The following is a 288358-nucleotide window of genomic DNA, read 5'->3' on the forward strand; positions in this document are numbered from 1 at the left end:
ACAATTAGCCAGAATAGGTAAATATGATTGGCAACTTGATTACATGAATGATTTAATTTACATTAATTAGATAAAGATTGAATTGAATAACTACAGAATGAGTTGGGTTGTTTATTCATTGAAAATGTATTAATGAAAGGTAAATTAGAGAATTGGAAGTTAACCTAAACCTGCAACTAACTGATCCATCCCGATTTATGAGAGGAATACTAAAAGGTGAAGTTCAGGGCCTAATGAGTATTGGAAGGTTACGTAGATTTGTTGCTCATTAGGGTGAAAAAGGTAATTCCTTTCATGCCAGCGTTTGGAAGATAATCGCCTTCCAAGAAACACAGATTGATGGTGAGTGAATGTTGGTGTTATGGGCCCCACCAGCTAATGTATGATTAGTGTGTGTTTGTGAGATCTTTGGTCTGTGACGGAGGGAGGGATATTTTGCACTCCACGCTGGAGCAGTTTTTCTGGTAGCAGAATGATGGTTGTTATTGTTTTGGTTTGGTGATTATTGCTTGTACATTGCTTATTGATTATTGACTATTGATTGATATTGATTTATGTACTAACATTCTATGTTGAGTTATATGTTGTTTGCACGGCGTCTGGGATGTAGGAAGTCGGAAGTTTGTAACGGTTCCGTAGTAGAGCAGAGGTAAGCGCTGCTCTCGAGAAAGACGGAATTGTTGTTGCCCTGTAGGTACACAGGAGAAAACGTGTGACAATTGAAGTTGCACGACGCATTGTCTGGGTTCAATTCGGTAGCATCGTCGTGTGTTGCCATTAGAGACATTTTCTGTGTGAAAGAAGTGTGTATGATAGCGAAGGTTACCTGTGAAATTCTGGTCTTAGGTACCAGGGATCCAACTGGCATTCCGATAACGCTTATCACTGGAAAGGTAATAGGTACTCTCTGAGCTTGTTAGAAGGACAAAGGAGAGGTAAGCGCTGCTTTGTTAACGTATGTCATAATTCTGTAGTAGAACAGACTGTTCGCTGTTCTCGGGAAAGACAGGATTCTGTGTGAATGTACTACATTTTTCTTGTGTGAACGTGCGTGAATGTAAAGGCATTCGGGTTAATTGCGAAACTCTGTATTTATTTCTCAGGAGCATTGGGTCTCCAACTATGTGTCTTAAATACTAGAGAAACAATTAGCTAATGCTTGTTAGAAGGGTGAAGTAGAGGGATGTGCTACTTTATCAACGAAAGTAACGATTCCGTGGTAGGGCAGAGGTAAGCGCTGTTCTCGGGAAAGACGGAATTCTCGTGAGAAAGGTCTTTTGCTGTTCTTTGGTTAGCGAAGCGGACAATGGAGACGTTTCTATGTTGTTACTAACAGAAGTGTAGAAATTGAAACAAAAACTTACGGAGCAGATTTGTAAGGGAGGGGTAGACAGGAGACGGTAGCAAGAGCTGCCGCAGCGGCTGCTGACGTCAGAACGACCGCGCTGGGATTGGACAGTCGGTCAGAACTGTGAAACGCTCCGGATTGGTGCGTTAGTGTTCGCCGCGCTAGGAGTGGAGAAATACAGGGTGACGTAGACGCTCCTTATTGGTGCATTAGTGTGAGTCGCACTGAGATTTGAGGATTGTGACAGTGACGTAGACGCTCTGAATTGGTGCGTTAGTGTGAGTCGCGCTGTGATTGGATAGAATAACGGTACTGTTGTAAAGAGAGACTAGCGATACACGAAAGGCAAGAAAATGTATTACGATCCACCAGAAAAAGAGAAAAAGTAATGGTTAGGAAGAATCAAGAAGTGGTTTAAGAAAGATAAACCGGTCAAAACTAGGGAAGGACAGTTACTTCCTCCACCGAAACCCCCCGCATCCTTTATGATTGCGAAATATGGGTATCACACTTGTATTTGGTTAGATAACTGGGTGAGATACACAAAAGAAGACGGAGTATTAGCTTTCCCAGAACATGGTTCATTTAATTTGGCTGTTTTGAAAAATTGGAGAGAGAAAATGATGAATTTAGAGCCAAGACCTAGACCGACACAGTTTGAGGCTTTGACGGAATGGGAAGACGAAATGCATGAACGAGAGAGACAAAGAAATGGTAGAGGATATAGGCACCTGTTTGGAAGACCATACGGACATGAAACGCATAATGATCGAATGAGAAGATGGCGGGATGCGAGTATGACTGAGGGTGTGTTCCCAGTAAGAACTGTAGGAGAGAATGAAGGACGAAAGTGTGTAGAAAAAAGACATAATGTGGAGTCGAGAGGGTACGGAGTGAATGAGTCCGAGGATGATGTTCTTGATGATATGTTCTATAAAAATCCACCACCGTATCGACCAGAACCAGAAATATTAACTCCAAGTGCCCCAATGAGAGAAACAATGCGAATCATAAAATCGGAACCAGAATCCCTAAGTTTGGGTAAAAACAATGCTACTAGAGAAGTAGAAAAGAGGTTGGAAGAAAAAACAGATGGATAAAATTCTGTAGAATTAGCGAAAACGACCCTAGAATTAACTGAGAAAATAAGAAAATTGACTAAGAATCTAGAAGCTGTAGCTGTTCCAGTAACGATAGGTCCAGTAATGCCTATTTTTGACAAACAGAAGGACAGTGAGCATTGTTTGACAGTCCCTTACAGAAGCAATAAACCGGTAGAACAACCAAGAGTGAGTCAGAATGACAATCCATGGAGACAGACTATGAGTGTAATTGAACCGAATTTTTCAAATAACCCGTTTGTAGGTCAGAATTGTGCAGAGAGACGTATGACAATGATAGAGACAGTGTCAGAGACACAAAAAGATTTTGGACAAGGAAATGTAGAAAAACCAGTAGGACCATCGACAGAGGAGTTAAGTGAATGGTTAAGAAGCTTGCAGAGGAAAGACAAAGAATCCCAATCAATTGATGTGGCCAAGTTACGAATGGTATTGGAAGAATTAATAGTAGGGACTATCCCAACAGAAAAATTGAAAACCTATCAGGATGAAGAATTATTATTTTTGTGCAAAAGTGTGACCTGGAGAGCAAAGAACTTACATGAAAGGTTAGAAGAAGTGGCAAATGAGATGGGCATTGATATTGAAAAGGTAAAAGCCTTACAGAAACCATATCGAGTAGATTTCACTGAAAAGGATATTGAAAATATGAACACCACAGGACGAATAGGTCAAATTAAGGACATAATCATTTTGCTGAGAAAATGGGGAGATGTGGATAAATGGAGAAGCAGGTGGTATAGGACACGTGATGATGCCTAAGATAAGACATTTTCAGCATTTCCTGTAAGAGAAAAGGAAAAGGTAGTGACAGAATGCCCTATGAGAGAGATTCCAGGAGGAGGATATGTACATGTCCCATGGACAAGACAGGATATTTTGTCTTTTACAAATGATTTCCTTCGACTGCGTGAGAAGCCCCTCGAGTGGTACAGGCAGGTAGACAGATTTGTGAAATTGTCTAAAGTATTATGGATTGATTTGAATAGTCTGACATAATTGTACCAGCAGATCTATGGACAGAGTGCAAGCTCATGATTAATTGGCCAACCCAGGAATATCCTAGGGACCCTAAAACAGGAGCTCCAGATCCTGAGGTAATGAAGAAATATGAGCAGGTTATGGTATTTTTGAAAAACAAAGTGCCCCCTAAAGAGACAGATTGGGTACAAATTGATCGAACACACCAAGAAAGTAAAGAGTCAGTCCATGCATATTATGAGAGGCTAATACTAGCTTTTAAGCAGTTTAGCGAAGATGAGAATCTGAGTGAAAAGGATTAGTGTCATTTTGTATACAGATTTGTATATGGTTTACGTCCAGAAATTGGTGAAATGATTAAACAGCATACGGTAGATTGGCAAAACAAGAAAATAGATGAAGTATTGAGACATGCTAAATATTTCAGTGATGAAATTGAAGCAAAACAGCGGAAACTAAAAGAGAAGGCAATGTGGGCACAGGTAAAGGTAGCGGAGAGACAAGAAGCACAATTAGTGGAACAAGCAGGTTCAAAGCCGAAATTTAATCCTGGGAAATATAAAGGGAATATTGAAGAAGCTAAAAAGAAATTTCCGTGTCATAATTGTGGTAGGATAGGGCATTGGAAATCCGAGTGTAAATTTCCCCCAAGTACTAATAATGAAAATCCATCATTGAACCCACAGGTGCAGCATGAGGTGAGTGGTCAACTGCAGAAACAGCAGCAAGTTGTTCCCCCACAGAATCAGGTGCCAAAACTGCCTTTTCCACAGAGCAGAAACTCACAGAAGTATAGTAGTGAATCGGGATTCTACAATGAAGAACAGCTAAATAAGCTGCCACGCGCTAGCGCTGTCTCGCAGTATTGGCTGCAACGCGATGAGAGTGACTCAGAAGAGAGCTATTGACGGTGCCGAAGGGAGGAAGGAGAGTGCGTACTTGGCGCAACTCTAGAAGTAGACCTGACAGGACCTTTTGTAGATGGGAAGGTTAATGATGAAAATATTACTTTCCTAGTGGATACTGGTGCTACTCGATCAATTGTTAGATCAGCTGATGTTAAGAATCTTCCTCTCTCGGATGAAACGATCCAAGTTATTGGTGTGTCCAACAGACAGATTAAAACATACCTTACAGAACCAGTGAAAGTTAGCATAGGGACATTTTGAGAAATGCACCGCTTTGTGGTGTGCGACACCAGTCCTGTGAATTTATTAGGTAGGGACCTGTTGTGCAAAATGAATTGCACTATATTCTGTACTCCGGATGGAATAGCTTTTGAAACACCGGATGATGATGTACTGTATAAAATGACCATAGCTAACAGAGAAAATGAAGTTACTGAAACATATGCTGTGTTCAATCCTGATGAATTACCTAAAGAATTGTGACAATCTGTAAAAGCAGAAGTTTGGGATTTCACTAGAGAAGATGTAGGGCTAATGAGAAATGTAGATCCAATAAAAATAACAGTAAAAGAAGGAGTAACATATCCAAATGTTCCGCAATACAAATTGACACCTGAAATAATTGAAGGAGTAACTCCTGCAATAGAGAAAATGATCAGGCAAGGAATTTTGAGAGAAATAATGAGTAGTCCATGTAATTCACCGATAATGGGACTGAAAAAGCCGAATGGGAAATTCAGGATAGTGCAAGATCTGAGAAAGGTGAATAAAATTGGGGTATCATGTTGTCCCATTGTACCAAATCCATCAGTGATTTTATATCAGATTCCCCATGATGCAGAATGGTATACGGTGATTGATCTGTTTCATGCTTTCTTTTCCATCCCATTGCACCACGACAGTCAGCAAATTTTTGCGTTTTGTTTTGGTGAGCGTATTTTGGCATGGTGCCGAATCCCACAGGGGTATACAGAGAGTCCCTCAATATTTAATCAGCTATTGAAGAAATCTTTGGAGAGTCTAGAAATGCCCGAGAATTCAGTGTTCGTTCAATACATTGACAACCTTTTGGTAGCGTCAAAAACACGTGAAGCCTATGAGGTAGACACGATAGCCTTGCTGAATCATTTGGCAGATGGAGGACTTAAAGTGTCACCATCAAAATTACAGTTTTGTAAAAAGGAAGTACAGTATTTGGGACATAACATTGAGAAAGGACTAAGGAAAATAACCATGGACAGAATCAGGATAATGAAAGAGCTCCCATGACTCAAAGAGAGGTGAGAATTTTTTGGGAATGGTTGGATACTGTTGTCAGTGGATCAGCAACTTCTCCTTGATCGCAAAACCTTTGGTGCGATTGACGAGAAGTGATGTGAAAGATCCCATTGAATTGAACAAGGAGGAATTGGCAGCATTTAGAAAATTGAGAGATGGTTTGTGTGAAGCACCTGCATTAGGTATGCCTGACTATGAGAAAGAATTTGAGTTGTATTGCAGTGAGAGAAATGGATGTGCACTTTCTTGTTGATCCAGAAGCATGGAAAACTGAGGAGACCAATTGCATATTTTTCATCAATGCTTGATCCAGTAGCTGTAGCTTTACCTGGATATTTGAAAGCGGGGGCTGCAATATGTCGAAGTTTGGAACAGAGTGAAGGAATTGTGATGGGATATCCATTGAAAGTGTTTGTACCTCATGATGTAGCGATTCTGTTAACAAGGAGTCGTACTCAGTATATGACACACAGTCGGCTGACTAAATATGAAAAGGTCATATTGGGTGCAACTAATGTGAGTCTTGCAAGATGTTTGAATGTGAATCCTGCAACTTTGTTGCCTGATGCTGAGATTGTGGAAGTAAGAGATTAGGTGGATCATGATTGTTTGGATGTACTTGATTTTTGTACAAAACCACGACCAGATATAAAGGATGTACCTTTGCCAGAAAGTGATTTTGTGATGTTCGTTGATGGGTCATGCTTGAGAACAGATGGAGTGCTGAGTGCAGCGTATGCAGTATGCACAGTCGCAGCAGTAATAGAAGCATCCTATTTGAAAGGAGTAAAATCGGCCCAAGTAGCAGAGCTCGTGGCTTTGACTAGAGCATGCAAGATTGGGAAAAGTGTGAGAGTGACTGTGATAACTGACAGCCAGTATGGATTTGGAGTGGTCCATGACTTTGGCCAACTATGGCTACAAAGAGGTTTCCTGACCTCGAGTGGAACTCCTATTAAGAATGCTGAAGTGGTTGGAAAATTGCTTGAGGCGATACAGCTGCCTAGACAATTGGCTGTTGTAAAATGTGCTGCCCATAGTTAGGGTGGTGATTATATTGCCACAGGAAATCGATACGCCAATGACATGGCACAGTATTGTGCACGTAATCAGAATTCGGTCAATCAGGCTAAGGAAAGAGAAATGTCTTCTTGCTCATTGATGTTTACTAACATTGTAGGAACTTGGGAAGAGGTAAGACAATTGCAAGAAGAGGCAGGAGATGAGGAAATGAGACAGTGGGTAAAAGCAGGATGTGCCCCAAGGGAAAAGGATCATGTGTGGGTCTATCGAGATGGAAGACCAGTCATGCCTGATAGCATGATGTCTATCATGGCGCGGATGTATCATGGCCATGGACATATAGAGAGAGATGCCATGATCAGGTCATTTAAGCAGACCTGGTACAATGCAAAATTCAGACTTGTAGCAGAAAGTCTTTGTCAAAGATGCCTAATATGTCAGCAATACAATCCTGGGAGAAAGACAGTAGTGAGTCTGGGAACAATAGGTCGAGAAGGAGGGCCTTTCACCAGAATGCAAGTAGATTTCATTGAAATGCCTCCCTGTAACAGACTGAGGTATGTTTTGGTTGTGGTCTGCCTATTCTCTAGGTGGGTGGAAGCATTCCCAACAAGAAGAAATGATGGGATGACAGTAGCCAAGCTACTGCTGAGAGAGTTCATTCCAAGGTTCGGGTTCCCAGTGACAATTGAATCAGACTAAGGAGGACATTTCCATAATGAGATTGTAGGATTAATTTGTGAAGCATTGAATGTACAACAAAAACTACATTGTGCATACCGACCAGAGGCTTCTGGCGTGGTCGAACAGATGAATGGTACTATCAAAAATAGAATAGAGAAAATGTGTTTGGCCACAGGTATGAAATGGCCTGATGTCTTGCCTCTGGTACTCATGACTATTAGATCAATTCCAGACAGAACTACAGGATTAAGTCCTCATGAAATAATCATGGGTCGAGCAATGAGACACGTGTTTATACCAGTCAACAAGCTGATGACTATAACTGATGACATGGTGTTGGAATACTGTAAAGGCCTGGCTGACGCAGTTCATTCTGTATTTCATCAGGTTGGAGCGGATGCCACCACACTTGAAAAGAAGCCAGCCCATGATCTGAGCCCAGGTGACTGGGTAAGGATAAAGGTCCACAGAAGAAGAAATTGTTTGGTTCCAAGGTGGGGAAAACCAAGACAAGTCATTCTGACCACGACAACTGCTGTGAAGTGTGCTGGACTGAAAAACTGGATCCACGCAAGTCACACATTGAGAATTCCGAATCCAGTGGACAGCACAGGAAAATAATATTTTGATGAATCAGAATCAAGTACTGAGTCAGATGACGAAGAGTTGAAGACACGAGAAAACTCTGAAAGGGGGGAAACAGAACCAAGTCCAGCTTTGGTCCCCAGAAGTAGCTCTCTGAGAAGAAGATTGCAGATTTCTGAATCCAGCGATTCTGGAAACGAGCAAGAAGCGCAGGGTTCTAAAAAAGAACACAGAAAGAAAAGAGGAAAAAGTACTGAAAAAACAATAAAAGAAATTCGTGAGAAGGAAGTACCAGATGAGAGACTGAGAGAAATTCCACCGGAAATAACAAATTTAAGTGAACAAGAGACAGGTACAGAGAGAGAGGGACAGATTTCTGCGGAAGACCCCCGAGGAGGTGTAGGGAACTGCAACATCCAGTTAGGTGAAGGGACAAGTAGCCAGCAGGAAGATTGCGTGTCAGAAATCCGAGGAGGGACAGAAGTAGGGAAAACAAAACAAGTGGTGGAAGAAGAAATCGTTGAAAAGACAAGGCAAGTTGAGACAGAATCTGAAGAGAGTGAAAATGAAGTATCTGAAGTTCGAGTTCTAAGAAAGAGAGCTTGGAGGAATGAAAAGAACGACAAAGGAAGTAAAGTAAAGAGAGTTGCAAAAGATGACGTTTGGCCCAATAAAAGAAGGAAATTGAGATATCGACTGACACAAGTGAATTCACCAAGAGCTTAACGGGTGAATGAAGTGACAAGTCAAGAAAAATAAAAAGAAGACGAAATAACTGAGGATAAAGACAGTAAAAGAACAAAGAAACCTAACCAGAAGTATAAGTCACCGGAATGGACGTACTTGGCTCTGCCTGAAAAGGGACAATAGGCAGATAGTCAAGGAAATCCAGAGGAGGCTGTACTAAAAGTGGTTGAAGAAGAAGTAGAATCGGAAATCCTGAGAGTTCTCTTGTCCGACATTGGAGAAGAAGAAACGGAAATTCAGGAAATTCTGTATTTGGATTACGAAAGGAAAGTGAAGGATGATAAGATGCCAAACTGAATAAATCAAGAAAGCTGTTGATGAAGAGAACAAGAAATTAAATCAAAGGATAGATACTGGTAGAACCAAATAGGTGTTAGAGCCTTAGGTTAGAAAACTAGTTGTGAAGTGAAAGAGGCTAAGTCAAAACACAGGGTCCATTTTAACAAAGATGGCTAACATAGATAGTAGCAAAGATAGATGCACATTCATGAAAAGATGGTGTAAAATGTGTTGTTGTTGTACAGGATTATTAATGCTTTTCTGGAGCATCCTTGCTCTTGTTATTTCCTTTAAGGTTATCATAGATACATTGGAGGGACATAGTTTGAACAAAACTAATATAGGGAAGATTCCAAAGGTAGTTCCAACTAGAATAGATAATAATTATTTGCATAAAGACAGGTCAATAACAGATTTTTCTAATAATGTGTTTTCAAAATTATTGTATGAATATATAAAGACAATGGACGTACGGGACTGCTACGTATGCATTTAGTTGCCTGCATCTGTTTCTGAAGGAGTGACTTATCATCACCTTCTAGCAACGTATGGAATAACATGTGTAATAGCTAGTTTATTTTACCAGACAGGGAAATTAGAATATTACTTTTCAGATGTAGATAACATTTTTGCGCAAGTGCCTTCTTTTAATACACTAAACAAAGTAAAACCTGCTAGGGTATTAGGTGAATTTTTCTTAGAAACTAAAGAACTAACATTAGAATATATTTTTAGAAACAATTTGACATGCAGTTTGAAGAAAGAGGAAAGGACATTCTTAGACATGGTTGAAGAAAGAAGACTGAAAATGCAAAGAAAAGCAACAGAAGGGAAAGTGGAGTAAACAGTCTGGGATGTAGAAAGAGAAAAACACTTGAAAGGAGAAGCTGGTCCAACTATAGCTTTAGATTGGCCTCAGAAAGGGAAATTTTGCATTCGAAGGAATCAAACTGTGTATGATAATTATTTTCTAGGTAATAGTGAGTGCCATGATACATATCGAATCATGGGTGGATGGGGATTTAAAGGCGTAAAAGATCCAGTCTTTCCTGGATTATACTTTATTTGTGGGAACAGGGCATATTATCGTTTGCCAGGCCATTGGTATGGCACATGTTATGTAGGCCTGGTCTTTGCGAAAAAAATTCATATGGATAGAGGAGAAAATGGTGTACATAGTTTAAGTAATCATTTAGCGAGGAGTAACAGAGAATCTTGGGCAGAAATTGTAGGTGACATTTTTGGAGCATTGATACCAGCAGTGGGAATATCTCTGAATGCAAACAAAATTAGAAGACTTTCAACAGTAGTGGATCGCATGTCAACAAGCACCGCTGGAGGATTCTTATTGGTAGACACTGAAATGGTTGTCATGCGTGCTATGGTAATGCAAAATCGACTTTCCCTTGATATAATATTGGCAAAAGAGGGTGGAGTCTGTGGAATACTGAAAGTTCAACATTGTTGTACTTACATTCCTGACGAAAGCAAAGATCTGAAAATTTATATTAGGAATATTACTGAATTGCATGATGAAATAGTACCACTGGAGGCTGAAGGTGTTTGGGAAAAAATTGGAAAGAAAATAGCTGCTATTAAAAATTTCTTAGTAAAGCTTGGTAGTACATTTGTAGGCAAAATATTGTTTCCATTAACATGTGTAATTTGCATAATATTAGTGATAAGATTAGGTTGTATTTGTTGTAAAAATAATAAAAACAAGAAAAGAGTAAAAAGCGAAAAATTAAAATGAAAAGTTAAGAAACAAGAAAGGGAAATTGAGGAGATAGAATTGGAGGAGTGGAAGGAGAGTATGTATGAATCAGCAAAAAGAGAAGACGTAGGTGAAACTGAATTATGATTAAGAGCAAGAAAACATTTAAAGATTCCGTAAAGACAGAACCAAATTTTTGGGTGGTATGGTGATAAAATCACCCAAGGGGGGATTGCTGGAGCGGGTAATACAAAAATGTTGTATACCCTCCCCATTTTGCATGTTTATTAATTAGATTAATTAATTAATTATAATCAAATTAATGGACTGATGTGGAAGTTACTAATAAACGTTATTAATGATTGAAATACACGTGGGATTGCTTGGCATGACTTTATTAAATCGTGAACTAAATTATGTACGCATACTAATGATAGACAATTAGAATATTGCATGATATATGTCGCTTTTGTGATATATTTGTGATTTGTGCTTGATTTTGTAAGTATAAAACCGCTTGAGTGTTGCTTATTGCTAGATAAATACACACACATATGGGTATTAGTGAGGGAATAACATTTATTTAGTCATTTTTATGTATTAATTATGTTTTGTGTTTCTTTTGCTTAAGTTGACCGTTTGGGCCTGCCACAAAATGGCTGCCTCTGGTACCTAACCCGACTGTCGATGCTGTATGAGGCTTGGGTGAAGTGCGCCTGCGCTGACGCCAGCTACAGTGGCCTCGTCATGACCCTAACCAGACTGTACCCATCAAGGTCATCCTGGGAAGCAAGCCAGCTTTTCAGAAAGAACAATAATGTGCTTCTAAAAACCGGAACAAGCAAGATTGATGACATCAGAGACATTATTTGGTGTGAACCCTGTCAGACGATTTCGATTGACCAATCAGAGGAACTGAAGACCCATTTTTGTTACAATTTCTCAATGATTTTTACTATAAATTATGGTAGAATAGAGAGGTTGGTGCGGGATCGTTTCTGGCCTTTCTCGATTTCCTGACGTTATGCTGACGGAGAGGACGGTGACACTGCAGGACAGCTGTTTCCCTGAATCTTTGACAGACTGAATTAATGCCCAAACTCCTGATGAACTGAAATTACTAACTTTGATGGGCATAGATTTGCGAGACTACCAGATTTGACATAGAGGACGACAATTAGCCAGAATAGGTAAATATGATTGGCAACTTGATTAAATGAATGATTTAATTTACATTAATTAGATAAAGATTGAATTGAATAACTACAGAATGAGTTGGGTTGTTTATTCATTGAAAATGTATTGATGAAAGGTAAATTAGAAACTTGGAAGTTAACCTAAACCTGCAACTAACTGATCCATCCCGATTTATGAGAGAAATACTAAAAGGTGAAGTTCAGGGCCTAATGAGTATCGGAAGGTTACGTAGATTTGCTGCTCTTTAGGGTGAAATAGGTAATTCCTTTCATGCCAGCATTTGGAAGATAATCGCCTCCCAAGAAACACAGATTGATGGTGAGTGAATGTTGGTGTTATGGGCCCCACCAGCGAATGTATGGTTAGTGTGTGTTTGTGAGATCTTTGTTCTGTGACGGAGGGAGGGATATTTTGCACTCCACGCTGGAGCATTGGCACCTCTACCAAAGCATGTCCTGCTGAAATCTTATTGGGAAAGAATAACTTACACATTTCCACTCATCTAAAACTGAAGATGAACAAACTTTGGCAGAGCCAGAAGGTTTGACTGTATTGTCGACACCAGCATGCACAACTGCACACTGACTAGTAATGCTGTGTTTCTGTGCAGCCTGCCTCTTTCTGTGCCTGCTGCGACAGTACCCTGCTTTCTTCTCCCAAGCCTGGGTGCCACAATTTAGTCCCTAAACTTGAAGTGCATATCAAGCTTGGGACCCTCTCATGTCTGGCCCCTGTGGCATCTACTCCCGCTGCAGCACTTTTGGCAAAGCCCCTGAATGCCAGACCTTGGTTGATGCACACAAGCAAATAACACTTATCAAAAATTCAGTAAACAAGAACATCCGTAACTTTGACTGAAACTGCGTTTCAAACATTGCGATGGTGGGAGTCATCATGTCATGGTGTTGGTTCCTTGAACCGGTGGTGTTGCAAGGCTGGCTTGGGCCCAAATGCAAGTATCGAATAGAAGTCCCCTACCCCTATCCCATTGGTTGGGTTTAACAATAAACAACCGAAATTGGGGTGAAATGGGGCTGCACACCCCTAAGCTCCAGCACCACAACACTTGCTGCACTAATTATAGCTATACTTCTGCTCCTCTATACTTTTTCACAACCCTGTGCCCGTGCATCACACCCTGAATGTCCGAGTCCCTCCCTTTCCCTACATTTCACAGTACCTTGCACCACTCGCTTTACCCCAACCCCCTCTATCTTTCCACTTTCCTTTCCTCTCTTCAGTGTCGACTGGTGGTTGTTTTCCACACTTTTTTCTCTCTTCCTTTTCCCCTGCATCTCTGTTGCCCATTTACTCTGGTCCCCTATCTTTTTACGTTCCCCCACTCTTCCCTATTAGTCCCTTATTTCTACATCCTTCCTCGTAGATCTCCATTCTACTCTCCTCTTGCTTCCTCTGGGTCATCTACTTTCCTTTCACTCTTCCCCATTTCCACCAGTGTCTCTCTCCACTTCCTCTCTCCTTCGCTCCATTCTCCACTGATGTTTACATTCTGCCCTGCCTCTCTCTTTCTTGCATCCATGTAGTCCCTTTTTATTTCCATTCCTTCTCTCCCTTCTCTTCTCTCTCCTGTTTTCCCAATTCTCCCCTGTACCATTTCATCCTTCTGTATTTAGCTACTGTACACCTTTCTGTCTCCCCCACTGTCCCTCTACCTTTAGGCTCTTCTTTCAGGCTTACAATTATCCCCATATCTAGGTAAAGTTTCTTGGATATCTCGATTCTCCCTTCATCTCTCTACCTCTATATCTTGCTACTTTCTACCTTCCACCCTCATTGCACTCTAACTTGGATCCCTATTCTCTTCATACCATTCTCTTAGATTTTTATTGTTGCTTCTCTCCCATGTGTTCCTCTATTTCGCTCCCCACTACATCCATCTCCTCTACCTTTCCATTCTCCCTTGTATCTCTAATCCCTTCTCGTTTTATTACTATATTTCCCCACCCTTTTATTTGCTTTCCTCTCTGTTCATCTTTTCTTCCCTGTGGCTACCTAAATGCCCTTCTTCCCCTCTTAGAGCAAATCGGTGCTTAATTAGAGCCGGTGGGTGCAGGTGAGGCACACCGACACTCACTTTTGAGGACAGGCACTTATTTTTCCTCATCCAACAGTGACCGAGAGCAAGAGAGGGAAAACCAGGAATAAGAAGCTGAGAAAAACAGAAAACCATCACAAATGAAGAAAGCAGGAACCTGCAAGAGAGAGATAAAGGGGCAGAAAGTTCTGCTAGTGGATTAAAGAGGCCTGAGGGGGATTCAAGACTACCATTTGGCATGCTGACATTTAAGAGCGCTGCAGGCTTCGAAGCACAGCTTTGGGCAGTGGCGCTCATTCTTTTGCAAATTAAGCTCTGAAGCAAATACAAAGCAATGCACCAGACACTGAAAAAACTGGGTACTAGTAGTAAACTGAACTGATGCAAGGGAGACTAGGCCCTCCACCAATCATGGCCCGTTCTACTGCAATGGCTGCACCACAGATAGCTAAGCCCCAGCTTCATTCTCAGGGATTTTAGTTGGTGCATGTTGGTTGTTGTTCCATGGGCATGTTTACAAATATAGCCTGCAGTTTAGGATCAATTTAGCAAATAGCATAGAGCGTTGGAAGAATTCCAAGGGAAAGTCATGGTGTTGGATTGGATTGGATTGGATCAAGCTGGACTGGTGCCTAAAAGCCCCTCAGGTGATGGCTGCTGAACACTTCTGCTGCAGCAACAACGGATTCTAACATCAAGGGTTGGGGTGTGAATGTAGTGCATCCTTCAGCGCAAAGCCTGTGGCTATTGTAGCAATCTTGGCATTTGTCAAATTGATAGGAACTGTCGGACATCTGTATGAGTTGCACGATGAGGATTCCTCAAGATTATCTACATCAATTGACAAGGATAACAACATCTAACTCTCTTTGGAATTGGTGGTATGCAAGATTCCTTTCTGGGCTGGCACAGATCTTCTGTCAATGGTGGCATCATATCTGCTGGGCTCATAAAACATAGAGGTTGACAGTCTCAGAAGGGTATTTCCTCCTTCTTCAGATATGATCAGACTTTGAACTTCCATAACAATATGGCTCAAGAGGCCTAGAATCATATTAGAGTTCTCTGCATGTGCTGCTGAATAAGAGATACAAAGGCACAGACACTAGCTAGCATCTGGCCAGGTAATCTTTATTAAAAGAACAAGCTCAGTATGAGATAAGCTTAAAATATCAGGAAAAATACAATTAGGTGGCCTGGACGGAGATAACTGGGATAGAGATGAAGAAATATGAAAAAGTACTTGAGGAATCCAAAATTTGCGATAGTGTCTCAGTGTGGCTGCTGGGTGTGCTAACCAAGCTCGTAATTCATACTAGCAGCAAGAGATCATCAAGTCTCTACTAATCAGATGGGATAGGTGAGGGGTTGCGGGCAAGGACCAGAGATTACTCTTCGAAGGATCTACACAACACTAGGGAAGAAAAAGCATCAAGGGCAGGAGGTTATTCTGTACCCCCAAACTTCTTACTTGTGATACCCTGGAGACTGCATGTTTACTTGATTTGGTTGTGGGGATAATGATACAGAAATCCCTGAAGTATCCTTTGTAAGAGAGGAAATCGCTTGTTGCAAAAAATAAAAAGCCAAGTCCAATAACCAAATCAGCAAAGCAATATGGATTTATGCACACGGTTAATCTGAAACAGTGAGTGCTTTGAGGTTACCACCCACTTCCACCAATACTTCCAGACTGCACTCTTTCCTCTTACTCTTGTTCCCACCTGAAAGTACCTCACCGTCTGTTTAATGTAAGTGAGTATATATGTTATTTGTCAAAAATGAATAAAAATAGATTTGAACCATAAAACAGTAAGTGCTGATCATTTTGAAACTTAAGAACTTCTGAAAGGACTGATTCTATTTTCGTTGCTTGTGTATCTAATGGTAAGATCAGACTCTGCATTGATTAAGAGGGATGTCCACAAAAGTATATTGATTAACCAAGATATACTCTGGTAAATTTGAGAAATGTCTACCATCAGGTGGGTGTCGGTCTTTACCACGGTTAAAATCTCAGCTGCGTCACTTCCACCATGTGCTGCTGCCTTCAGATTTTAGAACATATACAGCTTTAATTACCCCAGAGTGGTATCAATTTAACCCCTTGCGTGCCCATGACGGAACCACTCCATCATGAGCCACGGGCGGCGTGTGCTCATGACGGAGTGGTTCCGTCATGCTGCGGCCGCTCTGCCCACGCGTCGCTGATTCCCCGCCTGTGCGGGCGAATTAATGAGTGGGCGGAGTCGTGACGGAACCACTCCGTCATGAGCACAGCTCGCCCGTGACTCATGACGGAGTGGTTCCGTCGCGAGCATGGCAGCGCCGTGCTCACCCCACCCCGGGTTAATAAGAGTGCCTTTTCTTTGACCTCGTCCGAAGGGGTGTGCTGAAGATTGACTAGCTGCATGTTCAAAGGGATGTCCCAACACACTCTTTCTAGGTCGACTTCCCGGAAACACACTGAAGAACACACTCTGTGATTACAGGCTATTTATGAAAAACTGCAATCCATGTTCTAACGAAGGAGCACAGCAAATGTTGAGCTAGGTTGCCCTGCATCGTGTAAGTGGATCAACAATTTACAGTCCCATTGCATTCTGGATAAATTCCTATCAATCTATTAAAAAAGGTGCTGTGGATAGAGACTCAGGGAGGAGAGCACAGACTGGTCTAATATAGTCATGCTGATTGACATGCTTGAGGGGATGGGCCGTAAAAGCGCCCCTATATCCATGATTAATGTTCTGTCCTGTGACATTGTAATTTTTTTAAAGATTGAAAGATTTGAAGGGGAAAAAAAGTACAGTCATGCTGTCAGTGGTCCGTTCAGCATTCAATAAAGTCAAACTTTATTGTCTTGACATTTTTTATTAACACACTGTATAAAGGATGAACGTTATAAAAATCCAGCCAACCACAGAGCTATTAGTCGGGTTTTAAAAATCCACGATTTCTTAATATTCTTTTGGAAGCACATGACAATTGTTTTTCAGCTCTACTTACAGTTCTTTACAATTTAAGTCATAATTAAGAACATTACAAATAAGTGCTTCTTCACTGAAATGACTGTCTCGCAAGCAGGCCCACATGTACAGTTGTCAGCGACAGAAAGAAGAGAGCTTTCTCACATGCTTCTTGCTGATTGGTTAATTGCTCTTCGAACATCTGATCTATTCAAGATTAGGTCTGTGATAGACCCTGTTGTTGTGTGATCTGGGACAACAGATGAGGGCTGTTCTTGGGAAGTACAGGACCTAAACCATGATGTGGATGATACTGAGAGACTCGACATTCGATCCCGAGTCGCTGAGCCCTGGGTCAAAAAAGAGATACAGCTTTCCCAAAAAGCTGTCAGTGAAAGTGCAGAGGTGGGACATATCTTCAGAATTGTAGAAGGATATCTGACCCTCCTCATAGTACAGGTACACTCCTAGCTTTTGAGGTTTCGCCTTTAGAATCAGCGGCTTTGCAGATTCCCGTTAGATAAAGCCGTTGCGCAGCCAGATGGCCCAGGTGTCCGTGCCCTCCTTCAGCTTAGTACCTTCCCTTATTCTGATGGGTTCACTCGCAATGCTCGCAGTCCAGGAAGTCTTCTTCCCCACGTCCACCTCCCAGTAGTGAACCCCACCTGGCTAAGGGCAAAAATGGTGTGAAAGCCCTTGTCTGGTCTGCCAGCACCAGGCGGTTCAGTGATGCCCTGTTTCACGCTAGTCCGGTCTTCAGAAAGGAGGAGGTCAGGGTGGACCTTGTCCGCATCCAGAACGAGGCAAGACAGATCTGGATGAAAATAAGAGGGGAAATGTTATTCAAATATGGCAGGTAAGTGAAAAGGCTAATTAGTCACAGGACTGTGGTGATGTGCATCATAAACTCCAACCCCTCGTTGATTTTCTATGGTCCCGATCAATAGGACCACAGAAGAAAATCCCTGAATATAAGTCTCAAGAGCATCCATGAGCTGGTGCAGTCGCCAGCAAGGAGAAAGTCATGTTTGCCGATAAACTGAAGAAACTCTGCGAGAAGCTCCCTCAGATACCCATGGCTTTTTGGTCAGAAGTGAGTTGGAGGCTAGGGGTACACCATACTGTGTCTCTATGCAGTTTCTCAGCATGTCCCCTTTGGATCTCTAGGTGGCCCCTGGGAGATCCCTGGGGGAGAATGGGCTTTAGCAAAGAGGCTGCAGAATAAAAGTAGGGAGTGGTTGTAAAGCACGGCCTCCCTCCTGCCCTGGTTTAGAGGGCACCTTCCCCAAACAAGACGGTTATTCTGCCCAGTGGACCCTGGATGGTGACATCTATCTCCTTGAAGACATGATCCATCGGAGCACCGTTGACTCTTCACACAGGGGCTGTCGGTAGAGTTTCCTTTACTTGGGTTGATGATGGTCTTCATTGCCTTCCATGCCACGAACTGGACAGGACCCTTAAACTGCCCCAATGTCAGCTTTCTGGACATTATTGAATGCCGGGCTGCCGCCATCTGAACCTGCCGTTCTTGGCACCTGCGGGCACAAGGCAACCGGTTATAACACTGATCAGAGTACAAAAGACAAGTTTTTCGAGCTAATGTTGCTGAGACACTCACCTTTCCATGAACTCTTTGAGATCCTAAAGGAGCAGAAGCAAAGACGAATGTGTGTCATTTCAGTTTCTAAGGCCAAGACCCAAGGAACAGCAGTGATAGTTGAAAGGGTCACTTTTGTTTCGTCTCCATTCTCGAAATGAGGGGCACCATTAAAAGACAAAGCTCGGCTCTGTAAAAAATTCTGTCTGAATCAGAGGTATTGGAGTAGGGCTGGCATGTATAATAATAATTGAAGTGACATACCAAGTGTAGGAGAGTAGGGTCTGCTTTCTATGTTCACCCCCACTTTTTGCTTTTGCTTTACTGGTTTACGACTTAGATGTGGCTGTGGGCCTGCTAATCAGACCCACAGCCCTGCTGTTCTCTCTCTAAATTAATACTATGTACTTTAGGTGCATAACCCATTTGGATAGGATCACCTTATTGGCCCCTGTACAGTGTACCCTAGGTACCCAGGGCATAGGTGTACCCTAGGCCTACCAGGGGCTGCAGCATGTATTGTGCCACCCCTGGCCTGGCCTTCCATTTTGACACAACTGGCTGATCACTCAGCTGGGGCAAGGTCGTGTAATCACCCCTTGCTTAGGTGTAGTATTCCTATACCTAACTTACATATAGACACATGTGTACCTATCAGTCACTCCTATGGCAGGCCTTGACAATCCTGGAGGCAGAGTGCTTGGTAACATGTGAGATGGTGCTCTAGCATGAGCTGAGCCTGTCTGCAGCTTTCGGAACCTTGTCCTTATAGCTGTTCTATGATATAGCCTACCATATACTCTTAAAGTGCCTTATAATCTTAGACGGTTATGGTAACTATGGTTTGGCTTTATCAAAACATGTCGTGTAAGGTGTCTAACACTCGGGAATAATACCCCCATGCCATTTCTGGACATGAGAATATTATTCCCCCCTTCTAGAGGGAAAGACATGTTAAAATCATACTTCAACTGTTAGCCTCTGACCAAAGCCTCAGCATCACAAAATGGATGCTGCTGCCACGACACAAGTCTGACCTCCTGCTGCTGGGAGTGATCCCAGCCAGGGAGGCCTGGACAATAGGTTTCCTGCTTGGGGAGGTGCTAGCACCTCCCCAGACGGCCTTTAGTGTATTGGGGCAGGGTGGGCTGAAAGGAATGAGACATGCCTGGGGCACACAAGGTGTTCCTTGCATAGTCCAGTTCAAACCGGCGCTGGGGCACTCCAGCCCCAGCTCTGGCGCGAAACTGGACAAAGGGAAGTGGGTGTAACCACCCCCTCCCAGGTCCCACCCATAAGGCGTGACCTAGCAGGTATCCCAGCCCCCCAGATTAGTATAAGAGTGGGAGTTGGGCCTCAAGACTTTAGATTATCCTGAACCTGCAAAACTGAACAGAAACTCTGGACCTTCGACATTCGACGAAAGAAGAAGACTGAAGAATCTCCCTTGTAGCCAAGGAGTGGCTACCCTGTGCAAACAGGCACCATCAAGAGACTACCCTTTGCTTTGCGACCGTTCTACGAGGAACCGACTGCAGAGCCCGACCAGAGCCTTGACTTCCAGACTTCTCCGACCCTCATCCACATCTGCAGCAGAGCTGAGATCCGTGGAGGCGACGAGCAACGTGGGACCGGCTACCTGGGAAAAGTGGCTAGTAACTTACAGCGCAGCTTCTGAGGTACCCTCGAAGTTGTGCACCGGGGATTGAGAAGCCCCAACCCCAAGCACCATCTGCACCGAAGATCAGCCCCCCACACTCCACGAGTCCTGCGTGGGGCCCTTCAGCATTTTCCTGCTTGCCGCGTCTGTCCGGTTGCTTGCCCGCTGGCTAGTGGCCTCTGTGACGACGCACCCTGAAATCTTCTGCACTGGTTTGGATCCTCCAGACTGGCTCCCGCTTCTCTGCAAAGAAGAAGCACCCCAGACCTTCCTGGTCTGCACCAGAAGCAAGTCCTTTGTTCTTCGTGGGTTCCGCTTGCCAAGGCTTGGTGAGTCCTAGTCCAACTTCGACGCCGCCGACAGCAAGAGCCTTCGTGGGACAGCTCGCCTCCTGGTCCTGGTCGTCCTCAACGCTTCCTGGTCCTCCTGGCTGCAGCGACAAGCTTCACCTTCACCTGCAACACTTCACGACATCGCCTGGTTCCTTCCTGGTTCCACGTGGTCACTGGCTAGTGACCTTGACTCTGTCCCCTCTGCTTGCAGGTTTCTTCTCTTCTTGATCCCAGGCTTGGGATCCACCGGACACTCTCCCCTGACTGCCTGTCAGCATCTTTCTTCAGGCATCCATAGGAGTCGACGACGAAAACGACGCATCTTCACCCCTATGCACCCGCAGCCTGTGGGCTAGGTAACTTGGGTACTCCGGTGCTCATCAGGATAGTGACTATCCTAGTGTCTAGTTTTCAAGTCTCAACTTCCTAGCTACTCCGGAAGTGTCCTAAATCTATCTATTTCTAAACTGTAACATTTCTATTGACTTTTACGCATTACGCGTGAATGTTTACACTCTGCACACGAATCCCGTGGGCCTCCCACTTCCTAACTAACGCTAGTGTAGTGTAGCCCCAGCGATTCCCTAGGCCTAGGCCTATTCTATTTCCGTGACAGTGGTTCTTATGCCACTTACTTAGTATATGGTTTGCGTGGCCCCTAGGGCCTAACTGTATTACTTACCTGTGTGACTTACTGTATGCATTAATAAGACTGTGTTGTACTTACCTCTAAACTCATAAAGAGTGCTGAGGGTTTGCTTAGAATAAATACACTTTATTTTATATATATATCTGTTGTGGTGTCCTTTCATTTGGTATTCAAGGGATTATATATGGTATCACAGCTGGCTTCACATGCCATTCAGAGTTTAGCCTAAGACTGCTCTTGTCCATGCTACCACTAGGATAGCTGGTCTATAAGGTTGACTTTACAACCAATCACCATAAGGGTATTTGGACTGATATAAGGTGTACACTATAACTAGTGACATCATACATCAGGCCAACTTCTCACATTGGTGAGCAGCGGTTGGGATCTGAGCTTGCTGTTGTAATACCATTGTAATCTTGAGATACTAAATTGAAAGATCACACAGATATTGTCTAGGTACATATAACATAGTTTATAATACTTAAGTCCTACTGGACTTAGTGGTTGTAGGTTGAAGGGAGTAACACACCCTGACTACAACTACTAGAGAGGTTTAGTAGAAACAACTAGTGTAGGTAGGTGCACACACCACACCCTCACTAGATCATGCCTCTGGGAGGAGATCAAGTAGATGCTCTCTCAGGAGGGGCAGGTCTGCAGAAGACCCCCTCTAGGTATGATACCTTAACATTCCAGGAGATGAGACAATTGTGTACCTACAGAGGAATAAAACAGGGTGCAAACCCTACCCTCCTTCAGTTAAGACAACTCCTAGAGGAGTATGATGCTCAGAGGGCATCTCAGGAAGGTGCCCTAGGCGCAGAGGAGGGTCTACCCACCACAGAGGAGTCAGATGGGGCTTCAGATGGGGAGGTAGACAGCCAGAGCCAAGTAAGGAGACTTAGCCAGGCTAACTTAAGTTTACATGGGAGTTTGCATGGGGCACAACAAAGAGCTTACCTGGCTGGTGGACGCTCCGCTGCGCTCTCTGCATAGCCCGGGGGGCCCGGTGGTGTTCTGCTTCTCATTTTTGCCGCCACAGACCTTGCTGGACGACGCGTGGGGACTACAGCCCCCAGAAGCCCTAGCGGCACTTCCTGTTTCCGATCCCCTGCGCGCCCGGAGGCGCTTAAAGCTGCGAGGCTCCCTCGGTGGAGCGGGGGCACAACAAAGAGCTTACCTGGCTGGTGGACGCTCCGCTGCGCTCTCTGCATAGCCCGGGGGGCCCGGTGGTGTTCTGCTTCTCATTTTTGCCGCCACAGACCTTGCTGGACGACGCGTGGGGACTACAGCCCCCAGAAGCCCTAGCGGCACTTCCTGTTTCCGATCCCCTGCGCGCCCGGAGGCGCTTAAAGCTGCGAGGCTCCCTCGGTGGAGCGGGGGCACAACAAAGAGCTTACCTGGCTGGTGGACGCTCCGCTGCGCTCTCTGCATAGCCCGGGGGGCCCGGTGGTGTTCTGCTTCTCATTTTTGCCGCCACAGACCTTGCTGGACGACGCGTGGGGACTACAGCCCCCAGAAGCCCTAGCGGCACTTCCTGTTTCCGATCCCCTGCGCGCCCGGAGGCGCTTAAAGCTGCGAGGCTCCCTCGGTGGAGCGGGGGCACAACAAAGAGCTTACCTGGCTGGTGGACGCTCCGCTGCGCTCTCTGCATAGCCCGGGGGGCCCGGTGGTGTTCTGCTTCTCATTTTTGCCGCCACAGACCTTGCTGGACGACGCGTGGGGACTACAGCCCCCAGAAGCCCTAGCGGCACTTCCTGTTTCCGATCCCCTGCGCGCCCGGAGGCGCTTAAAGCTGCGAGGCTCCCTCGGTGGAGCGGGGGCACAACAAAGAGCTTACCTGGCTGGTGGACGCTCCGCTGCGCTCTCTGCATAGCCCGGGGGGCCCGGTGGTGTTCTGCTTCTCATTTTTGCCGCCACAGACCTTGCTGGACGACGCGTGGGGACTACAGCCCCCAGAAGCCCTAGCGGCACTTCCTGTTTCCGATCCCCTGCGCGCCCGGAGGCGCTTAAAGCTGCGAGGCTCCCTCGGTGGAGCGGGGGCACAACAAAGAGCTTACCTGGCTGGTGGACGCTCCGCTGCGCTCTCTGCATAGCCCGGGGGGCCCGGTGGTGTTCTGCTTCTCATTTTTGCCGCCACAGACCTTGCTGGACGACGCGTGGGGACTACAGCCCCCAGAAGCCCTAGCGGCACTTCCTGTTTCCGATCCCCTGCGCGCCCGGAGGCGCTTAAAGCTGCGAGGCTCCCTCGGTGGAGCGGGGGCACAACAAAGAGCTTACCTGGCTGGTGGATGCTCCGCTGCGCTCTCTGCATAGCCCGGGGGGCCCGGTGGTGTTCTGCTTCTCATTTTTGCCGCCACAGACCTTGCTGGACGACGCGTGGGGACTACAGCCCCCAGAAGCCCTAGCGGCACTTCCTGTTTCCGATCCCCTGCGCGCCCGGAGGTGCTTAAAGCTGCGAGGCTCCCTCGGTGGAGCGGGGGCACAACAAAGAGCTTACCTGGCTGGTGGACGCTCCGCTGCGCTCTCTGCATAGCCCGGGGGGCCCGGTGGTGTTCTGCTTCTCATTTTTGCCGCCACAGACCTTGCTGGACGACGCGTGGGGACTACAGCCCCCAGAAGCCCTAGCGGCACTTCCTGTTTCCGATCCCCTGCGCGCCCGGAGGCACTTAAAGCTGCGAGGCTCCCTCCGCGTCGCGGGACGCGCGCGGGCGGCGCCGGGCTAAGCCCGGGCAAAGGGCGGGCCCTCTGTGGCCCTCAGAGGCCAGAAGAGACTGGACTGGGCCAGGGACGCTGGTCCTGGTCACAAGAACTGGATGAAGCAGCGGGGGGTGACATTGAGGATTTGCCAATCATTGCTAGTGTGTTTTAAAAATCGTCATTTTAATAATTACTAACAGACATAACGTACTATCAATTCAGGCTTGTAACGAGGGTGAGACTGTTCATAATATGTCTAGATCTAAAGCCTCTTCAGGGCCACGTACAATGGATAATTATTTGGTTCAGAAGGTTAATAAGATAAATTGTGAAAGACGACAGTCATTAGGGAAAGCTGGTACCTCTCCCGGAACCAGTCCCTCACGAGGTTTATTAACCTCCAGTATGGAGGATGTAAACAATCTTTTTGATATTACCACCCCGGAGGTGGTTGAGTTAATGGAGCTGGGGCACCTTGATCCTGTACAAGATAGCCCCAATGAGTTAATAACAGATGACTGCCATGACAGGGTGGAACAATGTTCACCTCCCCTAAAAAAACGCTCAGTAAGAACATGCAGGAAAACCCAGTCTAAAAAGGGGACATCATATAATGGGAAGAAATCTGCAGATCAGTCATATAAAGATATTGAGAATTCCGCCTTGAGATCAGTGAATAATACGGGAAAAGAGGATAATATTGTTAGTAACATCAAGGAGATTATTAGTACAAAGATTAGGGACACAATAGATCCGCTGGTTTTCAAAATAAAGGAGCTAACGGAAGAAGTTGCCAGATTGAGCGGTCTGCTAAATCAGGCATTGGGCAAACTGGGAGAAGTGTCTGCTGCTACCCCGGTTATGGAGGTGGTAGCCGACACCACTACTAATACCCAAAGTAAGAATCAAGGACAGGGAGACCCTACTAAGGAAGCCACAGGGACCAAAGCAAATGGTAGTGCTACTCCGGTAGTACCACAAATAGGCACAAACCAATCAGGAAGTAATTTGCCTGTTTTAGATAATACAAACAGCTGGGAGGGAAATAAAATGAAGGGTGCTGTTAACCTACCACTTGAGTGTGCTCCCTATGTGGTGGTGCTTACAAATGTGCCACCGCTAGATAACAAGGCTCCCCAAGAGACTCACGATTCTTTAAAAAACAAATGTTTGTCGTGGTTAAATAGGCAATGTGGTTTCCCACTGAATCTTTCTGACTGTATTCTGACAACCAGAAGAGCCAATTGGATTGGGAGTGATAAGAAAAGGTTAAAAGGGGACTGTGTAATTATTAACTTTAAATATCCGCAGCACGTCTCTACCGTCCTCCTAAGAGCGGCATCTCTCCCAATCTTAGATGGCAATGTATGCGCAAGAGCGCTAGGATACTTTTATAATCACCTCAATGCTAATGGGAGGGTCAACAATAGAAATGTTACTTTCCCACCTGTTTGCAAACCCCATTCTGATATCCCAACCCAGAATAGATTTCTTGCACTTAGTACTCTGGACTCTAACGATTGACGTACAAAGGAGACGGAGATATGTGCGGGAAGGGAAGAGGAAGCGAACTTGGAGGATCACAGAGTTGACTGCATATCTGTAAGTTCTGGTATAACAACACTGACCCCCAGACTGACGCCTGAGCAGGATGAAGTTGAGACCACACCAGATGGTTGTATGAATTCTGGCGATTTGGGCCAAATTGCTGAGGTTGCCATTATGGAGGATGTTATACAAGGTGTCCCTAGAGGGAATATGGTCAGAGCAGGTATATGTTCCAGGTTGGTGTGCTGGAACGTAGCTGGTCTGAAATCCAAAAGTAGGGACCCGGGCTGGAACTCCTTTATTAATAGGTTTGATATCCTATGCTTTCAGGAAACCTGGTGTAAAGATAATATTGATTATGAGGGATTCATTTCATATAACCTGCCAGCATATGGAGATGGACCAGGTAGAGCCAAGGGAGGTCTACTCACCCTTGTATCGGTTCATCGACAGATGACGGTGATAAAATATGTGCCGGTAGGAAATTTAATACAGATGATTTGGATCCAAGAAGGTAAAAATCGTAATATCCTTCTGATCAATTATTATAATAACATTTTTGATAGTAGCAGGGGCAGAATTGTTACTGATCTGAACAATGCTATTGAGAACTTAAGTTCGATTTCTCATGAAGTATTTGATATCATTTGGTGTGGGGATTTCAATGTTTCATTATGTGAATTACTATCCACTACAGCTTGTGGGGTTACAAATAATGCTGGATGGGAGGCTCCACATTTTGCCCATGATATGTATGGGGAAAAAGTGAATGCACTAATGGGGGGCCTTGACCTGGAAATTTTGGACTGTTGCAGGGATAGTAATGGTGCACCTATCCCCACATTTAGGAATTGGCGTGCGAATTCTGTAATTGATCATGTGTTGGTTTCGTCCAGTATTGCCGATTGTTTTGGCCCACTTGAAATTGAAATAATGGATACTAGTGATCACAACTGTATTATTGTCCCCATGACTTTGTGGGAGGAGAATGATGTAGAGGTAGGGGTTACAGTTGGAAACATTGAAGCACACAGGGTTAATGGGGTAAGGCTGAGGTGGATAGGTGCTAAAGCATCTGAATTAACTAAGTCTATTATCGTGAAGAATTTAGCAGACATTGTCTTTATTTTAGATAATAGATTAGATCATGAGCGGGTCTTGTCTAGTTTTAAAGATATCAACAACGCCATTAACGACAAGTTCACAAGTGGTAGTAGGGGCAGTAAGAAGCCTGGCTTCGTTTGGTTTGATAAAATTTGTTCGGATGCCCTGACCGACCTTAAGCAAGCCCTAGCAATAAGACCTAGGGATAAAAAATTAATAACTACTCTGAGGCTAGAATACAAAAAGGCTATTAAAGGTAGGAAGAAGGATTTGCAGCTACAGGCGTGGGAATCTCTTAACCAGGCCGCAGAATTATCGAATTCTGTTTTATTTTGGTCAACAATTAATTCTCCGTTCCTCAAGGAAACAAATACCCCGGAGTTAACAGCAAATGTCTCCTGTGAAGGATGGATTACCCATTTTTCTAGTATCTTTGATTCAAATAAAAATAGTAATGTTGGGCCAGAAAGATGGCCTATCATACCACTTGATATTACTGTGGAAGAAGTGGAAAATGGGATAAGAGCAAGTAAGGGAGGAAAGGCCCAAGGCCCGGATGGGGTCCCAAGTGATGTATATAAGGAGACTCCGGAAGTATGGGGCCCGTTGTTGGCTGTTGTTTTTAATGCCGCGGTATGTATAGGCCCTCCACAAACTTGGGAGGAGTCTATAATTGTACCTATATACAAGAAGGGATCTAGGTCCGATGCGAAAAATTATCGACCAGTCTCACTATTGGACGCCTCAGTAAAAGTAATGAGTAGGATTATGTTGGTTAGACTGGAAGAATGGGTAGAACAGGACCATATTCTGACAGATAGCCAATATGGCTTTAGGAAAGGTAGGGGTACACTCGATCAATGCATTAATTTAGAATTACTGATCGGGAAATACAGCGAAGCCAAACATGGCCATATTTACATGTGCTTTGCTGATCTAAGCAGCGCCTTCGACATGGTCGACCACTCTATTCTGTGGAGGACCCTGTTAGAATTAGGGGCGCCAAAAGCCATAATTTATTTTCTTGCCAGAATGTACGAGAGATTAAAAACATGTGTACGTTTCGGTAGGAAGGGTGAATGCACTAGGAACTTTAGCGTTAAACGCGGTATAAGGCAGGGTTGTGTTTTAGCTCCTCTTTTATTCATTTTATTTGTAAATAATGTTGATGCTATTTTAAAAAAAGTACCAGCAGATGTTCCAGTGATTAACGGTACCCCCGTTCCGGTGTTATTATACGCCGACGATGCTGTATTATTGTCAAGAACTCCGATAGGGTTACAACGATTAATGGATAGTTTTGTATCTTTTATTAAAGATAAAAAATTAGTTATCAATAAAAGCAAAACTTATACAATGATCTGTGGCCCAAAGAAAATTAAACATGCAGCGAAAGGGTTTTTTATAGATAAAATAAAAGTGCAGCAGGTGGACAAATTCTGCTACTTGGGTATAACCTTCGCTGAAGATAAAAAGTGGACACATGAATTTAATAATATTCGCAATAAAATGGCTAGAAATGCACATGGAATTTTTAGATTTGCACAGAAAATTGGGGATCGTAGGACCAGAGACATGGTAAAAATTTATCAGGCTAGATGTGTTTCGATTGCATTATATGGGGCTGGAATTTGGGGTTACAGTAGCACACACGAGGTGCAACTGGAACAGAATTCTTTCCTAAAAAAGGTGTTGTGTTTACCCACCTCGACCTCTAATGCATTATGTCATTATGAACTAAATGTCAATTATTTATCCGATCTTTTGTCACTGAGACCTTTAATGTTGTGGAGATCAATATATTTGAATGAAGAAAAATCTTTCACTAGGTCTATAATCCAGGACTGTATGCGATTAGATAAAGTAAAGGCAATTCCCTGGATTAAATACATTATTATGTGCTTTTCGGATATTTTTAACCTGAATATTGTAACTGATCCAAAAGCTGTCTTATTAATCCCCAAGACTGAGATGAAAGTGACTTTTCTAGCCTTTGCCGAGAGGAAAAGAAGAGTAATTGCAGGTTCTCTGTCCACTGTCATGTTCTATAACAGATATTTGTCCATGGATGGATTCCCCGTCTATCTAACTTTAGTCACCAGACCTACACACAAATTTGTACTAACAAGACTGAGATTTGGAATAGTGCATCACCTGGTGGCACATCCTGTAATGAGAAAATACCCTATAGGCCCTTGTAGATGTGACGGTTTTTCCAAGCAGAGCACAATGCACTTTATATTATTTTGTAAACTGTACTCCAACTACCGTGTTATTCTGTTAAAGCCCATGTTTGTAAAATATGGTACACGGACGGTTGAGCAGGCTATGAAATTGATTTTTAACTTACAATCTGCTGATATCTGCTTTTATACAGCTTCCTTTTTAAACAAATGCATTAACCTGAGGAAAAGTATGTGTTTTTTAGATGTAGATATGTAATTTTAAGATGTATTATGTTTTTAATGATTAATATTGTATATGAATTGTGATTATGTCTGCTATAAGTGTTCATGTTTGTATTTGTGATTATGACTGTGTTTGCTTTTATGGACATTAACTTGCTCCGAATAAAGCTGAATTGAATTGAATTGAACTAGTGACATCATACATCAGGCCAACTTCTCACATTGGTGAGCAGCGGTTGGGATCTGAGCTTGCTGTTGTAATACCATTGTAATCTTGAGATACTAAATTGAAAGATCACACAGATATTGTCTAGGTACATATAACATAGTTTATAATACTTAAGTCCTACTGGACTTAGTGGTTGTAGGTTGAAGGGAGTAACACACCCTGACTACAACTACTAGAGAGGTTTAGTAGAAACAACTAGTGTAGGTAGGTGCACACACCACACCCTCACTAGATCATGCCTCTGGGAGGAGATCAAGTAGATGCTCTCTCAGGAGGGGCAGGTCTGCAGAAGACCCCCTCTAGGTATGATACCTTAACATTCCAGGAGATGAGACAATTGTGTACCTACAGAGGAATAAAACAGGGTGCAAACCCTACCCTCCTTCAGTTAAGACAACTCCTAGAGGAGTATGATGCTCAGAGGGCATCTCAGGAAGGTGCCCTAGGCGCAGAGGAGGGTCTACCCACCACAGAGGAGTCAGATGGGGCTTCAGATGGGGAGGTAGACAGCCAGAGCCAAGTAAGGAGACTTAGCCAGGCTAACTTAAGTTTACATGGGAGTTTGCATGGGATCCCCCCATACAGACCCACAAGTAGACATTCACAGAGAAGCAGGAGGGACAGATCCCCTTCAAGGGAATCCATCCACTCCCATGTCTCTAACATCTCTAATGCTTCCTCTCACAGGGGAATGACTTCACCTGAGAGAAAGGAGCATGCAGCCAGAATGAGGGAGGCTAATCTGAGGATTCAGAGGGAAGAACTTGCCCTTGCCAAAGAGAAGCTTGCTCTGGCTAGAGAACAAAAGTTAAGTGGGTTAGAACCCACTGGTGGCAGCAACATTCCTAGAGATAGAGACAGGCACTATGATAATAGAAACCTGAGCAAGATTGTCCCTCCCTACAAGTGTGGGGATGACATCCACAAATGGATAACTGCTTTGGAGAGAGCTTGCAAAGTACAGCAGGTACCCCAAAGTCAGTGGGCAGCTATCTTGTGGCTCTCCTTCTCTGAGAAAGGAAGAGACAAGCTCCTCACAGTTAGTGATGAGGATGCAGATAATTACACTGTCCTGAAGAGTGCTCTGATTGATGGGTTTGGCCTAACCACTGAACAATACAGGTTGTTGTTCAGGGATACCCAGAAGACACAGACTCAGGACTGGACTGACTTTGTAGATTGTGCCACTAAGGCTCTGGAAGGCTGGCTAATGGGAAGTAAGGTTAAGGACTATACAGGATTGTATAATTTGATCATGAGAGAACAAATACTTAACAACTGTCAAAACCAGCTACTGCATCAACACCTGATTGATTCTGATCTGACTTCTCCCCAAGAATTGGGAAAGAAGGCAGATAGATGGGTCAGGACTAGAGTTAAGCAGAAAAACCAGAACCAGGGCGGTGATCAGAAAAAGGCAGACCAGAAGGGTAATGAGCAGAAACAAAAAGACCAGAAGTCTTCACCAGGCCCCCAAAAGGCTCAGGGGGAGGGTGGTTCCAAAAAGGATAAGAAGAAAGAAGGCCAAAAGAAACCATGGTGCAACTATTGTAAGTCTACCTCACATTGGTTTAGTGAGTGCACAAAAAAGGATAAGCCCCCAACCACCATTGCCCCTAAGGCAACTGTACCCCCTAGTTCAGCTGTAAGTGGTGGTTCCCAGCAAAAGGGTGTAGTAGGGTTAACCCTGGGAACTGAGGAGGATTCTGGCCTAGTCAGAGTACCTACTCAGGCTGTCCTGATCTGTGATGGGGACTTAGCTTTGTCCTCTACTGTAGGCCCCAGTAACCTGGGCAAGTACAGACAGACACCTTTTATCAACCAAAGAATGGCTCAGGCCTACAGGGACACTGGAGCTAGTGTCACCATGGTGACGCCTGCTTTTGTGGACCCTGGACAGATCATACTAGGTGAGAATTACCTAGTGACCAACGCCAGCAATGCCACTACCTCCCATAGTGTGGCTATTGTTAACTTCTCCTGGGGAGGGGTAACTGGCCTCAAGAAAGTTGTTGTTAGTTCAGACCTTCCTGTAGAGTGTTTACTGGGCAATGATCTTGAAACTTCAGTTTGGTCTGAAGTGGAGTATAGGACCCATGCAGAAATGCTGGGGATAGATGCACATGTCCTTGCTGTGACCAGGTCACAGGCCAAAAAGTGCAACACTGAACAAGTGCTGGATCCTGAAACTATGGACCAGTCACAATCCAAGAGAAAGAGCAGTAGGGTTAAGGCTGTGCCTTCCCCCCTGCCTCAGGTGGTGGATCAGCCCTCCCAGGAGGATGATTCTGAGAGCCCTGAAGGAACTGTCCTAGAAGAACTTGAACCTGATCAGGTTGAGTTTCTTGGGACAGGGGGACCTTCCAGGGCAGATCTGAGGCAGGCTCAATTAGACTGCCCCTCTCTTGAACCCCTCAGACAGCTGGCTGCTGCTGAGGCTGCAGGGAATGCTCAAGGTACCCATAGAGTGTATTGGGATGAAGGGCTACTGTACTCAGAGGCTAGAGACCCCAAGCCTGGTGCATCCAGGAGGTTGGTCATACCACTGAAGTTCAGAGGCTTCCTTCTAACCTTGGCCCATGATATTCCCCTTGCAGGACATTTAGGCCAGAACAAGACTTGGGACAGGCTTGTCCCTCACTTTCACTGGCCCCATATGTCAGAAGATACTAAGGAGTTTTGTCGCTCCTGTGTCACCTGCCAAGCCAGTGGCAAATCAGGTGGCACCACAAAGGCCCCCCTCATACCACTACCTGTGGTGGGGGTCCCCTTTGAAAGAGTGGGCATAGATATTGTAGGACCAATGGACCCACAAACAGCATCTGGGCACAGATTCATACTGGTGATAGTGGACCATGCCACCAGGTACCCAGAAGCAATTCCCCTGAGGACCACAACAGCTCCTGTTGTGGCAAGGGCCCTGCTTGGAGTATTCTCCAGAGTGGGCTTTCCAAAGGAGGTCATTTCTGACAGAGGTGCCAACTTTATGTCAGGATACTTGACTGCAATGTGGAAGGAGTGTGGTGTTAACTATAAGTTCACCACACCCTATCACCCACAGTGCAATGGGCTTGTTGAGAGATTCAACAAGACCCTAAAGGGAATGATAAAAGGATTACCAGACAAGCTTAGGCGAAGATGGGACATCCTTTTACCCTGCCTTCTGTTTGCTTACAGAGAGGTCCCACAAAAGGGGGTTGGCTACAGCCCTTTTGAGCTTTTGTTTGGGCATCCTGTAAGAGGACCCCTGTGTTTGGTGAAGGAAGGATGGGAGAGACCTCTCAGACAACCCAAACTAGACATAGTGGATTATGTACTTGGTCTCCGCTCCAGGATGGCAGAGTATATGAAGAAGGCTTCTAAAAACCTTGAGGCAAGCCAAGAACTCCAAAAAGCTTGGCATGACCAAAAGGCTGTACTGACTGTTTACCAGCCAGGACAGAAAGTGTGGGTGTTGGAGCCAGTGGCCCCAGCAGCACTCCAAGACAAATGGTCTGGACCCCACACTATTGTTGAGAAAAAGGGAGAAGTCACCTACTTGGTGGACCTTGGGACTCCCAGAAGCCCCCACAGGGTGCTTCATGTCAACAGACTGAAGGCATATGTTGACAGGGCAGACATGGGGCTACTCATGGCTACAGATGAGGGGCAGGAGGAAGAGAGTGACCCTCTCCCAGACCTGTTGACTCAGAACCCTGATGATGGCTCAGTTGATGGTGTGGTCTTTTCTGACAGCCTCACTGTCCATCAGCAACAGGACTGCAGACAAGTTCTGCAGGCCTACAGACATATGTTCTCTCTGACCCCAAGTCAGACAAACTGGTGCACCCATGAGGTGGACACTGGTGACAGTCTGCCTGTGAAGAGTAAAATCTACAGGCAACCTGACCATGTCAGGGACTGCATAAAAGTTGAGGTACAAAAGATGTTGGAGCTGGGAGTCATTGAACCTTCAGAGAGCCCTTGGGCTAGTCCTGTAGTCCTTGTGCCAAAACCTCACACCCAAGATGGTAAGAGAGAGATGAGGTTTTGCGTGGATTACAGAGGTCTCAATGCTGTCACTAGGACAGATTCCCACCCAATACCTAGGGCAGATGAGCTCATTGACAGACTGGCAGCTGCTAAGTTTTTGAGCACATTTGACCTAACAGCAGGCTACTGGCAAATCAGACTAGCTGAGAGTGCAAAGGCCAAAACTGCTTTCTCGACCCCAGGAGGACATTATCAATTTGTGGTAATGCCCTTTGGTTTGAAGAATGCACCTGCCACTTTCCAAAGGCTGGGGAATCAAGTCCTTACTGGGTTGGATGATTATTGTGCAGCTTATCTTGATGATATTGCTGTCTTTAGCTCCACCTGGGAGGATCACCTGGTCCACCTGAGGAATGTTTTAGAGGCCCTGCAAAAGGCAGGCCTCACTATCAAGGCCACTAAGTGCCAGATAGGGCAGAGCAAGGTTGTATACCTGGGCCACCTAGTTGGTGGGGGTCAGGTTCAACCACTGGAGAGCAAGATCCAGACCATAAAGGACTGGGCTCCTCCAACTACCCAGACTCAGGTCAGAGCTTTCTTGGGCCTGTCTGGGTACTACAGAAAGTTTGTTAAGAACTATGGGTCCATAGTGACACCACTTAATGACTTGACCTCCAAGAAGATGCCAAAGAAAGTTCAGTGGACAGTAAGCTGTCAAAAAGCATTTGATGACCTGAAGCAGGCCATGTGCAGTGCACCTATTCTGAAAAGTCCAGACTACTCCAAAGAGTTCATTGTCCAGACAGATGCTTCTGAGTTAGGTGTGGGAGCTGTTCTTTCACAACTGAATGTAGATGGTCAAGACCAGCCCATTGCTTTTATAAGTAGAAGGCTGACCCCTAGAGAGAAACGTTGGTCAGCTATTGAGAGGGAGGCCTTTGCTGTGGTTTGGGCCCTGAAGAAGCTGAGGCCATACTTGTTTGGCACTCACTTCAAGATTCAGACAGACCATAAGCCCCTCTTGTGGCTAAATCAGATGAAGGGTGAAAATCCCAAACTTCTTAGGTGGTCCATTTCCCTACAGGGGATGGACTTCACAGTGGAACATAGACCTGGGACTGACCATGCCAATGCAGATGGACTCTCCAGATATTTCCACTTAGAACATGAAGACTCAACTGGTCAAGGTTAGTTTAATGTCCCTAAGTTTGGGGGGGGGTTGTGTAGGAGAGTAGGGTCTGCTTTCTATGTTCACCCCCACTTTTTGCTTTTGCTTTACTGGTTTACGACTTAGATGTGGCTGTGGGCCTGCTAATCAGACCCACAGCCCTGCTGTTCTCTCTCTAAATTAATACTATGTACTTTAGGTGCATAACCCATTTGGATAGGATCACCTTATTGGCCCCTGTACAGTGTACCCTAGGTACCCAGGGCATAGGTGTACCCTAGGCCTACCAGGGGCTGCAGCATGTATTGTGCCACCCCTGGCCTGGCCTTCCATTTTGACACAACTGGCTGATCACTCAGCTGGGGCAAGGTCGTGTAATCACCCCTTGCTTAGGTGTAGTATTCCTATACCTAACTTACATATAGACACATGTGTACCTATCAGTCACTCCTATGGCAGGCCTTGACAATCCTGGAGGCAGAGTGCTTGGTAACATGTGAGATGGTGCTCTAGCATGAGCTGAGCCTGTCTGCAGCTTTCGGAACCTTGTCCTTATAGCTGTTCTATGATATAGCCTACCATATACTCTTAAAGTGCCTTATAATCTTAGACGGTTATGGTAACTATGGTTTGGCTTTATCAAAACATGTCGTGTAAGGTGTCTAACACTCAGGAATAATACCCCCATGCCATTTCTGGACATGAGAATAATATTCCCCCCTTCTAGAGGGAAAGACATGTTAAAATCATACTTCAACTGTTAGCCTCTGACCAAAGCCTCAGCATCACAAAATGGATGCTGCTGCCACGACACAAGTCTGACCTCCTGCTGCTGGGAGTGATCCCAGCCAGGGAGGCCTGGACAATAGGTTTCCTGCTTGGGGAGGTGCTAGCACCTCCCCAGACAGCCTTTAGTGTATTGGGGCAGGGTGGGCTGAAAGGAATGAGACATGCCTGGGGCACACAAGGTGTTCCTTGCATAGTCCAGTTCAAACCGGCGCTGGGGCACTCCAGCCCCAGCTCTGGCGCGAAACTGGACAAAGGGAAGTGGGTGTAACCACCCCCTCCCAGGTCCCACCCATAAGGCGTGACCTAGCAGGTATCCCAGCCCCCCAGATTAGTATAAGAGTGGGAGTTGGGCCTCAAGACTTTAGATTATCCTGAACCTGCAAAACTGAACAGAAACTCTGGACCTTCGACATTCGACGAAAGAAGAAGACTGAAGAATCTCCCTTGTAGCCAAGGAGTGGCTACCCTGTGCAAACAGGCACCATCAAGAGACTACCCTTTGCTTTGCGACCGTTCTACGAGGAACCGACTGCAGAGCCCGACCAGAGCCTTGACTTCCAGACTTCTCCGACCCTCATCCACATCTGCAGCAGAGCTGAGATCCGTGGAGGCGACGAGCAACGTGGGACCGGCTACCTGGGAAAAGTGGCTAGTAACTTACAGCGCAGCTTCTGAGGTACCCTCGAAGTTGTGCACCGGGGATTGAGAAGCCCCAACCCCAAGCACCATCTGCACCGAAGATCAGCCCCCCACACTCCACGAGTCCTGCGTGGGGCCCTTCAGCATTTTCCTGCTTGCCGCGTCTGTCCGGTTGCTTGCCCGCTGGCTAGTGGCCTCTGTGACGACGCACCCTGAAATCTTCTGCACTGGTTTGGCTCCTCCAGACTGGCTCCCGCTTCTCTGCAAAGAAGAAGCACCCCAGACCTTCCTGGTCTGCACCAGAAGCAAGTCCTTTGTTCTTCGTGGGTTCCGCTTGCCAAGGCTTGGTGAGTCCTAGTCCAACTTCGACGCCGCCGACAGCAAGAGCCTTTGTGGGACAGCTCGCCTCCTGGTCCTGGTCGTCCTCGACGCTTCCTGGTCCTCCTGGCTGCAGCGACAAGCTTCACCTTCACCTGCAACACTTCACGACATCGCCTGGTTCCTTCCTGGTTCCACGTGGTCACTGGCTAGTGACCTTGACTCTGTCCCCTCTGCTTGCAGGTTTCTTCTCTTCTTGATCCCAGGCTTGGGATCCACCGGACACTCTCCCCTGACTGCCTGTCAGCATCTTTCTTCAGGCATCCATAGGAGTCGACGACGAAAACGACGCATCTTCACCCCTATGCACCCGCAGCCTGTGGGCTAGGTAACTTGGGTACTCCGGTGCTCATCAGGATAGTGACTATCCTAGTGTCTAGTTTTCAAGTCTCAACTTCCTAGCTACTCCGGAAGTGTCCTAAATCTATCTATTTCTAAACTGTAACATTTCTATTGACTTTTACGCATTACGCGTGAGTGTTTACACTCTGCACACGAATCCCGTGGGCCTCCCACTTCCTAACTAACGCTAGTGTAGTGTAGCCCCAGCGATTCCCTAGGCCTAGGCCTATTCTATTTCCGTGACAGTGGTTCTTATACCACTTACTTAGTATATGGTTTGCGTGGCCCCTAGGGCCTAACTGTATTACTTACCTGTGTGACTTACTGTATGCATTAATAAGACTGTGTTGTACTTACCTCTAAACTCATAAAGAGTGCTGAGGGTTTGCTTAGAATAAATAAACTTTATTTTATATATATATCTGTTGTGGTGTCCTTTCATTTGGTATTCAAGGGATTATATATGGTATCACAGCTGGCTTCACATGCCATTCAGAGTTTAGCCTAAGACTGCTCTTGTCCATGCTACCACTAGGATAGCTGGTCTATAAGGTTGACTTTACAACCAATCACCATAAGGGTATTTGGACTGATATAAGGTGTACACTATAACTAGTGACATCATACATCAGGCCAACTTCTCACACCAAGGTTCTCCAGTGTTGGCATCTTTCAGAGATTCAAATGGTTTGAATTATTCCAAAATGGCAGACTTTGGATTTCATGGTAAAACAAAATTCATGCCATTACTGAAAAATATAAATTTAGTATAGTAGCATGCTCAGTCTATTCATCTCATTATTGGGATCTCAATTATGTGGCTAATAATCAACTCCCTCTTTTGCAAATTTAATTTTCATCGCAGAAGTACGCCCAATATGTTCAGATAGCTGCCATCAAGATCAGAGCTAGTCCTCAGAACTCCTCTACATTTAGCCAAATGGAAAGCATGGTTAAACTAGGGAATACAGTTCAAGCACCAGTGCTGAATTTGAGCCGGTGGTTGCCGGTGGGGCCCACTTGCACTTATTTTTGGGGACGACGCTTATTTTTCCTCAGCAAACATTTTCAGAGACAAAAAGAGAGGGAATAACACCCAAAGTGGAAAGAAAGAGGACGAGAAAGACAAAAAATCGGTCACAAAGGGAGAAAACTGATGACTGCAACAGTGAGGCAATGGGGCAGGGAGTGTCTGGCAGTGGATTAAAGGGACCTGAGATGGGTTCAGGACTTCGCAGCCTTGGTATTGGGCACGCTGACATTTACAGTGGCAGCCGCGCGTGTCTGAGCAGCGCTTTGGACACCAGCACTTAATATTTTGTACAAATAAAGCACTGCCAAGCACCCCTCACACTGAGAACCCAGATGCCTGGTTTCTACCACAACAAGCATTGGCATAGCCAATAGGTCTCGCTTTTGGGACCTTATAAGTATTTAGTTATGCAGCACAATATCCTTGGTGCAACAACATCCTGTTGCATGGCTAAACACTTATAAGGTCCCAAAAGCGAGACCTATTGGCTATACCAATGCTTGTTTTAAAAAGAGGTGGAGCCTTCTATTATTCCATGCTGCGAGATTGCTGCCATTCCTGGTTTAAATAGCATTAACTCAGTGTAACACATTTGTCTGAGAAAGAAGCTAAGCGAGAAGGACTCAAAAAGAATAGGAGAAAACTCAGTTGATAAAGTCCTGCCATTAGTTGACAGAATCAAGTGTTTAAAACTTAATAGAATGTATCGCAGAATATACCCAAGATAGCATGAAGGAGCTGTGTGGAATTTAAGTCATACACACATACAAGACAGTGGAGGCGCGAGTGACTAGTGACAGAAAGATGCGCGATAGAGGAGAGCATGGAGCTTACTCTGAACCGGGCATTGCCTGGGACAGCGTAATGAAATTGGGGCCGATGGCCGCAGGGGGCGTGAAATCTGTTACTTGGAAAAGGAGGGATAAGAAGTTCCCGCTGTGACTGGCAGCCACCAGTGAATAGAGCTAACTGAGAAAAGAGGAACAATAGTTTAGGACTAGTAAGGCAGTTGGGAATGGAAAACAATGGGAATTGACTGGTATGGCACTGACGTCATGTAGGAGCGGGTGTTTGTTCCAATTATTATGGGCTGCGCGTGGGAGAGCCACTCACTCCAGCGTCAACAAATCCTATACGGACTTAATAATCAAGTTTGCGCAGAATATCAATGGTGCCATGCGAAGTCGGAATCTTCGATAGTCAATTTACCTAAATAAAAAATAATAAAGTAGGCAAATGTGGCTGGGAGTGGGCGCTCTGCATTACAAGGGAGGAACAATGCGGCCGGAATCTCACTTACATGTACAGGACCACATTAGTCATCCTGAAAGCGAAGAGCAGGGCTACCTTACGGCTTCTCTAGTGCACGCGCTCAGTGGGAAGGGCTGAGGCAGTGTGTTCTGTCAATTATAACCCGCTGCCGGTGACGGCGTGCAGCACTTCGATTAGCCTTGGGGTATTTTCAATTAGCTACGGCTGATTAGCTACGGCTGGGCCAAGCAAGGAGCTATGGGCTATAAACTCATTCTGAGCCTCGCAGAGCGAAGGGAATGCAAAGGCTGTTGAACAGGTGTGAATCATAACAAGGTGAACCGTGATAGCATTGCAAAAGTGAAGGTGGAAATGTCGAGCGATATGCCATCGAGCTTTTTAACGTATTGTTCAAGCCGTCATTTGCGTCTGCTGTTAAATGTAAATTGATACTTGTATAGCGCACTACTCACCCGCAAGGGTCTCAAGACACTTGTACGAATACCGCTGTGGAACCCATCCTGGCTTTCCCTGTGAGGTGTCCACTCCTGGGCACCCCCAAGGTGGAGGCCAGGCATCCTTAGCGTTGTGGGGGCCATTGTGGAGATTAAGCAAGCTATTGCCCAGAGTTGCAGAGTGGGACTCCATGATTGGAATAGGCACCGAGGCAAGAATTGTTATGTCCATGGAATTTTTTGAGCCCAAGACCCGCCGAGGCGGGGAATTGAACCCTGGTCCCGGGCCAGACCTCTGCATCAGGGTCTGCCGCTCTAACCATTGAGCCACACTTCTCCACTGCTGTTGATATCCTCATTCAAGATGGCGGCCTTTTTTTTAACCTGTTTGAACGGAGTGCTTCCGCAAATGTCTTCCGACTAAAGAACGGTAATACTTCCATCTCTAAGTAAGGTAACTCTGCCCGTTCCAAGATGGCCCCCTTTGGCAAGACTGGCGGCTGTGACCTGAGAGTTAAATCGTCACTGCGCGAGTGCACGGGCTTCTGAATAGTGCTTTCGGAATGATTTGCTGAGAGTGTCCCACCTGTGCAGCTACGTTTGAGTCATGGACGAATTCTCTGTATATGAAGGACTTTTCTTGTGGTGTTACAACTTTATGGAAACCGGAACCTTTCTTTCCGGGGGATTGTTGTGTGAGTCGCACTGCTTCCTGTCCAAGCAGCCACATTTGTTAGGACTGGAGAAGGCAACAGTTGTGAGTGCTCATAAGGAATAAAAGTCTACTCTTGTCAGTAAGCGGTGACTTTTTGGAACACCCTGCTGATGCCATGGCAAACAAGCATTGGCCGCGCGGCCGTGAAAGTGATGTGGCCGCGAAAGTGAACATGATCGCGATCACGATGCGCTTAATGCTTAATGACCCCTGACGGAAGAAACACAGATGGCGGCAGTGTGCACGCAAGCTTGAGGCCTGAAAAAGCCCATAGGGTAGCACTTTTAAAAGCCCGTTTACAAAATGTCTCGCTGAGCAGCGCATGCGATGCCTCAGGTGAGACCTAAAAAGCAGAGTCGATCGGAATGGAGGACCACAACCTGCGCTGCTGGGGATGAAGCAGCCAGGGATAGCACTGAAAGCAACAGTACCTGCACCATCTGTTACAGTCTGGAGGTTACCTGGATCAACTGCCAAGGGTGCATGCAGGGTCGGCTTTAGGGCAGTGTGACCGGTGCAGCTGCACTGGGCGCTGAACTGGAGGCAGGGGCTGTGTTTAGCAATAACTTAGGATTTAAAAGCAGCTGATGCAGAGTTCCTTGTGCATCCAGATTTCAGGCTGCAATAAAAATGTCAATATGCTCTTGTGGTAAATGTTCCTGCAGAGAGATTGGAGTTTTGTCTAATGGCAGTTTTGTTTCACCATAAAGTGGCGCAGAAGGGTAATATGCTTGCTGCGAAGAACAAATCTGTACTTAAAGTGGATAGGTGAGCGGATTAGTAAAGCCAGCCCTTACCAGCGCTTCAAAACAAATGAAATGTATGCGAGAGAGGGGCTATGGAGAGATGAGGGGTTCTTTTGCTGGGTGGTAGTCAGGGAATCTGTGGAGGAGGTCATGGGAGGGGAGAGGGGGGTTTGGGAGGGGTGCTAAAACAAATTGTTGCACTGGGCGCCAGCAGTGCTAAAGCTGGCCCTGGGTGCATGGCAAGTACTGCGGAACAAGAGCAACCTAAGCTGCATAGAGAGAGCCTGAGGCCTAAATTAAATGAGCTGACCCAAAATGTAAAACTGCAGGTGTGGGGATCCTGCACGCTTTAGAAAGTCGTGTGAAGCAAAATGGTGACCCGTTGATCTCCTCTCTGGCAACGAAGAACATATCATTGGCTTCCAAAACATCAAAGAAGGCCTACAGTAGATTTATTAATTTAATTTCAAGCTGGAAGATCTCTATAACAGTTTTGAAATAACCACACTTTTTTGGATAAGGGAGGGAGAAGAAGTAGTGGTATTAGAGATGTATTATAGGCCTAGACGTTTGTCTGTGGCCATCTACTGGCTGATCCTGAACTGCCATGCAGGTAACAATAGGGCTTCCGATATAAATTGAGAATGTGCATGTAGTGCCCCTTTTCTAGTAAAGGGGTGATCATCCTTGTAAAGTTTGGTGTGCGGTCTGTTGATACTGTTATGTATACTGTATTTTTCCAAAGTATTTGATATTGGCTGATTTTTAATTGATTTAGGCAGATAAGATTATCTTCAGGATGGCTACCTACTAAGACTAACTGCTGCCTAGGAGTACGCTAAGAGTCCTGCTCCTATAGGGAAAGAGGGCTGCAGTCCTCGGCCATCAAGCAACAGATATAGACGAGGGTATGGGAGGCTTCCAGGGGAAGAGAAAGCTGGCATCCTGAAGAATTCCTATTTGAGGATTTAAGATATCTGATATTATGTCACATGTCTTGCATATTGTCACATGGAATGAGAAGGTGTTGAACTACATGGACCGGCAGCGTAAGGTTACAAATCAGCTTAGATTGTGCATCCTGATACAGTATACCTACAAGAGATTTATGTCTCCCACAAAGAGTACCTTCACAAAAGCAAGGCATTCTCAATTTTCTGGGCAACCATGCTCGATTTAAGTTGGAGCCATATTAATTCTTAAGATGCAACTACAAATTGTATGGATTAATACTGGCACATTAGGTCTCTGGGATATAGCTCTCAGGTGGACATTTACTGTTTGTTCAGTTATTGGGCCACGTCATTAGGATCGACAGGTTCACAATACGTTGGCACTAGAGCTGCTAGAGTGGAATGAAGTTTGCTTGTCTGTGGGGATTTCAATTGTATTCTCAACATACAACTCAATGTAACTAACCTTGGTCATTGGGGTATATTAAATCAGACCCGACTGGCTATTCTCACATTCTCTAGGTTACTAGGACTGGTGGATATTTGGTGACAAGGCAGTCAATACTCTTAGCTTCACCACAGCACAAAATCTCTTTACAATAAATATTTTGCTGTTGAGTAGTCATTCCGAAATTTGCTCGCTTGTGCTCTTTGATGATTATTACAATGCGTCCCCAACTTGGGGGCGGACTCCTTAGTGCACAGCGTAAATGAGACTCAGTGGTCTAGTTCAATGTTCAAAGTTTCACTCGTGTAATCCATCAAGATCCAAGTTAAAGTTTATTCAACATATTATCATCGAGGTTTATTCAATTTGCAAAAAGATTCTCCATATCTTCAAATATTCCAATGTATTAAATCGATGATGCCGTCCACATTATATATCCCCAATGCATTTCGGGCTATTGCTGCAGCCCTTCCTCAGGGGGTAGCTCTACAAATTAAAGAAAAAATGCAATGCTGTCAATGCTATACTACTGTGTATTGCGATTGTGCGTTGTTAACTTACAAAGTGAACAAAGTGTATCCATGTCCGTAGCCCAGGTGACAACCACTATCACAGTCCATGGGTCTTAATAAAAATAAATCAAACGTGGTGGTGAAATTGTGCAAGTTAGAAATGCAGCTAAACTGCGGGTCGCGTTATTAATGTAGGGGTTTAATCAACCGGTACAAGCGTCACCTCGGTGGGTGGTATCTAAACACTCGTGTGAACAGTAAGTCATAATTAATACCGTTCCCCATGCTATTAACGCTAATAAAAACTGAAGTATCACTCACTCAATATGACGAGCTGTAAATCAACATCAACGACAATCTGTTAAAGTAAGCGTGTGTCAATACCGCTGTGATTCAATGGTGTCTCCAACATAATGTATTAAACAAAGTGCTCAAAGAGAGCTACTCACGGTGTGCACAATTCCGCGGGTTGGCGGGTCAGGTAGACGAGCTCCGGTTAAGCGAGCTCCGGTCTGTTCGCGTAGTTATGCCCGGAGTAGTTTAGTGTGATTAGTAAACGTGTGTGTTGAAACAGACAAAGGACTAAAGTGTCCAAGATGGAAGCGGCCATCTTGGGTAGGTAAAAGTTGCGCCATGTGGTGTAAACTGCAATACGAGAGCCGTAAACTCAAGTCTGAAGTGAAGGCATTAATAACAAACTAAATAAAGTGAATAAAAGTAGAAGAATGGTACACAGACTGCTGCATGGAAAAAAAAGCAATTGCTCACAATAATTAATGAAATATGGCTATGCAACATGTAGACATATCAAATACCACCATATTTTAGATACACAGTGCGTTATAAATAACATAGAAATTCCATGCGATCATTGAGTCCGTGCGGCTGCATGGTCGCCATGTATCGGATCCAGAAGTTCTCCCGTTTCAATAAAGTATTCTTATTATTCCTGGTGGGTGCAACTTGTTCAAGTATCAAAAATCTTAGTTGGGCGACTGTATAACCAGATTCAAGAAAGTGCGCTGCAACAGTGGATTTGGAATTTCTTGTCCGTATGTTACTTTTGTGCTCTAGAATCCGCACACGAATTTTTCGCTCGGTATGTCCAATGTAACATTTGCCGCAAGGGCACTTCAACATGTAAATGACATTGGCCGAATTACATGTCGCATTCACTCGCAATTTAATGGACTGCCCTTTCATAGGGTGGTGTGTGATGTTCCCTTGTATACAGTTGTGGCAATTGCTACAATTGTAGCAAGGTTTAAGCCCTTTATAGGTATCCGAATGAGTTTCCGCCGTTCGATGTGTCAACATTTCCTTGAGATTCCATCCCCTGGTATAAGCAAAGATAAGTTGTTGGTTGAATATTCCTAAAAAGTCAGGTTCCATACTCAATAGGGGCCAATGTTTGGATATGATTTTCCTGTACTGATTACTTATGACAGAGTATTTCGAAACCACTACCATGCGTGAACTCGGTGTTTTGGGTTTGGTTTTCAACAACTTGGATCTGTTGATCCCTTCACAACGGGCAACAGCCTTGTCAAGGATGTCTTGTGGATAGCTACGTTGCTTAAATCTTTCCAACATGTTATTCATTTCCACTTTACTTTGGGTCTCGCTGGAGAAAATACGTTTCACCCGTAACAGCTGCGAGAATGGTAAGTTATTTTTTAACCCTAGACGATGGAAACTCTGATAGTGAAGTATTGAATTCCGATCCGTGGGTTTACGGAAAATCGTGGTCATTAAGTTCCCTGATTGTCTGTGGACTTCCACATCCAGGAAGTGTATTCGGTTGGCGTCAAAGTTCCAAGTGAACTGTATACGGTCATTAACCATATTCCAAGTTTTCAGGAAATCTCTGAGTGATTCTGTAGAGCCGGCCCATAAGATGAAAATGTAATCTATAAATCTTAGATAAAGTTTGCCATGTACCAGCCAAGGAGGTTTATTAAGTATGTGTGTCTCCTCAAAACACTTCATAAATATGTTCGCGTACGACGGCGCCGCACAATTGCCCATGGCCGTCCCGCATAGTTGATGGAACCACTTATCATGTGTTGAAAAATAACTATGATATAACGTGAATATCATCAATTCCATCAACAAAATTTGTAGATCCGCATCCAAGTCACATGCTGCCAAAACTTCTTCCACTGCAGTGATACCCATGTCATGCGGTATAGATGTGTACAGTGAAGTCACATCAACTGTGCACAGTATTAGATCTTGCTCTTTCATGGATTCTGAAATTGTGTTCAGCTTCACCATTATCTAACTATGTCAGGGCTTTGTCTTCCCCCAGAACCGTGTCCATAGACATTTCACAGAGCCAACGTCATGGAGCTTTATCTCCTACTTTGAAAAGAAATGAACTATCTTTTTAAACTGGAGCACCGTATCTTTAAGTGTTGTACAGGAGAAGTTACCATTGCCTCCTCCTGACCGAAATAGGCTGTGGAACTCAGAACCCAGATATGATTGCTAGAAAATCATCATGCTAACCTGTTTATTCATTGCAGTCATGAACTCAGAGCATATCTAACACTGAGGGAGAAGAAATCACAACCTCCGGCCAAGTTGACTAACAGGTTACTTAAGGATCCCTTGATGTGTTTGACTCATATTGCAGAAATTGGGGAAAGGGGCAGACTAGGACGAAGTATATCTATGCTATCATTAACTGATCTACCTTTAAATTAGTCAAGAATGAATACAGCATTTCAGTTCATGAACAAAGTGAGACACTAGAAACATTCAAGGACTTCCACTGTGAATTCAATGCTCAATCAGTGTCGTGAGCGAGTAATACTATTCCTGAAGGATATGAATGCTCCCACTCTAGCCATATCAGAGGTTCCACACCAGGAAATCAAATTCATCCTTATGGATATTCAGGATGCTATAAGATGCCAAAAGGTAAGACAGCAGGACCAGTGGGCTATCGGTTGAACTGTTTGCCGCCCTCTCTGGAATTCTGGCTTCTATCTTAATAAAGGTTCTGATAGAAGGGGAGCAACAATTGGTTGAGGGTCCTCTTCCTTGAATGATGCTTAGAGTGTTATATTTTTAAGAATGTCTAGACTTCCATGGGCTGAAGGTCCTCCCAACCTATTTCCCTACTTAATGTGTGCAGATTTGAAGGGAACATGCCTGCCAGATCTGGTTCCCTGGCTGATAACCCTTTGGCAAAATGGTTGCATTAGACAAGAGGAAACTGCTGCACATACTAACCTGGCCATATTGCTCCTTGATGAGGTTGCAGCACTGTAAGAACCAATGGCAATTGCCTTTGTAGATGCAGAGAAGACATTTGAGTGAGAATCTTGAGACTTCCTCTGACAAATCATTGAGCATAGAAAAATAGGAGCTGCCCTCGCTTCATGCATTTATATAAAACCACTCTGCTAACCGTTTTCCTCTTCAGAGATATTATTCTATTGAGACAGCAGGGTATCCGCAAAGGTGTTGCATACATGGATGACACTGCTAAGTTCTTGTCTGCCCCAGTTAAAGCCATTCTAGCCACTGGCACACTTGTCGAAGAATTTCACCGAATACTGGGGAGTGAAGTAGACTTAGTAAAAAACATTCTTTTAGAAGTGGGCTTCAATGTGAGATTGGGTGGGCTACAGACACTGTTACACACAACCAAATAAGGTGGTAAACTAAGATCATTTGCCAGTTGGTCATGTTAAGTTGATTTAAAAATATCAACATAGTCCTTCATTGCTGATTGCTTTGGTGATATTTATAAAAATGACACTCCTTCCCAACTTTCTTTTTGAGCTCTAGTGATACACCTGCTGCCTCATTCTTTAAAGCATCAAATACAGCAAACTCCAACTTCATTTGTCTTCAAACGAAGCACTGGCATGTTTATCAACAGCCTAAAGAAGAGGTGTTCCCTCTTCTTTAGGCGCGAATTTTGGATTGCAATGGTGAAAAGGCTTATGTATGTGAATGAAAGCCCTTTAACCAAGTATCGTTTTTAATTATTTTTTTATGTAGAATCATGATTTGGAGGATCTAAATCTTATATAAGATTTAAAACTTTAGTGTCTTATTTGAGGCCTTCTCAGATGAAATTAAACATTTGGGGATACCCTCTTTGCTTGGTGCTATCTGGGATCCCACTCTGCCTCCTGCATTTTTAGGCACTTTAAAGGATGAATGTAGAAAGCGCCATCACTAACGAAACTCAGCCAGTTGTTTATGAGCACTACATTTAAATTGTCTGTTTAAGTGAAAATATTTCTCAAACACTTGCAAATGTGCGATTTTTTTTTTAATGTAATTCACTTCCACCTTTTTTTCAAATGTTACAGAAGCCCATCAGCCCGCCAGTCTGATGGTTTACAAATGTGGGCAGAGAAATTATCTTGTTGGACTACTCTGCATATTATTTTGGAAGTCATAAGTCGGTCACTAGCCAATATCCATTCTATTCCACTCTCCTCTAAACATAAGGTACAGCAGTAGAAAATGGCATTTGACTTTTATCACACATAGGATCTAATTGCTAGATGGAGTGATGGAGTGGGGATGCCACAAGTCTGATGTAGATCGAGTTCAGCAATTTGTCTATTGTCTAAACTGAGTTCCTTTTCTAATATCTTAGTTTGTTTATCTCAGACTAGACTGGATATTTGGTGCCCAATTTCTGGTTCTGGACCTGTAAACTCTCCGATTTGCACGTTTATCACTATGAGCTAAATTACCTATTGCTCGTAACTGGAGATGCCACCGCCATCCCACATTTAAAGCCTGCTGGAAGAAAATACTGGGATATAATGCCTTGAAATATCCAGTGGCTTTGAAGCACACTGGGCTCTCAAAATATAAGCTAACTTGAATAACATTAATTGTGAACAGGATGTTACTAAGGGCCAGATGTAGGTGGCCAAATAGCGATCGGTAACGCTGAAATTAGTAGAATTTCAGCGTTAGCGATCGCTATTTGGCTGCGACCAATGGAGGTGAGTTTAAACCTACTAGCAAAATAAGGAATCGCAAAATTGTGATTCCTTATTTTACTCTTGCATTTAAGGAATCGGAAATTGCGATTCCTCAAATGCAATGTAAGTAGCACAAAAGAGAGTGCCCTTTAGCCTTAAGGAATCGCTAATTACCACCAACTTCAAGTTGGTGGTAATTAGGGATTTCCTTTAAAAAAGCATTTTTCTGCCTTTTTTAAAGTGCCATGTGTCACACATTCATGCCCTTAGGGCATTTATGTGCGCCACATGTGCACACATGCACATTTCAGGGGTGCAACAGGGTGTCCTTTTGACACCCTGGCACCCTTGAAATAGCGCCCGCTATTTGCCAATCTTTAATAGCGAATCGCAAATAGTGAATACCTTCCCATTCATTCACATGGGCCTCCTAGCCCATAGGAATGAATGGGTAGGTATTCCTTATTAGCTAATCTCAATTTGTGATTCGTTATTAAGGAATATTAAGGAATTGCTAATATTTTAGAGATTCCTACCTACATTCAATTTTGCGAGTCCTTAATAGCGAATCGGTAAAATTCGCTATTAAGGAATCGCAAATTTGATTTTACCTACATCTGGCCGTAAATGTATTATTGAATCTACCAGGTAATTTGCATTGTATTAGAGTTAACGGGCAAGTTACTTATCTTCGGCAATGCCTTATCTGGTAGAGACATGATCTAGCCACAAATTTCATACCTTAGAATTTCCCAGGCGTCAGGCTGGATCCGGAAGGTTTTTGCTCGAGCAATACCCTTGCACCCCGATAGGTGACGCTGGTCGGCTCCACGTGACGTCGGCGGCATCATCCACGCCAGAAGTGACGTCCACATCACCTATATAGGTGCCATCTCGGTGCGCTGATGTCAGTTACTTTTCACGACTTTCCATGCCAGGAGCGCGGAGCCATGAGGGCATTGACAGTGGTGTGTTTAGAACAACTAGGGCCCTGAAAGGGAACCTCCCTGACCCTATAAACCTGTCCACAGTACAGGGAGGATGAGTGGGTCGGTAAGTAATCTGTAGCTAGATCATGTCTCTATCAGATAAGGCGTTATCAAAGGTAACTTGTCCATCTGATAGTGGAATCTAGCCACAGATTGCTTACCTTAGAATAGATACCCAAGCAATACCATTCCCAGAGGATGGACTGCGGACACGTTTAGACCAGGAAGTCCTGCAGTACAGAGCGGCCAAAAGGCCATCCTGTCTGACTTGACTTGCCAGGCAGTAGCGCTTGGTAAACGTGTGCAAGAATGCCCACTTTGCTGCCTGACAAATGTCGAGGACTGGAACTCCACATTGCAATGCCGTGGTAGCAGCTTTAGCTCTGGTGCAATGAGCCCTTAGGCCTTCAAGAGGCTGCTTTTTGGCCAGGACATAGCAGACTTTGATGCAGAGGAAAACCCATAGTGACATAGTCCTCTTCTGCACCGCACAACCTTTCTTTCATCTAATGTACCCCAAGAAGAGTTGGTCGTCCACCAGGAACTCCTTTATGCAGTCAAAGTAAAACAGCAACGTTCTTTTTGGGTCCAGAAGGTGGATGAGGAGGAGCGTAGACAGTGGGCAAGATGACTGCCCCACGTGGAATGGAGTTACCACTTTCGGTAAGAAAGAGGACCTAGTGTGAAGCACCAACTTATCAGGGAAGATGTCAGGTAAGGAGGCTTGTACAACAGAACCTGTAATTCGTTCACCCCCTGACAGAAATGGTGGGCACTATGAAGGCTATTTTGGTGGTAAGCAAGGTTCAAATGGAACATACATCAGGAAAGTGAGAACCAAATTAAGGTCCCACTGAGGCATGATGAAACAGGCAGGAGGAAATATATGTGCAAGCCCCTTTAAGAAATCTATTTATAATAGGGGATTTAAATAAGGAAGGTTAGTCTGGCAGTCTCAAGATGGCAGATGGGGTTGAAAGGCGTCCTTTGAGAGTGCCCTGGGCAGAGCCTTGCTGGGCAAGGGTCAATATAAAGAAAAGAACTTGGGAAAGGAAAGCAGAAGGAGGATCAATAGATATTTCTGTAAATATTTTACAAATTTGTGCCACCGCATACAGGGCCTTGGTAGAGGGACGTCTGGCTGCCAAAATATCATTACAGACTTTGGGAGGAAGGTCGAATGCTATCAACTAGCGCTGCTCAATCTCCACACAAGAAGGCATAGAGTTGACAGGTTCGGGTAGAGGATCCTCCCCTACTGCTGTGACAGAAGATCCTCCCGATGGAGCAGCCTTGTAGGAGGATCAATGCTCAGCTGGAGAAGCTCGGGATACCAGACTCTCCATGCCCAGTCCGTAGCCACAAGAATGATTCAAGCCCGGTTACTCCTGAACTTCTTGAGCACTCTGGACAGAAGTGGTATTGGCAGAAAGGCATACAGGAGGCCTGAGCTCCACTCAAGATGAAAAACTTTGCAGAGCATGTGCTGCCTTGGAAACTGCAGCTTGCAAAACTTCTGACATTGCTCATTCTCGGTGGAGGCAAACAGATCTAATCAAGGCTCTCCCCACTGCTGAAAGAGACTGTGCGCCACCTCCGGATGGAGAAGCGGTTTGTGGTCCGCTAGGCATAGACAACCAAGTTCCTCCACCCTGGTGTTCGGAGAACCTGCCAGATGTTGAACTACTAGGGAAATGCCCTGCTGTTCCAGCCACGTCCAGAGACACAGGGCCTCTTAAGAAAGGATCCATGACCCCACTACCCCCAATTGTTGCAGTACCACATGGTGGTGGTGTTGTCCATGAACACTTCAACCACCTTTCCCTTTATTGGAGAAAGAAAGGCTTTCAATGCCAAGCGAATCACCAGCAAGTTGATGTGGAGTCCAGATTCCATCGGAGACCAGAGTCCTCTGATCTACACTTCTCCCAGGTGGTCACCCTATCACAGGAGTGACGCATCTGTCACTACTGTGTGGTCTGGTTGGGGAAGGGAGAGGGGTCTGCCTCTGACCCAAGTACAGTCTGTTAGCCACCACTGTAGGTCCTGTGCAGTTCTCACCGTGATCTGGACCATGGCAGAGACCTTCCCCTTATGCTGCGCCAACTGGAACTTTAAGTCCCACTGCAGAGCCCACATATGCCATCTGGCATGTGTCACTAGCATAATGCAGGAGGCCATGAGGCCCAGCAGCATCAGAGTTCTTCCCACCGAAATCCAAGCTAGAGGCTGAAACATTGGTATCATAGCCTGAATATCCTTGACTTGCTTCTTAGGAGGATAGCCCCAAAAATGCACTGTGTCTAGAACAGCTCAGACGAAAACTAGTGACTGAGAGGGAGTCAGATGTGACTTTGGCACGTTGATAAAGAACCCCAGTGAATGCAGGAGGTTCACCATAGTCTGGAGGTGGGATAGGATAGCCTGAGGCAAACTCGCCTTTAACAGTCAGTCGCCGATATAGTGGAAGACTGGCAATCCCGGTCCGCACAGATGAGCTGCGATCACCACCATCACCTTGGTGAACACCCGAGGGGTGCTGGCAAGGCCAAAGGGGATCACAGTGAACTGAAAGTGCTCGTGGCCCACCGCAGGTAGCGCCAATGGGCAGTTAGAACGGGAATGTGAAATTAGGCATCCTGCAAGTCCAGGACTACCATCCAGTCTCCTGGGTCCAGGGCAGACAAGACCTGAGCTATAGTGAGCATTTTGAACTTTTCCTTTTTGAGGAAGTAGTTGAGGGTTTGCAGATCTAGGATAGGCCAAAGGCCCTTGTCCTTTTTCGGGACCAAAAAGTAGCGGGAATAGCACCTCCTTCTGGCACCGGAACCCTCTCTATGGCTCTCTTGGCTAAGAGAGCAGTGACTTACTCCTCAAGCAAGTTCAGGGGGTCCTCCATCAGCTGGTCGTAAGTTGGAGGTGTGGAGGGAAAGGTAGTCTCGAAGGGGGGGGGGGAGTAGCCCCTTTGGACTAACTGAAGAACCCACCTGTCCGATGTGATAGTTTGCCAGTGGTGGAGGTGATGAATGATCCTGCCACCAACTGACCGCCCATGATCTTGAAGGGTAGGACTAGGATGGTGTGGAGGCGGCGGGGGGCGGGGGGGCGAGAGGAGTGGACTGACCCGACCTCTGGCCACCCAACCCACGGGGTTGAAAGGAGCCATGTCCACGGCTGCACCGAGGTTGCTGAATATGCACAGTCTTGTGGTTGGGATATGGCTGGGCTGGTGCAGCTGGAAGCCCCTTCCGTGGCCACAAAGGGGCGAAAGGCAGGCGGAGGATGGGTAGCGACAGAGAGGCCCAAGAACTTGTCCGTAGCCCGTGAGTCCTTAAAGTGCTCCAGGGTCATGTCTGCCTCATCTCCACAGAGATGTGTGGCATCAAAGGGCATGTCCATAAGGGAAGCCTTGACATCCCCAGAAAAGCCAAAGTTGGCAGCCAGCCATGGCGTCGGACAGCTACTGTCGATGGCATTGGTCTGCCCAGCAATGCCGGTCATGTCAAGCCCACAACAAATAGTGAACTTTGCAGAATCTCTCCTGTCTGAAACTGCTTGAGAGAGAATGGCCCGAGCATCCTCCGGGACCTGTGCAGCATGTACACAACTGTTTCCCACAAGGAGTGGGATTAATAGGCATGTGGTGTTCACTGACTGCAATGCATGGCTGGAAGAAGAAAAACCTTTCTTGCCCCAACTATCCTGCCTCTTGGATTCCCTATCCGGGGGTGCAGAAGGGAACGCCGCTTGCAAGGCAGAGGCATGGACCACCAAGCTCTCGGGGGTAGGGTGGTTGGTGAGGAACTTTGGGTCTCCCGGTGCAGGATGATGGCGGCAAGTGATTGTCCTATTCACCAGAGCACCTGAGATGGGCTTGTACAAGGTTCCCAGAAGGACATTGGTCAAGGCCTCGTTAAAAGGCAGGAGGAGGAGACCCTCGGTTGCAGGACCTCTGTCAAGATGTTCGTCTTGACTTCCACCGAAGGTAGCTAAAGGTCCAGGACCTCAGCTGCCTTCTCACCATCATAGCATATGAAGCACCCTCCTACATAGCCACAGTAGGGGGAGAAAGCAGGCCAGAATCTGGAGAAGTATCAGTCCACTGGCCTCTTCTAATTCCTCATACCAGTCCATTTCATGTTCAGGCTGGTATTGTAAGGGTCCAGCGACTCCTCCCAATATGCCTCCATTCCTAGCTTTTCAAAATAAGGCTGAGGAACCGCCATAGGACCCAAGGGTGCTGTCTGTGCCGCATTCGGCATCAATAGGTGCTGATTCGGCCCCATGTTGTCAGGGATAAGAATGGGGTGGGTTTTAGGCCGAGGTCGTAGCCACCAATGCAGAACCCGATGGATTCCCCACTGAGCCTCCAGGGCCCAAAGGTGTTCCCGAGAGGTTAGTTCATCCAAATATGAGGCACATGGCATATTAGAATTTATTTAGCTGGGCGGGGTCGTTCTGGCCCCTGGAAAGGCTGGGAAGCGCAGAACCAACCTGGCGTAGGTTACGCAGAATGAGGCCTAGAGCTCCAAGACTCCTCTGTCATGCTTCAACTTCTTGTTTCTTATGCCTCTTACCTGACCAACCCGACAACTTTGAGTGGGAGAACGAGGAATTAGGACTCCTGGAGTGGTGTCAGGACCTTCCTCTCCACAGTGACCAAGAACAAGACCTCCGAGGCGAACGGCGTGGTGCCGAACGCCGGGTCGTAAGCGGCTTTAGGGACCGCTCACTCAAAGCTTTCGGAGCCATGGTCCGGCAGTCAGGACACGACTTTGAGTTGTAGTCGCGCTCCAGGCACCAAAGACAAATCAGGTTTGGATCCGTCACCGACATGGTGCGATGGCAGGCGCCTCACAATTTGAATCCAGAAGTCTTCTTTGGCATGTTGGAAAAATCTATGCACCAAAAAAAGTTCGACATAATGTCAAAAAACGCCTGTCACAAAGTGAGAGTAGCTCTCTTCCCGGATCTGAGCTGGCTTGCACGGAAAGAAAAGAACTGACATCAGCACACCAAGGTGGCGCCTATATAGGTGATGAGGCCGTCACTTCCGGTGTGACGTCACCGTCGATGTTATGCCGAACCGACCGATGCCACCTACCAGCTCGCAAAAATATTGCTCGAGCAAAAACCTTCTGGATCCAGCCTGAAGCCTAGGAAATTCTAAGGTAAGGAATCTGCGGCTAGATGTCTCTATCAGAATGGATATGCTTGAAACATTTATTTATCTTCTGTATTTCAGAAACCTCCAAATAAAAATTAACCATATGGGCCTGTAAAGGAGGGGGTGGGAGTGGTGTGCACAAATATGAAAGATACCAATGCTGGGTAAATGTAGTTTCAGGTAAGTAACTTACCACCTTACCACATATTGAAGAAATACCATATGGCAGGCACGCAACACCCATTGAACTCAAAGGGCTTCAGCCCCCTCCCCCCGTCGTGTGTGGCAGCCCGGGATGAGACCGCTTCCCGGGCACAAACACAGCCGCACCCGAGCACTTCACAGGTCTTTAAAAAGACCATTTGCATGTTAATGAGGCCTCGCTGTTGTTTCACCCTTTCTAAAAGCCCCTTCAGCTCCACTCTGCCTAGATTCAGCCCCCCCACCCCCGAAATCAGCGCCACTCTGCCTACTGTTTAAAGATTCAGCCCCCCCCCGAAATTTTTGCTTAGCCCCCCCCCCCCCGAAATTTGTCTCTAGTTGCGCCTCTGACATATGGGATACAGAACGAGCTTGCAGCGCCCCAGCATCATAAATTACAAAACGTTTAAACACAAACAACAAATGTTTGTGATTGTAGTTTAGTATTAAAAGTCTGAAGACCAGTCCTGTATCTTCATTACACACGAGTGCATTCTGGGAATCGTAGTCCAGGTTTAGTTCACTTGGACCAACAGACCTGAAAAAATAAAGTCTGTGCCATGCTTTTGAAGTTGATCCAATTAGTACCGTTGAGTTGGATGATGTAGCTCGTGCTAGTCACAGCACTGAAGATGGGAGATTTCAATGGTGTTCTGTACAAAACAAACGCATTCTACGATAACGGTATTAAAGTAATATAAAAACGACAGTAAACATCGCGTGTGAAAATGACTTGTCCTAGATTTAGACAATAGTTTCACTGTTGCCTAATTTTATCGTACTCTGTCTTTCTACCTGGGAAGACTGGTTGGCTGAGTAGGCCTAGCTGCGATTTAAACTTGGAACCTCCATAGCTAAGCAATGAGCGTTTAGCTCACTGAGCCATCCAAGCTGTAATGTTTGCTTGGTTTCCAGTTTGGAGCAGGGATTGGTGCCAGTCTGCACATTTTCCGAATGGGAGCTGATGTAAATAATCTCCCATGCGTGAGGGGGCACATGGGGTGGCTGAGAGGAGTCTACAGATGCTCAATAATCTCCCATGCGTGACGGGGCACATGGGGTGGCTGAGAGGAGTCTAGAGGTGCTCTACAAAACATTTTTGTGAAATCTATAAGAATGATTCAATTCCGGTTTGTGGGTGGTGGTTCGGAACACTTTATGGGGTCCTTTTTCAGGGCAGACCGTGTGCGGCCCCTGGGAGCTAGGAACAGTACAAGAGGCTGCGACCGCCCTCCATCTTTCATCTCCCAGCACAGGCAGCGTCGAGGCTCGCGCTCTTCTGTCCCTCCAGCAGCACCACCGCAGGACAGACAGAGGCCATTATCAATCTTCCGCAGCAGCATCGCAGCAAAGAGGCCCTTCCCGCCCATACAGCACCAGTGAGGCCCGCGTCACACCTCCGAGATGCCCACCTTCGTAATGAACACCAACATCTGCAAGGACGCCGTCCCCGAAAACCTGCTGGGCGAGCTCACCCAGCAGCTGGCCAAAGCCACGGGCAAGCCGGCCTCGGTGAGTGCAGGCAGTGTGGAGTGGGGGGTGCCGAAGCACGCCTCTCCCTTTCTTTAGATTACATGAATGTTTATTTATTTGTCTGGAAGTTTCATTTCGGCGAGGACAAGCCCCCTCGGATGTTAGGGCGCCTCGCATTAATGCAGTTTATAATTGATGAGGTACACATGGCCACCTTACCACATATTGAAGAAATAACATATGGCAGGCGCGCAACACCCATTGAACTCAAAGGGCTTCAGCCCCCCCCCCCCTCGTGTGTGGCAGCACGGGATGAGACCGCTTCCCGGGCAGACTCAAATTCGCGCCCGAGCACTTCACAGGTCTTTAAAAAGACCATTTGCATGTTAATGAGGCCTCGCTGTTGTTTCACCCCTTCTAAGAGCCCCTTCAGCTCCACTCTACCTAGATTCAGCCCCCCCAACCCCCAAAATCAGCGCCACTCTGCCTACTGTTTAAAGATTCAGCCCCCCCCTGAAATTTTTGCTTAGCCCCCCCCCCCAAAAAAAATTTGTCTCTAGTTGCGCCTCTGACATATGGGATACAGAACGAGCTTGCAGCGCCCCAGCATCATAAATTACAAAACGTTTAGTTTAGTATTAAAAGTCTGAAGACCAGTCCTGTATCTTCATTACACACGAGTGCATTCTGGGAATCGTAGTCCAGGTTTAGTTTACTTGGACCAACAGACCTGAAAAAATAAAGTCTGTGCCATGCTTTTGAAGTTGATCCAATTAGTACCGTTGAGTTGGATGTTGTAGCTCGTGCTAGTCACAGCACTGAAGATGGGAGATTTTAATGGTGTTCTGTACAAAACAAACGCATTCTACGATAACGGTATTAAAGTAATATAACAAGCATTTACAATGCAATGTTCTCGGCATTGGTAAAGTTAGAGCTATTGGCATTGCTCATGACATTATTTTTGTTTTTGTTTTCAAAACATTTAAAGAAACGGCATTGTCATGAGCAATGCCAATAGCTCTAACTTTAACAATGCCGAGACCGTTGCATTGTAAATGCTTGTTGTACAGTGTAGCGCTCAGAAGCCATGCGCAGAAGTCGTCTGCCACCCTTAGTCTGGCGGAGAGCAAGTCCCCGAGCTGTGTCTTAACTGAAGGAGGTACACAGCAAACTTATTTGAAAAGAGCCGGAAAGTGTTCAAGTACCTTTGGGCGTGCTCTGGATGCAGATGGCAAATGCATACTTCTTCACGTGGGGCAGTAGAAAAAAATAATTTCCACTGCAAGTCATGCATGCTGCAAAGACATTTTCTGCCCTGTCAAGGAGATTGGCCATGGCCACGGAGTAACAGGGAGGGATAAGAAACGACTGAAAAAAGAGAATACAAAGTTGCAACAGGCACACGCCTGAAGAGGAAACTTAGAAGCAGTGTACGTAGGGGGAGGAAAAACCCGGGCAGACAAAGAATGGCTGCAAGACCCTTATCTATGTCTAGAAGAAACAAGTAATATTGTTGCAGGAGACTTAGTAAAACAAAAAAAACACCGGCAGATTTCAACTGTTGCAAAAATGCTGCGCTCGCTTACAGGATTCCTTTCACGCGGCTTGCAACAAAATTCGCAATACAAATGGCCTTCCGACGGAACTTCTCTGACAAGGCTGTCCACGTTCGTATGCTCTTTTGCAAACTCAAACAATGATGTAGATAGGTAACAAAAATTATGTTGGGAAAAATGTTTCAATAATGCTATGGATTACATTTTACAGGGGATTGAAGGCTGACAACGGAGTAATTGAAAGCAGGTCAATGTAAGAAAAGAAATCTAGCGCTGTAAAAATATTTATCAATGCTGTTTTCATAGACCATGCTCTAGCATGCATTTCTATAGGTTCTCTTAGTGCAATTGATTTCCTCGTATTTTGTAGGTCTTTCACTATGTGTTGAAGTGAAATTGCCAGAATGCTGAAAACTGTTAGTAGAGGCAGGTTCTTTTGAAAAATACGCCATGGATGGTTTCATAAACAGGAGCTTAAACCATCCCATCCTTAGTCTGACCCTTGTATCCTGCAAGTGGAGACAGGAAGTAATTTGGAAAGAAACCTATATGTCAGGCCTAATTTGGGGGTTCAGGTTGTGCAGGGGCCATTAGGTCACAACTGTGGGATCATGAGCGTTTACCACTGCAAACCTGGGACCATACATAATAAGGCCCTGCCAATCTAGCACCAGTTACACCCAGAGCTTAATTTGTAAAAAAAGAAAATGCGGGTCCCCAAAACCTTCCTGAGGAGGTGTTGTGAGACTGTGTGGGGACACGCCTTTCCTGCAGCTGCATCATCACTGCCACCCAGTGCCTCCAAGTGCCCCTGCATGCTACCCACCTGGAAGGGAGATATATAGATTTATTTCCCATTGTGGTTCATGGATTGAGAAGGGCTGGCAATATACTGATAGGTTGAAAATCACTGTGTTGGCTGTCCTTCTTCCATTTCGTTGCTAGCTGGAAATAAAAGACTGGCTAATCTGCTTTATTCTCTGCTCAGACGGGGGCAGTCCAGGAGGTGACTAAGTGCTGTGGTGTCCACTGGCAGCCACCGGCACAAATTAACCACTTATTGCACCCTTTTAGCACTGGTCTCTAAATGATAGACGTGGGCAAGCAGTCCAAGTTTACTCAGTGAGGTGGTGTGAGGGTAGAGACGTAGAATTCCTCCACAAGAGTATCCCTAAGGTAAAGTGCTGCACTCTCCAGTAGTCTGAAGTGCACGGAGAATAATGTTCCTGTTCTCCCACTCCCCGCAAATCCACTATGGACTCCTATACATTAGACTCTGTGGACCCATCTGTGATAACTGGTGGAGGAGGAACAACAGTCTTGATGTAGCAAGTTGAATTGTAGAGATGTGAAATACCACAGAAAACCACCACTCCCCAGGGGGAGCTAAAGTCACTGCATTTCGTCCCTCCGACCATACAGTTGGGAAGGGACCCACAAATCAAGGTGCAATTTAGAGAAAAATCCAGGCAAAGACTGGAGATGAGCAGATAACCAATCCAAAACGTCCACTTTTGGGGATTGTGGTCAGCAAACCATATATTTTCAGCCCTAGCCTGTTGTACGTGTAGGATGGTGTTTGCATGGACTGTAGAGATTGTTGAGCGTAATGTAACTGAGGGAACAGAAGTTTGGAGTGCAATGTCATGAAATATCTGAGGGTGGAAACACAAGAACATGGAAAATACCCTAGGGGTGAGTGCAGTAAATTATTCTACGTCAGTTCTCAGCATTAAAATCATGACCCGTTGTTCCTGGTGACTTATGGTATAAAAGCGGAGCTTTCGTTGATCAGTCCTTTCCGCCTGGTTATCGCTTTAGGGAAGATGGCTGGTCTATTTGACATTTACAGTACTCAGTCGATCATTCAGTATTGCAAAATATCAAAATAAAACAAGATCCCCTGTTAGTCCCTATTTCTGAGAGTAAAGCATATAGTCTAACAAGTTCTTCACGAAAACCATCCCTACTTTCGGGGCTAATTGCAGTTCAAGCAGAGGTATGAAGTGTGTATTTAGCAAAACAGTCAGCTACAACTAGACTTACAATATGTTTCCTGGAAGGGGGTAAATTAGCAATGAAATCCACTGAGATATGTTTCCTGTAAGGAGTTATTTAGCAATAAAATCCACTGAAATCTTTTTACGAGGTGTATCTGGAGAGGTCGATGAACAATTTACTGGGGGGGGGGATTTGAGAGAATTTCACTTGAGCACAATGAGGGTCACCAAAAATATAGCATTTCTAAGTCTAGAGTCTGCCTTTCACTGAAGAGTCCTGCGCTCAGAGAATCATAATATTAATGTAACACTATGTATTTTAGACTGTGACTAGAAATGTCTCCATGTCACCCACACCTACAAATCCCTCAACAACACCAGAACCAAATACCTCAACGAGAGGTTATCCTTCCACGTACCCAAGAGGAACCTCCGTTCCGCCGATCTCGCCCTGGCAGAGGTCCCCCGCATCCGCAGAAGTAGAACAGGTGGGAGAGCCTTCTCCTACATCACTGCCAAGACATGGAACGAGCTCCCCGTGAACATCAGACGCTCTCCAACCCTGCACACCTTCAGGAAGGACCTCAAGACCTGGCTCTTCAACTGATCCGGAGCTCCCCCCCCCCGCCCCCCCTCCCCTTGAGACACTCACAGGTGAGTAGTGCGCTATATAAACCCCTGATTGATTAATTGATACATTCATCTTCTGTAACGCCAGAGTATGAGGTGCTTCTATATAACTTTTTTCAGGTTCTGTCTGTCTAGATAAAGCATCATCTTTTCCATGGTGTTTCCCTGGTCTGCAGGCAATCTGATGGCGAAATCTGGAGAAAACCAGCATCCGCCTAGAATGCTGAGTGTTGGTACATTTCATGGATTTCAAAATTCCCATATTTTTATGGTCTATCCATTCTGTCACTGAGTAGAGAGTCACTTCGAGATGATGGTAGTTTGAGAACACTTCTTTGATGGCCAGTGACTCCTTGTCAAAAATAGCATGGGTCAGTTCAGTTGATGATAATGTATGTGAGAAGAATGCTACTGGATGTATGGCTTGCATCTACCTGTGACAGAACAGCTCCAAGGGCAAATATATATGTATCTGGTCCTACCATGAAGGGCAGACTATGATCTGCATGTTTAAGAATTGGGGTTGTCTTAAATCCCGTTTTTAAATGCTCAAAAACCTTCTGCTTTCCAGATTCGAGTCAAATGATGTGCCTTTCTTGGTTAAAAGAAAAATGTCAATAAAAATTAGCAAATTCTAAAAATAATTCGGCCAAAGGTGTCTCTGAAGAGAGTTCCACAAAAACATTCCTGATCCACCAACATGACATTATTCTCCTTTCTGAGCATCTTTCTTTTTGCTGATGGCCTATTTGTAGAACTAACTAAATTAATTAATTGTAAGTAGTCGATTAGCCACTAAAGGCAGCGCATCTTTCAGGTCTTCTCTCAAACCACAGGAAAATACTCCGGCTGAAGCCTCGTCAGTCCATGACACTTCTAATTTGAACTGAGTGATAAAACTTATTTAAGTAACAATGACTTTTGACCCTTATTGTAGAGGTAAGAGACCTGCATGAGCTGCTTGCATAGTCTGTTTTAGACTGATGACTGCCTTGAAGTGCTCGAGAAATACATTATACTATTCTAATCATGGACTCTTATTAACAATTAAAGGCATCACCCAGACTAAAGCATACTTGATCAGATATGAGAGAATGACAGCAATCTTGGCAGAGTCCATAGAGAACTGCATGGGTCAAGACAAGAAGTGCAGATTGCATTGTGCTAATAAAAGAATGAAAGTGCTGAAGATCTCCATTAAACCTTTCTGAAGGCTAATTACCACAAACATGTATGTCTGGGATGCCAAAGTGAATCACACCCTTGCTCGGTAACGAATACACTAGGGGCAGATCTACTAGTCTGTTCTGGAATTGGAGAGCTTTAATTAATACGGTTCAATAGATCAGGTGCTGACTTCAAGCATTGGTTAAGTCTTCCTGAATATCTATAATGGCCTCTGCCATGACCTGCTGTTGGGACAGAACTCATGCCAGCCGAGTGGGACTGGCGAGCTGTTAGTATTCGCAGATTCTGATGATAATCACCCCACTCCCCAGAATGTGGTTCTGTCTGAACTAAGCTAAATATAGAAAGAGAGCAAAATGCAGGAGAATAGGGGGAATGGGAGTGAGAAAGACAAAAGCCAGCCAGTACGTCACGGTCTTCTCAGGCACAACTCCCTCAGGGTTCCAGTTTTTCACAATAGAGTGGTTACAGACTCTTTCTCAGGCAGGTTATGTGTGCACTAAAGATAAATAACGCAGAGATATATTTAGCATCATTAACACACATTAAGAGATATATCACAGTTAGGATAGTACCAGAGATTTTACTTACCGGTTTCAGAATGGCGAGTCGCTTTGAACCTAAGCCAACAAAAATGTAAACCGGTGCAGCAGGTATCATGTACCAGTTCAGGGAATTTCCTAGAATTAAAGTTAAAAAGAACAAGGCACAAGAAAGGCACAAAGCCAAAACAAAATCCAGAATCAGAGTCGAAGTCGAAGGCAGGCCGGAAGTCAAATACCCGAGAGAACCGAAGTGAAAGAAGTTAATACAAATGAGGCACGAAGGAATGGCGAACTAACTGTAATGGCAAGTGAAACGCCAATGGAATGTAGAAAGTAGACAGGCATCTTCCTGGTGACCATTCACAGTTGAAACAGCACCTCTCCCCAAAGAGACCTGAAAGTGTCAACTCTTGACCTTTTCCAGCTTAGTATTCTTGTCGGCTAAGCCTTCTGGACTAGCCTGCCACAGTCTTAAAGGAATGTGTATTACAAATCTCATATGGTGTTTCAACAGGCAGTCGCAGGCCTCCAAGTCCCTTGTTTATTCCCGATGCAGACATCATTCTTCAAGTGATAGAAAGGTAGTTCTGGGAAGATATCTCTCAGGGCTACCAAACATACTGACACACAAAGGAAGGGATGGCCTTCACACGTGCTGGTCAGCTAACTTTTGACTGTGCCATCTTTGGGGGAACAAAAGGCAGGACATGCCCAAGGAACACCTCTGCATTCCAAAGGCACTGATGTCTCTTGTTCTCCCACATTCAGTGATTTCATTTACTACCAAAAGGCTAGGTATGAGTCAAAGTTCTGCAATCCACATAGCATGTTTAAAAGTTGACCTTCATCTTCTTGTTTGTATACAGTATCCAAACAGTGGAATTAAAATGAATTCTGCAGTGTCCAAAAGCAATAATGGCACACATACTCCTTGCACACTTTTGCATACACTGAAGGTATGCAGGCACACAAATATACACACTACACTGATACATAGAGGCATGTAGTAGAGGTTACAGCTGGACTGAAATGAACAGTCAATAAACATTCGGTTTTCATAAGAAAACATAAAAGATAGTACTTAAAACACATACAACCTGCTTTATCACATTTAAAATACAGGTGTGTAATATATAAAGTTTAAAACCAGTTGTATTAAAAATTAATTTCCTCTACATTCACAAAATCTACAAAAGAGAACAAAGTGCAAAGTAGTTTAAAAATAAGGATCATCGCAAAAAGCGAACTCAGCTCCTCAGATGTGACTAAATGCCTTCTCTAGATGTAATAGTTATTTTTGTTATTTATTACTAAAATCAGATAAATGCCATACAGGATAATATACCAATTTAAGTATTAAAACAGTATAATGCAAAAGTATACAGAATATGAAAGGGAGAAGATCGGGCATTCTAAAACAATGACTAGGACCCTGCCTGCTTCCTTACACTAAGAGCAGCCTGCATACATTTATAGACATTGAATTAAACAAAAGGAGGAGGGAGCAAGTAGCCCAGATGCATTGTGGTAAATGCAGTGCAAGATAACACTCACTTCCATTGATAGTCTTTACCATTCACCATTGTTGAAGCAGCTACTGCTGTGTATCTTTAGACACATGTTTCAGGATTATCGTTCTTCCTCAGTATAGAGTAGCAAGTGAATTTGGGGGTGCTGGAAATGCTGCGCACAGTCTTATCCAGTTTTTTACCACTCTCAGAGCACAGGTGCGTCCCAAAGCTCGTCGGCCCAATAACTCAGCAAGGAGCAAATCACAAGAGGAGGAGGGAGCACATTGCCTGGCATACCAGCACACAATTAGCCCAAATGCATTGTGGTAAATGCGGGAAACAACCTTTACATCGCACTACATTTACAACGCAGTCATTACATCGCAACATCCTTTACAACGCATGTCACTACAACGCAGCCATTACATTGCATGTCACTACAATGTATGACATTACAACGCATGTCACTACAACGCAGGTATTACATCACATGTCATTACAATGCATACCATTACAACGCATAATATCCCCTACACTATCCAACACTTACCCTACTGTTGCACCCTCTGGAGTTAGAATAGTAGTTTTTACCCCTACACAATCCAACACTTACCCTACTGTTGCACTCACTGGAGTTAAATTAGTAATTTTTACCCCTACACTATCCAACACTTACACTACTGTTGCACCCCCTGGAGTTAGAATAGTAATTGTTACCCCTACACTATCCAACACTTACCTTAAATGCAATGTAATGGTATGTGTTGTAATGGTATGCGTTGTAAAGGTATAATGCGATGTAATGGAATGCGTTGTAAATGTAGCTTTAAAAAATTTGTTGCAGTGGCATGCGATGTAAAAGTATGCGTTGTAAAGGATATTGCGATGTAAAAACTGCGTTGCAAAGGCATGTATTGTAAATGTATGCATTGTAACATCTTACATTCGGTAAATGCAGTGCAAGATAGTACTCACTTCAGTTGAAAGTCTTCACCAGTCACAACTGTTGGTGCAGCCAGTGCTGTATATCTCTAGACACGTCATATAGTCTTCTAGATAAGCCACTCCAATTCCGAATGGCAGATAGCAGTGGGTGTACTAGCCGGTACTGCTCAGAGACGTTTTGAAAAAGCCTTTTCCGAATTTCGAAGAGACGATGGATCACATATTTCCCAAATATCTCCACCATATGTAACGGCTGAAATACATCTAGCTTTGAACTGAACATACAATTTGCACAGCAAGGAAGGCAGGCCATTTGACTCTGTAGGTATGAGAACCAGCAGCTCTCAGCACACACAGAATTGTTGTGTGTGCTGAGAGCAAAAAAAATGCAAAATCAGATAGAATTTTGCTGAAATTAGAGAACAGCCAATCTTTGTAATCAAATGCTTTTGTTTGATCTTTTTTTGGTGACTTGTTTAAAGCATAAAATCCTAGGTATATATAAACCTTGTTGGATCTTGTTGGAGATTTGGGGGGTTATTTGGAGTTTGGTGGATGTCCAATCTGCCCCTTTTACAGTACCTGCATAGGAATACACAAACCGGAGAGATAGGACATCCGCCAATTTTTGGCAGACTTTCTCAGATGGGTTGCGGATGAACAAGGAACTTGTCACTACTGGATCTTTGAGCAGAGAGTCCATTACCACCCAAGATAGCCATGACTGTGATGCTCAGCCAGGACCATTACCTTTTTGAATAATTCTACTAGCTCCAAAGAGGCTTTAATAGGGCATACCTTATTCTGAGCAATCTTATAATTATGCGCTGTCAGAGCCCTCTTAATGTCAAAGGTAAAATCCAGTCTGTTGGTGCACAAATAAACAAAGTTTATCTGCTTGGCTCTGGTGACTGTGCACCTTGTTTTGAATTCACCATAGCTAGCTGAGGTGTTTTTTACCCCTGCCTAAGAACATGCGATAACCATGCATATGCGCTGAGGCTTCTATGTGATACAGAGTGAGACAACAATGTGCATCATTCTTTGGATGAGTGTGACTACTGTCACCTCACCAGACTGCAGAGGGCTGACAGGAGTGGCAGTGAGATGAATATAGTAGCAGAACAGGTCTTTTTACCTACTACGTGCCAGGGAGAGCAGCCCAATGGCCTCCCACGTTTTTAAATTGGTTCGAGACCAGTAACCTGGAGACTACTGGGAGGGACTGATGCAGCAATAAGGGGTGACACCTGCACCGCTGTCTATGCTGAGGTCCTTAGGGCCCGAAGATTCCCCACAGCATAGGCAACTGTATGGACACCTGAAGCTGAGGGTGTTGTCGAACTCGAGAGGGTGTGAATTACACTGTGTAATCTGCTGTCAAGAAGCATCACGAAGGGCTAAAGCACTTTCGACGGCGTCCACGGTCAGGCAACACAGAATCACTAGGTGCAGTACGGAGAACACCCAAGAGAAGTGCACCCTGATGGAGTGTCATTAAACTGATACCTGGGGTGAGTAGCCAGCTTGTTTGCAAGGGTATGGAGGAGGTTTCAAGACTGAGTTCAAGGAAAACCTAAGTGCTAACACCCAGGGCACACGTCCTAAAAAAAGAAGTGGGGGGGGACTAACCTAGTTAATCAGTATGCAAATGGCATGAGAGCGTGTGACATCACGGCACGTGAGGAGCGTGACATCTCAGCATGTGACATCACAGGAAGTGGCATCACAAGAAGTGACATCAGATCTTAAGCCCTCACATATATGTTTAGCAGTTGTATCATGAGTACATTTGAGCACATTTCGAGTATACTTGAATACCCTCCTGATTTAGGCAGAAGATGTACACTTTTGTACACTACACATAAAACAATGGTGCCTTTTGTCAGCGTAAAGCTTCCTCTTGCCATATATATTGATATTTAAATTATTACAACGTCTCCTCAGGGGTGGTAAGCACTATATAAATACTATTTATTTTGTGCAAATACTGGGAGAGATCAACACATCTGATGTTCTTACAGTGCATGCATATCTCCTAAACAGGGACTGAACAAAGTGAAAAGCTGCCTCTCTTAAGTATGTGTGAAGTGCTAACAATGTGTGAGCCTTTGTTTCCCCTCTGCTGCATTTGATTGTGGGTGTGAGGCTCCTGACTGCTACCAGCCAGGAGACTCGAACAAAAGGGGGCCTGATGACCCCTCAGATTCGGCCTTTCTTATAGGCCCAGCAGGAGTCAGAAATAAGAGAGCCCCATCCCGTCCCTGACTGCACGTTGTTGTGATCTAAAGCACCCAACGTGCTGGCGCTGCTGAAAGTGTCCCGGTGTTTGCAAATTACACTGTGACGAATTCAGCATCTTTTTCAGTGGGGCCCAACTTCTTGGCAGGGTGGACGGCATCCACCCTGTGAAAAAAGTGGGTGGATGCCATCCACCTGCGTGTACCCCTGACTCGTGCCCTGCTCACACCTCCAGGGCCGCAAGCACTACTACCTCGCAAAACCTCCTTTCAAATAGTGCTAGTGCTTCTGCAAATTACCTGAGGTTGTGCCCACCAGTGCTTGTAATATGAAGGGCAACCCCGCCAGCTGGCCTGGAACAAGGAGTGCTGTTTTCCATTGGAATCCTGAATGAGAGCTTTCTTTTAATTATGAACAATAATTTTCCATTGTGTGTGTAATATTGTATGAATTTCAAAGCTTTATTCGATATTCTGTATTGAATTCATAAAAGCATACAAATAAAAAAACAGACACACACCAAAAAAAAAAAAATAATAAAAATCACCAAGGTAAAAAACAGGATTAAAAAACAGTGTTGATACAGATCGAGCATATCGTATTTGGAAAAAACAGATATAATAAAAACCATATAAAAACTGATGTGTACATGAATAAAGTGCATTACATAGACTTTCTGAATTTTATCAGGAGTTTTAAAAAGCTGGATGCAGCGTGAGCCACTGAGTGGTTCTCTAGCTGTTGCAATCTCACATAAGCAGCTCTACAAGAGCGGAGGCCCCACTCTTTAAGGGTTGGTCTCAAAATAATCCTTTGTGGAACAGAATAAAATTTACAAAATAAGAGACAGTGCAAATTAGATTGGGGCGATGAATCATCACAGGGGCAGGAGGGCAAGTCCCTCGACCAATTATTGCAAGATGGAAAAGTAACAATACGGAAGAAAGTACCAAATCTAAAGCGTGTTAGCAAACATTCTTGAGAAACAGGTTAGGTCACCAACGAGGTACATTTGCGGCCCAGGTTTGATGGTAATTTCCTGGTATGTCAACGCAGTGTTTTTTAGTTTTTCTATAGACCATCTTTTATTAGCTAGATGTTTCATGGCCAGTTGTTTCAGTGATTTTCTAGAGATCGATTCCATAGTAGATGGGGTAGAGAAAAACTCGGGATGGCCACACTCAGTCAACAGGTCTTGCAAGTGGGACAACCATTTAATATGTCTGACTCCATCCAAGGTGAGACAGTCAATAATTAGGTTGAGGTTAAAAGCTGTCTCCGGGGTAACCCACACCTTGTGCCATAAAAGAATAGGTGCAATTTTAATAGTGTCAGAAATAAAAGGGATACCTAATTCAGTGTGGGTACGTGTAATATTGTAAGAAATTAAGTTACTGGTTGAGGGGGGTGCAACCCTATTCAAGCATCAACCACAATCCTTGTCAGGGTGAGACACAAGAAAACCCTAAATGAACTTGTGCTCAACCCTCTGGTTGCTTGACGCTGAGCAGTCAGGCTTAACTTAGAGGCAATGAGTAAAGTATTTGTGCAACACTTCAAACAGTAATAAAATGAAAACGCACCACAAAAGGGATATCACACCAGATTAGACAAATAGAGTAGATTTTATTAAATAAAACAAGAACAAAACAATACAAATTTAGTAAAACCAGAGATATGCAATTTTGAAAATTGAAGTGGAAATAGTGCCAAAAGGCCCAAAAAGTCACTTGCTGGTCATCTGGTCATGCGAGTCCAGGAGAAAGTCACAAGCTCTGTCCGACAACTATGGAGTGCGGGTTAGATACAGGGACCAGGCTGAAAAGTTACCTTCTCATTCTGGTGCAAAGAATCCTGTTCGCAGTGGAGGGGGCCGCAAGGAGCAGAGAAACGTCATGGACGGTCGTCTTGGTAGTGCAAGGAGCAGGCCAGGCATCGCAGACAGACAGCGCTGTACCGCAAGATCCTATTTTTGTTGCAGGCAGCTAGACTGGGGCTTTGCGATGGCACTCCCCGCGAGCGATGCTGTAATACTAAGAGGTGGGGTGGCGGAACTTCGCATAGGCGGGCTTTGTGAGTGACAAGGTTTAGATGCAAACGGGCTCATTTTCAGTCGTGAATAGCCCACAAACTTCAATTCAGCCTTTCTGACGACACACCAAGGGTCCAGGACCTTAGGGGCACCACTTGGGTTCAGGGGCTTTCTATAGCTGGATCTAAGTGCTGGTTCAGGTGGTTTGGAGCAGTCATGTCCCTATGGCTCTGAACAGTAGGGCAGAAGACTAGCCTTTGGAGTCACTCAGGGAGTCCTGGGTTCAGGTGCAGGTCCAAATCTCACTGACTCAGGAAGGACTGCAGCAGGGCAGCAATTCTGCAAGGCAGCAGTCCAGCAGAGTGGTAGTCCTTTCATCAGCACAGCAGTCCTTCTTCCTGGCAGAGTCACCACAGGTCCAGAAGTGTACTAAAGTTGGCATCTGAGGATTAATATTCATGGTAGGTACTTCCTTTGAAGGGAGAGAAGCTTCTAGAGGTTTCCCTTTGAAGTGCACAGGTTTACTGCCTCACCTGCCCTGGCTGCAGACTAACTACAGGGGGGAGGCAGCCCTTTCAGTGGAGGCAGGACACAGACTTTTCAAGTTTAAGTACGGTTGTGCCAAGCTCCACCCTCCCATCCTGTCAGTGATGGCCCATTCAGCCACACCTAAGCTCTCTCTTGTAATGAGTGTGGCTGTCTAGGAGGAATACACACAGTCCAACTTTCAGCTACACCTTGTCATGTGACCGAGACGGGCTGCAGGCACCAAATGGCTAAGGCAGGAAAATGGCAATTTTTTTGAAAGTGACATTTTCAAAATTGTAATTTAAAATCCGACTTCACCATACAGGAGGATTTTTCATTGCAATTCCAAAGACACCGAAAATGTAACTGGCCATCAGTTCCAAACTGGAAGTTACAGCTTTTTAAATGTAATAAGACAACTCCAATGTTATCCCATTGGAGAGTTAGGCCTTGCAGTAGTGAAAATAATTTTAAGAGTTTTTCCCTACCAGGACATGTAAAGCTTAAAAGTTCATGTCCAACTTTAAGCCTACCCTGTGGGCTGTGAGTGGACTACCCTATGGGCTACTTTTATGTATTAAAAGGAAGGTTTGTCAGTTGAAAGGGCAGTTTAAAACTGCACACACAGGCTGCAATAGCAGACATGAGACATGTTTGAAGAGCTACTAAGGTGGGTGGCACAACGAGTGCTGTAGGCCCACTAGTAGAATTTAATCTAAACCCTCTGACCACAGGTAGTGCCAATTTAATGGGGACCTACAATTAAATTAAATATGACAATTTGGTATAAGGCAATTCTACCATGTTTAGGTAAGAGAGCATAAGCACTCGTTAGCAGTGGTAAATTGTCAGAATCCTAAGGCCAGTAAAAACATGATCAGCAAAAATAGGAGGGGTGAAGGCAAAAGGTTTGGGGGAAGACCACCCTAAGGCTAACAGGTCTAACAAATATGAATGTACTTTTTCTTTTTAAACAATTATTATTTGAATGTTACTTGATGCATATTGAGTACTGAGGGCCCGATATATATATTGGTTGTATGGATATTCCATTACAAATGTGATTGAGTATTTATACTGTCAATAAGGTTTAAATGTGGGCGGACCTTCAGTTTGGCCATGGCAGAGAGTACTCTGTCTCCACTGTGGCCAAACTTCTCTGATGACCCGGGGGAGTAAGGGACATCAGAGAAATGGCTACATGTCCACCCGTCCAATTTAGATTGGCAGGCATGTAGTCTTTTTTTATTGTTCCCTACTGCCAGGTAAAACATGGCAACAAAGAACAGTAACACAATTATAATAGACAGTCATATATTATGGAGGTATGAATATAGCATAGAGAATGCAAGCATGTGTCCACAGAGTAGTGATCCTGGAACACAGTTTCATGCTTTAAGACTTGTCTAGATTGGCATACAAAGTAGAATAAACACACAAAATCGCCTTTCAGGAGGAATGGTGGTGGCACAATCAGGAGCCAAATTTGAAAGGACCCAGCCAGATACACAGCAATGATCATAGGGTCAGAGACAGGCTTGGAGAAATAGGTGGAACTTGCAGGGCTGCTGCTGCAGACATGGGGCTTGGCAGACTGGATGATCTTTGTGGTCTTCAGATGGCTTTATTGCCTGAGGAAGAAAGTAATAGTGAAGGTGGGGTGAATGTACTGGTGCTGAGGTTTAGGTCCTGCGGTGAAGGTGTCAGTGTTATTGTCAGTGTTATTCTAGCAACCCTAGCCACCCTACAGCAGGCAAAGGAAAAGGGGAAGCTGTAGATGCAGGCCATCCTATGGGAGTGTAAAGGATATCAATACAAACTTAGCTCAAGGCCACTCATGGTCCCCACACATACCTTTAGGAAGGGGATGGAGTCCTCCCGCTGCAGGCGTACATGGGAGTTGGCGATGAGTTCTTCGATCCTTCTAAAGTCCTCCTGGATGCGGCCCAGATTGGCTTCCATGTCCTGCAGGGCTGGTTCACCCTCCTTACGCAGTTGATCTACTAGCTCCTCTTCCCGCGAGGTCAGGACCTGGTGCAGCTTCTCAAATTCAGAGGTAATATTTGTCCAGACATGCTCGCCTGCAAGGCGTAGTATAGGACACGAGTCTGCATTTCAATGATTTACTGAAATCAGTGTTCAGCTCCAAGTTGAGGTAAAAATTGTGGGAGAGGATTAAAGAGGGTGCCAAAGCAAATGCACATGAAGAATACCTGCAGGTTGAAAAAAAATATTAAATAAAACACAAGGGCATCAATGCAGAAATCAAAGCACCACCATAGATCACCTCTGCAGTATCAAAACAAGCATTGGCAAAGGCAATATTTCTGACTGGAAAATTGGTGCGATGGATATTTCTTTTAATTTCCTTAAGCAAGTATATGCCACAAAAATGAAAAAAAAAATGTGCCTGCCCAAATATTGCATCCATTAGCTCGCAAAAAAGGTTTAAAGTTGGTACAAAGAAAATTCCCCTGCCTGGTTCTGGAAAGCATGTGCCCCTATCTCGAAATTACTGTAGCAAATTGTAGTCTTTTGAAGTTTATCTCAGCACACACGACAACCAAGCGTGTGCGAAGGAGGCACGTTTGTGACATGGACATTTTGGGGTTCTGTAGTCTAGAGGGGCACACCATGTGTACCCTTTCTGTCATGCGTGACTACTGAGGGGTCGCTGTAGAGGACAGATAGTGGTGGCAGTGATGATTCTAGTAGCAGGGGCAGCATTTTGTATCTGTCTTCTGCTATGGAGATGTATGTTACGTGAGGGTACATTTTAAAGTAGTTGTGGATGTGTATGTGGGCATTTATGACAGAGGATCCATTTTGTTTCTGAAACATTCTAGTGGTACTTAGGATGGAGGGCTGGAGGGTGAGCCCAGACAGCAAATGTTCATTTCAGAGCATCCCCCAGAACAGTCCAGGGATTCTTTGTGGAGGGTCTGTGTAAGGGAAGGAGACAGATAGTCCTTTTCAAATTAGGGAGCTCCTAAATGCCCTTTCTTGCCAATTATTCTCTGGGTGGGGCTACCCTCCACAGATTGTAATGTAAATGTAATGTAGTCTATATTTGAAGAGCGCAGACATATCACCCCTTAAGGTTTTAAAGCGCTGTAGTCATCGGCGAGATTAAGGGAGCTATTGCCCAGAGTCATATGATGCTGAGCAAAGCTGCCGCCGGGGATCAAACCATGAGCCCCGCTCTGCGGAGTCAGCTCCTCTGGGCACTGCACCACACATCAGCCAGTTAAGTGCGGCATCCTTTGCTTCACTCTGACAAAGACCTTGACTGGGCCAAGCAAAAGGGCAGGACAGTTCTGAACTGACCATTGGAATACAGAACTTCACTATAAAGACTATGCAGAAACTTTCAAGATTTCTTTTCCTGAATCCAGGGCCTCCACACCAGTGGTGACCAAGAAACTCTGAGCTCAAGGTTTGCTGTAACCTGGGTAAATTCGTCCATTCTGCTAGGAGGGGCTGGTTGGATCCAGCTTCGATGGCGATAGTTGCCTGTTCATGACGGCCATAGGAGGTGTCCTTATATTTGATATAGGTTTCAAATCCAATAAAAATGGTTAACCATATAAACGAAGACTTATGTTGCTGGTACTGATGGAAGGAAGGCCCATAGAGTACAAATATGTGATGGGGTACCGTTTACACTCACTGCAGGTGGAATGTAGGTGACAGTTTAAGACGACAGACACTGATAGACCCTCGGATATAATTACCTTAGGTGACCTAGGGGCCACCCCCAGAAGCAGAGGTAATGTTATGTGATGGTTGTTTGTAAAGCCCTCTATGCTGCCCCCGTAGCACCAAAGCATGGGGTGAAGAAGACTGAACCAGGAGAAAGAAATGTGGTAAAAAGAGAGTGGGAATGAGAGATGAATGAAGCGGGTGGAATGATAGTCTATCAAAACGACTGTAAGCTAAGTGACGGGCAATAGTGCAATGTTAGTAGCAGACACAAGTTATTAGTACACTACTAAGGAGTGAGTAGAAGAGGAAAAAGGCAGAAGGTGAAGATGGGAGGTAGGAATCCTACACCCTGTGCCCCAGGCTGAACCCACTGCACTGGTGCCAGTTACCAATCTGATAACTGGAACTGTTTTCTAATTCTTGAGGCGAAAAATCCAGAATACAACCCTCTGTGGTAAGTGGCACTATATTAAAGTCCATGTAGCATTCTAACAATCAAACATTACTAAGTAATGATACATCGAAGCGATGCAACTGCATTGTGGATTGGCCCAACTCCAACATGTTGTCTCAAGAATTAGGGGTCACTCACCTTTAGTTGAGATATCCTCTCTTCTTGGTCCCTCATCAGCTCCTGCAACTCTTTCAGAGTTGATTCCAGTGGATCTAGTCCGTAGATCAGTTGATCCTGGCAAGTACAATGGGGAGAACATGGTTACTAGATGAGGGTAACTGGAACAGCTGTCTCTACAACAACCTGCATTCTGCAGCAATAGCAATATATTGTTTATATCATGGCATACTATAAGAAGTTAATTACATGTATAAAAGGACACTGCAATTTGTGTTTAAACTGTAAGCAAGGTATAGCTACAATCTGAGCGCTAACAGTAGAGTGCAGTGGTGCCACGTAGTGATGGGAAATGTAAACAAGAGTTAAGGAGTCTTTGGTGAGGAGCGGTCTAGTTCCATAGGTAGTATGAGGAGTAGAATTGTTTTTAGAGGATGAGAAATGAAGAAAGAGGTAGAAAATAGGCAAATTTAGGGTAAATCATATTAAAGAAGAAACAGGTGGTGGTTCCATGATTTCTATCTAATGGTTAGTAGAGACCCCAGACTCAAATATAACACTGAGTCATGATGGTGCAGGCAGGGGCAAAGGATAATGTATGTGCTAGTGTGGAAATTTGTGTTGAGTTCCAAGATGAATGACCAGCATCACGGGTAGGTAGTTCCGCTCAGTGTTCACCATGGCTGGGGAGGTAGCGAGAAGGAATAGATGGTACTGAAACACTAAGAGATCACTGTCGCAATGGGAATAACACAGAAAGTATCATGAAAGTTCAAGCAAAGGCAGCCCTATTGTTCAATGAGACTGGATACTGATCGCATAAAGTAGAGCTCTCAGTGAGGAACGCAGATACGTACAGAAGAGAACATTAACAAAACTGTAGTCTCTTGTACTTAATCTGCAAAATATATTGTCTCTATTTCTAACTTTGCATAGTACATTATTATATTTTATTTTGATGATGGTTAAAAACTGATGCAAAGAAAAAAAGGGTAGACGCAACCCCAGGCAGCTGAATTACAGCCAAAACCTTCCAGAAACGTTGGTGCATTTGATTAAGGATTCTAGCCGCATGTTAGAGTTAAACAGTGCTGCTAAGTTTTCGGCTGGTAGAGATTGTGTTAAAGTATCGAGGTAAAGAGATAAGAAGAGGGTAGAGAAGTAGAAGCTACTGAGATAGCGATACAAAGTAAAAACTCAACACGAGGGAGCTAAGAGCTATGCAGTGTCTTTAGGTTATTAAACAGTCTCAGACTTTTAACTGATGGTTGAGACATATTGGAGGATAAAATTTGTTTTACTGAGTGTTGTCAGTGTATGGAACATGCAAGAAGTCAAAGAAGGAAATTACGTCACCAAGAGAGTTAGGGCCTGATTTAGGGTTTCTCGGATAGGGTACTTGTAACGCTGTACCCTGTCCAACAAAACACTGGCCCGCCTGCTGTATTTTGAGTCGGGCAGACAGTCCGTTTTGGGCCCTCACTGGCTCTGCCATTGGAAAGCTTACTCTGGCAGCTCTACGAAGCAGTGCTACCTTTAGTGTTCGTGTCGCCCGGTGTGAGAATCTCTGTTGGTGTCCCCCAACTGTGTGTTTAATTTAAAAAAACATAAGTGCAAGTGCTCAAATTGTTTCTCAGAAGACCATCACCCTTTTCCTTCACTGGCATGGTCCATTTCAACTAATGGCACTTCCGCTGCCTGCATGGACTCTGACCAAATTGAGGTGTAATACCCGATAGGATTTACAGAGTGTGAGAGAGCATGTGTTCCCCCATCAAGGTTCAGGAGTGAGGTTTATACTTCTGAGAACATGTTTATTAAATATAACCTCTAACCGTGGCTGGGTATGAAATTTGTGCAAAACCAATGGTGTAGTAAAGATGCAGGTGAATATTTGAGACGTCCTCAAGGGAACAAAAGGGAAACAGCCACGTATGTCCCAATATTCCTTCGTTACAGAAGTACCCAAAGGATAAACACAAAGCAAAATATTGTTCCCGAGCATAAAGCAAATGAGCATCCAAACATCTAATATCAGAATCAATCCAGTAAAAAATCTCAGTCCAATATGTAATCAAATGATGTTCTTCTTTATTTTCTTTTTTTCTTTTTTCTCTCAAGACTTCTCCTTATAGTCAGTTGGGATTCATTCACAGTAACACATTGGCATGAATGTCTTAGCCAGATGTAGCCGATAGCCAACATGTGTTTTGTCTTGGGTAAGTTGCCCTTTTTTACACACATTAATACGGACAGAGACGATGGGAGTACTCTCCTTTCACGATATACATTCAACTTTTACTATAAGAAGCCCTGACTGGAAGCTATAGTTCGATCGAGATATTTACATATATTTGACTCATACTGTATGAGACCACATTCAGTTCTTACCTGAGGTGTGGCAAACACTATATTGTTGCCTGATAATTGTTTTAGCCCTGAGGAAGTCGTTGGGCAACTTACCCAAGACAAAACACGTGTTGGCTATCGGCTACATCTGGCTATGACATTTATGCCAATGTGTTACTGTGAATTAATCCCAACTGACTATAAGGAGAAGCCATGAGAGAAAAAAGAAAAAAAGAAAATAAAGAAGAACATCATTTGATTACATATTGGACTGAGATTTTTTACTGGATTGATTCTGATATTAGATGTTTGGATGCTCATTTGCTTTATGCTCGGGAACAATATTTTGCTTAATGTTTATTAAATAGTTCATTTTATAGCACAAATTTCACTTGCATTTGCTGAAAAGCCATAGACGCTTCACTTGCCCTACATACAGCCCAAGATTTGTTCTAGTTCGTCGGAGCTATACCCACGGATCTCCTCGCCCCACCGCCGGCTCCAGTCCGGTGTCTGGATTATTGATTCTTCCAAACCAGATTCCTTCCGTTCGCCCGGCACTTGGACGAATTACAGTGCCTGTCTGACCCCCGCCGAATCGGCATTCCATCTACTTTCCACGCCGGTTCCCCCCCACTAAGATTGATCATGCGCTGACCTGACACTTTGCCTCATCACCCCTATATTAACCTCTGATCTTCTCTTGCCTCGATTTTTGATCTACTCTATGCTATATTCAGCACTTTTTGAAAAATTGTGACCATTGTCCTGATGATAACCTGAAATCAATCAGGTTGAAACGCCGTCGACTCCCCAGCATGGAACTTTGGCACTGCTGTGGTCAATGTATTCATTGCTAAATACCTACACTGTATATAGCTATTTATGTATTGCTGACCACATTGTTACCTTCATAGTACTTTTGCCGTTCACACAGTTTTTTCACCCTTGTGTCACTGCGCCGTTCACTATCACTAGCACGCCCAGTGCTCACTTGAGTGTTATGGTCACTTGTACTTTGATTTGTACTGTAGTGCTGTTATAACTACTTACAAATACATTTTTCTTCGGAACCCCTGCCCCTTTGTGGGCTCCCTTTCTTCTTCCCCCTCTCTATGTGATTTATATCGCTATATTTAAAATTGCTCTGTTTTAATGATTTCCAGTTGAGACATTGTTGTTTGTTACAAAAATAGACTGTGATATGGCACACATGAAATAATGCAATGCTTTCAATGTAAGAAATTAAATCCATACAGGTTATTCAAGCTAAACAAGATGAGATTGAGCCAATCATTATGCACAGTCACTCCAGATTGCACAAAGATGAGTGAGTTGGAATTTTATTGGCCAAGTAATATGTCTCCTTAAAGAGACAAACATGCCACAATGTCAGTCAATAAATAGTTCTATATTCGGCCACTACAGACCATAAAAGCACATTTAAATAAAACATGTATGTGACATAAATTCAGGCTCCACTGTGAAAAGACTAGCATGTTGGCCCAAAAAGTGTCAAAGTATGCAAGTCACCTTGGACCTCACCTACAGCACCCAGTGGCGTAACGAAACTTGAGGGGGCCCCCCCTGCAAAGTACATGGAGGGACCCCCCTCCGGACTCACTCAGGAGCTTTCGGGCAAGGGTACTGTGCAGAGAGGACCCCTTAGAACTCGCCCCCCCCCCCCTTCTGCACTGTGGGGGATGTGGTGGACTTTCTTACACCACTGACAGCACCTGCAACACAAAACTGTTATACTAGCATTGATACTCTGCCAATAAACCAGGAAACCTGAACTGTAGCACTCCTATTATTCACATATGAAGGCCCAAAGCTCTATGCCAAAACACTTCAACTATGAAAGCAGCACAGTTCTATACAGGACCATTCACTCAGACTGCTGCATCAAGGCTGAATGAGTCCACTTCTCATTGTGGCAGCATCAGAGGTCTCTGGCAGGTGCCACACCAGGAAAACATCCCCACCCCACCCCCATGCATCTACAGTACCAGACCCACACTGTTTTGCGGTGTCTTCACCTGACCATGGGATTGGATGCACAGCCAGTCCATTCTGTTAAAGCCACAGCGGGTCCACCTTCCATGTTGGTCAGAGCCAGGAGCAGGGATAGCGTTGAGCAGCCGGCTGGGCTTCACTCTTACTCACTCTTACTCTGCTCCTTCAAGGGCGGAGCGGATCATGCGGGGGCATTAGCGTGGTTCAAGGTGTAGTGTGGATGGTGGAAGAGAGCACATGTTTTGCAGAAAGAAGTGTGCTACGCTTTCAATGCTTGGCCCACCTCAACTGAGTCTGCCCAGCCAATGGAATGAGGCTCAAGTGTGGGCAGGACAACCTCAAACATTATTGCTTCGCAAGCTGGATGAGAGTAATTGAAGGGCTGGCTTCTGCCAACTGCAATGATGTCAAGAGTAGTTAAGGAAAAATATAGACAAATGAGATTAACTGCCTTTATTGTGCACTTGCCAATGTGACCCAAGGGCAACCACGGGCTATGAAAGTAAAAGTGTCCAGGTTCTCAAGAATGAGCGTCAGTGGGTCACCAGTTGCAGCAATCAAGCACTGGAATCACCTCAAGACAGGAACAGCTTTTGCAGATACAGAAGCGAGAAACAGTGGAATGAAGCGCTTTGGACAGGATCACGCAGGTGAATTAGTGGGACTTGTTCTTAGTTGGTAAGTAACCTCCAGATCACATCCCTACCACTCTTGTGGTTACAAAAGTGTTGACTACACCAAGAGAGATTGTACAGAGGTAATACTGGACTTCTGTCTTTATACTAAGGCTGGAGGTCAGGATAATGACAGACATTACTTATCTGAAAAGGAAATACCTAATAACGATGATCTCACGTAGATTTGGATCCTGATCTCATCTAATTTTTATTTTTATTTTTTACGTTTTATATAGCTCGAACTCGACCCGAAGATATCAGGTATCAGAGCGCTTTACATGAGCACACGTTTCGTTACAGATGGAGACATTCCTTAACTTGCATGTTGATTATAAAGTTCTATGATGTGCTATGGAAGTAAACAAACAATGCCAGGCATATTGTGTGATGCTTAGAGGGCAGTCTGGGCTAATAACAAAACAGGTTGCAGTAACATTTAAAAATGCAGCAAATTCCAGAGGAGGACAGCTCTTTTTTCCCTTCCCTCACGGGGGATGCTGCTGCTGGCCAATCCCTTGATGTCCCTTTAGAGACAAGCCTTATAACAGCTGACCTTCCTACCTTATGTTGAGCCTCAGCTCACTCTGCAGGGCTGAGACATCTGCGAGCTTGATCCGGTCCCTTCTTAAAACCTGATACAGGAGGGCACAGGGCTCTGCTCCTGCCCTACAGGGCTGTGGCCATAGGCATGCAGTGGCCGCCAGTCCCACAGGTCCTACTGTAGCACCAGGCTGCAGCCCTGGGTGCAGACGCTAGCGCTCTCTGCGTGTGCTGTTGTGCGTCCTGCAGGCTCAGCAGTCCCTGGCAGCCTGTGCAGTGTATGCAAATTGTTGGGTTGTAGTGGCAGAGATGGGAGTGCTAAGCCAGCTTCTGCAAGCAGAGATTGCTCTGACAGTCTACTGGCAAGTTAGAAAACTATATATGCATTTGTTTAATGTCAAGCTGTGGTCTGGGATAGCCACATTGTGTTGTACTGCTAGCTGTATAACCTTTACCTCTTGTGAGGCCCTAGGAGCTTTCTTGGAGGTCAGGTAGGTGCTAAACAAGGTTTGATCACAAACATGTATAGCGCGCATGCTCACACCTAAGAGGAGCCACAGGCGTGTACGAATCACATGACCACACCAGCCAACAGCTAGGCATATGCCTCTCACATGTTGACAACAATACCGAGCCAGACCTGTTCAGCATAAATAAAAACAGCAATGCTGTGTAACAATAAGTCAGCTACTACACCTGACCATCCAGCTTAGTCAACCACAGCATTGAACGAGTTACATACAGATGTGCTATATGTGATTTTAGTGGCTAGATTCGAAGCGTAAAGAGTGCTGTTTCAGAAACACAACCTCACAAAATTGCCATTACAGCCACAGGTTCACTGGCCTGTACCACAACCATAAGCAAAATTTTATTTTTACAAACATATTCCTCTGCCACACTTTGTAACACATATAGCAAACCATAATTTTCTTGTAAACACAACAACGGTTGTCAGGCACACACTGCTCAATAGTGTTTCTGCCGTGGGAAACAAGGCAACTCATACCATCCGATATACAGTTTCCTTCCGGAAACTTAGGCACAGGTCAAGGAGTCTCACAGACATCACGTTACACAGTCAGACACACTCTGCGCTTTTCTCACAGACATGCTTGCTGCACATTCAGCCATAAACACAATTCGCTGTTAACCACAAGTGGCAGCATACCTGTTCCCGCTGGGACTTACTGGAGGGTGACAAAGCACAGACGCGACGGGGCCGAGGGCTCGGAAAACGGCTCCAAGCCGCGCGCCCATAGTCGATGGGAACAGAGACAGCGCGCGTGCTACTGGCCGCTTTAAGAAGTCTTTAATAAAACATAGTGCCAATATCAGCAACACTCCCCATCCCACATACAGCAATATTATTTGGAAATAAACCACACAACCCCTTGTTTGCGGAGAAAATTGCTGCAGGTTTATTTTCATACCAAATATGCCAACATGGTGGGTTATCTTACGGGCGATCCAAGGGCAGGCAGCCCCTCCGCCGCCTGCCCGCCTGATGAGCCAAATTACACCGTGGCCGTCGCCAATCTGTGCTTACCAATTTGGGGGAGGGGATAACCCCTCCCACCTGTGGACCGCCAGTCCACCCCCTTACACATGCTCCCGAAGGGGCAGAGCGTTCCAGGCAACTCCCAGGTGCTCAGGCTTACAACTGCCCGTATAACTAACGGCGCGCCGTCGCTCCTCTAGGGTCCAGCGCGAGGACTTGCTGGGAAACCTGGCCCTTGCACCCTTTGTGCTCCTGAAGAGGGTACCCCCGAGTACCTTTCCGCCTCTGGATCACTCTGTAACTCCGCCTGCAACACAAAACAAGTTAGAACACCTCTCCCACCTCACCCTTGCACTTATGCCGGATAAGCGGTAGGGAGGGAAACGGCGTCAAGGGCAGCAACAAAGAGGCCGCCAGGTGGGCAGGGTGAGGAACTTTTATACCTCATTCTCCGCCCAGCCCCTACCGGAAGTGAGGCTGTGCGCGGACCCCTAGCGGGTCCCACAACACTAGACTGTCTTGTGTGCCCTCATGTTGCACGAAGGCGGCCACCCTCTTATGAGGGTCCCCTTTGTGGACCACGGGCAGCCAACATAGTGCCAAAATCAGCAACACTCCCCATCCCTCATACAGCAATATTATTAGGAAATAAACCACACAACACCTTGTTTGTGGAGAAAATTGCTGCAGGTTTATTTGCATACCAAATATGCCAACATGGTGGGTTATCTTACGGGCGATCCAAGAGCAGGCAGCCCCTCCGCTGCCTGCCCGCCTGATGAGCCAAATTACACCGTGGCCGTTGCCAATCGGTGCTTACCAATTTTGGGGGAGGGGATAACCCCTCCCACCGTTGGACCGCCAGTCCACCCCGTTCCAGGCAACCCCCGGTTGCTCAAGCTTACAACCGCCCTTAGGACTAACGGGCCCCGTCGCTCCTCCAGGGTCCAGCGCGAGGACTTGCTGTGAAATTTGGCCTTTGCACCCTTTGTGCTTCTGAAGAGGGTACCCCTGAGTACCTTTCCGCCTCTGGGTTGCCCTGTAACTCCGCCACAGCTCTGGGTGTGGCCACCGTCACAACCAGGGCCCCCCACCAAGGCCAGCCTTCTTACTTACACCCTGCTGATTCCAGGGCCTCCCCCAGGTCCAGCAAGAATACGTCCATGCCCACTCTAGACAGGTGAACCCCATCTTCTTCAAAACACCCTGTGGACTTGGCATGCAGCCCAATACCTGATCCAAACACCCTCTGTTCAGTGAATTCCCGCATGGCACTGTTAACTTTCCTGCACGAGGTTTCCACGGCCTTCCCTGACTGGGCTCCTTGCCACACTAAACAGGGGGTTATCTCAGACCAGCAATAACTCACATGCCCCCAATAGGTTGCTTAACCTACACATGGAGGACCTACATTCTTGCAACAGATCCCTCCTCTCCAAGAGAGTCAGATCATTTCCTCCCAGGTGTACGACCAGGATGTTGGGAGGGGAGACACCCCCCCCCCAGTCTGTGCTGCAGCTTCTTCAGCAAGCTGTTCCAGCGCATGCCTGGCACTCCCAACCAAAGTGACTTAGTGGAGGAAAAAAACGATCCTCCGATTTGGCCCCTTGCGTCACTCACACGGCGCATGGAAGGCCATTCACCCAGACCCTTGATCCTGGCAAAAGGAAGAGCTAGGTTGCCAACACCCCTTATTAAGCACAGCACACCCTCCTATACCACTACTCAAGCTTGCACGTAGTTTCAACAATAACACTACACCCCATTGCCTCTTGTGCATCACTGGGGTGCCAGTGGTATACTCCAAATTCGCCTGTACATAATACACTTAGGGCCATATGTAGGTAGCCCAATACCGGTCGGTAACGGCCGATTTTCGGTAATTATACCGTTACCGACCGGTATTTAGGCTTTTGATATGTAGGGGGATCATTTCTGTATTCGGTAATTTACCGAATCGGTAAAATTACCGAATCGGTAATTTTACCGATTCGGTAAATACCGAATACAGAAATGAGATGTAGGGGGAGTGTGTGGTGGATGTGGGGATTCGTTATTTACCACCAACTGAAAGTTGGTGGTAAATGACAAATGACTCAGTAAATGCATTTTTTGGCCCTTAGATGTGTGCAATGTGGCAGACACACATGCCCTCAGGGCATGTATGTGTGCCACATGTGCACACATGCAGGAATCAGGGGTGCAACAGGGTGTCAATGTGACACCCTGCCACCCTTGATTGAGCTCCCCCCATTACCGATTCGGTAATGGTAACTGGCTTCCCATTGAATCCTATGGGCCTCCTGGCCCATAGGAATCAATGAGATACAGGTTACCATTACCGAATCGGTAAATACCGATTCTAAAATACCGACACTTACCGAATCGGTATTTTTTTACCTACATTACATTTACCGATTCATAAATACCGAATCGGTAAAATTCGGTATTTAAGAATCGGTAAATGTAATTTACCTACATAAGGCCCTTAATCTGTTTTCTGGCCACTCCACTGGGTGGCTAAGGACAGGTGTACCTTTTACACATTGGAATTCCTATCGTCCCGCCTGCATGATGCGCTCATCCTGTCCCTTTAATGCCACTCCCAAAGAGTCTGTTTTGGACCTTGCCCTTATTCTTAGGGCCCCAAAGGAAGCCAGACTGAAGGTAGCTGAAAACAGGGCATCGTCCCCCACCTGCATGATGCGCTCCGCTTGCATGCCCACCCTGAAAGCTGCAGTCGCTGCCCCTCCTGAAAGAGTGACTGCCAAAGCGCTTGCCATGACCCGCATTGTCTGACATTGTAAGGCATGCCTACCTTTGCTCAACCTGAACCTTGGTAATCGATTGCAGTTTGACCCATCCCTCTGCGCTTGCTTGCAACCTTTCCCCTGCATCAACATAGTCAGTGAAAACGACTGCAGAGAGCATGCCAAGCAAGTCGTCCCCATTTGCTGGCCCAGGTCCCCATGCTGGAGCAGAGTTTTCTGTTGAAAATTTATCGAGTTTTAAGCTCCAGTTTGTCTATATGTTATGTTTAAAATGACTAATTTATAATCATTAATTATTTGTTTTGTTGAAGGTCTAAATTAATCAACATTACTAATGAGAGAAACCACACGTGGGATGCATATATGTTGCTTAATAATAATGTGCAATTTTATTAAATGAGTGTCGTAAAAGTGCTATTTGTTTCGTGTTTGCGTTTAAAAATAACGTGTGCTAATGCTTCTTTGTGTTGCAGATGGCTAGGTAATTACATACACATAAGGGTATTAGTGGGGATTAACACTGTTTAATCATTATGATGTGGTAACGTTGTTTTGTGTTTCTTTTAATTAAGATGGTCCGTTTTGGCCTAAACAAAGATGGCTGCTATTTACAGCCTGCGCTCGAGTGATTGAATTTTGACGAGAGGCCTTGCTGAACATGGTTGAAAGTCACCTGACCACAGCCTCTGCCTGAGTAGAAAGGAAAGTTTCTGTGAGGACAGCAGCTCTGGGCATGAATCCAATTGTCCTTGGAGAAGGATTAAGCCACAATGAACAATGAAAGATCTGCGGTGGCTCTGCTATGGTACCGAGGAAGAGCAATCGTAATAGTAACACCTGCAAACTCGAGTTTCCTTCTTCCGTGTTTTTATTTTTGTGATTTTTCCTGAGCGGAGGTTTTCTAAATGTAACCAAGTGACATCCTTTCCTGCTCGCTATGCTCAGTGGCTCAACGGATATTCAACGTTTGTTTGTAACTTTTATTTTGTTATTTTTGTTATAAATATGCTAGACTAGAGAGGGTCCGTGTTCATCGCGCTCATTGCGTTCATTGCGTTCCTTGCTGATCATTGCGTTCATCGTGATCATTGCGTTTTGGACTTCTTCCTGAACCTATGCTGAGGACGGCAGCTCGAGAGACTTTACTGAGAGACCTGTCCTGACCCATTTAGCTAGAATAGGTAACTATAAGAATAATTACTTTGCTATTGATTGACTTTCATTTTGAACTAATTTACATAAATAAGCATTTATTTGAATACCAGTGTCGGGGTGGTTATTTCTTTGTCGTTTATTGATTTCCAAATGTACTTCCTATGTTTAAAATCATGACTCAGGACAATGTCTTTAAGGTCGCATTGACCTCATTGTAGATGCAGATTGGTTTAGGTTTCTCTCCTATATTCAGTGTGGATAGAGTAATAGTGTGAATCATAGTATGATGGGCCCTAGCGTATGATGAATGTATGTGTGTGCGACTCTGTCCGTGGAAGTAGGGAGAATTTATATGCGCCGATCTGCAGCAGTTTCCTGGTAGCAGTATGATGGTTAGATTATTGTCTTGATCTGATAGATTGCTTGTACAAAGGCTTTGATTTATTGATTTATTGATTTATTGATTAATGTTGGTATATGTACTAATACTATATGTTGAGGTCGTTGTATTGAGTTTTATGTAGTGTGTACGGCTTCTGGAACTTGGGAGCTGGTGACGGTTCCGTAGTAGGGCAGAGGGAAGTGAGTGCTTCTCTCGGGAAAGACGGGATTGTTGGAATTACCTGTATGAATGCAGGAAAAACGTGTGACAATTGAAGTTGCGCGTCACATTGTCTGGGTTCAGAATCAGTGACATCGTTGTGTGTTACTACTAGAGATACATTTTCGGTATAAAAGGAGTGCGTATGGTAGCGAAGGTTATCTGTGAAACTTTGGTCTTAAGTCCCAGGGTTCCGTAAGGTTTGCCGTTAAAGCTTACTGCTGGAGAAGTAATAGGTATTCTCTGAGCTTGTTTGAAGGACTGGGCAGAGGTAAGCGCTGCTTGGTTAACGTGTGTTATAATTCTGTAGTGGGACAGACTGTTCGCTGTTCTCGGGAAAGGCAGGATTCTGTGTGCATGTGCTACATTTTCTGGTGTGAAAGTGCGTGAATGTATGAGCATTTAGTTGATTGTAAAACTCTTTGGAGCAGTCCTAGAGGAAACAGTTAATGGATGCATGTTAGAAGGGCAGAGTAGAGGGATGTGCTACTGTGTCAACGAAAGTAATTATTCCGTGGTAGAGCAGAGGCAAGCGCTGTTCTAGAGAGAAGCGGGATTCTTGTAAGAAAGAACTTTTCTTTACTATTCTGTGGTTAGCGAAGCAGACAATGGAGATGTTTATATGTTGTAACTAATAGACTTTGTAGAATCTGAAACGAAGTCTACTGAGAAAACTTTGTAAAGGAGGGGTAGACGAGTGACAGGAGACAGGAGCAGGAGCGACTGCAGCGACTGCTGACGTCATACAGACCGCGCTCTGATTGGGTAGTGGATCAGAACAGTGCTCGCGCTGAGATTGGTGCGTTAGTGTGAGCCGCGTGGGGATTGGAAGGAGTACAGGGTGACGTAGGCGCTCCAGGATTGGTGCGTTGGTGTGAGTCGCGCTGTTATTGGACAGAAGATCGCACGGTTGCGGAAGGGACTAGAGAATATTGGTAAACGTTAAAATGTATTACCAACCTGAGGAAAAGAAGAAGAAATCCTTGTTCGGTAAAATTAAAAGGTGGTTCGACAAGGATAAAAACGTAATAACTAGAGAAGGTGAATTGCTACCTCCAACGAAAACTCCTGCATCCTTCATGGTTGCGAAATATGGGTATCATACCTGTATTTGGTTAGATAACTGGGCTAAGTAGACTAAGGACGATGGTGTTTTAGCGTTCCCGGAACATGGTTCATTTAATCTGGCCGTGTTGAGAAATTTACGGGAGAAGATGATGTGTCTAGAGCCTAGACCAAGGCCGACACAGTTCGAAGCGTTGGTGGAATGGGAAGATGAGGTGCATGAGCGAGAAAAGCAGAGGAGTGGAGGCAACTATAGGTATATGTTCGGGAGGAAATATGATCGTGAGACTCATCATGATCGAATGAGGAGATGGCGAGATGCTAGTATGTCAGAGGGATTATATCCTATGAGGACAGTTGATGAGAAGGAAGAGAGGAAGGCTACAGAAAGGGTGCTTGATGCAGAAGTGAGAAGGTATGGGGCTAATGATTACGAGGATGAGGTCTTGGATGACATGATTTACAAGAGACCACCTCCATATAGACCAGAACCAGAAGAGAACACGCCAGTTGCTACTCCAATAGGAGATACTTTGCGAATTGTGAAAACTGAGGTTGTGACACCTGATTTGAAAAGTGGTAGCTCTTTTACGGAAAGGGAGAGAGAGAGAGAGTGGGAGAGAGAGAATCGAGTCACTGACGAGAAAACAAGAGAATTAGCAAGAACAACATCTGAGCTGACTGAGAAAATTAGAGAGCTGACGAAAAATCTGGAAGCTGTTACAGTGCCTGTAACTATAGGTCCGGTTGTGCCTATTTTTGATAAGCAAAGAATGGGTGAGAATAGTTTGACAGTTCCTTATGTTGGAAATGGTTTGGTTGGTACTTGCACTTTGGAGGAATCAGGAATGAGAACAGAAGGAAATAATTTGAGACAGTCGAGACATGATGCCTGTAGTGAAGGATTAGATGTACAGCCTAATTCAGGATTGAATACTAGTTGTTTGGGAGGAACGATTTTGGAACCACAGAGGATGGCAGAACAAGTGGGTGCAGTGAAAAAGTCTACTGAGATAACAGCTGAAGATTTGAATGATTGGTTGAAAGTTCTTCAAAAGAATGATAAAGATTCACAAGCAATTGATGTGGCCAGGTTGCGCATAGAATTGGAGGAGCTTATTGCAGGAACAATTCCTACAGATATACTGAAAAACCATCATGATGGGGAGTTGTTATTTATGTGTAAGAGTATCACCTGGAGGGCTAAAAGTACTCATGACAGGTTAAGAGCAATAGCGAGTGAACAAGGAGTTGACATGGATAAGGTGAAAGCTTTGCAGAAGTCTTACAGGATGGATTTTTCCGACAAGGATATTGAGAATCTAAATGGTGCTGGTAGAACAGGGCAGATTAAGGAAATGATTGCCTTATTGCGAAAATGGGGTGATGTGGAAAAATGGAAGGATAGGTGGTACAAGAAAAGGGAAGATTCAGTGGACAGGACTTACTCAGCTTTTCCCATGAGAGAAAAAGAGAAGAAAACAGTGGATGCTTATCCTATGAGAGAGATTCCTGGAGGAGGATATGTACATGTCCCATGGACTAGACAGGATATTTTGTCATTTACGAATGATTTCCCTCGACTGAGAGAAAAGCCCGTCGAGTGGTATAGGCAGGTAGACAGGTTTGTGAAATTGTCAAAAGTGCTGTGGATTGACCTGAATAGTCTGTTTGATATAATTGTTCCAGCAGACTTGTGGGCTGAGTGTAAAATAGTTGTAGATTGGCCTGCAAAAGAGTATCCAAGAGATCCGAAAACAGGAGCACCAGATCCAGAGGTGATGAAGAAATACGATCAGGTTATAGTGTTCCTGAAAAATAAAGTACCCCCAAAAGAGACAGACTGGGTTAAGATAGATCGAACACATCAGGAAGCAAAAGAATCAGTTCATGCTTTTTACGAAAGGCTGATACTGGCTTTTAAACAGTTCAGTGGAGATGAACACCTGGGTGATAAGGATTTGAGTCATTTTGTATACAGGTTTGTATATGGCCTGAGACCTGAAATCAGTGAAAGAATTCGTGAGCATACAGTTGATTGGCAGAGTAAAAAGATTGATGAAATCTTGAGACATGCAAAGTACTTCAGTGATGAGATTGAAGCAAAGCAGAGAAAGCTGAAAGAAAAGGCAATGTGGGCACAGGTGAAGGTTGCTGAAAGACAAGAAGCACAGTTGGTGGAACAGGCAAATAATCCAGGAAATAGACCAAGATATGCAGGAAAGGGAAAGGGGAATCTAGAAGAAGCAAAGCAAAAGTTCCCTTGTCACAACTGTGGACAATTGGGGCATTGGAGATCCGAGTGTACCAATCCACCATTAGTGAGTAATGAAAATAAACCCTTGAATCAACAGGTGCAGAACGAGGGGTGTAATCATCAGCAGCAACAGCAGAAGGTTGTCAGACAGCAAAGTCAAGAGCCAAAACCGCCCTTGCCGCAGAATAGAGGGTCCCAAAAGTATAACCAGGACTCAGGATTCTACAATGATGAGCAGGTAAACAAACCGAGACGTTCTAACCCGGTACAACAGTACTGGTTAAAGAATGAGGGGAGTGAGTCTGAAGGGGACTATTGACGGTGCCGAAGAGAAGAGGAAGAGTGCATACTTGGTGCAACTCTAGAAATAGACCAGGCAGGACCATTTGTAGATGGGAAAATAAATGGGGAGAGTGTTACTTTTTTGGTAGACACAGGAGCGACAAGATCAACTGTCAGGTCAGCAGATATTAGAAATCTTCCTCTCTCGGACGAAGCAATCCAAGTGGTTGGTGTAGCCAATACACAGATTAAGACACGTCCTACCGAACCAGTAAGGGTGAGAATAGGGAAATTTTCAGACATGCACAGATTTGTAGTCTGTGACACTAGTCCAGTGAACTTGTTAGGTAGGGACCTATTGTGCAAGATGAATTGTACAATTTTCTGTACTCCGGATGGAATAGCTTTTGAGACACCAGATGAGGATGTTTTGTACCGGATGACTCTAGATAATAGAGAGAGTGAGATTGTTGGTACATATGCAGTGTTTAACCCAGATGATTTGCCTCCGGAGTTGAGACACACAGTGAAAACAGTAGTTTGGGATTTTACTGGAGAAGATGTGGGATTGATGAATAATGTAGATCCAGTGAAGATTTCAGTGAAAGAGGGGATTGTTTATCCTAATATTCCTCAGTACAGGTTGACACCAGAGATAATTGAGGGAATAACCCCTATAATTGACAAAATTATTCAACAGGGTGTTTTGTGAGAGTTACTGAGTAGCCCGTGTAATTCACCGATAATGGGGCTAAAGAAACCTAATGGAAAGTTTAGGATTGTACAAGATTTGAGAAAGGTTAACAAAATTGTGGTGGCATGTTGTCCCATTGTGCCAAATCCTTCAGTGATTTTGTATCAGATTCCTCATGATGCTGAGTGGTACACGGTGATTGATTTGTGTCATGCTTTCTTTTCAATTCCATTGCATCATGACAGCCAGCCGATTTTTGCATTTCGGTTTGGACAGCGTATTTTAGCATGGTGTCGTATCCCACAGGGGTATACAGAGAGTCCTTCTATATTCAATCAATTATTGAAGAAATCATTGGAGAGTTTGATCATGCCTGAAAGCTCCGTACTAGTGCAGTATATCGATGACTTACTTGTGGCATCGAAGACACGTGAAGCTTGTGAAGTAGATACCATAGCTTTACTGAATCATCTGGCAGATGGAGGGTTAAAGGTATCTCCAGCCAAATTGCAATTTTGCAAGAAAGAGGTGCATTATCTTGGACACAATATTGAAAAGGGTCTGAGAAAAGTGACCGATGACAGGATAAAAATTATCAGAGGAATGAGAGCCCCGATGACCCAGAGAGAAGTGAGGATGTTTCTGGGGATGGTGGGTTATTGTCATCAGTGGATAAGTAATTTCTCCCTGATAGCAAAGCCACTGATTAAATTGACCAAAAGTGAGGTGAGAGACCCATTGGAACTGGATGGAGAACAAATGGCAGCATTTGAGGAGTTGAAGAGCAGAATGTGTGAAGCCCCTGCTTTGGGAATGCCAGACTATGAGAAAGAGTTTGAGTCGTACTGCAGTGAGAGAAATGGTTGTGCACTTTCAGTGTTAATTCAGAAGCATGGACAACTGAGAAGGCCGATTGCGTACTTCTCATCGACACTTGACCCCGTAGCTGTGGGTTTGCCAGGTTGCCTGAAAGCAGTAGCTGCTACATGCAGAAGCTTGGAAGAGAGTGAGGGTATAATAATGGGATATCCTGTAAGGGTATTCGTACCTCATGATGTGGCAATTCTTTTGACAAGAAGCAGGACTCAGTACATGTCACATAGTCGATTGACTAAATATGAGAAAATCATTCTGGGAGCATCAAATGTGACTCTTGAGAGATGTGTGAATGTGAATCCAGCAACGTTGTTACCAGATGCTGAAAATGTGAATGTGGGAGATGATGTTGATCATGATTGTTTGGATGTGCTTGATTATTGCACAAAACCAAGACCAGACATAAGAGATTTGCCATTGCCTGAGAGTGATCATGTGCTGTTTGTGGATGGATCATGTTTGAGAACTGATGATGGTGTGTTAAGTGCAGCATATGCGGTGTGCAAGGTTTCAGAAGTTATGGAAGCTTCGCCTTTGAAAGGAGTAAGATCTGCTCAAGTGGCTGAATTGGTGGCATTGACGAAAGCTTGCAAGATTGGGAAGAATCTGAGAGTGACTGTGATGACTGATAGTCAGTACGGATTTGGAGTCGTTCATGACTTTGGCCAGCTTTGGCTACAGAGAGGTTTCTTGACGTCGAGTGGGACTCCAATAAAGAATGCTGAGGTGATTGGAAAGTTGCTTGAGGCGATACAGCTGCCTAAAGAGCTAGCAGTTGTGAAGTGTGATGCTCATGGACAAGGAGATGATTTTGTTACTCTTGGTAATCGTTTTGCCAATGACATTACACAGTATTGTGCAAAGAACAATCATTCGATTAACAGGGCACGAGAAGGGGAGATGTCTTTTTGTTCTGTGATGTTTACTAATGTCCTAGAAATGTGGGATGAAGTGAAACAGTTGAAGGATGAGGCAGGAGATGAGGAAATGAGAGATTGGATCAAGGCAGGTTGTGCCCCAAGAGAGACAGATCATGTTTGGATCTATAGAGATGGTAGACCAGTCATGCCCAATTCCATGCTGTCGACAATGGCAAGGATGTATCATGGCCAGGGACATCTGGGGAGGGATGCAATGATTAGGTCTTTTAAACAGACCTGGTACAATGCAAAGTTCAGGTTAATTGCAGAGAGCATCTGTCAGAGATGTTTGATTTGTCAGCAGTTCAATACTGGAAAGAAGACAGTGGTGAGTCTAGGAACAATAGGCAGAGAAGGAGGTCCTTTTACCAAAATGCAAATAGATTTCATTGAAATGCCCCAAGTGAACAGATTGAGGTATGTTCTAGTGGTAGTCTGTTTGTTCTCAAGATGGGTGGAGGCCTATCCAACTAGGAGAAATGATGGAATAACAGTTGCAAAGTTACTGTTAAGAGAGTTGATTCCTAGGTACGGGTTCCCAGTGACAATTGAGTCTGATAGAGGTGGACACTTCTACAATGAGCTCATGGGTTTAATTTGTGAAGCATTGAGCATACAGCAGAATCTACATTGTGCATACAGACCAGAGGCTTCTGGCGTCGTTGAACAGATGAATGGCACAATACAAAACCGAATTGGTAAGATGTGTTTAGCCACTGGAATGAAATGGCCTGATGTCTTGCCTCTAGTGCTGATGACTATTAGGTCTACTCCAGATAGAACAACAGGTTTGAGTCCGCATGAAATCTTAATGGGACGTGCGATGAGACATGCTTTCGTGCCTGTCAACAAGTTGATGACGATAACTGATGACATGATTTTGGATGACTGTAAAGGCCTGGCTGACGCAGTTCATTCTGTGTTTCACCAGGTTGGAGAAGACGCTACCACACTTGAGAAGAAGCAAGCTCATGATCTGAGTCCAGGGGACTGGGTGAGGATTAAGGTGCACAGAAGAAGAAATTGCTTGGTTCCAAGGTGGGGAAGGCCAAGACAAGTCATTCTGACTACAACGACTGCAGTAAAGTGTGCTGGTGTGAAAGACTGGGTGCATGCGAGTCATACCTCGAGAGTTCCAAATCCAAAAGAAGGGACTGGTAAGGAGTATTTTGAAGAGTCAGATTCGAGTGATGATGCAGAAACTGAACCAGTGAGAAGAAAAAAGAATCCTGAAAGGGGTGAAGGAGAAAGAGAGTCAGGTGATTCTTTTTTCTTTCCAAGAGAGACTTCAAGAGAAAGATTGAGAGTCTCAGAGGAGAGATCGGATTCTGTAAGGGTGCCTGAAGTTCCAACAAGCAGTGGAGGAGAAAGGAGAGAAAAGAGCAATTCCACAGAGACTACTCCTGAATCAGATGAGGAGGTTGAAAATCCACTTGAGATTACACCTGAAGAAGCAGGGTCAGTAGAAGATAGAGAGGGACAGATTGCAGAAGACCCCCGAGGAGGTGTAGGGAACATTCCTGATAAGCTAGGTGAAGGGACAAGTAGACAGCAAGAAGATTGCGTGTCGGAGACCCGAGGAGGGACAGAAATAGGGAAATCTCAATCGATGGTGGAAAAGACTGTGGAGCGAAAGAAAACTGCTGAAGAACAAGAGGCAAATGAGACAGAATCAGATGAGAGTGAAAATGAGAAATCGGAGGGTCGAGTTCTGAGAAAGAGAACTTGGATCAGAGAAAGAAATAATAAAGAAGTGAGACCAAAGAGGGTTGCAAGAGGAGATCTCTGGCCTAACAGGATAAAGAGGCTAAGGTATAGACTGACACGAGCAAATTCATCGAAAGCTGAACAGGTGAACGAGGTGTCGAGTCAGAATCAAGCAAAAGGTGAAAAACAGAAGGTCTCAAAGGAACCAGAGGAGATTAAAAGAATCAGAAAACCTAACCAGAAGTATAGGTCACCGGAATGGACGTATGTGGCACTGTCTGAAGGTGAAGAGGCAGAAAGTCAAGGAAATCCAGAGGGGACCGTACGAGAAGTGGTTGAGGAGAAAACTGTCGGAATCCTGAAAGTTATCTTGACTGACATTGGAGAAGAGTCGGATGCTCAGGATGTTGTTGAAGATCTAATACAATTCGATGTTGCTGAAGAAGAAGTGAAAAGTGATGAGAATCCAAATTGAGTGAACTAAAGGAGTCATTTGGAGAAAAGTGAAAAGAAGAAAATCTGAAATTAGCTGTTTGAAATAATCTAGTGTTCTAGTGTTTCAGTAGTGGAGTAGAAGAGGCTAAGTCAAAAGACACTGCCAAAGTAGTAAAATGGCTAACACAGGAAATAATCAAAGTAGATGTGACTTCTTGAAAAAATGGTGTAGAATGTGCTGCTGCTGTACTGGATTATTAATGCTATTATGGGGTGTACTAGCTTTACTAGTTGCTTTTAGAGTTACAATAGACACTTTTGGAATACATACTGAGAATGTGACCAATGTAGAGAAGAGTTCACAAAAAGTAGTTCCAACTAGAATTAGTAACATTTACATACATAAAGATAGGTCAATTAATGATTTTTCTAGCAATGTTTTTTCAAAGTTGTTGTACGAATATGTAAAGACAATGGAAGTTAGGGATTGCTACGTTTGTATGCAATTACCTGCATCCGTTTCGGAAGGTGTTACTTATCACCATTTACCAGCTACGTATGGGATTTCATGTAGTGTACTAAGTAGTGTTTTTTATTTGTTAGGGAAAATAGATTATGAGATGTCTAACAAAGATAACATTTTTGGGCAATTGCCTATGAACAAAAAGCTGAATCCAGCTAAAGAAGCTAACATTTTTGGTGAGATTTTTATTGAGAAAGAAGAATTAACATTAGATTACATTTTTAGAAACAATTTAACTTGCAGTTTGAAAGAGGAGGAGAAGGCTTTCCTAAACATGGTAGAGGAAAGGAGAATGAACATGCATGAAAAGGCAGAGAAATATAAAATAAGTGAGACAATTTGGGACATTGAGATGGGAAAGGAATTGAGGAATGGGGCCAGTCCAACTTTGGCTTTAGATGCACCACAGAAGGGTAAACTATGCATTACCAGAAAGAAATCTCAATATGATAATTGTTTTGTTGGGACTAGTGAGTGTCATGATACATACTTCATTGCAACAGGATGGGGTTTTAAAGGTGGAGAAGATCCAGTTTTCCCAGGAGTGTATTATGTTTGTGGGAATAAGGCTTATTACAAGTTGCCTGACCATTGGTATGGCACGTGTTATGTGGGCCTGGTCTTTCCAAAGATTTTTCATATAGATAGGATAGAAGATGTAGAACACATTAATTTACTAACACGTTTTAAGAGAGAAACTTGGTCAGAAATCGTAGGTGATATTTTTGGAGCTTTAATTCCAGCAGTGGGAATTTCTTTAAATGCATATGGGATTCGGAAACTGTCAACAGTGGTGGATCGCTTATCGACAAGTATCGCTGGAGGGTTTCTTTTGGTAAATACGGAGATGATTGCCGTACGTGCCATGTCTATGCAAAATCGACTTGCCCTTGATATTCTATTGGCCAAGGAGGGTGGAGTTTGTGGAATGCTGAAAGTTCAACATTGTTGCACTTACATTCCTGACGAAAGCAAAGATCTAAAGGTTTATATCAAAAATATTACTGATTTGCATGAAGAATTAGTACCACTAGAAGCTGAAAGTATCTGGACTAAAATAGCTAATAAGATAGTTGCTGTTAAGAGTTTTATTGCTAAGATAGGTAGTACCATTATTGGTAAAATATTATTTCCATTGACATGCGTAATTGTTGCTTTATTGATACTAAGATTGGGGCGTTTGTGTTGTAAAAACAGGGGAGGGAAAAAGAGAATAATTAGAAGAAATGCTGAAAAGAAACAAAAGAGGTCAAGGAGAGACCCACAAGAAATGGAATTAGAAGAATTGAGGGAGAGTGTTTACTTGGAGTCAAAGAGGGATGATGTGAGGGAGTCTGGTTTTTAATGTTGTGTCATAAAAGACATTTTCAATTTCTCCTAAAATTGGGACAAAATTTTTTTTTTAGGTTGGTTTTTGTGGTGATAATATATCACCAAAGGGGGGATTGCTGGAGCAGAGTTTTCTGTTGAAAATTTATCGAGTTTTAAGCTCCAGTTTGTCTATATGTTATGTTTAAAATTACTAATTTATAATCATTAATTATTTGTTTTGTTGAAGGTCTAAATTAATCAACATTACTAATGAGAGAAACCACACGTGGGATGCATATATGTTGCTTAATAATAATGTGCAATTTTATTAAATGAGTGTCGTAAAAGTGCTATTTGTTTCGTGTTTGCGTTTAAAAATAACGTGTGCTAATGTTTCTTTGTGTTGCAGATGGCTAGGTAATTACATACACATAAGGGTATTAGTGGGGATTAACACTGTTTAATCATTATGATGTGGTAACATTGTTTTGTGTTAATTTTAATTAAGATGGTCCGTTTTGGCCTAAACAAAGATGGCTGCTATTTACAGCCTGCGCTCGAGTGATTGAATTTTGACGAGAGGCCTTGCTGAACATGGTTGAAAGTCACCTGACCACAGCCTCTGCCTGAGTAGAAAGGAAAGTTTCCGTGAGGACAGCAGCTCTGGGCATGAATCCAATTGTCCTTGGAGAAGGATTAAGCCACAATGAACAATGAAAGATCTGCGGTGGCTCTGCTATGGTACAGAGGAAGAGCAATCGTAATAGTAACACTTGCAAACTCGAGTTTCCTTCTTCCGTGTTTTTATTTTTGTGATTTTTCCTGAGCGGAGGTTTTCTAAATGTAACCAAGTGACATCCTTTCCTGCTCGCTCTGCTCAGTGGCTCAACGGATATTCAACGTTTGTTTGTAACTTTTATTTTGTTATTTTTGTTATAAATATGCTAGACTAGAGAGGGTCCGTGTTCATCGCGCTCATTGCGTTCATTGCGTTCCTTGCTGATCATTGCGTTCATCGTGATCATTGCGTTTTGTACTTCTTCCTGAACCTATGCTGAGGACGGCAGCTCGAGAGACTTTACTGAGAGACCTGTCCTGACCCATTTAGCTAGAATAGGTAACTATAAGAATAATGACTTTGCTATTGATTGACTTTCATTTTGAACTAATTTAGATAAATAAGCATTTATTTGAATACCAGTGTCGGGTGGTTATTTCTTTGTCGTTTATTGATTTCCAAATGTACTTCCTATGTTTAAAATCATGACTCAGGACAATGTCTTTAAGGTCGCATTGACCTCATTGTAGATGCAGATTGGTTTAGGTTTCTCTCCTATATTCAGTGTGGATAGAGTAATAGTGTGAATCATAGTATGATGGGCCCTAGCGTATGATGAATGTATGTGTGTGCGACTGTGGATTTACTCTGTCCGTGGAAGTAGGGAGAATTTATATGCGCCGATCTGCAGCACCCACACTCACGTGAGTAGCCAAGGGCCAGACTCCTGCTGAAGTATACCAGAATGCAGGCCTGTGTGTGAAAAAACTACTGGAGTGGAGCGAACAATACAAGCAGTTTAACTGCCCTTTCTCAATATGGTAATGGCCAATGTCCAGTAACATGTAGCCTTTGCTCTTTGTGCTGTAGCCCGAACTGCGCAAGTGGCATTTTCCCAAGAACCGGGTGATTGAACCCATGGGCATGTTGAAGCTGAAGAGGGAGGTGAAAGGCTGAGAGAAGCCCACGGGCGGGACCGTGACCGGGAGGTCGAACCGAGGCTTCCGCCGTGGACGCTGTAGTAGCCGAGCGAGCAGAACCCAGTAATAAAAGGTCCTGCTCAGCTGCCAGTAAAACCTGTGTTGGTGAACAGTACAGTGCAAGAATCCTAGTTTCCGGCATTAGATAACCTACAAGCCCGCCAGTCTTATATACTGTAGTGGCTCCTAGGTACCCCTAACTGCTGACCAACTGTGACCCTTGGTGTTTGAACCAGCAATTCGGTATCATGGCTCCGGGTGACCGGTGTCTGTTACTGAACTTGATGCTACTAGAATCGTCCACCTCATGAGGATGAGGGTCTAAGTAGACCTACTTGGCTGGGAGACAGCTAACAGGCTTAGACTCTAATCGTCCCTCACCTTGTGCTCCTTTTCCCCCACAATGAGGCTCAACTGGGAAGCCACTGCCTACTCGCCAACTTAAATAAAACTCCGTTATTCCACACCTTTCCGCTATCGCTCCAGTTAGTATACAAAGTGTGTACGTGTCTCTCGAAAACCAAAAGACCATATATACGTTGGTCACTGTCCCCACTAAGATACGTGCCTGCCCAGCATCTGATGCAATTCGGAGCATGTGGCCAAGAGCAATGGATGTCTTTCGTCATGTAAACATAATAAGCCACGCAATGAACCATAGACATACCTATAATGTCTCTGAGGTGAAGCCATTGGATGACCCCAGACAAGTAAAATGCCAGAGACTTCAGATGCCACAAGTAGCCCTCGAGGGTAAAAAGGACCATCAGATCCGAAAACAGCCCCTTGGAGGTAAACCAAGTTGACCCCAAAATCTGCTTCCACCTGGTCCTGAACTGAAACATCTGCATCCCACTTCAGGATTACGATGTATGTGTTTCATATTTGCCTGCTTTGCTCCTAAGTGTGCCCAGTTCATACACTGCTATTTCTTTACATTTTCTTTTCTCTGACAGCAAAATAAAAGGAGATTGTAAGCACCAATCCCATTGTTAAAACAACTAAAATGCAAGCAAAACTTGTCAGGAGACATAGCCTCACATTCAACCTCTTGTCATTGAAGGGCAGCAAATGTGGCAAGTCAAATACAGAGTTAAAAAGCCTCTTTGTTTAACTTGGACTTAGATGCCCCGGGACTAACTGATCCTATTACCTGGAAAGGTGTGGTGCGTCCCACAGCTGGTAAAGTTATGGGTGTGCACAGACACATGCACTGTATAACATGTGAGGCCCAAGCTGTTTTAGCAGTTCACTCCGGCAAATTAACCCAAACAAGATAGTCCTGCCGGTACTCTATCTGTGTCCCTTTGAATTGGTTCTGAATAGCCCTCCCACTTTCCCAGATATGGCAGGCAGATACCATGCACGATAAAGACACAGATGATCAGTGCACTCTCCAATTGCCATAAGAGCGAGCTCACATGCCAGCTTAATTCTATGCTTCATGAAAAACAGATTTCCCCCTTATAGCCCGCACCAAATCCAACCCCATCCTACAAAGAGGACCCCAACCCTAAGGAAGGGTAACACTCATCTGGTGGTGCAGCACATAGGGGAGGTAATGGAGGTGTGAGAAATGGGCGTGCAGGTACTTTGAAGGAACTGGAAGATGTACTTAATATTGCAGGTCTTGTGCTATGCAGTGCCTTCATAAAACTTGCATTAGATTAACGCGCTGAATACAAGGAGCACTGCCCATGTAACTGCCCACGTAATTAGAGATCGAGCAGGAAGGGACACGCAACACGCCCAACTAGCTTAGGCCTGACAGCGGCCCAGCTGTGCCCAATAAACCTCACAGATTGCACATGTAAGTTGCTTAATTTGTCGAAAGCTATCTGCCAGGACTGGCTTCAGGCAGCCACTTCAGATTGCACCACACATTGCTCCTGCCGTGCTGCCAAACAACTCAACATCCCAACTCCTGACCCTGACACTTGTGCAACTATATGCCAGGACTCAAACCAGGCGGCCACTTTAGTATGCACCACAAATTGCTCCTGCCGTGCTGCCACTCCTACCAACATCACAACTACTGAGAGGTGCCCCCCCACGCCTAGGGGGGCGGGCGCCTTTAGTGGCATTTTCGTGCGCAACGCAAGCCTGGGGAGTAGGAGGGGTCGTCAGGAAATTTGAGGACTCAGGGAGTCACCTAGCGCGTCATTAGGATGCGGAAGCCGGCCCCTCCAGAAAAAGAGATAAAAACAAGCATTTACAATGCAATGGTCTCGGCATTGGTAAAATTAGAGCTATTGGCATTGCTCATGACATTATTTTTGTTTATGTTTTTGATTTTAAAACATTTAAAGAAACGGCATTGTCATGAGCAATGCCAATAGCTCTAACTTTAACAATGCCGAGACCGTTGCATTGTAAATGCTTGTTTTCCGTTGGCTGTGGGGAAAGAAGGGGTGGGCAGATCAGAAGGGAACTCCGACTGACGGCGTTTGTTTCCACCAGTGCAAACTTATATAACAGATTTCCTAACTTATGTTTGGAATGTAAGGCTGCCCGGGGGGGGGTTGCGCAGCGGCCCGCCCCTTTGAGGGCGGCCGCCTTAGTGCCACAGGAAGGCACAGGGGTGGGAGGTCGTGTCCCTGGGTTTGACCAAGGGAGACCCCAGACAGGTAGCTGCTTCCGGCGGGGAGGAGCAAAGGGGGGTACATATTCTGTCTCCGCCCCCTCCTCGCCCTCTTGTCCGCTCGTTCGCCTTGCCTGCAGTCCGTCGTGCTCCGTCGTGTCGCCCGTCTTTACTTCGGTGAGTCTGCCGGTTACTTCCCTCTCGCCCCGGCCTTGTCCCTGGGCAGTACCAGGAGACAGGGCCCTGTGGTCGGCGTGCCACGGGCGGGGGGGGGGCCGTGCTCGGGGAAAGACTTGTGAGGGGGCAGGATCGTGTGTACGTTGAGGGCAGAAGGCTGCGGGTCGCGTGTCGCGAGGCGAGAGTAGAGTGCGAGGGGGGCTAGTGCCCCTGCCCTGTGCCCCCTCATGTCCACATCGATGTAATTCTAGTTTGCTCCTGCGGCCCGAGCGCGCTCGGGTTAGGAGCGCCTGATTTCCTCTCACTCTCCCTGGTTGCTCGTGGGGATCAGTGTTGGTGTTTTACCCCCCCCCCCTGTGTCGTCTCCTGCGGCGGGGTATGTAACAACACTGTGCCTCCGGCTCGCTGTCCTTGTTACCCGCCCCCCTTCCATTTAAGGCCTCTTTGCTCATTCCACTGCAGCGGCGGCAGGGAGGGCGACCGGGAGTGTAGCCAGGTCCGGGTCTCGCAGGAGATCTCAGGCAGTCTCATGAGCAGAGCACGAGGTTGCGCCCGGGGTTTGGCTATGCCTGCCAGGAGATATTCACACGGTTTTTTGCGCAAACAGCGTGAGGGCTCCCTGGGGGCGGGCGAGGGGGGGGGGGGGGGTGCCGAGGGTCTGTTTGAAGCCATTTCGGCCAGAGTTTACGCAGTTCGGCCTTCGCTGCATCCCCCGCCCGAATTGTGTAATGTGAATACTGTGCCCCGATTCAGCTCCCCATACCTCCGGGTCCAGCAAGTTAAGCGCAGAGATATGTGTGCTGCATGCAGTCACGAGTTTGAAGTTGGGAAGGCTTTGGAGCTCAGCGGACGCCTCAGTGCACGTGCACAGTGCAGAATGCAGGCAAGGATCGGCATTGTCAAAGTACGGCAGATCGATTCCTTATGGCAGGCGGGGGGAGTGCGCCTGCGCCCACATGGGTGGCACCCTACAGCCCCGGCCATGTGTAGGCCTTTAATGCCGTCTTTCCGGCAGGTAACCTGGGTGCGAGCCCGGGGGTCGCGTCCAACCCTGACTTTGGGATAAGCACTAATCTCCCCTGCCTGAACGTGCTATGTGAGACGGGCTCCGGTTCAGCGCTCTAATACCTTCGGGTTGAATCGCGTTATATATTGAGGGGAGGTAAAAAATGATGGAAGCGCGAGGAAACATAGGTCACAATCCATGTTTGGGCCAAGATTTAACGGGATGCGTACTACGATAAAGGGAGCGCTTTCATGGGAGGGCATGTCTACGTTCCGGTTTAAGTGCGCTCATATCCATATGAAGACTGCCTTTTGTTAAAACCTGCAAATGAGTCAATCTGTGACCAAAAGAACGTGTGCAGGGTTACTCCGCGCACAGCCCAGTCCATCTCCTGATACTGCCGTCCTCTTGTCAATTTTGTGCGCGCGGCAACGCGCCCTTCCACCCGGGCGTCTTTGAACGGGGGCCACAAACCGCCCTAGTTACCTTCCGGTATCGGACCATTGAGCTGTGGAGACTGGCTTTCAGTATCGCCCGCTCCAACACAACGTGAAGGCTGTGCTTCGGCGCGTGCCACTTTTTAAGACAGTTAATTACTACATATCAATGCGACGTCATCAAAAAGGTAGCATCTCGCACCGTGGTCGGAATATTGTAGCAGCACTCTCCCCTAGGTTCTCCTCGGTCACCCCGATCTTCATTAGCGAGGGAGCCAAAGTGTCCGGGGGAACTGGGAGATAAACTCGGGCCTGTTATGAATGCCTAACATCCATGTTCCTGCGTGATCACTTTACCTCCATGCATGTTGGTCAGAGCAGCAGGGAAGTGATATTGTCGTTTCATCCTCTCTTCTCTTCCTCCTAGATCGTGCGAAGGTTTAGGTGTATCAGACGATCACGCTTGCTGCCGGAAAGGGGTGTAAGTGTGCCAAATGGTGGGGAAGGAAGGGGAGAGTAGGCTCCTGGCTGGCTCGGCCAAGGACAATGTCGCCCTGGGGCGCGTTTTAACAGCTTTGTTCTTTGTATGCAGGATATCTGGGACAGCATACGCTCGGAGCTGAAGGAGGTGCGTTCGCTTCCGCGAGAGTAAGTAAGAGCGGGTGTGACGGCGCGGATTGGTTAAGGGTGGGTAGGGGCCGGTCTCAAGTGGTACTGGCCGATGCTTACGTTCATTTCTCTTTCAGGTTAGGACCCAGTCCGAGATGGATAGTGAGGGCACCCCAGCGCTCTTCTCGACGCCGTCCCAGGTCGACGAGACCCAGCAGGGCAATTCGCAAGACGCACAGTTAGCAGCAATTATTGAGATGGCCAAATCCAAAGGACTGGCCTGGGCTGCAGACCTCCTCAAGGCCAGCTGCCCTGATGACTCTGGGGTCATTTCTGGGGGTCACACGACGGGACAAGAGTCGAACGAAGAGGCGGGACCCCCCCGCCCCAAACGAATCCGCAGGGCCACGGTTAGAGACTTCCCGGCCGAAGGAACTGCACACAGGGTCCGCTCTGTGCCCGCCGTCAAGGGCCCTCCCGGGCCTCCGCCCCTGCCGTCCCCGGCTGGCCCGCCACCACCGAGCAGTTTAAGCTCTCCTTCCACCAACTTTGCATCCAGGGAGGACCTCGCCAATCTCAATGAGACCCTTAAAAATTTCATGGAAGAGGTCAGGGCGGGTTTCTCGCGGGCAGCCTCAGCCGGGGGGCGGCCTACTGCTGACAGTGCGGGAGGGAACCCTTCCGCTGCAGCCACTGTTTGGGCACCACAAGGGGCATGCCGTCAGGCCCCCGAGCTGTCCACGGTGCCGTGCACACCGCCTATTTCCTTGCCCAGAAGTGCAGAACCGGCGGCGGTGGCAGGGCCTGGCATGTCCGTCAGGCAGGAGAGGGTGGCTCCCGCTGGCCCCCCTGCACCAGGGCCCCTCACGGCAGGGAGTGAGCAGCGTCAACCAGCAGGAGGTGAGCCGCTAACCGGGCAGTCTGCTGCCGCCATTGATACCGCCGCCCCCCCTCCCGCCCCGGGGGGCAGCGCGTCCTCACAACTAGCTAGCGCTACAGTACCAGGCCCACCCCTGCAGGTCCCAGCCAAGAAGGAGGTTACCCATGCCCCTCTCCTGTCTGGTCATAGCTCGTTGATCTGGGAGGTCCCCTTAGCAGTCAAAGAATTCATCTGGAGGCGTGAGTTTTTAGACATCTTTTCACTACTTCTGCTGGGCCAGCATGGGCAAGACGCGCGTAGGCTTGGGGGGAAGGAGGACGATAAGAAGGTCAGGTTTCAGCAGTGGCCGGATAAAACAATAGATAACTGGCTAGCCGCCTTTTCCATTCTTCAATCTGTTATACTTGAAAAATTTCCTGAACAGGGCCAGGCCTTAGTACTGTACCAGAGGCTAATTCACACAGAGGCGCAGAAGTGGGGCGGGGAAGGGTGGCTCAATTATGACATGGAGTTCAGAAAGAAGATGGCCATTTGCCCAGAGATGGAATGGGACCAGAAAGAGGTACAGCTGTGGATGGACCACATGGGGTCTCGGGGATCCCAGAGTCCTGCCTCGCTTCCCAAAGGGTCAGGAGGAGGGGGCGGACAGCCAGGCAGCTCCCATTTCAATGTTAAGCACGCAAGGCAGTCCTTTCGGGGGGGGCGTAGAGGAGGTGGGAGGGGAGGGGGGGCCAAGCGGGTCTCGCCTGGGACTTGCAACCTTTTCAATGCCGGCGCCTGCTCCTGTGGGGTCAAGTGCCGTTTCCAGCACTCATGCAGCAAGTGCGGGGGGCGTCACCCCGCTTCCTCGTGCCAAACCAAACAGGACAAGAAGCCTGCTGACTCCTCCAAACCATCTGCTTGAGTCGCTCCCACTCTTTTCCTCAGCTGCGGCCTCTCCCCTCTACCACCCTCCCACTGATCTAGTCGCCTGCGCTCCGGCGCCCCTGGCCAGCAAGGGTCCTTCCCCTGTCATTCTGGACCGCATGCTAGAGTTACTCAGACTGTACCCCCTCTCCGCTGACAGTGCGCTCCTGCTTGAAGGCTTCTCGCGGGGCTTCACCATCCCTTATGTAGGTCCCCTGTCCGGCCGCGATGCGGAGAACCTCAGATCTGCTAAGGCCCTCCCACAGGTCTTAAAGGAAAAAGTTCAGAAGGAACTGAGGCTGGGACGGGTGGCGGGTCCTTTCAGGGAGCCCCCGTTAGACAACTTTGTAGTCTCCCCCCTTGGCTTGGTCCCTAAAAAAGAACCAGGGTCTTTCAGACTGATTCACCACCTGTCTTACCCAGAAGGGAGCTCAGTAAACCACGGCCTTCAGGAGGGGTCTTGCTCGGTGTCTTATTGTACATTGGATGTCGCACTTGACCTGGTAAGGAGGGCTGGCAAAGGAGCTTGGTTAGCGAAGGCCGACATTGAGTCGGCCTTTCGGTTACTACCAGTGCACCCCAGCAGCCAACACCTGCTGGGTTTCAAGGTGGACGGCATGTACTACTTTGACAAGTGCATGCCCATGGGGTGCGCGGTTTCCTGTGCCTTCTTCGAGGCCTTTAGCTCTTTCCTGCAATGGGCCTTCCAGCACACCTACAGCGTTTCTGGGGTTTCCCATTACTTAGATGACTTCCTATTCATCGGGAGGGATGGCACTCAGGAATGCAGGGCAGCCCTTGTTGATTTTCAGGTTCTGATGCATCACCTTGGCGTTCCCTTAGCCCCTAAGAAAACGGAGGGCCCGGCCCAGGTTCTCTCTTTCTTAGGTATTGAGCTGGACACAGTGGCGGGGGAGGCAAGGCTGCCAGCCGACAAGGTGCGGGACTTGAGAGATCAGATTAGCCAAGTGGTAGGGAGGGAGAAGGTTTCCTTGGCTGCCATTCAGAGCCTCCTGGGGAAGCTAAACTTTGCTGCCAGAGTCATCCCCGCGGGCAGGGCATTTGCGCGAAGGATAGCTAGAGCTACGGCCGCGGTGAGCAGGAAGCACCACATGGTTAAATTGAACAAGGGGATGCGTGAAGACCTAATCATGTGGGCAGACTTCCTAGTCAACTTTAATGGGGCTGTCATTTGGCGCGACCCCTGGGCCAACAGCCGGGAGCTGGCCCTCTTTTCTGATGCGTCTGGCCGGGAAGGGTTCGGAGTGATTTTGGACAAGGAGTGGTGTGCAGAGAGGTGGCCTAACGCCTGGCACAAGAAAAAGGTCACGTCCAAGATCACCGTCCTGGAACTCTTCCCAATTGTGGTTGCTTTTCATCTCTGGCCCAGGGCTCTGTCTGCCAAACGGGTGCTTTTCTGGTCAGACAACCTGGCGGTGGTGCAGGCCATCAACTCCCAGTCTGCCAGCTGCCCCCTAGTCCTGTGTCTACTGCGAGAGCTTGTCAGGGCCTGCCTATTTAACAACGTAGAGTGCAGGGCCAGGCACATTCAGGGGATCTCTAATGTTGCCGCTGACTCTTTGTCTCGTTTCCAGTGGCACCGCTTCCGGGAGGCCTGGCCGAGCGCACGTCAAGAGGGGACCCCTTTCCCGCCGCACTTGTGGCGGCTGCTGAAGTGGGACCACGGATGAGGGAGCTGGGAGAACGGTCCTTGGCCCCCAGAACTGCAAAGCGCTACGGGAGCTGTGTCACTCTTTTTTGTGCAATTACAGGGGGTTGGGAGGAGGATCAGGTGGCCCTGGAACTTAGAGTCCAACAATTCTTGCTGTGGGCCAGAGGGGAGGGCAAAACTCATTCCTGGATAACGGGTCACCTCGCTGCCATCAGCCACCACGCCAGATTGAGGGGTCAGGCTGATCCCACCAAGGCTTTTGTGATCAAGGCAGCCCTGCGAGGATGGGCCAAACTAGTTCCGCGATCCCCTGATCCCAGGTCCCCCATTAGTTTCTCACTGTTACAAGGAATGTTGGACTGTATGGATAGGGCTACTCACTCAGGGTACGAAGCTACACTGTTCTCGACCTGCTTTTCCCTAGCCTTCTTTGGTGCCTTCAGGATCGGGGAACTAGTGGCCCGCTCAAAATCTGACTCCTCTGGGGTGGCTCTGAACGTAAAGGACGTAGAACTAGAGCCGGGGCGCTTGAAAATAGTCATTAGACGGTCCAAAACTGACCAGCTAGGGCGAGGGAGGGTATTTGTGCTACATGGCTTGGGGGATGAGAGATATTGCCCGGTAGCTTGGGTCAGGACCTACCTGCTGCTTCGCCCGCGTGGGGCGGGTTACCTGCTGGTGCATCAGGATGGCCTCCCGGTCACTAGATTTCAAGTGGACCACATCCTCAAGGCCTGCCTTAGGCTGTCCGGCCATGAGGTTAGGGACAAAATATTCAGCAGCCACTCGTTCCGCATAGGTGCGGCCACCACAGCGTTCCTGGCAGGAATGCCCGCAGAAAGGATCATGACGGTGGGGCGCTGGCAATCGCATTGCTTCAAGCGGTACATCCGACCCTAGGGGTGGCCGGGGGGGGCAGTGGGTCACATTGGTTCGGCTGTCTAGTCGGGACCTACTATCTTATTAGGCCTCCCCCCCCCCTTTCGCTGGTGTCCTGATTGACGTATACCTTGACTGTAGATGTGCTGATTTTGCTGATGTTTTTCGCTTAATAAACATATACTCAAAAAACAATTTTCTCTTTATTAGGTATGAAGGTGTGGGTAATTGGTCACTCAATTATTGCAAGATTGGCACATTGGGCGGCGGCAAGAGAGTGGCAGAATGGCTTTGCCAACACGGACATCACGTGGTTGGGTTTCCCAGGCTTGCGCTGGTGCGACCTGTTACGGAAAGTGAAGCAGAGACTCCGGGGAGGGTGGCTCCCGCCCAACCTCTTGGTGGTTCACCTGGGGGGGAATGACCTCACATCACTAGGAAGGAGAGCTCTACTACAAGACATGAGGGATACTTTCTGCAAGTTGAGCGTGTTGTTGGGGCCGTGTGAACTGTGGTGGTCTGAGATGACACCACGCGCAATTTGGCATGGTGCTCGCTCAGGCGAAGCCATCGAGGTATCTAGAAGAAAAGTTAACAGCGCTATGCGCAAGTTCACTGAGCAAAGAGGCTTTGGTTTCATCAGGCATGGCCTTCTGCATGCCAAAGCAACGGGATGCCTGAAAGGCGATGGGGTTCACCTCTCGGATTTAGGCATGGAGTTGTTTTTACTGGATCTAGGGGAAGCACTGACAGCTGCGGGTTGCTAATAATGGGGACTTGGGTGGGGGGCCCTGGTAGTGACGGTGGCCACTCCCAAGGCTGTGGAGGAGTTACAGGGCGATCCAGGGTCTGCACATACCAAGGGGTATAGCATGCAGCAGCACCGCGTGGTGCTAAGCCAGGATACCCAGGGATCTTTAGCGTGTCCACTGGAAGACCTACGGCGCCCCGCTAACCGACAGGCGGTTGTGGGTCTGAGCAACCGGGGGCTGCCATGTATGCTCCGCCCACCCATCACGGGGGGGCGTGTGAAGCAAGTGGACTGGAGGTCCACGGATGGGAGGGGGGGACCCTCCTAACATTTGGTATACACCAATTGGCGTTGCCATGGTGACTCTAGGCTTATCAGACGGGCAGGCGGCATAGGGGCTGGCCTGCCCTGGGATCGCCCGTAAGATAACCCACCGTGTTTGCATATTTATTATGCTAATAAACCTGCAGCAATATTTCTCCACTTACATTCAGTGTCGTGTGTTTTATTATGATTATGTACTGATGTGTGCTGTGATAACGGTTGCCGATATTGGCACTATGTAAGGCTGCCCGGGGGGGGGGGTTGCGCAGCGGCCCGCCCCTTTGAGGGCGGCCGCCTTAGGGCCACAGGAAGGCACAGGGGTGGGAGGTCGTGTCCCTGGGTTTGACCAAGGGAGACCCCAGACAGGTAGCTGCTTCCGGCGGGGAGGAGCAAAGGGGGGTACATATTCTGTCTCCGCCCCCTCCTCGCCCTCTTGTCCGCTCGTTCGCCTTGCCCGCCCATCCGCTTACCCGGCATCCGGAGGGACAAAGGGGGGGCCAGGTTTTCTAACAATTTTCACTTTGTGTTGCAGGAGGAGTTACAGGGCGATCCAGGGTCTGCACATACCAAGGGGTATAGCATGCAGCAGCACCGCGTGGTGCTAAGCCAGGATACCCAGGGATCTTTAGCGTGTCCACTGGAAGACCTACGGCGCCCCGCTAACCGACAGGCGGTTGTGGGTCTGAGCAACCGGGGGCTGCCATGTATGCTCCGCCCACCCATCACGGGGGGGCGTGTGAAGCAAGTGGACTGGAGGTCCACGGATGGGAGGGGGGGACCCTCCTAACATTTGGTATACACCAATTGGCGTTGCCATGGTGACTCTAGGCTTATCAGACGGGCAGGCGGCATAGGGGCTGGCCTGCCCTGGGATCGCCCGTAAGATAACCCACCGTGTTTGCATATTTATTATGCTAATAAACCTGCAGCAATATTTCTCCACTTACATTCAGTGTCGTGTGTTTTATTATGATTATGTACTGATGTGTGCTGTGATAACGGTTGCCGATATTGGCACTATATATGTGGCGCCCACGGGCGCTTCCCATTTCACTTCATTCAACGTTTCCTTAAGAATGGGATTGATACAGAAAGGAACACGTCATGTTGGTATTTTACATGCTAACTTGTTTTTTTATGTTTAGACGCACTCAATGTAATGCTACACACAGACAGCAGTTAGGTAAATTAAGGACTGGTATCCATTCTTTAGATGCGGATACTTCGAGGAAGATGTGAGCAACCCATTGGATGTTTTTGGGGTACGGAATATTTAAGGTAAGGGTTAGATGACAGTTTCCCTTTTACAAAAGTAACTAAACAGTATTAAGCAATGTTAAAAAAAAAGAGACGACGGGGGAGAAAAAGTGAGCAAGAAGAGAGAGAGACAGCCTTACATAGAGAAAGTGATAGAGAGATAGAAAAAGACAGAGTCGAAGAAATCGAGAGGGGGCTACATAAGGAAAGAGAGGCAGAGAGAGAAGGAGGAGAAAAACGAGACCGACAGACAGTTAAAAGAAGGTAAACAGAGAGAAGTTGGGAATCAAAGACACAGAGTTCTAAGCGGTGTGTGCATTTAGTACATAGATAGATAGACAGACAGACAAACGGACAGACTGACGGTGGGGCGGTCCTGTATGGCATGGGCACGGAAAGTGTTTCAGTTCTTACAAAATGTATTCTCGGAATAGATCGGCGTCTTTTGATTGGGCCAGAGAGCCACAGTAAAACACCGACGTCGCCTAGTGAAGATGACTGCAGGAAGGGGGTGCGATATTCTATCTTTGAGACGAAAAGGTCTTGTTTGCAGGTCGGTCTCTTCAATGCCCCTTGGTTCGGCCCCCCACTCCCCAGAGGGAGGGGGATAGTGGCGGGACCGGGGGCCTCAGTGGAGGCCACCCCCGGGAGCAGAGCCCAAACACCAAGGACCGGATTGGGTAGAGATAAGGGAGGGGAGAGAAGGAAGCAGGAACACCATAAGATAGGGCTGGTAGTAGGGCTGGCCCAGATCAGCCGTAAATCTAGGGTAGGAATGTGTGAGGGAGGCAGGGGTATTTAAAGGTGGGCACTGTTCACAAGGCCCTCTTTCTCCTGGGAAATTTGTAAGGAGAAGAAGAGAGGTGCTGCTGCTACAGAGTGTGAGGTGAGGGAGGGGGGGGGGGTTCAGGGAACAGTGGGCCTTGGGAGGGATGAGGTGCCGTTGCCCAGGGGAGAGGGTGGGAGAGATGTGTGGGGCAGCTGGCGGGGTATTAATATTACAACTGAAATGGTTAATAAACGACAAGAACGTTATGGGGCATTAATAAAGTGTTAAGGGAATTCGTTACAGGATATTTCTGGGTATTAATGTATTCGTCTAACTCACCTTTCACCAATTATTGGCCGGAGAGCGCACAGTGGCTCATCTAGCGAGGTCCCCACCCAAGGGTGTATTTCCTCCTCGAAGCACATTTGTGAAGGTTGGTGACAAAGGAAGGTTTGCAGAGGTCAGCGGGAGCTGCTTAATTGCCGATCTAGGGTTGGTGCGGTGTTAAAAATGCACGCAATGACTGGCATTGTCATTGCTTTGACCTCTTAATAACTACAAAAAATTAAAAGCCGGAATGAAATTCGGGCGCGGAGAAGATCGCCGGAGGAGCGGGCAGAATTCGAAAATGAAAGCAAGGCGACGCGAGAGGGACAAGGGTGTTGTTCTGGGGATTAGGCGGTATGGGATAGTTGGGTGAAAGGAAGAGGGGAGGCATTATGAGTTTGGGGAATTGAAAGTCAGAGTACTGCCTGAGAATGTCCGAAATGAGGCGTGATGGGGAGGGGGCGCACGATCGGGTCGCTTTGAAGTGTTTGGGATGGGCGTTCTCAAGCAAGTCATGTATGAGCAAATACTGGGAAAGGGCTTAGCGGCAATTTAAGCACAATTCAGAGAGGATGGATGTTTTTACCGGGATGGGATCGGCCTACTAACATGTCACTAGCTGTGAAGGATGAGAAGCAGTACAGAAGATTTAATGTAGGATGGCCGGAATGTCGGCACAAATTTCCATAAGTGGGTAATGTGTGAAAGTCACATGGCACGCGAAGGGGTGCAGGAAGGTTGGTTGCAGGGGTGACGAGTGGGAAGGGAGACTGTTTCTCGGAGGGCTGGAGGCTCACTGTGGAGGTTGCGAAACGAGGATCGGAATGCTATTAAGCAGGCAATAGTAGGCAAGATCGGGATCCCAGGGGGAAGCGACGGGCGGTGTGGGCAAAAACTGTCAACTTTGGGCCAGTTGGACAAGGTGCGGATTTTTTGGTGTGGACTGGTATCCGGTGGTCCTGGGCAAGTTGTTCGATATCCGGCGGAGCTACAGGAAGGTCGGCCTCCCGTCATGCTGTGCAGAGCACGAGCACGGTGGCGCCTTGATGGGGGGGCGCAGATGAGCGCTTTTTGCTTGAATATAGTGGTTGCAAGTAGGGTGCCGCCGTAATTCAACTGGTGCAAGGAATAACGTTTTTTGTTGCCCAAGCTGGTGTTTTGCTGCGTCTTTGACACCGGGATACCCGTGGCACAGCGCGATGGGGTGCAAGAGGGAGCGAGGATGCAGTGGCATCGAGTGGGGGGGGGGGGGAGTCGTCGCCTAGTGGCTGGCACAATTGGGCGATAGGCCGGTGGGACAATGGGGGCAGGGTTGTCGGTGCTCCGCCCTCGGGTTGAAGGCCGGGCTAGCTTTGCTTTGCATGCGGAGTGGATTCGGGGACCCGCTGGTTCCTCGGATGGGGATGGCGGGTGCAGGACCAGTATTTCTTCCCCGGCCTTGCATCCATCCGATGCAAATTAACTGTGTACAGCTCGTCGCCAGTGGCTACGAGGCCACGGGGCCTAGGGTGGCGCACGGGAGGGCTTGTCTGAGGAGGGATGATGATGGGGGGGGGGGGGGGGAGGTAGGAGGGGGTTTGCGTGGGTGGCTGGGGAGCGGACGGTCGCTTGGGGGTGGTGGTGGGGGGCGAGGCTGTGGTGGCTCTGACCCGAAGGGGGAGAGGATTCAGGGAGCCACTAGTGTCCTTCGATGGAGGTTCGAGGCCCAGTCTGCATACACTAAGCCTTTCATCCTCCTGAGGCCAGTAGATAGGTTGCACGTCCTGTCAGCTGCGGTGCCTGCGGGCACTCAGGTGACATGGGCTGGGGGTCGGGCGATGTCTGCAGGAAGGGGGTGCGATATTCTATCTTTGAGACGAAAAGGTCTCGTTTGCAGGTCGGTCTCTTCAAAGCAGTCGGGATGTAAATAGTTCACTCAAACTTCCCCGGCTGCAGCTGAGTGACTCTTCCTGACACGCGAGGCTGCCAGAGAGACGCCTGAGGCCGAGCATTCTGAGGAGTGAAAAGACCTTATCTAAATTGGTCTCATTAAACTCACAGCTATCTTCCCTGCTCCCAGGCGGCCGCACCGATGACGTGTGGGACGGAGGCTCGTTTCTAAGACAGGACGAGCTCACTTGAGTGGTGGCTGGTGAGTCCGAGGCAGAGCAGAAATGCGTCCTTTTCGGATTCGGTGGGCGTGTTTTGCTGTTGTCTCCTCCCTGAGACTTCTCGCAAAAAACACGCCCCCCGATCCGAAAAGGACGGGGCCTGTTTGGAATGACTGACCTCTTCTCCAGTGGCTGGCCAGCATTTACGAGGCCAGCCAATGGAGAACAGGGGAGAAGAGGGGCGGGTTCAAGCCCCTCTTCTCCAAGTCATTAAATCTCCGACTTCCGGTTCTGCCTTTCGGCAGACCGGTAGTCCTCGACCTAACAATGGACACAAGGGTGAAGCCCTCTTTGTCCTCTCGCCTCGGGTGCCCATCGTGTGGTAGCCGGTAACGAGTTGTGCAGCTGGGCTATCCAGGTGAGGGGGCCTCACGCGTAGTTTGGAGTTGAGGAAGCTCTGTTCTTGGGTAATTTTCGGCGTTTTCAATCGATTTAAACTAATTACTTATTATCTTTCGGCTTCATAGAGGGGATTTAGAGCGGGTAAAAAGGCGCGATGCTTTTTTTTTTCTTTGCATATTTATATAGCGCAAACTCGACCCGAAGATATTGGAGTGCTTTACATAGCACCGTATTTACATTACACATTCAGTCATGGGGAGATTAAGTGATTTGCCCAGAATCACAGGATGTGGACGCGACCTCAAGGCTCGAACCCTGGTTTCTTGCACCAGAGGCGGCAGCGCAGCCGACGGACCACATCCTCTCCCCTAAGAGCTCTCTTCTTAAGAGCTTGTGCTCTTAAGAGAGAAGGTGGGCGAGCTCCATCGCATAACAAAGGTTTTGTACATCAAAGTTGACAGAGGGTTAAGCATATTGGTAAATGCACATTTGCTAAAATGAAAATGTGGTCAGTCTTGCTGAAAAAAGAAATAAGATTAACAATGAGGCCGCTGCAGGCTTTTCTGCTCTAGCATTGCGCCCAGAATCGCAGTAATGAAATGCGGAGGGTGCGGCGGTAGAGTACATAGATAGGGAGGCCGCTGCGATATACGGGGGGGGGCACGCCCTCTTTTTCGGAGTGGCGGTATGGGGGCACGCAACAGTTTGCAAAAATTTAAGGTGGAACTCTAGTAGTTTAGGAGGCCGTCCCCGTATGATAGGGGCATGGGCAATATTATTAAATACATTCGTGGGATAACGAGGCCGCTGCAAGAGGCGGGGCCGCGCCCGTCGATGGGTGGTGGAGGTAATGGCGGCTCGTGCACCACCCAGTATACTTTTGAGAAAGGCGGGGGAGGGGTACCTTTGACGTAGCCTGCGACAAGGCTGCAGTAATGCAACAATAGTGCAGTAAATAATTTGGGGGGTTCACAATTCAATGGTGTAGGGTTTCATATATTCATGGCTGTTTTCTTTTTTATTTTACTTTCATGTCGGCAATACCGGGGAGGTGCACCACGCTCGGAGGGTGGCAGAATGGTATCCAGATGTCGACCTGTTTGGCCAGCCTACAGCTGTGGTGCGAAGCAGGGTGAGGACTTTCGTAACACCATCAAGGTGCCAGCTGCCATGGTGGAAGGCTCCGGGATCAAGGATTCAGTTGCGGTTTGTATTGCAATAGGCAGGCGGTAGGTTACCTGTATGGTAGCAGGATTGGGAAGCTGGTTTAGCGGCATTTTCCGAGGTGGGGGTTGAACGTGCCAACCGGGTTGGAAGAGGGATTTGTGGTGAGACGGGCCGTTGTTTTCCACCCTTCCTTTTAATTAACTCATTAGAGCGGGTAGAACCAGGTAAGGCCCGTCATGGTTGGCCAGCACTGGATAAGTTTCCAAAAAATTGATGCATTGCTTTGCGAACGAAACAGGATCAAACTTGCGGACGTTTTAGGACATCTAGGTAGGCCAGCACTGGAGTTTTTCAACTGTGTTTTCCCCAGTTAGCCTCAGCCAAATGAACCCGGATTACAGCTCCCAGAGTGCACTAGGCCCTTAAAGGAAATCCCAGGAGTGGGCAGTGGTGTCCCTAAGGACTGTCCCTAATGGCATTAATTGTTGCTCTCCATAATGGTTAGAGGGCTGACACTGGAAATGGATGTAATCAGCTTATGGGGTAAACCATGTTTGGCTGATCTGCCTGTGCAACAATACGGAGGGCAGGCGAGGGGAACAATACTAGTGAAGGCATGCAGGGCAGGGCCTGGATCACTGCATAGGGGGGCACAGCCTGGGGAGAAGGAGCAGTGCGCCAGGGGAGTCAGGGGGAGTCCTCGATGAGCCGTGCTTCTGAGCCATAAAGGGGAACCTCGGGGGGCTCGGCACCAGCGCGAAGGAATGGTCCATTGCTGTTGCACAACAAATGTGAATGTTTTCCATTTCTTGACCAGTTTATTCTATTTCTTCAAACTTCGTAGGTGTTTCTGCTGACGGTTCAGCAGCTGGAAGTGTTTTCATAGTTTAGTTGCTCCTATTGGCCATGAGAAATATATCTCTTCACTTTTGTTAGCAAAACCGCAAAGGGATGCTTTGGTGAATGTCTCGGGTATAAAATCTATACCGGCCATTTAAGCTTATGAATACGTACAATTTCAATATCACAGAGTTCGAAAAGGATTAAATCCAGTAGAGGGTACCAAAAAACAATATTAAAAAACAATATTGCCTTGTCATGAAGGGGCATGTTCAGACTGTTAAAGACTGCGGAAGGGTTGTGTGCTGGGGCAACAGACAGAGATACCTCGTGATGCCCCTTTTTGGCCTCACCTCGTGAACTAGGATTACGGGCATGTACGTTTAATGTTTAAGACTCTCAACATAAAGGGCACAATACCTGTTGCGAGTGTAGTAAGAGGCTCCTGACATTAGTGTTGGGCAAATTAAGCCATTTTAGAGGCGGGCGAGTATACGGCTAACAGGGAGCCCCATAACACATGTCATGGTCTGTCGTGGCTCTGAGAGCACGGACAGAAGCAGAAAAATATTTAGGAGGTATATCATGAAACAGGCATCAGACTCATAATTATAGGGTTATAGGTCTTTAACGAGCCGGGACTTGCACCTTTTCATTGGGCATGTTCAGCGTGGTCACTATATCAAGGTCTCCCTATATACCAGCTGTTACGTGATTATTGACCTAACCCCGATGTACGTCAGTACAGCATTTGGTTTTGCGTTACAGCGAGTTACATTAGCCTGCAAGGGAGGAGTAACTTGCCACAAGAACAGCACATTGAGATGGTCCTGAATCATTCCGAGTTGCGATACATTTTCCGTATGTGTTTCCCCGGCTTGTCTTTGGATGGAAAAGAAAATAATTTAGCCCCATTGCCATTTGATGCTTTTGAAGAAGCGTTATGGCCTCAGGATTCTGGCAATCGGTGCGTTTTGTGTTCCCACTTTGGTGCTCAGTCAGGGCAGCAAGTTGGTGGCTGGTGTGGTCTGTAGCGCACCGGGTATCGTGTTCCACCCACGTCCGGGTAATAGTCGAGTGGTTAAGCAAAAGATGGCAATTAACCACAGGCCTTATGTCGAAAGGTTGCTACGATCATTGGGAACATTCTTTCGTAAACATGGACATGTGTACCCAGGTGCCTTTAAAAGATAGGGGCCCTATCTTTAATTTGAGTTGCCTTAATGGAGGGTGGCGTTAACCAGCACCTCCATTGGAATCCAGCATCACATTGGGCCTGTAGCAGCAGTGAGTGCACAGCGGGGCGCAGATACTTCAAACAATTGTGCTGCTGCATTGGGAGACCATCTTGGAGGTGTTTGCTCCATCTCCCCTGACAGACAACGGACAATAACGGAAATCTTGTGAAATAAACTTTCCACTTCATAGGGCCAAGAGCCAGTTGCCCTATGGTAGGAAGCAAGCATGCCGCTCACATTGGTGAGCGGTTTGGGAAAGATTAATTGGGGTCTTGGAATAAGGGAACCAAATTAGTTAAGATCTATATAATGGAAAATTAGGAGAAAGGGACTAAGGCGTTCCGCAAGATGCTGCGCATCCTGACTCTCCATCAGGTGCATTGATTATTCACGCTGGTATCACAGCGGCTGTGGGTTTAGTTAATTCTGGCCAAGCCAGTTAAGCATCGCGCAAACGTCATGCTGACCTAGATCTAGCTAGTGTCCATCCCCTACTCCCTTCAGCCCCATATCTAGTGCACGACATGGTATGCATTACAACGGTGAAGTGCCCCACTGACTCCAGGGGGATGCATGTACTCGTGCATCATGACTAGGGTGGTTGGTCCCCCAACATCCACTAACCTTTCCAGAACAGCCAGCGCAGGAGGTTTGGGGACTTCGGGCAAGGGGCAAATAAGTAATGACTGCATTTGCTGGTGATGGACCTTCATGGGTGTTGGTCACCCCAGAAAAGGAGGCACAGAACTCTAGGGCCAGGGAGAACCCAGATTGAGTTGGGGACGCCGTCTGCTGATCTGCTTCCAGGTTGGGCTGGTAGCCTGTTTTAGATGCAAATGGCTTAGCTGGAAAGGTCATGGGGGTACACAAGCGTCCAACATGGCAGTGGGACAATTGGAGTGGTACACCCTTCAGAAGGAGAAACACAGGTCATACTTAATTTGGGCCAGAGCTTACATGGGAGGTCCACTAGCACTCATTGAAGGGGTCCAACATATACTTTGCTCAGCAGCCTGCTGAATTGGGGCGATACTGGGGTGCCAGGATTTTTCAATGGTTGTGCACTCATGTGGTACCCTCTGTCCAAGGTGCTCCCCTTCCCCCCCCCCCCCCCCTCAAGCGAGGCTGTGGCCGTAGCAATCGTCTTCAAAGATTCGGCCTGGTAGGCCACGACTAGAAGCTAGTCTGTCGAATGACAGTAAAACATGGCAGGTGTCAGTTACTTTAACATGCATAGGTATCAAAAGCACATGGCTTGGAAGCGAGATAGCATTCCACCGGGGAGTGGCCTACAATAACGAGGCAGGGAGTTTCAGCCTCAATGGCACATTACCAGGAGTCTCAGGAGTTGGCTGAGAAGTGGGTCGAAACCCTGGAGTAAGTGAGGGGTGCGTTGGGCACTCACAGCACGCAAGCTGGCCTGGCGTAAACAAGGGTTGGTCTACAAGCACTAGGCATATAAACAACTGAGAATAGGTCTTTGAGGAGCGGCAGCACAGAGTCCACGGCAGTACGGACGGTGGTTATGCAGCTTTGGGGAGGCACTGGTGAGGGACCCGATTGGCTGCCATCAGCCGTTAAATAGCTGGTGGGGAACCTGGCTGGTGAGAGAGTGGGCCGACCTGCTGGTGGTCCCAGACTTTCCGGCTATCATTTAGTAGGGAGGATCTTTGGGGGTGGCACCCTGTCGGGCCAATCCTTTGTTGGAGGTACTGGATTGGTAATTCCCTGAGGGAGGATAATGGAAGTACAAATGGGCACTGGGTCTTATCGGGCAGGCATGAAATCCTTGGGTTGAAAAATGTAGATGGGGTGTACGGGGGGCCTTCTCTACTCAATGGGCTCTGAGATGGGCATCGGGGCAAGGTGCTGCTCCTGAGGTTTGAGGCCAAGAATTATTTAGGATGGGGTGCATCTGTCAGAGAGAGGGCAGGAGCTCTTTATGCAGACTATACTGGGGGCTATCGTGGAGCAATAGTCATGCTATCAATTCTGCCACATAAGCTGTCCTACCTCAACGCAAAGGAGGAAGGGAATTGACCATCATTGGATAGGCAGTTGTGAGCACCACTTGGGGGATATCGCGGCCCATTTACAGGGAGCAATTGTTAGGGGCATGCCCATTCCGGACGTGCTGGTGATTTATGCAGGCGGTGAGAACAAGATTCCGGCAGGCAGGAGGGGGGTAAAGGAGGTCATCCTCTCCACACTCTCAAGGGTAAGGAGCTCTCTGCCGGGTACCACCATATTTTGGTCAGAAGTGATCTTGCTGCAAGTTTGGGGGGACAATGCTCCATCAAGAGCAGTGAACAAGTCTGTGAGAAGACTGAATCGGGAGGTGACAAATCTGTCGGCGGGTTCTTCCATACGATCCATTAGGCATTCCTTGGTACAAGTATCAAAATCGGAATGGTATCTGGCGGATGGGGTGCACCTATCCAATGCAGGGTTGGAGTTATTCATCAGAATGTTTTTGGGGGCCATGGTTTTCCATTTGGGAGGTGAAGCAGCTTTTGGGGGGAGGGCGAGAGCACCAGTAGGCTCCTCGCCCTGTGGCGGGGGTCCCGGGCAAGAAAATGGCGGGGACTCCTTTTTGGCGGGGACTGTCTGATCCTTGAGCAGGGAGGGCAGTCAATGGGGCTCCAGGCTGGCGGGAGAGGGGGCCGTCCTGCGGGTGGTCCTGGACTCTCCGGCCCTACCCGAGATGCCGGTGCTTGGTAGGAAGCAAATTGGTGAGAACCGGTGCGCAAGAAAGGCGCAAAGCAGTGCCCTGGTGGCAGTTGCTAGAGGTAGACGACGGGTAGTTACCTCACATTGGAAGCAATGGAGATGGGTTGTGGCCTGCTGGTACAACCCGCATCAAGTGTAACTATGGAGATCGAGATTTGTAAATACAATGGTAAAATGAATACTGCACAACCCTATGTTTATCAATGTGTGTTGGTTTGGTTGTAATAAAAGTTGGTCTAATGATGTCAGTTTATCAGCATAAAGTATGGCGTTATCTGAGAATTAATAAAGACTACACAGTGAAGACCAGCTACTTGTATGGTGCTTTTTGTGGTGGGAAAATGTTTTTCTCCACTACCCACAAAGTTTTAAGTCAACACGTCCGCAGTACACCTGGCCCGTACCAGCTGAACACCCACACCAAGGGATCAGTTTTCAGTTTGTGCCACACCCACACAGTTGCGATCTAAATTAGATTATTTTGCATTGTAATGCTGTGTGACGATACCTGTCTCTACCCGTCTGCATGCATTACCCAACACCGATACACATGACCATGAATGGGCTGACTCGGAGGCTGACCGCTGGCCTGCCCCCGAACACAATTCATGACCAGGGTTTTAAAAAACTGCCCGCACTGCCAAAAACCGTCCCCCAATGATCATGCGCCCAGCCAATCCGCGAGCTCAATTACAAACAAATTGGATTCTGGGCAGACAGCAAGGCCGCGGGCCATCCCCAGCGTTGATCGCTCCTACTTCACATGCGCCACAAACCTTAGGCCTGCCTTCTGGGCTGACTCCGACTGCAATGTGCACGGATCACAGCGGCAGCTCGGCCGCTGCACATTCACTCCTTTCATGTCCCTCAGGCTGTCCGTGTTCAGACTCGCCCCAAAGAGCACCCAGAAGCTCATGAGAAAACACCGGTCCATGGGCCCGAGGCCTTCTTCTCGCTGAGTGAGAAGGGCCTGGAGTGACTGAGGGCTCAGTGAAGGGGGAGAGGATGGAGCATGGTGCTGCAGAGATGGAAGGGCCACTGAGATGGGACAGAACTTCCTAAAACAAAGCCTGCGCTGCGGAGAGCTATACAAACTTAAGTAGTTCTCCTTTCTTTACCTACCGATCAAATTTACAGTGTAACGTTTGAAAAGAAATTTTGCTGACCTCCTGTCCTATAACAGGAGAAAGTTGTCTCTGTTCCTCTCGGTAGGAAGGAAACTATTGTGTAACATACAAACGGCAGTGGCATGAATAATAACCCATGGAAATTGCACAAAGCGACGTACAGACGCACCTCCCTTGCTCAAGCCTGGGCGTGAAAATAGGGTAAACTGAACTACCGGCAAACCGCCTAACCCCGCAAAACCATTGGCCGGTCCCGGTCTGGCACCATGCTGGAATTCCGAACACGCCCCAGCCTCAAGGTGAAGGTGGCCGGCCTACAGGAGCGAAGCCTTGACGCTGTGCTTACTGATTGCGATAGTACAGGCTGCACCAGTGCCACCGGGATCGACCCCAGAGGGTGACCCAGCCCAATCTTCAACTGTACTGACAGCAAAACAGCAGTGGTCAGGCACTTGGCTCTCCTCACCAGCGCGACAGGGAAGGGACGTGCTCCAGACCCCATGCCTAATAGGTACACTTGTACAATGCTCATAACGCATCACCCCGAGCCTATGTAGGCCTAGAGCTCTGCCTCTTGAACCCGGAGCATCTAACGCACAGCTTAAGCCAGGCTTATTTTAAACTGGGAGCGTCAAAATCGCACCGCTACGGCGACATGGATGGGCGTGTGTGGAGCTATCCCACAGCGGGCGGCGAGCAGCAGGGAGGCTCACCTGGTACTCGCTGCCCCCCCCCCCCTACCCCGCAGCCACATGTACCTGCAGACCGGGGCCCCGGAACTGGAGCTCTGCATGGGGTGCCGCGGAGTAGGGAGCATCCAGAACTCGCTGCCCCCCCCCTCCCCTCAACAACAGGCCCCTGGGGGCAGAGGCCCAGGCAACGACTCGAGAGCAATCAAGACCTCTGACTTGCCACTGTTCCAACAGTTCTCCCATCGGAGGCAGCGGAGGGGGGGGCTCGCCGCCCCCCAACCACGTCTGGCTACGAGGTTCGGAGCCCTGGGCCGGCTAAGCCGGGTTAGCCATACTCAAAGGGAGGCGGAGGGGAAACATCCTTTACCACGCAACCATTACAACGCGGTATGGTTACATCGTGGTTTTAACAACGCAAGTCGTTACACCGACTTGCACTGGAGGGCGCTGTAGGATAAGGAATAGTGTGAATTACTTTCCAACACCTTCCCTACTGTACGTAGACTGGAGTTGGAATAGTAATTCACACTATTCCTATGTCCAGCGCCCTCCAACGCAAGTCGATGTAACGACTTGCGTTGATAAAACCGCGATGTAACATACCGCGTTGTAATGGTACGCGTTGTTACGTCATACATCCAAATCGGCGCACACTGTGCCCTGCAAGGCCGAGGCCTGGCCCGCGCATGCTGGCCGGGTGAACGTGGCCTCCGTCCACCCTTAGCCCCCTCCCCGGTCGGCCATATGCTGACCACGTCCAGGGGAGGGGGCTGCTGCCCTGTGCGTCCCGGGAGCTGCCCTACCCTCCTGGGGGACCGCAGCCACGGCAATGGCCGGGCTTTACAATCTTGCCTGAGGAGAAAGGGGGGGATAGTAGCGCACTCACCGCGGCACAGCTCCTGGGGATCCTGTGAAACACGTCTAAACGGCATCAAGGGCAGCGACAAAGAGGCAGCCAGGTGGGCGGGGAGTGGCACTTATACCTCATCCCCTGCCCACCCCCTACTGGAAGTGACGCTGCGCGCGGACCCCTAGGGGGTCCAACAACGCTGGATTGTCTTGTTTGCCCTCATGTGCACTAAGGCTGCCGCCCTCTTATGAGGATCCCCTTCCTGGACCACGGGCAGCCAACAAAGGAACAGCAGCCGGATTGGACAGGTGAGCAGGCAAGAAGAGCATTAGGGACAGCACAAAGCTTCCTACAGCAGAACAAATTCTGGGCCCCATCATGCGTGCCAGGCCCGGCTCCAGGAATTTTTAACTGGGTGGGCCAAGGGTGCTTTCGGGTGGGCCACTTCGGGCCGAATTTGTCACTTATATGTCTAGTCAGGCCTGCTTCAGGGCCCTCCTTTATCTCTCCTTAGTTTTACAAGGGCCCAGTAACACGCATTCTTTTCTTTCCAAATCTCTTTCTAAATGTTATCACTCTCAAAAAGTGTTTCTTTCCATGTAATGTGCCTATGATGGGAAGAGGAGGTTTCTGCGGTGGGAGTATCAGGCAAGTGACACTTTTAGGGCTTTCCCAAATGACTTCCTCCTCGGATTGCTTCACTGCCGCCCTCAACCAGCGCCCCTCATCTCTCCACAGCCCCTCCCCCTCATGGACTCCTCCTCAGATTCCCTCACTGCCATCCTCCACCAGTGCCCCTCATCTCTCCCCAGCCCCTCCCCATCATGACCTCCTCCTCGGATTCCCTCACTGCCGCCCTCCACTAGCGCCCCTCATCTCTCCTTAGCCCCTCCCCCTCATGACCTCCTCCTCGGATTCCCTTACTGCCACCCTCCACCAGTGCCCCTCATCTCTACGTAGCCCCTCCCCCTCATGACCTCCTCCTCTGTTTCCATAACTGCCACCCTCCACGAGTGCCCTTCATCTCTCCTTAGCCCCTCCCCCACATGACCTCCTCCTCGGATTCCCTTACTGCCACCCTCCACCAGTGCCCCTCATCTCTACGTAGCCCCTCCCCCTAATGACCTCCTCCTCTGTTTCCCCAACTGCCACCCTCCACGAGTGCCCCTCATCTCTCCTTAGCCCCTCCCCCACATGACCCCCTCCCCGGATTCCCTCACTGCCACCCTCCACCAGTGCCCCTAATCTCTTCATAGGCCCTCCCCCTCATGACCTCCTCCTCGCATTCCCTCACTGCTGCCCGCCGCCTGTGCCCCTCATCTCTCCGTAGCCCCCCTCCCAATGGCCTTCTTCTCGGATTCCCTCACTGCTATCCTCCACCAGTGCCCCCATCTCTCGCAGCCCCTCACCCTCATAACCTCCTCCTCAGACTCCCTCATTGCCACCCTCCAACAGTGCCCTTCGTCTATCCATAGCCCCTCTCTCAAATGCATTTCATTTGTCGTATAGCGCTACTCATGGTGTAGGGTGTCAGTACTTTACATCACGCACACTTTATACAGAGACAATGAATCACACAAGAACGTAAATCAGTCTACAGGGAATGTGACATAAACCAATGAGGATTACAAGGTGTAGGAATCACATGTCATCCATACTGGTGGGCAGTATATTTTAAGAGGGTTTGGTCTGGAGAAACACAAACTCAGGATTTAAAGAGTACTCCAGTGCTTGGGGGTTGGCTTTACTAATAAAAATGTATTTCTGGCCAAACGAACTCTTTTTAGCAACATTAAAATATGAAAGAGCTGGGAAGTTCTAACTATATCACTACACAAAAAAAGAGCTACGTTCTAACTATACCATTCAGGTTTTTAAGCAGCTCTTTGATGACAGTTCATAGGTCACTGTCCTATGATAGGACTGTAACTTCTGAACTGCAAGTAACACAAGAATCTCTGTGACAAAGGCAGTAACCCACTGAGCTATCCACATAAAATGCAGGTTATCAGCATTTCAAAACTACCAACAGACAAAGGATTGCGTGCCAGCAGGATCATTAATCACCAGAGTTATCTGGACATTTTTTATTGTACATGAGGCATACACGAAGTATGTGTCTTGCTGGACGTTCCCTGATTTTAAAGAGAAGAACAAATAGCCACACCGTCTCTTACCTGCTGGTTCATTGTCACAGCCGATCTGATAAGCAGCTGTGGGGCAAGGAAAGGTGAATCAGGATAAACAAACTTTTTTTCTCCAATGTGGAACAGAAAAGGAAATATCCAAGCAGCAGCACGGTTAAGGTTACAGTTAAGGTTGCCCGATGCCAAAGAAAGGATTTGTCCCCTTCCTATGACCCAATTGTACCTGCACGAGTGGACGAGGACACAGCCCACCTTTCTAAAAGGCGATGCGTGATTGGGGGTGCCTGTGAGAGACCCAGGCCCAGGGGAGAGGATGTGGTCCCATGGCTAGACTGCCGACTTTGGAGCTGGGAAGCCAAGGTTCGAGCCTTGGGGTCAACCCCACATCCTGTGATTCTGGGCAAATCACTTAATCACCCCGCGTCTACCAAAAAAATTAATGTGTCATTGTGTAACATAACTGGTGCTCATGTAAAGTGCTCCAACACCATTGGGTCATGTTCCCGGTAAATAAATATGCAAAAAAAAAATACAAATCACGCAACTCCTAGGAAGAAAAACAACCTTCGGGAAAACGTTTTAAATTAAAGTGGCCATTTATTACTGGCCTTCGAGACGTCACTGCCAGGGCCAGGCCCATGGTTGGGTGGGCCAAGCTCATGTTTGGGTGGGCCTGGTGCATGCACTCTCAAGTCACGCTGTACACGCACATATAACGCACCAAACTCTGCCGCCCGAATTTGAATTAACCAATGAAAAGTAGGTAAGGCTGAGGAGCGATTAGGGGCCACATTCTTGATAACGTCACTAGTTAGTTGCCAAAGCCAGGAGTCTGAATGCGCACCTATGCCTATATCCAGAAAGTTTTGTTAATTTTTATCGACAAAATTGGTCCGCAGGATGTGGAAAGTGGCCCGGGGCTGAAAAATAGATACTGGTTGGTGGCACAAATTAAGCACTGCCCCCCACAGGGCACGGGTAAACTTGCTTATACGTTCTGAAAGCATGCATCGTTTGGAATTACAAAGGCGTGTGCTCTCAGATTAGATGCACAAATGGCGCCCCCAAAGCTTGGCGCCCGGAGCGATGGCACCACCTGCACTGCCCTAAAACTGGCGTTGCACAGAGTAAGGGCATCAGACCGCCTGCCTTATTTACAGCAGATGGTTTGATGTCCTTCTTTTCTCCCCACCACCATCAGGTAACACTAGTGAAGAGGGTGATTAGGGGAGGTCCTAAGATCAAGCCCTGAGGTACACCAATTGGTAAATGGGTGCCAACAAAAATGATCAACAGGAGACAGAGAACGAGCAATTAAAGAGATAAGGAACGGACTAGTCTAATTCCATATCTCTAGCACCTAGGGAGCCATCAGTTAGGAGGTACAGAAGTCAGAGAGAGTCATAAGGAAGGAGAAGTGACTGTGATGATCAGAAGGAAAAAGCTTAAAAATGAGATGAGAGCTGGTGCAATGGAGTGGAATACATGGAAGCCAGTCATGGTTTGATTCTTAATGTGGAAGAGGAGACATAATGAATGAGACTAAGGAACACCGTGGGCCTTATTCTAAAAACACATTTATAAGTTTTCACCTGCAGGTTTTCAACTTTGCATAGGTACAGATACCCAACTACTTGGAATTGACCACATTCTTACTCCTGGAGACCAGCACCTATGACAATTTTCGATGTATAATCCTGAAAAAGATCTGTGAATTACATGCTCACGACAAAATGTGCGCCTCTATATTGGCTTGTATGTAAAAAAGAGCAGCTGCATATGCACTTTCTCTAAACCAATGTTGTGTCCTTCCCTTGTAAGTAAGATATATCCGGCCATTTCCATGGCAGGAAGGGGTCGGAGAGGAATTTATAAACGGTCACAGGTATGTAGGTGAGTGGTCCCAAATTTCCAGCACATTCCCACCTTGGAACACCTGCTGCCCACCGTAGGAGTTAATTTACTCACAAAGAATCCCCCATGTGAGTAAATCCATTAAGGAGAGTGAAACCAACCTTTGTGAATTGCATTTGTATATGAAGCTGATTGCATGTCTTAACCAAACACATTCAAAAAGCTTTGTGACTAAAGCCCTGGGTTAGAAGGATTTAAAAGAATGGAAGGAAGGATACAGGGCCGACGTTGGGGTGGGATCAGAGGTCAGCTGTTGCAAGAGGAGCAGTGTGGTTGCATGCTTAAAGGAATTACTTACATTCCATCAAACAGTGAGGGGCATATTCTCAAGAAGGAGTGATAATCATCGCAAAAGTAACTTAACGCAACCTACAACATCGCAGTCTATCGCGGGAAATTTACGCTGTGTTAACCGAGCATTCTCAACACAGCAGTACCATGCGATAGTCTCCAGATAACGCAACAAGTGTCCGCGTTAAAATCGATGCCACGCAGCAAAAATGCAAAACGCAAACGCAAAAAACCATGCGATGAGGCCAATCGCTGTACAAAATGCAGCGAAAACCAGCCACAGGCCTGCAACTCCCAAGCGTCTGGTGGGAAAATGCACCATAAAAAACACAGAAACAACACACCAGAAACAATCCAAAGCGCGTAACAACATGGATGCACCCTGACAGACCGCAGAGGCCGGTCAGGACTCGATTTGATGTGTGAGCCCTGGTGGGCCGCAGTTGAGTCCGAAGGCAGCGGACAGCGCAGGGCCACAGACACATGGCGTTGATGACCCCAAGGCCATCGCCACAAAGGCCATCCAATATCTCAGAAGAAGGGGTCCCGGACCTGACCAGCACAGAATGAGTGTCCCCGGATGCACAGCAGCCAGCACAGGCACCCTGCCATGGGACGGTGACTTGCGGTGCACTGAGGTAGGGCCGAGCGCAGTGAGCGGGTCCTCATCGATGTCGAAGGTGAATGTGGTGGAGCCTTGCGAGGGACAGAGGAAGGTGTCCTCCAGGGCATGATGCGGAAGGTCTGATGTTATCCGGAAGCAGCAAATGGTGGAGTGGAAAGCGACAGCCTTGTTTTCACCACCAATTCGGTATCAGCTACATGAGGATCAAAACTACCCCCTAGTCCATAGGCTCAGACGCCACCAATGTACGACCAGAGAGTGTCCATGAATGTCGAGGAACAGACTTAGTGGCACCAGGGCTGAGAGGCAATGCAGTCTGCGATGATGCCGGTACAGTGATATGAACTCCGCCATCGCTAAATCAAGACTCTGTGACCCACTGGACCACAGTGTAGGCCGGAGGCAGCAGTCAGTAGTGGCCCACAGCCACGTGTCGTTGGCTCGCGATGCACAGAGTTAGTGACACCAGGGCAGTTGTCGGTAGTGTTCGATCACCTCCCTGACGATGATCCTATTCCCTCCGGACTGCAATGCATCATCCTCTTACGCCTCTCCTTGCATGCGATGATATGTATTCTGACTTTGAATAATCGATGTTCAGTTCCAATTCTATGACCTACTCGTGCGCAGCGTAGGCCGAGGGCAGTAGTCCGCGTAGGCCCACAGACACGTGTAGTTGTAATGCTATGCACAGACTTGGTGGCACCACATCGAAGGGAGTATAGTGACATAAACTCTGCCTTAAATAATGTTCACTGCTATGGTGTAATCAAGACTGAGTTCCAAATGTGTGACCTACTTGACCGTAGTGTAGGCCGGATGTAGCAGTAGAGTATGTCAACGAGAAAGGAGTAAAGCGGGCCTGTGTCGTGTAGGCCTTGATGGTCTGAGGAGGCTGCCAGTGTCGCGGGCCTCGGGCTTGGATCTTGCGCCGGCATGTGGTGGGCCCTCCGTGACACACGCCAGTGTCGGCAGGTGATCAGTGTGGCCTGGCTGCGCAGGGGCGGGCCTGACCGGTTCGGGGCCCAGCGGGCCGGGGAACGGCAGGCGCACGGGATCGCAGGCAACTCAGCTCAGGAGGACGGCGTCGGCCTCGTGGTGGGGTGAGAGGCGCCGCCCTGGCAGAGACATTGGGCATTCCAGAAGAAGACCACGCGCATGGCTACGTGCTTTTTATTCACACCCCTAGGCTGGCCTGGCGTACACTGGGCAATTGCACTCCACTCACGCTTACGGGGGGGACATAACAGGCAACCTTTCCGCGAACTCCCCCACTGGCTGGGGTGACGTGGTTGCGTCCACTGTCCAGTACACTCCATACACCAGCGGTGTATGTTGCCATGGATATGGGTGTGTTATACATACTGCGGTCTTTCCAGCACATCGCCGCCACTCTTGGCATTGTGTACTTTCCCAATTATGATTCTCCTGCCTCCTTCACACATGCCCGGTTCCCACCTCTCCCCACATTCCGCTATTGTGTAGCTGAGATGCCATGCCATTGATGGCTCATGTTCACTGCTTGCCCAGGTTACCATTGTAAGTTGTTCTGTCGAGTCTGGTGGGTGGGCATGTTGTTTTAATTGTTGTATCTGATTTTGTGACGTGTGCATTGCCAGAGTTGTGAGTTGCATGGTTGTGGAGTTGAGGAGTGTGGGGTGTTCATTTGGTACTTGCCAACGGGCAGTGCATTCCCATTGGTGCCATCCTGGAACCGCTGGTTGATGATGGACTGTCGGAGGATGATGGAATCATGCACACTGGCTGGGTATTTGGCGACGACGTTGGTGGAGATTCAACGGTGTTCGTATGTTGCCTACACATTGATGTGAGACGTGCTTTCTGTTGCAGTGATTGTGTGTTGTGTCACCACGGGGCACAAGTAGGACATGTGTGCTGAGGATTGCCCCCAACACGTGCGTGCATCCAGCTATGGCGTATGGTCCTTGCTTGGTCTCCAGGGGTTCCTTGCTCATTGTTGTGGACGTATAGATACTGTGGTGCCAGGCTGATGATGGCATCCAGGACAGGTGTGAGGGACTTGGAAGCGTCTGGCTGTGAGACTCCTCCGACTCTGGCGGGTGTTGGTTGGGGGGTACCAGAGGCCAACAGGTGCAGCACCGCCAGCAGCTTGGGGTGGGGAGGGATGTTGGTTATCCGCTGAGTTGGCACCGTCAGCCTGTGGGCAATGATGTTCAGGATGCGGAGGATGGTTGTACTGTTGAGCCTGTAGTGGGCATTGACACACTCTGGTGTCATGTCTGTGAGGCTGGTGCATTTTCTGAAGGTCTGCGATTTGTGTCTGCGCTGCCTCTGTGGTGGTCCAGGGGTGGTGCGGGGGGGGGGGTGTCCTGGGGGTGGTGGCGGTCCTGGGGGTGGTGGCGGTGGGTGTTGTGGCCCTGTTGGGGCTCCAAGCTGCATGATGAGTAGCTCCATGGCATCTGTTGTTCTTCAGGTGTGGCTGTGGCCTGGGCTCCCTTTTGTGGTGCCGGCTGCCATCCGACTTTACACCAGGTCAGAGCAGGTGTTAATTTCCTGCTGCTAATGCACCTTATCGCATGTTTTGTGGTTGTATCGCCGATGTGGCTGGTTGTTGAGAATGTTGCGAAGTGGTGTTGTTGCGGCTTTTTGCTCGGGAACGCCTACTCTGCATCTCATTAGCGATAGTTGCCGGGGTCATCCGTGGCGATGTTTTTTGCAGCTGCTATCACAGGTAAACTGGTGCTATGGGCTGTTGGCACCAGCTTGTGAATGAGGTGATAAATTTATCGCGACTTTGGCTGCGATAAAGTGCTGTTAACTCGGCGATAACTCCTTGAGAATATGGCCCTGAGTGTTTACTAGCAGAGACGGGAAATCTAATGTAGGACTAGTTTAATGTAGATCTAGTTGTGTGACAACAGGAGGAGACGATTTAACAGTGGCACAGAAGGAGTTGGCAATGTGAAATATTGGGATGAGCAATGTAAGAGCCGTCTGTGCCAAGGGTCACCCCTTTCGAAGGCACTAAGGGCCATATGTAGGTAATTTCTATTTACCGATTCCTAAATACCGACTTTTACCGATTCGGTATTTAAGAATCGGTAAATAGAATGTAGGTAAACAATCGGTAAATTTTACCGATTCGGTAATATTCGTTATTACCGATTCGGTATTTATTCGGTAATAAGGACACCTTCCCATTCATTCCTATGGGCCTGGAGGCCCACAGGAATGAATAGGAAGCCATTCACTATTACCGATTCGGTAAATACCGAATCAGTAATAGGGGGAGCATATTCAAGGGTGGCAGGGTGTCACATTGACACCCTGTGGCACCCCTGAATCGTGCATGTGTGCACATGTGGCGCACATACATGCCCTAAGGGCATGTATGTCTGCCACATGGCACTTTTAAAACAGCACAAAATTGCTTTTTAAAAGGTATTCGGTATTTACCACCAACTTGTAGTTGGTGGTAAATAACGAATCCCTGAAACCAAAAATGCACTCACTTGAGTGCTCTCTACATAGGATTTAAGGATTCGGTAATTTACCGATTCCTTAAAATAACGAATCGGTAAATTACCGAATCCTTAAATCCAGCCTCCTACATCGCAAAGGGCTAAATACCGGTCGGTAACGGGAAATCTACCGATTTTCGGCCGTTACCGACTGGTATTAGCCCACCTACATATGGCCCTAAGAGAGGAAAATGGGCGCCAGGAATAGGAAGGTGGGTGCTTTAAGATGGTTAAAGAAATAATATATCAGATGAAAAATTGGTTACATATAGAAATATCAGGGCCACTGGAATTATGCGGCAGGGTTCAGTAAATTATGCAGCTACAAAAGTCAAATTATGGACCATAATGCTGCATATTTATAATAGTATTTCTTCGTTATTTCATCATTTTGAAACTAGGTAACACTGTCAGGGCATTGTTTGCACCTTATTAGTAGCAGTTTAACACCCAAATATAGCAATAAGCAACAGATAGGTGACCAGTCCAGCTTTGCAAAGGGCCTTTCACTGCGCGGAAATACGTGTCACTCTATTTTTAGTAACTTTGGAACCATTTGAGCTAGCAACAAAATATTTTCCTAGTTACAATCTACAGATTATGTGGCAGATGACAGATATTGTGGCAAATGTGGCCAAGCTATAGCTATGTGAAAATCACAGGGGCAGCACAATTGCATAATTCCACTGGCCCTGGGAAATATAGATGGGTAACAGTGAATTCCGGGGATATTTTTCACTGAGGGGTTCTGAGTGACATCAAATCGAAAACAGGAGAGAATCTATGATATCACTCAGAACCCCGAGGTGAAAAACAAAGCCGTAATTCACTTTTTACCCATCTATAATTTTATGCTAAGTATGGCCCCCAAAATCATTTATCGCTGCTTTTGACTGGTATGCAGTGGCAGAGGAGTACTGGGGGAGCCATACCTAGCATGGCCTCTGTTATGTATCCGTCGCTCAAGTTTAAAAATAAAAAAGCCTTACTTGCCATCCTTGACCAACCCCCACCACATTTCATGGGTTCCTTCCCTCTCCTGCAGCTGTGCACTTTCAGTCAAAACAAATAAGAAGAGCTGCATTAAACAAACAGTCTCTCAGAAAGGGAAATGGCATTATCCACGCGGGCTAAGCCACGCGTGCTGTTTCCATGCAAGATGAACACCGCTTGCCTTAACAACACATATGCCTTAACCACGTAAATGCATTCAGCAGTCAACGGTCTAATTGCAGAGGCCTGAATGAAGGCTGGAGAAAAGATGGATCGGACTTGGGAGGAGATCACAGATTGGTAAGTAGTGCTTGGGGGGGGGGGGGAGATTTTAGGGGAGAGGGGGTAGTTTCCAGCATTGGGTAGTTTTAAGGCTCAGGGCAGGGACAGTTATCAGGGCAGGGGCCATTTTAGGGCTCAGGGCTGTGGTCAGGGTAGTTTTGTGGGCTGGGTGCCATTTTAGGGCTCAAGGGAGGCAGGAGTTGGGGTAGTTTTTGAAGCTGGGGCTGTTTAGGGCTCGGGGTAGGGGACAGGGGTCGGGGTAGCTTTTGAGGCTGAGGGGCTGTTTTAGGGCTCAGGGCAGGGGGCTGGGGTAGTTTTTAGGTCTCGCCTGCACATGCGCTGCTCTGTCGAGACATTTAGGGAGAGGGCTTTCAAAAGTCCGACCACAGCTTTTGGGGTGGCATAGAGCGTGCGGTTACGCGCACAATGACGAGCCGAGGCGCCATCTGGCTTTCCTCTCTCTCATGGTGCGCGCACATCGCTCACGATCACTTTCACTTTTGCCACACGCACCACTCGCAGGCTCACCTCCTGCTCCCCCTCTCAGTTAACAGCCCCTCCCCCGCCACAGGTATTTGTTGCATGTCCGTTTTAGGAGCATCTTTTCGTAGGCAGACCCACTTCATTGCACTTCTGCTCCAGCGCTGGCCCGTCTCTGCAGCAAGCAGTCAGCCTCTCCCGTTGCTGTGTCGCTAGATTGTGCCCATGGGCTCTCACTGCGTAGGCTTCTGCTTGTTTGTTTTTGTTTTATCTGCATGTATCAGCATTGTTTTTTCTCCAAGGTATAGGGGTGAGCCGACACCGAGACTTGAACCAAGGTCCCCAGATCGAAAGTCAGCAACTCTAGCTGTTATGCCACATCCTCAACATAGTTATATCAAATAGACAGTTTGTGAAAGTTTGCTTCATGCTCTGCTTCTCCCGACTCTTTTAAGGGTTGACTGTGATTAGGATAAAAAATAAATGCGCCCCGTACCGGTTAACACCTTAGTAACATGTATCATAGTCCTTTCCTGAATCGCCTCATATTGTTAATGACCGGGCTACCATATTTGGCTGAAGCAATACTTTTGTTCTCATTCCACTCCACGTTGTGGTTAAAACCAACTGGTGAGTGCACTTTAGTTTCATTTTGGTTCGGCAAAAACTCTCTTTTCATATGCAAATCGCAGTGCGTGTGTGACCCGCGCCATGGCCGGCGCAGCACATAGCAGAGAGACCGGCGCCCTTTGTTTATCTCACTGCTACATATCAAGCCGATCGCCGCCTGGACCCGGCCTACAATCCCCAGGGCTAAGACAAACACCTTGCCTCCAAACAATGCCCCTGTTATCACAGCCTCCTATCATGCTCTCCCATACCTCAGCCTCAACCCCTCTCCCTCTTTTTCACTCGTTCCAGAGTCTCCCGCTCCTCCTTACTCCAGATACCCCATGGACTTTTTAAAACCAAATGGTGAGTGTACTATATTTATATTTTTGATCGGCTTAATCTCTCTTTTCATTCATTCATGTTTGCCTTAGTATGGAAGTCTCTGCTAGAAAAAATGAATGCTATTTCTCTGCTAGAAGAAATTAATGTGACTTTCCAAACTTTTTTTTATCATTGTTTTTATTTTTAAAGGGCCCTGTTCAATTTCTGCTGCATTTTTTTGGTGATTAATGTCCATTCAATGACACTAATGCACATATCTCCTGCATGAATTTCAAAACTTTTTTATCCATTTTTTTTTACTTTTAAAGTGTCTTGTTAAATTTTCGCTGCGGTTTTTTAGGGAGTAGTTCCCGTTCAATGACACTAATGCATGCAGTGGTAGTTAATATTTTAGTTCTGTTTCGCAGTATATTGTGCCCATCTATTGCATGAATTAAGCGGCTTTTGGTGGGGGTGACAAGTTTAGTCTCAGCCGGGGTGCTGTCTCACCTATGGAAGTGCCTGACATCTCTTCTTAGAACATTAAGCACCAGAAGAAAGATTTTAGGTCATTATTAATTCAGAAGAAGCAAGTTCTGTGTCGCACATACTCCACACCCGAGTGTTCTGTGTACATGAAGTTTTTTTGTGTGTATTGTAGATATCCAGGACTGTGTGTGGGCATGGCCTATGTGTGTGTGTGTGTGCCTACGTCTGCATGTGTTCAAGTATTTGCCAATGACTGTGTGTGTTTTAGATTGTGGGTCCATCTGTAACTCTTACATTAGGTGTACGGTGTATAGTCGTATCCAGATCGGTGCATGCCTGTGTAAGTTGTCCCTGTTTGGGTCTGTGTTTTGGTGCTATGTCTGTCTTCATCTGTCGACCTTTGGGATGTTGGCACTGTGGCAGTACCGTACAGCCCCATATCCACAGACACACCAGGGCCATGCTCTTAAACAGTGGTCTCCTTCTTCTCCAGTACGAATCATTTTGAAGCTACGATGAGACCACAAATTATTGACGTCTGCTATGCAAAAAATATAATGGACACTCTCTTTATCTAGTACTCAAAAATGTAATTCGATAATTCCGCAAATTTTTACAGGGAAATGCCTTAAATTGACACATAATAATAACACTAAAAATAATAATGTTAGTATTCATGTTTCCACTACTAACAGAGGAGAGGAGTGAGGGAGAGGAGTTGGCCTAATGGCTAGGGTGTTGGCCCTCGAAGCTGGGGAGCTGGGTTCGAGTCTCTGCAAGGACGCTCAACATCCTGTGATTCTGGGCAAATCACTGAATCTCCCTGTGTATAACAAAGAATAAATGAATGAGTCCTCATGTAACGCAACTGGTGCTCGGGTAAAGTGCTCCGCTACCCTCGGGTCAAGTTCGCATTATATAAAACTCTGTAAAATAAATAATAAATAACAAAAATAGTGCTCTGCAATAACGAAACAAAGGTGTTTCATTAAACTATGTTTTAATTTGACAGTTCCAAAAGCGATGGCTTTGTTCCTTCTAATAAACATGTGCAGGGCTATTTAGCTAAGATGCTAGATAATATACTGTACATGTGAGCACCCCCATATAGTGAGACAGAGACCGGCCCTTTGTCCTCACATTGCCTGCTGAGCTTCCAGACAGCCCTGGCATTGAAGGATGGACTCCCCCCACCTACCTCCCCATCTCCACACACTTCTCTTTTGTTTACATTGAGCATTTTCCTGAAGGCTGAACCCAGTCCATGCGCCTGCAATCATTTTTTGGGCTATTTTGCCATATCTAGTGTTTTTGTTGCACAAGGCTCATGAGAGTCACTTGATGAATTTTATTGTGCATACAGCTGTTAATTTGTGAAACAACTAGCAATCCGTATTTTTGGAAATTTTAGACCCTGCAATATCTGCAGTCTTTGTTGGACTCAGATATCTGATGTGTTAGAAAGGCCTCACAGAGACAGTGCTGCTGCAGAGGTGTTTATGTCCCAGTGGTGCCAGGCCTGTAAATTCGTAATCCATCTGCACTTGCTCCGATTTAAATCCTGTTAGGAGTTGGAGCAACACATTTAACCATTGTAAATACTCCCACGCAGTTTTGTAGTTAAAAATGGCCTCTTCTGCACTGTGTCAAATCATGTGTAAAGTGCTGAGAGTTCCCACTTTTACAGAAAAGTTACTGAGGCCTTTCAGTGGTGTGTGGCCACAACATAGCCTATAAATAAGTTTACCAGAGCAGGCCATGTAGTGAGGGTGATCCGATGGAACTCAAATCGCTATCTCGCTTGGAGTAATGAGAATGGTATGAAAATAGGTATAAGAAGCAAAAGCTGTAAATGATGTGGGTATCCACTTCAAGATATAGTGCACATTCCACTTATATCTGTCCTGTTAAAACCAATGTTTAAGAGGAATAATAAAAAAAAAGAACTGTTGCTATTAGCATAATATGTGCACCCCAGGAGCTTGTGTTTTTCCAGTTCTCTTCCTCAGGTGCTTCTCTCTCTCTGCTCTAAATTGTTCCCTCTGTGTTATCCTTGCTGAGTGTTGCGTTCCCCCTCCTACACCCGTTGCTTCCTGCTCCACCCATTCCTTCATTGCAAGCCTGCCTAAAAGTCCTTTTTTTTAATGCTTACTTTTTTTATACTTAGCAAAAAAGCGCTTTCAAAGTCATTATTTTTTGTTCAAATTTTCAGATCTAATTCGCATAAGTAAATTAAAGACTCGAGTCATTTTAGAGGCATATATGCGTGATGACACATGCACAAACATGTTCTCACACATGCGTTCACATACAAAATAACACGGCCACCTCTTAGGTCCTTTTGTTCAGCTTTTGCCAGTGCTCATCATCAGCCTCATAGGGCATGAACAAAAGGCACTGAGAGAAGCAACAGGTTTTAAAGGCGAGACATATTGGCTTTGCCAGTGCTTGTTTGTGCTAGGGGCCGGGTTATAGGATGCGGGGTTGGGTCGTTTTTAGGGCTGAGGCGGGGTTCATAGTTGGGCTGGGGGGGGGGGGGGGTTAGAATTCAGGGCGAGGGGGTCGGGGTACTGTTTAGGGTGGGGAGAATTGCAGTGCTGGGGGCTGGTTTTAAGGACTCAGGCCAGGGGGGCTGGAGTGTGAACTTTACTACGCATCTAACTTTACCAAGCATGCCCCTATAATGAAATGCAATTATAAAGGCATTCGTGATAAAAGCATGCGTAGTAAATGAATGCGTGGTTAAGATGCATTTGTAGTTCTTGTAGACGCATTGTTGAAGCACGCGTGGTTTAGCCATGCATGCTTCTGTCATACAACCCTCAGGAAGGTCTGTCAGCCAGGTCTGGAAAGCCTTTATGACATCTCAACAGTGGGTAATCAGTTTTGCTATCAACTCTTGTGATGTCATAGAAAAATGGATTATGAGATTCGGAAAGTGAAAAAACAATAGAGGATCTCTATGAGAGCCCTACATAATAAATGTATTTTCCAAAGAAAGGACCATCAGGTCCCTAGTCTGCCTTCTTTCTGCCTAGGCTTACCAGCTTTCCCATAAAAAAAAACATACCGGCATTGGTTTTGATATTCTGGAACAGCCGTGAGCTGGAAGGTGAGAAATAAATTATGTAAAATTGTCCTCTCTGGGCGTCTTTGAAAGCTTTGTAGGACTTCGCACAGTGGGAGAATCAAGGCTGCCAATGGTATTTACTCTATATAGCTCTGCAAAATTGTAACGGGAAAGCTGCAAGTTCAATACAGTGTCAGTAGATGGCGGCGTAGGATTAAAAAATATAATTGGGTGCTGCACAGCTGCCACGGTGTTTATATTTATAGCTCAACAATAATTTAACAACAAAGTACATTGTTAAAAACGTCTGCAGAAACATACTGCTGATCGATTCATTGACCGTGAAAAGATCAAAACTGGAGTAAATCGCCTGCAGAAAGCAGAAACGTCAATATTACGCAGCGTAATGTCGGTCATTTTTTAGACTTTTGAAGGATCAAAAGCTGAGTAAGACTCCCCTAAAAGGACCGCCTGAAGAGGGTGCATTAAACCCAGCCGCGGTGCGTCCATTGGGGCGTAGGGGCGTAGCCCCACCAGCCCTGGACCCGCGTTAAAGAATTAAAATAAATGTTAAACAGAAACGCGAAATAATTACCATTTAATTACTTATTCGGCGCCGGGCAGCACCCGACTTTATCGGGAGTGTGCAGGGGGGGGGGGGGGCGGGCCGGGCTGGCTGGTGTCTGTGTTTAAAAAAACGTTTATCCCCGCATGCATGCTTCGGGCAGCAACTTGCCCGAGCATGCGCACCCAGGCCGGCCCCATTAGCTAGTAGGGGGGGGGGGGTGCAGGACCTGCTGGCGGCAGCGCTGGCAGCAAAAGGCCGACAGGGCGAGGAGTCACTGTGCCCTCCAAGCCAATCCTGGTGCTGCATGCAGCGCCACTGCGCCAGGATTGGCCGGTCACCGCAGGGGCGGGCAATCCATATTGGATGCCGAGCGCGTGACGTAAGTAACGGTCGGGTTCACTTCTTCACTCTGTCTCGACTGACTCGTGCGCGTCGCTGCCTGAGCCCAGCCTCGTGGTCGTGAGGGACGGTGTGTGTGTGGCTACTGCTTGCGCAGGACCTTCATTAGTTCCCCAGGTAAGATACAACTTATTTTTATTTATGGCCTGGGAGAGAGTGAAAATGAGCCGTGAGGGGTGCTGTCCGGACCGGATGATAGAAGTATGAGGCGGTGAAGGCAGGTTGGTTATAGGCCTGTGAAGGGACGGTGGCACGTGGCATGGGTGAGAGCCTGAGGTCTGCCAAGGGGGTGAAGCCGGGATGAGAGGCCTAACGGGGGGTGAAAGCATTGGACTGGCATAATTATGCCAGTCCAATCAGCAGTATTGCATTGCATGTCCGGAGCTCATTTGCATTAGCGCGAGCTTTGTCTTTCACACTGTGATACTAATTGAATGAGACTGTGACATCAAACATTTCAATCGACCCCTGGTGCCGGGGTCAGGCAGTTTTGCCCTTCCACTCTATTAGCACTCCAGTGTAATTGTGTTTGGCGGCCGCTTCACTAGTACCTGGTCACGGGTGAATGCAGATTTTGCCTTGAGATGGTCAATTGCAGATCACTCTGGAGTGGACCGGGCCGGCTGGGATAAAGCCTTGTTCTTCAAAGATGTGAAGTGACGTGTGATATCCTGAGATCGTGGGGGACGTTCCCAGAGGAGAGGAAGAGGTTAACAAGAACTCTGGCTGAGTGTACCACTTTAACTAGGTGCATCCCTAGGAGATTTACACAGGAGCATAAAATGTAAAATGCCAGTTTGTCTTCATAATCCAGCCAGTACACAACCGGAAAGGCACTTGCTTCTTGTGTTTTATCCTTTAAAATGGATTTTAGAATGTATTAGTTGCGGCTTAAAGTAGTAATAGCTTTTACCTATTTTTACAGCATGGCCTTTCTAAAAATACCAACTCAGTCAGCCCAAACTTTGCACTTCTACCCATTATATTGTTCTAATCCAGGTAACTATTTTGAATACACCTCAATTGTTAAATCAGTGCATACACTGTGCTACATTAATTTGTTAACAGTTGTTGTCAATGCCATTAAGATGTGTTGCTCTTTTTTTCTCTGCCAAAAAAAAACCTCTGTTTACCAAGTATTTGTGTTGGCAACAATGGTGCTGTAAAATGCCTCAAAGATAGCATCGCCCCCCAGATCAACACAGTATACCAGACCTGCTACTGTCCCACGTTTCAATTTTTCAACTAAATGTCAAAACAACATGGTGATGGAAGAAATGCTTGAATGTATCTCAGCCACTAGCCAGGACTTGATGCCGCATTACAGACCCTCGCTTTTCACCCACTGTGCCACCCTAGATACACCCGCCATTTTTTAAAAGTTGAACACAGTCTCTGATGTGCACAAGCACGTGTATGCAAAGCAGTACAGTTATCCAGATCTCAACTGATTGATAAGGGGAAGACCAAGAACTACTTATATTTAGTGCAAATTGGAGAATGACAGTTGGATGGATAGATGCTCGTATTGGGCAAAATAACATATCACCAAGAGCTGTGAATTCTCATCTCCATGGCAACTATTGTAAGTGATCATACATTGGGATGATTGTATGTCTCTGTAATTGATCATGTCAGAGATGGGGTTGTTCTCGCAAAAGAAGAAAGATGACTTCAGAGAAATTTACAAAACATAACTATATGAAATTGGGTTACTGGCTGGGTTAAGGGCTTGAACCTCAACTCAGGCAGAAACCAACCTTCCTGTCAGGGCAAAGTCACAAGCAACCCCAAATTAACCTGTGCCTAACCTTCTGTTAGCTTGGCACAAAGCAGTCAGGCTTAACTTAATAAAGTATTAATGCAGCACTTCAAACAGCTATAACTGAAAACAAAGCACCAGAAAAATACCACACCAATTCAGAAAAAGAGAATAACATTTAATAAATTATCTAAGACCAAAACAACAAAAATTCAATCAGTAGAACTTGAGATTTAAGTGAAAATAGTGCTTAAAAGCACAAAGCACCAGCTGCGATGGACCGGGACAAACTCACAAGTTTAGGCTGACCACGATCAAGCACAGGCCAGATACAGTGACTAAGTTAGGCCCGCTGAACAAAGTACCTAAAATCAGGGTTGCTAAGCTTTGCAAAATCTCACATGGAGGATGCGCCATGCAGTGGTGGTTCCGCAGGGCTATGAGGCAAGGTCCTGCATCAAGGGTGTGCCACGCAGCAGTGATTCCGGGGTGATGCAGGGCTGAAATATGAGGTCTTGTATCGAAGATGCACAGCGGCAGTTTCAAGGCTGCGATGTAAGGTCCTGCATCAAGGAGGTTTCAGGCAGCGGTGCGTCCGAAAAGATGTGGGTTCCTTCGTTGGGGATACAGGGCTGCGAGGTGATGCGGCACGCTTCAGCAGTTCTGCATGGATCACAGCTGGGCTGGCTAAGCAACTTCTGGCCCACTTTCAAGGGTCCAGGAGTGGGGTGGCAACCCTTGGGGGGGGGGGGGGAGACTCAGCAGACAGAGTCCAGCTGTTGGGTTCAAGGTGGTTGGAGCCTTTTCTATACACAAAGCTATGAGCAGAAGGCCAGCCGACTAGCCCTTGGAGTCACTCTGGTGATCAAGATACAGGTCCAATCCATCTCACTCAGACAACAAAGTAGCAAGGCAGCAGAGTAGCAGTCCTTCTTGCAGCAGAGCAGCACAGCATTCCCTCTCAGTCTTCCACAGATCCAGAGGTGTACTGAAACGTTAGGTCTGATGGTCCAATATTTATACTTGGTGCCAGCTTTGAAGTAGGAGAAGGTCCTGGAGTTTTCCACCCCCAGTGGTGTTGGGTTCCTACTTCACTGCCCTGGCCCCAGCTTGACTGGGGGCACATAGGACTAGTGTAAAACCCTTTGTGAGTGTGCTTACGCAGATCCTTTGTGATGTAAAAGTGTGGAAGATGGCAGCTCCAATCCCTCCCCAATCAAGTCAGAGATGTCCCATCCTGCCAACACCGATTTCTCTTTTATTGTACTGTCTGGGAGCAATACACAAAGACCAAATGCCAGCTATACCTAGTCATGTGACCTAGGATACAGGCTACAGACACCAAATGGTCTGGACAAGAAAATCCTACCTTTCTAAAAGTGCCATTATCAGAATTGCGATTTAAATGTAACTTCACCATTAAAGAAGGTTTTAAATTATAATTCTTAAGACACCAAACTCGATATTCCCACCTGCTCCCAATTGAAAGTCAACACTCATTAAATATCATCCTTTTTTTCACTATTAGGACATGTAAAAGTAAAAAGTACATGTCCAACTTTTTAAATGCACTCAACCATGCCCTATGGCCTATTTAAGGCCTACCCTAGCGGTGTCTTGTATGTATTTAAAAGGAAGGCTTAGGTCTGGCAAAAGTTATATTTTGCCAGGTTTAAGTGGCAGTTTAAACTGCACACACTGACATCAATGGCAGGCCTGAGAAATGTTTGAAAGGCTACTAAAGCAGGTGGTGCAATAAGTGCTGCAGGCCCACCAGTAATATTTAATTTACAGGCCCAGGGTACAGATAGTACCACTTTACTAGGGACTTACAAATAAATTAAATGTGCCTTTTACCAGCTCTTTCATGAATAATTCAGGAGCCGCTCTCAAAACTTCAAACAAGCAGATCGTAGGCAGGGAAATGTCAAGGCTCATTAATTCACCACCGTGTGCTGACGTCCAAAAACATGCGGATAGCTAAATAAAAGTTTTAACTTTTGAATGTACACTGGTGAATATTTAATCTGATTCAAATGAAATCTGTGAATTTCCCAGTGCGTTGCGAGCCTGCCTTTATTGTTTTGTGAATTGTAATGGGTATTGTTAATATTAATGCTTATTGGAGCGTTATGTTTTTTCCCCACAGTCTTTGTTTCATTACCCTACTGTTTCAAAAATAAATTGTTATCTTTTCATTTTCAGCACCTGACAACCTGAAACATTACCGCATTTTGGGGCAATTTTCCAGCAAACAACAAGAGGACCCCAACCTCCTTTGCTGCTCTCTCACCCGACCCCGGCTACAACCCAGCAAACACCAGTGTTAAAGGTAAGGCAACTGATGCTATATATTTTTTTACATCGTAGTTAGAGCATGTATGTCATGTGGTCACTCTCAAGGCCCTCAAGCAGTGTCTTTCAGTGCCTCCAGCAACACTATGGCACAGAGAGGCAGGAGGCAGTACGGCTCTATTTTTAGCAGTCATTTGAGATGTATTAGGATAATGCACAATATATATGTATAATGTATTTATACTGAAATTTGATATTATTGCACTGCACCTTATACGTTGTACTTTGATTATTGACAGGTTTCTTTAATATATATATATATATATATATTGGTAAGGCCAGCAACACCCGACACCCCATCATGAATACAGTACAAGAGCTGATTACAAAGTCATTCCAGTCACGGCCACTTGAACAAAAACTGAAGTTAAAAGAATTGGGACCTCATCAGCCTGAAATAAACCTACAGCAAACTACCCAGGACAGAGGAAAAATGTCAAAACGTACATTCTCAAATGCCTGGTACACAAAAGCTGATTGGCTTACAGGCTGCCCTATACGCAATTCTCTGTTCTGCTTCCCCTGCTTGCTGTTTGGCGGTGACTTTTCTTGGACACGGCAAGGAATGGTCGACCTGAAGCACATCGCTGAAAAAATAAAGAAGCATGCGCTCACAAGAAATCATCTGGAAAACCTGACAAGACTGGGAATGTTGGGGGAAGACGCACCAATTGAGCAGCAGATAAATGATGCGTATCGCAAATCCATTCAAAAACACAATGAAGCTGTGGATAAGAACAGACAAAATCTATCCAAGATCATTGATTGCATTCGTTTCTGTGGTGCTTTCGAACTGGCATTGCGAGGCCATGATGAATCGGAAACTTCCTCAAAACCTGGGATCTTCCGAGGCCTAGTGGATTTAATGTCAACCATAGACCAGGATTTGGAAAGACATTTAGCACATGCTACAGTCTTTAAGGGCACCTCTAATACAATACAAAATGAACTCCTTGACTGTATGCTCGAAATTATAAGAAGCCATATTGTGCAAGAGTTGCGAAACACAGACTTTGTGGCTATTCAGGCTGATGACACCACTGATGTGTCCACTCAAACACAGTCCGTGTTAGTGTTTCGGTACCTTGACAGTGACAGAAACATTGTGGAAAGATTTTATGGCTTCACGCATTTAAGTGACTCTAGTGCAGCAACCATCACTGAAGCAATACTGTGTCAACTGGACTTAATTTTCCCGGACCTGCCTCAAAAACAAAAGCTTATCGCACAAAGCTATGACGGTGCATCCGTAATGAGTGGGAGCCTTAGTGGAGTTCAGAAGAGAATTCGAGATGTGTACCCTAATGCTCATTTTGTGCACTGTTACGCCCACCAACTCAATCTTATTATGCAACAGGCGGTATCAAAGATCAGAGAGACACGAGTCTTCTTTCAGGATATCGGAGGCATAGCAGCATTCTTCACACGTTCCCCCAAAAGAACAGAAGCCCTTCATGAGATTGTGGACAAAAGCGTACCAAGGGGATCCTCAACTCGTTGGAACTTTCACATTCGTACAGTCAACTTAATCTTTGAACAGAGGGAGGGCCTTGAGAAATGTTTTGTCGCCATAGCATCCAGAGCAGACTTTGATCACACAAGTCAGAATGAAGCCCATGGCTTTATTAGAACACTACAAGACAAAGAGTTTCAGTTCTTACTGTTTTTATTTCATGACATAATGATTCCTGTTGATGTGTTATACGATCAGTTGCAAAGAAAAGACCTAGATACTGTCTCTGTGAAAGCCAATACATCTGCATTTGTACAACAGATTATGAAAGTGAGAGATGGGGTTGAAGATTTAGAGAGCAAACTGCCGCAGCATTCTGTTTTTGCAAACCGCAGACAAAACATCACCTCTCTGGTTCGAATTGGAAAGGAGATATGTGACATTGTAATTGTGCAGGCGAAAGAACGCTTTTCGTTCACAAAACATTTGGTGAGTGCGACTTTATTGCAAGGTAAAGAGTTTGCACAATATGATGAATCCTTCCCTGAGCGTGCTCTGAATCAGGCTGTGGAAGCGTATCCTATGCTCAAAAAAGAGCAGCTGAGAACTGAGTTAACTGTACTCTACGGAATGCCTGTGTACCGGAAGGCCACAAGCGCCTTGACTTTGCTGAGTTTAATTCATAAACTGCATATGGAAAACTCACTTACAGAGACAGTGACTTTACTAAAAATTGTGATTACGACTCCAATGACAACAGTAGAAGCTGAACGATGTTTTTCAGCCTTAAAGCGCATAAAGACATTCCTCAGGAACACCATGCTAGAGGAAAGACTAAATGCTTTGGCGATGCTATCTGTAGAGAGCAAGCTAGTCCAAAAGATACCGGACTTCAACATGAAAGTAATTGACAAGTTTGCTACACTGAAAGAGAGACGTGCGGATTTCATCTACAAAAAGTGAATGCTGCTACTTGTTTGAATACAAAAAATTCTGATTGAGGTAAGAAATGCATTGTTATCTCTGTTTTTAAAAGTTTTGTAGTGTTTGTTCTATTTGGAGACTACACAGATTTGCTCACCTTTGTTCACTGGCCTGACCTGTCTCCCGCAGGGTGAACGATTCGTTGCTTGTGTTGCCTATCAAACCTTTCCCCTTGGCAAATTGCGAAAACCTTTATACCAGTGGTTCCCAAACTGTTTACTCCTGAGGACCCCAATTGAGTCACCACTGGAAGCCGGGGAACCCCAAGCAATTTGTATGACTTAAATTTCAAACATTAAAACAGTAATTCGAAAACAATAAACACACGTGTGCACACAAAACGGATACTCGAATTACTAAGGATTTTAGTATTTTATATTGAAAGAATTTGCAAAAAACAGGAGGGTTAGCGCTGCATCTCCATGACTAACTTTTAAATGGTTGGTTTTATTTCGCAGTATGAGACTCCTGCCAGGGCCAGACTGGAAACCCAAAGCAGCCCAGGCAAATGTTTTCAGACCAGTCCCCATACAGTGCACACCTAGTGCAGTGAGTGCGCCTGACCACTACAAAGGGGGCTTTGGGAGGCTCTCCCCCCAAGACAATTTAGGAAACAATGGTGCAGTCTACAACAAATGTATCATTATATATTGAATTGTATCAGCTTTTAAAGAGTAGTAAATGATGACCTTACTATGCACCAGGATATGACAATCTTTGTTGGGGTTCTTCAATGATTCCCATATTATCCTCCTCCAACAGTGCCTCTCATCTCTCCATAGCCCCTCTGTCACATGTATTTAATTTGTTTTATAACATCTCTCATACCATTGAAGGATGTCAGAGCACCTTAAATCACACACATATAGGGGCTGATTTACAAGCCCCTTGCGCCACAGGTGCGTCACAAAAAGTGATGCACCAGTGACGCATTTTAGTGCCCCATATTTCCAAGGCAGGAAAAGCAACCCTGCGTGACTTTTACTGGTCTTGTAAATATGGCCCAATTGCACACAGCACTTTACGTGAAAGGGACGTTCCATGAGTGTTGCTGTGGGTGTTCCCACGCATAACCCATGGAACCAGACACATTTCCAGATTTACGAGGAATCGTACATCTGGAAATGTGTCTGAATGCTACGCCACCCCAGGGGAGGCGTAGGGAGGGGCAACTTGGAGAAATGTATTAATTTCTCCTCTTTCTATGCATGTTGCATTCTGCAGCACGCATAGAAACAGGATATTACCTCTGGTGATTGTTTATGTACAGGAAGGTGTCCCTTCCTGCACATAAACAATCAGTAAAACAATGACGTTTTGCAAGTTCTATGTGTGCTAATGCAGCACACTTAGAAGTTGAAAAACGCCATTTCTGATTGTTTACATGCAGGAAGGGTTACTTCCTGCACATAAACAATCTCCCCACGACACAGGCATCCTTGCACCATGGTGCAAATGTGCCTGTGCAGGCGTATGGCAGCAGTTTGTGCGCCAGCACAGGGGGAAGCACAGAGATGCAACATATTGTTGTAAATATGTCGCATCCCTGTGCTTCGAAAGTGACTCAGTGCGGCGCAGCCAAATGGCTTGCGACACACACAGTCAATTTTCTTGCAAATCTGCCCCATGGAGACAATTATTCATACGTGTAAATCAGTGTATAGAAAATGTTACATAAGGCAAATGCGACTACAGGGTGTAGGATTCACATGTTATTCATACTGGTAGGCATTTTTAAAGAGTGCTTGGTCTGGAGAAGCACAAACTCAGGATTCAGAACATAACAGTGGTTAGCATTGACTTTAACAATAAAAATGTATTTCCACCCAAATAAACCTTTTTAGCAGGATTAGGATAATGAAAGACTTGAAACAAACATATGTTTCTAACTTGTATCATGCAGCTTGCAAGCAGCTCTTTGATGACAGTTTATAGGTCACTGTGCTAGATTACTATTGTCACTTATGAACTGCACAGTAACAAAAGAATCTGTGACTAAAGCAGTAACCCACTAACCTAGGCACATAAAAAATGTTTTTCAAAATGCATGGTACACGTTCTTTGCAGTAGGCATATTAACCCTCTGTGCTACATTAGATAAGTCAAAGCTGCCACTTGACACAACTCTCATCTCTCTCCAGCAGGTACATTAATCACCGACGTAATCTTGACACTTTTATTGTTGCTGGAAAACTGCTGATTCTACAAGGAACTTTTTTGTGCTTTTAAAATTACTGCCTGAGGACCCCCCTGGGAATGTGACCACAGTTTGGGAAACACTGCTTTATACCATTTATATTTGGGGTACTTGCGTGGACCTATGTGAAGTGTGTGTACAAAGTTCAGCTCAACCAGAATCACGGTAACAGCGCATTGCGCTGCCTCTTTTATATTCAGTATATTGTAAGACTGTTTTTCTTCCCCCGCCTTTCCTTGTTTTGTTTCCCTGTTTTCCCCTTGCTTGCCATTCGTTACTCTAGAGTCTAATATTCAGTATGTTGTAAGACTGTTTTTCTTCCCCCGCCTTTCCTTGTTTTGTTTCCCTGTTTTCCCCTTGCGTGCCATTCGTTACTCTAGAGTCTATTCTAATAGAGTCGGAAGGCCGTAGGGGAAGACTGTGGACTTTTCTTCAAGTTCCTGACGCTCCTGCGGAACGAGCCTGGCAACCATTACACTGCTGTGCAACTTCTTCTACTCTTAGAGCTGAGATTTCCATGAGTCTTATAGTCTGAATTCAGCACCTGAGCAAAATAGGACAGAAAGTATGAAGCTCTGTGGTAATACTGAATAAGCAGCTACCTATGTTATGCCATCTATTAATGTAATAACTGCACTTTCACAATTGCTGCTTTAACCTTCCTGCTTTCTCAAATTTGCTTGAAAATGCACGATTTTTCTTCTTTTTTTCCAAAATTTTCTTGGGGGGGGTAACCCCCCCAAACCCCCCTTTTGGGGTTCGGGCTCGCTCGCAGTGCTCGCTCGCTACGGTGCTGTATGCTAATTCGGTTGCGCCCCACCACTTTCAAATCTCACCCACCGCCCCTGATTAAACCATTGGGCCTTTTTACAGGGTTTCAAACCTGTGAGCTACATATTGAACTTACAACCCTTAAGCAGGTGAATTAACCCCCTGGACTATCCAGCAGGGCCCTCTGACCTGTGGGCTGCTACAGATATTCGCAGCAGGGATATGAATCCAATGAGCCATCTCACTTGGGACCAGATGTACAAAGCTTTTTTGAGGTCGCAAACGGCCCGATTTGCGACTGCAAAAAGCATTTTTTTCTGTACAAACTGGCACATGCATCAAGGAAGGCTTTTGCGATTCCTTAATTGCGATTATTAAGGAATCGCAATTAAGGAATCGCAAAAGCCTATGCATGTAGGAATCGCTATAAAAATAGCGATTCCTAAACATTCCTTAATTGCGACTCGCAAATTGCGAGTCACAATTAAGGAATGCCTTCCTATTCATTCCTATGGGCCTACAGGCCCATAGGAATGAATGGGAGATTGCATGTGCAATTTGCGAGTACGAGTAGGTACTCGCAAATTGCTCATGCAATTTCAAGAGTGCAAGGGTGTCAAAATGACATCTTGTTGCACCCCTGAAATTGTGATGTTCACCCATGTTGCGCACACATATGCCCCAAGGGCATATGTGTGTGTAACTTAAAACTTAAAAAAATGCATTTTAGTGCATTTTTCAAAGTTTTTGCAAATTACAGACAAGTTTGATTTGTCTGTAATTTGCGGTCTCAAATAGCAAAATTGCTATTTGTAAGTGCTTCTAGCATTCCATTTAAGGAATCGCAAATTGCGATTCCTTAAATGCAATCGCAATTTAGGAATTCACAAATAATTGCGAATTCTTAAATTGCGCTTAGGAAACACTTTCATGCATCTCCAAAGGCTAATTTGCTTTCGCAAACGGCCGATTTTCGCGAATCGCACCGTTTGCGATCGCAAAAACCTTTGATGCATGTGCCCCAAAGTCTTATTTTGCAATTCAGTAACCAATTACTGAATCGCAAAATTGGGTTTGCGATTCGGTATTAGGAAGGTGCGTGTTAAGGACGTCCCTTCCTAATATCAAATCTCAGTGGCATGTGTGGATGTTTTGCAACCAAAATGCAGTCGCAAAACATTTGCATTTTACCACCTACCTCAAGTAGGTTGTAACCCATTTGTAAATGAGAAGGGGTCCCCAAGGACCCTTTGCTATTTTTTTTATTTTTTTAACACAGGTTTTTATTAGATTTTATGGTTTTGATAAGGAAGACATTACATTTCAAATGCATAGTCTGATATTAAAGTTACAATTCTTATTCTAATAATGACATGAATAGCAATATCCATTAAAGGACTACAATGATTGTATCTACAGAATACTTGTTTACATAAACAGTTCCAGAAAATAGTATCAAACAAAGCAGGGTACAATCCAATTTGGGTATGCATCACACTTATACACTTAGTATGCTGGTTAGAATCTTAACCGTTCTGTCCGTTACCACATTATTGAACAAAGATCTGTGTCAAAGATAAAGAAACAACAATAAAGAACTGTGCTACTCAAAACAACTAAGTGACTGTTCCAAAATCCCATCAGGGGCTGAGCAGGGATAGGGCACCGGGATCCGGGTGGGGAAGGGAAAAGGGATGGGAGGGAAGGGGGGATGGAAGGGGAGGGAGGAGAGCAAAAACGGCAGACCACATCTTCCGTGTTCGGAAACAACCCTAACAACGCAGGCATCACATTGCGATTGCATTTCAACGAGGTCGTTACAACGACCGCGTTGTAACCACGCAATGCCATTACTACGCAAGTCGTTACATCACCTTGCAGTAGATGGCCTGCTAACATTAGAAATAGTATAGTTTACTATTCCAGCACCTTCCCTACTGTTACGTAGGCTGAAAATTATGAATATTCTCTACCAGGACGAAAGGAGACACTGTGCTACTACTATTCTCTACCAGGACGAAAGGAGACACTGTGCTACTACTGTGTTGTTTTCCATCATAAATGAGTATCTCTTAATATATTATCCTTCCAAATTTAGATAAATAGATTTTATTTTTAATTGCCAAGACCGTGCTTAAAATAAGAACCACCCACATTGTGTTCCACCAAGGAAACGTAGATGAGAAACGCTTGGAAACTTAACATCAGATGAACAAAGGGCTTAGGTGGAAAGACTAGATAAAGAAAAATATGTTTCTCATTTTTGAATGACATCAGTCATCAATCAATCAATCAAACAGCATTTGTAAACTGTAGCACTGTCTCCCCGAGGGGTATCTGGGAACTGTGTCTCCATTGAAGAGTCATGTCTTGAGCCTCTTTCTGAAGTCTGCCAGCTAGGGTGCTGTACAGAGCCAGAGGAAAAGTCGTCCCAGGCCTTGGCAGCGATGTAGGAGATGGAGCGGCCACCACTGCAGCTGCAACGGATGCAGGGAGTGTGAGTGATGAGGAGCGCAGGTGTCTAGCGGGTTGGTGGAAGTTCAGTCGATGGTTGAGGTAGGCAGGTCCTAAGTTGTGGAGGGCTTTGTAGGCATGCATGAGGAACTTGAACTGGAATCTTTCCTGGATGAGGAGCCAGTGGAGGTCTCTCAGGTGAGGGGCAATGTGGGTTTGTTTGGGGAGGTCCACAACGAGTCTGACTGCAGCATTCTGTATGGTCTGGAGTCATCTGAGGAGCTGGGTGAAGATGCCCATGTAGAGGGTGTTGCCATAGTCGGGGCGGCTGGTGACGAGGGCCTGAGTGACAGTCTCTCTGGTGTTGATTGGGTTCCATCTGAAGATTCTGCAGAGCACGCATAGTGTGTGGAAGCAGGAGGAGGCAACTGTGTTAACTTTGGTTTCATGGTCAGTTGGCTATCGAGGATGATGCCAAGATTGTGTGCATGGTTGGTTGATATAGTTGTTGATCCGAGTTCTGCAGGCCACCAGATGTGGTCCCATGATGAGGTGTTCTTCCCGAAGATCAGTACTTCAGTTTTGTCAGAGTTGAGTTAGAGGCAGTTGTCTCTCATCCATTCAGCTACATTGGTCATGGCGTTGCAGAAGTTGTTTTTGGCATTGGAGGGGTCCTCGGTGAGTGAGAGGATCAGTTAAGTGCCATCTGAGTAGGAGACTATGTTGAGTCCGTGGGATCTGACGATGTGTGCGAGGGGGTCATATAGCTGTTGAACAGAGTGGGGCTGAGGGATGATCCTTGTGGTATGCTGCATATGATGTCTTTGGGTGCAGAGGTGAAGGGAGGCAGTTGGATGCTCTCTGTGCATCTTGTAAGGATGGAGGCGATCCACTTGAGGTGCATGCATCACTGGAGTCAGTAGAGCTGCACTGGTGCTCAGCGGCCCGAGTGGCGCACATATAAATGCTCCACGGTTAGCCTTGTCAATAGCAGTCGAGCGGTGGCAGTGCTGTTGAATGTTCCCGCTCCATTGCAGATGTCCTTTTGCCCGTTTGAGTATCGGCACTGTCCTCAGAAGAGGAAAAGATCCAAATTATGAAGTGCCAGTCCTCCGTACCAGCGAGTACTGGCCCATTTAAAGCATTGCTTACGGGTCGAGTTCGCCGTATATAAAAATGCCACAAAAAAAAAACATCAAGATTCAACAATCCTTGGCGGTCTACAAAACTGACCTACCAATAACTCCCTCCCGCATAAATATCTACTTAATTTATAATATGAGTAATGCCCGTTAATCCCAGTGCTTCACACTCACCCAGTAGACGCTCATGGCGTCCTTCAGGGGCAGGAAGCTGTGCCCGCCGTGCTGCAGCGAGTCCCGGCAGATGAGGCATGCCAGCTCGCCGTCTTCCTGGCACAGGAGATTCAGTGTCTCTTCGTGCTCCCTGCACATAGGCCTGGAGCTACCCTCCCGGAGCCTGGTCACCACCCGACACCCCTTCTGTGCCAGGCTCTCCCGCACCTGGCCCGCATGGCAGCCCTCGCAGCTGGCAAAGAGCCTCGTCTGCAGGGCCCGGGCCCCTCCCAGGCACGATCCGCAGTTTGGGACCAGCAGGTCATTGAAGAAGTCTTGGCAAGATGTGGGGAGCGCCTGTGCCAGCACCGTGGCCCACCGCCTGAAATCCATGGCGATGCCTGCTCAATGCCACTGTCCTCGCAGCTGGCACCAAGTGTGTTAGTTAAAGTCAAACGGGAAAGTCGGTGGATCCCAAATCCGAGCTCAGTTTGTTCTGGCCTCATAAGACTGACTGACCCTCCAGGGTCTGTGCTGTGCCTTGGAATCAGTCTACAAAGCTGGCGGTGCCCCTGTAGGGGCAAGGCCGGGTGGGGTTATTCTCCAAGCTAACAAACAGCCGAGGGTGCGACAGAAACAGTGTTGCTGTTTCTCCGAGGAAGCGAGGCTTGTGGAAGGAGCAGTGCCACCCCAAGGACGAAGAAGAAACGTTTGACATTCCGCAAAGTAGCCCTGAGGTAAATAAACGCCATGCTCAGTCGAATGTTAACTCAGAGAGCTTCGGTACAACCCAAGGCCTTTGACAGAGCGAGTACCGTGCATCAAGGCACAAAGTTGTTTATTTATTTTCAATTGCTTGCGGCCCACAAAATAGCTTTATCCAGAACAGGACCCTAATGCGCAACCTACCAAGGAGAAATGCTTGCTCCATTCATTTCTTCAACACCCTGGACATCAAACAAGACATCTCTCAACCTACCCACTCCTGAGACCACACACTACCTTATCATAATAACCTCTCCAGCAATTCAATAAAGCCTAATCCCTTTGGACCAGACCAACCTTATTGCCACCCCTTTCTTCCTCCATCAAGCCATGAAGGCCAACCTATACAAGAAAAACAAACATATCCCTTCAAAGACTTCCCCATCATCTCACTCCAAGAACAACTCATCAAGTTCTCCATTACCCACTCGTTGGTCCCAGTCATTACAATATAAGGTGGTCCCGCCTCCTGACAGGCACCCTTACACTCTAGTATTTTTTTTGTATTTCAATAGAATAAAACCTCCATGCCTGCTTGTTTTCCTGTCCTGCGACAGGAAGAGTTCGCACTCGTTTTTCTGTTTTTGTTTTGCTTGTGTTTTCTATTTTATTCGTTCTTTCTATGGCTGCATTTCACTTACAGTGGTGGGTGGTTTGTGTGTTTTAAGCACCCCTCGCAGTCCCACTCCCCATGCATGTGCTGGGCTGTGGCGGGGAGAGTTTCATGCAGACCGCCAGTGGGGCGGTCAAGTGCTGAGTAGTTCCAGCCACATTTGGTCCCTGGGGGCTGTGTCTCTTGTGTACATGGCTGTAGGGTAGACTGCAGCCCATTTTGAGGGCTTTCAGTGTGCCGTTTCATGGTGCTTGGTCCTTTTGCGGTTATTCTTTTAGCACGGCTCCCTTTTGGTTTAGCAGGCAGGCACCCTGGGTCGTTCCTCTGGGGCCTTGCTGGTGGGTCTGCATTTGCTCCTGGTTGTGTTGCAATGGCAGCGTTTCAGGTGTTGGTGGACTGTACAGCCGGGAGCAGTCGTTCGTGGCAGTGTCTTGTGCCATTGATGTCACAGGCCCCTGGATTGCAGGGGTTTGCGTCCCTCCCCCAGCGGCAGTGTGTCCTATGGTCGTCTTTTCGGTCCACCTTCTGGCACTTGCCGCCAGGGGGTTGGGGATGTGCATGGTTTGGCGTCTTCTCCCCTGTGGGCCAGTTTCTGGTGCATGGTGGTTCTGCACATGCAGTTAGCCTTGTCTGGATGTATTTTTGTCCTTTGCGCCGACTGACTGCCCATTGTGTTTCCTGTTTTGTTTGGGCTGCCACTGTTGCATCTTTCCCAACTCTGGGTGTGGTGGCTTGTTGGGCTACTGCTTCCACTGTGGGGGCTTGTGTCTGACCTCATGGTCACGGGTTCAAATCTTGGTGGGTCAGCTCTGCCTTTCGTCCTTCCGAGGTTGATAAATTGTGTGTTGTTGAGTTGGATAACGATCTGCATCTGTTATTCAGCATCTAGGTGCCCCTATGTGTGTGCGCTTTACAATTCATGTTGTGTTTTACCCCGTTCTCCTGGGGGGTGGCGTCCCATGTCCAACCCTACTGAGCCACTGGTTTGGTCAGATCTTTGGTAGATTTCCGCTCTCTTTACTTTTGATCTGGGCCAGCCCGTGTTCGTTTCTGCCTCACTCGTCTTACTTTCGGACTTTGGGCTGCTGTTGGCTGTTTTTCCATCCGGGGATTGTTTGCGCCTGAGCCTGACTCATTTGGTGGTGTTGGCTCAGGTCCTCTCTAGTTTTTGGTGACTGGTGGGTCTCTCCTTGGCTGGACCTCATGGGGCGAGGTTCGGCACCCTGTGGGCTTTACTCATGGCGTCTGGTAGCAGTGTTGTTTTTGTTTGCCCATTGGTTGCTTTTGGGCTCCTTAATTTTTGCACTTTTTGTGCTTTGGGTTGTGGACGCATGGCTCTTCTTCCTTTTCTGTCTCTAAGTTCCTAAACATATTGTCCTGGTCGCATCCCTTTTTCGCGGGTAGGTCCCTTGTCAGGGTTCCGTGTCCGCCTTTGTTTTCTGGCTCCCGCTTCTTCGGTTCCTGGGTGTCTGCCGGTTGGGCATGTCCCAATGTCAGCCTGCCTCTACTTTTCCAGGGTCGGTGGTCCTGTTGATTCTGTCCAGTGGTGTCATTCCTCAGACGGGGTTGTCTTGTTGGCTGGGTCGGTTTTGGGCATTCCCAGTTCCTTGGGCATCTGCGGCTGGGTAGCTTCATTGTCAGTGGTGGTGGTGCTGCTCCCCTCCGTGGCTATCGCTGGCGTGCCTCTGGCATTGTGGCTCAGGTGTGCTCCTCCATTCTCTTCTCTTCTGTATCCCCTCTGAGCTATTACATGCATCAGGGATCTTCCCGGTTTGTTGTACTTGGTGCATCTTCGGTTGGCCACTTTTGCAGTCCGTCCTTCCTCTGGTCCTGGGGGTGAATTTGGCCACCTGTGACTTGGTTGTTTTCTTTTCCTTGTTGCCAGCCCATCAGTTTGTCTGTCTGTCTGTCTGTCTCTTTCTCTTTCTCACTCTCTCTATTTCTCTCTCTCTCTCTCTCTCTCTCGTTTTCTACTTCCTGAGGTCTGTCGCCTGCTCCTGGCCCTTTTTACGAGATTTTAGCTATGGCTGTTTGGTGCCTTCGGGGGTTCTCTGGGTTGCAGATCCTAGCCATTTGTTTGGCTGGTGCTTCCGCAATCCCTGCCAGTCTCTACTGGTAGTGGGGGTGCTATTTTGCTGGGACAGTTGGGTTTCGGACAGCTCCTTGCTGCCATTTTCATGACCTGGTTTCAGTTTCTTGACGAGTTGTTCACTGTTTGGGGGGGTATTTCTGCCTTCCCTGCAGGGTCTTTGGGGGGTTGTCTTGTCCACGCTGTAGGCTCCTCCTCTGGGTTGGTTGGGGGTCCAGGGATTGATGGCGTCCACTTCTGTGGTGGCTCCTTGGGCTTTTTTTATTTGCCCTCTTTTTTCCTTTTTTGTCCTATTGGGATCCCACCCTTGAGGTTTTTGTCCCCCCGATGCCCTTCTCTTACTTTGAGCCAGGATTTGGGTTGATGGCTGTTCTGTCCAGCCTTAGGTGTCAGAGTCAGTTCCTCCACCCTCCTTCGTTGTTGGTTTTCATCATTGCCAGTCTGTGCGGTTGGTGGGTCCCTCTGGGTCTTTTAGTGACGTTGGGCCTCTGGTCCCTGTGGTCGGGGTTCATCGTCTCTTCGTGGGAGTCACCTGTTATTTTGGTGGTAGTCTTGGTGTTTCGGCCTCTGGTGCAGCATCTTGGCTGTTCTATCCTGGCATTCGGGTGGAGCTCGTTGCTCTTTGGATGTTCACAGGGGTCGCAGTGCATACCTCATTCTCCTATGCCAAGCCTTTTTTGGGGGGGGGGAGTTCTGCCTCCTCTGGCATGAGGCCTGTTTTCATTCGGGTTCCCTTGTGTTCTCATGCCGGCTGCTTGCACTGCTCTCTGCCCTGCTATGTCCTGGCCTCTCTGACTTGTCCTCTTTGGGTCTCTCTAGCTCCTGTTTGGGGGTTCTGTGGTTGGGTCTTTTTGCCTCTCTCCTTCTGCCCTGTCTCCGGGTTCCTTTTCGGAGGTGGCTTATCCTTCAGTGGCGGCCGGCACAAGTAAGAGCAGTGGGGCTGGGTGGGGATCGGGGAAGTCAACCGATGACGGAATACGTATACTTAAAAAAAAAAATGTATAAAACCACTTACCTTGCTCTCGTCGCATCGCCAACTCGTTGATGCGGGGAGTGCAAGGTAAGTGGTTTTATTTATTTAATTTCACTTATCTCGTAGTCTGTCGAGTTCCCCAACCCCCACTCTGCCACGCAACACCGCTCTTACCTGTGCCGGCTGTCACTGTTATCCTCCATCTTGGTTCTCTTCATTTCCCTTTGTCCAGGGGTGTTGGTTGCGGCAACTCTGGTGTCTCTGTCCTCTCTGACCTTGTTTTTGTTTCCACTGGTGCTCCTTTTTCCCATGGGGTCAGTTGTCAGGTTCCCAGGGATCTCATCCCCACTTTCTTTTTCTGTGCTGTCTTTCCCCCTTCTCAGTCCATTGCATTTGGAAGCTTGGCTCTTGGGCATGTCGCATTGCTGTCATGGAGGGCTCTTCTCTGTTGGTGCCAGGTGTTCAGTGGTGCCTTTGGGATCTTCAGCTGCAACAGGGGCTCCTTTCGTGCAATGGTGTGTGGTCCCTAGGGTGGATCCGGTTGCAGGGGTCTGGTTATGCAACTTGCATTTTTGGGGGCTGTTCTTGTTGCTTCAGCCTTTTCCTCTTGCTTCCACTGTGGGCTGCTTTTTTTCTGCTTCTCGGGGATCTGCTGCTCCTGTGGCTGTTTCCCTCTTTAGCTGAGAATTTGTTCTGGGGTCTTGCCTTCCTTGCTCATTTCGCCAGTTGTTGTTTGGCAGTTGGACTTGCCTTCTGTTCTTCAGGGTGTCTATTTTTTCCATTTTTTTCCCTTGTGTTGTGCTGGTTGCATTTGTCTACTCCTTGGCTCTATGTTGGCGATTCCTTCGGCTCAGGGTTTGGGGGAGTTTGGGGCTTTACTGGTGTCCTGTCCCTCTTCCTGGCTTTTGCCTTGTAGGCTGGTTCTGCTGTTGGGTCCGGCCTTTGCTCTTCCAGTGGTTTGGCAAGCCTTTCCAACAGGAGCTTTATCCTGTTTTCATGCGGGGGTTACTGGTTCGGTCTTCTCCTCTTTGGTTGTGCAGCATACTCTTCTGTTCTGTTGTTTTGCACACTTTGGTTTTTGCTTTTCTCCTTTTTTCTTCATGGGCGATGGTAGCTCCTTCTCCTCTCTGCGTGGGGGTGTGGCTGTCTTTCTGTCAGTGTTTGGGCTCACTGAGTGTGGGTGCCCCAGTCCAGGTTTGATGGCACTCTCTTTGTTCTGTTTCCCCTTCCTGGCCTGTGCTGCGGGAGATTTTTCTCCAGGGATCTGTCGCTGGCCTCTTGGCTGTTGTTTCTCTGTTTTGTTCAGTGTTTTCTTCTGGAGGTGTTGCATGCTTTGAAAACTACTTTTGCTGAGGCTTGTGTGTCTGCAGCCCTTTCCTGAGCTTTTTCTTGGATTGAGGTTACCTGCTGTCTGTGTCAAGCTCCATTTTTTTCAGGCTTGTACGTCCTCATAATGTAATGACGGGGACGAGAAGGACCTATGAAGAGGTAATGTCCCATTACTTACCAGTAATATTCATTACCATGAATAAAGTCCTCCTTGTCCCAGTCAGGGCCCCCCCCCCTTTTGTTGTGTCTGGTCTTGTTACTAGCAGGAATGGAGGCAGGTGGAAGGGGCCTTTATTTTATGGAAATGAAAAAAATACCAGCGTGTTAGAGTGCCTGTCAGGAAGCGAGACTACCTCATATCGTAATGACTAGGATGAGAAGGACCTTGATCGGGGCAATGAAGATTACTGGTAAGTAATGGGACATCACCCACCAGCCAACAAGGTGCCAGCGCTCTCCTCGTTATATACAACACCGCTCTGAAAAACTATGAGGGCACCAAAGAAAACTTGAAAGCACATGGCTCCGAAACCGAACTCCCAGCCCACTGAAAACAAACAGTCCATCATCAGATGAGAAAAGACAAGGAGATGGACCAAAACTCCAAACAATCTAACTCTCCTATAAACAAACTCTGCACTGCACTCTGGCTCCACATCATTGCAGCCAAAGCCACTTTCTACAAAACCACCATCGATGAAGCCCATAACTGAAGCAATGGTTCACTGAGCTCACTTCAGTATATATTTACAAATAGCGGGAACTTCACTGCTGATACAGTTATTGCTATAAAAGCCACATTGAGCCAGTGCTAAATTACTTATTAACACATAGTTATGTTCCAAAGAGAGCGGCAAATGAGTAGGGGTGGGCGGAATTTGCGAAAGCGACTTTCGCAAATTATCGCGAAAATGTTAAAAATCTCCGCAAACAAGCGCAAATATCGCGAAGATGCGGAAGTTTTTTTCCCGCCCGTTTGCGATATTTTCTGCATGGTTGCGGGTCGCTAACTTACCCCTGCGGTTGCTCGCGGGCGCGGCCATCTTGTTTTCAGTTGTCTCGCGGTACATGATCGCGAGAAGAAAGACGTGATCGCGTGACGCATGACGTCACTGCGAACGCGAACTGTCGCGAGACAGCGCAAATGGCTAAAACAATACAACATCTGATGGAGAACGCGACCGGATCGGGAAAACTTGTCGGCGAACGCGGGGATTCAGGTAAGGCGATCGCGCGCGCGCGAGAATGTATTATTTTACAGCACGAGCAAGAACCAAATTATCGCAAAGCCGCGGAATGCGGAAATTTTTACATTTCCGCGCTCTCCGCGGAACGCGGAAATGCCAAATTATCGCAAATTCCGCGAACGGAACGGAAATTTTGCCCAGGCCTACAAATGAGGTGCTAGGTGCCCACAGTGATCACACAGTGAAGACAAAGACGAGAAATACAATTTGGGTACATACAAAGCATGAGATTTTGGTCATTGTCAATACCTATTATACAATCAGATAAAACCTCCTTTCGAATCAAAAGACTGTCCTATGTGTTTGTAATTTGTCGTTGTATAACTCTTATCCTAACCAAAGTCGGGTGTTTAGAGTAAACACCCATTACACTTCTTGTGGTTATGTGGTTACACGCTGTGATCCCTTTGGACACCTAGCACAGCACTCAGTGTTCTTTTGCGAATGCAACTATTTGCTAGTAAATACTTTTGCAGTGGGTAACTGTGGCTTTTGTAGCAATAACTGTGTTGGCAATTGATTTACCAATATTTGTAAATAAATGCTGAGGTGAGGCCTGAGTGAACCATTATTAATTAAAATACTGTAACCCAGGTTCCTATTGAACAATTGAACATAGTTGGTCGCCTTTCTTTTTCATATCTCCAACTGAAGCACAACACTTTCAAGGCACTCAAGTACTACATCCATCTTCTGTTGGGCACTCCAGTCTCAAATTCAATCGACAAGTGCGATGGCAATAATCACGACCTACTGAGAAATTAAACAAGTTCTGAAACTACATCAACATCCCCAAACATCCACTCAAGCTCCAGCCCCCCCACGTACTACCCGTAAATGGACAGTGTTCAACCTCCTACTACACACTAACTTCACTGACATTGTCAACAAACTCAAGGCCACCACCTACGAAGGCAAAATTACAACCACATCCACCATGAAATCGTTCAAGATGCCCTTCTACCATTCCATAACATCATCAATGCCTCCTCAAGGATCCTTTACAGACAACTGGAAAATAGGGCAAGCCCTCTTCCTACTCAGGAAACCAACATTGAGCCCAGATGATCTCCCTAACTAGAGCTGAATGGCTTCTTTTATTCATTGGAAAAATCATTTAGCAAGCGGTCTCGATTCAAATCCAGACCAACCTCTTCCAGGACTTCTAATCACTGAAGTGCTCTGTAAGCTTTAGTGACTGCGACCTAATACAACAATCACATTAAAATGATGCTGCCTTGCATACAAAGATGGCCTCTATAACAACCTTCCTAATTTATCTAGACCGATACCCATCTCTAGTGAACTAAAAAGCCTCAAGAGATGAAACTACTGTGAACTGAGGCTACCACTTTCAAAAGATCTCTTGACCCATTAAAGCATTCCTTCACTTAGGTTGCGGCTTCTGAAAGGAAGTCCCCACTACTCAGTATCAGAACTGAGCCCATCCTCCTCGCTTTTAGGAAGTGACTAAACACCCATCTCTTCTGCCTCTTTATAATCTAATAGCACTGTCCCATTTCTTCGGATCCACAAATTGTTCAGCTCCACTGTCTCAAATTATGCTTATTACTCTACTAAGCGCCACTGGAAAAACTAGTTCAAAACCCTTTAATTTGTCCAGAAAAATGTAACCAATCTGTGCCGTATCTCTGCTACATCCCTCTGGTATCAGTAAACCATTCTCAGGCCGAGTTTGTTCCTATTCCGTTTAATTGCAGAACGTTGCTTTTATGTAAATGGACCCAATATATTCAGTTGCTGGCTTTACAGGGGGTAGACCGTTAAACAAATAAATACATTCTAGTCCATTTTCAGCTTTCTCACAGAAACCACCATCCTTCAGGTAGGCAACATTGCCCTCCCAATCATCAATAATGATTCCTGCCTCCTGATCCTTCTCAACCTCTCCACAGCCTTTGGCACAGTAAACCACCAAGTACTGATCCACACACTGGAAACACACTGGGCTTCTCTGACAAAGTCCATTAGCTGTTTTCCCTACTATGGCAATGACTACCAACTCACCCAGATTGGAACATCAAGATCCCAGAAACATCTGATCTCCTGTGGAATACTCCAGCGCTTGAATCTGTCCTCCATCATTTTATGTCTTTATGGAGCCCCTTGGAACTCTAATTACTGACAGCAGAATCATGATACATAAATACTCAAACAAAATAAAAATGGAAATCTCCTTGCTGGCTCCATTCAGTGACTCAAAATCTGCCTCGATAACATTTAGCATTGGGTGTCCAAGACCTACGTAAAATTCAACCTAAAGCTCAACCTGACCAAGACAGAATTGTTCCTGCTTTTCAGCAGCAACTAAAGACAAATTCAAGCACAGCCAACTCTATAAAATTATTCTGGATGGCTTCCTCCTCTAGTAACACCCACCAAAAGTCATTTGGATTCACCGTCGTCACTGATCTTTCCTTCACAAAAGTAACTGCCTTTAAAGCATGGAAGCAGCTCTCCCTCCTGGCAAAATTGAAGCCTTTTTCCCATGATTCCAACTTCGGAACAACAGTCTGAGCTCGCTAATGGGCAGGAGCAATGCTCCGCTCTGTGGTCTCCATGGCGCCACGGGCCTCCCTGAAAAGTATCCCACATGCTGACGAACATCTCTTCAAAGGTTAAAAAAGCTTGACCATATCATGCCCACCTCTGAAGGATTACTTTGGCTCTCCTCCAGGTTCGCACCATCTTCAAGACCAGTTACATCACATACAACAAGGCTACCAGAAATGGTACCTGTGTGTTCTTGGCTGAGCAAATAACCACCTCAGGTAGTCTGCATCACACTAGAAGCCAGGTCATCACCAGGATGGAAACATAAAATGGGGGAAAAAGAGAAGAGCAGGTGACACTGATCTTTCATCCATGCTTCCAGGATCCGTAACAATATTCCTGTCAACACGAGGCCCGCCTGACCTTCCTGCAGCTCAGAAAGGAGCAGAAGACTCCCCTCTACAAAGAGTAGAGCAGGTCTACACATTCTCAGTTACCACATCTTTGTCTACCGTCATGAATTGTTCAGGGCTATGCTGCTCCTCAGCTAGGTTTGTGCTGTACAAATATTGGGAAATACATAGAGTGTGGAGTGTGGCCTACCGGTGGCATCTACATACTCAATTTGACAAGGGGGTAGAACTTGTTGTCAGTGCTGGGTGTAACCCTGTGGAACTCTTGCCCATTTCCGTAGGCAGACTCCGAGGGATAAGGGTGTCTTAAGGTATGACCCTGCAGTTCATACCTCTTGCACTAAACTTGATGTTTATGACTCCATCTTGAGTAAAAAGTGGTCCAGATAAGAGGTAAATATGAAACAATATTTGTCAATACAAAGAATGAAATATCCTTGGTTCGAATACAAATAAGCAACAAGAAAATTCACGGATGTATTCTTTTCATGAAAACATTCGATAACTCCACACATTATTTAAAAAGTAATTTTATTTACTTTTGAAAATGGAAATATAGACAAAAGCCATAAAATGCGGACTGCGTGTTCATGTTTAACCTCCTAGGGATGGAGTGGGGGGGGGGGGGGGGGGTTGTGTTCCTCCATGGCCTGCTTACTGACTCTTTAGTGTAGAGGGTAAGGAGGTCAGGTCCGGCTCTGAGTCATGGGTACCCTCCCCATACCTCCTCCTACTAGGTGCTGCTGCAGAGGCGCTTCTTCCTCAGCACCATGCCCTGCCTCAGCCCATTGATGATGTCACTGTGCTCGCAGTGCCTAGATTTATCACGTGCCCAACGGGGTAGAAACGTCAGTGGTCTACGTCCAGGGCCCTAACTTAACTCCCTGGGCACCAGTGGCGTAACGAAAGTTTAAGGGGCCTCCCTGCAATGTACACAGAGGGGACCCCGCTCCGGGTTTAATCCGAAGCGCGCAGGCTTGAGTACTGTGCTGAGGGGGCCCCCTGCAGCTCGACAACCCTCCCCCCCCCCACCACCGCAAGGGATGCGGGGGCCTGTGTTACGGCCCTTCTGGGCACCTGGAGACAAGGAAGCGGCGCTGGTGGAAAGGGGAAGAGTCTCCACTTTCGAAAAATGCTCTCCCAAATAGATTCCTTCTAAGAGACTTGGCAGGGTTGTGATTCCTGATCAGGAATACACCCACATGGCCACCAGCAAAGGAAAAATGGGGAAGTTGCCCTCCTGGGATAGGGGGTGACTCCCCTTGCTGGTCAAATGACTTCAAAACCTTTTCCTTTCCCTGGGGGACCAATTGGGTCCTAAATTACTCACGTCCCACAGTATGGTCCCTTCGAAAGCAACTTTAAAGCCTCTTCCATGCCCATGTGTTTTGGCCTTTCCTGTTCCAAGTAATATGCCCACCCACATATGTGGGGTACCATTTTCATCCAGTGAAGCGTGAGAATGCTGGATGGTAGGACTTTTGTCATGCTTTGTAAATTCCTGAGCTTTTTGTCAGAGACCTTTGAGGAGCAAATTTTACTTTTGGGGGAATTCTTTTTAAGAAAAAAGGATGATATCCATATAAACCACATTACTCGGGACTCCCCAAGTCTCTAGCTTTCAGAATTGTTTAGGGTTTATAGGTTTGCCTCAGTTTTGCACAGTCCCAGGCCCAAAACACAACAGTTATCCACAGCCCCAAAAACAACACCTACCAAAGAACTTTCAAGGTCTTCGCAGGCTCACGTTTTTTGGCCTTTCCTTTAGAGAGCGAAAGGCCAATCCACACATGTGAGTTACCATTTTAACCTGGAAATGTGTGGGAATGTATGATGATGGGACATTTGGTATTTACAATTGAGTTATATGGGTAATGGAGAGTTTGTAGTACTAATGATTTTGTCCCTACACTAAAATTCTTGGATCTATTAAAAATGCATAGATTTCCTTCGTAGCAAATTTTAATTAATTCGATTCTTTTAATCACCAAATGATACATGGTACACAATAAAAAAAATCATTGTAAACCACGTCTCGCTTGTTGTCTCTGGGTATCTATCGCAGGTTGTTTGGCAAACTACAATTACTTTATATCTCTTTGACAGAAAGAGTCTGGCAAATGTAATGATATATTGCTTTCATACACTGTCCGTAAGTGTAAAGAATTACAGGTGACAACCATGTTGCCTGTTTCTCTTTTTTAAACACACTTACTTTCTTTGGGAATATCTTGAGCAATCTATACAAATGAACCCTTCCCGAATTCAGAATCTAATTCTCAGAAAAGTATAGCTTTCTGGGGTCATGCATAGGTTTTGCACAAGCTTCTCTCGCATACTGCACCTAAGTAGAAACCACAAAAATAGGCAATACTGACTACCACTGAAAAAAATGCAAACAGAGGTGAAAAAATTATATTTTCTATGCCTGTTTCTGAAAGTTGAGAAGTGGGTGTTAGTAGCACAGCCAGCCTTTTTCTAGATGCTATTTTAGGAGGAAAAAAACACGTACTACACAACTTCCTGCACAGCACTTTTTTCTCATTTGTTGAAAAACTAATCTACAAAGCCATACAATTGCTACCATTTTATAACTGTACAATACACATCTCACCATATTTTAAATGTTCGCTCAGACCACCGCCAATTTAAATCCAAAATCCTGATTTGCGCTGTAATGAGAGACCTATTGCATTGTAAATGCTTGTCTTTTTGTGCAAAAGGCAGTATTCTGTCTTGGTTAAACAGTTTATAGATAGGTTGAAGATAAGACTTCCCACATCGCAGTTTAACAATGTTGGGGCGCGCTGAAGAAATATAAACTCCTTCTCAGGGGTCTCACTGATACTTAGTCCATTCAAACCAATAATAAAGAATTTGGCACAGAAGCTGAAATATAAAAGAACATTTTTATTAAACTCAAATAAGTGTGACTATATCACACAGAAGCCGTAGCAACTGAATGAGGTAGTCCATAGAATGGTCTTACTTCATGTCTTATATACTCTTTATCCTGCCCCAGGCATGTAAGGGAGTTGTACCAATTACATTCCTGAACAAATGGAAAATCTGGAGGGTCAGCAGGTGAATAGCCTTTGGGGTTTTAGCAGGATATGGGCAAAACATCATAATTACATAGTTCACAAAGGTTAATCTGATTTAGATGGCACTGCAGGGCATGGCATGATTACATGTACAGTATCTTGATTGGCAATCTCAGACAAAGATCGATCAGGGAAATTGGCTTTGCGAGGTCAGTTTCAGGTGAAGAGGTCAGTTTCTTACAGTTCATTCCAGAGTCAGAAAGAAACCTAGTTAATGTATACATGGACTAAGACGGCCAGGCCACTTTGTTCGCCAGGCTACCTTCACAGGCCTACGTGAGGGCAACACAAAATGGTGGCACAATAAAATGGAGTCAGTCTCGAGAATTACAGAACCTCAGACCCTCCTTTTGCCATTACGTAGGCAATAACCTAAGACTCATGTTAATCTGAATCTAGGTCTATATCGATATTCATTAGGTCGTCAAGGTGTTGCTGTAACATCATCTTATTATTCTCTACTTCTCTCGGGACACACATAGTAGCACAAAGACTCACTTCTGGTGGACCATTTTTGGATGCTAGAGGCGGAGCCACTTCCTCTTCCATGGCAATTCAGTCAAATTAGAACTTAATTAACATTTACTTTATACAATTGCACTGGAATCGCTTGTGCAACTGTGCCCAAAGTCCATTCAAAGCCTCTCTGGCAGGCTTCTATCGTCCATCAAATCTGCTTCCATTGTCTTCTTCCGCATTGGGCCTCTCGATTCAGGCCTCTTCATGAAAATAGTACTGCTTAGTTGGAGTGCCCTCCTGGCAAACACTCACAGCTCACTCGAAAGTCTCAATGTCTCAAGGCAGTGCACCAGTGTCTCTCCTCTGCGGCAGACACTACAAATAATGTGCTCTTCATTGGTCATGGGCACAGATCATCTTGTGCAGACCCGAGTACTATTAATCGGAAAGAGCAACAGACTTTCACGCTCAGCAACACTTTCAGGCTCTAACACTCGCTATTCAGTGTCAGAGGATGTTTGGGCTGCTCTTTCATTTAATTTTCCTTTCATCATGTAGTGCCTTAGATCCTCCGGTGCACTGCCCTTCCGTTGGAGAAAAGAAAAGAGAGGGGTTGACCAAAACTCAGGCCAAGGGGCTCAAGGGACTGCACACTGTCAGAGGTTACCAGCACATGACAGGTAGAAAACTGAAGCCTCAAACCAGCCCTGCTATCAACAACAGGGATCCTTCTCTTTCGCTCTTTTACACTGAAACTCTGTATTTGTGATGTCCAATGCCGTCTGATGGAGCAAGTACGATACCATTGATGGCGTGCTGGCGATCGCTGTCCAGCCTTGCTACTTTCTGGGTGCTGGGACTGTAGGGCCAAGACGTCCGCCTTTCATCTGTAGCTGTCACTGATGGGAATTAGGCTTAAATCAATGTTCTGCAGGTTATTATGACTTAATTCCCGCAGAATCTAGTGACGTAGGAAATGTGACATAGTTGTTAGTTTCCTTCAGTTTAGTATAAAAACAGTTCATTGTATTTAACAATAGGACTGCAGGCAGGTGGCCTGCAATCTTCAAGGGAGTGGCCAGAAGCCATGGGACAACTCTGGTTTAGAATGCACTGTCACTCTCATAAGATGCAAAGGCAAAGGCAGTACTTCTAGTCCAGGGGTCTCCAACGAGTAGCTCGGGAGCCACTGGTAGCTCGCCAGTACCTTCAAAGTAGCTCTCTGAGGTGAAGTTAAGCCCAGAATCAATTTCAGAGTAGGTGCCTATTAAAGAAGGCAGCACTGATCATCTCAAGACCCTAAGAGTGACAGCCAGCCAAACGTATCACAGTAACTCATACTAACACTCAAACACACAGTGTGCCAGCCTATAGGATCTGCTACATGACAGTCTGTATCCAATCTCAATATAATTAAGCCACAAGGAGATTGACCATGTTGCAGTCTCTCCTTTATCAGTCACAACATGTGTGTGAACAGTGCACCATCAAAAAGGTATGGCAGCAGTAGCCTGAGCTGTAATCAGTGCTGACCCACCAAAATGCGGGACTGCAGGAGTCAGAGTGAAAATGTGTCAGTTTAGATTCATGATCAGCTCAAAACCTGAGGAGAACAGGGTATGATACAGACCAGAGAAAACTAAGAGACTTTTAGAACAGATCACCATATTAAACGCTCCTAATAGAGAAAGAGGTTGCTCCAAGGGGAGTGTGAAAAAAAGAAAGTGCTCTTGAGGTAGGACAGATATAAAGGAGGGGAATCCAAAAGGCAAATTCAATAACCAATCAATTAAACATTCTGGTATCATTAGTAAAACTGGACGTGGTTCATAGTGGCACCAGTTTTACAGATAGACCAGTCCCTTATGGATTTACAAATATTCATTTCATGATTTTCGAATGGGATAAACATCTCTTAAATTACTACATCTGTGTGTTCCTACATTCCTTATCTACAACACCTCAAAAGGGGAAACGCATGATACAAATTATCAGGGGCATGCAGATACATCCCTTTAATAATTGTGCAGCAAGGGCACCATGCAATACACAGGCTAAACAATATCTCCTCATGATCACTGAGAATACCTGTCACCCTAGTCTAATAATTCTCAGGTCTCTGGTGTCTGATCTACAATTTTTCCTTTCCCTAGTCACCTGTCCGGAGGGGGCACTATACCCACTTAAAATCACAATCCTGCTACTCAGGACAGCAAATAAGAAACTCTTGGTGTCTCTTATGACTACATGTAGAAGTGCAATATCATAAGGAAAGTTAGGTCACCTTTAGCAAGAGCCACAGATTTATAGTTCATCCTTAGGATCTAATCAGGGAACATCAATCTAGGCTGCTCGTCCCTTAAAGGAAGGAGCAGTAACATGACTAACTGCAGGTGACACACTTTTAATCCTGTATATCTCTCTTTTTTTTTCCCATACCATTATAGCCAAATAGACATGCACTGGTGAAGTGTTGTCTGTCATATTCACAGCATGAAATATCATATATGTGAAATTTAGTAACCAGAACAAGTCCAACCAACTGTTGCGTAGCGATGGGCATCGTCATGACCATCCCCTCACAACACAGGGGAGCTTGTAACAGTATTAAAAGCAAAAGCGTAAACACAACGCAAAAACAAAAAAAGTGCGTAAAATAAAAACACACATGCCAAGCCATCAGGTATACTTGCTGTATACCAAGCACAGAAAGCATAGACAAATTACAATAGCACATATAAATGAGCGGTGACGCACGCACTTCATAGACAAATTACAATAGCACATGTAAATGAGCGGTGACGCACGTACTTCATGCAGCCCAAAACCCAATATTCGGGCCTGCTTAATTTGTCAGGCTTAAAATTAAAAGTACACTTTCTTTTACTTTCCTCACCCTCCTTTTGACAACTGGTCACCAGTTAGTGGTGATCAGCTGTCAAATACAACTTTTTGTGTCGCTTCTGACACACAGGACCAGCAGGAACAATCCATAGAAGGACAAAATGCAAAAACGTGAAAAACACACGAACATTTTTTCTTCAAAGGAGTCATACAAAAACTCATCTTGTTTCAACATACTGCTAACCCCCACCTTACTGACCTCAGGGTCAAAATATGCCTCTCCTCAGCCCTCTCTCTCTTCACCCTGAAGCTGTCAAAGACAAAAAGCCTTCCTAACTCTTTCTAACTTGCAATAACCAACCCTTATCCAAAACCACATACCATATATATTACTCCCTTTAGGGGCCACAATCCACTCCTATTCCCAGACTCAAAAACATCTAATGTGAATAATTCACAGAACACAACAACACAACATACCAGCTTTAGAAAGAATGCTTGTTACCACCCTATGCAATGGTACTCATTTCATCGACCTTAAATGGATGAACGTCTCAGTAGGTCCAGCTAGAGTTAAAACCTTCAACCCTGATATTAAACTCAAACCTCTGCACCGGGCACATTGGCTCACTGAGCCATTAAAAGCAACCCCAAATGGGAACAACCTGCAAATTTGTATTATACCTAAATGTATGCATTTACAGAAGCCTAAGGCACTTTAAAAGCTACTTTAAATGAAAAAAAATGCTGCCTAAATAGTGCCCTCACCCAATTTCGACTTTGACACCTGGGGCACTTAAGAATAAATATCCTATAATTGTGCTACATATTAATCATCCTCAGAATGTTCTTTACAAATTGCAGAGATTGGACATTAGACATATCTCATGTAAATCCTTAGAAAAATTAGTTTTTTACGCCTGCGCCAAGTGAAATTCCATATGCAAATGTTCTCATTTTTGCGGTTCAACACAACTTAAATTAAATTTTAATGCTAGGAGGTCACAGTATGAGTATAAAGCTTTATAAATATTAAAAAACGAATTTAGAAGCACTTATTTTTAATAATTCTTTTTCATAATTAATAATTATTTTTAATAAACCCAATCATGTTTGATAGGTCCATATATAAAAGCAAGCTGCATCCTTTGCCTATCATTTTAGACGCATTTATTTATAAGCCTAAACACAGAAGCTTAACTTGAAACATGACAAATTCTTGCGCCACTTTTTTTTTAAAAAGAACAATTATTCTAACATTAGAACCAAGAATATGCTTATAAAAATGCTTAAAGAGAGGAAACACTTAATTGAAATGTCTTCTTGTAATACAAAATGATGAACCGTAGTTTTGGAATCAGCCTGAAATGCAAAGTTCCACCCGTGTTTAACTGAGGGCGAAGTCCTGGCTTGAGTAAACATTCCTGTCTATTCGTGACCTGCTATTTGCTCCGCGGCAGTAAAAGCTTGTCTCTCAGTGTTATAACATGAGCACGGTGTCAGTCTTTTTCAAACTCTGACATATCAATGCGTGTTGCGTTTGAGTTCAGCAAAGATTTACTTCAGCTGAAGTGTTTGCCTGTTAATATCTAATACAATGAATGTAAGTAAAAAAATACTATAAGTTTATTTTTCTACAAAACACACAATTTCGTTTTTGATGCCTTTTTATTCCTAGTGAATGTGAATTTTAATTTTATCTTTTAAGCATTTAACAGTTTGTACATATGCATAATTGCTTACTCTATAAATTAAATAGCAACATATAGCTATTGTAGCATATCACATGTTTCATTTCCGTATTTTTATTTATTTTCTACTTAATTAATTAACTGACATTTTGCTTAACAGACTGAAAACATCAAGAAAAAACCACAAACACACATTGAGCTCATTTCAGACATAAACAGAAAGGGGTCAAACACTCAGGACAAACAATACAGTGAGTTTTAATCATTTATTTCATAAATAGCACCATCGCTATTTACTTACAGAAGTTGCACTAATGGGAAATCTACATAGACATTTAAACACACATTTAACCCACAGATCAATACTCAAGACAGAAACAAAGGACAGCCCACAGACTGTACTTAAACCAAACCATTTGTAAATGCTAGTTGTAAGTCATATTTACAAGAAGCGCTTCTCAATAGTGTTCCAAAAGACTGCAAAAACAGCCCCACAGACCTTTATTTCCAAGAAGCCAAGATACACTCAATTCACTAGCTTTGGCTGGCAGAACACCAAAAATCGCTCTGCATATCTCCATTCATAAGATTGCGCAGAACAAAGGATCCTTGTATGTATTATGTCCATATTTTAATTCCCTGGGGATACAGAATCACCAAGGAAGAAATATGTTTTTATACCTAAACCTATTTAGGTATTCCCTCTTGGGGAGCCGGCTAATTTACTTCACATCACAACAAGAAAAAGCAACACATTCTTCAATGTGAGCTTTGAAAACAGGCATGCCAAAAATACTGCAGAATATGCAATATTATAATCAAAGTAGTGCTTAAGGTACTCTTCGTACGTTGCACCGTTCAACAAAACCAGATAGAGAAAAATCTCCTCATTACCTGCCTACACAAATTGCAATTCGCATATACAAACCTATACAAATCCAAAGTTGGCCAACACAAATTCCAAAATTCCAAAGCTATAGTAAGTGTTACTAAACTACCTTACCAATCCAAGGCAAAAACCAACAGTAAGAGTCGCATAACGACTTTTACCAAACAAATGGTTTTCTAAATTCTAACTGCCAAGTTCTAAATGACCTAACGGTCTTTTTTTTTTAAATACTCACACCAAAAATGTTCTCAGTCAGAGGTGACATCATGTGGAGGATCAAAATCAGGAAGATCAGAAATATACTGGGCTGCAGAGACAAAGAATCCCCAGAATCTCCGTGCACAGAGTACCTCCTTAGTAGAGTCCTGTCCTGTCCTCCTTAGTAGATTTGTGTCTTCTGACAAGATCACTCCCACAGATAGCCACTTCTCTGATGAGGCCCACATTAGCCGCGCCATTTGAAGAAATATAAACTCCTTCTCAGGGGTCTCACTGATACTTAGTCCATTCAAACCAATAATAAAGAATTTGGCACAGAAGCTGAAATATAAAAGAACATTTTTATTAAACTCAACACAGAAGCCGTAGCAACTGAATGAGGTAGTCCATAGAATGGTCTTACTTCATGTCTTATATACTCTTTATCCTGCCCCAGGCATGTAAGGGAGTTGTACCAATTACATTCCTAAACAAATGGAAAATCTGGAGGGTCAGCAGGTGAATAGCCTTTGGGGTTTTAGCAGGATATGGGCAAAACATTATAATTACATAGTTCACAAAGGTTAATCTGATTTAGATGGCACTGCAGGGCATGGCATGATTACATGTACAGTATCTTGATTGGCAATCTCAGACAAAGATCGATCAGGGAAATTTGCTTTGCGAGGTCAGTTTCAGGTGAAGAAGTCAGTTTCTTACAGTTCATTCCAGAGTCAGAAAGAAACCTAGTTAATGTATACATGGACTAAGACGGCCAGGCCACTTTGTTCGCCAGGCTACCTTCACAGGCCTACGTGAGGGCAACACAAAATGGTGGCACAATAAAATGGAGTCAGTCTCGAGAATTACAGAACCTCAGCGCCCGTTAACATTCGGGTGAATATAAAATAAAAGTATACTTCTATATGGAAAAATATTACCGTCATTTCGAGATTTCTGGCAATAACAACAAAGGATTGTGAGGAAACCCAGCTTAATGAATTGATTCATTACCATGTTCATGTCGTCATGGTGTGTGGAGCAGATGGAACATATGAATAATGTATGTTTACACATCTGGCTTTGGCGTAGTCTTCCATTTTCATTAACATTTCTCTTGCTCCTATGATTTCGACTGGTGTTCCTGGGGACCCCGGGCTGCAGCTTGCGTCCTGGTGCCAGGCCAGCACTCATACAGCCATGCTGCACCCAGAGCCTGCCCCGTCCGACGAATATCAGTTGCTTCAGGGGGTACACTTGTTGAGCTGCAGCTGCAGGACATTCTCCTCCTCAGCCATGCCGACAAGCACCTGGCTGTACTGTCAGGGAAGGATTGGCAATGTTATGTGCAGAGCAGCTTCACACCCACAGACACTCACTGCTGCAACAAAACACAACCCTCCCTGTTCCTTAACCAGACACACATCACACACAAACAACGTACCTGCTTCTTCTCAGAAAGCAAGATCGCACAAACAGCTGCACCTTGCTCTGCAGCTGTGGCCAGCGCTTGCAATGCTGGGTGGGTGAGTGTCAGGCCTTAAGCCAGGCCACTCTTCACCAACCAACATATCTGTTTTATACGGTTTGTTACAGTGATCCCTCTATGTCTCTCTCTCTCTGTATATGCTACTTAGCCAAAGTGACTGTCCAGGGCTGCAGGCACCAAAGTTCTCCAGATGTTGATCTATGGAAATGTAAGATATTTCATTTAGGTTGCCATAGTGACACTATTTCCGTTCGTGTTTACGATCTGCAGTAAGGCTGGACAGATGCACAATCTGTGTGTGTAAGCTACACTATGTATAACAAGACCAAGGCTTGTCCTAGCGCTTGTAGTAAAATAAACGTGGAATAACAACGCCAGCCTAGTGAAGTAACATCTCCTGTTTTTCAGTGGTGCAAGAAGGTGTGTGTGATATCAGTCCAGCGTCTGCATTAATTGCAAAACGTGGTCACAATATAATTAATTTCCTGATTAACATTTTCATTTTCTCGCCTGCGTATGTGAAATTAATAATTTAAAAGTTGCCCGGTTTTTAGGTCTCGCCTGAGCCAGCGCATGCGCTGCCAGACATTTACCAAGTGGCTTTTAAAAGTGCTGCCACAAGCTTTTGCTGGCCTAGCGCTTGCGGTTACGCGCGCGAGCACACGCGCAGCAGGCAGCTTTGCCACTCGCATGCTTTTTAAAAATTTTCTTTTAGCGCGCGCACACACAACTCCTGGGCATTGTTACTCCCTTTTGCATGTGCGTGCGCACACAACTCCCGCTTCTCCCCCTCACCCACCACAGATCGCGTCTTGCGGCCGCTCACACGCGCGTGGCCAATGTTTGTTTAGTTTGACTTTTTTAGGTAAGATCAGTTAGTTTTATATACTAGGGAGGAATTGTTGCCAATAAAGATCTAGTTATTTTGAAGCTGATAGACTCCGCAGTGAATCGAGATATATACGGAGATGATGTAGTCATGACTCACGTAATGCGGGGTCTTGTGACTTGCTACAACGCACGTCTAATGTGGGTGAGTTAGAAAGCCGGCTACTTTATGCTTGAAACAACGATACCGCTTTTGAAGACGGCATCTCAAACTACTGTTTTTTTGTGTAACACAGGAGATTTAATTCGTCTCACAAGTTCCAGTACAACAAGGTTTGAGGTAAGGGAAACTTGGAAACCCATTATGTAGGCAGCAAAGTACATCGATGGCAGAAGGAGAGACGGTAATATCGGGTCCTCTGTTTGTTTTGTTTTTCTAGATCTGGCAGTTCATGGTAGTGTTATCGGTCAGATTGTTTGGGGTTTCCTGAAGTTGTACACACTCGTTGAGGCATACAACTTTTGTGTTTACATTTAGTTTTCCACTTTTAGCAGACACGCTTCTACTTTCACAGACACGTTTAATTTTAAGGCAGAAGGTCTTCCACTGCCCAACTCTGTGTTCTGAGGTAATGTTGCACGATTCGGCTGCTCTCTGGTAGTTTTTTACGCACTTGAAAAGAATACACGCTACACTATCGATGTTTAAGTGCAGAGGCACGCACGTTTCTAACGAGCCATACCAGGGCTCTCTAGATCATATTTCTATCTGTACAACATATCATGAGTGAATTGTAATTTATTTTCCTCTTTTTAATTTTCTTTTCCATTGTTCCGGCAGGAGGCCGTAAATTAATTTGAAAGCAGAGAACCATATTCCCCCGATGAAGGATATAACAACCCGAAATGCATTGTGTCCGCTTTAATTGAATGATACACAACATTGTTTTGAGCATATTGATTTTCAAATTCATAAGAGTGTTATGTTTGTCTGTTGATGAAATTTGAATTAAACGAAATACAAGTTATCAAATGAATTTTTTTTGTACCTCATGTGTGTACTATGTTTAATTGATTAGTGAAAAAAGTAAAATGTTTACACTTTAGATAGAAAGCTTAGGGGCTGCTCGCAGTGCGCTGAGCGTTGGAACAGAGCTTTCTCCGTTTCCATTTCAAAGTAGTCTCTTGCAGCCCACCATCCTGCTGTCTCTTGCAGCCCACCATCCTGCTGTCTCTTGCAGTCCGTCATCCTGCTGTCTCTTGCATCTGCCATCCTGCTGTCTCATGCATCTACCATCCTGCTGCCTCTTGCAGTCCGCCATCCTGTAGTCTCTTGCAGTCTGCCATCCAGCTGTCTCTTGCAGTCCGCCATCCTGCTGTCTCTTGCAGTCCGCCATCCTGCTGTCTCTTGGAGTCTGCCATCCTGTAGTCTCTTGCAGCCCAACATTCCTGATGTCTCTTGCAGTCTGTCATCCAGCTGTCTCTTGCAGTCCGCCACCCTGTAGTCTCTTGCAGTCTGCCATCCTGCTGTCTCTTGCAGTCTGACATCCTGCTGCCTCTTGCAGTCTGCCATCCTCCTGTCTCTTGCAGTCCGCCATCCTCCTGTCTCTTGCAGTCTGCCATCCTCCTGTCTCTTGCAGTCTGCCATCCTGCTGTCTCTTGCAGTCTGCCACCCTGCTGTCTCTTGCAGTCTGCCATCCTGCTGTCTCTTGCAGTCTGCCATCCTGCTGTCTCTTGCAGTCCGCCATCCTGCTGCCTTTTGCATCTGCCAACCTGCTGCCTCTTGCATTCCGCCATCCTGTAATCTCTTGCAGTCCGCCATCCTGCTGTCTCTTGCAGTCCGCCATACTGCTGTCTCTTGCAGTCCGCCATCCAGCTGCCTCTTGCATTCCGCCATCCTGTAGTCTCTTGCAGCCCAACATTCCTGCTATCTCTTGCATCTGCCAACCTGCTGCCTATTGCATTCCACCATCCTGCTGTCTCTTGCAGTTCGCCATCCTGCTGTTTCTTGCTGTTCGCCATCCTGCTATCTCTTGCAGTCCGCCATCCTGCTGCTGTTTCTTGCAATCTGCCATCCTGCTGTAACTTGCAGTCCGCCATCCTGCTGTCTCTTGAAGTCTGCCATCCTGTAGTCTCTTGCAGCCCAACATTCTTGATGTCTCTTCCAGTTCGCCATCCTGCTGTCTCTTGCAGTCCGCCATCTTGCATTAATAGCCATTCCCATTCACAGGCAGTCACAAATTATGACCTGCAGAATTAGTCAGTAGCGCGCTCTACAAATATCTGATTGATTGACTGATTGATTATTTATTAAGCACCTTATTTTGCTGCCTCCTGCAAATGTACAGTTGCAGTGAGACCTTTGATTGCATCGGACATTGCAAACCCTTTTTCACACACCAGCGTCTGTGGAAACTGCACATCCTAGTTTGTGAAGGGTCTTAGTACATTGAATCCATTAACTTCTCCCATAAAGGAAGGTTCATGCCTCATCACAGAGCCCCTGGAGAGTGGACAGCCTGCAAGACTGACCTAATAAAGTTCGAATTCTCAGTCTGAGACCACGAAGGTTTAATAAAATAGCACAGCATATTTAAAAAGCTGTACGGCTTTACAGCTATATTACTTTTTTAAATAAACATTAATAACAGAGCGTGTATTATTTCTGAAGAGTTACATAATCTGATTCATGAAAATTTTGACTTCAATTTAAAGTAATTTTGTACTGTAAGACAAGCTATTTTAGTCCATAAAATGACAACTGCTTTTGTATCCTGTTACTGCAGAGGCTTGCCAATGCAAACTTTAGTAATATCTAAGTTTTTAAACGTATTCAGTTGGATGTATGATGTTACAACGCATGCTTTTACAACGCATGCTGTTACAACGAATTTTTTACAACGCAAATGCTGTGACAACGCAAGTCTTTACAACGCAAGTCTTTACATCGACTTGCAGTAGATGGCGTGCTAACATTAAAAAAGGGTAATTTACTATTCTAACTCCAGTCCACGTTGCAGTTTGGAAGGTGTTTGGATAGTAAACTACACTATTTTTAATGTTAGCACGCCATCTAGTGCAAGTCGATGTAAAGACTTGCGTTGTAATGGCATGCGTTGTCACAGCATTTGCGTTGTAACAGTTTCGTTGTAATGGCAGTGCGTTGTAAAAGTTGCGTTGTAATGGTTGTTCCCCATTCAGTTTCCTTTGACATGGGGTTTATCCATCTTTGCATATCTTGTTTTGTTGTTTTTTTTCCCCACATGTGGACACCTCTTTACTGTATTATCTTCCTTTTTTTGCTGCTGTTTCCCAAATTATGTCTATACTACCTCCTTGTTTTTTCTTTCTGCCTACTGTAAAGTGCTCTGATGTCCTTCGGGATCTTGTTCGCGCTATATAAAACTTTATAAATAAATAAATACATAAATATAGTAGTTCAGGGATATAGTGGTGAGCCTCAAATGATGCTTTTAAAGCCACTCATAAGGGCGATGAGCATATCACAATGCAGTGCACATGTGTAATTTAATTTATGCCTGTGGTGCACTCCCAGACCATGTTACTGTGGCCTTACTTCAAAGGTAAGTATGCAATTTGGGGTTAGCCAACACAACACCATTTTATTGGTCAGAAGATATACACCAGGAACTGCTTAGGCGTGCTCCACAGCACATGATCAAAGGTGGCCATTAAAACCAGTTCCATGAAAGCATAAACTTTGGAAAAACAATGTGAAAAACACGTTCTCTAAAACAGATAACCATGAACAGTTAAAAGGGCTTAGCTTCTGCTAGGATCATAGTATACTCTTGCCAAGCATCCAACTTCCTCCATTACATTTTGTGTAGTTGTGACCAACTGCTCAGCACGCACCAAACTATTGGCAACATTGGACTGCTTCTTCAGAAAAATATTGTCCATGAACGTTCAAGCTGGCAACAAGATCCATGGGTGTTATTCTGTCAGACAATTCTATAGAGAGACCCCCATGTCCAAACCTCAGGAGGTTCACAGAAGAACCGTCTCATCTGACCTGATGGTTCCACAAAAAAATAGCCCATTAGGCTATTAGGGCACCTAAGTGTGTTGTCACCTCAGAGCCCAGAGCCTATTAGGCCGCGTAAAATACATATAAAACAATTGCAAAAAAAGTCAAAACTAGCTAAAACAAGCATTTGCAATGCAATAGGTCTCGCATTTACGCGAGTGTAAGCTATTGGCATTGTAAATGACAATGCCTTTTATTTTTGTTTTTAAAACAAAAACAAAAATAAAAGGCATTGTTATTTGCAATGTCAATAGCTCAAACTCGCGTGAAAGTGAGACCTATTGCATTGCAAATGCTTGTTTTTAAGTGTTACCGATGAGCAATTTATTGTCCATTTAAAAAAAAAAAAGCTTTTCCCTGTTCAATAAATCACAAGACACGTGCGTCTCTTTGAGCATCTGTTTTTGCAGTTATTTGGGACCAGAACGACGGCCCTGAGCAGGATTCTTTCTATAAGGGATTTATGCATTAAATCATAAAGTTGGGTGTGCAGACAATGAGCACTTTTGACGCTTGATCTCAGAGTTTCACCTGAATTTATTCATTGACGAATTCAGCGTAGTGAACACGAGGAATGTCTCCTGTTTAATAATCTATGCTCATATCTCACCATATTAGCTTTGTGGATATTTTAACACCCCTGTCGCTGCAGTGAAAAACCCTGCGAGCTGACTCTTTGTCCTGCAGGGTGGCAGAGGTTCCTCTCGGCATCATTTCTACCATGGCGAGACACAACACCTTTGTACCCGCAGGCATACCCACGTTTCACGTGCACTGTACAGGTGGACATGTGTGCACACATCACACTGATGGCGAATCCAGGAATGCCGCTGACCGCAGCCCCCGCAGGGGGCCAATCGGCGGTCGGCGCCTTAGTGCCCCCGGGGCACCGGTCACCCCTCCCCACCCCCTCCCACTGGGGGGGGGTGGGGACGCAGACCGGAGCCCCCCTCCTCGGGCTGGCCGGAAGGGACGCGCAATGCGTGTCACTTCCTGGACCTGGTGTGAGGGGGAGGCTATTTAGCCTTCCCCCACCCTCCTGGCGACCTCTTTGTCGCCCACCTCGCCATTTCCCTCCCTACCGCTTACCCGGCGTAGGCGTTGGGTGGGGGGGTGTTTCTGAGCGTTGTAATGTTTTCTTTTTCGTTGCAGGCGGAGTTACAGGGCGATCTGGAAGCAGGCCGGTACAAAGGGTACCTCTGCGCGGCACCATAGGGGGTGCCTGAGCCAAAACTGAGGAGCCTCAAGGGAGGTCCCGGAAGCCGTGTCGGTGCCCCGCTAGTCCTGCGGGCGGTTGTGGGCCTGAACAACCGGGGCCTTGCTATGCTACGCTCCGCCCCGAGAGGGGGGGCGTGAGTAGAATTACCAACGGCACGTGATCGTAGAAAGAATCACCTGGAGGGCAGCATCGGCGGGCATCGCTCCCGCGCTGCCCGGCTCATCAGGCGGGCAGGTGACCCAGTTAGTTGCTTGCCCTTGGATCGCCCGTAAGATAACCCACCCATTACATATTCTGGAATCATGTAAAAAACCTGCAGCATTGTTACCCAACACCAACTGTCTTGTGTGTGTCATTTGGGTAACCTATTATGGGGGAGGGGGGACAGCGGGGTGCCCCTGGGGGTACTATGGCCCATGTTCTGCAAGGATTCACAGCTGACTAACTGCTGTCCTGGGTGGGTGCCTGCAACAAAAGCCTTCCTTTTTGCTCTATGTGCGCTCCACCAAGTACGCCACTACAGGGCGCCTTAGCACTTAATACTCGCCAGGGGTGCTCACTTTGCGGAGTTTGATAGTTCAAGACCTCTGCTCTTATTCTTCAGCGGCTGGCTGGTAACACCGTCCACTCTCACTAGTCACAGAGCAAGTAACGAACAAGTAACAAACAACTCGGCAGAGGGCGTGGAGACCTTAAGCACAGCAGCAGACCATAAGGAAGTGAATGAGCCAAGAAGGTTTGGAGGGACGGGCCTAGCGCAACGAAAAGAACCTAGCACAGCAGTCAGCCTGCGGACAAATACAAACAAAAACACAAGTGGGGCATGGGCGTTGTAAATGTGATAGACAGCATGAGTTGCATTCCTGCTCACAGAAAACAGTGTTGCAGAGAAGCTAAGCTCAGAGCAAGAATGCTCTGCAAAAGAAAAGGGAACCTTCCCCCAAAATGAGAAGGAAAACAAGGACAAACAAGCATTGGCATAGCCAATAGGTGTCGCCTTTGTGACCTTATAAGCATTTAGTTATGCAGCACAATATCATTGGTACAAAAGCATCAACTGTTGCATGACTAAACACTTATAAGGTCCCAAAGGCGAGACCTATTGGCTATGCCAATGCTTGTTTTGTTATGGGGCATAAATAACAGGAGGGTGAAGGTCAGTCAGTTAGTGAGAGTGAGTGAGAGAGTCAGTCAGTGAGAGAGTGAGAGTCAGTCAGTGAGAGAGTGAGAGTCAGTGAGAGAGTGAGAGTCAGTGAGAGAGTCAGTCAGTGAGAGTGAGAGAGTCAGTCAGTGAGAATGAGAGAGTCAGTCAGGAAGAGTGAGAGAGTCTGCCAGTGAGAGTGAGAGAGTCAGTCAGTGAGAGTGAGAGTCAGTCAGTGAGAGTGAATGAGAGTGAGAGAGTGAGTCAGTGAGTGAAAGAGAGTGAGTCAGTGGGATAGTCAGTCGGTGAAAGTGAGTCAGTCTTTTAGCGAGAGTCAGCCAGTCTTTTAGCGAGAGTCAGTCAGTCTTTTAGCCAGAGTCAGTCTTTTGGCGAGAGTCAGTCAGTCAGTGAGAGAGAGTCAGTGAGAGAGAGTCAATCAGTGAGAGAGAGTCAATCAGTCAGTGAGAGTGAGTGAGTCAGTCAGTGAGAGAGAGTGGGAGAGTCAGTCAGTGAGAGAGTGAGTGAGAGAGTCTGTCAGTGAGAGTGAGTCAGTCAGTCAGTCATTGAGAGTCAGTCAGTCAGTCAGTGAGAGTCTCTCAGTGAGAGTCTGTCAGTGAGAGTGAGTCAGTGAGAGTCTGTCAGTGAGAGTGAGTCAGTGAGATTCAGTCAGTCAGTCAGTGAGAGAGAGTGGGAGAGTCAGTCAGTGAGGGTGAGTCAGTCAGTGAGAGAGAGTGGAAGAGTCAGCCAGTGAGAGAGAGAGAGTGAGTTAGTCAGTGAGAGTGAGTCAGTGAGTGAGAGTGAGTGGGAGAGTCAGTGAGTGAGAGTGAGTGGGAGAGTGTCAGTGAGAGTGAGTGGGAGAGTGTCAGGGAGAGTCTGTCAGTGAGAGAGTCAGTCAGTCAGTGAGAGAGAGAGAGTTTTGAGAGTCAGTGAGAGTGGGAGAGTCAGTCAGTGAGAGTCTGTCAGTGAGAGTGAGTCAGTTAGAGTGAGTGAGTCAGTCTGTCAGTGAGAGTCTGTCAGTGAGAGAGAGTGAGTCAGTGAGAGAGTGGGAGAGTGTGAGTGAGAGTCAGTGTGAGTGAGAGTCAGTGAGAGTGAGAGTCAGTGTGAGTGGGAGAGTCAGTGTGAGTGAGAGTGTCATTTGCAGTTAGGGCGAGTACTCTAAAGCTCAACTTTCATTGTGACAATGGTTCGAATATAAAACCGGTACATGTTTGCAGAGTCTAACGATTTGTGGCTATTCCTAATTCTCTGAGGATACTACATTATTATATGCAAATACATACATGCAGAACAAATAAAAAAAACAATTATAGTGAAGATTTGAATCCGCATGTTCTGAAAACCTGTAATTTCCCATCTTTCAAAAGAGCACAAGCAGCAGCTGTTTTAAAGCACTCGTGCTTGTGCTCGTCATTGCTAATTTATATTAATCGATTTCATTTTAAAGTAATTCAATTAAGATAGAGAGACAGCACATTGGGAAAGGATTACAACGCACCTGAGAATACACGTTAAACTCTTATCTTATCAAGCCCAGGAGTGGTGCGTGCGTGTGTGCATGCGCGCATAGTCTGCTCTTTTTCGAAGCACATACTTGTGGTTATGGCTTGACCCTGCACGCTCCCGCAAGGTGTATGCTGCCACAAGCACGAATATGTGCTTTGAAAAAGAGCTGAACGACGGCTAAAGGTCTCCTATTCAGCGCATGCGCGCTGCGTAGGTGAGACGTAAAAAAGGCCTTAGGGAAACAGATAAACACAAGAAAGCATAATGATACTGTAGTTAGTCCCTACTGCTGGGAGGAATAAAAAGGAAAAGGAGGGTCAAAGAGGCAGGACTGACCACTAGCAAGCAATGATTTTTAAAGGACACTGCAACAAACACATCAAATGGGTTCAAGCACACAAAAGAAGTATACTAAAGTATGTAAGAGGTCTACTACGGTATACAGGAGGTCGTACGCTTACGATCAACCTAAAAATGGCTCAGCACTGGGAAGGGGGAGTGTCAGCAGTAACAGAGTTAAAAATTCAGCACGGCAGCAGAGGTTACATCTGGAGCATTGTATCTTGCTCCGGCAGATCATCTGGGGATTTTGTTTTGAGTTCCAGTGACACATCTAAAGACTAGTATCTATTTTTGGTGACATCACCTGAGTACGTGTCCCTTTCTCGAGGCCAAACATCTTTTTCTTGCATTATTAATTTTAATTTGTATTTTATGTCCTCTCCACAGACCTGTTTCTTTTCTGCAGACTCAGGACTTCATTTTGTGTAGCTCAGAGGAGGGTGCAAAATGTATTGCATCTGATATAATCTGATGCCATAAGGGTCAGAGTCTATTGAGTGTGCTAAGTAGCGCTTATTGCGAGATTTTACCCAATAATGAGGAATAACGTGGATTTAGGTGTGACTGCACCAAAATCCACACATCCCAGTAATTACCAGACATTTTTCACCTGTTAAATTTTGGCTGGTTTAACCTGCCCACTTTTAACAAGGGATACAAACGTTATCACACTGAAATATTATCAAGTAGATAAGCTTTGCATAAATTATAATTCTGACATCTGTGTGGACCTCTTGTAATGAGGGTCTGTAGAAGAAGATGCTTTACCCGTAGCGTGTGGAAAACCGCGCTCTTTAAACATTTTCAAGCAATTTTTTCTTCAACTTGGGAAAAAATACTTCCTGGTTCAAAATGTAATGGGGAATTGAAACGTCACTATTCCTTTTCATATATCATTTGTTGAAGTAGATACTCGCCACGCTTCTTCCTTGGTGCTCAGATGGTAAATTGCAGAAGGCTCTGGAATTCCTTTTACACTTAATTATGAAATCCTAATGTAAAGGGTTGTCCAAGCAAACACTTTTTGTTGAGCTTAGGGAATATCAACTAACTAACTAACAGTTAAGGAAGCTGGGGTAGAGTGCCTGGTGCTATGTTGTACGTCCTGGTTCGGGAGATGATGACACATATTTGAGTTTCAAACAGGAAATATTTACAAAAGTTAACCTGTGAAAGTGAGCATGTGACCTTTAGATGTTGGGCTGGGTAGGGTGAGTCAGTCTGCAATTGTGGTCATTCATACCTCTGCCATTCCATGATTTGTGTCTAAATTCTACTTTTAATTGTCCCATTTACTAAATGCTCTCTTCAGGTTGTGAGTCTGTGAATATTCATTACCTTTCCAGGCCTTCTACACCTGATTATGCCCATTCCCCACCCGTGTAGTAGGAGGTACACCAATGTAACATTACACTACCCTAGGGTGAGGTTTATCTTGAGTAAATCCCTCACAAGTGCAAATTCCGATTTTGTGAATGACAAACATGGAGTTTCCCTCGTATAGCAAGCCGTATTCATGTGTAAATTAACCTTACGGATGTAAATGTTTTTTTCAATGTGGGCCCATAACACCGGGTGTCATTTGGCAGGCTATGACTCCTAAGGGGACATGCCTTCACCGCTCCTTGATGGACCCATCACCCACTAGTATCATGTAGGTTCTCCTAGGACATGGTGGTTTGTGGAAACGAAGATAAATAAATATACGTCCGCCTCCGATATAAGAGTCGTTGAGGAAGCTACATATCTGGGAGTCAGCATCACAGCAAGAGTGGAATGTATAGTCGATTTAAATTTATCCCCTATTATGGAAAAACCCAAGAAGGATTTTAGTTGATGGGATAATCTGAAACTCTAAAAAATTGACCAATCTCTTGTTGATTTCAATTTATGGCTAACTTAATGAAATTGATCATTTTATAATGTATTTATGTAAAACTTGTTGCTGCAATTTTATTTCATCAATAAAAAATGGTATAAAGAAAAAGAAAGACAGGGGCAGCTGAAGGCACAGAAAGCGATGACAAAATAGAAGAAGCCCCATCAAGCTGTAATGAGCTTTAAAGGCTGGAGCACTGCTTCATGTGAAGCTGACCTCCAGCCTGGCAGCCCAGAGGCTCACCGGGAAGGGGGGGTATATTAAAAGCCCTTCCATTCCAGTGGCCATTGCATCCTAGAGTCGAAGAGGTACCAATACTGGATTTCCATGAAGCACTGACATTCTCTGTGCATCCTCCACAGCTACGTACACCTGTCCATCTTATGTTCTGTATATATAGTTTATGGGATGCACTTTTAATAAGATACGTATTCATTAAAACTCACAGTTTACAAGCAAATCCAAATTAAAATACCCAAAACTAATCTTTTCAGCTGTCAAAATGTTCAAATACCACCACCACTCGTCTAATGTTCTATTTTAAAATTACATATATTGGCAAGGAAATAGGGCAGAACGGGAGGGGGGGCTCTGCAATTATTTTATTTCATGCAAATAAAAATGCCATTTTATTACAGAAACTGAAAATACAAGAGGGGTGAATGATATGTGCTGCTTACAAGTACAGACGTACTGAAAGCCATTAATATTGAAGGTCCTCGTGATTATGGGTACCATACAGAAAGCGACCACTATTTAGGTGCCACGAACAATGCGGCTTGGCTATGGATGCCATGACGAACTTTCGCAGTCGTTTTACATACCCGCCAACTAGAAGAAAAATCTCACAGTGTGAGAGGGGCGGGGCTTCATGCCGAGGAGGCACTTTTGAACCTCACCTCGCCCCAAGTCTCCTCCTCCCAAACAGAAAAAAAATACAGAGGCTGGTGCCAATGTCCTGGGGTGTTTTCACACCCCTTAATGGACGTTTGCATTACTAAGGCTCTGGGAAACGCGTTGGCAAACCACTATTTACAGTGGTTTTCAGCTCGTATTCCCTACCACAGTGTGATATCGGCTCCTCACCCAGTGACCGTGTGAGTTGGCAAATATGGTTTTACGTATTATCCGAAAACCCTTGTAGCAGCCAATATAGAAGCAGGATACAATCCGAACCAGTGTCACATAAATGCAATATGCCGCGTTAGTAAGTGTTAAAAATATCATGTACATTAGATAACCATTACCCATTATCATGTGGGCCCAGGATGCACCCTGTATTGCATTCACCGCAGAATGCAAGGAACGTAGGCAGCAAAAATCACAGAACGATGAAGAGGTCAAACCATCGCCCACAGCCCTACTCGGCGATGGACCCTTTCCACTCTTACTTCACCTTTGTTAAGATAGCGTCCTGTACAGAGATAAATCTGGTGCCCATGCTAATGAGGCAGCAGGGGCCCCCTTTTTAGTTCACTGGTCAGTCCCTGGCTGAGCAGTGACTGGCCCCTAAATACAAACAGCTCCTAACAGCTCCTTCTGTACATTCGAATGCCTGTCTCTGGAGCTTCAAGTAAAACACTGCTCACCTTTCAGATTTCATGCCATTTTTCACCCGCCTGGTGACTGCTCTTCCTTTTTGGAGGAACTCACCGTCTTCATCAGCAACCAATACTCTGACAGACAGATCTTCCTGAGAGACTTCAATCTTCACTGGGGCTCTTTGGAAGACTCTGCTGCAAATAGGCTTGCCACTTTTCTCTCTGCTATCCCTATTCATGTAGACTGGTCTGACCACTCCCTCATCCCTTTCTCTCTTCACCTATCACACTCTATAACTCTTGGCCAACCTAAAAGGACTACTACCTGGTTCCGTAACACTAAAAACATTGACCTTGACACTCTTTGTGATTCTTCTATGCTTTCACTTCCAAGGCTAGACCCTAACATGGATGTCAATGATCATACCTCCCAATGCCTCTCAGTCCTTGCAGTCGAAATTAATAATGTCGCTCCACTTCAAAGCAAAAGGAAAAGGCCTATTCCTTCAGCACCATGGTTCAATAAATCCCTTTATGAAGAAAGGAGGAACCTGAGAATCCTGGAGAAACAATGGAGACAATCTCCATCTACCACTAATCTTTCTATTCTATGTTCAGCAAGATCAAAATACCACAAACACATCTTCCATGAAAAAGTATCACACTTCAGAACCCTCCTCGACTCAGCCAAAAACAGACCCAAAAACTTATTTGACCTCATCAAAAATCCAAACTGCTCTCCCCAACCACCAATCCTGATGATTCTCCAAAGAAAGCAGCAGAATTCGCTATACTGAAAAAGTGAAATCACTGGTGGATCAGGTCATTTATCCTACCCCCCTAGAGGATCGCAAATCCTTAGTCATTTGGCAGAACTTTAACGTCATCTCTGAAGATGCCCTCATCAAATGCATCCTCGAAACAAAACCATCTAACCATTTCTTTGACCCCATCCCTAGTGACATTGCCATTGATTTCTACACCCATTCTCTTTCCTACTGAACCTGTCTGGTTCACCTCTTCCTCAGCCAAGGCTCCCTTCCTGTTGCCCTTAAAACAGGACAGGTTACCCCACTTCTTAAAAAGCCCTCCACTGATTAGAACAACCTCAACAACTTCTGCCCCATCACTAACCTCCCTTTTCTTACGAAAATCACAGAAAGATGTGTAGCGAAACAACTTTCCATACATATTAAAGATAATAATCTTCTTGACAATTTCCAGTCTGGTTTCATTCAAAACTGCAACACTGAAACAGCCCTGCTGCAAGTGATCGACGATGTGCTGCATATGCTCGATTCAGGGAAGTCTTGTCTTCTGATTCTTCTAGACCTCTCTGCAGCCTTTGACACTGTTAATCACAACACTCTCCTTAACACCCTTCAACAGAGAATGGGTTTGGAAGGCACAGTGCGTAAATGGTTTGCCTCATTCCTCTCGGACAGATCCCAAATGATCAAAATAACGAATAGTCTTTTGTCTTCTTTGGCGGTAGGTCAAGGCGTCCCTCAAGGTTCTATCCTTGCACCCACTTTGTTCAACCTCTATGTAGAACCATTGGGAAATCTCCTGAGTAAATCTGGGATCCTTTACCATCTCTATGTGGATGACACTCAAATCTACCTAAAGGTGTCTTCCGCACACGATATCTCAATCCTCATCTCTACTCTCAACTCTATTCAAAACTGGATGTTAGCTCATCAACTCATTCTGAATCCTTCCAAAACTGAATTCCTCCTCCTCTCTACCTCACTCTCTCCTCCTCCTGTTCAATCATGGATGGATCAGCTGAATTTATTCAACAATAAACCTATGGTTGTCAACAGCGCAAAATCCCTTGGTGTCATACTTGACTAAAGGCTCAATATACTCTCCCACATCAATTCCATTGCAAAGAATACACGATACCAACTGCGCCTTTTCCTGGGGGATTCGACATTTCTTTCCGGAACAAGACCTAAAAACCTTGCTCCAATCTCTGGTTCTCTCTAGATTGGACTATTGCAATTCTCTTCTTGCTGGCCTTCCCAAATCCCACCTTTCCCCTCTTAAATCCGTTCTCCATTCAGCGGCCCGTTTTATATTTAGGGCCAAAAGAAGTGACCACATCACACCCATTCTGCCTTCTCTTCGATGGCTTCCCATCGAGGCAAGATCAATCTACAAGACTGCCTATATCACCTACAAATCCTTGCACACTTCCTCCCCTCGATACCTGGCAAATAAACTGAAATTTTCTGGAGGCTCTAGAACGTCTCGTAATGCGGAACATTTACTGCTTGAGCCCCCCACCTTCAAAACAGAAAGATCGATGGCTCAATCCTTCTCAGGCAATGCGGTGAGAACCTGGAACTCGCTTCCTCCACTACTCCGTAACACCAATGCTACCCGGAATTTTAAATCCGACCTCAAATCTCTTCTCTTCCAAAGCAGTGCTTTAAATGGGCCGGTAGTCACTGGTACTGAGTACCGACACTTCTTAGATTTATCACTATGAGTACCGGCACTTCTCTTCTGCCGAGGAGAGTACCGGTACTCATGAAAAGGTAGACTTATTGGCTGTGAGTGCAGGTGAACCGGAGTGGAAGGTGTCTCTGGCAGCCAAGGCGCCACTTCTGTATCCTCGATCTGAGGTCCAGCTGAGCTATTCAGCAGGGCTCATTTGAATAATTGCCGGGTGCTCACCATCACGCTGTGTTTGACAGAGCAGGGTCCGTTCAGGCCCTGTGCTGTCAATCACAGTCACACTAACCTGTGCATTTGTGAAAACAAGTGTCAGATGACAGAGGTTTCCGAGGGAGTTGTCAAAAAGAGCATGATACAATGGGTCACAACTTTCATGGAGAACCTGATGAGGCAATGATCGTTTTATAATCATTAGAAAATTTAATTTGTAGTGCTATAGCAGTGCGTTATCAGCCGCGGAGAGAGTTACAATTTGTGACGAACCACATTGGATGGTGCTCCCTACCTCAGGCCCAAAAATACTTTCCAAATCTTGCTCTCTATTCTTAGAAGTTTCATGTAAGCAGACCGAAACCATACCTCTGCACTGTATATTACCGAAAACACAGCCTTAACTTAATGGTACTCTAGCCTCATACACATTTCAACAACAGCACATAGAGTTAGCATATTTCCCCACCAACATTTTCCTTAAAACATCACAGTTTTACAAAAAGTGTGTGTGCACATGCCCGTTTGCATGTGTGTGTGTGAGTGAGCATGTGTGTTCAACATGAGACTATCAGATAAATGTAATTGAGAATTAACTATGCCAAGGTAATTATGATATTCTCTTGTAAGGACCTACAACAGAGCTTGTTTTTTGCCGTAGTTAATTCTCAGTGGTTTTACATTTATTGTAGAAGAACAACTGTGATCCATTTCTATAGACCACTTGGATTGCAGTGTACTAACAGAGTAAAGCAAGTGCAGCTCATAGGTCAGGTGCAGCTTTAACCATTTTGGAAAAAATTATACAATTTAATGTGAATTCTTTTTGTGAAAATGCTGATACGCATTTATCCACCTGCTGATAAGTTGGTATGGCAAAACATCCTTGTCGTAGGACAAACTGAGGTATCAACGTTGCTCTCACCTTGTGTGACATGGTATCTGTGTGCTGCACTGGGTACACTGCGGAGATGGGAAGAGTTGTCTTATATTAATCGTTCCTCCCAGCATTACTGTATTGATAGTGTAAATGTTAAACAAGAGCCAGAGGTGCCGCACGCTAATTTAGTAGAGAAACGTTTCTTATGCAGAACAATTTTGATTGCATTAAATATTGAGACAACATTTCCTGAACGTTTGCGAAGATTCTAAATATGACATAGACATTCGTGTAAGCTGCAAAAAAGGCTTTACACGCACATAGAAATAATGAGACATTAGCACAATGTTATGAATTACTCATAAGTAAAAGTCACCGATCAATGCATGGGTTATGTAGCTGAAACGTTTTCAGTTCTTAACTCCTTCACTTCTGCAGCAAGCACTTTAGAAAACTCCCAAGAATGGCAGACAGCAGAACTGAAATTAAATGTTAAAAAATACAACAGGCTTGGTATTTTTTACACTGAGTGGAGAACCTGTGCCTGTAGAAGCCAGGTCACTGCACTCCTGTGCAGTGTCACTTGCAAGCATTGAAATGGGCTGTGATCTGGAGGACCTGGATTAGGTGCAAACACATAGTTAGCATTGGCAGATCCCACTTCCTCTGTCACTCACAAGGATCGATCTCTTGCATGACAATTACCTTCATACACATGCCGTTTTTCCTTGAAATGTGCTGTATGGACACCTGTTGCTTCTGCTTCACGTATCATCAATCAATCAATCAATCAGTGGTTTGTTAAGCACGACTACTCACCCATAAGGGTCTCAAGCAGCTGGGGGTGGGGGGGTGTAGGTTCTGGTCCATCAAGGAGGGGGTCCGTCAAAGAGCCAGGTTTTAAGGTTTCTTGCAAAGATGGGGAGCGATGTTGTCTGTCTGAGGTGGAGCGGAAGGGTGTTACAGGCTCTGGCCGCAAGGAAGGAGAAGGAGCGGCATAATGATATGGTCTTTCTGGTGCGGGGGACCACAGCGTAGGAGAGCTGGGCTGATCGTAGGGTCCTTTGGGGTGAGTGAAATTTGAGTTGACTGTTCAGGTGTGCTGGTCCGGTGTCGTGGAGGGCCTTGTGTGTGTGGGTGAGCATCTTGAAGGTGACTCTCGCCTCGATGGGGAGCCAGTGGAGTGTGCGCAGGTTCTGGGAGATGTGGCGGTGTCTTAGGAGGTTGAGGACCAGTCTTGCGGCGGTGTTCTGGATGTTCTGTAGTTTGCGGGTGAGGTTTTTGTTTATTCCGGCGTAGAGTGCGTTGCCGTAGTCAAGTCTGCTGGTGACCAGGGCGTGGGTGGCGGTCTTTTTGTGTTCGATGGGGATCCATTTGAAGGTCTTACGTAGGAGGCGGAGGGTGTGGAAGCAGGAGGACGAGACGGAGTTGATCTGGCAGTCTATTTTGAGCTCGGAGTCCAGGATGATTCCCAGGTTGCGCGCGTGGTTCGTGGGGGTGGGCGGGTTTCCGAGGGCGCGGGGCCACCAGGTGTCATTCCAGGCATTGGGGTTTGGGCCCATGATGAGTACTTCTGTTTTGTTGGTGTCGCCTCTATGCTGGTGAAGCTGATGATTGTGTGCACCTGCCCCTTCCTGTGGTCCAGTCCCAAGTCAAGTGCAGGTCTGTCTCCAAAGGATCAGGGTGAGAAACGACTGGGTTTCTTTTTTTGTTACTTTTTACACATATTCTCTCAGACCTTTGCAGTAGTTATGCCTAGAAGATGAGCTATGAGCTTAGGTTCCTGCTTAACAACTTCTTCTGTGAGAAACTGTAGTTCCTTGTTCACGAAATGTGACTTTCCTAAGTCGAACTGTGCCCATAATGTGCAATGAGGTTATTGTTTTTTCCAGATGGTTGTAAGAATATGAGGATGGAAATTAACTGAAGTTTCAGGAGGCTGCAAGTGATATTCAGTCTTTAAAGAGAACAAACTTCATGGGTGAGATTAGGGCGTAGTGTAGAAAGCAGACTATCCAGGCAGACTCTCTTCCCAGACTGTGAAGCTGTCTCACAAAAATGATGGACTTATGCCTTTTTATGTTATTTCATGTTTTTTTGCAAGTGTGTGGTAATACCGGTTGGTATTACTATGCCAGTAATGCCAACTGGTATTACAGATAATAATAATCAGTAACACCTTACCCAGTATTACTGATCACAAAAAACAGCCTCTGTAATTTGGTGCATTATCACGCCTTTCTAAATAGATGCTAACTGACATAGAAAAAGCTATAATTCAAGGTTACACCTGGTTTTGTCAGCCGGTATAAGACATATTGAGTACTATATTACTGTACCAATTTATCGGCCAACTTGTAATGAAGTTGGGTTTTTTCAAATTATTCCATATAGTCTCTGAATACTATAGATTTGAAAGGGGTTTCTGGTATGCATTTGCTTTTAGAACTCCACTGAGTCGCCCGAATGAATTTAGCATGGACTTCAAATTACACATTTTGGAAATGGCTCTTTTTGCAGGGTCACCCATGAGTTTTTTTTCCTTTCTCCTCCCCTTTTTCTGACTTCATTTTTGTTGGCGTAAGACCTCTGTGCACTTTACCACTGCTAACCAGTGCTAAAGTGCTTAAGTGCTTGTGCTCTCTCATAAAAATTGGTAACATTGGGTCTGTGTTACCTCTACCCAGTGTAGACGGAGAGCAGTGCACACCCATATCATTCATTGAGGCAATTGTTGATGCAATTTATGTTCAGGCTACTTGTTCCACATGTTTGGTTTGCTCTTTCTGTAACTGTGCTGGTTAACTACAAATGTTTATTGTGTTTGCTTTTTTACCAATCGTATCCTCTTTCTGTTGTACAGCGCTCTGATACCCTTACGGGTCATGTTCGCACTATATAAAACCTTTCAAATAAATTACATGGCAGTCCCCTGGCAGTGGCAATCAGGCTACGGCCAGTCCGGCCCTGGTGGCAATTAAAAAAGCCACGGTAGGTGAAGGGTATAACATGACTTTCATCATACCCAAGTCTTTTGTGTGCCTGCTTATGTTTGTGTGTTTGCCTGTATTTGTATGCCTGTTTTTTGTAAGAAAAAAGTGAGAGAAAGAAAATCAAAACAATCTCAGGAGGTATTTTAAAGAGAATGGGTGGCACTTTGTGTGTACATGTCTGCTCGGCGACAAAGATTCATAAATAGCATAGTAGGCAGGGTTGGTGGGTGGGTGAGTGAGTGGATGGATGAGTGAACAAGGGTGGATGTATGTATGGATGGATGGATGGATAGATGGATGGATGGATGGATGAGTGAAAGCATGGATGGCTGGGTGAAAGGGGGTCAATGATTGGATAAAAGGGCAGATGATGGGTGGATAAGTGAAAGATTGGATGGATGAATGAAAGGGAGGGAGGATGGATGACGGATGAGTGAAAGGAGGGATTGAGTGAAAGGGTGGATGGAATGAAAGAGTGGATGAAATAAAGGAGTGAAAGGGTTGATGGATAGATGAGCGAAAGGATTAAGGAATTTGTGAAAGGGTGGATAAAGAGATGGATGAGTGAAAGGATGAATGGATAGGTTTGGAGATGGATGGATGGATAGGTTTGGATATGAAGGGTGGACAGACGGAATGGTGAAAACTGAATGATGGATGAAAGACTGAATAGACGACAAAATGTAAAGGTTAAATAGCTGACATCAGCAGGTAAATGGTAGGATGAAAGAATGAATGGATAGATCTATGGAAGAGACAAGAGCTATCTTCTGTGGAGGGTTATGATGATTTGCTTCATTCAAATGGTGCCATCAGAGCTTTGGTTCGATGTGGGGGTATTTTCAGTGGGTGAGTGAGTGGATGGATGAGTGAGCAAGGGTGGATGTATAGATGGATGGATGAGTGAAAGCATGGATTGCTGGGTGAAAGAGGGTGAATGATTGGCTAAAAGGGTGGATGATGGGTGGATAAGTGAAAGATTGGATGGATGAATGAAAGGGAGGGAGGATGGATGAGTGAAAGGAGGGATTGAGTGAAAGGGTGGATGGAATGAAAGGTTGGATGGAATAAAGGAGTGAAAGGGTTGATGGATAGATGAGCGAAAGGATTGATGGATGAGAGAAAGGGTGGATAAAGAGATGGATGAGTAAAAGGATGAATGGATAGGTTTTGAGTTGGATGGGTGGATAGGTTTGTATATGAAGGGTGGAAAGACGGAATGGTGAAACACTGAATAGACGACAGAATGTAAAGGTTAAATGGGGGACATCAGCAGGTAAATGGTAGGATGAAAGGATGAATGGATAGATGTATGGAAGAGAGAAGAGATATCTTCTGGGGAGGGTCATGATGATTTGCTTTGTGCCAAAAGAGCTTTGTGTCGAAGTAGGGGTATTTTCTGTTTCTTCCTACTCATGTTCTGAAAAATAGAAGGTTTTGTGCCAAACAACAGCAATTAACAGTATGGCATTAAGAAGGTGCATCTATTGCAAAAAAAGGAAATTTTAACATATTATAGCATTTCTCTTTCATTTTGTGTAATGAGTTAACTTGCTCTGTTTATATAAAAACATTTCTCATGTGTTTTGGTATGCGCTGCAACTAATATAGAAGTCGTGAAGTATCATCATGTCTTGCCTTTAGCCCCGCCCCCTCACTACACATCTAGCTCATTTTAATGAGTACCTGCTCTTTTTTCCCCCATTTAAAGCACTTTTCCAAAAAAACTTCCAGAACTAATACACCCCTTTTTATGTCCCTCTAGGAAGTTCTTACATTACTGTAAATTTGTAATCTAAATCTGTGCAATCTTCATCCTATTGTGTTTTTTTGTGTGACTGTCATCTATTGTTTTATTTTACCTTTACTGGTTTCTTGTCTGTTTCTGTAACGTGTAAATTATATTTTCCTCATGTAACGTACTTGGCTCTGTTGTAAAGCGCTCTGACACCTTTGGGTAAAGTCCGCGCTATATAAAAATGCATTAAATAAATAAATAAAACAAACGTCTCCGGACCTCCCCCAGCTCACTTTAATCGCCGATAGCTTAGCTGCCATCACGCTGATGGTTTTGTTGTTGTGTGTCAGCAGTGAGTGGGGAAGGCAAGGAAGAGGGCATAGTGACCACACCGTCATCCGCTTCATTCAACACGCATGCACAGACGTCACCCAAGGATTACACTGACACTTTCATTGTGGGTGAAGAACTGCTGCAGGTTTATTTCATACAACATAAGTATGACGATAAATGGGTTATCTTACGGGCGATCCAGGGCAAGCAGCCCCTCGCTGCTCCGCCCGCCTGGTGAGCCAGCACGCACGGTGGGTCGATGCCCGGCAGTGCGGCACATATTTATTTTCAGATCATCCACTGGGTCACGTGATCTGTCTCCTACTCCCGCCCCTTCTGACAGGGGCGGAGCGTGTTGTGGCACACCCCCGGTTGGTCAGGCCCCCCAACCGCCCGAAGGACTAACGGGGCGCCGTCGCGGTCTTCCCAGAACCCCCTTCGGCTCGTGGACCTTGGCTCGGGCACCCTTACTGTGCCGGACATGGGTACCCTTACTGTACCGCCTGTCGCAGAGGTACCCTTACTGTACCCGTCTGCCTCCAGATCGCCCTGTAACTCCGCCTGCAACGCAAAAGAAAAACATTAAAACATTCCAATAACGCTCTGTCTCTGCCACGCCGGGTAAGCGGAAAGGGTGGGAATACGCGTGTCCGGGCAGGAGCGGCGCGCAGGAAGCAGAGGAGGAACTGGGCGAGAGGGACGCCTATGTAGGGGGGGGCTAGCCTCGCCCCCCTAACGGCCCGCCTCCACCTACACACTCATAGGGAGATCTCCTCCCTGGGCGCGGCCTCACGCGCGAGGCAGAAGAAGGGGGAAGGCTGCGACGGGCGGCCACTAGAGAGCTGCCCTGCTGATGTCCCACTGCGTGGGACGCGGGCAGCGGCATAGTGACCACACCGTCATCCGCTTCATTCAACACGCATGCACAGACGTCACCCAAGGATTACACTGACACTTTCATTGTGGATGCGGCTGCTGCAGGTTTATTTCATACAACATAAGTATGACGATAAATGGGTTATCTTACGGGCGATCCAGGGCAAGCAGCCCCTCGCTGCTCCGCCCGCCTGGTGAGCCAGCACGCACGGTGGGTCGATGCCCGGCAGTGCGGCACATATTTATTTTCAGATCATCCACTGGGTCACGTGATCTGTCTCCTCCCGCCCCTTCTGACAGGGGCGGAGCGTGTTGTGGCACACCCCCGGTTGGTCAGGCCCCCCCAACCGCCCGAAGGACTAACGGGGCGCCGTCGCGGTCTTCCCAGAACCCCCTTCGGCTCGTGGACCTTGGCTCGGGCACCCTTACTGTGCCGGACAGGGGTACCCTTACTGTACCGCCTGTCGCAGAGGTACCCTTACTGTACCCGTCTGCCTCCAGATCGCCCTGTAACTCCGCCACAGCTCTGGGGAGGCTACCGTCGCTGCCAGAGCCCCCCCTTCCTCCCTTTGCTGTTGTATGTGGCCTGCCCCTGCGAGCCAGCTTATAATGGGCTAAATTAGGGGTCCTGTTCCGTAACCCGTAAAAAACGGCATTAATTTGCAACATTACTCAGAAGCCCAGGGCAGGCTAACAAAGGATGTCTTTTGGCCCCACTGCCGTAAGCTTAGACGTGACTGGTGTTCCTAACCCTCTAAGCGATGCCACAGCAGATCATCCCAACGTAATTATGGGAAGATCTAGCACCTGCATATGGAGCCAGAACTGAACCATAGCTGAATTCTTCAATCCATCGATTCCCTTCATATCCTAGCACGAAGGTTTTAATTTCCACTCTATCTACAAAGGTGATGTATTGATAACATCATGGTTCCTGAGTTGCTGCTGCTACTGCGAGGGTTGCATGATTTCTCGGCTGGGCAAAACATTTTAACGCAACTGCTAACCGGACGCCTTTTATCATGACTCCGGATAAAGCCAATATGACTGACTGAGCTGCCGAAGAATACATCTCTCAGCTCGGGGACCCAAATTTGTGAATGTTTCCCAACTCCCTGGCTCCAAGAAAGGCTGAGCGAGAAGAGCAACACCTAAATCGATTTCTCAGGCTGGAAAATATGGCATTGGTAACAAGGCATAGGTGAATTAGGCACTATGGACCTGCAATCCTATTAAGATTTTTCAATTGGCCAAATTAGGTGCCTTCCTGGCTTGGAATTGTGTTCCCAACAGCTACAGCACAATAAGCAGGGTGAGGTAACGAGTGAGTTAACCACTTCACCTGCGTATATAACACAAGCTGACATCACGGGTACCTAAATTTGCTTCCTTTCACATCGTATTATCCTATTGTTTACTACAAACTGACCCATATCTTAGCAACATCTCCTCGTTTTAGCCTTTTAGCCGTTTTAGTGCTGCACGACCCGTAAGGTATCGAGTGGTTGCGCGCTTTGCCTGCGCACCAAATAACGCTACACCAGGGACACACTCATTTCTTATTAGGCACGGGGAGATTAAGTGATTTTTCCAGAATCACTGCATATTGATAAGGCGCTGAGACTTCGGGCCTGGTTCTCTCCAGCATATAGTAATGGGCCATGCACTAGCTAGTTGTGCATGGAAAGCATAAGTTTCAGTACGTAAAGTGTGAAGTCTGTTATTTTCTGCCCGATAAACAAGTTTCATTGGGTATCCCTAGAAAATTATGCTTAGTTGCCGGAAATAATTTGGTTTGTATCCTGCGCTATGCTGGTTATGATTAATGTAATTCAGCACGCCCCTAAAAGCGTTGTAGAGCTCTCGGGGAACGGCGATGCCGGCCTTGGCGATGGTGGTGCCCTGTGCAAGAATGTTGTTGGCGCCCCACCAATGCCGCCTCCACCACAGATTCACTCACTAGCCCCCTTTAACAGTTGACCAAGTTCCCATAACCACACTCTCAGATGCATTTAATTAGACAGATAGCGCTACTCCTACCCGTGTAGGGTGTCCGAGAACTTTGCATCTCACACAAAAAACCGCCGAGCCAAACAATCATATGCATATGACTCAGTGTATAGGGAAGGTTACACGAGCCAAAGGACTAAAGTGTAGGAGACTCATGTCATCCCTACTGGCAGGCAGTGTAGTTTAAGGCTGCTTGGTGTGGAGAAGCACAAGCTCAGTCGGGCCTAGCCAAATTAACCCTTTTAAACACTAATCAATGTTCTAATAATGTATGCTTAGTGGTGTGTATGCAGCTCTAGGGTGAATGTTCGTAGCTCATTGTTGACTACTAGGGCTTTAAGATATACATTGCAAGTAACAAAAGGATGCCTCCTTTGACACAGTAACCTGCTGAACTATTTACATCATACGCACTCTGATATCTACTTGGCACACGTTCTTTGCAGCGTGGAATATTTAGCCCATGCACTAACTACACCGAAGTCAAAACCTCCACTATATACACTCTGGATCTTTCTCCAGGAAGGATAAACAATGCGAGTAAATACACCAGCATCCACATAGTTGGTAACCCAAAGACGCATTTGCGCCGCATGGCCTGTGCCCCACCCATGAGGCTGCGTCGCGATCGCTCGCGTTTACAGACCACCAATCGTACTTGCACGTATCCCATGGCACCGTATCTAAATAATGTAGTACCACTGAACCGCGTGCACTTAGACCCTGTGCCCCGCGAGAGGTGTGCATATACCCGGGCACAACAAACCGAGACAAACTGCCCTCGTGCAGCGGCGCCACGCACAAAAGTAGAAACCACACCTGAAAAAACGCGAACAATCACGCGTCGGGGAAAGGGGAGAGCGATTGCCTTGCACTGCCAGCCCTTGTTAGGCAGAGGTAGGTAGGGTGCTTTGCAGAACCACAGGATGCTCAGCGTCATTCCTGAGACACGAACCCATATGGTGCGACTCGACCCGCAGGCAGCGGAGTGCTTTACACGCGCGCCATATTTGAATTACACCAGTAGGTAACGCGGAGCCGCGCGGCCTGGGCACAACGAACCGAGCAAAACTGCCCTCGTGTGGCGGCGCCACGCCCATAACTAGCAAAATCGTACCTGTAAAGCGCGAACCATCACGCGTCGAGGCAAAGCGAGACCGGTTGCCTTGCACATGCCAGCCCTTGTTAGGCAGGGGGAGATAGGGCGCTTTGCTCGCAATCACCGGATGCTCAGCGTCAAACCCGAGACACGACCCATATTGCGCGAAATCGACCCGCAGGCAGCAGCGTGCTTTACACGCGCGCCATATTTGGATCGCACCAGTAGGCAACGGAGAGCCAAGCGACCTGGGCACAACAAACCGTAACAAACTGCCCTCGTGCAGCGGCGCCACCCACAAACTGGAAACCACACCTGTAAAGCACCCATATAGCGCAAACTCGACCCGCAGGCGGCGGAGTGCTTCGCACGCGCACATATTTAAATTAAAACAGTAGGCACCCCACGCGGGATCGATATCAGATGACGTGGTATCGGTAGCAGGTGAGCCCACGTGGAAGCGAATGTTTGCGATACCCACAATGATGACTGTGTTATAAGAATGGCATCTGCTGAGCTCCCCAGGAACGCGCTCACAGCATGAAGGCACCGCTAAGATCGAAATCAGTTCCTCCTGTTTACTAGACAGGCGCTTCAACCTACTGAGCCACAGCTCCACATAAGCAGTGCTTAATTGGGCCCAATCAAACCGATGATCATGTTTCCCAAGCAGTAAAGTAGAGTAAACCTAGGACTGTCTGCAGTAGGATTGAACCCATGCCTCCCGAGGAGACTGCGACCGGAAAGCAGCACCGTAGACTTTCCAGACTTTCTGTTTGTTCGTGCGGAGGCCACGAGCTTCTCCCCGTGCTTTCAACGTCTGCGCCATCGCATAGCCCGGCATCGCTTGCACAATTTACGCAACCACATAACGTCGCCACCCAATGTGTTAGACCCCATTACTTGAGCACCAGCGTTTTACAAGCGGGCATGTTAACTTTTAGGCACAGATTACGTGATATGCCCAGAAATACAGGATGCTTGAGCTTCGGAGCCAAGATTCGAACCGGGTTCCTTAGCTTCGAAGTCCGACGCTCAAGCCGTTCTGCTCTGTGTCTCCACAAAATTGAGTGCATTATTGATTAAGCGAAGGCAGCCCTGCAGTACTCGCCCCGTTTCCCCCAGTGCAATTTAAAGGGGCGCGCCCCGAGGCCCGCCCCCGGGTCCGAGCGCATTCACAGCAGCGCGTGCTCATTATCGAGGAGGCAACTACAATACAGTGCCGCGGGTGCCGGAGGCGCCGAAGACGGCGCGGACGACGGACCGATGCAGGGAGGTGAGGTCAAAGCGAGGTGGGCGACAAAGAGGCCTTTGAACGAGCCCCGCACGTGAAACCCGTCCCCAGGTGACCGCGAGTAAGGTGGTAGGGGGCGCTGCCGGAGTCCGTTGCAAGTTATTGCATTTTGTAGCGGGTACTGAGGCTGAAATGATTTGCTCGAAATCACCGGGGGTTGAGCTGAGGCGGGGATCCGAAACCTTCGTTCACAGTTCCCGGTTCAGCCGCTCTAGGCCCTATGTTACTTCTGCTATACCAGCAGTCGGGCCCCCCCTGACCTCTCGCGCACGGCCTGAATATCGGTTCCAAAACACCCTAAACTCGATGCCGACGTTTCCCGCCTAACACTACCCCACTACTAGCTCTAATGCCAGTTACCATTCCCCCTTTTAAAATTACCGCCGCGCCATAGCAGCATCTTGCGCCCCCTCCGCCCGTGGCGATTCCAAGCCACAGGGCCCTCGTCTACCTGGTACTGCCCAGGGACAGGGCCGGGGCGGAGTAGTGGTGGCAAGACTTTCCAGCGAATTGTGGACGAACGCGGGGCCAGGCGACTGTAGTGTCGCGGTCTAGTGGACGCGCGCACTACGGAGGGACGTAGAGGCGCGTAGCGGACGTCGGACGCTACCGCGCATGCGCGAGCAGAGCGGCGCGAACGAGGGACGCGATCGGAGCGTGTTGCCCGGCGCTCTCTCCTTAGGTGTCCTATAAAGTTAATAAAGGTTCTAATTGCAAGTAGAACGTCTCCAGAGAGTCTGTGGGGGGAAAGTACTTACAGCCTGGCATCATACAACATTACAGTGGCGACGAGACTGGGACAAGAAGAACCCCAGGTGCAACAGGCGGAAGGTGCCCCCCTAACCTGCATCAGAGAGAAGCCCACCAGGAGAAACACCACCATACGCGGTGAGAGACCGGAGAGACTAAACAGCAGACACCTACACACCGGGAGAGCGCGGCAGAGGCAGATAGAAGCCGGAGAGTGGCACGTGGGCAACGAGGAGCCAGCCACGTGGTAGGGGATATCGCGGACGGACAGCGGAGTCGCAGAAGAGATCCTGGCGGAGTCAGGGGACGACGGAGCAGCCGGCTCGAACGCAGTCCCAGGTACCCGAAGCAGGGGAGTGGGGACGGACGCACCTGGTAGCCCACGGAAGCAAGTGGACGCAAAAATGAGTGCACAGTCAGCGACCCTGACGACGCCGATACCTTTCCTACCACGCCCGGGAGAACCCATAATGAAGTGGGAAGACTGGAGGGAGTACTTCAGAAACTACCTGGAAGCGCTAGAAGATGAGAACGAGGAGGCGTTCTCTAGCGCCAGGAGGAAGAGGATACTCCTACACAACCTAGGACCAGAAGGGATAAGGGTGTTCCAAAATCTCACACCGATCACCAGACCAGGAGGAGACACAGACGTGTTCACCCACGCCATAGAAGATTTAGACAACCACTACCGACCAGCAGTGTGCACCTCCATCGACCGCTATAACTTCCAGCAGAGGAAGCAAGAAGCGGGAGAATCCGTGGATGACTACGTGGCGGCACTGCGGAAGCTGGCGATGACGTGCAGGTATGGCGGACTGCAGGACGAATTCATCAAGGACCAGATCGTCATGCACACGACAAGCAAGTCAGTACAGGACAAACTATGGGCGAATGGAGATGCAACGCTGAACGAAGTGATCGCCATAGTGAAGAGAGCGGAGCTAACAAAACGCTGTGCGGAAGCAGCCAAAAGAGAACAGGCCCCCAGACTCACAGTCAACAAAGTAGACGACGCGGACCACCAGGCGCGGGGGAAACAAACGACGGGGGAGTACAGAGGAGCGGCCACGGGGAAACCGAGACCCGGACCGACATGGAAACAGAGCAAAGGCGAGGCCATGAAATGCTACAGGTGCGGCAGCTCGAATCATGCAGCGCACGACAAACGGTGTCCCGCATTCAGAGCCAAGTGCGCGTTCTGCGGCCTAGTCGGCCATTACGAGAAGGTTTGCCGCAGGAAAGGAAGACAGCAGGCGGTGAAGTTCGTGGCACAGGACGATGGGGAAGAAGCAGGAGGCCGTGAAGAAGACGAGGAAGTCCTGTGTATTGAAGACCAGGTACTGGGCATAGAGGAGAGAAGATCGCGCAAGCCCCAATGCGACATGATAGTAGGAGGCATACCCATCACCATCGTGGCGGACTCAGGATCTCCTTACACGATCATTCAACGTTCAGTATGGAGCGAGAAGTTCAGACCCACGTGGGGCGCACATCTAGAACCCCCCGACATTCGACCAGTCACCTACACAGGGGACCCAATCCCGATGGTAGGGTTCAAGACAATGAAGTTCCAGTTCAAGGAGAGGAGTGCGATCTGCAAGCTGTACGTCGCGGAGAAAGGACCGTCAGTCCTGGGCTGGATGGACCAGGGAGTGTTGGGAATACAGCTGAACGCAGGAGGGGACACCCAAGTGCTGGCGACGCTGGACGGAGAGGAGTCGACAGCAGGAAAATGGCGGAGCGGGCACCCGAAGGTCTTCGGCGGGAAGATAGGGAGGCTGGAGAAGTTCTCCCACAAAATCGTTCTCAAAGACAACGCACGGCCAGTCGCGCACAAGGTACGGAACATCCCGATTGCCGTTAGGGAAGCGGTGCAACAGGAGCTCCTCCGACTGGAAGAAGGAGGAATCATTGAGCCCATTGACAGCGCGGAGTGGTTGGCCCCCTTGGTGGTGGCCATGAAACCGTCAGGCAAAGTGCGCCTCTGTGTGGACCTCAGGGAGTTGAACAAGTGCATAGTGGTGGAGAAGTTCCCCTTGCCACGCATTGAGGAAATGTTGGCCCGCACGAAAGGAGTAAAATGGTTCTCTACCATAGACTTGCAATCGGCGTACCATCAAGTAGCACTACATCCGACAAGCAAAAAGTTGACATCGTTCATCACGCCGTTCGGCTGCTACCAATTCTGCCGCATGCCCTTCGGTCTCGCCTCGGCAGCGGCGGTGTTCCAGAAGCTGATGGCCCGCCTATTCAAGGACATTGAGGGAGTGCAATACTTTCAGGACGACATCTTAGTGATGGGGACGGAGCAGGAGGACCACGACAGGAAACTGGCGGCAGTACTGAAGATCCTGGAGGAGAAGGGCCTCACAGCAGAGTGGGAGAAGTGCCATTTTGGGATGACATCTGTCACCTACCTGGGACATGAGATAGGGGCACAAGGAATAACGCCGAAGAGAGGGAACGTAAAAGCCATCTGCGAAGCACCGCCACCCACATCCAAGGAGGAAGTACGGTCGTTTCTAGGGATGGCAGAGTATTACAGTAAATTCGTCCACCACTTTGCCACGAAAACCCACCACATGCGGCAGCTCACGAGGGACAAGACGGCGTTCAGATGGACGGAGGAGACGCAAGAAGAGTTCGACACAGTGAAACGGGAGATTGGTGGAGCGATCCCACTGCAAGGATTCGACCCCCAGGGGCGGTCGATATTGATGACGGACGCGAGTGAAAAGGGGCTGGGAGCCGTGCTCATGCAGGAAAGACCAGAAGGCGGAACGGAGACGATCAGCTTCGCGTCCCGGACGCTGACAGCATCGGAACAAAAGTTCAGCGTGATAGAGAAAGAGATGCTAGCGGTAGTGTGGGCCATGGCGAAGTACCGTCAGTTCCTGTGGGGGACCAGATTCCAGGTGAAGACAGATCACAAGCCTCTCGTGAAAGTACTGACATCAGATGGCCATGCCAGCGCCACGCCCCGGATAGCGAAAATGACACTGAAACTCCTGGAGTACAGGTACGACGTGGAGTACATCCCGGGCTCCAGGAACAAAATAGCGGACTACCTCAGCAGGGCATCGGCGATGGACAGCGCTTCCAACGACAGGGAAGACGACGACGAGATGGTGGCTCTGACGGACGATCCGGAAAAGGCCATCAGTAGGCAGGACTGGAAGGACGCATATGAGGTAGATGCCGACATGGAAGAAATCAAGGCGTGCATTGTGCAGGGATGGCCGGACAGGAGGAGACAAGGCCCAAAAATCAGGCAGTTTTACGAAGTCAGAGAAGAGCTGTCGGTGGGCAACGATGGAGTATTCGTCTACAGGGGTGACAGGATGGTGCCGCCGGAGAACATCGTACCTACCCTGCTAGCCATACTTCACGAAGGCCACCTGGGAATTGTGAAGACAAAGGCCAGAACAAAACAAACTTACTGGTGGCCAGGAATGGACACGCATGTGGAGAGGCACGTGAAGGACTGCGCGCAATGCCAAGGGGCAGACAAGACTCTCAAACCAATGAGACCACCCCTAGGGAAATTCACTAACCCCAGCAACCCGTGGGAAGAGGTAGCAGTAGACATCCTGGGACCAATATTGGACGACCAAGGCATCCCCAAATATCTATGTGTACTAGTGGATAAATACTCGAAATGGCCAGAAGTGCACATCAACGAGGTCATGGACACGGACGAGATACTACGCTTCCTCAAGGCGATGTTCCTTCGGGAAGGCATACCCAGGAGCATTATCAGCGACAATGGCCCCCAGTTCATCTCCGACAAGTGGGTCACGTTTGCGAACAGGAATGGCATAATACTCAAACACACCTCGATATACCACCCATCCAGCAATGGACAAGTAGAGAGGTTTAACAGGGTGCTGATGGGCTCCATACAGGCGGCCATCACAAGAGGTAAAGACTGGGAAAAGGAGGTGCTCAGCACGATATGGGCATACCGCATCACCCCCACCGGAACGGGGTACAGTCCCTTCCAGATCTTACGGGGGCGGCAACCCTTTACCAAAGACAATGTGGCATGGCAGGAGAAGACCATCACCAGCAAATGGTCCCCAGCAGTGGTGCAGCACAACCTGCAGAAGGCACAACGCATCTACACGGAGCACTACAACCGCCACAAGAAGACAACAGATGCGGCGTTGGAAAAAGGGGAGTGGGTCAGAGTGAAGCTGGCCGTCCTTAAGCGGAAAGGAGAAAGCAAATACTCCCCACCCCTCAGAGTAGAAGAGGTGTATGACCGGGCGGCACTGCTCAGTGACGGTAACGTGTGGTCACACGAGCGCATGGCCAAATGCAATAAGATCTTACAGTGGCCCCGAGAGTGCACGGAAGGGGAAAACCCGGCAGAGGGGGTGATAAAGGACACAGACTCATCCGAAGGAGGCCCCGGAGAGGACATGGGCGGTGAGCAAGAGAAAGAGAGAGACAACTCAGGGAGAAGACCCTTGGGGGAGACCACGAGAGAAGATGGCGAGGTAAAAGAGAAAGAGAGTCCGGGCACTCCGAAAGGTACTGACGGAGGCCTGGCCACAGAGGGAAGCCGAGAAGGACATTCCACTCCGGTAAGACACACCCGGGGGGGAAGAGCAGTGGTGAGACCATCTAAGTTCAGAGACTTTGAAATGGACTGACCTCCGGGTCGGGGACTTTGTGTGAGTGGTGTGAAAAGGGGGAGATATGTAGTGTCGCGGTCTAGTGGACGCGCGCACTACGGAGGGACGTAGAGGCGCGTAGCGGACGTCGGACGCTACCGCGCATGCGCGAGCAGAGCGGCGCGAACGAGGGACGCGATCGGAGCGTGTTGCCCGGCGCTCTCTCCTTAGGTGTCCTATAAAGTTAATAAAGGTTCTAATTGCAAGTAGAACGTCTCCAGAGAGTCTGTGGGGGGAAAGTACTTACAGCCTGGCATCATACAACATTACAGCGACGGCGACCGGAGCGACGAGGCGAACGGCGTGAGAGTGGGGCAGCAATACGCGTGTCCGGGCAGGAGCAGCGCGCAGGAAGCAGAGGAGGAACTGGGCGAGAGGGACGCCTATGTAGGGGGGGGCTAGCCTCGCCCCCCTAACAGCCCGCCTCCACCCACACACTCATAGGGAGATCTCCTCCATGGGGAAGGCTGCGACGGGCGGCCACTAGAGAGCTGCCCTGCTAATGTCCCACTGCGTGGGACGCGGGCAGCGGCAATATGGAGTTAAACTTCCCATGGTATGACAATGAAGGATTAAAATGCTTTAAACTGGCAAACTAGACGGAAACGAGAACGCAGGGACGCAAGCAAGATGACAGGGGCACTGCTGTTGGCACTACCTTAGTGCACACAGCTCCGTGCACCCCTTAGAATATCGGCGCCCCTTGGCCCCAGCTCGCCCAAGCTAAAGGCTTGTCCTGCCTCCTCTCCGATGCAGAATGTCAGGTGGTAACAGCCCACAAATCACAATACACTACCAAGCCCAAAACAGGCTATCACAGCCTGGTACTAACTGTCTAGACTGCACCCGCTGACTGTTTGAAGGAGGACGCCCGGACAAAGAGATGTGTGGAAACCGTAGCCAATCAGCGGTTTGAATTTCTCTGTGGCGTATTAGGATTGGTTAGGCTGTCCCCCAATGTTCCAACCCTAGGCCACCTTACACATATGCTGCACCTCCGAGTCCAAGACGACCCTAAAATGTTTTGTGTCCTGGGATTGGTTGTTATGCGAGCCGGAACTACTAACATTGAGACCAAATGACGTCCGTGGAAAGGTTAAACAACGGCAGGCAGGCATTAGACTGAAATCACGGATGGTCCTAGTAAGTAGCGGACAGGTGTCTTATTTTATATTAACCTTTTTTAAGCAAAATAATTTTAAAACAGTGCAGATGCCTACCCCATTGAAAGAATTATTCAGCACTTCACATTCACTTAATCATTCGCTAAATGTTATGAATTATTACTGCCCACCCGGTCCGCCCTTTAAATAATTAAAAAGGCCATCTCAAATTTGGATCTGAGAGTTGGTATAACAAGGAGCTGGGGGATTTAAAGCTGGGATCACGAGTGATGGACGTTGGGTGTGGCGCTTAAGACTCGAAGGAGAGGATAAATCTAGCCAGACTCTTAACGCCTTGAGTGTACTATACGGATACCCGTGACATGTATTCTTTTGGGGGTCATATACACTTTGTGGTAATAATGCTGGATTCATTTAAACCTAGGTTTCCTGCAAGTGCGAGATGTACACTTTAAGATGTTACCCCTTCTCCATCAGTCAGTGCTATTCCCATGTTTTAACCCATTGATCTCGCAACCCATTTAGGTCATTTTTAGTCTGGGATTTAATAAAAGATTTATAGAAGAAAAATATTTCCTTTAAGTAGTCATGCAATTTGGTATCTAAAAGTCCACCCTTCCAGCTGGTCCCTACTTATGCCACTATCTCCCATATAATGGAAAATGCTGTGCAGGGAGCTCATATTCGCTAAATCCTGAAAATCTCTTATCTTACCGTTCTGGAACAGCTCCCCGACTGTTACCATTCTCCCTCTCTCTCAGTTATGCAGACCCCCCCCCAATTATGCTTGTGTGAAAGCACTGATCAAGCACTTATTGGAAGCTCAGGGACACGTATACTGGAGCGTGCTAACTGACAGCCCCTCAGAGCAAACGTTCATTTCTCAAAATGGGTTAAGTGTCAAATTCAGTATTGTTTGTCCTGAGGGGACATCCCTCTTTCCGATGTCTAAAGCACCTCAACGTATATATCTCCACTGTGCTGCCAATTTCAGTTGCGCAGCAATGTAGTCATTGAGCATTCCATGAGAGGGAATGTGTGTACTAGCTCCCCCCCCCCCCCATGTGCTGCTATACCCCCTCAAATAGCTACCCCCTGCCCCGCCCGCGCTTTGTTGCTCCTCACTCCTCTCAGATTGTCTGTACAAGCATCGCAACAGGGATCTTTTTTCTGGGGTATGGATGAAGAGCAGACTTGAAGGGTTGTTTTTTCCCCTGCATTACTCATATTGCACCAAAGCACATTATTTGGCATACAAATGCTTATATAATGCTGAACAAAGGGCAGTTTGCTGCACTCCCTCGGTTGGCGTCTGAGGCAGAAGGTATACTTAGCATGATGCTTCTCCTTCTACTGTAGAAGACCAAATGGCTGAATCCTGGTAAAAGTAAATTAGGCCTTGGTAGGCATTTCCCTACAAGTTCTGATATTTCCTTATTCTTTTAGAAATATGTTCAGAATTACCTGAGTGAAAAGTATTTGAAGAACAAATAATCATATTTGTAAAGATTGAACATATTTAATTCAGTGTACAGTTTTAAGATAGAGGTCTCGGAATCTACCTGCCCACTTGCTATGGCAAGTCAGATTTGTTAGAGGATTTTGTAAAATTAACTGTCTGACAATCAAGCTGGGCACCCAGTATTTAAATATTTTACAAATGAATTAAAGGTTTTTTTTTGCAGTTCTGAAGTGAAATGGAAACAAATATTTTGATAGGATCAAAACAAATCAGAACACGTTATTTTGTGATATGCAAATGATAAATATTTGCTGAAACACGATTTTCACACATTATTATTTGTACCCTATGTAGTTTTACCAGTAAAACTGCAAGTCATTGGGAAAGTTTGTGGCCATTTCAATGGAAAATCTCTGTAAATGACAGTACGCTATCACTTCAAGCTTTAGTAATATATTTCTTAAAAGTGAGAGTTTTAAATATGAACTGAGACATTTTCAAGCCTTTAACCTGACGACAATGTATTTGTGAACTGAGTCAAGTCAGGGGCCATGTGTACCCTATTTAATATGTGGGCTAGATTTTTATTATGCATTGAGTAAAAGTTTAGTTTATCGAAATCCAAATATAGTTTTTGTACAGCAGACATGCCGACCTACCATAGTTGAAGGTGCTTTCTTATTTGATCATTAAGAAAAAGGGTAGTCCGAGAAATACATTTTTTGCCTTGGATCGCACAATTTGAGGCACGTTTATGGGGCAAGCACATTACAGTTAGGTTGAGTAGATTACTCAAGTCACTAGACCAGCAGATCTTGCAAAATTTTCAGACCTTTCGAGGCCTGGGTTATGGCTTGTTTTTCCATCGGTATTTTGGAATGTTATTTTCTTTTAGTTTTTGAAACAATTTATTATAGACCAATTCTGGCAACGCCAACAGCTTGGTACTCGCATTGTAAAATTGAGACCTGTTGGTTTTGCAAATGCTTGGCCCCTTTTTCTGTTGTGTCTGATTTCTGGTGAACTTCATGACAGTTATTTAATTAGAGAATGCCCACATTATATTTATAAGCACTTCTAGACCGCAAACCTAATTGTAAAGCAACAGAACGCTGTGGAATATGAAATAGAAATAAAACTTGATTCTGGAAGATAAGGTCTTTCATCATCTGTCTATCAGATGATTAAGTAGATGTTACTTGTGGATGCAGAATAAGGACAGCTGCATGCTGTCTTTTGCCTACACAGGCATTAGCTCTTTAGGGCAGAATTGGTCCATACTCGCCTACACTTTGATTCCCCAACCTGGATGTTCTGGAGGCTGCTGCCGTGTTCTAATTGGCATGGCCTTGTTTGGGAACCAGTTTAGCTTTCTGTCTCCTGCCGTGTTCTAATTGGCATAGCCTTGTTTGGGAACCAGTTCAGCTTTCTGTCTCCTGCAAACAGCAGATACAGACAATCACTTGCAGTTAGTTGTAAATGCTGCCAACTGTCAAATATATTTAGCATTGCGAGCATTCTTAAGATAAAAACAAATAAAAAGCAACATCAATACATTATCGGCAAATAATGCATTGATTTTGCAACAATAAAAAGTGGACTGCCTTCTAAAATTATTTCCCTGAAACATTCCTGCAGAAGGCTATTTAAACCTAGGGTAACTATAGCCAGCCTAAAAAAGCTCATTGTTCTGCTAGAAATATCTGGTCATGGAAAGTTCAGAAACGGCAACATTTCTTACTTATAATATATCAAAGTCTTGATTCTGGTTACGTCTAAGAATAATAGTAAAATGTCAGAAATTCAATAAAAGAATGGTGAAGAATGATCAGAATCTCATCACTGGTACCTCTGGCAAGAAGGTGTGCCCCAAAAATAAATTGGCAACTGATTTGAGGAGACGAAAGTTCAACGGAGCATTCCTTTTAGGCACTGAATCCCCTACTGATTGAGACATGCATGCAGTCTGGTTGGGTAAACACACTGTACAACCTTGAATCATTTTGACGCCACGTATACATATGCAGCCAACGACTCAGCCATCTTCACACGGTCTCTGTGGGCAAAGAGCATGTTGACAAAGCTAATACCCCTGTCCTTAATTTTAACTGACCGTTTTTTAATTGCTAGAGGGCCTTTAAACTAAGGTCAACTCTCTATCGGTGTCAGATTTCCATTCAGCTGATATTGTAAATATCCAGATTTTTTTTTTTAAACGTCTTTTTATTAATTTTATAGTACAGCAATACAGGCCATGATGGTGTCTATACAGATAACACATTATTACTCAAAAGTAAATATCCAGCTTTGATGATAATTTAAAAAAATGTTGTTTGACCTGTTTGTCAGAGGTCTGAGTTTTCACTTATCACTGAATTGAGGGCAACCATATGATTTCCTAATGGCATTTGTACAAAGAGAGCATTTTCTTGCAGGCAGGTATTAAACAAATAGATGGATAAAATGGAATGAATAACTGTGAGTAAAGAGGCCAAGGGTTAACGTGGTGTGCTTGCGCCCTAGCACATGACTGACCCCTGGAGAATCACTGAAAGACAGCCCCGTCATTTGATCTATAAAAGAGGGTGTATTGTACTTTTTTGTTATAAACATGACCATTTTATGCACTCCTTCAAGCTGTAATCAGACCCTGTTGATTATATTTGCATTTTCTTTCTCACGCAGGTATCATGGCAGAGCCGAGTAAGGGTGAGGACGAGGAGGAGGGGGGTGGTGGGGAGCAGGCCCACCGTTCCTCTACCGTGGCCAAGAACCTGGCCCTGCTCAAGGCCCGTTCCTTTGACATCACTTTCGATGTCGGGGATGAGTATGAAATCATCGAGACTATAGGCACCGGAGCCTACGGTGTAGTGTCGTCCGCCCGGCGTAGATCAACAGGTGAGGAGATGGAGACATTTGTACTTTGTGTACTCATACGCCCAAGCTCTTGAGTCTCCAGGCAGTAAAACTACTTCTCAGGTTGGGCGGACCGTACAGAGTCTGTGCCAGGCAGCCTAGCTTTTATTCAGTTTACACATCTTCCATTGGCTTATTCCATACACACAAGGGCTGTCAATCATGTCACATAGATTTTGCACACTCTTACCTGAAACTGCAGAACTGTCTCTTTAGAATATGCACATCATACAAACGTGGATCTCCGCCAACTGTCATTCATGTTACATAGTTTTCATACCGTCAAGCCTCAGACAGCTGAGCTTATGGGCTTTGTAAAATATAGATGGCTATTGATACACAGAGGTCATATAGGTCCAAGAGAGTAGCTCTTTATGTTTTTCACTGACTAAATATGTTCTCCTAATGATTGTTGTGTTGTTGTGTTTCCTCTTCCCCACACCTCAGGCCAGCAGGTTGCAATAAAGAAGATCCCAAATGCTTTTGATGTGGTGACAAATGCCAAACGCACTTTGCGGGAGCTGAAGATTCTCAAGCACTTCAAACACGACAACATCATTGCAATTAAGGACATCCTGAAACCCTCAGTGCCCTATGCAGACTTCAAATCTGTGTAAGTCATAGTGGTGGCCATAGAAGCTTACTTGAGTTTGTGAGTCAGGCGAGAAACTGTCATTGAAGGATTGTGGGATGTTGGGCGAGTGTCGGTAGAAACTGGTTGAGGTGGGATGTGTGGAAACCATGGAAGAATGGTTACAGGTTAGTGGAGAGAAGATGGCCTGTGAAGAAACTAGGGAGATTATGACTGTAAAAGAACACAGGCGAAAGACTGACTGTGTTAAAGTAAGAATGACGAGGAGAGATGTTCTGATTGAACAGTGGGAAAAGACAAACTAGACTACGTTAAAATACTACAGAGTCTGGCTGTGGACCAATTGTGTTCAGTGACACCACGTGTGAATGATGGGGATAGATGAGCTGTGAAGCAACCATGGAAGGGCACTTTCTATGAAGGAATGCTGGGCTTTGATGAAATGTTTGCAGAGGGCAGTGCTGTGAGCACATGATGGGTGACCTAAAGCTCTGTGAGGGAATGGGATTGAGAGACTGACACTATCTGTGGCCGATGGGTCCATAGGCAGTGGTGGATGGAAGCTAAACTTTGAAGGAACACTGAGGGGGTACTGCATGTGAGGACAGTGAAGAGAGACAGGCCTGCTGGAAGGATGCAGCTGAGAAACCTCAGGGGACTCAGATTATGAGAAAGTGAGGTGAGAATGACAAAAGAGGGTTAAAGGGAAGAGACCAGCTGAAAAGATTGAGAAAAATCTATGCCTTTGAGAGAACAAAGGAAGACTATGCATGAGTAAGCTGTGTTGATTTGAGGGAAATATAAGAAATCCTGGGACAGATGTGTTGTGAGGGAATTGAAAGCTGACATAATGTGAGGGAACAATGTCGACGATGAATAACGGTGAGAGATGTGCTGTGTGGGACTGGTAAGGTCAGATCGACTCAGAAATCTACCTTTCCAGTAAAAAAAAAAAAAGATAAAAACACTTGTCCCTTTTGGTGCTATGCAGTGAGGTGACAAATTATAACTGGATTCACAGTCTATTTGATAATAACCTCTCTTATTACTACAGGCCTTGTATAATAGTAGGGGTTGGATTCTTATTGGGCATTCAGGAGCATATTTGTCCATGTGAAAATGGAATTCACAAAATTTTGCTAGGAATACAGTTTCCAGGTATATTTTGAAACAAAAATTAATGTCTTAAATATGCACCAATGCAAGGTCATATACATGTGGTTGTGCTTTTCTGGCTTTCTTTAGGAATTGGGCACCTAATTTATTTTTATGTTGCTCATAATTGTTTTACAATGATTCTTCATTATGAAAATTAAAAAAAAAGTGTGTGTATATATGTGTGTGTGTATATGTATATCTATATATATATATTCACTGAAAAAACCATAGGTTTCACACACGTTATAGTTAGCGGACATTTCACTCATAAAAAACCAATGAAATTCCCCCGTTATAGTTAGTGCAGGCAACTATAACTCACGCGACCGCAATCCTCTGCTGATGACATATGTGTCTTTATGAAAAAAAAATATTTGCAATATATGTATAGCTAAAATTTAATGGAAGAAGACATGGGCAAATAAGTGTCTAAATACAGTATTAGCATCAGCAGGGAATTGCGGTCGCGTGAGTTATAGTTGCCTGCACTAACTATAACGGGGGAATTTCATTGTTTTTTTATGAGTGAAATGTCCGCTAACTATAACGTGTGTGAAACCTATGGTTTTTTCAGTGAATTTGCAAGGTTTTTTAAATGCTAATTCCTAACTATAACGTGTGTGAAACCTATGGTTTTTTCAGTGAATTTGTACGGTTTTTTAAATGCTAAGTTGCTTTACGCCGTTCGTGGCGTGCGCGCCCACTTCACGCAGTTCGTTCCGTGCGCACACGGTGGGCACGCGGTGCGCTATGCGCACCGCGTGCCCACGTTACGCTGGATGGGCCATGTACGCACGATGCGCTTCGCGCACCGTCCGCACACGGAGGACATATTATGCGCTTCGTTGTGAAAGGTTATCTATTAAATGTTCAATATATATATTTTCCATGCCATGCATAAAAGTTGCCCTGCGGGCACCTTTTGCACACGGGGGGGGGAAATTGAGGATATTTTTTTTTTTTAAATTATTTTTGACCGTACGCGTACGGTAAGCGCAATCGGCGTTTAAAAAAAAAAAAAAAATGCATTTTTGTCCTTGGGGGTTCTTTTGGGTCACCCTAACGAAGGCTAGGAGGTTAGGAGCTGTCTAGCCTGCCCCTTTTCCTGATATCCAACTTTGTTTTTCCTCCCCCCCTCAGAGTGCGAGAGAGAAAATGGCGGCCGCCATTTCCTGGTTTCGACCGATTCGAATGTTTACTAAGATCTAACAGCCAATCAGAATCGCGCTCGCGCACGGCACCGTACGCGTACGGTAAGCTTACCGTAAGCGCACGGTAAGCTGCCACAGATATATATATTGATTTAAATGCTATTTTCTCAGGAACTACTGAACAGATTTACACCAGACCTACAAAAGGCACTTCCTTGACCTGTAGACTACCTCTCTGCCAAATTTCAAGTAACTGTTCAGCCGTTCGGGCTGTAGCTGTGTCTAAAGGTCCTATGGAAAAATGCATGGGGAAAACGCGTTTTGGGACCCCCCTTTTTGCTCAGCCCCCGCTTGACGAATCCCCCCGAGACTTTCAGGGTAGGAGCGGAGCGTAGCGCCCCATTAGTTTTGAAAATTTCGCGACCGCCAGTAGATAATATAAATATATATATATATATATATATATATATATATATATTATCTATCTATCCGAACCAACTCCTTCTCGTTCGGCCGTTTGCTCTAGGCACAAAGAAAGAGCGAGGACCACCAAATTTTGTCGATTGCTGTTTTTATTTAAATTCCCAAAAATGAAACAGCAGCCATGATGCGTTTCGTCCCTCCCAGGGGACTTGATCGCATGACGCGCTATTAGTGAGGACAGTTTCCTAAAATGCTTTACACTTTTTTTCTTTTTATGAATATGATACCATGTGATTGTTTTCTTAAAGTGGCCAGTGCAACTTAAACAGAATAACGGAATGTCACAGTACATGAAACTGGTAGCCACAATCATATACTCTACCAGAAAGGAGTGACCACAGCATTATTTCTCCACTATGTTCATAGTTGTTGATACAGTACATGATCAAAAATAAATATATGCATGAATGCAATTTGTCAACTACATGTAGAAATATATAAATATATAGACACATAAATATATAACTACGTCATTAAATACATGTATGAATACCATTTAAAATACATCATATTGGTTAGCTGATCGATGTCACGGTTTTAATACCAAAATATTGCTTCAATGCATGACAGTATCCTTAAATAAGTGTTGGTAATAAAGAAAATCATAGCTTCATTGACCCTCACAGTGATCACTCTGTTATCCCTAATTCCGTTAATAAATAACCAAAGTTATTAAAGCTTAAAACCCTGTGCAAAAAAGTGAGTTGTGCTGTGCAAACTAATGTATTTTAACTGTGCAAAGACTAAATCAAATGAGATTAAAACGATAGGGACGGATTGGGCAGCAGGGATGTTTAAAAGTATAGTATTCAAGGTTCTTTAATAGAAAAAAAGAGGGGCGGGGGATTTATCAGATATGTGTTTAAATACATTTGTTTATAAACCAAATCAATAAAGGTAGGAAGATTTGAATTTGATCAGTACAAAATTAGATGTTTTCATTTTTGTTTCATTTAGAAAATCAGAGCCCTGAATATTCTAATTGTACAGACTAGCATGCAATTCTTCTGTGGCATTTAACCCTTTGGGGTGCTTAGTATCGAGATTTAAAATGTATTACATCTCCAATTTACGGAGTGCCTTTTCTCGATCACTCCCCCTTTTGGTGATTGGAATGCAATCTATTAAATAGTATTGCAATTCCTTGGTATTGCCTGCATGTTTTTCATTAAAGTGGCGAGCCACCGGATATGCGGGATCAGTGTTCCTGATGGCTCGTATGTGCTGAAGCACCCTTTTGTGGCCTTGTAAGATGGTACTGCCTACATACTTCAATTTGCAAGGGCACTCCAGCACATACACCACATGGTCAGTCTTGCAATTTAACCCCTTCCCCGCTCATGACGGAACCGCTCCGTCATGAGCCACGGTTGCCGTGTGCTCATGACGGAGCGGTTCCGTCATGCCACGACCGTTGGCGGCCGCTCCGCCCACGCGGCGCTGTTTCCCCGCATGTGCGGGGGGACAACGCAACTGGGCGGAGTCATGACGGAACCACTCCGTCATGAGCACAGCTCAACCGTGGCTCATGACGGAGTGGCTCCGTCATAAGCACAGCGCCACCGCGCTGCCCCCCCCCCCCCCGCACCCCCCAGCGCTGCGGCGGAATTCCCGCCGCAGCGAAGGGGTTAATACTTTATCAATCATTATGGTTTGTTCCCCAAATGCGGTCTTGAAAACCGTCATTGAAACTCCGTGTTGGCACGCTTTACAGATTTTACATTTGTGGAACCCCATTCTTTGAGATAGCCATGTATTATTCGTTGGAGGACCACCTGGGTCATTTTTGACCAAGGTATCCTTCATGAACTTGCCCCTTCTATATGATATGTAAGGTTGTTTTAGGGACTAGGAAACCGATAACAAGATCCTGTTTTACCAGGTGCCAATTTCTCTTTATTATTTTTCTTATGGCACCTCCCTGTCAGTTATATTTCAAAATAAATCTGAATGTTTCAGGTGTATCTGAAACCTCCTTCACCTTCGTTTTGGATTGAAGGAGGGACAGTCTGGATTCTTGGTTGCTTTTTTTTTAGGGCATTTTCCAAACATTTTTTACTATATCCTCTCTCCCTGAATCTGATTAGACATTCGTTTTGTGCCTTATGTAGGTCCTGATCATTACTGCAAATACGTTTCAGAAAATTCTATTTTGAATAACTTTGGCGCCGGTTGACGAATCTTCACGAAATTTTCAAAACTAATGGGGCGCTCCGCTCAGCTCCTACGCTGAAAGTCTCGGGGGGGATTCGTCAAGCGGGGGCCGAGAAAAAAGGGGGGTCCCAAAACGCGTTTTCCTCATGCATTTTCCCATAGGACCTTTAGTCGAAGGTACAGCCCGAATGGCTGAACAGAATTACTTGAAATTTGGCAGAGAGGTGGTCCTCAGGTCAGGGATGTGCCTTTTGCATATATGGAGTCAATCTGTTCAGTAGTTCCTGAGAACATTGCAGTTAAAAGTACATACATATCTATAGCCGCGCACCGTGCGAGCACCTTAACGTGCGCGAGCTTAATTCTGATTGGTGGTTACATGTTAGTCAACGTTCGAATCGGTCGAAATCAGGAAGTGTCGGCCGCCATTTTGTTTGTTTTCAGTGAAAAAGGAAGGTGGCGAACGTGAAAAGGGGGCAGGGTAGAGAGTTCCTGACCCCCTAGCCTTTGTCAGGGGGTCCCTGAAGGACCCCGAAGGCAGAATTAAAAAAAAAAATTAGAGAAAAAAAAATCGCGGGGGCGCGCGCACCTTGCGCGCACGGTGAAAAACCAAAAAAAAATTTAATACGTAGTTTATTGTAAAATAAATATATAAAAAAAATAATAATACATACATAACTTAGCATTTAAAAAACCTTGCAAATTCACTTAAAAAACCATAGGTTTCACACACGTTATAGTTAGGCGGATATTTCACTCGTAAAAAACCAATGAAATTCCCCCGTTATAGTTAGTTCAGATAACTATAACTGGCGCGACCGCCACTCTATCACAAGGATGAAGTCATCAGTGATGTCATGAGTGATGCCACTGACCATGTCATGAGTGATGTAATATGTGACGTCATGAGCAGGATTGCGGGCGCGCGAGTTATAGTTATCTGAACTAACTATAACGGGGGAATTTCATTGGTTTTTTACGAGTGAAATATCCACCTAACTATAACATGTGTGAAACCTATGGTTTTTTAAGTGAACATATATATATAGGTATGCATCAAACATGTTTTACTAAATGGTGCTTCCAATGTCTTTATTTATTTGTGTACATTTTATTTTGAAAGCAAATCATCATCATTTACACTCCTGCAAGTATATACGTGTAATCTGAAAGCACTCTGGAAGCATTATTTGTAGGTATAAATTGTTAAATTTTGCAAACCTGCATATATATTTTTATGTTGAAACTATTGCAGTATAGCAAGCTGCATTTCCTTAGAGTTCTCGCCCTAACAGTAAAGGCTTTGCATTACTGAATCATATACACGTTTGAATAACGTATGCACATGATTATAATAATTGCCTGGGTGTCAGTCAGTCTCTTTCACAAATCTAGACTGCAGTACTGTAAACAATATGCCAGAGGTTTGGTGCCTTCAGGGTGAGGGGTTGGGTTGGGGGTGTGGGGTGAAGGGGTTTGGGCCTACTGATCCAGTGGACAAAATAAATATTAAAACCCGTTGTACTGAACCCTAAACAATATGTCCTGGGCGTCAGCAATAATAATTCCACAATGTTGGGATTTATAGGACCATGGGTATAAGGGAAAGTGGGTGGGAAACTGGCTGTGAGGCAGAATTGATTGTGTGCTAGATATTGTCATAATGAGGGAGTGATAGTCTGTTACAATAAAGACAAGAAACGAGTTTTGATGGCCTTGTTTTCATGGGCTTCCATATTTTCCATGGCTAGAATGGGCAATGTTGGGAGAGACAAGGTAATGAGTGTTTTAGGGAAAGGGTTGTGCCAGACTGCAAGGAGAGATGGACCAAGAGGAAACCTACAGGACAGTTGATCTCTAACAGAGCATCTGTGAGCTAAGCCATAAATGAACACCAGGAGTGTAGCTGTGACAGAACAAGGAAGTGGTTCAGAGTGAGGAGATGGTTTGGATAAAAAATGTGTGCAGTATGAAGGCAGATCCTTGCTTGGTAGCATTGGTAGGAAAATTCAGCTAAACTAATTAAGAAATGAGCTGTGCGAGAGTGGACAGTGAAGGACCGTGTTGGAAAATTTGGAATTTAAAGGCTGGAAAAGAGCTTTGTCTGATGGGGAGTGTAAAGTTTGATAGTTCAATCCTGAGTTGGCCCATATCCCTCTTTAGGTCAGATAATCTGCTCTTTGCCCGTCATCCCAAGTCCGAGTCTCACGAAGTTGCATCCAATTGCAGTTTCACTGCTGAACATGTGTTTTGCTTCTCCTGTTATGGCTCCTGTTACATGAGAAGCTTTGCATGTTTAAGTTTTAGACAATTAAACCGCTCTTTGGCGTGGCACTGTATGCAAAATTCTGACACTAGGATTCTGAAATGATTACATTCTATATGTATTTGCCTACTGCTATATACATGTGCTCATTGTCTTGGAATGTATACTCTCAAAATACAACATATGTTTGTTTTATTCTTACCTAAAACTCAAAGATATTCAAGCAAACATGTTAGACAATGGATCCTAAACATAAAAGTGAAAATAATTGTGAAGATTACCAGTATTTAATTACCCTCTGAAAATAAAAGTGGTGGTTGGTACAGTGCTATGGAGTAAGGTTGGGCACGATCGTATAACTCCCGCTTACAAGTGGCAGTCTGTTAGTTACACAGCAAGTTTTGTGGAGCTGGGAAAGTGTATCATATGGCTGGTGAAAGTGTTCATGGTAGATGTCTGGGGTCGCCTGACAAAATGACACATTTATGTATTGTAATTAAGGCTCCCATTTTTCTGTTTTTACTGATTTTTCACAGATAAATACAGACAGAAAACATTTATTTTCCTGCCTGTATTTATTTTAAAATATGTATAAAAATGGAAATTGGATTGCCTTGTGAGAAACTAGAAAGGAAGTTAAAACAAGAGAGACTGTATCCTAATGAGGCCTGAATGGCTGTCCGTGAGCACAAGTATGATACTAAATTGTGGATGTTTGATTTATCATACATGTGTATTCATAGCATAGTAACCTGCCGGGCATTTCAATATGAGTCTACATTTAATGGTTAAATAGATATGGAAATATGCTAGTTTCAGCTTCCTATTTTAACAAACCCAAAATAAATATGGATAAACACAGATGAAATTAGCCAAAATAAATATGGATAAATACAGAAGGAAATGTAAAACAATATATCCTGAAACTGGGATTGCTAATCGTAATGTCTTCGACTGAGGTCTTTATCAATGTCTGCCACCTATGTCTTATGTTGTACATCTCGCTTGACATGATAACATCCCCTTGCCAAAATGTGTGAATAGCCTTCCTTTGCTGGTGAAAGGCCAAGTGTTGCCTGAATCAGCTCTTTGGGTAACAACCGGGCTCTCATCATGTGGTAACCTTCAATGTATTCAAGCACCATGCCAGGACAATGAGCATATTCTGAACTAGGACAATGAGCATATTCTGAACTAAGAAGTGAATAATGGAGTGCAGGCCAGGATGGGAGAAACCACTGCATCTGGTTGAGTCTTATCTTTTATAGCTGTAGAAAGAAGGGCGCTCCTATACTTTCCTGTTTAAATGCTGGCCACACGATTGATTGATTGACAACCAAGACCTGAGAACTTTCTATTTTTGTTAAGTTAGACTCTAATCTGTTCTGGAAGAAAAAGAGCAAAGCCACTTCACACAATACAACTGAAAGAGAGAGGCTGTGCGCTCTTGCTTGTGTTTCTGATCCCTGGATATTACTCCTGTACAGTGAGCAACTTTGTCCTTTAGAGTTGCATTAACCTGTGCTAGCTCAAAAGCAGACCCACATAGACTTAATGTTTGCAGCATCCGTAACCTGTAAGACTGACTCAAAAGGACAGTGATTCAAGAGTAACAAAGGTGCACAATTGTAACGTTCAGTTGAAGAAGCTCGGCTTCAGGGTCTATCCCTTGAAGAAAGAAGAGTGAGAATATTGATGGGTTTGTGATCAGGGAGCACCCATGTGCAAATGCTGGGTTTAGCCTGGTTAAGAGAAATCCCCTTTAGCTGCTGCAGATTACATGACCCAGGGATGAGGGGACGCTTAAACCTCCAGATCTTGATATTATGTTTGTGCATACATAATTCATGAATGTATATTGCCAGATCATTCATGTAGTCACTCCAACCTTTCTTCTGGAATGAGAGAGTATAAATGTGGCTCTGGAGTGAAGGTGTTGGGCAGCGGTTTCATTTTCAGGAATTTCATAAACCGCATGGATGCTGCGGTCCTAGGCTATTGCCAATAGGCTGCGGGCTGCCAATCTTGCTTCTTTTCCCTATCCCCCAGCAGCCTCAACATAAACCGGTTCCCAAGTATAGAAATAAAAACTGATCCCTGTGCAAAAGGGAGTTTCATGGGTCAGCTCAGGCAGGTCCCCCAGGTTGGCACTCTGCTCCCCGGTAGGCTCCAGGGCATCCCCCTCAGGGTCTGCTCCCTCCTGGGCTGTGGGAACCAAGGGGGCCGGCTTCCCACGCCCCCTGCCCCTACTCTCTGAGGCAGGGACCTGGGCCATACTCTCAGGCTCCAGGTCTTTCTCAACACCCTCTTTGGCTGCCATGGACCGAGTGGTAGCACACGCCCACTCAGGCAGACCCAACATCTCCAAGTGAGATCTCCTCTCCACCGTAGCCCACGGGGAGTTCTCCAAGTCATTGCCCAACAGACAGTCTACAGGCATGGCGGGCCTCGCAGCCACCTGAAGAGTTCCTGAGACACCCCCCACACACTCAAAGGGAACCTGAGCCACCTCACATTGGCTCTCTGACTTGCCTGCAGACACTACTGGATAGAATGCATGAGGAACAACCTGCTCTTTGGACACCAACCGGGAGCTGACAGCAGTTACACTGGCTCCTGCATCCCTTAGAGCCTCCACTCTATGGCCATTGATGGTTACCCACTGCCTGTACTTTTTAGTGTTATCAGGCAGTGCAGGTTAGGGACCATCTCAAAGTCTCCTAGTGAGACAAGGGTCAATTCTACGGGATCCCACCCACCTTGGGTACCCATCTCCTCCCCTCCCAGGGCTACACTAGCAAGCTGGTGGGGTGGTGCAGGAGCATCCCTTTGGGGACACTGTGGATCAAAGTACCTGTGGCCCACTTGGCCACACTTAAAACAAGTACAGGCCTACCTGTTGCGGGCACTGGCTTCTTATCCTGGGAGGCTGGGACACCACTGCTTGGTTCCCTTGGGAATTATTTTGGGGCCCTTTGTGGAACTCCCTTGGTTTACCCCTGTCCCCCCCCACCTCTCCTGGGGACCCTGCCCACCTTTGGCGAAGTCTCCCACTGGACCCTTGCGAACCCGGGTGCTCACCCAGCGGTCCGCCTCCTCAGCAAGCTTCCTAGGGTTAGTTAGCTTGCAATCTATCAGATACTGGCGTAGCTCAGGAAAACAATTACTAGATAAATGCTCCCATGCAATCAAATCATACACCTTTTACCCAGCACTCCATTGCTCTGCAAAAAAAGACACATATTCAACCCACGTGGTACCCTCCAGCTTCTTGCAGGTTCTGAATCTCTGCCTATACATCTCAGGGGTCAAACAATGGCGGGTAATCAAAGCTTCTTTCATGTGGGCATTAACCATCCTACTTTCTGGGGGCAGATCCAACAAGGTATCTCTCCCCTTACTCACAAATCGTCCCCACAGCCCAATCCTTCTCAGGGACCCGGTGGGACACCATAGCTAATTCATAAGCGGCAAACCATTTCCCAATATCTTCACTTTTATGGAAATTCTTAATAACCTTCTTAGGTATATACACTCTACTCTCAGTATGCACTACTGGTATGCTGCCACTAGAGGGGGAGATCTCTATACTCTTTGCCTTAATCTCCAACTCCCTCAAAATTCTCTCATGTTCAAGTTTCACTTTCATCATTTAAAATTCTAACTTCTTATTCTCTAGGTTCCTCTGACCATCCAATTTAAGCTTAGCCATCTCCATATTATGCCGCCTATCTCTCTCCCTGTCCTCCATCTCTTCTGGAGTTAGACCCTTTGAGGACACACTAGTGCCCGGGCTGGAAACTGCTTTATCCCATACCAAATCTACCACTTCATCCTGCTGCTCTCCTGCATTCTCTCCCCCCTCCACAGGCTCTTCCATATTCCTAGGGGCATCCCTGGCTTCTAACCAGGCTTTCAGCGCCTTGTAATACTCTTCCCTTCTAGTGAGACCTGTGATAGGGACTGTGAAGCGTTTGCAAAAATATTTGAGCTGCTTGTCATCGTAGGTATCTCATTTCTCTTCTTCCCAGGAGAGATCCTCAGAGGCATTGGATATGGGCTTGCCCATTGTAGCAATAACTGGCAATAACAATCAAAAATCGAACAAAAACCTCAAAAACGTACGTGGTTATGTTATGGTCTGCACTCACTAGTAGTGTACACTATAATTACTGTATGCAATCATAAATGCAAGTCCAGATCCTCACCGCTGACCACCAATGTTAGAAATGGGGGTCTCTAGTTGGCAATGGCTGGCCAATGTCCAAGTAGGGACCCTTCTTCCTAAGTCAGAGTAAGCAGACTACACCCTTTGATAACCCCTGCTCAACCCTGTGGTAACGTAGCACGAGCAGCTAGGCTTATCTCAGAGGCAGTGTGTGAAGCATATATGACCATACACAGTAACACAGTGAAGAACACTACAAAGGAACACCACACAAGTAGTTATAAAAAATAAGTATCTTTATATATAGACTTAACACAAGACCAATAACAGTAAAAAGCCACAATACTAGAAAATAGGGCTACTCTAAAAAGGCTGCAAAAATAGTTCAAGGTGTGCAAAGAGGAGTTCAGTTCAAGGCAGTGGTCTTTGCGGCCCTTTTACTCACAAGATACCTGGATTCTGTAGCAAAGCAACAAAAATGTCGCTAAGGAGTTGTAGCGATGATTTTCCTTACGCTAACCAGCGATGCGTTGAATCCTTGCCGCAAGGGAAGATGATGCGCTGATTGGTGTGCAGGACAAAGCGACAAACTTCCACACTCTAAGCCGGCGATGCGATGAAATCCTTGCCGCAAAGGGAGGATGATGTGCTGAGCCTGTGGTGTGTGCGATCTTGTTGCGATGAAAAGAAATGGCGCTCCGCGAGGGAGCGACGATCCTGATGCGATGCGATGAAAATGGCGAACGCTCGGCATCCGCTCTACGATGTCGTGAAGCGATGAACTCGATGCGATGATCTTTGGTTAGCGAGCGTTTTGAGGCCCGCAAACATGCAATGCGATAATCTTCGGTTTAGCGAGCGTTTGGCAGCCCGCAGACAGGTGATGCAATGATCTCCGGTAGTGAGCACTCGGCTGCAGCAGCGTGACGATTTTCCTTACGCTCTTCAGCTGCAGTGGCTCGCTAACGGGCGTTAGCGACGATTTTCAGCACTTTCTTCTCCACGGTAGAACTAGAGGCCCTGGAACTCACAGGAGCCTCACCTGTAGATAGAAATCCTCGCTGGGAGGAAACAGGAGGCTGGTGGTGCAGTCTGATGTGCCTGAGACTCGTTCAGGAGGCTAGCTCTCTTCTAGCCCTTGGGGGATTGCTGTAGCAAAAATAAAAGTTCCTTGAAAGTCCTTTTCCTCTTCTTCCAAGTCCAGTAGTAAGCACTGCAGGCCAGTCCAAGAAACGGCACACAAGCACAAGGACAGTCCTTCTCCTGCAGATTCCTTCAGTTACACGGACAGAGGTTCTTCTTGTTGTCCAAGAGCAATACAAATTGTAGGGGTTTGGGCACAGATATTTATACCCCAAAAGTCTTTGTTCTAAAGAGTCACAACTCACTGAACCCAGCTAGAACCAGTTCTGCCCAGCCCTGGAGCACTTTGTTTACCAGGCTGCATCCTTCCTTTCAGAAAGTGGGGGTCTACCATCAGATGCACAGTGGGAGGTGGAGCCAGCATTCACCTTGCCAGGCACAGCCCTATTCAGGTCCAGGAGCTACCCCGCCCCATACTCTAATGCAGATCTCTCTATTCAACCCAGGTCTGACGCCGCCTGCCCTGTCCCTCCAAAACCAGACAGCCTATACATATAACAGCAGAGCACACTGGAAGGCTTAGGCAAGAAAAGTGGTGTTTTCAAACACAGAATATAAAAATAAACTTCACTATAAGATGTATTTTAATATTCTGAGCTCAGGCATACTAAATTCATTTTTCTACCATGTTCTCTGGGTCAGTTAGGACTATAGAATGTAATAGCCAAACCTCCCATTCTGGCCTATGGAGAACAGCTAGCCTTACAGTAGTGAAAAATGAAATTGGGTATAATTCACTACCAGGACATGCTACACACATCAGAGCATGTCCTACCGTACACATACAATGCACCCTACCATAGGGGTGGCTTACACGATGCCAAGGGAAGGTTCAGGGGCTGGGAAGTGGGTGCACTTCACAGCCAAGATGGCAGTTCTATACTGCACACAGACACTGCAGTGGCAGGTCTGAGACACACTTTACAAGCTGCTTCTGTGGGTGGCGCAAACCGGCGCTGCAGGCCCACCAGCAGCATTTGGTTTACCAGCCCTGGGCACACACAGGCCACGCTACTAGGGACTAACAGGCAAACCAAATAAGCCAATCATGGATATACCAATTCACGTCATCTTTACACAGGGAGCATTCGCGCTGTGGCACTGAAAGCGCCCAGAGCATCTATTACCAGCAAAAACAGAGGAGACACAGCGAAAAATGAAAGGGAGACTCACGCCAATGGTGCCAGGTCTAACACAGGACTACAAGGATTTAAGCTAAAGATCAGTCTGACTGATGCATATTCAACAGCTAGCAGCTGTTTTTACTTCTAATTGAGTAGACATCAAGTCAGGTAATTTGCTTAGTCGTGGTTGGTGTTGGTCTATGCCCCTATAGAAAACTGACACTGTTCAGTGGGAACAAACAGTAAAACTCGCAAAAGTTTTAAAAAGGAGCTTTTGTCTACTGCACTCACCTGCATGCGGAGGCACATATCTGATTCTCACTAGAAGCTTTAGTTTTGATTGAAAAATAAATTGCAGCATCACATTTTCAGAAGCGATCTGAATCGCTACAGTGTTGGTGATAAGGTGGCGAAAGTCTAACACTAAGGACTTTTGTTTTGGTGGCACTTAACTTTAAGATGCTAGCTCTGAAGCCAGACTGCAACCATTCTTAAATCCTCAAATGCTGTAGAAGAATCTTTCTGGACCTGCTGACCTGTGTGTATATATACAGCCATATTGCCTCAGTGTGGAAGTGAAAAGTCTCTGCCCTCCTACAAAAAAGGTCCTTTAAAGTTCAAAGCTCAGAAGCAATGCTTTTGGTGGGCGAATTTGGGTTTTCCTAGCAGGCCGTGAGATTTGTTTAGGTAACCATAACTGGCCAATTTAGTGGGGTGGGTTTTGGTGCCCCCACCCCCCTTTCACCTTAATATTTTAAGGCATTTCAAAGGATTTTTAACCTGTGTTTGTAAGGAGTATAAACTTCTGAACAAAGTTTATTCAATGCAATTTTGTGTTTTTTATGATCTACTAAATCTAGATTCTATCAAAGCAAATCCCCCTGAGCCTTGTAAGTTGGATGTCTGCCTTATAGCCTGGCAAGAGGACCTGGCCTACAGCCAGACTGTGTTTCCAACACTCTATTGAAAAAGAGCACCTGCTTTGCATGACCTTTGGCTGTGGGAAATGGGGCTTGACTTGAGGACCTGGCCTTTGTACAGGTGCTGTGCCCCAATCACCATTCATGACCTACCCGTGCTGAGCATGGCCTTCAGTCTGTGCCCAGCAATCCATGAGTGACCAACAACCACTGTTCAGAGCATTCAGCCTTTCACTTCAGTGGGTGGCCGCCTGCTCCCATATCTCCATTGGTGACCTCACCCACTGTACACAGCCGTTAACTCTGGGTCCGTGGTCTGACTAATGGTGAGGCTGAGCCATCCCTGTGGACCTCTGTGCTTGGTGTGCATTGTCTTTGCCATGCATAGTTACTTTGTGATTGTTTTTTATTTTTTTATTTTAACTTTTTGTTGAGTTTTATATTCAAGCAAAAAATACTCAATAGAAAAAAAATACATGTATCTACTCTAATTTCGATAGGAAAGTCCTGAAGTTTTAAAGAGGGGTGTTTTACTTATATCGGCAGTATCTGCCCTGTGGTCCGGGGATGCAGCTCCCCGCCCACCAGCCCCCGCACTCCCTCCGTTTTTCAGGGTATTGGCTCTATTGTCTTGCATCATGTAATGGCCTTGCAGCAAAAAAAACTCAGTTGTTGCTAGCAAAACACATTAGTCAAAGCCTCTAATCCTTCAAGGATCAGCAAATCCCCCAGTGGACAGCATGTAAAAATGATACCTATTCTGTTTGTATAGTTTTTACATTTATTAGCCTTGGAAGATATGAGGATCCAGATGAGCAAATTTAAAGGCAAGATATACAAAGCTCCCTGGATAAATAACCCTTTGAAACTTATCCTTCACCTTTTTGTAATAACTAATAAGTCAAAAACGATTGAATTAATTACATAAAATGAAGCAAAGGCACTTCTGTAGGCAAAGTTCTAGTTAAGGGCAAAACATGTAAGTAGTTTCCTCAGCAGTTTTTGCTGGAGTGTAGTGGCAATTATATTTTCCTATCTGATTTAAAATATGAAAACATAACTTTTTAACAGCCCATTTGTCATTGCTCCTACCCTGGGCAGGTCTGCATGCTAAATGTTTGGGACTTATGCTGTTTGATGAGAATGTTTTATGCAAAGTTGTCAAACTGCATAAAGTTTCTAAGCAAACACAAATCAGGTTTTCAGTGGAACAGAATCTTAACTAATGCTACACAGTGACTATCACCTATGTGCAACATATTTGAAGAGCCACTGGGTAAAAGGCATGACCTTTGCAAAATACCTCTGGAGATAGCTTTAACACTAGAAATAAAGGTGCCCCTCACATGCCTTCTCGTAGTTATCCATGAACAAAACTACTTCAGAGCAGTTTCTGAGATGTAAGCTATTAATCAAAGGCAAGCCTGCAGTAGGTTATGATAAAGACAGCCTAGAATGAATCTTAAAAGGTACTTAAACAACTAGAAGGAAGTTATAAGAGCCTTCAGGGCTCCTTCATTGGCAGCACATCCCACAGTGAAAGCTTTCCCCTAGTCTGTTGACTGCCAAGTGCTGGAATGGCAAGTCCAAGCATGAATGCCAAGAATTAATGAAAGGCATTAATGTATGAAAGCCATGAATGGCAAGTCCAGGCATAGTGCTAAGCACCTGTCACAAAGCGTAAATGTGAAAGAAGAATGAAAAGCTAGTCCAGTTGTGTAGTAGATTCATGATTTGTTAGCCAGGAATAGTAGAGCATTTTGGTCCTGACTCCACTTCTGTTGTCTTTGTCTATAGCTATGTGGTTCTGGATCTCATGGAGAGTGACCTGCACCAGATTATTCATTCCACGCAGCCACTGACACTGGAGCATGTGCGCTACTTCCTGTACCAGCTCCTACGAGGCCTCAAGTACATCCACTCAGCCAATGTCATTCATCGTGATTTGAAACCCAGTAACCTGCTGATAAATGAAAATTGTGAGTTGAAAGTGGGTGACTTTGGCATGGCTCGGGGCTTGTGCACCAAGCCCGATGAGTACAAGTACTTCATGACTGAGTATGTGGCGACCCGCTGGTACCGCGCTCCTGAGCTTATGCTGTCGCTGCACGAGTATACACAGGCTATTGACATGTGGTCTGTGGGTTGCATTTTTGCTGAGATGCTGGGCCGGAAGCAGCTGTTCCCTGGCAAGAACTACATCCATCAGTTGCAGCTGATTATGACTGTACTGGGCACGCCATCCAGCCAGGTCATCCGCGCCATCGGTGCAGACCGGGTAAGGGCATACATTCAAAGCCTGCCTGTGCGGCAGCCCGTCCCACTAGAGAGCCTGTATCCAGGAGGAGACAGGAAGGCTCTAGACCTAATGCAGAAGATGCTGCGCTTTGACCCCCGAGAGCGAATTTCTGTGCTTGAGGCCCTGCGTCACCCTTTCCTATCGAAGTACCATGACCCAGATGACGAGCCCAACTGTGTACCAGCCTTTGATTTTGACTTCGACAAGCAAGTGCTGACCAAAGAGCAGATTAAGGAGTCTATTGTGAATGAGATCAATGACTTCCATGACAAAAGGGAGGGTATTCGTCGGCAGATCAGCTTCAAGCCGTCTCTGAGGCCAGCAGGAACTGATGCCATTGCTTACGAAGAACCTGCCAGTGGAAGTGAAATGCTGGAACATTTCACTCCCGGTGATGGAGTCACCCTTTCCCGGGACCCGACCACTGTCCTGGCCGTTGGTTTGGCATCTGTCTCTTGCTGTGATGAGGACATGCCAAGTGCTAGTTCGGTGGGTGATCGGATGGATTTTGCCTTAAACTCTCCAACTGCTCAAACCCAGCATGAGATCATTGACCTAACTGCAAGTGTTGATAGCGATACCTGCGAGTCAAACGAAGATGCTGGCAAGAAGCCGGCAGATACACCAGTCAAAGCTGAGGTAGAAGTCGCACCCAAGAGGGAAGGTGCCATCTCAAATGATACAAAAGAAGCGCTTATTGACCTTTTGCGGAAGTCAGCCATGAGAAACAGGAACAAAGGTAAGTCACTGAAATGTGGATTGCGATTGCAGTGTCTATCTTTTCCTTGTGTTGCGGTTCAGCTTGGGCGTAGATTGGAGTCAAAAGAAGGAATGATTAGTTGACTACAGGACAGAAAATCTGATGATTATTTAAGGATCCTGTACCCCTGAAAGTTCTCCTGCTTACAGTGCGTGTGAACAGATTAATCGGTCTGTGCAGATCGCTAATATCATGCCTGCTTTATTTCACATTTACTGTTGCAAGTCTTCAGGGCTAGGCCATGACTAGAAAATGATCTCCAGAGCCATAGTAATGTTTTTTGCCTGAGACAGGACACACAATAGTTTATACTGTAGAGGTAAACAAAACAAAGTGCTCAAATATTTTACTTCTTTAAAAAGCTCCAAATTAGGGGCCATGGATTCTGATGTTCAAACACTCTTACGCTAAGACATAGTTCAGATTTGGAGCAGTAGGGTAACTGGGAACAAAACATTATTATTGGACCCAAACAGGATTGCCTCCTCACACCCACAAGTTTCATACTTTATATTAACGATCTGCCAGACTTGAATATTTGTACTGATGATTCTATAGTCCCCAAATAAAAACTGTCTATTGTGCTATAAACTAATGACGCCATCGTCCTTACACGGTTACCTGAGAGCTGCAGCACTTGGTATGTGCCACAGAATCTGTCTTCTGTGACTTGGGCAACCCAATAAACAAATCCAGTACCAAGATTATGGTTTGTGGCACAGCTAGTAAAGCTGTGAGGATGGAAAAAATGGTGACATTTCAAATAATCTGGGCTGACATTTTCTTCCTCAACAGATAGGAACTCTATCCTCTAGCTAGCCTGGAAAAAAACTGAAGCAGTTTCCGCAGGGATTTTAATGTTTGCAAGCAATCAGGGGGATATTGACTATCACATCCCTGAAATTTTAAGATTTGAAGTTGACTTGAACCTTGTGTGTTGGGTAAAGGTCTAGGGCTTGTTTCCTGAAGCTCATTCTCTTGCCATACAATAAGAGGTAGCTATGAAAAATGCTCCTTTGAATCCCATGTCGAGCCAATAAGCTTTGTTTGAGGCAAGCTGTGTGATGGGTCCAAACAAACTCGCTTGCTGAAGAGTGGCCAATATCTTGCTGCAAAGAAGAGTGTCCCCTTTCTAACACCTTTATTGATGAGTGCTGGCAAGATTTGATCTCACTAAAAAAAACTGCCCTGAGGTCCCTAATCACAAAACTGGCAGAGGCCATAAATCTCCCCAGTGCCATGCCTGTCTATGATCATCAGAAGTTATTGTGTTTTCTGCTGTACACATATTCCAGTATGTGACAAGTTAAACCACTTTTGTTCTGAAATGGGCATTTCACCCGAAATATGACCTGCAGAAAATCTCTTATTGACCTAAGTTACAGTCTCTTCTCCGTTGCTCCTCAGCCAACAATTTCCTCTCTTAGGTTCTGTCCATTTTGGTTTACTGTGAACACGACACCACAGTTCAGTACGAAAAAGATAGAGAGTCTTAATTGTCAGACTGATCACTGAAAAGGTATGTAATGTTTTCTTCTTGAGTTTCTATGGAAAGTGTGACTCCTCCCAGAAGTTGAGGTGCCACCCTGAACAGGATGGGTCTCCTGAATGATAACCAGTGTTTCCTTCAGAGGGTCCCAGTTATTATGAAAAGGCCTAAAAATCTCCCTGACTATCATGTAGTACTGATTGAAGAAATGAATGCAGACATAAATAGCCAGGCATCTAACTCTTCCTGACACCATGGAGAGAAAAGTGCCAGAAAAAGACATCCAAAGGAAAATCAACTGTGAGGACCGAATATCAGGGACAAAATTGGTAGCAATGGTGAGATGAATGTGATGTAAAATAAGGTAATACATGCTTTGTAACGCATCCATCACTTGTAAATGCCTCTTTACATATGATTCAAGCAGGAATTAACATCATAGAAAAAGATCCAATTTCATTCTGAATTGGGAACCACAGGCAGAGATCCCTGACCAAACCACCATCTTGGAAATGGCAATTCATAAACGCTGTCTAAACCCCGTTCCTGCAACTCCATGTCTGCTTAACATCTGCTTAACACATGAAGAAGCCAAAGTTTAAAATCTTTGCACTGAAAAGGACTCTAGAGTCTTGTCATTGCACCTCTCCTCTTATATCCACTGGTTGAGGGACCTCAAACTCCAGTGTGGTCCAGATTGTTAATATACATAGGCACGCTCCGAGAGCAGCTTTCTGCAACAAGCTGCCTTCTTGTGTGCTACTCAAACCATCTTCTTGATTCTCCAGTTCTGATAAGCTCTTCTCATGAAGCTTACCAGTGCTCTTTCCAATCCAAAAGATTAATAGCTGCTCTACTGTAAATTTGTCATTTATTTACTATTCACATGAATGCCAAATAATGACATTTACTGACTAATTTCCACATTGTATGCTTAAAATTCCTAATGGCTAAAAAGTATTTTAACATCATGATGCAGAAGCAAATGTATACGTAGGTGACACTGAAGAAATCTTCCATGAGGAGAAAGCAGAAGGGTCACCAATAATTCATCCTGGAGCCATGGAAGACTGTGTTTTCTTCCCTCTCCTTTTGTTTCTCTGCTGTCAAGCCTTCGATTACCCAACTCTCTGCCTCACCCACCTCAATATTCGTCGCATTCCACTTACTTCCTTACCTTACCTTCGTTTTTGAAGATCTGTTTATGTATTTTTTACTTTTTTGTCTACCAACTAAGGCGTTGAGTAAAAAGTCAGCAGTGGATGTCATATCATTGAATATATAGAATGTGTGAGCTGCCATTACATGCAACAGGAGAGATGTAACCAGCAGAAAAGGAAGAGTGTGTGGTCCCTATACAGTGCAAGTCACCATCTGTAGTGTTGGATCCTGCTCTAAAGGGACCATCTGGAGCATTAAGGCCTCGCCTGAAACATTGCCGAGTACTGATTCTGATGCATTCATCTGGGGTATTTTTTAAGTGCCTGTAGTTCTATTTGGATCACTGTGTCAATTGTTTGTTGACTTTCATGGAGTTTTGATGATTCTTTCAACGGAGGCAACCTCTGAGCTATTTTGTCTAGTTTTCCAAGCCTCAAATGATGGCTAGTGTCCACCTTTCACTTTGCTGTGTAAATCGCAACCTTTGAGCAAAAAAAACGAGAGATTTACACCTGTCACAGAGCACTGCCATTGAACGTATCCAGGGACAGGAGCTCTGCATCCTGTGCAGCTGGTAATTTGGATTGAGCTGTTACAGCTCACAACAAAAAGAAGACTGCCACTCACATTAGGGTCGCCAGATTAAGATGAGATCCACTCACATAACTCAAACTGTAGTCTAGACATAATTGGGAAAGTGACAAAAACCCAGGAGGACTCTACAGCTAGACCCATTGGCCACTTGTCTTCATGAAACCGCCTCCCCTACTCAGTCCACCCATCAAGGTCCCAACTCGCAACATAGATGACATCTCAACAAGGAGGAATAAGAATTAATATAAAATATTGTATACTTTGAAAGGAGCAATTTAACCTTTTTCAAAAACTCTGCTTCCTCCACTCCACTGCCCTTGCTGGACTAAATGTCTTTAGTTCAGATGAGCTTCCTAAAAACCAGACTAAGACATAAAATTAGAAAATGTCAGTTTCATTAAAGGGCCCATTCAAAATATATCATTTTTTTTAATGTCGCCTACAGACAGCTCTTAGCTGTGTGGTGCCGAAGACCTGTTGTGACCAATACTTGCAGCGGGCTTTGGGCCAGCCCATTACTTTCCATTGGGTAACTTTCTTGTCAGTCTTATTTTATGGCTTTCCTTCTTCGGGTTCTACTCCCCTGAAGCATAGCTTCTTTACCATACTTTTGATTGGTTGTCTTGTATACTCAATAGTTCACTTCAGGTAACTACTTTTTTGTTTTGTCTTTCAGCACTTCATGGGAGCGCATGTTTTGTTGCTCTCTCACCCAAGTGTTTCTTCTTCCCTTAAATGCCCTCCACCCCCACCCCACACCCTGGTGTTCTTGTTGTTACTTCCCACTACTCTCCCGGGTCATATGTAAAAGCACAGGAACAGGTATATTTTTACGAGGGTTAGATCTAAGAGCAGACTTCATTGAGGAGGGTTTGTTTTATCTCCTGTGTTCTACATGTTGCATTAAATCCCAGGTCCGGGCATGCAAATTCAGCATTAATAGCTCTGGGGTGGGGTGGGCTTTGGCACTTACCTCTGTGAAGGAGATGTTTCCCCTCTGGATGCCTCTAAAGCTGCTGCTAGGTTGCTGCAGAGAACTATATGGGAAAAAGCAATAGGGTGACCCTGTGTCCCTCGGAACCTGGGAATGTATATAACAAGCAACAAATGGTTCTGTCTGGTAAGGTAATTGCTTTAAAGGTCAAGAAGTCTTAATCATGTAAGAACAATCTGAATGGATATCGTAAATGATTTTGGCAGCAAGGTCATTTTTTACTTTTTCTTTAGATCACATATTCTTATATGGTTGTCAGAGTTTAAAAAAATCATCAAATGACATGAGTGACATAAGATTGAGTGGATAAAGTGACAAGATGACCTAAGTGGATAAGTGTCATTTGTACATAAGCGATACGAAAACAAACAAATATGCACACAATATACAAAGGGTAATATTGGTGTCCGTCCAATTCCGTTATAAATAGTGTCTCCGGTACAAGCAAGGAAGGCTTTATAAATCTTGGGACCAGAAGACCTAATGGACTTGGACCAGTAAGTACATCGACGTTTTGACCCGGACGTGTGCGCAATTAGGTAAGCGTAATGGCAGGTCTTCTTCAAGACAAGCGGACAACAGAAAAGACAGCCACTTTCAAACGAAACACCCAATTTGGGGAAGTTGATTAATTCCAAAGGCCGATTAGTTTGATTGATATTTCCCAAAAACTCTTCGGCCGGATACTTCTGGACCGCCTTCAGGGTTGGCTGAAAGAAGAACAAATACTAAGCCCCTACCAGGCCAGCTTCAGATCAAACATGTCAACCGTAGACCAGATATTCAGACTACAACTACTTTTATGGAAAACGGTGACTATAGAGGGTGGCAGCCTCTATTTAATATTTATTGATCTGAGGTCTGCTTTCGATCTCGTACCCAGGGAGAAACTCTGGAAGGTGTTGAATGATCTCGGGATCCCTCCCTACCTTTTAAATGTCATAGAGAGGCTTCACTTGGAGAATTTTGCACAAGTACGATGTGGAAAATACGGAGAATTTACTTCTTGTTTTCCTGTCCAAAAGGGGGTACGCCAGGGATATGTTATAGCCCCTACTTTATTTTGCCTTTTTATTAACGGTCTTATTGACCATCTTAAAAAAATTGAGGACAACGATGCCCCCAAGCTAGCTTCTGGGAAGGTCCCTGCACTGATGTTTGCAGACGATACCCTGGTACTTTCAAAATCACCAATGGGTATCCAGCGCATTCTAGATGGTTTTGCAAGTTTCTGCAGGCTATGAGGGCTGGAGATCAACCTAGCAAAAACAAAGTATATGGTCTTCAACCCTCCTCACACGACCCGTCCAAACCCTTCTTTACACGGCATTCCTTTGGAAAGAGTCAAGATATTTGATTATCTGGGAGTTGCCCTGTCAGAGCACTTTGAATGGGGTCCACAGTTGGACAAAGCAAGGCTCAGGCTAATCCAGACAGTGGGCGGTATAATGAAATTGTACAGAACCTCAGTTTTTAAACCAGCCGCCCCTGTGGTGGAAATGTATAAAGCTCAAGCAAGGGGTGCCACACTATATTGGGTGGAGTTGTGGGGGCATTGCCCTACTACTAATCTGATGAAGGTGGAGAATAACTTAATGCGTCAGCTTATAGGCCTACCCCATAGCACCCCCCTTACACCCCTTCGCATGGACCTGGGTATGAGGTCCCTTGATGAAGAAATCGCCCTGAGACCTTTAACCTTCTGGCGGAGGATGTGGGTGACCCCAGAGCTATCTGTCTACAGGGCTGAGCTAACTGAGCTCTTATCCATTTGTACCACCAAGAAAATTGCATGGCTGTGTCGCATAAGGGATCTTGCCTTCAAGTTAGGCATGCTGGACCTCTGGAGACATCATGTGCCACGATCTCTAGGTTGGAGCTAGTCAACTGCTATAGAACAGCCAATCTAACGTCTATTCGAGAAAGTACCTCGTGGTTGTTTAACAGCAGAATTTCTACTGGTAAAAGATGTATACAGCAAGGAAAATGTTTTGGATTTTATTCAACCCCCATTGGCCAGGAAATTGTATGTGCAGTTGATTGGGGACCCTTCCATTATTAGCGCATACTAGTAAATGGGTGAGAGACCAAACAGGTGAATGTCCTGCATGTAAGTATAAGGAGGAGTCTGAACTACATGTCCTGCGCCTCTGTCCTGTTTATTGGCTGCCGCGCAAGCATTGGTTAATCCAACTATGTAAGAATTTAGGCTTCGTGCGCTGCAAAGAGGCTTACGGATTTTTAAAGTACGACACCCACCCACCAGTTGTCTTTGCTGTATCACGATTTTTAAACTGTATGTGGCACACTCGGCGGGCCTACTTAAAATAGATCACATGGGGAAGAATAAATGTATGAACTCGCGTAGGTTGAGCAAGTCTGTATCCACGCTCTGGGTTCTGCATCGTAGTCCTATATTTTTATCCTTGTAAAAACTTTAGACTGCATTTCATCTTAGGATGGCTGCTTTTACTCTGTTTTTAACCGGTATATGATAGTATTATGTATCATTTCACATCCCCGCTGTACTCTCATGTATTGTGTGTTTTTTCCTCTCATTCGAGGGATGATTATTGTACAAGAAGATGTTTGGCAGTTGTCTTTTTAATTACAAGTGTATATTATCTGTTTTATTGTCTGCACTTTTATGGCCCCAGAGGCCGAAATAAAGTTAATAAATGGAAATGGATTCATTCCAAACATGCAGTGTTTTCCAGGGTGCCTCCAGTGACTGAGTTAATTGGCCAGGGGCACGGAAATCGTGGCGCATGGACATGCCATGCTTGCAGTTAAGAGAGAGAACACCTTGAAGGTTGTCATCTTGGTTGAATAATTTAACAACTGGAGACGCAGAACATCAGGTTGGGAAAGGGGCTTTTCATTTAATGCCGCCCTTCGCGAGTATCCAGCGATGTGTAGTCTTAGTTAGATTTCTTTCAATTTCAGTGTGTGACAAGCTGCTGTCTTTCTTGGAACTATATGGCCAGTTTCATTTCAGAGTTGTGTGGAATGTAAAATCGGCCTCTAAAACATTTTCTTGTCACTTTTCCTTATTAATGGCCTCAGTAGTTGTTTTCTTTTCAGTACCTGCAATTAGTCCTCTTAGTTAGTTTTAAGCTTGATCTCATGTGACAGGCTTTTGAGGGCTTTCCTGGGACAGCGGATCCGCTGTAGCTTGCGAGTCTCTTGTAAATAAAGAGGGCTTAGACCGCACCCATTACTTACCATTTCTTACCATTAGTTGGCCTCGATGTCTTTCTCATTTCCTTGCTTTTCATTGGTCAGTGCCTTCTGCTTCCACTTTCTTGTCCCATATTGTCCACTCCATGGAAAACGAATCAAGTACAGCTTCCTATTGATGGCTATTGTCCTTCCACTGGCTGCACGCTTCTGTACATACCTTTTTTCTCTTTTCACTGGTAGTGTAGAAGCCTAAATATATTAAATCACAAAGCCATCAGATCATGCACATAGATAAAGGTTTATTTACGTGACACAGAGACGGTTGACCACCCAAAAATGTTCAATCAATTGCCCAAAAACAGAAGTTACGCACAATACTTTATTTGCCCAAACCACAAAAGGGCGTACGTTGGCGTTTCATTAATTGTCCAAAAATATTTCGAATACATGACCATTTCTTGGAAAATCTGGACCATTACACCCTTGTCTTGTAACAATAAATCTAGATTGCACAACATTATATGTGTGTGTATATATATGTAGTCCAATCAAAAGGCGTTAATAGTGCATGAAAAGCAATTCCACAATGGTAAACCCACGTCCATTTATTTTTCAGACTTTGGGTACTTCCATTATTGAGTAATCTAGAAACCAATGATCAGATGTATCATCCATAAATAGTGTCTTATTGCATGCTGTGGAAAATCACAAGTGCTGTCTATTGAGCAAGGCTTGCTTCTTGTTGCATTTCAACAGTCATGAATTTTCATTGTACAGGCCTCAGATGAAATACATGGGCCTTATTCCTCCTTGAGTCTCACAAAGTTTGAGCAAGACAAGATGCATTCCATACATGATAGAAAAATACAAGTCTACATCCTGCCCTGTGATACACAATCACACTGATGGCCCTACTTCCGAGGTATTTGGATGTAGAGAGATAAAATAAAAGTCCACAGTAGCACCCATAATAGAGCATGTGTGTGTTTGCAGGCCGTCTCTCCTACCCCCACCCCGTGTCATAGCTTGTACCCGGGCACGCTCTCCTGTCATTGCTTTCTCCGTCCCACCCACATGCCTCCCTCGGTTACCATTGGATTTCACTCAAACATGCGAATTGAAAACCCCAAGTACTTGTTTTGTCAACATTCAACATGAACGCAAATCAATAATGGTATCAAATATTTCAAAGACGGTGCGTTGGGAATACCACACAGCTGCCTGTCCTATCTCTGTGATATAATATAGATTGAATATGGAATGTGCCTCACTTCATTCGAACAGGCTACACAAGCAGCCATGCATAGCAATATTAACTGAAATCATTAACAAGGTAGCACCGTGTTCGCCGCTTAACCCTGTCGATCGTAATAATACTACACCGATTCTGGGAGTGCATCATTGAAACGAGCTGCTGGTTATGAAAGAAGCTGGCTATAATGTGGCATACGCCCAAACCGTTCCATAGGATTCCGGGCACGGTATTGGGAAACCTTGCTGGTTGTTCAAGGTCGCTTAGATTCGCCCTCATTAGAGTAACGAGTATTATCCAGGCCACTATCTCTGCTTTTCGTCATATTCAGACTGATTAACTAGGTGCCCTTGCAGGCAACCTACAATGTTATACAGGTACTGGACTTGTCGTTGTCTAGCAAACGCCCTTCGCTCCTCCCCCTTTTCTTTACAACTTCGATAAATACATGTTGGAATATTTCAGCGATAAGGCCCAGGCCTGCATTATGTTACCACGTCACTGTGTTTTGAGGTGATTCATTTCTTCCTGTACGCTTGCACAATGCACCATTTCCAGGACATTCCCTGCCAGTGACAAAGAAGGCAAAACCAGGCTACTTTCTCACAAAGCACAGACGGCCTCGAGTACCAAACACAAACCAAACAATTCGGTGCATTAAATCATTTTGAGGAAACGCCACTAATTTCGCAGTTCTGACTGAAAATATCCTCTTGGGGCCTGTGGAGGAGAAGAAAGGGAGCCGACTGTAAAGATTTTGAAATTATGGCCCATGCAATAAAGCTGTAAAACTGAAACTGCAGCTGCTGTTTGCACTTGGAAGTTAATGGCAATTTACAGGACACTTCTCTGCAATTCCTTGGTGATTCAGATCAGAAGCCACACAGACTGACCACTAGCGATTGTCTTCTTCGCAATGGCATTAATGGAGCACAATAGTTCCTTAGCAACGAAGGGTTTCTTATTACGTTTTGAAAATGGGCTTTGGCAAAAATGACCCGATTTCCTGAGAAAAACCTTAATTGCTAGCGCCATAACAAAAGGCAATCATGTAAAACACACACCTAGATGCCTGTATGTATGTTTGGCTTGAGCGCACGCACAACCACACACATTTAACCACTCCTTACCTCCAAGGACCTGCACAAAAAACCCTGATATTTGTTACAGAAATGTGATGGCTCCTCATATCGCAAACTAGGCCCACTTGAAAAATCTGAATGAAAAGTTATGAAGATCAAATAAAAAAAACATTTTCGATCACACCTGACAATTTTACATGGCATTTGCACTGATCGACCAGTGGAAGACATTTGCACCCGTCCACCGGTGCAAAAGTACACAATTTTTCTCTGGTCTGTTGGTGCAAATGTGTGTGTAAATTTGATGTTGTTGGTACGGAAAGTCTTCTCCGTGGCTCTGGAGAGCATGCTTCCATGCCCTATGTTGATCTCCTGACTAGTCACCTGAAAGTACTGTAGGTTTTCTTGATCTAATCCTCAGTGAACATGACAACCCACATGTCCACTGAAGATCTTCCTATTTACTTGGTTTGAGACATTAGAGCTTAACTTTGAGGTCGAGGGAGCATTTATAGCAGTAGCGGCTGGTATCAAAGGAGAGGGGTAGGGCGGTGGGGGGAGGAGATGACAACAAAAACAAGCATTGGCATAGCCAATAGGTCTCGCTTTGGGACCTTATAAGTATTTAGTTATGCAGCACAATATCCTTGGTGCAACAACATTAACTGTTGCATGGTTAAAGACTTATAAGGCCCCAAAGGCGAGACCTATTGGCTCTGCCAATGCTTGTTTTTCCTTTTTAAAAGGACAAGCAGTGCTATCAGGCTCCGGCTGCCACTTAGTGGTAGGGAGAGAGAGGTGTGTAGAGAGAGGTAGAGAGAGGTAGGTAGAGCGGTAGGTAGAGAGAGAGAGAGAAGTAGAAAGAGGTAGAGGTAGATAGGTAGAGGTAGATAGGTAGAGGTAGATAGGTAGAGGTAGATAGGTAGAGCGGTGGAGAGGTAGAGCGGGTTAGGAAGAGAGGTAGAGGTAGAGAGAGAGGTAGTGCGAGAGGTAGAGTGAGGGGGAGAGGCAGAGGGAGAGAGGTACAGAGGTAGAGGGGAGAGAGAGGGGGGGAGAGAGAGAGAGGGGTAGAGCGCTGCATAGGCGAGACCAAAAAACAGGGTGAGAGGTCAGGAAGAGGGAAGTGTGAATCTTTCAGCTTTTTTTCCAGGGACACCATGTTGCCTCGCAACTGGCCCGTCTCTCTTTACAAATACAAGTTGGTGTATTTTCAGCCTTATGCCCATTGTTGTTTTCGGACTCGCTGAAGAAACCCTGCGTGATTTGGAAGTGCGCCACAAGGCCTAAGCAAGCTGGCACAGAAAGATTAAAATCCATCAAAGAAATGGCCCTGTCGGCTGCTGATCAGACAGTAATTCTATTTTTGATTTTTCAGTTTCACAAATGAAGGTTTACAAATTACTACACAGTGAATGGAGTGCACCTATTGAAAGAACTCTGCAAATATGACGAGCAAACCAACTTCTCGTATATTTATTTTTTATGTGTTCATTATACATCTACTGGAGCAGAGAATAGAGTACTGGATACAGCGCGTGCGATGGTATCTGGTATAAAACTGGGTTGATGTGTAGCGCGTCACACGCTGTCTTCTGTTGCTTCAGAGCATTGGGGACAGGATGTAGAATTGCAAGAAATGCCCGCATTTGGGAGGAAAGAGAGTTGGGTTTTCAGGTACGTGTACGTTTTTGCTGGAAAGGGTTGGGTTTTCAAGTTTATTTAGCTAAAAATATTCACCTTCTATTAGAAATTTCGAAAAAGAGTTCCAAAGAGTGGAGCTTTGCACTGCATATCATGTACACTAGCGTGCCTTTTTTGTGATGTTTTTGTGAATGCTTGCGTTGAGAGTTGAGCCCGGGCTCCGGAATCGTTCATTCAACAAATTAAGTTGATTTTGCGATGACAGCCTGGACACACAGGAAACAACTATTGGAGCTGGGCGGGCTTGAGCCTTGAGCCTTGAAGATGTAAACAAGTGGGAGGGGTGGTGGGAGTGAACGTGCGCGCGCGCGCGCTAAGCAGCAGCTGTTTGCAGATTTGTTTAAATAAAATATTTTAAACCAGACGCAAAAGAAAAGCCGTGCATGAGTCAATAAGCTAATAAAATAACACAAAATAATTTGTGAGACAGCAGTACACAAAGAAATAACAAACGTAACTAGAGGAGAGAGAATAGATGGGAGAGAGAGTGAGAAGCGAGAGAGAGAGAATAAAGGAGCAATAGAATTATATAAGTTGGAGTCAGAGAGTGCAAAACAGTGCTGGGGAGTGCTGTTTTGGTGCGCGTGCTGTAAGGGTGCCCCCAAGCGTGAGAAAGCGTGCAAGAGAGTGCGTGTGTGAGAGAGTGTGTGAGAGAGCATATGTGTGAGAGAGCAAGGGTAAGAGAGGGAGTGTGTGATAGTGTGAGAGAGTGTGTGTGTGTGAGAGTGAGTGTGTCCCCAATATCATGTTTCAATATAGGACACTGGTAATGCAGCCATTGTTCCAATAATATTCATTCTAGATTATACAGGAAGAAAAGAACATTTTAGGTCTACAATGGATAAAAAGTGAAAGCATGCGAGCTTTAATGACAGAAGATACATTCAGTTCCTAGGAAACCTCAGAAGGCTGCTTTCCACTGGAAGCAGACCTGTCCCAGTTCAAAGAATAGCGCTCCAAGCCTATCCCTTACAGCGTTGAGTAACAGGGTCCAGTGAAGGAAACGTTCAAGGCTAGCTGGTATCCATACGTAACTGGAGGGGCATGCTTTAAAAATACACATTTCTCTTCTGTGTTTGTCTTCAAATCGGTGAATACATTTAATTGTAATTGCTTTTGCCAGAGTATTTTAATGCAGAGCATAGCTGCCAAAATGAATTAAGAATTAAAAATTAAAAATGTGCGCACTCTATTTCTTTAATGATAACAAAACGGAAATGTTTGTTTAAGCACGAAAGCGTGTATAAGGAGATGAGGATGTCCTGGCACTGCAAATATAAGGGTCCCGAAATGTTTGTGGTTTGGTCCTCCTAAATATTAGTCCCAGCGTTAGAAGAGGCAAATGTGGCGTCAATAAAGTTTCACATATGGGTAAAGTTTTAAAAACTGGAAAGAATGTTTGTAGTACTTAAAAGCAAAAGAGGGAAATTTAATACATATTATAACTTATGGCCGAGGCTGTCCTTGGGTAAATAGCAAATATAGCACATGGTTTCATTTTTAGGTCTCGCCTAGCTAATGCGTTTACGCAATCGCTATGCGAGACTCTAGTAAAGGGGAATTTCAAAGTGCTCCCAAAAGTGGATTGCATGGCGAGCACACGCACAATCATGTGCATCGTGCCGCCATGCAATACGTTTGGGGAAGCGCTTCAGCCCACTGGCGCCCTCGGCATCATACTTCAAAGGGTCCGCTCCCCCGCCTGGAATGCGCTCCCCCGCCCCCGCCAAGCGCGCGCGCCACGCTCTGCTGGGCTTGTTATCCTCTGTAAAGATTTAGCGCCGCTGCAGCATTTCCATTCACCTGATCTTCGAGAATTAGAAACAAGCGCTAATTGGCCAAATCCCATCGAACATAAAATCAATGCGGATCAATATCAATATATCTCCTCCGTCGGCAGCGCTCGATGCTCGTGCGCGACAATCTACAGAAAGCAGTCCGTGGAGGCACGGAAACACGGATGCTTCTTCTGCCTTCAATGGCACGAGGACGCCAAACCTGAATGCAAAAGGTAACACGGGCCCCCTGCAGCGAGGGCTTCAGCTATTCAGCCTGAAGACTATGAGCACCACTGAGACACGGGTGTCTCGGGCACCTCACAACGTTCTGCATGGGGGAGCGGACATAATTTTATTTTAGACTACTTCCCGAGTGGTAATAATAATGAGGTATCGCACCGTGCTCCCGTAAACGGCGCCTAGGCACTTTACAAACGTTAGATACAACTTCTAGTGCCTGATCCTTGCGTTAATAACCTCGCATGGTTTAAGATTGTGTCAGGTCTGCTGGGACTTGTCCAAAACCTGGAAGTTGCCATAGAGCTCTGCAGTAAGTGCATGAACTCACTAAGCTCCCAAGTGATGTTTGTAAGGTAGAATACGTTACACTTTGATGCTTACTCTGTCCTCAGACAGTACAATCTGAGGGTTACCAATACGTCCAGTATTAGGGTTTGATTCCTTGTCACTTGACACTTTTTATGTCTCGGCAGTGTGACGCTTGGCAGAATGAGTTCAAAATCTTTGACTCCCCGTGATTGGCTGCCCTACTACTCTGCATTAAATATCCATGTTGAGACGATGCTTTTTATTACATAACCAACGTCATCCGTTTGCTCACCTGAAACATTAATGCAAAGAAATGTTGGAAAAACAGCTGTAAATTGTGATGAAAATACATACAAAGCTGTTTGCAATAAAATTTTACCTAGCACGTTTTAAAGATTTGTGCAGTGACTAACTTTAACAATCGTTGGCAAACCCAATAGGTCTCCCCTATGGCCAAGTTCTTGGCTTTGGCAAGCGGGTGGGTAACGGGAGGGCGGGTAGGGGGGATGGATAATGAGATTATTTTTAAACAAGCATTTGCAATGCAATAGGTCTCGCATTATGAAAGTTTGAGCTATTGGAATTGCTAAATAATGCAACACCAATAGCTCAAACTTTAATAATGCGAGACCTATTGTATTGCAAATGCTTGTTTTAAATGCACGCACTCAATTAATTTCATAATAACAAGACGGAAATGTATGTTTAAGTACAAAATAATTGTTTAATTATCAGACTAGGCTGCCTTTGCTGACAGAGCACTTTGTTTACCATAAAAGTAAATGGCAGGATGGTTAGTATTATTGCCTAAATATGTACCATGTGTTGTTTTTGTGAAAGATGTGTGTACTGTGAGAGTCTGATCTCGGCTAACAATAAAATAAAATTTCCACAGGGCTCATCAATATTTACTTTGTGCGCGTGGTCAATGTCCAATTTAAAATAAGCCTTGTAGAGTCTGCCATGAAGCTGATGAGGAGGGAGGGGATAGTGAGAGCAGACAGCAAAGGGGTGGAGGAGCATGATTCACTCGCTGCCATGAAGCTGACGAGAGAGGGGGAGAAGGGAGGGGGTAGTGAGAGCAGAGAGAAAGGGGAAGGTGATTCACGTGCTGTAAGGCTTAATGAGCCATTTCAGAAAGCCAGATGGCGGCTGTGCATGTTCACACACTCGTAAACGCAAGCTTGAGGCCAGCAAAAGTATGTGGTAGCACTTTGAAAACCCACTTACTAAATGTCTCGCAGAGTAGTGCATGCGCTGGCTCAGGCAAGACCTAAAAAGGGGGGGGGGGGGACTTTCCTGAAGTCAGTCCGTCGCATCGCCGGTCTTCTGCTCCTCTTGTGGCTCCACTGCAAGCACAGGCTCCCAGCCTCCCCTGCATCTAATCCTGAAGCTTCTGTCATGCATGAGAGCAGCTTAAGGATTGGCCTGAGCGCCAAGGATTTGTGCTCCCAGGGAGACTGGGAGCCTGTGTTTTGCTGTCTCCAACGCAGCTGGGTTGGAGAGAGCTTCATTGCGCATGGATCATGCAGGAAATATCCACCAGGATTGGAGTGGCACCCAGGATGCAAAAGTTGCAGACTCTGATTGGATCAGCCTTCCACTCAGGGAATGATAAGTCTGACCTCATTGTGGCAAATTGTGTTGCTCGAGTGTGACCTCTTTTCCGACAAGGCACCCACCACTGGTTGCCGAGAATGCAGAGACCCAGGAGTAGAGTCCAGGGGTTGGATTGCCATTCTTTCAGACCCATGGATAGGGTTCGAATTTGAGAAGGCATGTCCGTGATGGAGTACTGGTAAAAGGAATTTGCTAGTCTGATGGAAGGAGCTGGGACTGCAGCTGGTCGGGCTGGGCATCAGAGTAGAGACCAAACTGTGGAGGGTTCCATCCTTGGAACACAAGACTTCAGACCGCTGCTCAAGATAAAGAAACGTGCTGCCCCTCAACATCGAGGGAGACTGGCTAGCACCATATTATCACTGAAGGTGAGACTGCTTTGCCCCTGACCCCTTCCCTGTGCTGTGAGGTCGTGTGGGTGCTTCAAGTTACCATGTGTAGCTCCCTGTCCCAGAATTTGCATACTCTCCAGCTTTGCCCTTGCTTGTCCTGTACCAGTAGCAAGTAGCACCGTCTTCGTAGGTGCCCTGCTATTAAAAAATCTATAATGTGACCAGTTTGCCATGTGGTACAGACCCCTACCTCTTTTGTGTCATCTGCGGGTATGAGGGTAGACAGACACCGGACTAGTGGGACTCCAGTAACTGTGTCAAGTCACCAGGCACCCCTATCCAGACTTCTGGCAAACCCGGAGCAGTGTCCTCGCCAAAGAAGGGTGAGCACTTCTGTTGCTTTGGGCGGTGGGACAGTGGCTGAACCAGGAACATTAGACGTCATATCAACTGCTGAAACCCTAATACCGTAATAGGAGCATTGGTACCATTGCTCTAGCTTTGAAGAGTAACTCTGTGCAACGTGACCTGTTTAATGCAGTGTTAACTGTGTTTTTATAGTGCTTAGTGTCTAGGCTCTTCATTACTGTTTGTGGTCCGAACTCTGGCCTAAAGGGTGGTAGGTGGTTTTCGCTGTGCATTCTAGTTTTATGTGTAGAATCATTTTGTGTGTGTGTGTATTAAAGTACTTTTCTTGTATAAAGTGAAGCATTGATGGGACATTGATCTTATTTGCTGGTATTACGGTGTAAACTGGATTCTGAATGTCTGTCTAACCGCCCCTCCTTGAGTAAACCTTAGACTACTCTGTCTTGCTAACCTGAGAGACTCAAGTGTTGGAGAGGAGTGCTTGGTTATCCAGTTGGAGGTCCAGTAGTACTGTTGCCCTAAGACGCGAGTGGAGAACAGCTCCAATTGATGCAACTGGAGCCCATTGACTCCTGACTGCCTTGGTGCCCCAGGATCCCCATTGTCACAGATATGCAGTGTAAATTTATGCAACCTGTACAGTTACATTTCCAATACTAGCGTTAACAATGCAGCTGTTCTCATTTTCTCAAACCATACCATACTATGCAATGACAGACCATACTGTATGGCAGGGCAAACCATACCATACTATACATTTACAGGCCATACCATGCTTTATAATGACAGCCCATACGCTAGCATAACATACAATGACAAGCCATACCATATCATACTATACAATGCCCTGCCATACTATACCATATCATACCAAATCAATACTATAAAACATCATGAAAAAAAAGACACAGGCAAATCCTATTGGCGTTGCCAGTGCTTATTAATTCTGTTCAGTTTCCTTTGTGGAATGTATTTGACTAGCAAACCATGCTGTTTATAAGGATTGGAAATATTTAATTCAATGTTCAGTTTCAAGTTACTGTAAGATATGTGTTTGCTGTTTCCTAGTATTTTTTTCTTTGTTTAAACAATACTTTATAAACAAGCATTGGCAAACCCCAAAACTTGCTCATCACATTATAAAGGCACAACGTATTGACTTTGCCAGAGCTTGTTTAAAACACCCTCACTTTGTGTCTGCACTATGTAAATGAATGTGGTGATGATTTTGTTTGTTCACATTAACCACTTGTGTGGGTATTGCACAATTATTTTTCCTGTTTAGTTGTTTTTGCAAATGTAACATGTTTTTGTAATTCACCTTTAAGGAAAATCCCATTTATGTATCCATAAAATAACGTCAACATTGTTCTTTTGCCATGTTTATTGCATTAGTTCTCTTAGTATGATTTAAATAGAGGCATTGTGGTTGGTTTATTGGATTTCTTTCAAATAAAGTCATCATTCACCTTGCTCATTGCACCACACTAATCCGTGTTTACTTAATTAGTAACATGATCTTTATTAAATAGGACCACACAGATCTGTGTTTATTTTATTAGTAACATACTCTTAAATAGCACCACGCTAGTAACCTAATCTTTAATCTTGCAAAGGGAGGCATTATATTTTGCTAATTATGTTTTCATTTATGAAACCACACCGTAATTGTTGTGTTAACATATCTTCTTGTTTGTGCACATAACAATATAAGTGCATTCTGAATGAATGCAAGCCTTGCCTTTACTGGTACCTACCTGTGAGATGTGGAACTTTGGGTGTGATGCTTATGCTGTGCTGATCACAGTGCATTCATAGTTTCCATGAAGCCGTTGGTATCCACATCGTTTTTAGATCAAGCCTAGAGTCAGCGCGCATGCAAATAGAATACAGTAGAAACCCCGCCCACTCTCTGCCATTGGCTTGTGTCATTGCCCTTCCTAAATGCTGGCTTCTGATTCGTTAATAGGCTTGTTAGTCCCTCCTTAGTACCGCCTCTCCTTCATTTGCTACCTCCCATGGCGACTGGCCCTTTTACTTCCGCAGGCAACATGCTTTGGTGTACCATTTACAACCCCGCCCTCCCTCCCATTGTCCGCGCCTTCTTTACTCCCCCTGTGCCTTCTTTAACCCCCTGCCCTCCCGTTGTCCGTGCCTTCTTTAACACACCCCGTCCTCCCTCCATTTGTCCATGCCTTCTTTATCCCCCCGCCCTCTATCCTGTTGTCCATGCCTTCTTGACCTTGTGTAACTATTTTTGTTAACAATTGTGAATTTTGAACCCTCAGTAATTATCCATTTAAAATGCACTCGTCTGCTGTTAATCACTCTAGCAGCACCTTTGGGTATTGTCTGCGCTGTATACAAATACATGAATAAATAAACAAATGGTTGAAGGGTGTTACTTTCTATCATAGGGGAACAGGGAAAGATGACGCTCACAGACACTCTATGGCTTACTCGTTTGTAGTGAAGTGAGATCCTACATTGACTCCACTGTCCTCCATGATTGTACTCACTTTTAGGTAGCAGGGTGCATCTCAGCTCATTCTAGGACTTGTAGTTATGTATACAGTCCTAGAATACCTAAAGATGCAGAAAAGCATTGTCTATGGATTCTGCTTAGCTCCGTATTGGATAGACTCATTAAGATCAGAGCCGTTAATTACACTTTACAACGGTCAGTTTCTAATTGCACACTTTATTAACACTTTCTTAAAGAAGTAAGTGGAAAAGACTCAGTAAAATATGAGAAAGGAAACCAGTATTTCATCTTTTAAATATAGGTTCAGTGTTACCTAGATTTTACTAGCATATTCTGAATGTAAAAATACCAGTAATTATAGCAATAGTTCTAGGCATTGTAATATAGTGCTGGTTGTAATTTGCTTCTTCTGGTAGTATAAGTGAGTGCAAGAGTAACAGGGCTTTTATTCACTCGACCAGAAGTAGTTGTATCGGTGGTAGTAAAAACACTGAGGTAGTCAGTAGGGTTGTATGTAATTTCATAGGAAAACGATTTAATGGAATAGCATTACTGAGAAACCATTGTATCTATACTGTTTAATGGAAATTTCAAAATGAATGGCATTGACCTTTTCGTGGAAACCAATTCAGAGAAGGTCTTTTTGGTCAAAATTGGCTTTTGAAGGCTCCTTTTCAGGTCGAGCCTAGTGTCCGTGCGCTGCTCTGCGAGACTTGTTGTAGTTGAGTAGGGAATAGAAGCCACGCCCACTCTCCGCCCATATTTGCCATTGACTTATGTCATTGTCCTTCCTAAATGCTGGCTTCTGATTCGTACATAGGCTTATTAGTCCCTCCTTAGTACCGCCTTGTCTTTATTTGTCACCTCCCATGGCGTTTGGCCATTTTACTTTGGTTTTTGGTTGTTACACGGTACCTGTTATTCAGTCTTTAAGCACTATTTTCTTTATCGAGTTTCTCTTACTGCTGGCACGACATGCTTTGGTGCCTTTTTTACAACCCCACCTTCCCTCCCGTTGTCTGTGCCTTCTGCACCCCCCGTCCTCCCTCCCGTTGTCCGTGCAGTCTTCCTTCCTCCCGTTGTCTGTGATGCCTACCATTTGTAATGCAATAGGTCTTGCATTTACACGAGTTTGAGCTATTGTCATTGTAAACGACAATGCCTTTTATTTATGTTTTGGTTTTTAAAACCTAAATAAAAGGCATTGTCATTTACAATCCAATAGCTTAAACTCGCGTAAATGCGAGACCTATTGCATTGTAAATGCTTGTTGTGTGTGCATCTGCATACTGGGTTTGTCCATTATAATTTCTCAATGTTTTCGTCCGTCTGTTATGTGAAGGGTTGGTGCACTGATGCCCAGGTGTGGTGTTGTAAACGGGTATTCACTGTGCAACAATTTGTCCAAAGGCAGCATTTGTGGTTTTGTTTTGCATTTGGTATTGAGGGGTCATTATTGCACAAGTGGTATCTTCACCTGCACTTTGAATAAACTGTTCCCTGCTTCTTTGCTCATCATCACAGCTGATACTTGTTTTCTACTGGAAGCTTCTGGTCGTCCAACGCGATTTTGTACCTTCCTCAATCAGGCACAAAATGATAAGTCTTTTAAAGGAATATGTAAATCAACAAAAACATCTATCCTAGCAATGTGGCGACTGTGGTTGCCTCCAGACTAGTGTGTAAATTCCAAAGCAGTGCTGGAATACATGGCGTGTTTCCCTTTGGAATGTCATTCCTTTAAGTGAGTGTGGAATTAAGTATTAGGTTTTGTTCGGGGCAGGTGCATTCTTCTTGCACATCTTCATGGAAAGCTGTATCCTTCCCAGGAGATCCATGCTGTCCTCAGGTGAGCCCTTATGTCCTGGTAAAACACACTTGTTTATTAGGAATAAACATGTAATCCACAGGCAAATTATTATCTCATTAGCAAATAGTACCATCTACATTTCATAATAGAAAGAAAAAACTATTATGGGGAAAAAAAATAGAAACATATTTTTGTAAAATCTTGACTTTAGTTAATCAAACAGTTACTTCATATATGTGCAGCCCCTGGTTTCATCTGTAAATTTCCTCTACAGTATTCATAATTTGCCTGCCAAGTCCTGTGTCTAAATAATCCCCCCACCATTTTCTTGCTTTATCTATATACTTTGAAAATGCAACGCTTACTATGTTTCAAATTTATAGGAATCCATATATGTTTTCAGAGTTCTAGCCAGAGCCCTTGCTAGAAGTTGTTTCCGACACTATTTCCCGTGGCCACAATATAACTGGTATAAGTACAAATAATGCTCAATGGTGTCCTTCTGAGCTCTACAATAAACGCAATGAACTGAGGTGAAACACTCTGGCAGTCAATTTATATACCAGTAATATTCCATATCTGAACCTCTACAGGTGATTAGGGTTCTTTACCTGTACAGCATGAACACAAGTTATTGGTAAAGCAAGTAGGTCTAAGGTCAAGACCTGTTGGCTTTGCCGGTGCTTGTTCTCGTCTGGGTTTTAATTTGTCGAAACTTGCATCATTGACTGAATGCGATTCAGAAGAGCTATGGTTATATGCGCCTATAAGCCATGGCAGGGGTAATGGGGGGATGAGAAAATTGAAACCCAAGAATTTATATGCTTTTTGCTACCTTAAAAAAATTCTGTCTTGAAGGGCAATTTCAGACAAGTATTATTAAACAGGAATGATTTGGAGTTGGCTCCATGGATTAGAAATTGACCAATGTAACTCTGTACTTCATGTTATTTAAAATGCAGTTAACCAAGCAAGTAAGAATTATTTCTGGAAAGGCATACAGGATCAGTGACAATTCATTTTCCTACTGGCAAAAATATATGTTTGTGATGCCTTGACAGTAATGACTAGAAGAGCTAGTAATCCAACATATAAAGGTTTGGCCCAACAGTAGTCATTTAAAATAAAAGGGCAGCACATGCTTCAATTACTAGAGAAAATGCTGATTATTTTCTTTGTCTTTGGGCCCAGTTATTGGTTAGTGTGAGGGCTTTTGGGGAACCCCTCAGGGTTCAGAGGTTACACTTGAAAGGATTAATGGTATGAAGAGTGCATGGCTTGCCATGTCTGGTAAGTACAGTTAGATTTATGATCTCACTATCTCTGGTGGCTCCTGGCACACCTGCTGTCAGGTCACCATCAGACTGGAGATTATAACGTGTAAAAAAGTAAAAATGAGGCCACAAGCCTTTTCCATCTAAGCACCTGTCCGGTCCTCCCCGGCTTTGGAGCACGCAAATGACGGTCTCACCCAAGGAGCTGTGTAACACACGTCTTTATTTTTTGGCATGCAATGGTTAACTTAACGCACTATGTCATAAACGTTATTGGCGACACCCAGATACCCCTCAACGGAATAATTAATTTTGTAAGGAGTCCGCCGAGGACAACAAAGGTTCTACTGCACATCATCACATGATACTACATCTCTCCCTATGTTAAATAAAAGTACAGGAAACATATATACATTAGAGTTCCTCAATGAGTCTTTGAGGTGCTCGCACCAATCTTCCAGATAGTCTTATGAGATGTAGGAGTTGCACTGTTATCATAGATGTAGACTCAGATGCTTGACTTGGGCATCAGGTGGACTTGTCTTACTCGTGATGCAGAAACCCTCTGTCTCTGTTCTGGTGCTACGTGTCACAGAGTGAGGGGAGGAGCCGGCGAACGGATGAGCGAGGAGCAAGAAGGTGGTGTTGTGGTCGCAGTCCACAGGCTGCAGGGCTTAGGTTCGGAGCGCAGGGAAGTTGGAGCTCCATCCCCATATACCTCCACCACTCTCTCCACTCCCACGACCTTGCAGCCAGCGGGAGCCAGAAAAGGTGCTTCATAGCGAGCCCCCATTGACAACAGCAGTGAAAAGAGAAGCAGTGGTGAGTTGGGAAGCCGCCAGGAGAGAAGCTGCGTTCAAAAGCATTAGAGGATCGTTTGCGTGCCACCAGGTAACTGGCCACACCCGCTCTCGCCCCATTCCAGCGGTATTTGTTTACCGTATCTATCTGGCTTTAGGAAGCAGCTGGTAGTATCCATATGGTGACAGGAAGCAGCTGCTGTGGTACAGCCGCAGGTCCAGAAAATAGTTGAAAAGCAGGTCCGCGCTTTGCTCCACAGTTGGCAGGCACGTCCATGTGTTACGGAAACGACCCAGCTAGGACTGTTGTGTGGCTTTTGACCAGGTGAGCCCCATAAATCTATCAAGTCTACTTGGAAAACTGCGCAGGACCACTCAGGACCCTACTGCAGGCAGTCTACACAACCCTCCCCCATACAGGGGAGAAGGAAGACCCAAACTGGGTGAGTGGGCACCGTTGGCGTGCTTATGCCCCCGTACCTCAATTAAGAAATAAGGAGGTGAGGTGAGACAGGGAAGCGAGGCTGCGCCTTGGGGGCATCCGGTGGAGCTAAACCCCCCAAACTAAATCAGATGCAGTTGTCCGGCTTGCCCTTGCCCCACTCTCTCGAACAAAAGGTAGCAACTAGACTCTGCACATAGGACAGTATTAAACCTCAGTGTGTGAACCTGTAAAGTTCACTGCCCATATAATTCCTATACATCTGATAAGTGGATTGCACTACCACTACTACTGTCAGCGTCAATTCCCCTGTCGCCACTACAACACTACTCAACCCGCCTCAAAATGAGATCTGGTAGGTTAAGAGGCAAAGTGCCAGCCAATAACAAGAGAAAGCGGGAGCCTATAGCAGAAGAAGCATCAAAAAGAAGAGCCAAACGTGCAATACTAAAGTGCTCCTCTGTAGATAATAGTAGCCTAGAAAACAGTCTACAAGCAGCAGGTAATCCACACTGCAGTGATATTTTGGAAGTACACCAAACCATGGAAGGGATCAAGGACCTAATTGAAAAGCCTAAAAATTCAAAGATAACAGACTTTTTAAAGTTGTTAATGATCAAGGTGGCAAAATTGCCTCAAGTGAAAATCAGCATATAAAGGCGGTCGGCAACCCTGCACCCGGTCTTAGCTCTCCTGCTCAAGTCACCCCTTACCCTAACCGTTTAGGCAGTGGGACCTAGGAGGTTACAGCAGAAACACCTATTTATGTCCCCCTGTCACCAATGATTTTGATCTAAAAAAAAAAAACTGTGACCATACAGTCTGTTCGCCGAGGGCGACCCTCGCAAAATGGGACAAGGCAACATAGCACCAGCAGGTCAGGAACTTGTAGAATCTCAGCATAACCCTGTGATAAATACTGTCGAACACCATAGGATTGACTCTGATATTTTTGACATACCGAAGAGTTCCCAGACTAGGCTTTATTCCTTCCCTGAATTCAAGGTCCGCAGTGCTGAAGAGTTTGACTCCACCACCCCCTAACTGATAGTAGTCTGTCGAACAGGAAGAACAGACTGGGAAAACTGATCGCCCAGAGGCTATGGATGCCAGAGTAGGCAAGAGAGAAACGCATATTGGGCAAAGAGGAGATCCTAGCGCACATAGGGACATAATCAAGACGAAACCCGCACATTGCCCCAAATGACAAAGAGGGAGTGGAAGCATGCCAGGAAGGGTAGGAACAAAGCACGCTTCAGCTACGCAAGCTCCACAAGTGTACCCTTGGTCTCAAAACATGATGGTAACGAACATAAGGGGTCACACAGGTTGTTAAAGTGGGGAAGCCGGGAATAATCCCAGGTTTTCTGGTTTCGCATTGTGCAATTCAGCAACTAGATGTATATGCTTTGCTTCGACTATACCCACCTTATCGCCAATGCCCTCCTCAGCCCGACCGGCACCCTGCTGGCATCATTGCAGCTGACTGTCACATCATGGACCACACTTTTTGGCCCCTGGTAAAATATTTGCGAGTACCTATGTTTTAGAGCAGCTATGAAGTCATCGAACATTTCCATCCATGCAGTCCATCTGGCGCCAATCTCCTATTTTTTTGTAATGTTGAGTGGTGGTTTCAGAAACTCTGCAGCATCATAACATGTATTAGGACTTACTGACGTTGAGAGCATATGCTGTCCCAATGACAGTCGCTGTTCACTTGGACCTGCAACTTCTGTAAGTATCAGCCGTGTGCTTACATCTGGGCCGTCACGCCCAGGCTGGCTGATGTTGTATGGTGCCATCTTCTTTCTTAACTGTGAGTAACGGTTTTGTCTCGTGCACATGTTTGTTACTGCTCTCAACTTAGCGCATCATACCTGGTTGTCACTGCCTTTAGGGTTTCTTTACGCCTGCTCGTCTCTTCCTGTATTGCTTTCTTGCACTTGGCTGTCGCTGCCTTTAGCGCTTCTTCGTACCTGGCTGCCGCTGCCTTTAGTGTTTCTGCTTTGTTTGGACGATGGTTCTGTGGTGCAGTATCTCTTCTTTTTCGGCCTTACCAGAAGGCTTCTGGCCGGCTTTCTGATTGTGCTCCTAGGTAGGGCCTTCACTTTCTTTGAGGGCCTTGTAAGAGCTAGAGCAGTGCTTTGACTCCGCATACACCAACCGTTAACTGCTTCTTGGGATGTTCGTGGCACTCACAAGCAGTTTGTTGAACCTTGGCAAACTCTCAGGGAGAGCAGTTTTGTTTCTTCGGGGCATGTACTCCTATTCGTCGCCATTTGTCGCGTCCTCCCCAGCTCTGGAGCACGCAAATAATCATGCCATACAAGGAGCTCTGTAACACACGTCTTTATTCTTCCACATGCAACCGTTAACTGAACGCACTACGTCCTAAACTTTATTGACCACATCCAGATAACTCCCCACTGATTACGTAATTTTGTAATGAGTCCGCTGAGGACCACAAGTGTCCCACTGCACATGATCACACAACACTACAGCATCCAAGATTTGGAACAACATCCATAAGGACAGCTCCAACACTGCTCTAATATGGTAAAGAGTTGAAGACACGCCTCTTTTAAGAATAGTACTTCACAATGTAGTGACAATCCAATAACCAGCTATCTTTCCTATCAATTGTTGACTGTATGTTTGCCTTTGCCCTGTTCATCCCTAGGTTCACGCTATACAAATAACCACACACATACATGTGTTAGGTAGTCTTGCCCACACGCATTTGTTAATGACTATAAGGGCCAAGAGATTCGGAATACCCTGGTACAATTTTAATGTGGTATCCTTAAAAGTTCTCTAAGTCTAGTTTTCCAGCTAAATGGACTCCTATCTATGAGGATATTTGTAACTCAATTAACTTTATTTGTGTATGACTAGAGTGTTTCTCCCAGCTTTAAAAAGTTTAGAAACACTGAAGGGGATAGCGACCGTTGTTGTGACCTGGAGGTGGATTTCCAACAATTTGAAATCAGCAGGTCCATATGAACTCAAATGTGCAGCTTTCATTTCCTCAAAGGCATCATTCATGTTTCTTTGAAAGGTCTTTGGCTAAATTCAGCAAATTTCAATTCACAGATTCCTCTGTTCTGTCTATTAATAAAACTGGTGAATTTGTTGGCTGGTACTCTTTGCTAATGGTAAACATCAATGACAACATCTTGGCTACCTTCAATATAGCGATTTAGGCATATTATGGGACAGAGAGCACGTCTGGTGTATCATGCCTGGCTTGCTATCAGTCATAAGAAAACTGCAGTACAAGAATTGGGCCCAAGTTGAGGTAGCAAAGATTGTGGTAGGCTGCCTTTTAGATTCCTTTTGGGCAATTTGCTTCGGGTTGTGCCCTGCACCAGTCCTATTTTAGGGTGACTTCCCTGCTAAAGTGTTTGTATGTCTTTAATTCCTTTTAATCCAAGATTGATCCGTTGGATGGTGGTTGCTTATTCTATGCATATGGTTAAGTCCAGATACGCTATACTTCGCTCGAAGTATACTGAAAAATGGTTACCTTGGAATTCATGCTAATTGTTTGGTAATCCATATTGATAAAACCGAAGTCCTGTTGTGCGGTGAAAGGAAAAGACAACAATTTCTTGATAGCTTTCCAGAAGGGAGATGGAGGTGATCCCGAGGCACAGATGGCTTTGTATGATCTCTTCCTGCTAATTGTTGGGGAAATAGCATTCGAAAACATGTACAATATTGAATTTTATGTCCGCACTGAGAGAATTTTATAGATTATGATGCTCTGTACAGTGGCATCTCATTTTGCTCTGTATCAAAAGCTGTGGAAAGTATTACTTTTCGAACTTAATTATGCAGGTTTGTTTTTATTTTTAATTTTTTTTTTTTTTTTTTTTTAAAGAAAGATTTTATTTCTTTTCAAAGTAGTTTTATAGTGTAAGTTGTGTCATTATTCAAAGTTCGTAGCCTAAGCAGTTAAGCTTAAAGCTGGATCTGATTGCTTGATCAGTCCAGGCACAGTGAAGACTGGGGAAGTTTATATATTTGTTGGATGACTTCTGAGGATTATATCAGAAAATGCACCAACATAGGAAACTTATTCCAGGATTATTATTGTTTTTGGAATGCAACTTTGTTAATTTTGTTGTACCCGCTTAAGGATTCAGAAGTATTTTGTTATGGAAGCCATCTCAGACAGACATAAGAATCTGAAATGAACTAATTTGTTTTAGTGTTGGACCAAAGCCAAGGTGGCAGATCATGAGCTTTTATTTGAGTAAAGCGAAACCCAGACATATCTTTACGCTCTTTTAAGCTGAACTATGATATGCAACTTTTGTTATTTTTTCACCAAAGCGTCTTTAGCTTCAGGAATCAGGGAGACAATTGCTTGTAAATATCTGCCTGTATAACAATGCTTTGGAGTTGCATCATTGTAATATAAAGTAAATGCATCAAATTGCAGAATGGATTCTAAAAGAACAAAATGAATTGTTAAGTAAGATATTTCAGTACATTAAAGGACTTTAATAAAAATAATATACTTTATTTGGGCATCTGCCCTACAAGCATGTTCTAAACTGAACAATTGATCTAAGCAGACCCTTCCTTGTAAGCCATACATAATTGTTTTGCTTAGAATAAAGTAATAAAAGAAACGTTTTAACCTGAGGGAGACCAAGGATTTAAAAAGTGTGGCATTTTATCTCCTTGCCCATTGCCATCTTACCTCACTGTTTTATGTATGATGATAGTTTGTCTTGGTCCTTTGCATCCCAATAATCCCTTATCTTCTTTTTTCTGTCTAGATTCTGTTAGTGCCCTCCCAGAACCACCGGATCTTAAGAAACCAGTGACTGCCCAGGAGCGGCAGCGGGAGCGCGAGGAAAAACGGAAGAGACGACATGAGCGAGCCAAAGAGCGGGAGAGAAAACGGAAGGAGAAGGAGCGGAAAGAGCTGCGATCAGCGACTGGTTTTGGGGGCCTGATGCTAAGTGAAAATGACAAGAACCTGCTAGAGCGTTGGAGCAAAATGATTGACCAGAACCACACTGCGACATCCAACCGTAAGCCTGCAGCGGCCAGTTGTTCTCCAGCAGGGCTAAGTGCATCCAAGTGCAAATCCCAGAACGCCCCCACCTTGGAAAATGGATCCTGTCTGAAGGAGATCTTGCGCCTAACTGGCCTGGCTAATGGCCTGCAACCACCAGGCAAGATCCAGGAGCCACCGGTGCGCTTCGTGGGTTTTGCAGAGAAGATAGTCACAGGCACTCAGGGCATCTCTCTAGTCTCTGTTGTGCCAGGTAAGGAGGTGATCCGCCCCCCAGTTTTGGGGTCCTTGCCAGCAACCTTGGTACAAGCAGTCCCCAATTCCAGCACTAATTTGGTCCACTATTTCCCTGCACAACCTGTAGCATTCCCCTTGACAGTTGCCCCTCCCACACAGTGCCACAAGATGTTGCCACCCAAACCACAGTGCCTACCAGCATCCGACCAGGCTTCTGCTGATGCTAGTGTGAAGTACAGTTGTGGGCCGAGGTTTCCCCCTGATTTTAGGGCCACTACTCTTAACTCTTGGACAAACGTGACCCAGTCAACTCAAGCTAACCTGTGTGCCAAAGACTGGCCTATGAATGGTCCTTCTGCTGCCCGACTGCCACAGCCAGTTCTGCAGGCCAAGGAAAGTACGCACCCTGCTAAGAACTGCATAGTTGTACCTCAAGGCACTGCTACTGTAACCATCCCAGTTGCAGCACTGCAGGCAGCAGGGGTCTTCAGCCTGGGCACATTTGCCTCCAAAGTCTCTATTACAGATGAAAAAGACCCACCTATTCCAGATCAATCAGCCTTCCTCCAGAACCCTGATCTACAGAAGGCCAGCTTGGAACCATCACAAAGCCTCAATGCCACATCTCTATGCCCACCTAGTGCCAATACTCACCCTGGTATACTTTCCCAACTGGAAGGTCTTGCCCAACAACCAACTGCATCTGTCACCTCCCAGAACGTCCCCAGCAGTGTCAGCAGTCCAGATATCCACTTAGTGACCCAGCAACTGTCAAAGTCTCAGGTAAGAGCCCCCTCATTTTGTTTACAGCAACATACCTTTATTGTGTGGGAGAGGAAGAATACAGTGCAGATCCCTACACCTACTACCTTAACTTCTAGTTACCTCCACATCTTGTTTAGGGCATTTTATTATCATAAATTGTATCTGGTTTTATTATTAACTGTGGCAGCTTTAGATGTTTCTGATTTAAAACATTTTGATTTGTCTTACTTTCTTCTTGATGGCTTTCGATAGGTCCCTAAAGCACCACCTTCTGGTGTTATGCCACTTTTACACCTTGGTGTATTTGAAATGTTAATTTTCTCTCTATACTCATTCCATCAATTGGTTGAATTAAGAATGGTGCTCAAAAGTTTGAATAGTATTCTTTGGACATGAGCGGATAGATTTTCCATAGACCCTAAAACATTCAAAGGAAACGCTACATGCTCTGTTCTTAAATGCCATCAACAGGCTTATTGGTCTGATATGCTGCTTCGGCTCGAATCTTTTTTTTGGTTTTCACCTTCTTTGTTTGAATAAGTTTTGCCTGTTATCTCTTGTGATTAGGAAAAAAATCCCGCCCATTGCTTACTACTCATTGGCTTCGCAATCGCTTTTATTTTCTTGCTTTTTAGTGGTCCGCAGGTTTCACTCTCTCTTTCATCTCCCTGACGTTCGGCTGTTTCCTGGAGCATGGACCAAGTGCAGTTTCTGGTTGGCGGCCAGTGTCCTTCTCAAGGCATTTTTTTAGTTCCTTTCCAGCACTCCTTCAGAGTGACTAGTTTTCTGACTGTCTCCCTTCCTCCCTCGCACCCCTTCCGCGTTGTTGCTTGCACCCAAAGCACCTCCTCTACGTTGCGGCTTACACCAGCCCCCACGCACGCTTGCAATTTTAAGCAATGAGTAAACAATCAACAAAGTTTAGCCACAGTCCAACACACATGGTTCTGTGGTTTGCAGACCCATTGTGCCACAAAAAAATACGTTGGTGGTGAATCAAATTATGCTGTGGAAAACAAGCTGGCAGTACTGGACTGAAAACTAGATTTCAATGCTGACGAGGAACCATCACCGAAGTATTCATCTGTAGCTGTTTCTGTGGTCTGGATGGACAACGGCTGTGTATTCAAGGAAACTGTGAAACAGATTGTCACCATCTTCTTTACAAGGGATTTCTTCATAACTTAAGGCAGGTGTTGCTCGCTGTTTATGTTTTTTTGCTATTTGGACATCGGCATCTCACGCTCTTTAATCAGCCTGTCGAGTACATTCCGTGAAGTGCTGAATACTTTAAAACAAAACATACAAATACTCAGTGGCGGCTGCTTCCGGGAAGCTGTAGTGGGGCGGGAAGGAGGGTGTTTAAAAAAAAAGAAAAGACCACTTACCTGCCAGCCAGCGAGCTGGCTGCACGCCGCCTCTCCTCCATCCTCTTCCGGGCTTCTGTGCGGGCAGGAAGCACTCAGGCTCCCCTAAGCCAATCACAACCCTGTAATACAGTGTTGTGATTGGTCTGCACGAGATGGGGAATGGGAGCCTGGGCATGTTCTCCACCCAGGCTGTAATGCAGCCTAGGTGGAGAACATGCAAAGTGCACATGACCGTTGGGCCGGCCCAAGACGGCCGGCCAAACATTCATGCGCACTTAGGAGGGTGCTCACCACTCCTCCCCCCTGCACTGCCCAGCCGCACCCCACAAAACTGCCCCAGCACGAAAAATAAAATGATCATAGCAGCGCGTTATCATTATTTAATTTTTCCCTGTGCTGAAAGGCAGTGAGCCGGCGCTCCTCCGCCTTAGCGGAGGAGCCGCCCCTACAAATACTCTTCGGGTTAATTTCAATGAACTCTACCGGGTGAACAGATATAATCGAAGAAAATGGCTCAAGTCTGCTCTCTGCTGGTCACATTTAGTTGCAGCTACTTTAAAGAATTCATTTGTTCAACAAATTGTCAAAGCACTGGTTCTTCATTAGGTTTCGCCTACACAGCACTCGCAAAATCTCTTGCAATTATTATATTTCGCCGGCAGAGCACTTGCAAAATCTCTTGTAATTAAAACAAGTACTGGCATAGTCAATAGATTTCGCCCATGCAAGACCTATTGGAGTTGTTAATGTGTTTTTTAGAGATGTTGCACAGCAGCATGGGCCGCTGTGCAGTATGGCTTAAAGTAAAAAAAAAAAAGAAATGCCACAATGCGGTCAACGCTGTGACAGCGTCAGTAGCTCTTGCATAGGCCAAACTTATTGGCTTTGCTAATGCTTGTTTCGGAATGTTTCTGCGATTAAAGGTAGAGCTTATTCAGTCCTCATGCCATGCGTTTACGTATTATGTGTTTTTAATTACATATGGACATTTGAGGCCATATTACACATTGCGCCCCAGATGTGCAACCGGTCTGTGGGCCTGCTTTTTGGGCACAATGTTAAAGAGGCTGCAGACACTTGTGCAGCGCTTCTACTGATAGCATTGGCACACATGTAGCGTCAGCCCTATCTTTGGAGGGCATTCCCTCATTGGCATAGGGATATGGCCCCATGCAAATGAGGGAATCACTTTGCATTTGTGTCACGGAAGCAGGAGCAGAGGCAAACCTCGCCTGAGGAAAATGGAAAAGGTGGTGTACCGTCAGTACGCCCCCTGAGGGCAGCCCTCTGGTGGGTAGAATAGGTGGTCCCATGGGCCCCTCCAAGTCACTCACCGCTCCCACCTGCAGGTAGATCTCTAACCCCTCTAACGTGCAGGCGGTTTGCTGCCTGCAAAGGGAAACACCGAGTGGCTTTAAAGCTGCCGCTCCATATTTCACTGAATGTGCTGCCCCAGGCCAGCTCGAAATCGTGGCTGCCTTGGGTGCAGCACAGTCATTGTAACAGGGAGCACTGTCCCTGTTTTGGCCTTGTGCACTTGCTTAAAGGTGCGCCCTGGCGCAAATAAGAACAGTGCGCCTTACTAGTAATACAGACCCTGGTTTAAGTTGAAGTGACATTGATGACTGGCCACTAATCAAAAAACTTTGCTTGTTAATCCTGAAACAAAATGTTTTACTCTTTAAAGGATACAAAAGGGCATTGTAATAGAAAGATATACAAAATATTGCACGTAAGCCCTCTAACACCCACCCCCCCTCCCCCGGACAGTAACACTACTATTTAGTACTGCCTTTTTGCCAATATCTTTCCTGTATGCCACTTTTTTCTACCTCTGTTTGCAAATAGTACCTTCAGCACCGAGAGACCCTCTCCAGGGTGAACCATTGCGCTCAATAAATATATATACAGCTGGCCACTTTCCTCTCATATGAATCCACAAAGGGGTTGTTGAAAATTGTGTTTCCTCATGGCAATTTAAACAAACAGTTTTGCGGATAAATAACTTGAAAAAAGATGTCACCTATTTACAGTGATGGAACTGGAAACTCGAAAGTTTGTTGCTGGTTGCAGATAATATAAACCCACATATGACGAAAGTTAACAATAACTCTGAATGGTGGCTATGTTTCTAGCTCTATTTTTGGAAACAAATCTAAATAATCAAGGTGACAGCGGCACATTGTTTTAGTATTCTCTTTGGCTTGCTGCACTACCATACTTGAGAGCCATTACTTGTCAGTCATGACAGGGACATTTCTTCATTCATCTGGGAATCAATGAGACCAAGCTTAGAAGTCTATAAATTGCTCGCTGAGACCATGACTGCTTTACTAAATCTCCCTCACAAGGAGTCCTACTGCTTGGCCTCTGAGCGTTCTCAATTAATACCGTTCTATAATATGGATGTAAATGTCTGATTGTCACTAAAGACAGAGCAGCCACCATTGGGGAACCAAAATAACCTTGATATTCCTTACAAAGAAAAACATGTAAACATTGACGGAAAACCTGATCCTTCAGTCTACTCTGAATGGTAGACCATGCAGCAAAAACTGAAAACTAACTCGGTGAGAATTCTTTGGCGCCCATCTGGAACAATGACAGCCTACAAATAGGCAGTCACTGCTTTAGATGCGAAGCTTAGACCAATGCAGTTGTAAATGAATTAATTTATGCTGGAAAGAAAACTGAAGTTGTTCCAGGACTTGTGTAGGGACTATCATTCAAAACCAAATCAGCAATGGAAACACAAACAACTGTACCAAAACCTTGACAGAAGGCTAGGCAGGGAACCAGTCTATCCAGACTCCATAAGGTGCCCGACAAAGGAAAACCTTCCAAGTGTGGGGGACCAGGATTGTTTCACCATGTAAAGAAAGAACACAAAACTCTAAGGCAAGGCCTCCCACACCGCCCTGGGTATCATGCTTTGTCATCGGCCTGCCAGACTCGCCAGAGAAACATCTGGTGGCGAATGGGCTCCCTACGTTAGCAGAGTGTACTTGTTTGGGTTAGTTGGGGTATGGGACCCAGTGTGTTAGTTTATAGTCTAAGGCACTTCTCAAGCACCACTGGACCTCATCCTCCAGAATGGCTTAGGAGAACGCAGACAAAACAGCCTATGCTATCCTTTCTTTCTAGCGATCTACCCCGATGTGTGTGCGTTCAAAGCTTTAGCGAGAGAACCAGTCACAATCCCTGAATCCTGAATATTTTAAAATATCCAAATGTTTTCCAGTGCAGATTGGTCTTAGCCCTCTATTAAACCATTCATCTCTCAATGAAGATCATTAACTCCTGTGTTGCTAGCAGCAGCAGTTTTGTATTCTGCGCCAATAGAAATTTCCTAGTCTCTCAACCTTAGATGATTGGCTTTCTGAAATGCAAAACATGGTGACATATGAAAAAGAAGAGGCCGCAGACACTTGTGCTGCGCTTTTGTGATACTGATAGTACTGGGGCACATGTAGCATCATCGCTATCTTCAGAGGGCATGCCTTCGTTTGCATGGGGATATGGCCATGTACAGAGTAAATTATCAAATGGAGGCTTATGATAAAAAATGGTTGCCCTTGTTAGAGAGGAACTGAGGAGCAGTGGGGACTCCTCCGCTGTGGCGGAGGAGCATCGCCCCACTGCTTTCAAGCAGTGCAAAGTAGAAACAAAATGATAATAACTTTTAAGCTATCATCATTTAATGTTTGTGCTGCTTTGTGCGCAGGCGGGTGGGCGGTGCTTCTCTGCTCTCTGAGCAGGGCAGGGGAGAAGTGGTTTGCCCACTCCACTGTTTAGTCGGCCCTCTCGGGCCGCTCTAAACAGTCATGCGCACTTTCCCTGTTCTCCATGCAGGCTGCATTACAGCCTGCATGGAGAACATGCCCAGGGCCCCATTCCCTGGTTGAGCGTCGAACCAGAACACTCAAAACCAATCAGAATGATGCATTGCAGCATTGTGATTTGTCAAGGGAGACTGGGTGCCTACCAATCACAACGCTGCATTGTGATTAGTCAGTGGGACCTGGCTGTGCTTCCTGTTCCTCGAGGAGAACAGGAGCAAAGATGCATGATCCGGCGGCAAGGTAAGTAAAGTTTTTTGTTTGTTTATTTTTTGTTATGTGTGCTCTTCCGCCCCGCCACCTGGCAGCCATGCCTGCCTCCACTGCAGAGGAGCCCTCACTTAAAGTACATTACATCTCGAGGCACGCCATACAAAGGTACTGTTCATCTTTGTTCGCCTCAGCTTCTTCCCCCCCAGCACCAACGCAACCTCCTTCCCTCACTCTCTCCCGCTCAATCCACCTAAACCCCTTTTTAAGTCTGTCCCCCACCCATTTTTTTATTTTTGCTCCAACCACCAGACCGATGCGAAGTCTGCCACCTTATTCTTCCTTGATTCCACTGAGGCGTATTCACATGATCACATATATTTGCAATGTTAAAAGATTGAATAATTGTACTGTGTAAGGCTCAACCATTAGTTATATAGGCTCTCCTTCTTGATACAACTGGAAGGAGTTTGTTCTTACAAGACTAGGGACCCTTTTATGCCTTTAGCTTTCTTGTCAAGAACCGCAAAGTCACATTACTTCCACCAGCATAGTCCTTAGATGGTACACTTTGATGCAATCAGCTGGATTCTGAAGAGGAAATCTATGCTTCCCTCTTGACATGTCCATCGATGGTTCTAGGCTCTTTGGAGAAAAGTATTATTCTGCGCTTGAACGATTCCAAGATAGCCATACCACACGATGATCTTAGATTACTGCCGCCAATCCACCCATTCCACCAACCTTCTAAAAAGTTTAAGGGCTAGTCCAGACAATTGGCATACAGACAATGTAAACCTTATCATCTGGTGCGATTACCGACCCAAACTTTTCACAACAGATTGTGGTAATGTCCAAAATCAGTCGCACCAACAGGGACAGCATTCATCTACCGCCTCCTCTCCTGCTGCAGCTGCCCCCCAAGCTGCTTTGATTTACCCTCGCAAACCCACAGCCAGTCAATGGGTGACCGGATCCCGTATTTCAGAGAGGTGTTCTAAAGTGCTGTTCCTTACTCTTCACTCGTCCCGCCTCATATTCCCCCACAGCAAAACACATTTTAGCAGAACATATTTCAATCCTAATGCAGAAATTCAACCTTCATTTGGCCATGGGCGCCATTGAACTGGTGCCGGACTTGGAGAGGGACGAGGGATACTACTCTCACTACAGCCTTGTGTCCCAGGACGTCAGAGGCCTCTGCCCTATACTGACTTCATCATAGAATGTTTTTATGAGAAAGGATAAGTTCAACATGCTCACTCTGGTGCAGGTTCTCTGCACTGGATCCCGGAGACTGGCTGGTGTCCCTGGACTTGCAGAATGTATTTTTTCATGTATCAGTCCAACAGTCCCATAGACACACCCGGGGTTCCCATGGGGTTGGAACACTTCCATGTGCATCCATCTTGTCCCATGCACCAGCTGGAACGTGCAGACCCTACAGCAGAACCTCTCGTTTCTTTGGACCCATCGCCAGGACAGCTTGTCCAACTTGATCTGGATCTCAGAGGAGATAGCTCAGGACCTACGGTGGTGGCAGTCAAATGCCAACCAGACTTCTATCCACTCACTCATCCTTCCCCACTCAGATTTCACAGTGTACGGTGGTGACCGACAAATCGTTGTTGGATTTTGTGGGGTGCATTGGCTGGGATATCATCTGGGAGAGACTGAGATCAGAGGCCTCTCGTCTCCAGCCAAGCACCAGCTACATATCAGTTGTTTGGAGCTTTGTGCAGCATGGTTGGCCCTGAAAGGTTTCCTGCCACCCATCAGAGAGGGGTTGGTTCTGATCCTCATGAACAAACATCTCTGCCGTTTGGTACTGCAACATGCAGAACAGTGTGTGGTCATGGACCCTGATCCAAGAGGCATTTCATTTTTTTGGGAGGAAGCTGCAGATCTTCCTGCAGTATTAAAATGTCTGTGCGCAGCAGTTTTTAGCTGGAACCTTACAGGGACATGCGTTCCACCTGCGCTGGAACATGGGTCTTCTCTATGCGTTTTTGCATTACCTATTCCACCTTGAGTTCTGAGGAAAGTCTGGACTGACCGGTCCCAGGTCATCTTGATAACCCCGAATTGGGCCAGGAGAGTGTGGTACTCGGGGATCTTAAACATGAGAGTTCACCCTCTGGTCTGGCTACCTCTTCAGAATGATGTGTCTCAACAACAGAGAAGGATTCTGCACCTGAATCTCAGTAGCTTAAACTCCTATGTTTGGAACCTGAGCGGCAACATGTGGCCTTCTGCGAATTGATGCCCGAGGTAGCGAATGTTACCCTTGTACGTCTAGCTTCTAGCTTCCCCAACAAAATGCATTTATGCTGGACGATGGGAGAAGTTTGTGCTCTTTTGTGGATTTCATCATCTTGGCAGTCTGCACGCCAAACTGTCTGATGTAATGTTTTGTTGTCGGCCCAGCAAGGCCTTGCATGCAGCAGGTAAGTTAAGGTTACAGGTTGAGTATTTCAAACTTTTTATGTTTGCTCAATTCGCCTTTTCTTTTCAAATCACACATTGTGATGGGTTTTCTGCAAGGTCTGCTCTAACTCGTATGTTTCTCTGAAGCCATTTGTCATGCTTCATTGGGATTTCAGTTTGGTCCGCGCATTCCTTATGTGCACGCAATTTGCACCGATGTGTCCTTAACCCCAGCTGCAAAATTATGAAGTGCTTGAGCCTTTTAATGATATTTGAACAACTCCATGCAAGAGCTTTGCACATTTGGCATTTCCCTCAGATGTAATGGAAGTGAAACAAGTGGCAGGTAGTGCTGTATTTGAATATAGCTGAAGACAAAATGTAATTCATGGGTTATGCCTACCAACGTGCTCATGTAGGCCAAAGATAGTGTTCAAATAAAATTAAAACATGGAGTCTGGTGTTAAGGGTTTACATTTATTAAATGCCAAGAAGAAATCTAATTTGTGTTTTTGGTGAGATAGCTGGCGATGTGTGTGGTGTAGAATACACCTTTGCAGCGCTTGCATCCAGACTTGCCCCTGAGTTACCAGTGAGGCCACCTCGTGTGATGGTAGTCCAGATCTTGCATTACGTTTTCAGATTTTTCTGAATAAACTTATATTTTGTTAATTCTACTGTCAAACGTTTCTTTGATCCATCCGCCCCAAAACCAGAGGGCCCTTCTTGGCTATATATAAGTTCCCGCTTGATTCCCTTGTCTTAAACCTGAAAACAAGGTTTCTTTGCTATACCCTTCTAAATTAATATCCACGGGAAACCAGTATCTTCTAATTGTTGGCTGTAATTATCCTTGCAAAGCTGTTCTTCAATTATGGTATAACGGAAACACAAATTAGCAATATATCAATTTCTACCTCACCTGTTTTCTTTCTTCACACAGGTTTCTTACGGTTTCCTTCCCATCCATGTTAATAATGAATTTGTCTTCAGTGTACAGTAATTGCGTTTCGTTGTCACTTTTGATGGAAGATCTTTAATCTCCATGCACTTTGCAGTATACTTATTTTCTATTTATGATGTGCCACAGGACCATTCTTATCATATGCCAAGTGGTTACCACTGTTGGGCCTGTAGAATTTGCATCCATTTGAGTCTTCAGCTATTATTGTGATATTTCTGTGTTTTTTCCTCATTTCACGTACCCAACTGTCTTTTTCAGTATTGGCACCGTCAATTTAGTTGCTTTGACACATATATCTGCTGATTCGGCCTTTATATGAGCATGTATTTATATAGCAGTCACTCACTGGGTTATCTTGGCCCTATGCTAAACAGTTAACAGCACAAACAATACTAAGATATAGAAGTGAAAAAGAAATTATTTTAATTGCTCTTTTAAATTTGAGTAGGTTGGGTTCTGAACGAAGGGACAAAGGAAATGTGTTTCTTATTCTGGCAGCTGCCACCAAGAAGGCTCTGTCACCCACCCTAACTACCCTGGTTCTCAGAGTCTTGGCCAGGTATTGTTGACTGGAACGGAAATTTAATACCATTGAAATGTATTCACCCAAAAAACAGGTCAGCCCAAATATAGGGCGTTATTTATTAGATGCTAGAACAGCAGCTTTAACAATAATTCTATTTTAAATCCGTAGTCAGTGTAGCCTGCATAAAAATGGCAACATATGGGCTCTCCTTGGTTCTTTAGAAATCAGACCTGCTGTAGAATTTGGAACAGTTGTAGTTCTATTAGGACTTTGAATGACGCTATGTATATGTCATTTCCACAATCTTGTCAGATTGTATCATTATAGTTATGACCAGAGAATAGCCAAAAACACGTTTTGGCTTTGTTTGCTACTTTGACTTTTTATTGAAGATCTGAATCAATGATGATCCCTAAATTTCTCACTGAATTTGCTGGCGTGGGGCACATTCCCATATTGAGTGCGGCGGGGCAGTGTAATAAATTCAAACTATTGTAGAGTAACAAAAGTTCAGTTTTAGTTGGATTTAATTTTAGATCATTCGTAGACATCCACCATCTTGTGTGCAGCAGAGCATTAACAAGGCCCTGACTGGTAGAAGTTGCCTCAATTGAGGATTTCTTTAGTATGACCTAAAACTGTTTATCGTCTATATACATATTTAATTAATCCCCGTGCCATGAAGGGCCTGTGCCAAATGGTGCAGATAGATGTATGGTAAGTGAGGCACACCATATTTAAGTGTTCTAGGCTTGGCACAGAAAGCTGAACTTGCCACAGTTTGACTTTTTTCGTTGAGAAAAGACTAGATCAGTTTAATGCTGTGCCACAGATAGCAGTTTAATCCAGAAAATAGAATCATGTGGATGATGGTGTCAAAAGCAAGAGAGGGGTTGGGAAGAACAAGTGCACCCACCTCGCCATTATCCGGTCATCTTGGGCGAATACCACCACCATCCCTGTATTTCACCTTGGTCTAAAACCTGCCTGATTCCAATCCAAGAAATTATGGTCTTCAACAAACTTCAGCAGTTGGGAGTATACCCATTTCTCACTAGCTTTTCCATGAAACGACAAAAGCAAAATGGGTCTATAATTACTTAGAAGCTTGATGTTGAAATTTGTTTTTTTCAATAACGGTCTAACAGCTTGTTTTCAGGAAGTGGGAACTTTGCCATTTGTCAGCATACCATTGAACATAGGGAGTACAATTTCCGGACATATGGAGATCATGGTCTTTAGCACTCTGGCAGGTGCTTGATCTTTTGGTGAGCTCGATGGGTGCACATTAGAGAGTCGCTGTGAGTGTTGTTGAAGAGATGGTCTCGACTCTGCCAAAAGAGGGGGATTCTGCTTCTCACTTCTCCACTCAATTCACTCCCTTGTCATTGGTGCCCTGAAGGTCTATTAAGGGTGTGACTAAAATCTCGAATATATGTAGAGAAGGTGCTAATTGTAATTGTGGCATTTGAAATTCATCTAGGACTCCAAATAGTCCTCTAGAAATATTAGGCGAGTTCCTGATTATATCTGAAAAGTACCTTTTTTCTAATTTTATCTTTTCTTTATAAAGTTGAACAGTTTCTTAATACTGAGCTTTAGCTTCCTCCTGATAATTCCTCCTCCATTTCCGCTCGTGCTGGCACCAGATCAATTTAATGTTAGCCAGTTCTGAGATTAACCAATTCATTATCTGGAGACAGTTCTTTTGGGGTCTTTACTGTTTTTGAAACGTCAAAGTCTAAGGTGTCCATAAGTTATTTATAAAAGAATTCTAAAATTTCATCCGGATCATTGATCTGTTGTTTCATTAAGTCTGAATTTTGCCATTCCTTCAACCGTGTGGCTAAAAGTTAGGTGGGGGTAGGATTTCACAATTGCCACAATTTATATCAGTGGTTCATGAACATAAGTCTGGCATTCCTGTGAAACTTGCTTCTTATACGTTAGTCACATCATGTGCTCAATTTACAAGACATTTAAAGATTGTGTAAACTTGTTAGATACCTATCGATGGGCTCATGGCTTCATTTATGCTCTTGGACAAAGCTGTGCCTGTTAATGGCAAATCAAACATTTGGAGTATATTACGTCTAGGGGTCCGCAAGTGCATCTAAGTAAAGATTGCTTTCACCTACAGTATCCTCTCTTCCAGCTTTTGAATTCAGTTTTACACCCTTAAACCTTCGGGTCTGAAGGAGTGTAATCAAATTTTTTTCTTTTTTACCCTGAAGTTAAAACCTCTCATTATAGTTTAAAAAGTAGTTTTTACAATCTAACTTTTATATAGAAAGGTTTGTGCAGGTTGTAAATACAGTTTTGTGTCGACATAGAACTCCCCAGGTTGGTCTGAGAATTGTTGACATATAATACACTTCTTGGAGTTTCTAGAATTAATGTATCGACCCCAGTAATAAAATAAATGTTCCCTTAAGTTATTACCAGTGCTACAACGAATTGCAATTCGGTACTCTTGTTGATAATTATCACGCCTTATCTAGCAAAGTAGTGTAGGACCTTCAGTCACATTAATAAAATTGCTTCCTGATCAGCAACTAGAGCAATTTCAAGTAAGCTCTAGTCTCAACATCCACATATCCGGCTGCCCACTGCACAGGTACTTGTTTGATGTAACACAGCTCTATTACATCCGATAATAATCTGCATGAACGTAAGCATGTTTCAAGGGTGGGCTTCACTTTTATTTCAGTGACTGGCAACTCCATTTGTTATTGAATTAAAGTTGAGCTTGTGACCAAATAGACATGTCTCAGGCCAGCACAAAACTTGAGCAGTTTCAGGAAGGCGGTTCATTGATGATATGTTGCACCTGTGCACAGCTCCTTTGTGCCAAATAATTTACCAACTCTCAATGATGAAAGCCAAGTTTACATTTGTGCTGAGAATATGCCAATTTCCAAGGAAACTTCAAGAGAATTTTAAAGTACATAGAACAGACCTACACCTTCCTATAGGTTTCAATGCAGTGCTGGGCAAAGCATTAGACTTAACTGGCAGCCGTGGGGGTTCATCTCAAACTGCGATTCACCATGGCAATCCCTGGGTTGTGCACTGCTCGTCACCAAGGCACGGAAATGTTGTAATCCCACTTTGTGTAGTGCTAATAATCTTTATTTCAATACAGCCAAGGAATGGGACCTCCAGCGTCTTTCTGAAGTGATGTCCCTCTGAAAGCAGCCCACAATTTGCTCCACTCCCAAACTTTACTTACAAGACCTCCACATTCAATTCAGTAAAAAGTGATCAGAACACTACGCACCTCTACCAGTACTATGGACAACATATGCTCTGAAACAATGCCCGTGTACCATGTGACACGCTGTAAAATATATCTAATCATGTAAACAAATGTATCCGTTGTCAATTATGCAAATAGTTTTTTATATATCCGTAATGTATAAGTCATTCTCATTTGCCCTGTTTATCACTTCAGTGTTTCGTTTTTCTATACACTGTTTCTGTGTATGGGATTGCCTTTGCTGGAGCTTGTGTGCAGTAAAGTGACGCTGTTTGTTCTCTTTTTTACAGGTAGAGGATATCCTGCCCCCTGTCTTTTCAGTCACCCCTAAAGGCAGTGGCGCAGGCTATGGCGTGGGCTTTGACCTGGAAGAGTTCTTGAACCAGTCATTTGAGATGGTTGGGGAAAGTCGTGAGAGGTAGGCCATTATGTAGGGCAGTAGCTGCAAGTGGTATTATGTGGGGCAGTAATGTGACATGCAGGTTATGCGTGAGAGTGGCTTGGACCTGAGCGAGTTTTAAGGTCTATTCTGGGCAACTGTGTATAAAACAACTTCTGGAGTATGATGTTCATCCCAGGAGGCCTCACCAGGAGCATTAATTTTGTCTCGGACTTTCTCATCTGATGCTTTTCCAGATACTGTTTACCACTTTTAGAGGATTGCCCAGTTTTAGTGTCCTATTTGGTATGTGGTGGCAGCCAGTCAAAGAAACCTTATTGGGCTAAAGAAAATAGCCATAAAAGCCACAATTACATGGTTTCAACTTGTGAAGCCCTCGGCAAGAAAGGTGGATTTGAAATAGTCCATAGATTTGCTAATGTATATGGTGACATATTTTCAACCTTAAATCATTTACATTGGAGGAGAGTATCATGAGAGAGCTTTAATACACTCGCATGGTACAATATTCTGTATGTTCAGAGAAAATATTCCTAGATCTAGAGGTGGCAGCAGCAAGACTAGACTGAGGGAGAGGCCACAACATGAGTTGGGGAAAAGATTCAGTTGTAATAGGTGTTTATACAGTGATATCTCTTCCGTGTCATACACCAGTCATGCAATTTGATGCTATACTTGTTTTGAACATGATATATGGAGTAGTAACGTACATGCTCTACTTTTCGATAATGTGCTCCTCTATAAATACTTCCCCACAAACCACTGTCTCTCAACCAAATAGCTCTCTTAGCCTTCACTCCAAACAATAAGCTATTGTAACTAATACTCTTCTCTCCAAACCAGTATTACTCCCTTCTCTCCCCATTACAATATCTCTTTTTCCCCAGCCCTGTATTGGTCCACTCCTTTCCACTAACCCACATTGTCTTCCAAACCTGTTCTTTCAGGACCTCCTGGACATAGTCCAGCAAAAGTGGTATCCTTTGATATTATGGGAATTTGGAAGACCCAACACAATACTTGGGGGGGGGGGGGGGGGGGGGGGACGGGCGGGGGGGGGTTCTTGTACTACTTCCTTCCACCGAATAGATTTTTCGCAAAGTGTTAAAGGCAGGGAGATTGTGGAGAGCAGGAAAGGCAATAAAATCACAACAATTCGTATTTTACAGTCGTTCTTTACCGAAGAAACAAGTTAATATAGTGGGTACAAACAAAATAGAGAAAAGTATCATATTACCCTGCCTGAAAAATGTGACAGCTAATGCTCATAGCTCCTCCTCATAGGAGCCAGATAATTGAATAATTACTACTGCAATTCTGTATTCCAAGGAATCTTGCCTAATAAGTTGTGGGTTCAGTCAGAGTTAATTCTGCAAGTAAATTATCGCTGTCTTTAGTCCTTTGGGCTATATTTCTGTTTACCTTTTTTCAAAAGAAACAGTAAGTATATGTACTTGGATATAGTGGTGCCTGTATATAGGCACTGAAAAGGAAGGAACACGTTTTGACAAGAGATTGTCTCTTTGCAAAAGTAGTCTGATTCCACACACAGCAGGATTGTTTAATGTGTTACTGTAAATTAAGATTCCAGGCCATGCAAGTACATTTCAATGTTTTCCTGGCTGCAGTTTTCTACATTATTGATGCTGAGGAATTTTGTGCTGCATGTCATGTAGCCACAAGACATAGAGTAAAACATTTAATGAGCTAGATGGATGGCATTCAGTTTTATTCCTGGTTGCTTTTGCACCAGGTATCTCTCTCTGTGTAGGTAAGTATGACACCCTGCATCGTGCTTCTGGTCTCCAGAGGACCTTATTAAGACAGTTTAAAAAAGCTGAATAAAGTGCGAGCTTGTAAGTGTGAAGTGCTAATCTGTTTGTCTCCTGCTTTCCATAGCCAGGCAGACTCTGCTCCTCTGTCGGCCTCCCTGCTCGCTGACTGGTTGGAGGTGCACAGAATGAACCCTGCTGACATGGAATCTCTTCAGGAGGAGTTGCAGCTTGGCTCGCCGATGATCCTCTCCGATATTCCGGACATGCATGATGCTTGACCACAAGGAAAGGTCAGATGGAGAGATGACACCATAGCCCTTTCTGCATACAGTGCAACTACTTGCAGCTGGTTCTCTAGTGTGGAGGATTCCCATGGACTTCTGAGCTTCTGGACAAATAATGATCATGACCGAACATGAACCAGCAAGTTTCCAGCTGCTGCTCTTCCATCCTGGCATCCAGGACCACTGAGCCTAATTGAATATTTAGCTCTAGTACTTCCTGTACCAATCTGACTCGAGTCAGTGGAAGGACAGGGGGCTAGGTCTTGTGACTTGGTGGCCTTTTACACTTTGTCCAGTTCTAGAGTCTTTACATTTCCTTTGATGCACTACTTGGAAACCAATGCCTTTCCGAACAAGACGCGTATGATCCTTACATGTATATATTAATTTTTTATGTATTTTTTACTTCTATTTATAAGAAATCAACGTAAAAGGAAATTGTACCACTCACCCTTACCCCCACGCTTTGGAATGCCCTCTGTCAAGTTTGGCTCCTTCAGCCTTATTTTACTTGTATTTTTAAACCTTTTCCTCCCAACCTGCCTTCTCCAAGCTCAACAAGTGTTTTTGAACCTTTATGGGAGGATAATGTGCTCTGGCATTAAGCCAGAGTACAGATGCTTTCCCCAGCTTGATTGGTTAAAGTATTATGCACATGTGTAATCCTTGATAGCACTGCAAACACTGAAGGAGAGGAATGTGAGGGACATATGGTGGTGGGAAACACTTGCACCACACACCCAGCAAACTTGCCCTGCTACCATTTATGATATCTGCACTGACGAGGAGACTCAAGTTGTCCAGTTGCGCTCTTTATCATGTGCAGTAAAACAGGCTGCTCTCTTTGGGAAGCTACTGGTGGTAAAATTCTTAACTTCTCCACTTGAATAAATTCTGCGATCCTGGGCAAATCCCATTACCTACCTGTGTCTCAGTGTCTTTAAAGTAGTCATCCAATACCATCTGTTAATGCGATATGAAAACCTAAGCTTTTCAATGTAAGACTTCACAATAAGACACCTGTTTGTGTTCATGGGGGGCGAAGCTAATGGTCCAAAAACATTATGGTTCAGCACCTTTAAAAATGTAAACCAATGATAGTTGGCAAATGAAACCTACCTTTTTGGAAATCGGGGTCCGCTGCACCTGTAGAAAAAAAGTAACATTTTGAAGAAAAAGAAAGCAAATGCCTGCAGTGTGTGTATGCAGAGGCTGGTGTATGTGCTGTGGCTTTTTTCTTTAATTACGGTTTGTGGTTCTCTATAGTTCAATCAGCCTTTGCTGTCACTGCTTGATCTTTTGATCTTTTATGGTTTGCATAAACCAACTGGTTGGATCATTTGGAATAGACTAGAAAAAGACAAAACGCCTGTGAGGTGGTGCATAAGCAGCATATATGTAATTCCTTCCCTTGTGACATCAAATAGAACCTCATAATGTCCCTTCACCTTACAATATCTTCAGATAGAAAGCTGGGCAACATCAAACTAGATATCAGTTTAATTTTCAATATGATGGGGGACAACTAGGTCTTGGAAATGAAGTTCAGTTAAAGAAGTGTCATGCCGATAACTTATTGTCATTAATACTCCTACAGGATGATGTTGGGTACATGAGGAAGGGGGTCCCTTGCAGAGTCTGCACTTCACCTGAAGTAGCAGTAATAGCCAATTTACATGGAAATTACTCAAACACCACACCACCAGTCAACTCTACAAATGGTGAGGTTCCTAAAATGTTCCAGTTGCAGATTTGCAATGATGAGTAGTGTGAATGCATCTTGATTCTTAACAATCCCACAGAGCATAACACTATTAGACTATCTATAGTTTAACATATCTTGGTAGGGCATCTCAAGGCAAAGAGTTATGTATTTGACGAGTGCATTGTACATCATATATCATTTGCCACGAAGAGGACTGATGCAGAACTCCCCGATTGAAAAGATTAGGGACTAACAGACCTGCCATGGACAGTCACTATGGGTCAGTTTGATAATGCAGGTTTTGATGGTCTTTGGACTGTAAGAGACCTGGACAATTTATGGACTACTCTTGGAAAGCTTGCTTCATAGTTACCATCTCCCTGATACTGGTCTTGGTGTTCTACTCTGCTGGAGAGAGGCCATGGGGGTTGTATACAATTGCATCTTTCACATTGATTTCATGAAAAGATGGGGACCCAGTGTTGTGATATGGGCGATGTTCGCTTCCGTGTGAGACTCCTCTAGACTAGGGTTCTGCAACAGAAGACCTTCAAAAATCGAGATGGTCCGAGGCATCCATACAAGTGACAATTGAACATATCAATGCGACGAACCACTGTTGAGTTTGCTAGCCCCAGTAATATTACACATTGGATGTCACAGGCCGTTCAGAAACAACCATCATAAACCATAATTTAGAGATCTTTTGCACTCTGATTGTGGCATTGATTATGCACTCATGGCTGCAGTTAATGCTTTAGTAAACTATGCATGAGAGATCCCTGCATCAGGAAATGACATTCTAAGTCCAAAACAACATTGTAACGAACAACTCCCTGAAGGAGGCATTCTTCAGTGGACAAACGATGGTATACCGCCCACTGTTTCCCATTCCAGCAGGGAAACAATGTTTGCATCAAGAAGAGTGGACAGCAATCGCAAAGGACAAATGAGTGCTAGATATTGTATTTCCTGGATAATTTCTACATTACTTCCAAAGACTCATCAAAGGACCAACCGCCCATTCTGAGGAACAAAATGGGTGTCCTGCTGAGAAAGCGTGCAATTGAGCTGCTACCACACCATCAGAAACTGCAAAGAACTAACACCAGCTATTTTCTGGCACAAAAAGGAGCCAAAATGAATATTTTCATATACGTTTCCCACCTGAACACAGAAAACATGTAAGAGTCGTGGTGGGACAGAACTATTACCAATACACAGTTCTACCATTCGGCCAGAAATCAGCTCCTCGCATGTATTCAAAATGTATGGCAGTCATAGCAGCACATCTAAGCAAAAGGGAATATTCCTTCTATCCCTACTTGAACGATTGGCTGCTAAAAGCCAGCAGTCAGTGGAAAGGGGAAGAGGATTTTCTTGTGACATCCAATCTACCTTGCAATTTATGCCTTCAGATCAATCTCCAGAAATCAACTTGATCACCAGTTTAAAAACTAACATACCTGGCAACAGCGATAGATATCAGAAGAGTAAAATTGTTTCCTTTCGAGAAGAGTGTGTCATCTGTTCAGGACAAATGCTGGGAACGCCCACCCTGCATACATTATACCTGACGCAGGTATAATGTAGCGCAGGAATTTACAAAGTGATGCATCTGCCTAGATGTCACTTTGTAAATATGGCACAGTATGGTGCATTGATTACGCCACTGCAGCATCACTAAAAAGTGACGCAATGGTGGCGTAAGGCCTTCATAAATAAGGCCCAGTATGTTTTTCACAGTTCTCGAAATAAATAGGCCTATCAGGCTACATTTTTTTCCTTGCTATTGCTTGTATTTCGTGTTATTGGCACCTTTCCTGGGCACCACTTGGGCTCTTTTCCTATGCCCCTTCTACTCGTGCGGATCTTGGTTCCTGGGTTTTTCCATCTACAACACCGATGTCCGAGTGACACTGCAGTGCCCGGACCTCTTGCCATGATTTGAAGCCTTCAGAGGAGTACCATGCCTCCAGTGCAATAAAGTTTAGCAGCCGTTCTGGAAACATTTGCCTTAATTCTACTCAGAAGTCTGTTTCCTATAGATGTTATATTGACCAACAAGTCCATTGAATATAGTAGTGCCAAACAATAGCCTTCCTCCTTGCAGTAATTGCCCTGGATATTCTGTAAACAGAAGGTGTGCAACATGATGTGGCCTGTAGTTCTTTCAAACCCCTTCCTGCCCTCAACAAGGCTTCTCCAGAGGTTTTTATATCAAGCCTGGGCAGCGCATGCGCTGCTCTGCGAGGTATGCTGTATTGAGATAGGGACTTGAAGCTCTGCCCACATTTTTCATTGCCTTGTGTCATTGTCCACTGTAAAATGTGGTTGTTCATTGGTCAAAAGGCTTAGTAGTCCCAGCTTAGTACCACCTTGTCTCATTTTGTAACCTCCCATGGCGACACCCCCTGTTACTTGAGTTGTTGCTTGGTAGGCTTTAATTACAGCTTCTGAGCACTATTTTCACAAATAGTTGTGTCCTGCCTGCTGTTGCAGGACGGAAAAGCTCTGTCTTACTGCTTTTTAAAAAAATTTTAGCACATATTTGCAAAGCAATGGTTCTCGCATTTGCGAGAATTTTAGTTTTGGCAGTGTAAATGACCATGCCTTTTATTTATCTGTGTCAAAAACCACACATTTAATAAAAGGCATTGTCATTTACAATGCCAAACTCAAATTCTCATAAGTGCGAGACCTATTACATTCCAAATGCTTGTTGGTCCTGGAATTGCAGTAACTATTCTTAAGTTGAATGATTTAAACTTCACTGCCTGCTTCACTCAGCAGGTCTGCGTGTGATCAGGCCCCAGTTCAACTTCAGTCATTGGGATGCAATGTTTATCTTCAGGCTCGTGCCTTCAAATAGCCATCGCAAGTGGTAATCAGTTATTTGTTGTGCAGTCTGGCAAGGGGTGGTGGCAATCAGATTCTCGATGGCCCCGATGGCACGGGCCATGCAAATGAGGAATCTGTTGCCTTTGCACTGCACCATATTACAGAGGCAAATGAGTGTTCAGGAGACAGACTGAGCTCACTAGGAGGTGGCACAGTCTGGGCCCCCAGGTACCCCTGAAAGAGAAGAGGATAAAGGAGGTTCCAGAGACCGCCATGCATGCCCCTGCACTGTTCCCCTTTAAGTTGCTGGCTTGCACGGTGAGAGGTGGACAGGCTGCTTCAAACAGCTGGTTGTCCTTTCACTATGTGCTGTTTCCAGTGCAGACATCAGTTCACGCTTCCACTGCAAACCACACATTCACTGTAATAGGATGCACCAGCCTAGTTTGTTCCTGGTGCACCCAGTTATGTGTGCATAGCAGCACAGACCTGGGCAGTGCATGCTATCTTTTATATGGACCAAGCTTTGTGCATTCAGCTGGAGCGTTTATCTGTTTTTTAATGGGCTTCTTCCACCTTCTTTAGCCCAAATGCCAGTAGCAGCAGCCTTTTCGGTCGGTAAACACACTGTGGCGATCTCTTTGATATATTTTGTCACTCGGATCACTGTCCTATGGTTTCTGGTAGTTAACCTCTTAGTGAATGTCTGTCTGTAGTGGACTCTCACGTGGCGTGAGTACTCAAACTGCAGCAGACAGCTAAAGCAGAAAACCACCTTACCCTCCACTTAAGACAAGTACTTGTCTCCACTTTGGATCCCGGAGTCATCTGGCGATAAATGTTTAGCTCCAGAACATGATGGATCAACTCGTGTCCTAACTAAATAGATTGCAACAGTGATAATTGACAGGAAAAAACATTTCTGTATGTGTCCCCCCACTCCATGCCTTCTAATGTTTCTTCATAAATTCAAGGTGTGTACCCACTGCTTGATCATCCTCTTAGCCTTAACCTGGGTCCACCAGTGCTGGTCTTTGCATCATGGCAAGGTTGTCCTCCTTTTGCTGATGCAGGACTGGCAGGGTAGAATTCTTCACTTCTCCCTATTTTCACTCACTCGGTGTAAGTGCTGACTTCCTGCTGGTCTGATTTCCACATATGAATGTATTTCCAGTGATAATCTGAACAGTTTTACAGTTGTCAGAAAGTCCCCTGCCAGCTCCGGAGTCCAAGGGTTGGGTGGTTGGAGTTTTGTCACTGGGATATTTATATATCTATCTTGTTTTGCTGTAGCCCAGGTGGTACATGTCTGTGTGAGGGATACATGTAGTCCTGATGACCAAGTGACATTGCATTTGTATCTGTGGGGGCTTACTCTATTGCTGTCCATGTTCTTACTGTATTTGTGCTTATGTGGGAAACTGGCAAAACTGCTGCCTGTGTGATACCTATTCTCTGTGTGTAAGGGAGTCTTGCATTGATTTTGCCCAGGTTGCACCTGTTCTGAGTGTGCAAGAGAAACTTAAATTCTTAATTCCAGTGCGGTACCTGTTCTTTGTAACTGATGTTAGCTACGTTTCTGATGCCCTAGTACCATCTGTTCTGTGTGTGTGTGTGTGTGTGTGTGTGAGAGAGAGTTAATGAAGCTTGAACTTGTGCTACCTGTGCAATACATGTTCTGTGTGTGGGGATGTGTCTGTGTTTGAGGTTTAATTGCCAGTTCCTGCATGGTGTATATGTGTAAGAAATTTGCACTTGTGATATACTTGTACTGTGTGACCGTGAGAGAATGTATAAGAAGAATTTGCTCTGCTGCTGTCTATGCATAATTGTTCTCTGTGCGTAAGAAAAGATGGACTGTTGCTGTCCCGTGGCACATGTCCTCTGTGCGAAAGGGAAGTGCACTTCTGATGCTATCTTGTAACTGTTCTGAGTGCATGACAGAAGCTTGCACTGCTGATGGCCATTTGGTACATGCTGACTTTGAATGTGAGGGACGTCTTCAATCCTGATGTACATGTGCTCCCTGTTTACTGTGTCTGTAAGGGAAGCTAGCACTGCTGATGCCCTTGTATTTGTTCTGTTTGTGTGCGTAAATGGGGAAAAAGGGGTAGAGGTTGCACTGCTTATGTCCATGTAGTAATTGCACTTTGTGTGTAAAGAAAGTGCACCACTGATGCCATTCTGGAGCCTGTTCTGTGTGTCGAAGATGAGCATGCACTGATGCTATTGAGGTACCTCTTCTGTGCACGGGGGAATGCTGGTTTGCTGATGCTCCCTTAGTAATTCTGTGTCCATGTGATGGATGCTTCCACTGCTGACGGGGCACATTTTAAGTGTGTGTGAAAGCAGCTCCCACTAATCATACCCATTTGGAATCTATTTGTCATGTGCGAGGGGAGATAGCACTACTGAAGGCTGTGAGGTACTTGACCTGTCTTTGTGACGGATGCTTGCACTGATGTTGCCAACGTTTACTTGTTATAGAGTGTGTGTTAGAGAGGCTTGCTGTGCTGATTCCCATGTGGTACCTGTGTCAGGGATGTTTGCATTCCTTATGCCCATGTTGCATCCATTGTTCGCAAGTGGGGGTGGGCTGAAGATGGACTTTGCCCTGTTGCAGCTTCCATTATATCTGTTGAGTGGAAAGGAACTTGCACTGCTGATGCCCAGGTGATACATTTTGTATGTATATGGCGGAAACATACAGTGCTTCAGTCTTTGCTGTACCCATTCTGTGAGTTATACCTGATATCCTTGGTGTGATTTTCCCCAAACCTTTTGCCTTCTTCCCTCCTGTTTATTGAATGTAGGTTTTGTTGACCATAGGTCTGTGCACTTTACCTCTGCTAACCAGTGCTCAAATGCTTGTGCTTTCTCCTTGAAACATGGTAACATTGTCTTGCACTCAATTGGCATATTTAATTTATTTCAAAGTCCTTAGTAAAGTGGTACTAAATGTACACAGGGCCTGTAATTTAAATCCTACTAGGAGGTCTGCAGCACCCATTTTGTCACCCACTAAAATAGCCCTTTAAAACATGTCTCGGACCTGCCATTCCAGTCTGTAATTAAGTTTTAAACTACCGATTCGACCTGGCAAAATGAATCTTTTGCCAGGCCTAAACCCTCCTTTTTAATACATATAAGTCATCCTTAATGTAGGCCCTAAACAGCCCGTTCTCATTAATGGTAAAGTCTGATTTTAAGTCATCAGCATCATAAATCTTTATTCGGATTAAATAATATCCATAAAAGAGTCACAAGAATAAATAAGATAAAATACATTAAGATACCCTTAATTCCATTTCACAATATATAAAAAAAGGTTCAAAAAGGAATTCATCAGTTAAAAATATTTTTAAACTGTTCATAAAAACCATCTCAGCAGTGTTCACATCTTGTGCCTTTTAAAAGAAAGCTAATTAGAATACCTCACTTCATTACAAGAAGATGTCTTAGCCCAGCCTCACATGTTAATACTTCCAAGTTTGAAAGACATTTCCTTCTAGAGATGGCAGTTATGATAAAAGTGGAGACCGAGTAACATATATCCATATTATCTTGTGTACAGATGTATTTAAGGGCTTCTTGGTTGCAGATAGTTTTCAGTATCAAACGCAAGTCTTAAAAATTACTTTCTTAAATCCTTATACAATTTCAAAACAGAATATAGTGCATAGTAGATTGATTAGATTTACCATCACATGGACATTTAGGAAGTGTCTGTGACCATTCCCCCGTTTTTGGAAAAGCATCCTTAAAGTGCAAACAGCCTAGTCGTAATCTCTTGAGGTAGAATCTGTGTTGCATATTCCATACAGTTAATAAATAATGTTGAATTCTTTCTTGTATGGGACCTGAGCAATAACTGCGAATGGAGAGCTTCATACTCTTCCCAATTAGAATGGCTTTTAATTCCTTCTTGCTATAACACAAAATACTGGCAGGATCCTCAATACTAATATTGTTATCCACCATTTTTAGGAGTCTTTTCATATAGGCCAACCATGTAATCCTCTCTTTGTGTCCCAGTGTTTAACAATCTAATATTAGTTCTACTGTAAACTTTGTACCAATTTAGCCCCATAAACTATGCCAAAATAAAACGGGGCTAATCTGTATAGCATCCTCTAAAAAAGGTAGTGCCAGTTCCTTATGTACACATATAAGAGGAGGTTGACTTTAGGACCGCCAAAAGTCTCAAAAAAGAGGTTCTCTGGTGTCTGTAGAACGGCACAATTTGCCCAACTTCACAATGGGGCCCGATAGCTAACACTGGGGAAACCTTTGCTTTTATACAAAGTCAATGATTTTCCGATTGGCTTGTTTCCTATTACGATATCTGGCCTTGTGACGCCTTTTTAGGTCGAGTCTACCTAGCGGCAGCGCGCATGCACTGCTCGCTCTGCAGGGCATGCTGTATTAGGGTATGCACTAGCAGCCCCGCCCATATTTGTCATTGGCTTTGTGTCATAGTCCTTCTTAAATGGTGACTTCTGATTCGTAAATGGGCTTGTTAGTCCCGCCTTGTCTCCATTTGTTACGGCCCATAACGACTGGACCTTTTACTTGGCTCATTAAACGGCCTGATTTATCTAGGAGGTGAGTACTATTTTTGTTATTGTCACTGATGGGGACAATGGCGTCTGCTTTTTTGGGAATTTGCATAATGATCACGGCGCCTGCTTTAGGGACACCGGATGATTTTCCATTTTCATTTTATTTATCTTTCATGTTGATCGAGGCGTCCACTTCTGGGACATCGTGCTCTGTTAAATTATCATTATTCTTTATTAACTTTAATAGTGAGTGCGGTGCATGCTCAGGGACACCACGCTCTATTTGTTTATTTTTTTCACGTTAACCTGTTTGCTGCGTTCGTCAGCCAAAGGCTGTCGCGAGCACTACCTCCGTTGGCTGACACGGCCCGCCCGCGCACGGAAACGCCCGCACCGCGGCAGATTTTACGCCGCAGTTAATGGGTTAAAATTGAGCGCGGTGCCTGCTTCAAGGACACCACGCTAAGTTTTAAAGTAAAAAAAATAAAAGAAACCGAGTGCGGTGTCCTTGAAGCGGCGTCGCGCTCAGTTTTAGATAAGATAAACAAACATTTGCAATGCAATAGGTCTTGTGAATACGGGAGTTTAAGCTATTGGCATTGTCATTTATAATGCCAATAGCTTAAACTCACTTAAATGCAAGACCTATTGCATTGCAAATGCTTGTTGGCTACAGCTTGTAGCTTCATCTTGGTGGAGGTTTTTGACTTCCAGGAAAGTTGTCATAGTCCAAAGGTACAAAGCTGCACTGGCTCAACGACATCATGCTCCCCCTTGACGACAACAGTTTCGTTGGAAACCAGTTTCACCCTCTCTGATCTTTTTCCTGTCATTGTCAACGGCTTCACTGAGACTTTGTCCAACGCTCATCGGCAATGACGACTCCTCCTCGACCACACACAGCCTGCTGCTTTGCCCTGTAGAACTCTATCTTCTCCTGTATTTTTGTGCAGAATTTCTTCTAAGTCTAAAGGTAAGCCGCGACCTGGCGCAATCCATCTCGTGTATGGAAACTGTACTCCATCGCAAAGGGCGTACCATTTTGACTTTACCTTGGTATCACGTGACCAGATACCCGCTGTTGGCACTTTAATCTTTTAGGTGCTATAATTTACGTAAAGCTTTAAAATTCATAACTTCCGTTCACTGAATGGATTTAATTCATTTTTATATCATTTTATTTGTTAAATTTTACTCTATTTTTCTAAATTGGTGTGGGATATTTCTTGTGTTGTATTTGATCTTTATTACTGTTTGAGTGCTGCATAAATACTTAACTCAGTGTCTCTAAGCTTAGCCTGACTGCTTTTTTGCCAAGTTACCAGAGGGTTAAGCATAGGTTGATTTAATGATTTTTTTTTTGTGGTTCACCCTGACCAGGATTGTGGTTGTTGCTGGAGAAGGGTTTTACACCCATCTACAGCAATAACCCAATTTCTTACATTGTGCAATGAAATTGAGCACCCTGCCCTTACCCTTGCACCATGAACTCACCCGTACACCATGACCTCCCACCTGATTGCAACCTGCGCTCCCACACCCCGTTCTGTTATTCTGTTCATTTTTATTTAGCTCACATCCGTAGAAGCGCCATGTCGCGGTTGAGCAACACATAGCCATAACTATCAACAAACTGAAAGGTGTAACATTTGCAGACTGAAAGAACAAGTGTTACAGATTTCTTGGCTAAATCGAAACAGTTAGAGCCGCTCCCTGAAAAGTAACTGGTTTTGTTAAGATCGCAGAGCTTAGTGAAGAAAATGTAATTCTTGAGCCAAAAGCAGTGTCATCATAAGATGGTATTCGAATCTTCGTGATGTGCAAGAGACATTAATAGGCTGCGAGCTGCTCGCTACTTCCTACTTAAACATCGTTGCCCATAATTCTAGCACACTAGCGTAACTGGCCCTATGGGATATTGTTATGGTGTTAAAAGAAGATCTTTATATATAGTATCTTGTGTTTTTCCATTCCCTGTATGTCTGAGCTGGTGTCTGGAATGTTGAAAGAGAATGATGTAATAGAATGTTGGTGTTTGGCACGGAGAGATGATGTAATGACCTGATGTGGCTGTGAATGATTGAATCATTTATTGTTCAGTTAATTAAAACCTTAACAAAAACGCAGCCAGTCAATGCCATACAAAATAAAATGTGTTAAAACATAATATTTACCGAAACATGGCCAACAATTTACAAACATAATAGACAAAGTTAAAACATAGGGTCCGCTGAATAAGGATGTTGATTAAAATACTAGAGGGAAAGAGCAAAATGCAGTGAGATATAATGCCTTGATATGGCAGGAGTAAGTATAGTTACCTTGGACCGAGTTAAATGTCGCGATTATCATCATATCCTCCTGCACTTTGAGATCCTTACCTCCTTGGCGGTAACTAAGTGCTTGATAAGAGGCGCAAATGCAGAACGGAATCAGAAAAGCAGCAAGACGCATTGCCTTAGTTTGGCAAAACAAGTCAGGTTACCTCAGCCCAAATTGAATGCCGCAGTTACCATCATAAAATGTTAATGCACTTTGAGATCGTCCACCCCGGAGCAATAGATAAGGGCTTAATAAAAAGTGCAAAGCACAAGGTAGCAGCAAAATAACAGCAGGCCGGGATGTTAACATGCGATGAAGAAAGTACACAAGTGCGAGATAATGAACAAGGTAAGAAGAGCAACGCCCAATAGTGGACAGGCTTAATGGAAACATGCCTTGCGCCAAAGTGCGAAAGACAGTAAGGTGATGTGGCTGTGGATGCATGGGCTGAATGGGAACACTGTAGAATATTGAGTGTGAATCCTGTTAGAATTTGGTGATGCATGGGGTCTCTGAGCTGGATGAAACATGACAGTTGTATACAGCTAGAGGGGGGATAAAGCCATAACAGGAGCTACCAGGCTGTAGCTGTCGTCTAAGGGGCTAACATGAAATAAAGAACTTTGCTCCTGCCAGAGTGGCTTGAGACTCCTGTAGAAGACCCTGCCCTCTAACTTCAACATTATGGGGCATATTTACAACTAAAGTGGCGAAGCACTGCGTTAAGCCAAGAAGGCTAACGCTGCGTGCCATCACTTTAGAAATGAAGGGCTGCACCGTATTTACAACAATGCGGTGCAGCCCTTTGTTTCTTCCTGCGCTGACGCTACATTTAGCTGCCTAGCCGCAATCACCCTTGCACCATAGTGCAAGGGTGCCTGCGTTGTGGGAAATGATTATTTATGTGCAGGAAGGTGTCCCTTCCTGCACATAATCAATCATACATAGCGATTTGTAGAAGTTGCAACTCGTCATTTTTAGAATTATTATTTATGTGCAGGAAGAGACACCTTCCTGCACATAAACAATCATACATGGCATTTTGAAACTTCTATGTGTGCTGCACAATGAAGTAGACCTAGAAACAGCAAAAACGAGGAGAAATAAAGCATTAATCCTCCTTTTGCCTGTTTAAGACCAGGTTTTCCCTGGTCTTAATTCTTGCTCTGCCCCATATTTACGGCAACCTTGTAGATATGGGGCAGCATCAAAATCAATAGGTGTTGCTGCGCAACGCCCACTGCAATACCCGTTGTCAACCCCTTTCATGCTAAGTATAGCGCGAAAAGATGCCTTATTCATAAGGCGGCGTTAAGCCATGTTAAGTGGCTTAACGCCGCCTTGTAAATACGGTGTAGCCCCTATCGCCACAAGAACATCAATAAAAGTGACGTTCCTGTGGCGATAGGGACATGTAAATATGCCCTGTATATTTTTGAAGCCAGTGAAAAACTCTGAAAACTGGCATAAAAGGCTCTCGTCAAGAGGCTGCTGAGCAGACTTGCTGTGGCATACTGGACAGTAGAGGATGCAGGTTTTATATGGGTGCTGTCTGGAATACTGCGTTTTCATAGTCGAGATGTGATTGGACCAGAACGTTTATAAAGTTTGTAAGGAAGTAAAGACGACAATGCTGATTATGTAAAAGAATATGTAACAGGGCCCAAAGTTTTCTCAAAAGCCTGCCGCCAGAGCTACCAAATACCAAGGCAGTTTAGTCTTGATTCCACCACCTCATGCCTCTTTCTTCCACTACCCTACACTTCCTGTGTCTTTCTCTTATAAGTTTTGCAGATTCCAGCGGTCTCCCCCGTAACAGATTTCTCATCTTTCTCTTATCCCTCCCCATTTTCTGTCATTCTCTCTCTTGTTGTGGTTCAAAGCGTGATTATGAAAAATAAGCCCAAGGTACTTAAAAAGGGAGTACCGATGGGCACCATCTGCAACCACCGTCTCAAATTAAGCACTAAGGGGAGCTCTTTTTTGAGGACTTTTAGGTGCATTAAGCAGATGTTTTCCGATTAATTGGAAATCTGACTATCAATACTTGGAATTCGTACTGATTGTTTTGGGGTGGGAGGGGGTCCATGTCCAGTGGCCAGGCAACCTTCTCCCATATGGATATTCCTCCAGAGGTGAGGCGCAGCTCTGTTTCTGTACAGTCGATGTTAGGAACGTTTTTGTCCTCCAACATCGCGAGAAGAAGAGACCGCCTGCCAGGATGTATCAGTCCTGGATATCTGCCTAATTTCAAGACACGCCTGAAATCAGCCTCGTGTCATTATCGTATGTGTAAAAGTTGGCCAGCTGACATGACGTCGTTTGGTCAGGTGTGAGAGGTTCAAGGAAAGAAAGCTACAATTGATCCTGCGGCACTGAGTTGTTGTGTATGGGATGTAAAAAGTTGGTTTAAAAATGCCCTTGGATTTGCCCTCCAGAAATGATTTTAGCCAGTCAAGAACTCAATCAGCAAAACCAGTCTCTACCAGTCTGTTGTGTGTGTGATAAAGAGTGTAGTTTCTGTGCAGCCTCGACAACACTGCTAATGGGAAAGGAGGAGGTCTCCCCCTAGACTCTGTGGGGTTTATTTCCAAGCCCCTTGCGCCACCGGTGTGTCACTTTTTCTGACGCATAGGCGGCACAACCTGCTGCCCCATATTTACAAGGACACGTAAAGCCACCCTGCGTGGCTATTCGTGTCCTTGTAAATATGGCCCCTTCTCACGCAACACTTTGCGTGAAAGGGGTGTAACATGGGTGTTGCTGTGGGTGTTCCGACGCAACACCCATGTATTTTGCCGCATTTCCAGAGTTATGAGAATTCGTAAACGTGGAAAGGTGTCGGAATGCTTTGCCACCCCAAAGGAGGCGTAGCCAGGCGCAACGAGGAGAAATGTTTACCGTTCTCCTTGTTATTTCCTCTTTCTATGTGTGCTGCATTCTGCAGCACACATAGGAAGAGGAAATCACCTCTTGTGATTGTTTTTAAGCAGGAAGTTGCCCCTTCCTGCGCAAAATCATTTCCCCCCCCCCCCCAACACAGGCACTTGTGCATCATGACGCAAGGGTGCTTGCATGGCAGCCGATTGTGTGCCAGCGCAGAGGAATGCACTGGGATGCATCATATTGTTGTCAATATGACTCATCCCTGTGCTTTGAAAGTGCCGCAGCGTGGTACAGCAAAGGGCTTCCGTTATCACACTTCCGTACTTTCTTGTAAATAAGGCCCTGTGTATTTGCAAAGGTCCGGAAGGATGCCACTAGACTAATATAGAGGCCCCACCAAGATCCTCAAAGAGCAACCTGTAACTGCCACCATTGACAGTGGAGCATCCATCAATTTAATGGGTAATTTTGTTTTTTCACAATTTACTAATTCATTGACCCACACTAATTATTATTATTATTATTAAAGAGCTTATAGAGCGCTCAGTAACGCCATCTCGGCGTGTCCCCGCACTAGAGCTACCAGCGATCATCATAAGAGCCTGTGTCCTACACAGTGTATAGATGTGTTTTAAGCTTGGCCCTGAACAGTGCTTCACTGCTCTCCAGTCTCAGAGCAGGAGGAAGTTTGTTCCAGTGTTGAGCTGCTTGGCACGCAAAAGATCGTCCACCCATTCTAGCCTTCCTTATCCTGGGGACTGTCAGCAGCCCGGCACCCTCCGACCGGAGGGTCCTTGTTGGTTCGTAGCGACTGACTAGATCCCTAAGGTAGGCGGGCGACCTGCCCCAGACAATTCGGTGACAGACGAGGAGGCACTTGAACCGCACACGTTTCTTCACAGACAGCCAGTGAAGCGCATCCAGTGCCATTTGAGAGTTAGCCCTCCTAGGTCTTCTTAGCACCAATCTAGCGGCGGAATTCTGGATAACTTGCAGGCGACCCAGGCAGCCCTCGGTGGCCCCTAGGAACAATACGTTTCCATAGTCCATCCGAGAGGTCACCAGTGCCTGCGTCAGTGTCCTTCTGGCCGCTATGGGTAGGAGGTCTAAGGTTTTGTTTAGAGTCTTTAGTACTCCAAAACATTTGCCCACAAGACGCCTTATGTGGCCATCATAGGAGAGAGAGGAATTCATCCAGACTCCTAGATTCTTAGCCTCCTCACAAGGTTTGGGGGTAGGGCCAAGGCATGGAGGCCACCACTCTGCTGACCAGTTTTCGCTTTTTCCCCCCACCACCAACACCTCAGTCTTAGAGCCATTGAGTTTTAGGCAGTGGGAGTCCATCCACTCAGCTAGTGCCTGCATACAGGACTTAAAGTTGGCGGGGGTGTTGGCGGTGTCCTGTGATAGGGAAATCAGCAGCTGGGTGTCGTCGGCGTAAGACACCAATTCTACCCCAAATGATTGTACAACCTTCGCCAGGGAGGCCATGTAGAGATTAAAGAGAGTAGGGCTCAATGCTGAGCCCTGAGGCACTCCCTGATCTAGTGGCATCTCGACCGAGCGACATGTCCCTTGCTGTACCTGGAAACATCTTTCAGTGAGAAACGACTGTAACCAGTATAGCGCAGGACCCACGACCCCAGCTTCGCTCAGACACCGTAGCAGGATGGAATGCGCTACGGTGTCAAAAGCCGCGCTGAGGTCGAGCATGATCAGGGCCATTGTATGTCCTGCATCCGCACCAGCTCTTAAAGTCTCAGAGGCCCGTAAAAGAGCTGTCTCCGTAGAGTAGCCCGCCCTAAACCCGGATTGTGAGGGATGTAATAAGTTCCCTCTCTCCAGGTGCTCAGTAAGCTGAGCATTGACCACCTTCTCAGCCACTTTCGCCACATACGGCAATAAGGAGATAGGTCTGAGGTTTTCCAGCACTTCCATGCTTACATTTGGTTTTTTCCTTATTGGCAGTACTATGGCCTTCTTCCACTCCTCAGGGACTCGTTGCGTGGAAAAGGAGGTCTGTAAGACATGTCTGATGTATGGTTCCAGGGCTGCCAGGCCCTCTGAGATGACCCAGGCCGGTGCCGGGTCGTTAGGGGAACCGGACTTCACACTGCGACAGATCTTTATTAGCCTGTCAGCGGCGGGTACCTCGAAAGTTTGCAACGAGGCGTCAAGGGCCACAGGCGAGCTGCCTGCTATAAAATCTATGCCCTTATCTAGTTGTTGGGTGAAGGAGGCATAAATAGCTTTAACTTTGTTGGAAAAAAAGTTAGCGACTCTATTGCATCCCTCCACGGTGGCCCTTAGGGGGGTGTTAGAGCTGGAGACTAAAGATATTTCTTTGTATATTTTGAACAGTTCGCGTGAGGAGCTCTCGGCCGCCTCAATGCGTGTCTGGAAATATTTAGCTTTAAATATTTCCAGACACTAAGGCCCACAAAAGTCCATGTATTTGCATATGGGCATGCATGGCCCATACCACCCACTAGTCTGAGTATTCATGAACATCAATGAATATCTCCCATTGTAATACTATTATTCAGGCCAAGGCTCACATTGCCAAAGAAGGGATGAGCATGCTGCTCTACTGCCAGACAGTGGAGAAATTACGGGGCAGATTTACAAGCACATTGCGTCTCCGACACGTCACTTTTTTGATGTGGCGCAGTGTGGTGCTCCATATTTACAAGGCCATGTAAAGACACCCCGCATGGTTTTTCGTAGCCTTGTAAATACAGCCCCTTTTCACACAGCACTTTGCGTGAAAGGGGCATGCCATGGGTGTTGCTGTGGGTGTTCTCATGCGAAACACCCATGGATTCTGCCGTATTGCCAGATTTGCAACATTTTGTAAATCTTGGAATGCGTCCGAATCCTACACCTCCCCAGGGAAGGCATAAGGAAGTGCAACGAGGAGAAATACTTGTATTTCTGCTCATGTTTTCCTCTTTCTGTGCGTGCTGTGTTCTGCAGCACACATAGAAAGAGGAAAACACCTTGTGATTTTTCTTGTGCAGGAACGTGTCCCTGCACAAAAATAATCTCCCCTAAAACGCAGACACCCTTGAACCATGGCACAAGGGTGCCTGTGGTGGGGCATGGCAGCCAACTGTGCACCAGCGTAGGGGAAAACACAGGAATGCAACAAATTGTTGTAAATATGACGCATCCCTGTGCTTTGAAAGTGACGCAGCATGGCGCAGTCAAATGGCTTGCGGTGCCGCACTGCGTCACATTCATGTAAATATGCCCCTACATCTCATACAACCAACATAAAGTGTCCATGGAAACAGACTGGACAGTCTAATAAAAGAATACCAAAACCTGTACAGTGGAATTGGCTGTCTGAAAGACAGTGAAGCTGCACATTTATAAAGCCATACAGACAGCACCCCTGTGTCTCTACTCCATTGCCGTACATTTTTAGCCCAAAGTTGAAGAAGAACTAAGAAAGCTTCAATACTTTGTTATCGTCAAACAGGTAGAAGGCCCTACACCCTGGGTCTTCCCAATTGTCACGCGAGAGACCAAACGACTCGGTGAGCTGAGATCATGGCACACAACCACACCGACTTTGTTGCATCCTGCAGTACTGAGTTAAGCCTCAGTTGGCAGCGTGTCCTCCGCAGGGGATCTGATCTCTTCCACTTCAGGAGTTTGTTGCGGTATCAATTTATCATTTCTTCGGGATGGAGGCCTGATCCCAGAGGAAGTCTTTCCTTCACCACCTACGAGCACATACCATGCCTTCACAAAAGTACAGACTATGAAACTGAGTGAAGATATCTGTTTTAAGATTATTTTTTTTACTTTAATTTGTGTTATCGGAGGAATGTAGTGTTGCCCCTGCACAGACTCAGCAACACAAGTAAGGGGAACAGCACGTGGGTCCAGTCTGAGTTCTCCTCTGAGTCTGTCTATTTGCAAAGGTCTGGAAACTCGTCACTATACAACAAAGAGGCTCTGACCGGGATCCTCAAGAGAGAGCGTACAGACCACCTTGAGTGCGTGTGATTAATTTGCAAACACAACAAGATGATGAACGGAGTGCTGAAACGTTTCACCCACTCACCCCCAGTCACAGATCTGGGTTTAATTCATCATTATTTTGTTCACTATGCCACCCCAGTTTGAAACCAGCCATATGCAAATCAGTCTTAACCCAGTAACTCATGGGAACAGCCCAAACTGCCAAGCCAGGCCCTATCTGGACCGGAAAGCAGCATCCTGGGACCGGGTTCGGGGATTACCCCTCATATGCCGGGCTAGCTTGAATCCAGTGGCACAGTGAGCGAGGGACCCACGTCTGGGCATACCATTTGCCACTTAGGACAAACATAGCAAACACAACAAGATGATGGACAAAGTGCTGACACTTTTCAGACACCCAGCCCCAGACACAGATCTTGGGTTAATCCATAGTTCTTTTGCTCACTATGCCATCCAAGTTTGGACCCAGAGATATGCAAATCAATCTTCCTCATGGGAACAGTCTAGCCCAAACTGTCAAGCCAGGATCTCCTTGGACCAGAAACAAAACTCCTGGACCAGTTTTGGGGTATTACCCCTCATCAACCAGGCTAGCTTGAATCCAGTGGCACAGTGAGCAAGAGACCCACATCTGGACATACCGTTGGCCACTTAGAGCAAACATAGCAAACACAACAAGATGATGTACGGAGTGCTGAAACTTTTCAGCCACTCACCCCCAGTCACAGATCTGGGTTTAATCCATCATTGTTTTGCTCACTATACTACCCCAGTTTGGACCTAGCCATATGCAAATCAGTCTTAACCCTGTTCCCATGGAAACAGTCCAGCCCGAACTGCCAAGCCAGGTCCTCCCTGGACCAGAAACAAGCATCCTGGGACTAGGTTTGGGGATATTACCCCTCATCAGCCAGGCTAGCTTGAATCCAGTGGCACAGTGAGCAAGGGACTCACGTCTGGGCATACCCTTGGCCACTTAGGACGAAC

General features: G+C 45.6%; 2 protein-coding genes and 1 pseudogene across 2 annotated transcripts; 2 read left to right on the plus strand and 1 right to left on the minus strand.

The window, feature by feature from the left end:
* Positions 1-17181: 17181 nt before the first annotated feature.
* Positions 17182-149280, minus strand: LOC146811693 (zinc-binding protein A33-like; annotated as a pseudogene).
* LOC146811694 (zinc finger MYM-type protein 1-like) lies at positions 140035-144718 on the plus strand. The gene is made up of 2 exons (XM_085620380.1): positions 140035-142188; positions 144312-144718. Exon 1 carries the CDS (start codon positions 140035-140037, stop codon positions 142147-142149), a length of 2115 nt encoding a protein of 704 aa, XP_085476506.1. The 3' UTR covers positions 142150-142188; positions 144312-144718.
* Positions 149281-202357: 53077 nt separating the features above from the next.
* Positions 202358-269985, plus strand: MAPK7 (mitogen-activated protein kinase 7). The gene is made up of 7 exons (XM_085618668.1): positions 202358-202479; positions 206608-206820; positions 207286-207451; positions 223795-225035; positions 252765-254026; positions 266894-267021; positions 268903-269985. The coding sequence occupies exons 2-7, from the start codon at positions 206613-206615 to the stop codon at positions 269054-269056; spliced, it is 3159 nt and encodes a 1052-aa protein (XP_085474794.1). The 5' UTR covers positions 202358-202479; positions 206608-206612; the 3' UTR covers positions 269057-269985.
* Positions 269986-288358: the final 18373 nt, after the last annotated feature.

This window comes from Triturus cristatus, chromosome 7 (assembly GCF_964204655.1).
Source record: "Triturus cristatus chromosome 7, aTriCri1.1, whole genome shotgun sequence".
Taxonomy (NCBI): domain Eukaryota; kingdom Metazoa; phylum Chordata; class Amphibia; order Caudata; family Salamandridae; genus Triturus; species Triturus cristatus.

Bases quoted from the DNA above. Each gene is read 5' to 3' on its own strand.
- MAPK7 (XM_085618668.1), top strand. From the start codon at position 206,613: ATGGCAGAGCCGAGTAAGGGTGAGGACGAGGAGGAGGGGGGTGGTGGG. The intron at 206,821-207,285 runs GTGAGGAGATGG...CCCACACCTCAG, and splicing joins CGCCCGGCGTAGATCAACAG to GCCAGCAGGTTGCAATAAAG. The intron at 254,027-266,893 runs GTAAGAGCCCCC...TCTTTTTTACAG, and splicing joins AGCAACTGTCAAAGTCTCAG to GTAGAGGATATCCTGCCCCC.
- LOC146811694 (XM_085620380.1), top strand. From the start codon at position 140,035: ATGAATACAGTACAAGAGCTGATTACAAAGTCATTCCAGTCACGGCCA.